This window comes from Haliotis rubra, unplaced genomic scaffold (genome assembly GCF_003918875.1).
Source record: "Haliotis rubra isolate DU_JTF1 unplaced genomic scaffold, ASM391887v1 Scf780, whole genome shotgun sequence".
In the NCBI taxonomy this organism is placed as follows: domain Eukaryota; kingdom Metazoa; phylum Mollusca; class Gastropoda; order Lepetellida; family Haliotidae; genus Haliotis; species Haliotis rubra.
In genome coordinates this window covers 207551-495908 of record NW_025767502.1, presented here as the reverse complement: position 1 = coordinate 495908, position 288358 = coordinate 207551, and the positions used below count along the sequence as shown (strand labels likewise).

Here is a 288358-nt window from a genome sequence, read left to right as displayed (position 1 = left end):
GAGCATGTGTGATTCGTTTCTTCCTGATGGTACTACTTCCACACTCCCTTTCCATCTCCTTGGCTTCAATAGGGCCCTTGCCTTAAGTAGGTCACGGCACTTCGCGAGACCTCAGAACTTCCCGTGACAAACAACGTTTTATACCTTTTGGAATGGTCTCATGGTTGTCAGTTTACAGTAAGTAACCGATAATCCTTGCAGGAATAACAAATTTCTGATCTCACCATCCACAAATTAGCCAACTATTACGACTGCCAACAGCTGTGACAGCCAAGCATAGTTGTACATTTGGTCCGGTCTAGTAAAGTCAATATTTAGCGCTCGCGCAATTTGTAACCAGAACTGGTGCTTGAATATACGCTTGTCATCTGAAATCTGATACCGGAAGTAAGCTGGGCCCCGTCTCGCATATCGCAAGTTAATGCGCAAAAGGGAGCCGGAAACCAGCTTCGTACCGGAAGTAGCGCCCTATTAACGGACATATATAACGAATTAACTCACCGTCCTTGCATACACTCCCCTGATGAGATAACAAATCCAAATACGAAACTGTGTCTTAGTTTTATTGTTTGCACGCCTTGGTTTGCTTTAAACAAGTTTATCACGGGTCTTATTGATACTAAATCACGGGTGGACTATCGCCGTACATCTTCGTCCTGCTTGATTACCATCCTGGTCCAAAACGTCTCGAACAGTGCAGCTTCCATCTGTCCTACTCACAACGAGAGCGTCATCTAACACAATCACGCCATCTTATTTACAACCGTCACGTACCGTCTCCTCATAATGATTCTGTCAAGTAAGTATTTTTTTCTCTGGATGCCGCAATCATTATAACACATATTGTGAATTAGCTGAATTTCACTTGTGACGTGTGGCTATAACTCAAGTTATAGGCATGTCTTATTTCGTCTAACTGACGTCCCAGAATATTCATATATCATATATACCCGCAATGCACGTTTACACTGTGTAATGCGCAGCATGCAACAATGTGTAAACAACCACTCGTATGTGTGAATACCCCTTTAAATACATGTTCGCGAATTGGTGTTCTAACAACACATTGTGAAACGGGTCCGTATTTGTCCTTTTGCTGACATTTTTGTACGTCCTCACTCACTAGAACATTCTCAAAACACTGAAGTACTGTTCAAAGAGTGTTAGACATTGCCTCTCCCTCACTCACAAGAACATTCTCAAAACACTGAAGTACTGTTCAAAGAGTGTTAGACACTGTCCCTCCCTCTCACTCACTAGAACATTCTCAAAACACTGAAGTACTGTTCAGAGAGTTAGACATTGTCACTCCCTCACTCACTAGAACATTCTCAAAACACTGAAGTACTGTTCAAAGAGTGTTAGCCATTGTCACTCCCTCACTCACCAGAACATTCTTCAAAACACTGAAGTACTGTTCAAAGAGTGTTAGTCATTGTCCCTCCCTCACTCACTAGAATATTCTCAAAACACTGAAGTACTGTTCAAAGAGTGTTAGACACTGTCACTCCCTCACTCACTAGAACATTCTCAAAACACTGAAGTACTGTTCAAAGAGCATTAGACATTGTCACTCCTCACTCACTAGAACATTCACAAAACACGAAGGACCATCACGTGATTTCAATCCAAAGTCAAATCAAATCAAATCATGGCTTATTTGTTCAATGTCGAGATAATGATGACCTCGCACTAGAATAGTGATGCAAACGCTCGTTAAAATATTCTGAAATTCATGCAGAACTTCTTGCCATTATAAGGCCATGTGAGTGTGTAATTGCCACTTTCAAAGCCTGTTCCATATCAGTGTCTTCACACCCGTCTCTTGTACAACTCAAACACAATGACGTTGGAATTTGTATTCTTGATGAAATACAAGACAGTTGAAAAGTCGGCCATTTTGAAATCTGACACCAAGAAGTGAGTATGGTTTGACGTCGCTGTTAGCAATATTCCATCAATATATTCCATCAATATTACGACAAAGGGCACCACAAATTGGCGGAATGGAATGTCCTCATGTGTGGAATCGAACACGGACCTTTGACGTGACAAGTGGGTTTTTCCACCATCCCTGCCCACGTGGAATACACCGTGCGATTTGATACAACTGTTTATTCAAATCTTTTTTCTTTCAAGTGAGTGAGTTTGGTTTTACGGCTCCATTAGCAATATTCCAGCAATATCACGACAGGGGACACCAGAAATGGGCTCCACACATTGTACCCATGTGGGGAACCAAACCCTGGTCTTCGGTGTGACGAGCAAATGGTTTAACCACCACCGCTCTGCACTTTGTTTTCTCAGATGTTCAAATCACTGCTTAATGATCGAAATTGGGCGGAAACAGAATGACATTTTGTTCTACAGTGCCCATTTTATAACGAATTAAGACAATCATTATTACCATGGTATCATTGGCAATTTCCATCAGAACATAAGCTATATATTTACTTTTAACATCAGATAATGTATGTATCATTGAATGTCTAGGGAAGTATGAATTCCTTGCAATGGAAAAACGTAAATCGTTTCTGTCACCAACTCATTATTATAACACCTGCCGACTGTGCGGCGCTCCATCAACATGTATTGTACAATGCACTGGGCCTATGGCCCCTTTAATGCAATAAAGTCATTCACTGACTGAGCTACCCCACCGCACCGAGAAAGCCTAAGTGATGATCTAGGCAAGAAGTGGTCTGAACCAATCCCGGCTTGTCGTAAAAGGCAACTAACGGGAGAAGTTGATCAGGGTCCCGATCCACAAAGCGTTCGTAGCACTACTACATTCGTAAGCCTATGATAAACTATAGAGTTACGATGGGTCGTAATGTTACGAACGCTTTGTTGATCGGGGCCCAAGCTCACTGACCAAGATGATGCTTGTCCCATTAATCCTGTGATCGACAACATGAGAATTAGGATGTGTGGTCTCATAGCTGAAATATAGTCCGAAACCAACGAATAGATCAGCATGTGTATGGTTTTGGCGACAACGTAGTTTAAACTAAACATGCCTGACAAGTGTCATTATAGAAAGTAAATAAGGCATTTGTAGTGAATACATTGTGACTGTGCAAGTGGTTGTTTGAATAGCATATCTTCTGATGGCATATATTGACTTTTACCCTATCTTCCTCATGTCAAGGACACAGAAACTTAGAGTGAAAGTGAACAAGCCTTTGTGGGAGGAAAAGTTATCCACTCGCTCATGAATAATATCAAAAGATATCCTGACTATCTGGGCCATAGGCATGCTTCCTTGACAATTTACAAATTTATCGCAGTTAAATCTACCCAGTGAAAAACCTCTGGCAAATATCTTACGATGGATGGATGAGTTTAGTCTTACGCCTCTTTTAGCAACATTCCAGCAATATCACGGCCGTGGACTCAAGAAATTGGGTTCACACATTGTACCCATGTGCCGAATCGAACCCGGGTCTTCGGCGTGAGGAGCGAACGCTTTAACCACTAGGCCACCCAACCGATCCTTACGAGGGAAACAACAGAAAGCATTTGAGTTGTATCATCATGACTAGGACAAATGTTTTCTCGTGTTCGGATGTGAGTGAGCGAGTCAGTCTGGTTATCACCTACATCGATCATTCGTGACCAACTCGTGTTATTCCGGGACAAGCCGAATAGCGAGGTACGGAAAGGGGCGAGTGGTGACGAATGATATCGATGGCTGTGTCCACAAAAGTATTATGTAGCAATATTCCAGTTACACGACGCCAAACTGAAAATATCCCAGTCTGGAACAGACAACCAACGATCCTGTCTGTCGTAGTTCAATGTATCGCAGTCAACCTATATCTAGTTAGCAAGATGCAGATTTAGCCGAAAAGTGTTGGTTGGCTGTTTGGTATATTGTTTAACCCAACACTCAGCAATATTCCAGCAATATCGCTAGAAATGGACTTCACACATTTTACCCATATGGGGAATCGAACCCGGGTGTGACAAGCCAGTAGATACCTCATCATTCGTCACCACTCGCCCCTTTCCGTAAACTCCAAGAAGACTCGTCTCGATGCTTGTTACGTGCGAAAATACGACAAACCAATCAGAACGCGAATTAATCCCAAGTACTACAACCGTTTGTGGCATTGCGACTTTGTTCAAAAATCACGAAAAACAATATATCGTCATCTTGAAAGTACAAAGAACGTAGCAGAATTGTTTTGCCTCATGTGTAGTTTTTAGTAAGGATAATGTCATGGACGGGGAGAAACTCAAATACATGCACGTGCGTTTCTTTAGATAACTGCTCTCATGGGTCCTGACGATCCGTTTCTGACGATCTTGCGGGTTTGTTTTGGAGATTGTACGAGTGCTTCGCGTTTCAAAACAATGATATTATATCTATCTTTCTATCTATCTATCTATCTATCTATATGTATATATATACACACACATACATACATATAGTATGTATATATATATATATATTTATATATATACAGTGGAAGCTCTCTATACCGGCATTTGTTGTGACTGGCAAAAACTGCCGGTATAGAGGACGTGCCGGTGTGGAGAACTTTTCCCGTTTCAACCTGTGAATGATCTTCCGTTTGCCATAAAACCCTATGACATTTAATTCTGAACCAAACTGAATAGTTTCTCTTTCAAAATAGGGCCAGAAATGGGCATGTCTTCACTGCGGGCAGTCAAAAACCAATCTTGCTTCAGTGTGTTAATTTTGTCAAATTTACTGTTTTCATTCACACGTTTTTTTCTTGAAGTGATGTTTTCTTCGAATCTAGTTTCTTACACTTGACGCTCTTTCAAAATGTCCGAAATTGTTTGCCTGCCAATTTGGTACTTAAGTGCAAGATCTTTTTGAGTAGGCCGAGGAATTGCATCAAAATCTTTTATCAGCTGAATATTCTGTTCAAGAGTTAATTCCAATCTGATTTTTTTTCTTTTTGATAATTCAAATCTAGCCCGCTTGACTTGAAACAATGAGCAACTGACAAATTGTGACACGACAATTAATTTATAATACAAGTGACACGTGTCACTAACCAATTTACCTCACCTACTAAGGCCCAATCCTTATCCATACTCCTTTAGCAGGCAACATCAATGAGCTTAATGCCGATGGTAATCCACTTTGTTGTTAATACACGTTCAGCCAATCAGCCAATCAGCCAATCAACAAGAGAGCCGAGATACCGGAGGCCAGTTTAGAGAGCGTTAATTACTGTACAAACAGTCAATTGGTCGTTCTTTTGGGCGTATGTTTCACATCCCTGGGGCGTATGTTTCACAGTCTCTTAGTCTGACTGTTTGAGAAATATTATATAGTCCTTTTTGAGTATCTACTTTGGTATTTAATGTAGTGAAAAACATTGATACCACAATGCCATTTTTAGAAAGTGGTCAGATGTAACATATCTTATATTTGGGATTACACTTTCTTTGTAAAGTACAAACTGGGTTGAATCCCGTCCGGGATTCGAACCCCAACCGTCAGGCACTTTATCGCCAGCACACAAATATCCCAAATATAACAAATGTTACATTTGACAACTTTCTAAAAATGGCATTGTGTAATCATATCTTTCGGCCGTTGGAGCCATAAAAAATTTACATTTCTCAAATTCTCTCATTTCTCTAAACTACCAGTTGTCCGACTTTCATTTTCGTGGAAGTAGCGTTGGCTGAGCGGGTTAGACGTCTGACTTTGTGTGCTGGCGATTAGTTGTCTGACTCTGAGGGTGTGGGTTTGATTCCCGGATGGGACTCAACCCAAAAAAGTACAAGAATTTGTACTTTACTAAGAAAGTGTACTCCTAAATATAACAAATACACATTCAATAAAACAAATCCCATTTGTTATTCTGAAACCCTATTTAGAAATATATAAGGTGAACAGCTGGTATGTTTTTCTCCTTCTTTTAGTTATTTCAAAGAGGTTTAATTCTTTGAAATAAATAAAAACAAAAACAGCAATATACAATGTACGGGTGCTCGGTGATATTAAGTACCACAGGAAACAAACAAGAATAGAGTTATCGTTCTTGTTTAAAGTGGTTCTGATGTTCATGCGCCAATATGAAATCCTATCAGAGGGGCGGGAGTCGATATTCAGGAATGACATCTCATTTCATTCGTACAGCCAGCAGAGGCATGTAGGTTGTAGACGAGATACTATGTGGTGTTGCCTTATAACGTCTTCAAGAATAGGGGCAACCTTGTCAGATCTTAAGCTATATACATGTACATATACACCAACGCAATCTGGCAGTGGGAACTGAGAACTGAGCTCAAAGGAGCCTGAGAATAGCTCACAATAATACGTTGTGTAACCGCAGAGGGTCAGTTGAGAAGTATCCTTTAACACGTAGTCCTAACACGCAGTACTAACAACATCTTTGATGGATATTATGTTTAATGGTGTTTGCTTATTTGCAGTGATATTCGCCATTCTGATCATTGGGGGCAGCACACGTCACAGAGAGACAGAAGCACGCCTTCAGAAGATACCATGTTCCCCATGCCACTGCACCAGGACAACTGACGGGGATATCCACGCAGATTGTTCAAATAAACATTTACACAACATACCATACTCTCTTCCTACAAATGTCACACAATTGAATATGACGAATAACCTCTTGACCAAACTCCCCGATGACTTACACCTATTCTCCCATTTAAAACATCTGGATTTGTCGAAGAATAACATTAGCAGTTTGAATGATAGCTTCAAAGGTGTTGTAACATTGCTCAGTCTAAATCTCCACGGCAACCAACTCACTCTGGAGAAGGCCACATACCCGAAAGGAACATTTAAATATCTGGAGAAGCTTGAAATCCTCGACATAAGTAGTAACGTATTGGTCACGAATTCATCGTATCCTGATGACAGCTTTGGAGATCTTGTCTCTCTGCAGACGTTGGTGGCGGATGGACTCGAGAACTGCACCTTTGGACAAGGCTTTGCCAGATTAAAGAACCTTACAACACTGAACATATCAGGCCGAAGGGGACATTGCTCCATCAATCGTTTGTTAAATGAGTCATTTCTCGATACACCTCACCTTAGAAACCTAGATATAAGTAAATGTAAAATATCAGATATTGATGTTGGTTCGTTTCTTCCTTTGAGAAACATTGACACTTTAGACATGTCAGAAAATGATCATCTAGGGTTTAAGACGTTTGGTGACTCTATGTTTGGCCTTGTGAACTCGACGTTAAGAGTACTTAGGCTGAATAAAATCACAAGCAGTTATGCCATCGGAGTTCAGATACGGAGGACACATGTCCGTTTCTTCACCAAAATACATGTAAAAGAGATGTATCTTGACTGCAACAGAATTGAGAACATAGAAGACACTGTTTTTCATGTTTTACCTTCAGTTGAAGTCATCTCCTTGAAAAATAACCATCTCCAGCTTGGAGCTTACTCATTTGCTACAGATCAGTTGGTTAGTCTTCGTAAACTCTATATCAATAACCCTTATACATTCAAAGGACCTTTACCGGGAATTATAGTAACCCATGGTTCATGTGTTGACAGAGAGTATGATCAGAATAAAGTTTTCAGTTTGTATCCAGAGAGAAACATTGTCGTGAGCACTGTTCCAAGAAGCCAAAGAAGATCTTCAGTGGATGGAACAGATGAAACAGTTAAACGCAAGATTACGTTTCAAAGACACTACAAGGGTGGTGTCACTGAGGTGGAAATGTCACAATCGAAAAGCAAACAATTATTCTCAGATCCAAATGGAATCCGGAGGAAACAAACGAAGGACGAGATTCATTATTCAATGACTCTTAAAATACCCCTTGCTCCAAACGTAATATTTGTTAATGCCAGTCACAGGAATATCCAAGGAGAAATTTTGAACTTTTCTTTTTGGCCAAATAAATTGCAAACTCTTGATTTATCATCCAACATTTTAACAAAATGGGTAGGCCCAGTTTATCAGACTGAAAACCTTAAATTTCTGGATCTATCAAACAACTTTTGCAAATTCATTGCCCCAACGTTTCTGGAGCATGCAAGTGGTCTACAAATATTGAATATCAGCGAGAATTACCTCGCTGAATCCCTTGAAAATGACACAAAAGGGGAGATATTTATGAATCAAAGCAATGTAGAAACATTAAGAATTTCTTCAAATATGATTCGTTATTTGCCCTCTTCGATTTTTGCAAGCATGGGTAAACTGAAAGTCCTTGATTTGAGCTGGAATATGATTAGTTCTTGGGATGTTAACATACATCAAATGAAACATTTGTCGATATTAGATTTGTCCTACAACAGATTTGAAGCTGTTCCAATACGTCTTCGGAATCAGATTGCTGTAATTATGAAGGAAAGGAAAGACAAATTTCACATCAGAATGAGGGGCAACAACCTTAAGTGTACATGCGATAGTCTGGATGACTTGGAGTGGATGTTGAAACAACATGTAGTCATAGATGAAGCATCTGATACAGCATGCAGCCTATCAGATGGAACCGAGACGTCTTTGGACAATCTTAACAACCTTGTACTTGATCTTCAAGAGAGATGCAAGGCTGTCATTCCAGTGATATTTGGAGCAGCCGCGGGACTCATTTTGTTTCTGTCAGCGGTAGTAGGTGGCGTCATATATCGCTACCGATGGAAGCTGAGATATTTGTACTACACAACCAGAAGAAAGTACAGAGGTTACCAGAGACAGATGGGTGAAGAAGAACACTTCATATACGACGCTTTTGTCTCATATGCAGAAGAGGACAGGGAGTTTGTTGTGCAGGACATGCAGAACATCCTGGAGAAGAGATTTGGATTAAGACTCTGTATACACCAGAGGGACTTCATGGTTGGTGAGCCAATCACTGCCAACGTAGTAAACGCAATACAGTCGAGCAGGAAGACTATCATCCTATTAACTCCGAACTTCCTTGAGAGTTCCTGGTGTGAGTATGAGGTCCACATGGCCAAATTTGAGAGCATCCACTCTGGGAGAGATATCTTTTGTGTAGTATGGCTCATTGATGTACCTGATACCAGAAGGATCAGCAGAGACGTCTTAGATGAAATTGAGCATGGTACCTACATCAAATACCCAGCAGACGAAGTGGACAGAGAAGAGTTCTGGCAGAAGATCAAGGCAGCCATAACATTCTAATGCAATCAACAAGCAAAGAGTGTTTTTTGTTTGTATTTGATTTATTTAAGAGCACTGGCTTTTTCACCAGCATATAAAAGTGTACCTTTGATACATATTCATTTTGGGTAGTTCATCGATATGAAATATTGCTATGTCAAAGTCGTGATGACTCAAATGGAAGTTGGAAGCTGTACATGGCGCTTACTAATTGCAAATGGAATATTTCATAGAATATTCACCGAGGGATATTGTTTTTGATTGTTTATTGTTCAGTTGTTATTCATTGTGGAACAATTATATAATTGTATTGCTTTGCTTTGTCTTTGTTAAGATTCCGAAGACTGTACTTGTGTGAGGTGAGGTGAGGTGAAATTGGGTTTTACGTCGTGCTTGAGTTCCAGAACAGATGCTTGTGTGTATGGGGGACACTCTTCCCTCGAGCATCTCACATTGGACTTTTGCAAGTCTGCTGTCCATAACTAAAGTTAGAAAATGGCCGATTGGCCCCAGAAGAATGATATTGTGGATGAGGTGCGGAATAGCGCAGGCTTACCATACATGTGACATGGCACAGTCTGACCAGGATTTGACTCTTAGGAACTCTTTGTATCAATCTGCATTTGACCCTCGGAGAGCAAGCACCTGGATTCTGCCTGGCCGTTGATGTAAGGCTGTATCGAGAAATAAAGTGTAGTGGATCCACAGATGGACTCCTGTGTTTGAACAGTCATCTGGAACTAGACCTGGGATACCTACCTGAAGCACAAAAGGACTTGTCCTGGAGTTGATAGTATATTCCAATGAAGGTGACCCGAGGTCCTCTGATAGATGTTTTGCTTCTGACCTCTCAGGACTTCTAGTCCTTAAAATGTCCTTAAAGGACCTATTGTACTGGGTTCAAAACCTGAGAAAAGAAGAAGGGGTGGATTTAAGAGGACCTGTCAACAATATTGCAGTTATATCATGCTGTGTTACTTTGTGCAGGAGGAAAGCCTGAAGTGATGCATGTCTCAGACCTTTACCACTTTGGTGAAGTCCATGAGCATGAAACGTGTTCCAATGTGGACTGCAGTGGCTCTGGTCCCTTGTGACTGAGATGATCTAGTGATTAAAAAAACAAGGACCTTTCATGAATATATGTTACAGTTGAAATTTTGCTTTTAATAACCATATAGTCAGGTTTAAGCCACCTGAAGCGCCTTAAAATGGAAATGGAAATGGAGAGTACTCCCATTTCAGGTGCGAAGACGACCAACTAAAATTTTATGTCACATCGGCAGTATTTCAGCCATATCGTGACAATATCAAGTTATAGTGTAATGATAATTAAAGGTAAATTATAAAACACCTGCCAACGAAGGACAGTAAAACAAGTACATGTAGGTTTATCACAGGTATATGTCTAAAACTAGTAATTAAATTTAAAACAGTTTAACTATACATGACAAGACAATATAAAAACATGCTATAGACTGCCAACAACTGAAGGTAATCACCATATCTGACTAAGCCAACTGGGGAGGTAGGCGTTACGCACAAATATTCCAAATATATTGAGGTTGTCGAAAATTTGGTTGATGACATCTTTTGATTCGAGTTATCAAAATTGAGGAATCGAGGAATGTGCTCTATTTGTTTTTCAATGTTCTTAAAATCAATCATTTGCTGATGTCCTAATAAAATACATGTCACTCACTATAGTAGTTTGTTGTTACGTGTTCATCAAATAGGATATACCTTTGCTAATTTGTAAGGTTTCCTTGTTCTTCTAGAACTGACAACTTCCACTATCAAAAGTCAAAGGTGTTCATTGTACAAAAGGCCTCCGGCCCATATACATTGGAGTTATACATATACATTATACATATATTGCAATAAGTAGTAATTAGTGATCCAAACAGCGAATCATGTTACAGGCAGTAAATTACGTAACAAGTAATGAAATATGATAGATCTACAAAACTTTATATCAAATTGTTACGTTTAATCAGAGCATAATTAATATAGTACGACAGCTTTATTATTACTTGCTGGTGAGTTGATGAAAGTGGCTTACATAGATAATATTCAGCTGTATATTTCGTACGCAAATCTTTATAAAAAGGACATACAAATAAAAAATGAATTTCATTTTCCACATCTAAATTACACAGAGGGCACATTCTCTTGCATCTTTCAATATAAACACCCTTCTTCGTTTACTATTATGTTAATCAAGCCTATAAATGGATATCTTAATTTCTTTGATGTTAAAAACGATACATATTTCTCTCGTTGGAGTAATGATTTGTATATTCTATAAGAGTCATTCCGTGAACTATCATCTCTTACTGAATGTTATTCTTGATTAAACATATTAAGATTTCTTTCACGAAACTGAGCTAAAAACAAGCTTGCATCACCAACTGACTGGCTTAACCATACAGCACCATAACCATGTGAAAACAGAAGTTTTCTTTTATGAGATGCCCACGTCACTTTACCAATGTTGTCCAAATGAACAAGCATGTAATATGACGTTTTAGGTAATCTATCTTCTTGCATACTATTTTTGTACTAGTATACAAACATTCACTCCCCTGAAATGAACAAATTCATTTATAGACGAACGTCAAGAACTAATCTGGCCTTAAATTGAAAAAACAAAACAAAACGTCATTGCAAAAACAAGTCCTACCAAACACATTTTATTAAGAATTTAGAAGTATGATAACGGCTGATTCTTGTCCACACCACTGACGATGAAAGCCATTGAAATACATCGTGGATCATTAGGATCATAAGAGGATTATAAGAAGTGAAGGACCTTGTTGTCTGAAGTTATGAGGGATCACCTGAAGCGCCTTAAAATGGAACGTATTGTAAGTGAGAGTACTCCCATTTCAGGCGACCAGACGATTGTTTTGAAGCCAGCTGGGGAGGTTGGCATTTCGCCCAAATACTCCACGTGGTGAAGATATGTACGTAAATCTGGTTGAAGATATCATGATCAGATATCGATGCTTCAGTCAAAGCAGTGTCCGACATCGTGTCTGCTGGCCCCAGAGACTGTTTAAGAGGATCGTCACGTGACCACCATTCGTGTTTTTCTGGGACACGCCGAATAGCGACTCGTACCCCTCATTCGTTGCTACTCGCCGCTTTCCGTAACCTGAAAGACCCCTCGTACTCCTCTCGTAGCCATGTCCAGGATAAATATTCCCCCAGCCAATCAGAATGCGCGTATGTATAGAAGAAACATTCGTAACTACTCGCCTTTTTATGCCATCCGGCATTCGTCACCACTCGCCCCTTTCCGTAACCTTCAAGAAGACTCGTCCCCCTAACGATGCTTGTTATGTGCGAAAATACGACAAACCAATCAGAGCGCGCGTAATGACTGCCGTGCTTTTTCAGTCAAATAATCCCGACTACTTAAATCGTTTATGGCATTATGTTATTGTTTAAAAAATCATGAAAAATATACATCGTCATATCGAAAATACTGAGAGCGTAGCTAACAGAATTGTGCTGTCTAATGTGAAGTTTTGAATAAAAATCATGCGATTGACGGTGAGAGATTCAAATACACGCACGTGCGTTTGTTGACATAACGGCTCCCACTGGTCCAACCGAGTGTATTTCTGACGATCTTGTGGGCTTGTCGTGGCGATTGTACGTGAGCTTCCAACAGTTTTAGGAAATGTAATTATATATCGCTACGAGTTTCAAAACAATATTACATCTGTATGTAACTTATCTTTAATCTTTAACACCGGCCATATATTTCAATTCGCTTGGAATACTTTAGTCTGACCTTTGTTTTGTCATTCACATATTTTTCAGCGTATTCATTTAAAATCCCACTTGGGGTATGACAGCAAGGTTACACATATGTTTAGGTTGAGAAATATTTCAAAGTCACTTTATGAGTTTCTGCTTTGGGATTTAATGTAGCTAAGTTTTTTATTTTTTTATTTTGCATATTCAATATAACAAATCCCATTTGTTATTATCAAACACTTTTCAGAAATATAAATGGAGGTGATCAACTGGTCATAATTACGTCAGAATATGTTATTCACCTTCTTTTAGTTGTATCAAGTTTCATTCTTTAAAATATTCAAGGAAAAACAAAAACAGCAATACAATGTATGAGTACTTTGGTGATATGTACTGGAATCAAACAGGAATAGAGTTATCGTTCCTGTTTGAAGTAGTTCTGATGTTCCTAAACCAATATGAAATCCTCCCAGAGGGGCACGGGTCGCTATTCGGCTTGTCCCGGAATAACACGAGTTGGTCACGAATGGAGAAGAACTTGAGTCAAAATAGTTAGTTGAAATAATTTTCATTTCGGCTTGCATATTTTTTCCCCAGACACTTCAAGTATATTTACGAATGTCGTGTCCCTATGGAAGTATTTCATATTGGCGTATGAACATCAGAACTACTTTAATCAAGAACGACAACTCAATTCCAACAGTGATAAACATTACAGAAGATTTTAACCTGTTAAATAAATAATGATAGTGATGATTTGTTGAATACACGTTCTTATGTAATTATTACCAACCGTTCACTATATATTCCCAAATACGGCTTATGAATCGCACATGTTCTTTTTCTTCCTGAATAGGCAATTAAAATAACATTTAGCTGTAATAAGAGAAAATATATACACAAAAATAACTTTAACATATATCTCGAACTGGAGAATTTGTGGAGAGTTCTATCATGAATTAGTGTACGCAAAAAATGATAGTAATGATACAAAATAGTTTGTTTTCAACTCATGGCTATGAATAATTAAATTAACTAAAAAAGTCGGAAGCGCATGTAGAATCTCCAAAACATTCCCGCAATTCGCACGTGAAAACACTCAATTGGAAATAGGAGAGCCGTTATGTAAACAACCACACGTGCGTGTATTTGAATCTCTCACCGACCATGGTATTATCCTTATTAAACACATCACACGAGGCAACACAATTCTGTTAGCTACGTTCTATGTACTTTCAATATGCCGATATGTATTTTTCATTACTTTCTAAAACAATGACACAATGCAATAAACGATTTAAGTACTCTGGATTATTTTTATCCAAGCACAGCAATTATTACGCACGTTCTGATTGGTTTGTCGTATTTTCGCACGTAACAAACATCGACCTTTGTGGGTTTTGAATAAAAGTGTTTGAGCAATATCACGGCTGGGGACACCAGAAATGGGCTTTACACATTGCACCCATGTGGAGAATTGAAACCGGGTCTTGGGCGTGACGAGTAAACGCTTGAACCATGAGGCTAGCCCACCGCCCCTGTTTGGTGGAAGTGAACATCTTTCAAGTGAAGCGCACATCACTTTGGCGAAACATGCTTAATCTTGAATATGGAGGCTGACCATCACAGGGGATCTGGGATTCGAACTTCACCTATAAGAGGTGGATCCTGGTAGGTAAGGGACGCAACTTGTTTGTCAGCGGTGCTGTGACGGATTGTGAGTGAAACCTGGAAGATCAGTATCTCTGACTGACAGTGGAGATGTGGAATAGGTTTTAATAATGTGGCCATTGATATTCATACGGGCCGCGCATGTTTGATTCGTTTCTTCCTGCTGGTACTACTTCCACACTCCCTTTCCATCTCCTTGGCTTCAATAGGACCCTTTAAGTGAGGTGAGGTGAAATTGGGTTTAACGTCGTGCTGGAGAATATTTCGCTCATATGACGACGTGCATGCGTGTGTATGTGTATGTGCGGCTGCTTGTACTAGTACAGACTGAACTTGGTTTTATGGAGCTAGCCCACTGAGATACCATGCCGCAGTGAAGCATGAAATCCCCCACTCAGACACATACTGACTCCCAGCCGACCAGTCCTTGTTGTACCCATTAATGCCGAGCGCCAGGCAGGGACCAACAAGTACCATATTTTTACGTCTTTTGATATGACGCGGCCGGGGATCGAACCCGCGACCTTCCGCTCTCCGGGCGGATGCCCTACCCACTACACCACGGAGGCGGTTGGGCCCTTTAAGTAGGTCACGGCACTTCGCGAGACCTCAGAACTTTTATACCTTTTGGAATGGTCTCATGGTTGTCAGTTGACAGTAAGTAACCGATAATCCTTGCAGGAATAACAAATTTCTGATCTAACCATCCACAAATTAGCCAACTATTACGACTGTCAACAGCTGTGACAGCCAAGCATAGTTGTACACTTGGTCCGGTCGAGTAAAGTCAATATTTAGCGCTCGCGCAATTTGTAACCAGAACTGGTACTTGAATATATGCTTGTCATCTGAAATCTGATACCGGAAGTAAGCTGGGCCCCGTCTCGCATATCGCAAGTTAATGCGGAAAAGGGAGCCGGAAACCAGCTTAGTACCGGAAGTAACGCCCTATTAACTGACATATATAACGAAGCTAACTCACCGTCCTTGCACACACTCCCCTGATGAGATAACAAATCCAAATACGAAACTGTGTCTTAGTTTTATTGTTTGCACGCCTTGGTTTGCTTTAAACAAGTTTATCACAGGTCTTATTGACCCTTTATCACGGGTTGACTAGTATCGCCGTACATCTTCGTCCTGCTTCATTACCATCCTGCTCCGAAACGTCTCGAACAGTGCAGCTTCCATCTGTCCTACTCACAACGAGAGCGTCATCTAACACAATAACGCCATCTTATTCACAACCGTCACGTACCGTCTCCTCATAATGATTCTGTCGAGTAAGTATTTTTTCTCTGGATGCCGCAATCATTATAAAGCATATTGTGAATTAGCTGAATTTCACTTGTGACGTGTGGCTATAACTCAAGTTATAGGCATGTCTTATTTCGTCTAACTGACTTCCCAGAATATTCATATATCATATATACCCGCTATGCACGTTCACAATGTGTACTGCGCAGCATGCAACAATTTGTAAACAACCACTCGTATGTGGGGATGCCCCTTTAAATACATCTTCGCGATTTGGTGTTCTAACAGTACATTGTGATACGGCCCGTATTTGTCCTTTTGCTGACATTTTTGTACGTTTTCAACTCTTATTAACTGAAAGGTTAAAAATATCAGTTTTGGATACAAACTCATTTGCACTATATTGAATCACTGTGCATAGAAATTGATGGAGTGTTGATTGAAACATAAAAAAGGCATTTTGTGACAAGTACAAAAATACTGTTTCAAACAATTTCATTAATTCGCACCAGTGTCGCCCAATTTTCCCAGAAGTGGTAAGCAAGCAAGACTTCTTTCACTTCCGATTCACCTCGATATTAAGTTGACAAACCGTTAAAACACTGAAGTACTGTTCAAAGAGTGTTAGACATAGTCACTCCCTCACTCACTAGAACATTATCAAAACACTGAAGTACTGCTCGAAGAGTGTTAGCCATTGTCACTTCCTCACTCACTAGAACATTCTCAAAACACTGAAGTACTGTTCAAAGAGTGTTAGCCATTGTCACTTCCTCACTCACTAGAACATTCTCAAAACACTGAAGTACTGTTCAAAGAGTGTTAGCCGTTGTCACTTCCTCACTCACTAGAACATTCTCAAAACACTGAAGTACTGTTCAAAGAGTGTTAGCCATTGTCACTTCCTCACTCACTAGAACATTCTCAAAACACTGAAGTACTGCTCGAAGAGTGTTAGCCATTGTCACTTCCTCACTCACTAGAACATTCTCTAAACACTGAAGTACTGTTCAAAGAGTGTTAGCCATTGTCAGTTCCTCACTCACTAGAACATTCTCAAAACACTGGAGTACTGTTCAAAGAGTGTTAGACACTGTCACTCCCTCACTCACTAGAACATTCTCAAAACACTGAAGTACTGTTCAAAGAGTGTTAGACACTGTCACTCCCTTACTCACTAGAACATTCTCAAAACACTTAAGTAATGCTCAAAGAGTGTTAGACATCGTCACTCCCTCACTCACTAGAACATTCTCAAAACACCGAAGTGCTGTTCAAAGAGTGTTAGACAGTGTCACTCCCTCACTCACCAGACAAATCTCAAAACATCGAGGAACTGTTCAAAGAGTGTTAGCCATTGTCACTCCCTCACTCACTAGAAAAATCTCAAAGCACTGAAGTAATGTTCAAAGAGTGTTAGACACTGTCACTCCCACACTCACTAGAACATTCTCAAAACACTGAAGTACTGTTCAAAGAGTGTTAGACATCGTCACTCCCTCACTCACTAGAACATTATCAAAACACCGAAGTACTGCTCGAAGAGTGTTAGCCGTTGTCACTTCCTCACTCACTAGAACATTCTCGAAACACTGAAGTACCGTTCAAAGAGTGTTAGCCATTGTCACTTCCTCACTCACTAGAACATTCTCAAAACACTGAAGTACTGTTCAAAGAGTGTTAGCCATTGTCACTTCCTCACTCACTAGAACATTCTCAAAACACTGAAGTACTGTTCAAAGAGTGTTAGCCATTGTCACTCCCTCACTCACTAGAACATTCTCAAAACACTGAAGTACTGTTCAAAGAGTGTTAGCCATTGTCACTTCCTCACTCACTAGAACATTCTCAAAACACTGAAGTACTGTTCAAAGAGTGTTAGCCATTGTCACTTCCTCACTCACTAGAACATTCTCAAAACACTGAAGTACTGCTCGAAGAGTGTTAGCCATTGTCACTTCCTCACTCACTAGAACATTCTCTAAACACTGAAGTACTGTTCAAAGAGTGTTAGCCATTGTCAGTTCCTCACTCACTAGAACATTCTCAAAACACTGGAGTACTGTTCAAAGAGTGGTAGACACTGTCACTCCCTCACTCACTAGAACATTCTCAAAACACTGAAGTACTGTTCAAAGAGTGTTAGACACTGTCACTCCCTCACTCACTAGAACATTCTCAAAACACTTAAGTAATGCTCAAAGAGTGTTAGACATCGTCACTCCCTCACTCACCAGAACATTCTCAAAACACTGAAGTACTGCTCGAAGAGTGTTAGACACTGTCACTCCCTCACTCACTAGAACATTCTCAAAACACCGAAGTACTGTTCAAAGAGTGTTAGACACTGTCACTCCCTCACTCACCAGACAAATCTGAAAACACGGGGGAACTGTTCAAAGAGTGTTAGCCATTGTCACTTCCTCACTCACTAGAACATTCTCAAAACACTGAAGTACTGTTCAAAGAGTGTTAGCCATTGTCACTTCCTCACTCACTAGAACATTCTCAAAACACTGAAGTACTGTTCAAAGAGTGTTAGACATCGTCACTCCCTCACTCACTAGAACATTCTCAAAACACTGAAGTACTGCTCGAAGAGTGTTAGCCATTGTCACTTCCTCACTCACTAGAACATTCTCGAAACACTGAAGTACCGTTCAAAGGCGTGTTAGCCATTGTCACTTCCTCACTTCACTGAAGTACTGTTCAAAGAGTGTTAGCCATTGTCACTTCCTCACTCACTAGAACATTCTCAAAACACTGAAGTACTGCTCGAAGAGTGTTGGCCATTGTCACTTCCTCACACACTAGAAAAATATCAAAACACTGAAGTACTGTTCAAAGAGTGTTAGACATTGTCACTCCCTCACTCACTAGAAAAATATCAAAACACTGAAGTACTGTTCAAAGAGTGTTAGCCATTGTCACTCCCTCACCCACTAGAACATTCTCAAAACACGATGGACAATCACGTGATTTCAATCCAAAGTCAAATCAAATCAAATCATGGCTTATTTGTTCAATGTCGAGATAATGATGACCTCGCACTGGAATAGTGAAGGAAACGCTCGTTAAAATATTCTGAATTTCATGCAGAACTTCTTGCCATTATAAGGCCATGTGAGTGTGTAATTGCCACTTTCAAAGTCTGTTTTATATCAGTGTCTTCACACCCCTCTCTTGTACCTCTCAAACAAAATGACGTTGGGATTTGTATTCTTGATGAAAAACAAGACAGTTGAAATGTCGGCCATTTGAAATCTGACTCCAAGAAACGAGTATGGTTTTATGTCGCTGTTAGCAATATTCCATCAATATTACGACAAAGGGCACCACAAATTGGCGGAATGGAATGTCCTCATGTGTGGAATCGAACACGGACCTTCGACGTGACAAGTGGGTTTTTCCACCATCCCTGCCCACGTGGAATACACCGTGCGATTTGATACAACTGTTTATTCAAATCTTTTATCTTTCAAGTGAGTGAGTTTGGTTTTACGGCTCCATTAGCAATATTCCAGCAATACCACGACAGGGGACACCAGAAATGGGCTCCACACATTGTACCCATGTGGGGAACCAAACCCTGGTCTTCGGTGTGACGAGCAAATGGTTTAACCATCCCCGCTCTGCACTTTGCTTTCTCAGATGTTCGAATCACTGCTTAATGATCGAAATTGGGCGGAAACTGGGGTTATAGAGAGAGGAACGCCTATGTCCGCTATGTATTGTTCCAGCTGTAGAAACATAATTACATTTTGTTCTACAGTGCCCATTTTATAACGAATTAAGACAATCATTTTTACCAAGGTATCATTGGCAATTTCCATCAGAACATAAGGTTTATATTTACTTTTAACATCAGATAATGTATGTATCATTGAATGTCTAGGGAAGTATGAATTCCTTGCAATGAAAAAACGTAAATCGTTTCTGTCACCAACTCATTATTATACCACCTGCCGACTGTGCGGCGCTCCATCAACATGTATTGTACAATGCACTGGGCCTATGGCCCCTCTAATGCAATAAAGTCATTCACTGACTGAGCTGCCCCACCGCACCGAGAAAGCCTAAGTGATGATCTAGGCAAGAAATGGTCTGAACCAATCCCGGCTTGTCGTAAAAGGCAACTAACGGGAGAAGTTGATCAGGGTCCCGATCCAAAAAGCGTTCGTAGCACTACTACATTCGTAAACCTATGATAAACTATAGAGTTACGATAGGTCGTAATGTTACGAACGCTTCGTTGATCGGGGCCCAAGCTCACTGACCAAGATGATGCTTGTCCCATTATCCTAATTCTCATGTTGTCGATGACAGGATTGTGTGGTCTCATAGCTGAAACATAGTCCGAAACTAACGAATAGATCAGCATGTGTATGGTTTTGGCGACAACGTAGTTTAAACTAAACATGCCTGACAAGTGTCATTATAGAAAGTAAATAAGGCATTTGTAGTGAATACATTGTGACTGTGCAAGTGGTTGTTTGAATAGCATATCTTCTGATGGCATATATTGACTTTTACCCTATCTTCCTCATGTCTAGGACACAGAAACTTAAAGTGAACAAGCCTTTGCGGGAGGCAAGGTTATCCACTCGCTCATGAATAATATCAAAAGATATCCTGACTATCTGGGCCATTAGCATGCTTCCTTGAGAATTTACTAATTTATCGCAGTTAAATCTACCCAGTGAAAAATCTCTGGCAAATATCTTATATGCTACGATGGGTGGATGAGTTTAGTCTTACGCCTCTTTTAGCAACATTCCAGTAATATCACGGCCGTGGACTCCAGAAATTGGGTTCACACATTGTACCCATGTGCCGAATCGAACCCGGGTCTTCGGCGTGAGGAGCGAACGCTTTAACCACTAGGCCACCCAACCAATCCTTACGAGGAAACAACAGAAAGCATTTGAGTTGTATCATCATGACTAGGACAAATGTTTTCTCGTGTTCGAATGTGAGTGAGCGAGTCAGTCTGGTTTAACGGAGCTACGGACAGTGTTCCAGTTAGATCACGACATGCCTGCTTAATGTGGGAGAAAAACCCAAAGTGATGCTGTATGATGCTGTCAAACCTAGAAACATCGGGGAGAACCGGGATTCGAAACACAATCATATGTTCCGGGTGTACTCAAGGGACACAACTCTTCACAGACACTCATGTACGACTGAGTGGGTTTAGTTTAGGCCGTTATTCGCAATCGTCTTCACACATTGCAACCATGTGGGGAACCGAACCTGGGTGTGACAAGCGAGTGGCTTATATTAATGCCGCTCCATAATACATGTGAAGGTTCACATTTGTGCATAATGTTGTACGTATTTATAGTGGTTATATCAAGTTATCTCTGAATAATAACAATCATGGATATCAACAATTTATCTTGGCTTTGTTTCGTGGCCAGTTATACAAATAGAAAAATAAGAGAAGCTACAAAACTTTTATGACTCAAATCGTTTTGATGTAATAATGAATTGATGGACTGACCGTAGAATATCCATATTCGTCTGATGACATACTGAGTTATTGCCATTTAGCACATTCCACAGGGGGAAACCTTTCACATAAATATATGATTCGTATCGAATGGTATTATATTAAGGACACATGAAAAAATAGTGGAATACATCCTCATAATCTTGTGAGCAGGAACAAGAAGCATTATCAGAAATGAAACGATTATATTTATCACTGTTTAAGTCACTGCATCCCAATCTAAGGCGGCAGTGTATTATGTTTTAATGTCATTTTTAGAAAGTGGTCAAATGTAAGATATCTTATATTTGGGATTACACTTTCTTATCAAAGTACAAATTGGGTTGAGTCCCATCCGGGATTCGAACCCCAACCTTCAGAGTCAGGCACCTAATCGCCAGCACACAAATATCCCAAATATAACAAACGTTTTATTTGACCACTTTCTAAAATGGCATTGTTTAATCATAGCTTTCGGCTGTGGGAGCCGTGAAAATTTACACTTCTCAAAGGGGTACACAAAGTCCGCAGTCTAGACTACCAGTTGTCCGACTTCCATTGTTGTGGAAGTAGCGATGGCTGAGCGGGTTAGACGGCTGACTTTGTGTGCTGGCGATTAGTTGCCTGACTCTGAGGGTATGGGTTTGAATCCCGGATGGGACTCAACCCAAAATATTACAAGAATTTGTACTTTACTAAGAAAGTGAACTCCCAAATCTAACATATGTTAGTTAAAAGAGAAATTTATATTATTTGCAGATTCAATAAAACAAATCCCATTTGTGATTCTTAAACCCTATTTAGAAATATAACGTGAACAGCTGGTAATAATTATTTTTTTCTCCTTTTAGTTGTTTCAAAGAGGTGTAATTCTTTGAAATAAATAAAACCAAAAACAGCAATATACAATGTACGAGTGCTCGGTGATATTAAGTACCACAGGAAACAAACAAGAATAGAGTTATCGTTCTTGTTTAAAGTGGTTCTGATGTTCATGCGCCAATATGAAATCCTATCAGAGGGGCAGGAGTCGATATTCAGGAATGACACCTCATTTCATTCGTACAGCCAGCAGAGGCATGTAGGTTGTAGACGAGATACTATGTGGTGTTGCCTTATAACGTCTTCAAGAATAGGGGCAACATTGTCAAATCTTAAGCCATATACATGTACATATACACCAGCGCATTCTGGCAGTGGGAACTGAGAACTGAGCTCAAAGGAGCCTGAGAATAGCTCACAATAATACGTTGTGTAACCGCAGAGGGCCAGTTGAGAAGTGTCATTTGAGAACTGTCCTTTAACACGTAGTCCTACAACGTAGTACTAACAACATGTTCGATGGATATTATGTTTAATGGTGTTTGCTTATTTGCAGTGATATTCGCCATTCTGATCATTGGGGACAGCACACATCACAGAGAGACAGAAGCACGCCTTCAGAAGATACCATGTTCCCCATGCTACTGCACCACGACAACTGACGGGGATATCCACGCAGATTGTTCAAACAAACATTTACACAACATACCATCCTCTCTTCCTACAAATGTCACACAATTGATAATGACGAATAACCTCATGAATAAACTCCCCGATGACTTACACCGATTCTCCCATATAAAACATCTGGATTTGTCGAAGAATAACATTAGCAGTTTGTACGATAGCTTCAAAGGTGTTGTAACATTGCTCAGTCTAAATCTCCATGGCAACCAACTCACTCTGGAGAAGGCCACATACCCGAAAGGAACGTTTAAAGATCTGGAGAAGCTTGAAATCCTTGATATAAGTAGTAACGTATTGGTCACGAATTCATCGTATCCTGATGACAGCTTTGGAGATCTTGTCTCTCTGCAGACGTTGGTGGTTGATGGACTCGAGAACTGCACCTTTGGACAAGGCTTTGTCAGATTAAAGGACCTTACAACACTGAACATATCAGGCCAAAGGGGATATTGTTCCATCAATCGTTTGTTAAATGAGTCATTTCTCCATACACCTCACCTTAGAAACCTAGATATAAGTAAATGTAAAATATCAGATATTGATGTTGGTTCGTTTCTTCCTTTGAGAAACATTGACACATTAGACATGTCAGAAAATGATAATTTAGGGTTTAAGACATTTGGTGATTCTATGTTTGGCCTTGTGAACTCGACGTTAAGAGTACTTAGGCTGAATAAAATCACAAGCAGTTATGCTATTGGTGTTCAGATACGGAGGACACATGTCCGTTTCTTCACCAAAATACATGTAAAGGAGATTTATCTTGACTGCAACAGAATTGAGAAGATAGAAGACACTGTTTTAAATGTTTTACCTTCAGTTGAAGTCATCTCCTTGAAAAATAACCATCTCCAGCTTGGAGCTTACTCATTTGCTACAGATCAGTTGGTTAGTCTTCATAAACTCTATATCAATAACCCTTATACATTCAACGGACCTTTACCAGGAATTATAGTAACCCATGGTTCATGCGTTGACAGAGAGTATGATCAGAATAAAGTTTTCAGTTTGTATCCGGAGAGAAACATTGTCGTGAGCACTGTTCCAAGAAGCCAAAGAAGATCTTCAGTGGATGAAACAGATGAAACAGTTAAACGCAAGAATACGTTTCAAAGACACTACAATGGTGGTGACACTGAGATGGAAATGTCACAATCGAAAAGCAAACAATTATTCTCAGATCCAAATGGAATCAGGAGGAAACAAACGAAGGACGAGATTCATTATTCAATGACTTTTAAAATACCCATTGCTCCAAACGTAATATTTGTTAATGCCAGTCAGAGGAATATCCAAGGAGAAATTTGGAACTTTTCATTTTGGCCAAATAAATTGCAAACTCTTGATTTATCATCCAACATTTTAACAAAATGGGTAGGCCCAGTTTATCAGACTGAAAACCTTAAATTTCTGGATCTATCAAACAACTTTTGCAAATTCATTGCCCCAACGTTTCTGGAGCATGCAAGTGGTCTACAAATATTGAACATCAGCAAGAATTACCTCGCTGAATCCCTTGAAAATGACACAAAAGGGGAGATATTTATGAATCAAAGCAATGTAGAAACATTAAGAATTTCTTCAAACATGATTCGTTATTTGCCCTCTTCGATTTTTGCAAGCATGGGTAAACTGAAAGTCCTTGATTTGAGCTGGAATATGATGAGTTCTTGGGTTGTTGACATACATCAAATGAAACATTTGTGGATGTTAGACTTGTCCTACAACAGATTTGAAGCTGTTCCAATACGTCTTCAGAGTCAGATTGATGCAATTATGAAGGAAAGGAAAGACAAATTTCACATCAGAATGAGGGGCACCAACCTTAAGTGTACATGCGATACTCTGGGTGACTTGGAGTGGTTGTTGAAACAACATGTAGTCATAGATGACGCATCTGATACCAAATGCAGCCTATCAGATGGAACCAAGGCGTCTTTGGGCAATCTTAACAACCTTGTACTTGATCTTCAAGAGAGATGCAAGACTGTCATTCCAGTGATATGTGGAGCAGCCACGGGACTCATTTTGTTTCTGTCAGTGGTAGTAGGTGGCGTCATATATCGTTACCGTTGGAAGCTGAGATATTTGTACTACACAACCAGAAGAAAGTACAGAGGTTACCAGAAACAGATAGATGAAGAAGAACACTTCATATACGACGCCTTTGTCTCATATGCAGAAGAGGACAGGGGAGTTTGTTGTGCAGGACATGCAGAACATCCTGGAGAAGAGATTTGGCTTAAGACTCTGTATACACCAGAGGGACTTCATGGTTGGTGAGCCAATCACTGCCAATGTAGTAAACGCAATACAGTCGAGCAGGAAGACTATCATCCTTTTAACTCCAAGCTTCCTTCAGAGTTCCTGGTGTGAGTATGAGGTCCACATGGCCAAATTTGAGAGCATCCACTCTGGGAGAGATATTTTTTGTGTAGTATGGCTCATTGATGTACCTGATACCAGAAGGATCAGCAGAGACGTCTTAGATGAAATTGAGCATGGTACCTACATCAAATACCCAGCAGACGAAGTGGACAGAGAAGAGTTCTGGCAGAAGATCAAGGCAGCCATAACATTCTGATGCAATCAACAAGCAAAGTGTGTTTTTTGTTTGTATTTGATGTATTTAAGAGCACTGGTTATTTCAAATCACCAGCATACAAAAATGTACCTTTGATACATATTCATTTGGGTAGCTCATCGATATGAAATATTGCTATGTCAAAGTCGTGATGACTCAAATGGAAGTTGGAAGCTGTACATGGTGCTTACTAATTGCAAATGGAATATTTCATAGAATATTCACCGAGGGATATTGTTATTGCTTGTTTATTGTTCAGTTGTTATTCACTGTGGAACAATTATATAATTGTATTGCTTTGCTTCTGTCAAGCTAATGAAGACTGTATTTGTGTGCAAGTTACTATAGTTTGACAAGGGGATAAGACTGATCTGGAAACGTCTTGGGCAGCCAAAATATTGCAACACACAATATGTGTGGATTTCAGTGGCTGTGGTCTCCCATGCTTTAAGTGTTTCCAGAAAGTTCTGTAGGTTTCAGAACAAACACTTCGGGACGCGCTTGTGGGGACACTCCTGCCTCGAGCATCTCACATGGGACTTGTGCAGGTCTGCTGTCCATAATCAAAGTTAGACAATAGCCGATTGGCCACAGAAGAATTACATTGTGAATGATGCTTACCTGACAATGTTGCATGTGCTACACATGGCTGTCTGACCAGGATTTGACTCCCAGGGACTTTTTGTAGCCGTCTGTACATGACCCTCGGACAGCAGACACAGAGATGCTGTCTGGCCGTGGCTGTAAGACTATTTAGTTACACACATCGAGTAATAAAGTGTAGTGGATCCACTGATGGACTCCTGTGTTTGAACAGTCAGAAGTCGACCCGGATATCTGCCTAAAGCCCAAAAGGACTTGTCCTGGAGTTGGTAGAATATTCCAAAGAAGCTGACCTGAGGTCACAGGTTAGATGGTTTGCATCTGACCTCTCAGGACTTCTAGTCCTTAATATATTAAAGGACCTATTGTACTGGGTTCAAAACCTGAGAAAAAGAAGAAGGGGTGCGTTGGATTTAAGAGGACCTGTCAACAATATTGCAGTTGTATCATGCTGTGTTACTTTGTGCAGGAGGAAAGCCTGAAGTGATGCATGTCTCAGACGTTTGCCACTTTGGTGAAGTCCATGAGCATGGAGGTGATGTGCAACATGTTGGGAGCACACCTTCAACTGCATCAAACATGAAATATTCAAAGAATAGGGAATGACAGATCGAGTGGGTTACTACTTCATAGTGTTCATAACACAACAGACAATAATCGAGGTGTGAATACAGGTTATTCTGTGCTTAACACAGAGATATTTCACAGAAATATTTTAAAGCGGTATAAGTATTCAAAGTGGCCGCCATGTTGGATTGTGTCACGTGATGGCCACGTATACGAAACATATTCCACTGAGGAGTTTAGTGGCTGTGGTCAACTGTGACTGAGAAGGTCTGGTGACAAATCTGGTTCTTTCTTCAGTATATACACGGGTACACTGCTGAAATATTGCTTTTGATAATTATATGGATGGGTTCAAGTCACATGAAACGCCCTTAAATGGAAGCGATTTGGAAGGGAGAGTACTCCGGTTTCAGGAAAGCAGACGACAGATTGTTCTGAATCCGACTGGGGAGGGAGGCATTTCGCCACATAATCCACATGTTGAGGATGTGTCGAAAATCTGATGGATGATATCTTCGGATGCGAGTTATTAAAATGTACTCAAATTGCTTTTTTTAATGTTCTTAAAATCAGTTGTTAAATTAATTTGCTGATGGCTTAATAAAATATACATGTCACTGTATATAGTATTTTGTTGTTACATGTTACATCAAATTGTATATACCTTTGTTATTGTGTCAAGATTCATTGTTCCTCTTGAACTGAGAACTTCCACTGTCAAGTTCGAATTTCAGGTGCAATTTTCAGGTGCTATATTCAGGTGCATGTGATGAAAATGCTTGCAAGAAACTGGCGTGTTTGCCAATTCTTAATCCATAAACGATCAAACAAATTGGTTCCCAACTACAATCACCTCAAAAAATCATATCGCCTACTTTGTACCAGTATACAAACATTCAACTAACTGAATGTAACAAATTCATTTATAGACGAACATCAATAAACTATCTAAAGTGGCCTTAAAGTGAAAAAATACAAAATGTCATTGGAAAAACATGTCCTGTCAAACACATTACATTGAGCATTTAGAAGTTAACGACCGGTTTTGTCCACACCACTGACGATGAAAGCCATTGAAATACGTCGTGAATCATGAGGATCATAAGAGGATTATAAGAAGTGAGGGACGGTGTTATCTGTTGTCACAACATGTTATAACGGTTCACCTGAAGCGCCTAAGAATTGAACGTTTTGTAAGGGAGAGTACTCCCTTTTCAGGCGAGCAGACGACCGATTGTTTTGACCAGAAGAGGATTATAAGAAGTGAGGGACAGTTTTATCTGTAGTTATAGCATGTTAAGAACATCGCCTTCTTTTTTAATAGTATACAAACATTCACCCTCTGAATGTAACAAATTCATTCATACACGAACACCAAGAAACTATCTAAACTCGCCTTAAAGTGAAAAAACTAAACAAAATGTGTTCACGTGCGTTTGTTTACATAACGGCTCTTACCGGTATATTTGAATGTATTTCTGACGATCTTGTGGGCTTGCTTTGGAGATTGTACGTGCGCTTTCAAACATCTTTAGGAAATATATTTCAATCGCTTCGAGTTTCCAAACAATAATATTACAATCATATATAACTAATCAACTGTAATCTTTAACATTGGCCTTATGTTTCACATCTCTGGGGATATTTTTGTCTGACTTGTTGGGGTCATTCATATTTTTTGTATGACAGGAAGGTTACACGAATGTTCAGTCTTTTTTGAGTATCTGCTTTTGGCTTTAATGTAGCTGAAAAACAGATGATTTCATTTGCAGATTTAATAAAACAAATTTCATTTGTGATTCCTAAACCCTATTTAGAAATATACATTTCACATCTCTGGGGATATTTTAGTCTGACCTTTTCATTTTGAAATGTCAGCAGGGTTTGGCAACAAAGTTACACGAATGTTCAGTTTGAGAACTATTTTAAAGTAGCTGAAAAATTTTAATTCTATTTTCATATTTTTAAAAAAGCCCAAACGATCCCTATTTGTAAATATACATTTGGGAATAAAAGGTAAACAGCTGGTAATAATGTTTCAGTATGCGTGTTTAACAAATACTTTCCTCTTTCTTTTAGTTGTACGTGTTTTTAGGTATAATTCTTTAAAATAATTGAATAAAAACGAAACCAAGAAGAGCAATACAATATACGAGTGCTTCGGTGATATTAAGAAACATTGGAATCAAACAGGAATAGAGTTATCGTTCTTGTTTAGAGTTGATGTGATGGTTCATGCACCAATATGAAATCCTTATAGCCGTAGTTTACAATATGTAAACTTTCATGTCATCAAATCTATCTACATATTCAGAATATGAAATACTACTTCACAGTGTCGCTAATCGTGTTATTTAAAGGAAATTCTTTCAGTGAAAATAGCTTTTCCCTTCTTTGGGGCCATTGAACGTATTTTCAACATATTTAAGGAAAGCATCAACACCACTATGAAACAGTGATACTAGTGATGGCGAAAAGTTTAGCTTATCCTGACACACCGGTTGCACCAATCACACATTTGTGAACGCTGGGTATATATATTTGACAAACATTCAAATTTAACATTCGGCAATGCATGTTTATTATCAAAAGCCCGACCGGCTTTATCAATGGAGGTGTTAACCCCTTGCCGCCAGTACTTGATCATTGCACCTTCCTCGAGTTTGTCCATTTTTGAAAGGCCTTATATATTAATATTTTAGTCGAAATGCGCAGAACGAACCTCACAATGAACACTAATAAGCGCCCCCTTGTGCTCGTTTTGGCAGTAGTTTACAATTAAGGATCATTAAGGAAATCTTCTGCATTACTCATGAACTTCATAACACAATACCAAGACGAATGGCTGGTTTAGTTGATCCATGTGTCAAAATCCCACTCTACCCTTTAACGTCAGGACCTATGTGATTCTACGGCACTTCGTTCAACACGTTGTGTTAGTTGATCCATGTAGCAAAATCCCACTCTGCCCTTTATCGTCTACGACACTTCGTTCAACACGTTGTGTAAATAGTTGTGTAAATACTTCTTCAAAATTGCACTTTGTATTCTGGAATGTGTCCGGCCTTTCATCAAAGCCTGATGATAATGACTGTTGTCGGTTTATAAAGTGACATGAAATCATCGGGTTGTCTGAAACATGGATGAACGGTTTTGATCTGAAATCTGTATCAGTATCAGTGTTAGAGGTGCAAGCGATCCCGATCCCGTTAGTCGTCTCTTACAACAAGCAAGGACAAAAACAAAACAAAAACAAAACACTGAAACATATGGTACAAGCCAAAGAATGATTGTTAAAGTAAGTTAAAGTCAACGTATTATTTAGACTGAAAATGAAAAAAGAAAGTTTGCTTTATCAAAATGTCTTAGTCTGTTATAACTGTTAAAAATCGATCAACCTGCCAAGTGCTCCACGAATGCGTTTTAGAAAACATCTGTCGAAAGTATGAACAAGCTTCAATATGTTTTGCCAACGTAGTCTTCTCATTACGGTCAATGCCCTGCTCTCTGTTGTCGAGTTTAGCCGCCCAGTGGTTGCAGAGATACCATGTAAGTATTTATCATTATGCAATGTCCTGGATGCACAGATGGAGAGACCCTCTAATTCGCCATTTCAAATTATTTACAAAATAAACTAGATGGGGATTGTTAAATATGAAATCATTTCTTCAAGTCTAATTACGGCATAGCTCACCCGTACGTATGAACGTAATCTCCTGGTTGTACAGATCGTAAGACCACGGAATTCGTCATCTTGGGCTACTCAGCATGGAAAAATTGACAAGTCACAATTTCATTCTGGAAACCCAATTGTCCGGTAACTGTCTCGACTGTGACCACTTTCTGGAAAAGGATTACGCCGCTTTTAGCAATATTCCAGCAATATCACGACGGGGGACACCAGAAATGGGTTTCACACATTGTTCCCACGTGGGGAATCGAACCCGGGCATGTGGCGTGGCGAGCAAACCACTAGGCTATCCCACCGCCCCTCTCCTGTATTGAAGCCAAGTAGAATGGTAAACATCAACTTTGTAGATTGGACATATTTGTGTTTCAAAGCAAAATAATTAATTGTCTGATCTTGTCACTAATTTCCACATTTGTTTCATGAGTGAAATTCTATTTAAATCACATTTGCTAAACATTTTCCTGAAATGTGTGGTCCAGTCAAATTTGAAATTTACAGTGAAACAGGTGAGAGTGTTGTACATTTCACTCTGAAAGATGTTTTGATATTGTTTTTTTACCTCAGTTAAACTCTTTTGACATGTGGCGTCTGTCATGTCAGGTACGACTACGTTGCATGTTGGAAGGTGGAACACGACAACACATTGTGGAAAGGTCTTTAAGGTTTCATATTCAGTAATTAACGATATCGACAGACAAATAACTATCACCCCTGTTCCAAGTTACTAGAGTGATATCATCATAGTTCCAAGTCACTCCACAGCGATATCACCCCAGTTCCAAGTCACCCAGGAGTGATATCAACCCAGTTCAATGTCAATCCAGAGTGATATCCCCTAGTTCTAAGTTAATCCAGAGCTATATCACCCAAGTTATAAGTCACCCCAGAGTGATATCCACCCTGTTTTCATGTCCCTCCCAAACGATATCACCCCAGTTCTAAGTTACTCCAGAGGTATTATATCACCCCAGTGCAAATCGCTCAAGAGTGATACCACCCGAGTTATACGACACCCAGACTGATATCACCCGACTTATAAGTTACTCCAGAGTGATATCACTCAGCTTATAAGTTACTCCAAAGCTATAACACCCTAGTGCAAATCACTCCCGAGTGATATCACCCTATTTCCATGTCACTAAAGAGTGATATCACCATAGTGCAAGTCACCCAAGTGATATCATCCTAATTCCAAGTCACTCCGGTATGATATCACCCTAGTTATAAGTCACTCCAAAGCTATGTCACCCTAGTTCCACGTCACTCCAAAATGATATCACCCTACTTCCATGTCACTCCAAAGTCGACAGTTGTCCGACTTCCATATTTATGAAAGCCGCGGTGGATGAGTGGGTCAGACGGCTCACTTTGTGTGTTGCCTGAACCTGAGAGTATGGGTTCGAATCCAGAATGTGACTCCTATACAGAAGTAGAAATTGTACTTCACTGAGAAGTGTACTCCCAAACGTAGCATGTGTTACGTTTATCTTCAGAGATTCGGGACATTTTGCCAAGTAAACGTCATCTCAAGGTCATATGGAAAACAATATGTGAAATATTGGTCACACCCATGATATATTTAGGGGATAAGACATTTAGACAACATTAAGCACCCCATAGACACGAGAGACCACGGAATTCGACATTTCGGGAAACTAAGTATTTACAATTGTTTTTCAAATATTTGCTAAAATGAAATCATTTCTTCAAGTATAATTACGATAGTTCATGTGTACGTAAAAACGTTATTTGACGTTATATAGAGAATTTTGTTGAAGTCGAAGATTTTGTTAGAAAACTGCCATGTGTTGTTTACCATAAATGTAGATTTCCTGTTGTACAGTTTGATGCTGTTTGAATTCTATTGAATTGCTATGAAGCAAATTATCACTTACGTGTATACCATTAGTGAATTTCGGATTTTCGTCGCTTTTAGCAATATTCCAGCAATATCACTGCGGGGGACACCAGAAATGGCCTTTACACATTTTGCCTATGTGGGGAATCGAACCCTGGTCATCCGCGTGACAAGCGAATGCTTTAACCACCAGTAACCCATCGCCCGTTGTGTATGCCATTAAGCAAAATGGCTGTAAAAATATTTTATTTTCCATATACCTGCTCACTTTCTGGGTTTCCCAGCCTAAGACAGAATACCCCCTATGGTACCTACGCTGCTGACGATATCAATCATTGGTTTATCTATCAAGACTTGCCTTTATTCTATGTACACATGCATCTTCTTAGACGTGTATTTTAAAGCAAGGTGCATTATTGAGTGAGCCGCTGTTAGCAATATCACGGAGGGGGGCATCAGAAGTGGGCTTCACGCTTTGGACCCAAACAGGGAATCAAACCCGGGTCATCGGCGTGACGAGCGAACGCTTTAACCACAAGACTTCCTCACCGCCGAAGTATCATTGTTATGGTTCTCTTGTCTCATTTCTCAACACAACCCAGTATCGATATCATAGTCGATATTGAAGGTTACTGTTGATTGCCACCACGTACATCGTTACAATCGTTACACTCCTATCGATGAATGTAAATGTGATCTTTATAATACAGAGCTTGTACGTTTGCAGATCCCTGTGAAAGACGGGGCGCGTCATGCATCTCAGACAGGCCCTGTAAGGATGTGATTGGACCACGTGTCCTAAAGGCGCTGTCTGTTGTCGAGGAATCGAGACTGTCGACGGGCCAAAGTAAACAGGGTCCAATCGGACATCCGTGTCTGACCAGGACTTTCTGGGTCACCTGTGTAGACTTTCTAGGTCACCTGTCAAGGCTGTCTGGGACAGTCCCTCCAAGCTACAACCAACACGGATCTTTCTGTCACATAAACTTCACTGTGTTAGCTGATTAAAGAGTATGGCAACTTCATTGTTTTGCCCAATCACTACCATAGCGATTTTACAGCAACTACTCTGTACAGTTAGTTCCTGTTAAATGCCATAAACGATCATAATAAGGATTCAGACTCCGGTAATCTCAAATGTGAATTCGAGCCCGACAATTTGTTGGATTCTCCTCTAGTTATGATTACAGTACTTTCACTTTCATGTCAGTAATGGCAAGTCCGTTGTATATTCTTAAAGCATATAAACTTTGGAATATCGGGGTCTCCGGGGTTCCGTAGGTTTCAAGAAAATTGAAAATAACGTAAGCATTATGGAAATCGACAACAGATTACACAAGCATATTTAAGTTACTGATTTGGAGACAAATTCGAAAAAGAGGCATGTTTATTTCTTGATTGATTTCCTTACTGCTGAAATGTCTTACTGATAAGGGGCGCTGGGGTAGCCTAATGTTAAAGTGTCCGCTCGTCACGCTGAAGGCCCGGGTTCGATTCCCCACATGGGTACAATGTGTGAAGTCCATTTCTGGTATCCCCCGCAATGACTGAATATTGCTAAATGTGGCTTAAAACCATACTAACTCATTCTTACTTATGAGGTGAGTTCTGTTATTATATCATGCTCCAGACCATTCCTGTATGTCCGTCGTTCATGTCATGACGCTATAAAACATGTTCCATTTTGGTGAGTCCATGGTCAGTGGCGGACACAGGTCAATGGATCTTGACAAGCGGGCCCTGGCAGTTCAAAAATATATTTGGCCTCCCAAAGTCTTTTTCACTTTCAACACGTGCAATATGTGAGCGGGCAACATTCTCCCGCAATATGACGTTACGTCACTGCATTTGCACAAAGAGTTAAACATGATCATAACTGATGTCGATGGCAAATATTTATGTCAATCAAAGCCCACAAGAATGCAAAAATTGTCTTTGTTAAAATCGGCCAACCAGATGTTGTTATCACCCAGTACTCGTGTCGTAAACAACCATTGCTGTGAAAGTATATTACGTCAGTTTGAGAGACTGACCTTTCTAGAACATTTATAATGCGGTTCAGGTTCCATACATCTGAGAAACGGACGAAACAGTATGGCGGGTTGGCACAAGTGTCGTTCAAACACCCAAACCCCACATCACAAACGCCTCCAATAATCTAAAACAAATATTCTCAAACATACCAGAAGATACAAGGAACCAGTATGGGCAAAAATGTGAACCCGGAAAGCCTACGAGGGGTGATTGCTCCGGGCGTCGAGGGAGTGATTACCTTGGACCAAACCACTCCAGAATGGTCTCTGACACGTCAGAGGGACCTCAGCTTAGAGTTGGACAGTTTGTCAAAAACGAATATAAACGTCATCTCCAGTTTACTGAGAAAACAATATGTTAAATTCTAGTCTTTCTCATTGAAAACACCCATGATATATTTAGGGGGATAAGACATTTAGGCAACATTTAGGCATCCCCATGGGCACCACTATGTCCCCTTCCTCGCTAACCCTTATCCCTATACATACGAATCAGAATTTTTTACCCGGGTTGGCAAACTGAAGACCAAGAGATTCGGACATGAAAGTAGCTTAAGCTCCGACTGATCATTTCCTTTCGTTGCTTTGAGGTTATATATTATTGAGTTTTGCTTTCTAAATTAGGATCAATAAAATAGTTACCGAGACTTCCTTGGCTGATATAGCGATTTGATTTGACACAGCTAGGCATATATCACAAGCAAACAGGAGTCACATGACTGTAAATGACATCTGGACACCAGCAGGTGATCGTAATCACTCAGAAAACACCAAATCAATAGATAGTTAAGCAACAGAAACATATATCAGATGTATCTACAGTTTGGATAATCACGTCAAACGCCACCTCCAGAGAATAATCAGTCTCAGTTGCCTCAATCTCATTCCTGATTGTCTTATTAGTGACGAAGACTTCAGGCTTCAGAGGCATGATGAGTTTGTCCCCAGCTTCCCAGCGCCAGCCGAAGGGGTAATTTTGCTGAGGGATATCCTTCCCATGCTGAATGTACATTTTTCAACTGTTATATCGGCTCTCATATCTTATATTTTAAAAAATGGTGTGAGTAATTTCGTATGAGTTTCAGTGCAAGACCATGAATTAGTCTTTCTGTAAAGAATAACTCACAGGATTGAGTAGAGTATGGGAGCCACTGCTGTGCCCTGGGAGTTAATCTTTTCTAAATTAATTAATTCAAGTTGATCTGGAGATGGAAAATATTTAATCAAACACTGACGTTCTTTATGTTTTCAAAGTCATACTCCATTAAGCAAATGTTATCTATGACTTGTTATGTCTGTAGTATGGATGATTACTTAATTCATGAAATTATTGGGTTAACAGGAGTTACTTTCTATACTAGGCATGTTCCCATCTGTTTCTGTATTAACAGGAAATTTCACAGGGATGAGTGAAGATATTTAAGTTTCATAATTTTGATTACTGCCATGTTTAATGTTAGCCCTTATATGTAGGGCTATAGTGATCGATTATCGTCGATGCTGACAATTATTAACGATTTTCGATATGAAAACTGTGTCATCGATGATATCGTACATAAACTAATGTGATGAAATTTACTCGGACAAAATTACACGAACTTACGTTTTTATTTATGGGCACTTTCTGAATTATGTTCAGGATGCTGTTTTGTTCGTAATCCAAGCATGCATGTCACCACTTACCTATGAAATATGTTGATTTCTTTCAGATTGTATTCAGCATTTTACTCTCAAAGTTACTTCTCCGATATTTATCGTTACAAACCGAAACATGAGTCTCATTAACCTATTCAGACAATGACCTACTTTTTAGCCGATCCGAATTTCTCGTGTGAAAGTGAAAATAGACATCACAAACAACTATGGTTACACTGAATTCCAATGCCTTGTTTCATAAGAAAATGGTATTTACAAATGAATTTTAATTTCAAACTTTAATAACATCGTATTTCTACATTTTATGGCGAGGTGTAGGCAGCATGACCTTATCTAAGACGTTACAGACAACCCCAATTTGATGAGGTCGTAAAATGATTCACAATGCATCTGGCTCACTGGTTACACCTGTTATGTGTTTTTTGCGCTTATTCAATTTAGTAGTGTAACGCACAATTGTGATTGATATAATATCAAGTACGTACCAGACCGCTAAACCTTTCTAGAGATTTCCACGATTTCCAGGTTTCTGTTTGTCAGTGCTCGCTGTACGACAGAGCACGCTGCACCACATGTTTGCAAGGATTATAAGGAGCGTAGTGTTGCAATATACAAGTGGTTAGATGTATCAAATAATACTGATTAATATTTATGTATCCAGTTAAATGAATTGATCTCAAAATTCTGGACTGGTTATTGTACTAAATTGCGCAATAGGACGGAACCTAGTCAACAGGAAACGAGACTGTTGTGTAATCAATGTTTTGACTTGATTGGTCCACATTCATTTAACGATTATCGATCTCCATGATCTATATCGATAGCCGGCGCGGTGGGGTAGCCTAGTGGCTAAAGGGTTTGCTCGTCACGCCGAAGACCCGGGTTCGAATCCCCATATGAGTACAATGTGTGAAGACCATTTCTGGTGTCCCCCGCCGTCATGTTGCTGGAATATTGCTAAAAGCGGCGTAAAAGCAAACTTAGTCAGTCAGTCAGTATATCGATTGCCAGTCATATGCACATGTTAACATGTGGGCGATTGTGAAACATGACTGTAGTACTTATTATTATTGTTGTTTATATTATTGTATCAAACAGTTATGTAGTTTCTTACTTTATCCTTGTAGTATTTGAAGATAATTTTAAACATCGGGGTTTTAGGTGTGAGGTTGTTCCCGGTATTGAACAGCATCGCCAAAACAAGACAATCCTAAACAATAGCGTGCGCCTGCACGTGTACTCATAGACTGTGATACACGATCAGATTTCAATTGTAATCATTCCCGTCTTTGTCTTCGTTTAGTAATCGTATCGTATCCGTACATCTGTGTTGTGTGTTATGTGGGCCTGAAGACCTTACAAGGGGGTGCTTCTGTTTTTAAAAGTATTAAAAAAGTATTTAAAAGTAATAGCTACCTTGCTTTTGTTTACTGGAAATATTTTATTTTCGCGAATACAATGGGCATAAAGTTCAATGTCATATGATTGTAACCTCCACGTATTTTCACATTTAATGTTTGTATGCCAGTAGTATTACTTGTTTGTGCAATTGTTTTCAACAGACATAAAAATATGTACATATGTGTATGTGTACCAACTTAATGACTTCAATGAATATACCCGTGAAGGTCCTTGTTAGAATATCGATCTTCAGTAACCCATGCGTGCCGTAACAGGCGACTAACGGGATCGGGTGGTCAGGCTCGCTGACTTGGTTGACACATATCATCGGTCCAAAATTGCGCAGATAGATGTTCATGCTGTTGATCACTGGATTGTCTGGTCCAGACTCGATTATTTACAGACCGCCACCATTAGCTGGAATATTGCTGCGTGCGGCGTAAAACTACACTCACTCACTCACTTCAATGAATATATTATATTAAACGAAGTAGTCTTTTAGCGTGTCCCATTGGATGACAGACTATATTTTGGAAAGAAAACATTGTTAAAACAACTATTTTCTTTTTGTTATCTGTGAGTTTTGACGGATGGAACAATAGTGATGGAGATAATGTTGAGAGTGTGGGGAAAAGATCGTGTCTGTTATCTGTTGACCTCCTTCAAATACGATGCACAGTGATTTTCTAAAGAGGTATTTGCTGGGATGTAGATGTAAACGTTCTTCCGGGTCGTTTTTCTCAAAATAGATAAGTTGACATCCACAAATTTCGCCTTTATGAACATACATGCCACATGTGCTGTCTCAACTGACAACGTGTTTTAATATCCATAAATTATCCGAAGGGCTTTAGATCATGCCGCAAAGCGGACGTGAAATCTTCAAATCACCATCGTCAATATACTTCTGGCAAACAAGGATAAGTTGAACCAGCGTAGAGAACACGTTTACTAGAAGTAGGCGGTGCACGGCAATGAGCAATCCCATTTGGTTTGTGAAAGGTAGAGCAGATGTAGGCTAGTGCTCGTGCATTACATGACGATGAAATTGATAAGACTCTCACGTAGAAAGTCGCACTACACTTGATCACGGACAACCTGGGGCCCCTTCACTAACAATGGCCAACGCCAGTGGGCGACATTCATACATGCCAATACGGGTCATTTGTCAGGTCGGTGCTCAAACTTATCCTTGTTTGCCAGTAGCTATACGGGGACATCCAGATACTTTATAGTACATTGTTACGATGACATGCTGCATCGAACAAGTTTCTCCGGAAAGCTCTCCATGCATGGGATATTGATCCTATGTGTGGATATTGACGGATATATTCCTCGAACAATGCAGGATATATTCATCGTTCGATGAATATATCCATCATTGTTCGATGAGTATATCCGTCATTGTTCGATGAATATATCCGTCATTGTTCGAGGAAAATATCCGTCATTGTTCGATGAATATATCCGTCACTTTCGATGAATTTATCCGTCATTGTTCGATAAATATATCCTGCATTGTTCGAGGAATATATCCGTCATCTAATATGTATCGCTTCACGCAACGCAACGGGAATAGTGCCGAATCTTTATTCCATTTCCAGATATACAACCGATCCATATTACCGTGATTCAACTGAAATACTTATTAAACCTGCGCCTGGCTGCCTCTCTGTCTGTCTGACTGGCTGTGCGCATGTTTGACGACATGCATGCTGAAGATATGGTCCGATCATACATCATAGTGTGCCTTCAGCGGATTGTTTCTTATGATTATAGATTTACAAGTACAGAATAGAAATTATATTTACGAAGTTTATCTTAACACTGTCGGGGACTCGGGAGACGTAAAAGGGTTTTCTGAGCTGACATCGTTCGAAAAAGCAGGAATACATATTGGCAAACATAATTATCTCACTCGTTACCAAACCGTGAAGATCCGGTTTAAAATTGATCTTCAGCAATTAATGGGATAGGGTTGTCAGGCCCAATGATTTGGTTGCACATGTTATCGTATCCCCTGGCGTAGATCGATGTCAATCACTCGATTATCTGGTCCAGGCTCGATTATTTGCAGACGGCTGTCATATACATGCAGCTGGAATATTGCCGTGAGGCGTTAAAGAAACAAACAACCAATCAAACTCACGTACCGGTAGAAAGTTTATACCGGTAACTCAGTGATATGATGCATTTCTGTGGTGAAGAAATTAGAGTTACGTCCCTTGGTGCGTCGTCTGCCTGGACTTCCCCGCAAGTGTGTTTTCAAAACAAGGTAAAAATGTATTGAATTCAAATGCAAATAGGTAAATTTACAATTTGATGTCAGTATATATAACGGTCATCATGTGACATTTTACATACAATTTCAACCCACGGTCCAAATATTTGCCCTCCCGCCTTCTCCCTTCGCGCTGATATGGAGTATTGATCGAAAACAGCGGTATCATTGGCAGATCCAGAGGTGTGTGTGCGTGCGTGCGTGCGTGTGCAGGTGCCCTGAAAGTTTATCAAATGACCATTGAAACACTCGTGAAAACGGGTTAAAATGTATTGTGCACCCCTACTTTCTCAAAAAGCTGTATGGGGTAGCCTAGCCGAGCGCGATGCGGTCCTATACATGGGTCATGTCTTGACTGTATAGGACCGCATCGCGGCTCTCGGCTAGGGGTTAGTGTTGGTCCGATTAATTGAAATAATCGAAGATTGGTCGCAGTGACTAAACGACTAAGCAATCGATCATGTTTTCTCATAATCGAACACAAACAATTCTAGGACACTTGTTTTCATTAACAGTATTTTTCACTAGGTTGGTTTTGTCTGTTACATTTCATAAGCACTACAATCTCGTTCCAAGTCATGATTGAATTTATCTTAAAGACTCTAAGAAATCTATGTTCCTCCATACTAGTCATCCTTTAAAGATGTGAAATTTTGCCCAAAAAAACCCCAAAGAACTACATGTTTTTTTCCTTATTTTTTTGGGTGCATTAACACATTTCATAAATGACGCTAACCAATTATTTTCTCTGATTGATCGGATGTAATGAACCAATCATCAATTATGAGATTTTAACCAATTCCAAACACTACCAGGGGTAGCCTAGTGGCTAACGCGTACGCTCGTCACGCTGAAGATTCGGGTTCGATTCCCGACATGGGCACAATGTGTGAATCCCAGAAAACAAAACAACACACACACACACACACACACACACACACACACACACACACACACACACACACACACACACACACACACACACACACACACACACACACACACACACACACACACACACACACACACACACACACACACACACACACACACACACACACACTATTGCTGTTATATTGCTAAAAGCGGCGTAAAACTAAACTCACTCACTAACACACTGTTAGGTGTTTGGCTGTGATTTTGGGTATAAGATAATGTTGAAGTTTTATGCATACAAAACAAAATCATTGCCAATAATAAACATTTAACGGGATTTTGGAAGCGGTTGTAAAATCGGAGTCAGAAGCGGCAGTAAAATCTGTTACTAAAATAGGGAAAGGGGTTCGTCTTCAGCAGCAATATCCATCATTACCACGTCAGCGTGAAAGTGGTAGTCATGTTCGCCCATACCCCGTCTCTGAAGCATGTATGTAACCATGATTATGATGACGTAATGAAATCTTCTAGTACCATTTTCTTAACAAACAGGCAAGCATTCAGCAGATGTTTGCAAACTAACCCAAATTATTCACCAGTAATAATAAAAAATATTTGTATTTTAAGTGCACCCTCATAACCGTTACCAAAGTATGTATTCGGTATTGCATACTAACATGAATATAGCGTGAAATTATGAAATAATATATAGTTAGGTTCGGAAAGCAATTTGCATTTTACAGTCGTTATTTGTTTATTGTAGTTATATCACCACAGATATACAACGCTGACATCATTCAAAGAGATCACGAAAAAACGACACTTGCAAAGTTTATTCACCAGGTGAGTCATTCGTATTAACGAAGTATGCGTGGGTACCCTAATACATGTCTTTGACTATACCTTTCTTCCTGTATGAGCTGTCAGGTCATGAAACGGAAATACTGTTCAAATCTGTGTTCAGCCAAATCAACTGTAGTGTTCTAAAGACGTTAAAGAACACTGTGGTTTTCTTATCGTTAGAGTTTATTTTTGTATAAAGGCCATACGACCCATCGTACAAGGTGGTACAATAGTGATTTTGGTTACCATTTTCATACAACAACGCTAACAGGAGCAGAATAAGCATGTTCTAAGAATATTTTTTGGAGAGGCATTTTAGAAGTTGTGAAGATGAAGGAAAACTGATTTGTATGGATAGTCAACTTCTTTATTGAAACCTCGCACTCATTGCAATAAAGAAGTTGACTATCCATACAAATCAGTTTTCCTTCATGTTCTAAGAACTTGACAAAATTATTTATGATGTTATTGTCGGATGATGTACACATGCTTATCGTTAGGTTGTAAATTATCCAAAGGCGGCGCCTTGGTATCAGCAGGTTTTTACCGTACATTTCCAAATAATAGTTTGAGTGAGTCGGGCTTTAGGCGACGTTTAACAACATAACAGTAATACCCACACATTGTACCCATATAGGGAATCGAACCCGTGTCTTCGAGCGAACGCTTTAACCACTAGGCTACCCTATCGCTCCGTAAATAATAGATACTATATTCATCAGTTATTAATTGCAATAAGGACAGTTCTAATCCGCACTGAACGACATTCCAGCAATATAACAGCTGGTGAACAAAATTGGTCACATTGTACCCACGTGGGAAATATACCGCGGGTGTGAAGGTGTGGCGTGTGAACATTTTGACAAATAGCTATATCGCTCTCACCTGAATTATCAGAATATAAACAACACGAGACGTGCAACCATTAAGTTGTCGTATATTAAAACAAACCCGCTGTCATTTATAACTGTGTTAGAATCGCTCGCATCGGGATATCAATAACTGAAAATCAAATCAGGTTCACTCACGTCCAAAGGTATAAACTGAAGCTTAAACAGGGACGTGGAATCAAGTTTCGTTATTCGTCATTGTTTCAGCTGTTGTGGTGGGTGAAGAGGAAGTTTAAAGTCTAAATAATAATGATAAGTCCAGGTCAATATGTCAGTCTTTATTATCAGTAAGATAATGTGAAATAGCGTCCATGATTGCTGGTGTGTTGAGACCTCAACACATGGTAGGAATAGTTAACCAGATTGAGAAATACATTGCTAGAGTGTAATTAGTCGACCACAGTCTGATTAAGGTTGACTTGAAACTCAGCTGACTTACGTGGATACCTGCGATTTATGATGGGCAAATCTTACACGGTGACCACCGACCAGAGTTTGAAGGAAGTTGACATCCAGGACAGTAGCACCAACACGTCCGAAACGGAAACAAAGAAAAAGTAAGAATTTCATGAGATTTGCGTGCGCGTGCGTGCGTGTGTTGGTGTGTTTGTGTGTGCGCGCGCGCGTGTACGTGTACGGTCATGTCGCAGTCATCTAAGCAAAATGTTTTCAAATATACATGTTGAAAGATTCAAGATATCATTGAAATATTGCATACAGAACTTGACTTTAGTCGTTGTGATAATAATTAACAAATTTAAGGCAATTAATATCCATGCCCCTGATACACAAACACCTTAAATATAGTATTTATCTCCGTGATTCAACATGAACATAATACTGATATTAATAACCACAAAGGTACTTTGTAAATACTCAGAACGTTACGTGTTAATATCAGATGAAAGATGTCATGGCTACTACATCAGCATGTTCCCGCGTTCGTGTTATCTGTGAATCCCGTCACGTTCATGTAAACATATTCTCCAAACAAAGAGAAACACTCAATGGGGTTATCAGTTTAATTCATGACTCAAAGAGGTCACATCTACAGCAGAGGGTGATGCTAGTAACTGAGATATAAGCACACAAAGTCTACTACTACAACAACAACTACTACTACTACTACTACCAGCACCACCACTACTACTACTACTATTACTACTACTACCACCACTACTACTACTACTATTACTGCTACCACCACCACCACCACCGCCACTACTACTACTACTACCACCACCACCACCACTACTACTACTACTACTACCACCACCACTACTACTACTAACACCACCACTACTACTACTACTACTACTACCACTACTACTACCACCACCACTACTACTACTACTACTACTACTACCACTACTATTACTACTACTACCACTACTACTGGTGAAGGGGAAAGACATAGCTACAGAAACTCTACAACTGCCATCACTACTACTACCACCACCATGATTACTACTAGGTCTACTAACACTACGTCTACTACCACCACCACTACTACTACTACCACCACCACGATTACTACTACGTCTACTACTACTACTACTACCACCACCACTACTACTACCACCACCACTATTACTATTACTACCACTACTACTGGTGAAGGGGAAAGACATAGCTACACAAATTCTACAACTGCCATCACTACTACTACCACCACCACGATTACTACTACGTCTACTAACACTACGTCTACTACTACTACTACTACTACTACTACTACTACTACTACTACTGACCGCCGCCATATAGCTGGAGTATTGCTGAGTGCGGCGGCGTAAAACTAAACTCACTCACTCACTACTACTACTACTGCTACTACACCACCACTACTACGTCTTTTACTACTACTACTACTACTACTACTACTACTACTACTACTGACCGCCGCCATATAGCTGGAATATTGCTGAGTGCGGCGGCGTAAAACTAAACTCACTCACTCACTACTACTACTGCTACTACACCACCACTACTACGTCTTTTACTACTACTACTACTACTACTACTGACCGCCGCCATATAACTGGAATATTGCTGAGTGCGGCGGCGTAAAACTAAACTCACTCACTCACTACTACTGATACTACACCACCACTACTACGTCTTTTACTACCACTACTACTACTACTACTGCTGACCGCCGCCATATAACTGGAATATTGCTGAGTGCGGCGGCATAAAGCTAAACTCACTCACTCACTACTACTGCTACTACCACCACCACTACTACGTCTTTTACTACTACTACTACTACTACTACTACTACCTGAAACGTCTCTAGTGTGACGATCTACCCTCAGTTGTTGAATTCACATTGAATTCTGTTCAGTAGTAGTTTTAGACTTACATACTAGTTTTAAACAACACCTGTGATACTTTAGTTATAGTACAGTCCTTTAATGACTGGATTTTATGACGCCTTGTATTCATTATATGTGCAAAACCATTCTCGCCACTATAAGTTCACTCACTCACTCGCCTGATATACGCCTTTACATACACAGTAAAGAGTTATAATAAACTGGGGCGGTGGGGTAGCCTAGTGGATAAAGCGTTCGCTCGTCACGCCGAAGACCCGGGTTCGATTCCCCACATGGGTACAATGTGTGAAGCCCATTTCTGATGTCCCCCGCCGTGATATAGCTTGAATATTGTTAAAAGCGGCGTAAAACTGAACTCACTCACTCACTATAATAAACTGTCGTATCTTCATGGTCTTCCAACTTACACAAGCATGTAAGAAACACCGTAATTATTACACCATGACACCATTTATATTCAGTGTAACATTTCGACTGTATGACGACAGCCGGTAGGAAATCGGATCACGACCAGACAAACCCGTGATTGATATGATCAGCTTCGATGACAATTTATCAATCGAGCCGAACCTCGCGATCCATTAAGTAGGGATGCCACGATACATCGATACTTTTTCTAAGACGATACAATTATCAAAGCTGTATTGATATTTAGTTTTGAAAGTGTCGGTTTAAATATATTTATGTATCGCTTACATTATGCAATTATACCATGTTTTTTTATGTTATGAAAGTGTAATAAATGATTATTTTTCATGCACAAAGATGGGAAATTAGAACTTTTTAATCTCTGAGAATAAAAAATGTTGATCTTTTCATGGACGATTATAAAAATGTGAAATATTAATGTTCAAACTGTAACTAAATTTACGCAATAATGCCGCGAAAATAGGTATCGTGATGCATATCGAATCGTGACATTGGTATCGTGATACGTATAATTCATGAAACGTATGTATCGTGACATCCCTACCATTTAGTGTCCTTTTCCGACTACCATGTGTCACTAAGGACCTATTTTATACCGGAATCTCATACATGATCTCACAGTGTAAGTTTATAATCTACAAATAGGAGATACAATGGCTTCAAGAAGTAACGGAAGCCAAAAGTAAAGTGTTCTGTAACAGGCGAATGTTCAGTACATTGTCACGGTTGAATGGTGTGTATATGTGGGTGACCGGACAAAATCCACACGGACAAAATCCACCAAAAAATTGCCAGCCCGGACAAAATCCACCTTTTCTTAACAAAAAAAATGGACAAAATCCACCCTTCTCAAATTGCTATTGTTAAAAGTTAATTGTGTCCTGATCTTTGATCAAGTTGTTTTTCTCAAGCATGGATTTTGTCCGGGTGGATTTTGTCCTAGGTTGCAATTTTGGGGTGGATTTTGTCCGAGTGGATTTTGTCCTGGAATCGTGTATGTGAGTTCAGTTTTACGCCGCTTTTAGCAATAGTCCAGCAATATCACTGAAGGGGATACCCAAAGTAGGCTTCACATATTGAACACATGTCGGGAAGCGAAGGCTTTAACCACAAGGCTTCCCCTTAAATGTACCCGTGAAGATTCCGGTTTAGAAATGATCTTTAGTAACCCATGCTTGTCGTAAGAGGCGACTAACGGGATCTGGTGGTCGGGTTTGCTGACTTGGTTGACACATGTCATTGTATCCCAATTACGTAGATCGATGCTCATGCTGTTGATCACTGGATTGTTTGGTCCAGACTCGATTACTTACAGACCGCCGCCATATTGCTGGAATATTCCTGCGTGTGCGTAAAACTAAACTCACTCATTCATTCTGAGGATATCTTTGTAAGACGCATTATGACGATCAAAAGCTTCGCATATGAACTTTAGCTAACATTTAATACAACCTTTGTGTTACAAATTGATTTGATCTGCTTTGTTATCCAGAAAAAACTTTCTTTTGAAGTCTTCAGTCATATACTCTTGAGGGTATGCTTGGAGACACAAAACAAATATCGTTAATCCTAAATTGTATATGAAAAGATTTATATATTTCCACCACAGGTGGTTTCAGAACGAAAAGTGCAAACCAAGCAGAAACATATGGCTACTCTGACCTCGACGACCTTAACACAATTGCATCAAGGATGAGTTCATAGGTTCTATGAATAGAAACATTGTCATGGCCGGTAATCTGTGACTGTGTACATATCAGTGTAGGTCAACGGCCGGCCCAAATACCTGTACTCCCTGAACTGGGGTAAACTAATTGCAGGTACCACCTGATTGAAAAGTGCACATGGACATAACCCAACTCCTGTGTCAACGTGTAGATGTGGTCGACAGGGGAACTAGCTCTGAATTAAGACGAAGTGTACGTTGACAAGACGAATGATATGTTGAGTTCGAACTTCTTTAGTTACATGACAAACACGTACACAAGACATGAATGAGGTGAGCGGAGTTCCTGCTCAACCCCAGGGCGTTTCCTATGAGCGGCATTAACCTGCTCGCCGTCGTCCCTAAACAGACAATCAGAAAACCGGACTTCTTGACAATATAGATATGAGCAAATATACAGTTTTTGACAACAATGGACAGGCGACGAGTCAACAATGGACAGATAGAGAAACAATAGCACTTCTTTGAATCAGTTGATGTGACGGCAGACACGACCAATTAAGGCTGTCAGTGTCATATACAATAATTAATGAAAGTGATAGAGTGGTACAGGGTGGCTGACAAGACAATGTACACTGCGGTAGTGAAAAGGATTAAGATTGCAGATTAAATAATTACAATTAAGTGTCACATGGCGTGACTACATAGTTTTTGGTCTTTAGAAATATTTGGACGATGGCTGTCCTGAATTAAACGCTACAACACCTATAATTAGCCTGTTGATCTCTCATCCTTACAAGATCTAGAGGGGCGGTGGTGTTAGTGGTAAAAGTGTGCGCTCTCACGCAGAAGACCCGTGTTCGATTCCCCACATGGGTACATTGTATGAAGCCCATTTCGGGTGAAAAACCATACTCACTCAATCACGCACTCATCCATACAAGCTTGACTAACTGGGAACTAGTTTCCTGTATGGCTGGCTAAAATGATCGATAATCGGAAATATCGTCGATAGGAAGAATTATTAATGATTATCGATATGAAAATTATCGATAGTATAGTACATTAACTTTTGTGATAGAAATAAATATTAATTTTGTCACACAATATGCAATTTTAGGGTTTTGTTCTTGGACTGCTCCTAAATTATGTTCAGGACGCTGTTTTGTTATTTAAACATGTAAATACATGACACCACTCATCATCGATGTGAAATATATTCATTTCTTTCTGACATTTTTGCTCAAAGTTGCAACTCCGATATTTGTCGACAATCGACCGATATTTAGTTAACGATTGTCGATCTCTATTAACTATATCGATAGCAAGCCCCAGTGTCCTGCAGTATATCTACACGCTTCTGTCCGTCATGCCGAAGACCTAGGTTCGGATCCCTGGGAACAATGTGTGAAGCCCTTTTGCATTTTCCCCGCCGTGATACTGGCCAATAAGACTTGAGAGATACAAATACCCTAAGAATCTCATGCTCTGGTGATTCTGCAAGTATTATGAGTGTAATATTTCGAAAGTATGAATCCAGACGATTTCCTTGGGAAACAGTCGTATTGTTAAAGTCGGCTTATATCCTTCCTCACTCACACTACACCACGTGCTTATCACCAACACATACATTCATGCACATATACACTCTGACATTCAGTTCCCCACACGTGTTCAAGGTATGGAGACTATTCTACCCCATGAGGGACAGTTTTGCATTATTTCTGGACTCCCTGACACTTAATCCCCATACGTGTCCAATGCATGGAGACTATTCTAGTCTATGCTGTGACAGTTTTGCATTATTTCTGGACTCCCTGACACTTAATCCCCACACGTGTTCAAGGTATGGAGACTATTCTACTCCACGAGGGACAGTTTTGCATTATTTCTGGACTCCCTGACACGTAATCCCCGTACGTGTTCAATGCATGGAGACTATTCTAGTCTATGCTGTGACAGTTTTGCATTATTTCTGGACTCCCTGACACTTAATCCCCGTACGTGTTCAATGCATGGAGACTATTCTACTCCACGAGGGACAGTTTTGCATTATTTCTAGACTCCCTGACACGTAATCCCCGTACGTGTTCAATGCATGGAGACTATTCTACTCCACGAGGGACAGTTTTGCATTATTTCTGGACTCCCTGACACGTAATCCCCGTACGTGTTCAATGCATGGAGACTATTCTAGTCTATGCTGTGACAGTTTTGCATTATTTCTGGACTCCCTGACACTTAATCCCCACACGTGTTCAATGCATGGAGACTATTCTACTCCACGAGGAACAGTTTTGCATTATTTCTGGACTCCCTGACACGTAATCCCCGTACGTGTTCAATGCATGGAGACTATTCTAGTCTATGCTGTGACAGTTTTGCTTTATTTATGGTCATGGATCAGCGTACAAACATTCTCGGTTGCACACACAACCGCCATATTTAGTAATACCCGGTTACGTCCTACCTGCTGACTTGTAACCTGATAATACAACTTTAAAAATAGACACAGTGTACGTTGTCACAGGACTGTAACCTCGACCACTGAAAAAACATTGCAATCAATCCATATTTGGTCAGCTTTGTTTGATTTAGCATCGCCATCCAGTCCAAACAAGACTTGATTATTATTCGTGTTCCTGGCCCAATAATAATGTGACATCTTGACTGAAAGGTTATAACATGACGAGTAATGACAACCAAGTGTAAAATGTTATTGCTCAATGTGTTTGGTTGTTTCGGGGGGTTTTCTCTCGCTTTCTTGGTTGTATGGGTGAACAACAAACGAATTATTAATTTCTAACATTCTGGTAAAATATAATTTTGCAATCATGGGGTATTTAATTAGTCTTGAGTGAAAGGGTATTTCAGTACACGTGATTTGAGTCCGTCATTCCATATAATTGTGAACCAGATACCATCGCAAATAAGATCCAACAATCCAATGCTGTACATAAACTAATCGGAAAGCACAAACCGGATTCGAGGTTTGAGTTATTATTTCTCATCATCACCAAAAATACTTCAACTAAAGAGATAGAGTGATCTATTTTTCTTCATGTTCACCTCTTCCACACTGATCCACTTTTGCCAACGATGTTGGACGGATTTATCCTAGTTTCGTAGAGGTCCTTCTCTTGGCTGTCCAAAATGTTCCCTATAGCTCTGGGACGTGATCGTTTGAGAGTAAATGGGTTCCGTCTACAGATTTCTTCATGTTTGTGGAAGTTCAGGAAGTCAGTTGGAAGTCAGGCGAAGTCAGACCTGGGGAACAGGTTTGTTACTGAAGCAAACCACACTCCATGTGTAAAGGTGCCGAGGTTTCGATTCTTGTTTGATATTAGAAGTGGTGAAATCCACTTGCAAACGATTTATTTTATTTCAAACATGGATATAACATAAATGACGCTTTGTATGGTAACTTAGAATTACCTAGATCTATAAATCATGATATTATCAAATCTGTACATACCTTTATTACCAGTTCAAAAAGATTTAATCTGTCTTAAGTTTTCATCTGTCCCTTTGCAGAACTAAAAGTATTTGTGGCTGTGTGGATGTTCATATTCATGTAAATTGTATGCTTATTGTTATTTATGATACCATGTATTTTTGTAATATTGTTATGAAATGTAAGTGGCATAAATGTTGTTTTGTCTGGAGAGGCATTAATATAAGCGTTTTGCTTGTTTGCCGATCCAGTTTCTGAACAATGTATCAGAAATAAATATGCTTAAACCAAATCCACTTGCAACCTTGGTCATAGATCTTTGCAAGAACATCTATGGATCAGTTTCATACATTCCGACGAACAGCAAATGGCCTGGATAAAACGAATTGTTCGTTATATCCATCAGTTCGTTATAAGCGTGCTGGTTATAAACGTAGTTCAATACCATTGTCTCTGAACTAAACAGCCACACCATAGTAGAGATACTAGAGTTTAAACAGTTCTTCACTCCCTCTATCCTTCACCAAGAAAACGCCCGGTAAACCCGCGTCGGTGAAATAAGTTTTTTATTAAAAAGAAAAATCATTTGAGAAAATGAGACATTACTTGTTTGGCATTAGCGTTAGGCCATTCATGTTGGGGATTTACTCATTTCCTACCTCTGCAAGCGAGACATCGGATGGCGAAAACAAAACATGATTTTTCCCCCTGTGTGTGTAGCTTATTTTATGATATAGTGAAATGACTTGATGATAGTCTTTCATATATTCTATGAAGCAGAGCGAGCAAAACATTTCTTTTATGCATGTTGATGAAGAAAGATCAAGCTGACCTGGCTCCGATTTCTCGAAAAAAACTGAGTTTGACAATTTGAAACAGATGATTTTTTAACTCAACTGCATTTTTTAAAATAAAAAGGCCCAAACAACTTAAGTAGCCTATCTACCCAACTCAAATTGTCAACTATATATGTTTGAGTGTAATATCGATTTCAGTTCATTCTGGGAAATGCATTTTCCTGCTTTTTCTCAAATTTGAGTAGAAACTCTTACTTAAGTCAAAACTCGGATTTAAATCGGGGTCTGGTTCTAGTGTGTAAAGTAATGAGTATGCATTTCCACAGCGGCGGGAAAATGAGATAAGAAATTTTGTATTGTTTACGTTGGAATGAAAATTAAAGGAGGGCAGCATATCGGAAACACCGAAAAAACACAAGGTCCCCCAATAGTTTGGTTGCTAGGTAGAAATACAATTATCTCAATAAGATCAGGGGCTCCTTTCACGAAGCAACCTTTACTAGGTTAACCTGAACTCCCATTCTTTAACAGTGCACTAAGGTGACATTCGTGACTTACGATCACCTTTGTGCTTTGTGCCTCCTTTCACAAAGCACTAAGGTGATCGTAAGTTGCTACGGTTAGCTTAGTGCAATGTTAAACAATGGGAGTTAAGGTTAACCTTTGTTTGATCTTAACTCTCATTCTTTAACATTGCACTAAGGTGACCGCAGCGACTTACGATCACCTTAGTGCTTAGTGAAAGGAGGTCCAGGGGCTCCTTTCACGAAGCAGCCTTTACTAAGGTTAACCTTAACTCCCATTCTTTAACATTGCACTAAGGTTACCTTAGTGACTTAAGATCACCTTACGATCACCTTAATTAGTGCTTTGTGAAAGGAGGCCCGGGTCCTTTACACTGACATTCGCCGCTGTGTCAGTTGTCAGTATCAGCTTGTCGAGTCAGGTAGAACCGACTAAATAAAAACTGGATAATGTGTGTGTGCGTGCGTGCGTGCGTGCGTGCGTGCGTGCGTGTGTTCTCGGGACAATCAAATGGCACATTTCTAAAACAATTCAGCACAATTTCTTTTCCGTCACGTTTGGGAAATTTTCAAACACAGAACTGAAATGTCCTCTATCCAGGCCGCAATATTGGCACAAAAAGTGACGGAATGTTCATAATTTCCACAACAATATCATATCGTTGTTTTACACTTTTAAATTCTGATTCATGCTCGTTTTCGAGATACAGAAGCTTCGAATATAGATGCTGATCAGATAATGTATCAGTACTGATCCAAAAGACTTGAGAAATTCAAATATCTGAGGTTTTCACGCTCGTTCTTCCAGTCCTTTGAGTGTAATATTCCGAAAGTATGCATCCTGACGATTTCCTGAGAAACAGTCGTCCGAATAAACGAGATCTCAAACTCATAATGCATGATGTAAGTTACAATGAGAATGTCAACTACTAGAGGTTGGGTATATATAGAATACCCCCGTGTCCCAGCAAGGCCTGATATCTACACGACACTGGCCACCCGAGGTTGTGTTTATTCTTGGAAGGATATCCCTTGCCGCGTGCTCTGGATGTGAAGTTACAACGCACCTAGTTTTTATTGATCGACCAAGGAGAGCTGGAGGTCCTCCCATACCGCGAAATACGTAGCTCGGGCTTGATACGGGATAAACGTTATATCAAGGAACTAACACCGGCGTCAACACAATGTTCCTCCCCGCCGAAAAGGAAAAGAAAGACGGGTAAGGGGGTTTTCATATTTGTTGGACACGTAAAGTGAAATACTGATTTGCACATGTGTGGAAAACTGACACGACTAAATCACAGGCCACAGGTCATTTCTACAATATCTCAATGACACACACATACGGTGAAATTTCAAACGCGCGCGCGCTCGTATTTAGGAATGATGACGTGATCGTACATTAAATATTCTTCTTCTAATGCTTCAGCGACCATATCATATTGTCCACCATGGTTAGCGAATGTGAAGAGTACATACTAAATACCATATTGAATACCGTGTATATGGAATACAAAGAGTACATACGGTATACCATATTGTATACAATGTTTAGGGAATATAAAGAGTTCATACAGGATACCATATTGTATACCAAGTTTAGGGAATGTGAAAAGCAAAACGTCAATGAACCATATTACGCTGTAATATATTATGCTGTATCATATCATACACGTCTCCTATTGTTCATACGATGGGGTGAATGAAGTATTATTTATTTGTTTTTATTTTTTTGGAGGGGGGAGTTGTTTGGACTCGGATTTCTCAGGATGTTTGAGTAACAATTGGAGACAATGTATATTTTCATTTCGAGGTTGATTTTCCATGCTGTATATGGTCCATTGTTAGAAATGGTCTTGAAATCTGTGTTTGCATCACGCGTAGATTAAAATTCCTAGAATGCGTATAATATGATGTCATTTGTGAGTATCGACTTTACTGATAAAACACGAACTGCGTCACTGGGTATCGTGGTTGTTAAAGAACCATTAACCCTTTAACTAGGTTAAGAATTGAAGCCTTTCATATGCAATACATATGCCACAATGTAAAATGACATTTTCAGTAATATAATCCAAATGAAAAAGAAAATATCAAACATTTTAATGATTGATTTTGATTAATATTAAATAATCCAATTATTAAACTAATGAGTACTGTAGCTCACTTTTCAACGGTTAGAATAAGTCTCCAGTTGGAGAAAAGGTGCATGTGGTTCCCTCGTGGAGAAATCGTGAGAATCTGTTGATGACAAAAGATGAATCAACGAACCAAGTAAGCAACGATAGCTTGCCGTCATCATAATGGTAAATCGTTGTTTGTTGGTAAATCATTATAATTTAATTGCAAAAGATGCATGTTATAAATTCTAGACTCAGAATGAAGTACGACAACAAGTGCTTGATATCATCACAATCTGTAATGTTAACCTGATGATTGTTCTCTAACTATTGTACATGCAACACTTAGCTCTTTGTTCGTTGCAATCGCCAACATTACGTTATGTCCTTTTCGGACCCGTGAAGATCAGGGTTAGAACTGATCTTCAGTAACCCATGCTTGTCGTAAGACTTCTTAATGCATGCCATCGAATCTCATTTGCGTAGATTGATTCTCATGATGTCAGTCACTGGAGAGTCCAGTTCAGACTTATTTTTTAACAGATCGCTGTCATATAGTTGGAATATAGACGAGGGCAACAAACAAAGAAACATTCTGTCAGTGTTCAGGTGCTCAAGAAAGCCCCCAATAATTCTCATGTAGGAAATTGAACCTGTCACGTTGGATTGACGAGTAAGTCGGTCAATCGCAGAGTTTTCCGTTTTTTTCCTGCTTTAAACACGAAATGACACGCGTGACCCAGTCGTGTAAACCACACTGAGCAGAACCCTATGAGCGTGGGTAAGAACCATGTTTCGCTCAAATTATGATGCCCGGTTTCTAGCTACAATACAGGTGCTCGTGGGTCTCACCAAAGAGGCATAAAAACGAACTGCGTTATTCATACATAAAACCCACGTGTTGTAAAATAACTCAAATGCTGCCCCAGAAAGAGTCTAATATGTAAAGTCTAAGTGGAATACAATCCGTGTTTGACTCGCGTTTCTGAAATGTAGGCCAAATACCCGAACCTGTAATGTTGATAAGAGTATCAATTCCACCGGGTTCGGGACTAAAGCACAGATAAGATAACAAGCTGATTTATAATCTGTCCCCAGTGAAGTGAAACACACACACGTGGATACTATACCCGATGATGGGATGGTGCGCGTCCATACTTTCTGATGTAATCCCTATAAAAATATCAACGACTGAAAATATATTAAACACGGAACTACTGTCGCTCATCTTACGACGTCTGGAATAATCATGAAGAATGAGGACTAATTTTATGGAAATACAACTTGTTTATTCTGTATAGGCGACGTTTCGACATAGATTCTAATGTCGTTGTCAAGCATTAGAATCTATGTCGAAACGTCGCCTATACACAATAAAGAAGTTGTATATCCATAAAATTGTCCTCATTCTTCATCTACCCAACTTCTAGAATGCCAATCAAAGATGGAAAAATCATGTCAAGACAGAAACAAATGAATAATATTTTCAGCAAAATATTTACAAGCGTAATTTTTTCCCATGTGTTTGATTTGCATTTAGCTTACTATGTCAATTGTACCATCACTCGGGGACATACAAATACACACACTCAATCACAGCCAACCTCCCTCTCTGACAGTGGTAACTTTTCAAACCACCATATCTGGACCTGTATCTAAAAATTGGGTGAGTGAGTGAGTTTAGTTTTTCGCCGCTTTAGCAATATTCCAGCAAAGTCACGGCGGGGGACACCAGAAATGGGCTTCACACATAGTACCCATGTAGGGACTTGAAATCGGGTCTTTGGCGTGACGAGCGAACGCTTTCACCACTAGGCTACACCACCGCCTCTGTATCTAAAAATCTCCAATGCAAAACCTCCACTTGGTATTCGCATGAAACTTAAATCTCCCTTCGATAGTGAACTTGCAAATATCAACTATACCTTCATGGCAATGTATACAGCCTGTAGTCAATTTCGACTTGATATAAGTTTTCATCATATTTAAAAGAAGTTGGTATTTGTGAAAAGATACATTTCTTAGCAAAATTGTCTAGTTTTTGCTTTATCTGTGATATATAACTCATCTTTTAAATGGTCTTTGAGATCATCCATTTTGATACTGTTAATTATGTGCACATGTTGAACTTCATAGCTGCTGGATCTCGCCGCGAATAGCTTGGAAAATTGCTGATGTGACTTAAGTCAATATTCATTCATTCTTTTTGATGAAAGACTAACAGTGAAAACAACCTAACATTACGGAGTTAATTATCCACGTGGTTGTTATCAGCGTTTGTTGATACATGCTTCTGACATGGCAGAAAAGAGGATAATAGTAAATTGTACTCAGGTCATTCGCATGACTCCAGCTGGTTTAATTGTACGCCCTTATCAGAAATACACTACACGCCAAAAGAAACGTTACGCTCCTACCTTTATGAATTACTTAAAAACTATCATAGATACGTTAGAAGGAATTACTTAACAAGAAAACCTAACAACACAGCTTTATGCAAATCACGGAAAAAAATTCTGAAATGCATTCATATTTGGGTGAAATGCATCTTTTTCAGAAGAGTTGAATTGTCCTATCTTCGTCCATGCCGAAATAAACCAATAACAGTGATTTAGATGTCCAAAAGAAAGGTTGATATAAAATCCTGCTTTTGGACAAAGATAAACCATTTAAAGTCACCATTTGTCTACTATTAAAACAAGAAACAACTTATGTAGAGTGTGTAAAATTGTAAAATAGTCATTCCTCTGATTTCAGTCTTTTAAAACATTTTCTGCTGATTTGCATTAGTGAAAACAAGTAAAACGTGTCGTTGATACTGTGAACAAATGTTTAAGAACATCTACAATGAGCTTTAACATTTTTGTTTGCAAAGTAACATTTTTCCATTTTCTGTTTACACATAGCAATATCAATCGCCAAAACGCAGCAATATTCAAGCAGTATTTGCATCCATTTCACATGTAGAATGATTCTATAGGTTATGAAGAGAGCCTAGAATACATGATATGATACACAAATACGAGAAATATGCCACGATTAACAGCTGAAAAGAGAGAAAGAGCCATTGGGATGTTGCAGGTGGTGGTCGACATAAAATTATGTTGCCAACGCCCTCGGATGCCACCGTATCACGGTTATAAGACTTATTCAGGGCTTCAGACAGACTAGGGTCACCGTAGACAGACCAAGAAGTGGACGTCCACGCATCACAACGCCAGCTGAAGATAAGTACCTCCGTCTAAGGAAGGAGAGTAACGTTTCTTTTGGCGTTTAGTGTATTCCAGCTATGTCAAATGACTTGTAAGTTGGGTATGTACCATTGCGTCAGTATCCTCGTTCCCCATGACGTGTGAGGGGCGGTGGGGTAGTCTAGTGGTTAACGCGTTCGCTCGTCACGATGAAGACCCGGGTTCGATTCCTCACATGGGTACAATGTGTGAAGCCCATTTCTGGTGTCCCCCGTAGTGATATTGCTGGAATATTGTTGAAAGCGGCGTAAAATCAAACTCACTCACTCATAAAAACAAAACCAAGCAATAAATAGAAGCAACATTATATCAGCTCACAACAGAGTAATAAAAATGTAAACGTTTAGCACTGACTGTCGTTGTGACCATGTGTCCCGTATCTGTGTTTTATATGCATGTACAAGTCCTAATGTTAAAAGCAAATTAGCACTATTACCAATGTAAACTGTACTTATAATCCAGCATTTATCAAGTGAAGTCTAAAATTATTACCAGCGCGAGCCGTACAAATGCTTTTTTTTGCTGCTTCCCAGAACATTTTATCACTTGTTTTCTGACTTTGCGGTTTCAGAGCTTGCTGGGGAGTCATTGACGTTTATTGTATTCCGTCATATTCAACTCTCAGGCATCTTATAGATATAAGCATAGACAACGAGCCTCTTCAAGTCACGCTCAACAGAGAACGCTTATTCAGTGTAAATATATAGTACTCAACATATTCAGCCCTATCACATTGATTGAAAGTACTCTAGACTCTGGATCTGCTCAGTTTTACTCAAAATGGACGACACTGAAATAGTAGTCATCAAAACACATTGCTCTCACAAGCGAGGTGAAATTAACGCATTTACCGATACCAAAATTTGAACTGGTTGAGAAGGTGTCCAGGGTATTTTTCATAAAAGAATGTAATACCCTTGATCATCGAGGATGAGTTTCCAATGTATAAAAAAGGGGCGGTTAGCCTAGTGGTGAAAGCGTTGGTTCGTCACGCCGGGTTCGATTCCCCACATGGGTACAATGTGAGAAGCCCATTTCTGGTGTCCACAGCCGTGATATTGCTGGAATATTGCTAAAAGCGGCGTTAAACCACACTCACTCACTCCAGTGTATAAGGCGACATGAATGCAGACCGTAATTTACCTGCTGTCTGTACAGGGAATCAGGATGTGGGTATTATATATTTGAAACATGAGGCCCATCTCGGCCTTGTCGTTTACCATATTATTTCCTTTTAAATTTCAAATACCTTCGGGAGTGGTTCGTAGCGCTGATACTGATATTCACCGGGTTGAAGTAACATGTACACAGGTATGATATATGGTTGTAAACAGCATGTAAGATTTATTGCAGGGGAAATATATTATAGTGTTATTAATCTGTACCTACGCTTCCTTCGGCATGACCAGAGGTTTATTGTGCGGGTATGTAGGACACGCTTACAAAGGGATAAAACTACAAAATGCGATATATCTGTTAATAGTAGGGTGTGACTCACGAAACTGAAGGTGAAATACGTTTGTGTGACAAAATCAGACACTTGCAGTACCATTCTTTCAGCTACTTGAAGGTAACTCGAAATATGAATAGTGCCAATTATGACGTGACAAACAGATGATGTCAGTAGAAAACCACATGACGTCAGGATGTCAGGAGACGCCAGCCGAACGACCCCCTCGTATGAATCTTTACAAGACGGTTGACCGGTTATACAGCCAGGCTATATTTCACTGTAATACGAGAGAATTCGTATATAATCCTCTGGTTTCCAACAACAGTAAACAGTGCACCGTGGGATCGGTCTAAAATAACAGCTTCCATCGTATCCCGACTATGGTCATAATATCAATCACCGGTTCGACCGACCTTGACTCGACTATATAAAGGCCGACGTCTTTCCCATAAATATACATTATTATGTAAGTATATTTTTTCGGCTACTGGTTGGTCTAGAGGCGGTCACGTGACCGTCGTCAGAAAAGCATATTGACTCCAAGAAGTAAGAATAGATTTTGACGTCAAGCTATGGCTATGGGAGGTATATTAACTGGTTTGTTTCACCCGGACTATACTGTTTACAGTTTTAGCTGCAATACTTTGGAATATATCTGATAATATAGTTTGTGTCCGGCCCAGAATCGATTTTTTACGGGATAATATATCTGGAACATAGCTAATATTATCTGACCCTGGCTTGATTGATTCAGAAGGGAATATTTACGGGGCTCATTGCTCATATTTTTTACCCCTGGTGTGACTGTTTTACAATGGGCTTTTGTCATATGAAATTAGTGGCGTAAAACAATGAACGAGATAAAATAACACTGCCCTGCTCTACTGATACACATGCTTCATGTATTGCCATTTACAGTTTTAAGGGGTTATGAGAGTATACCCTTAATCGATAGTCACACAAGCCATTCCTGATAACTTGTTACATACACTTCCTTTTACAAAAAAAACAAAAACAACAACAGGTATAACATGAATTAAATCTGAACTTGCACGAGAAGTAAACAACATTTTCTAATTAACGTTGTAATATCCGACAGATGACTATTCAAGATTATTTTAGAATTGAGTCAACAAGCGGATGAGTCATTCGTTATCACTTTCATTGAGGCCGATCCTAAAAGTGGGATTCATTACACCGCTTCTAAAATAAACATGAAATCAGTGAAATGATGATGGATACATATATAAGTGAAGGATGTTATAATAATTTCCGAATGATCCATGTTTGTAAATATATATATGATATTGTATTCCCGGGAGTGTGTCCTCCAAGGGTATGACGAAGCGTTAACGTAGTTAGTTACACGTACATCGACATGACACACCACAGTTGCCAGATACAAGAATAGGTGTGAGATAAGGGTAATTATTACCAGCTATAAAATATAAAGTTATTGAATACCAATAGACACCTAAAATCAGCATGTTTAGTTTGGGTCGTGAAGGTATTGTTGATACAGCTAAACGTCTGTATTTCCGTGATTTATTTCGACAAATTGTGATTTCTATATATCATGTTCATTTCTTACGTTATACAGATCTTGTTGGTCCAATCTGTGATAATTTCATAGATTATTGTTTTTAAGAAGGAATATAACACTTGTATACTACCAATGCAGATCTGAATAACTCGATTCAATACCCGAGTAAGTGAGTGAGTGAGTGAGTTATGCAAAAAGTACATAATTTCTGCAGGCTTCATCTGGTTTTATGTTGAGTCTTCATTATTCAAGAGAAATCGTTACTCTAAATGAATACCCGATCGAATATTTGCCCAAATTGAATTAACAATGAACGATGACCGAATGTCACCATTATTTCACAAGGAACATATAATATATAATCCCGGTTGGTTATTATGGGTACATGTATATTACTTGGATTTATCACAAAGGGCACTGTAGCTCACCTACACTTGTAGTTAATTTTTTTTAAATATCTACAACTACGATCTCTCTTTACAAAAGGTTCTGTCAAGATTGATATTCAGATACATGTATGTTCTACATAAATATCAAGGATTTATAACATGTGATAAAATGTCTTTGAACGTTACGTAATGCGCAGCTCTGTGATGTTTGACGTCACGCAGCATTATCATCAACAATGAAGCAATAAACATCATATTGCTTCAACTGACCAATCAGCAGTCCTAATATGCACCATAGGTAAATATAAGATATTTAAAACTGTCGATATTTCCACCTGTACGGGAAATACAGACTGTGAAGGTTCAACATGCATTTACATGTATATCATCGCTTTTTCTCGGCTTCCTACATTTCTGTCCACGTATGATGAATGCTCTGACCAAGCCGTGACTGCTTGTCAGAGCTAATTAAAGACAATGACGCTACACCATGTATCGGATGGTGAATCATATCTTCAGATTACTCACCGGACCAGGTTTCATGAAAGCGAACATATTAGTATTTCGACTGACGCAAGTCGTAATGTTAATGTCGCAGGGTTTAAAACACGACCACTGGGCTGGTGTTCAATCTCTTTATTACGCCATTTGCCATTTCCATTTGGGGTTTGTCAAACACGAGCGTGCCATAAACCTGTAATTAGGGAAATTACATAGAGGGCTGGCACTGCCAGCATGGTGTGTGTTTATAAATCAATACGACAAGTAAAACTATTGTGACATTTTACACATAATTATTAGATATAAATAATTATGAAAGTTAATGGTTACTAGACCATTATTAAATATAATTATTTGAATACAAGGTTACACCTGACTTAATTATGAGAAATTGTTTTAATATGAACAATTCAAACAAACTTTTATATCACCTGAGTGCACAGACTGCAGCAGCAGCATGTGCCAGAGTCCAGGATGTACCTGCTGGCAGCCAGCTCATCTGTATGGCAAGCTGTTAGGGACAAAATTGTAAAATGTGCCAGGGGTGCTTGTATGAACAATAGAACCTGTCACATTAAATTATACCATAGCCGTAGGGCTCCAATCGGCAATATTTCAGCCATATCGTGACGGGAACAAATTTGACATTGATAACGAAAACATGTATATCATAAAACCTTTCGTCAACAGACAGTGAAACAACTAGAGGATCACAGTTAGAAATGCAAATTCTTTCACTCAATCACTCAGAATCAAAACTTGAATGCAAGAGCATGGAGAGCTCTAAGCACCACCAGTACATACGGAACACAGCACTTGTCTTTTGTCTATGATAACACGTGTCTCCCCGCCACATGTGAAATGGTATACACAATAACTGCTTTTATTCTGTTGCAATGACACTGTGGTTTACAGTAAAGATCGTTTGGAAATTTGGAATGAATTAAACGTTAAGCATTTCAAATAAAATGTTTGTCTCATCTTGGGTCCAGAAAAAGACCATTTTTTTATTATCATTTATCGAGCAGCGCTCAGAGCGATAGAAATTCTATTAATTTTTTTGTATTTACTAAAAAGCCCCCCATAGATGGGTTAGAGCTTCGGATTCACTCCCGACCCAGCTTCAGATTCGCTCCCGACCCAGTCGGCGATGGTAAATATCAATGAGTTCATAGGGATCAATGCATGTGTGTCAAGTTCATGGAAAAACACACAAATCTGCAACATGCTAATCCAGGATTAGCCAAATGGTTAAAGCGATCGCTCGTCACGCCGAAGATCCGGATTCAATTCCCAACATGGGTACAATGTGTGAAGCCCATTTCTGGTGTCCCCCCCGCCATGATATTGCTGGAATATTGCTAAAAGCGGCGTAAAACTAAACTCACACATGCTAATACAGATTAGTTATATTTTATATAACCTTACATGAATCATATAACATATTTCGTGATATGTTTCAACAATGTATTGAATTATTGGTGTCATCGTTTGTGTTGTTTGTTGAATGCACTGTCCCAATAATATTATGAAAATATTTGTCGAGTTTGGTCATGCCGGAATGATATAATTTTGCAGGAGACACCTAAAATTTTAACATGTTTGAAAGGACAATCTTTTGATTTTGAAGAAAATATCCCTTCGAGATATTGGGTGATAATCAATAGCTCAAGAAAATAAACCCATGTGGAATCTGGAATACACGGTCATTGTGATTTGTTTCATCAATGGGTTTCAACCAGCTGTTAAAAACAATAGTATCTAAGCCACATGAGGAACTTGGAAATTCAAGGCTTGTCAGGGATGAACAGGATGTTACCAGGATCATGGAGGCTGCTTCTCAATATCAAAATCCATTTGCCCTTCTGACTGTGCCTTCAGAATTGATCAACATTGCCACTGGACAGGTTGCCTCAGCTGAGGTAAGTAAAGGTTTGAATGGCTTCATGGATAAAGGCAAGAAGAAACACCAGGATTTCCTAGCAAAGCGCCTCGTTAAAGAAACTAAGAACAAGATTTCTGGGATCCGGAACCGCGCATGAAAGTACTGACATTTTCAGAGATGCGCAAAGGCTTGCCAACAAAGAAGACTGACAGGTTTATGGTGGATTCTGAGGTGCTTTTTCGTCGACTGCTGGTTGTATCGAAGCAGACAGATGTCAGTTTGGAATCGGTCGTTAAACATGAACTTGCAGCAGTCCCACCTTCCCTTTTCCATGATGGTGGCACGATGAGGAAATGCCCCAAATCTGATCCCGCAAAGAAACTTGAAGCTACATGTGATGAAGTTCACAGCTTGAACACAGGTCCCAGCACAGCTTATGTAGTTGATGGCATGGCACTCTTGCAAAGCTTGAAAGACACACAGTTCACAACCTTTGATGACTTAGGACATTGCGTTCTTCGACGGTTGAAGGTAATTCTTGATAGCAATCTTGGTGTTGGCGCTTGGCGCCATTGCCATTGTGTTTGATAGATATGACAGCCCAAATTCTATCAAGCAGTTGGAGCGACAAAGACGTGGAGAGGAGTCAGCCACGTTTGATGTAAAAGGTGGCCATACAGTTCCAAACTACAGAAACTTTATGAAGAATCCTGCTAACAAGGCAAGCTTAGTAGTTTTTGTTTCAGAATATATTCTGCTAAGAAAAGATTTTCTTCTTGGTGGACAGGAACTCATCATTGCTGGTGGATTTGTTGATGGTTGTATTTCAAAATGTATCAATGAAAGCAGTGTGTCCAATCTCACGGACGTATTCAGTTCCCACGAGGAAGCCGATACAAGGATGGTGCTACATGCAATTCACATTTCAGAGCGATATGACCGTATCGTTATTCGAAGTGACGACACAGATCCCTAGATGTCATGGTACTTCTCCTGCACTATACAAATAATGCCATGCTTATATCATCTGTATATATGGAAGCTGGACACAACACACAGTCTACCAACAGACGGAGGTACGTTCCCATCAGTACCATAGCAGTGGGAAATGATGTCTGTCGGAGTTTGCCTGCAGCTCACGCACTAACTGGCTGTGACACAACTAGCAGCTTCTACAAAGTTGGAAAATCCACTGTTTACACCAAACTCTTGCAACATGTCAAGGAAGAATATGCATCTTTGGGGAGATTTGGTATGTCAGGCTATTTTGAGGATGATGTTACAATAGCAAGGAGATTTATTCTGTCAATACGCAAGAGAAAAGACCAGCCCTGTGCAACTCTGGGTCGTCTGCGATATGTGATGGCGTCAACGACTGACAAGTCTAGATCTGCTGCTGATCTACCCCCCACTGAAGATGCCTTCTCCCAGCTCGTGAGGAGAGCCAGGTACCAAGTAGCCATTTGGTGCCAAAGTCACGTACCCATGCCAGTCCTTGGACAATGGGTGTGCAGTAGCCGTGAATGGTTCTCAGGAACCTGTGATGTTCTCAAAGGAGATAGCTCCACTGAACTGAGAAATCTCACACACTTGTATAGCACAGACAACGACTGTGGTGTTGGGAAGAAGTGTCAGTGTCTCCTTTCAGGCCTCAAATGTACAGAATTTATTTTGTAAATATGGAGGACAGGATTGTCAGAACACTGTTTCTTCCACATTCTCTGACAGTGATGGAGATGAAGAATGTGGCTAACACTGATCATACGACACGGAACTTTGAAACATGACGGTTGTTGGCATATGTGATAGTCTGGATCTTACCCACAATGTAGGTTCAAACGTGAATACGTCTTTCTATGGATATGTGAACAAACAGATAAATTTGTTGTTACGTATTTTGAAGAAACTATTAGATATCTTGACGAGGTGGGGTGAGGTGAAATTTTGGGTTTTACGTCGTGCTTGAGAATATTTCGCTCATATGACGACGTGCATGCGTGTGTATGTGTATGTGCGGCTGCTTGTACTAGCCCAGACTGAAGCTTGACGAGAGTGATAATGTGATATTAACTTAGGCGTAGATTTCATTCGTGCTCAGTGTATCATGAAAACAGGTGCTTGATGGATGACAACCCCTTTACTATTAGGTTGTTTTGACATAGATCCTGATACTGTTGTCATACAAAACATACATATTGCTGCCTTCCCTTGACAGATCATAGTACAAATATTAATGTTAAATATTAAAAATATTGTAAAACGTGATTCTCCAATCACTGATGTTACTTGGAAGTCCTGACCTGACTATTCAACAGAATGAATGCATTTTCAAATGTGTGCAAACTTTTATTCATCAATCAAAACGTTTTGAGTGATGACATAAGTCGTGTCCCTTCCTCTCTTCTCTCTTTTACTTTCCTATCTCTTCTCTGTATTCTTTCCTAAGATGTATATAATTGAAATTGTGTGTATGTAAATATTAGGGAGCGGGTATTTTAAGTTGTGAATAAAATATGTTTAAAAAAAATAAAAAATCATAGTACAATTTGCCTGAAATGTATATAGGAGTAATCAGACAAAATATGTATTTGCTACTCACCCCAAAATTGAAGTCAGCAAAAATATTCGTGTTTTTTTCTGTAATATGTCCCAAATAAAATAAGATAAATTAACAAGTTTTAGGACTATTCTCAGTTTTATTGATATTTTTGTAAAGCTAAAGGTTTACACAATCTAATGCACACAACCTTAGCTACCAAATCAATATCACCATATGAGTTTAGCTGTTCCAAAATACATGCGATACCCAGGGATGTATGACTCAGGATATAACAGGGACTCTGGTAATAAAAAATGTTAATTTTAAAACAAAGATAAGTATTTAGGAAGACATACCGTTCTCGTGAAGCCTGGTAGTGTGTTTCACACAAACCTCAGCCTGCTGGAGACGAGCCAAATTCTTGATGACCACAGAAGAGTATATTAGCAGTCGAGAGTCGTCTCCCTTCTCACTGCCACAGCGCATTTGTTGTTTCATCAGTATCATAAAGCATCAACAGGAAGTTGGTGGCATATGGTAAATACATTTTTCTTACAAATACATCATGCCCTAGGCTATGATCATATATAAAATTCATATGTGTTTTTCATAAATGCGCACAAACAATTTCTTTCAAAGATTGCCTATTATCAAAGCGAAAAGGTCCAACATACATCCGCGTCTCATGTCTTGGCTTAAACAGGGGTGGTCGTGACGAGCGGCTTGGATCTCATGCTTCTGTAACATCAACGCCTGTTGCAATATACTTATATCATGTCAGGTATATTTTAAGTCACTGAGTGAGTGAGTTTAATTTTACGTCGTTTTTAGCACTATTCCAGCAATATCACGGCTGGGGATACCAGATATGGGCTTCGCACATTGTACCCATGTGGGGAATCGAACCTGGTTCTTCGGCGTGACGAGCGAACGCTTTAACCCACCGCCCCTTGAGTCACAGAAATTAGATGAATATTTAGACCAAGGAAACAAATTATCATATTTGTGTTTTGGGCCGGACGCATATTACTGTCTAAATAGATCTGTTTATCTATACAATCGACAAAGGAAATTTTCCTGGGCATAACATGTTGGATGTCTCAGACATGCGGCTACAGTTATGACGAAAAGGGACACAAAGAGAACGTATTGGGAACATGGCGTAAGATGTTAAAATACCCTCTTTAAGAATGTTTCACAATAATTCCTTGTAGCCTAGTGGTTAAAGGTATATCTTTGATGCCATGATTGATACAATCTTGAGTTTATGTCTGCCAGTGTGTGTCTAAGTCAAATATGACTCTCAACCCAATGCAAGTGTTATACACCGCGTGGTGGTATGGGGTCGTGTGCAAAGAGACCAGGTCACAAATCAACGTTGGTCACGAAGACTCTTTGGATAGGTGACCGTGTTTGGCAGGTTGACTCGAGAGAGCTTCTCTGACTCGCCCCACACGTGGTCTCTCCTTTGGTACAATTTCCTTTGTTCGCCCAGCAGTGAATGGGTACCCGATGGGATTAGATAGGCATATAACTGTTAACCTTCTAGCGCCTACAGGCAGCGTGGGTTAATCGGTGTAATATAATAATGTCTTAGCGCTCTGAGCTTCTATGAGGTGGATCGTGGGCGCAATTCTAATGCATTTTGATTGAAGGATGTTAGTCACATTTCCGTTGATTGGTGCAGTGCACAAACGCAACTTTTGTGGTTTTAGATTGCTCAAAAATGTCATGGAAAGGAAATTAAACAATCATGTATAGTGACAAAGGTCAAACGTCAGTCAACATTTTGTCACGCGTTTCGACTTAATGTAAGTGGGATGATGCCGAGAACGCTGGCTATCGCATCACCACCATTCTGTTGTTGCATGTCATTTAAAGGTATAGCACGGCACCATTACTCGTTTCTGGCCCATGATCGGCGTATCCGCCCGAGTTCAAACCAAGGCCGTTCGAGAAATAGAAGACTAAGAGTTATCTCCCCTGAACAACAGGTCTTTCATCCTCGACATGCCACCAATGGCTCCGAGAATGCAAAACACCTGCCTGGTTTAAGAAGGTACATGTCCCTGTATCCATTACAACGAATGCGAGGGAGCAACAACGTATAGGCATGAAAAAAGAGCAGCTTGCGGCAAGTCTAGTTCAGTGATGAATCGTGATTTCTTTTCCAACGCCGAGATGTACCGACGTCGAAATGCATATTTTGCACCGAGCTGCGTTCGACAGGTCAGCAGAATGGGTCGCTGAAGCGTGATGGTGTGGGGAACCATATCCTCAACATGGAAATCTGACTTGGTGGTGGTTCATAGGATTGTGACAGTAAATTAGTGCATAGACAAGGATTTGTGGGATGAACCCGACAGACATGCACGTCAGCGTCGAGTGAGTGAGTGAGAGGGATATTTTAGGGGGGTGGGGGTCACCCATTTTGTTCTGGGGAGGTAGGGGGTTATCAGTTTTGTACACGTGTTCGGGTGGGGTGGGGGAGCAATTTTGTACGTAGATATATTTGAAAACTATGCTTAAAAAATATGGGAAGGGGTAATGGGGGGCGTCTTTCATTGATTTTGTACATGATATACATGGACAGGCTCGTGGATGTGCGTATCTTGTGACAGGACATTCGCCATTGCCAGTTTGTCTACAGAACAAATGACTAGCATCAGTGAAATCAAATTCAGCATGATCATTTAATTGAACTGACCACCGTCAAATTCGCAAATCTGTTTCCATATTTGAAGAGGGGACCCTGTCGTGATATTGCTAAAAGCGGCGTAAAAACATACTCATTCACTCACTATTTGAAGAGGGTAATTCAGTAACTTGGTATCCCTGATATAGGGAATACAGATTGATTGCAGTCAATTAAGAAGAGAACTTACCTCGGTTTGGTGGCACTGGTGATCCAGAACTCGCAATAAAGAGTTTCGTCCTTTTATTCGTTTCCATATCAACTGGTTTCCATATCAACTCGAATCTCAAATTATGATCCATGGCGTCAAAGTTGTCCGATATTGTCATGTCTTTTAATCTGATGTTTGAAATAGCATGATACCCACTCATGCACATAATGCAGTTTTACAACACTTTCTCTTCGAATGAAGGTCGTGAACAATTCTTGGAACTGAGGATACGGAGTTCGAACCCCGAAACGGAATGTAATTTTCCATCCCATCATGTACTGTTTGTATATCATAGTTGTTGAACCTTCTCCGTCTCACGTCTCATACACTGCCGCATTGCGCAAATGTGGTCAGTGAAGGAATACCAAGACAGGGATATTTACTGTAAACTTGATAAGAATATCTGCCTATTGACATATATGTAGGTATACACACCTGATGGTCTATATTGACACAGTTAGGCCTCAACCAACAGCGGCATCTGGATCTCGTCCCATGTGATTGTGGGATATTATTGGCCCCTTCAAACATATGCTTGTCGTTCGAGCTGAGATTCGACCGTGTGTAACTCCGTACTGATGGCTGGGGTCATTGCTCATGCCCTCAGTTACGTATTTGCGTTGTCAAAATTCTACATCAAAAGGGAATGCTGCCTTCAACAGACATGTGAGAAATACATGCAGACTCAGTAAATGAAGACACGGTTTTCAGATGCACAGACACACACAGATATATATAAAGTTTCATTTGCACATACGTACGCACATACATACGGTGGGGTAGCCTAGTGGTTAAAGCGTTCGCTCGTCACGCCGAAGACCCGGGTTCGATTCAACACATGGGTACAGTGTGTGAAGCCCATCTCTGGTGTCCCCCGTCGTGATATTGCTGGAATATTGCTAAAAGCGGCGTAAAACTAAACTCACTCACTCGCGTACATGCATTCATAGCAATCGTTGCGCTACAACTGTCGTAAGTGTATGTTAATGTATGTCATTTACGATAACATCAGCGCCAACAACGTACGAGGAACGGTTCCCAGGTGTCTATCTTCGGTGCTATGCGATGGTTGACCGGAAGTTTAAGCGCCTCCTGCTGAGCTGAACACCCTGGTTATATTTCCTATGGGTACAATATGCTAAAGTCTTTGTTCATCCCATGCTTGTACGAGTCGACTTGATGCACCGTAATGGTTTGCGAGACGGGCTGTCACTGTTCATGATACCAGTCACAGGGTTGTCTGCTCCAGGCACGGTTACTTTCAGGCTGACGTCATATTGCAACAGCTTTGCTAAGTGCAACAAACAGGTATGGCAAATAATCTATGCGTCTGGTGTGAGGGGTCGTGTTTTCACCAGCTCTCACGAAATTGAATTAAACATGGGGAACATTCCTCAGTTATCTCCCTTTACCGCTTCGCCAATAGATGGCGCCAATCACTACGGTCCTAAGTGTACTTAGATTTGGACTTTTACTCTCGTGAAGTCATATGTGACTCAGCTCGGTCATAATGCGTAAGACCAAGTGCTACAGTGATGTAAACCGCTTTTTTCTGTCGTTTTTGTAATTGGTAAGATCCGCCACCGTGTACCCAGTATTCCGTCAGCGACGTTATCACCAATCTGAACGACGATGTTGGTAAGCAGAGGATCAGCATATGTTACGTCTTGATACAGATTCAGGTCGAAGAACGCTGTTCGACTTAAAGAACACAAGTGAATATTTTGGACGAACCAGTGGAGAAATTAAAGATCTTTAGTTGAAGAGATAAAGTGATCATGATTGGAATTCCTGAAGGCAAAGAACACGAATCCGATGCGAAGAGTAAAGCTAAAGCCATTCTAGTGATAATAAAAACGATCGTAGAAGGACCTCGAACACACCTTCAACATCAAGAACCAAGGCAAGATTAGGACCGAGATAGGATCACCGGACGGCTCGCTCAAACGGAGCCCATGATTAAACGCCCCAAAAATGGAACTGTCAGGACTACGAAATAAAGCCAGTCATAATGACTTTATGTTATGTGAATACATTCGACATATTTCATCTTTAAGAAACGTGGACAGAAATAGATTTTGAACTTTATTCGCAAATGTTTTCACAACATAAGTGCTATGTCTAACCAGGAACTCGACTGAAAGGGTTTCTGGCGGTTTGCTGGTATGTTTAAGAACTTGTTTTGCCAAATATTAAAGATTACAGTGAAAACTGAATATTTGTGCTATTTGAAAAGTGTTTGTTTACATTCGGGAAAGATGTATTGTTAAACCTTTGTATATATACAACCAGAATGATCAAAATGGTTTGCAGATAAAGAAACAAGTACCCGTGAAGATCCGGGTTAGATCTTCATCTTCAGCAACCCACGCTTGTAAGAGACGACTAACGGGATCGGGTGGTCAGGCTCGCTGACTTGGTTGACACACGTCATCGGTTCCCAATTACGCAGATCCATGCTCATGCTGTTGATCACTGGATTGTCTGGTCCAGACTCGATTATTTACAGACCGCCACCATATAGCTGGAATATTGCTGAGTGCGGCGTAAAAATAACCTAACTGCAAAATCTCAAGATGTAGTAACTGGGTTCCATGGAGGTATCAAAAGTGGTCAATAGTGTGGTGGTCTACCTCCAGTTGCTGGTGATCTTTGGTGCGTTTTTTATATTGTATTGCCCTGCAATATATAGTATAAATTTGAAGTAACTTGCTAGTATAATGTCTCTATCTGTGATAATCTAGTTGTGTTACTGTCCTTTGTCGACACGTTTTAAGGAATACGTTTATTTATTATTAATATATATCTTGTTTTAGTCACGGTATGGATGAAATATTGCCGATGTTACTCTAAATCTTAACTCACTCACTCTTTAAGATTATATAGTCGACGACTATAAATACATGCCAGATGAATATCGTTAAATCAGTGACATTATATCAGACATTTAAAATTTTCAATGATCAGCAAATCTTTTCTGATGAAAATATATATGCTTTCGGAAGAAGCCTAATTGATCTGCATACGTTCCTGAATCTCCATATTTCAAAAGGATTTGTTTTGTTTTTTATTTGTTGTTTTACGCCGCACTCAGCAATATTCCAGCTACATGGCGGTGGTCTGTAAATAATCGGTCCAAGTCAGCGAGCCTGACCACCCGATCCCGTTAGCCGCCTCTTACGACAAGCATGGGTTGCTGAAAACCGATTACAAAGGGTAAAATCACTAAATATTAGATTCTCCCTTATTGTATGTGTAACCGCGGTACCCATGTCATGTCAAGAAACAAGGGAGTACTTGTAGTGGGTTCGAGGGATTTATTTGGACAAATGGAAGCCCAGATCTGCCCTAAAACATACACAATTCAACCATAAATATCATGGCAATACATAGACACAAGATAACGATATTACTTTTAAGATTTACAGTTCATTTCTGTATACTTTACAAATCCCTTTAGATAAAACATATTACACTTTATATAAAGATCATGCACATGCAATTGAACATAAATATATTACCTCGTCTCAGGGACGCAGGCTGGAATGAGTGCTTGATGTATAGTGTTAAGCCCTGCACAAATAAATATACTATATAAATATAGGATAACAGATATGGTACACTTTCATTACCATGTACAGAATACATTATACATTCCCAAAATAATATACATACATACATGATACATTGAATACTTCTAACCCGTTTACACATACAAAATGTATATATATATATATCCTATGAAATACACTTGGCATATACCTCTGTTGAATACACAAGTAAGTTGAATTAAACCTACCTTACCATATACTACACTACTAGCTAAAATACTACATATATATAACAATGCTTAAAATACATAATAACCAAACCTAAGATTCCGGATACAGTAATAAATGAACTTACCCTATGTCATCTTGTGCAAAGAATGTGCTCACTGGCAGAAAGGAGAAATAGGCTGACTGACCAGCAAAAGTATGAAGCAGTCACTCCACATGACTAAAACAATCGTGTGGCCCCAGACAACAATAAAACCCTAATCACAGGCCAAGCCTGTGACTGCCCGAGTGACAATACCCATGAACCTATATACAATGAAAAGGCTGAACTATCCCAGCTTACCTATGAGTTAGTAGATTTGTGCAAGTGCTGAAGTTAACACAGGTATCAAGGAAAGTAAAGTTTAAATATCTAGGCTTAGGTTATTAAATATTTAGGTTTAGGTTATTAATTTACTTCATATAAGTTTACTATGATGATGATTAAAATCTAACAATATACTACTTACAAACATACTGCTACATATGTACTTTTTACAGAATACAAAGTATCATAACGTACTCTTTCACTTGGCACACAAAACGCATTCTGTATTATGTGAGTATATATGACACGACCTGGAAATCCATGTTTACACTTGCTCACTGCTGACCCATTAACGAATTCTTATCACCAAATAAGGTCGATCGTTGACAGGTTAATAAAACATATAACAAAGGATCTGAAACTTGAGGGAAATACCTCATGTGTATTTTTTGACGAGCCCGTATCCGCATTCGAGACCGTCAACCAGGAGTTCACATTCGGAAAACATCGTCAAAACAACAGCCCCCGTTATACGCCTTATAACGAGGAGAATATCACGCCGCTATACCCTGCTATCTGGATGACAGGGTCCGACTGGTGCAATATCAACGCTTGTTTCATAGACGTGACAGTGTCAAGTGAATGCCAGTTGTGGTGATACGGTTCATACTTGTCAGCTGTGTTTCAATTAGACATGGGTACCGCTGAAGAGAGAACACCCCTGTTAAGTTCGGGGGCGACTGAGAAAAACTACAACGACGATGTCATCTTCAAGCCTGGCGATACCTCCAAGGAAAAGGGGTAATGTTTTGTTGGAGTGCATTCATAATAGATCCACGTATTAGTATCTGATATTTTTGTGTTTTAAACTTATGATTTCCACCTTAAAGCCCCCGTGAAAATATGTTGGAAGATACAAGTGTATGAATAATATCATTTAGTCCAGCGTATAACCAGACGACTTTGAACATACCAAGGTGTGCTCAATGTAGGCCTTGCCTGAAATACGAGTTTATTTATATGAACTAATAATATTCTATATTTCTAGTCAGTGATAGTGTCGTGTCATACAGTTGTGATCTCTCTCTCTCTGTGAGAGACAAGAGAGAGTGTGTGTGTGAGAGAGATGCCTTTGTGCATGTACAATTGATAAACATTTCTAAGTGCTCAGTAACCAACACTCAAGCATGCTAAAATGAGGATATGCATGTATGACATGCTTTACTAACTCCACAACCCATTCAGGTACAGGGGCGATGAGAAACCTTGTGGTGAAAGTGTTTGCTCATCAAACCAAAGATCTAGATTTAAGTCCCCACATGGGTACAATGTTTGCAGTCCATTTCTTGTGTCCTCTGCCATGATATTGCTGGAATATTGTAAATGTGGCATAAAACTAAACTCACTCATTCATGTGCACTATTGCCCTTACTATCAACCACTAGTTTCCCTGGTGAAAACTTAAAACATCCACAGGCCCCTGACCTGCTGCAGGAATGTTTCCAAAGGTGAGGAGTGAGCAGCTAACTTGTATTGCCTGATTTGAAAGACCCTCAATCATTTGGGAAAATCCTGAATATAAAGTTGTACAATATACAGAAATCCTTTTGAATCTCCATACTTTATAACCATTCAATCAGTCAGTTTTGGTGCCGAGGTCCCTGTTTACCTACCCTGACCGTTTGTATTCAACTGTATTCAACCCCTTCCCTCATCAATTGCTTCAGTTCTCTCACTAAAACATGAGTGAGGGAGTGAGGTTTTATGCCATCTTTAGCAATATTATCACAGAGCGGGACACCCTCTTGGCTTCACACATAGTACCAATCTAGGGAATCCAATCTTGATCTTCAGCATGACAAGCAAATGCATTAACCTCAAGTGAGTGAGTATGGTTTTATGCCGCTTTTGGCAATATTCCAGCAATATATCTGGGGGACACCAGAAATGGGCTTCACACATTGTACCCATGTGGGGAATCGAACCCAGCATTAACCTCAAGGCTACCCCATCTAGAACATGAAAATTAAAAAAAGCATGTTTGAAGAAAAAGGAATTTTTGATTCTAAAATGTATTTCAGGATATATGTTCAATATTTTAATTCATATGAATACTCCAAATCAACTGATCTAGCAACTTGATGTGCATAATAACGACTATGAAGAAAGGGATGAGATATTTCTTGATACATGTCAGTGAGCCCTATCAGAATGACAATCAGCATAGTCAGCACACTGAGATAACAATCAATGACCGCTGGTCGTACAAATACTATCTTGTTGCACGCGTGGGCAATGTGCATATTCCTCTATTTTTCAAAGCCTAAAAATAGTTTTCATGTCACTCAAATACCATGTTTATAGGACAGGACTTATTGGTTTACATCTTTATTAGCATGTTCTCTTAGTCATCATCTTCATCGTCGTCGTCTCCATCATCGTCACTTGTATTAAGGTTCGATGCTGGCCATCATGTCAAAAGAATGCCATTATTGCCCAGATCAGACTCCAGTTTCAATTGTCAGCTCTCTGAGTAAACAACTCGATTGTTTCAAAACCACTGAACAGTATATGTAGTGTTCATATACTCATGGAAACAAATAAGGGAACAGATGAAAGTACAAGTGTTCCTATATTCTTTTTCAGGCTTCTTCGCATGCTTGCAATGTGAGTGAAATTCTGGAAATAAATAAAGGAACACTTGTACTTTCATCTGTTCCCATATTCATTTCTATGAGTATATGAACACTACATATACTGTGGTAAAGTGGTATGGCCAAGGGTCCCTCTGTCCTGATATGGATGATCAGTTTTACTTTAAATACTTTCAAGTCATAAAATCAGTGAACAGACTCTGAGTCTGGACAGAAACAAAAATATCTTTTGCCATGTAATGTGATTTTGCTATTATCTGATTTCATACACCACATGATTTAAACTAGTGCCTAATGATTGTAGGATACAGATTTGATACAATGGTAGCATGATTAATGACATTTGTCACGTGAAGTTGATTTTTAAATGTCAGCCTTTAAGTTGTTCACTATCGACGTAATGACAGCTCTCCCGAAGAAACTTCATGAAAAATAAAGTAATAGGATCTGACAAACAATCATCTAATTGTCATGCACTGTGTGCATAAGGGAGTTGTGAAGGAATTTCATAATATGAAATATCCTGATGTCTGAATAAAGGAAACCATTTTGATGAAGCTGAGTTGAAATACTGTATTTTGATCAAGTGACGAGGCTTTGTTTGGCTCAATTTCAAATTCCTTGTGATGCGTTTTGCAGAGGAATAAAACATTTACTAACCTAGTGTCAAAATTAATATATCCCACATGTGCACATTGAATATGACTGAATGATTGGATTCTTTGAATTGTTATCATATCAGGTGTTGCGCTTGTAGGCTAATATCACTCATATTTATCTCAGGAAAATAACAAATGAGATACATATTGGGATATTATTTTTGATTTATATCAGGTGATGTGTTAATAATAAGTGGAAAATGTCTAAAATTACTATTTTGGATGCATGCTGCGACATGAACAGGTACATATTAAACAAATCAAACTTACCTCAGCCATTTTTTAATAAGTCTGGATTCTTGACAATTTCTCATTAATAAACCCAGTGAGTGAGTGAGTGAGTGTGTTTTATTCTTATGCCTCTTTTAACAATATTCCAACAATATCGCAGCGGGGGACACCAGAAATGGGCCTTACACATAATACCCATGTGGGTAATAAAACAGGTGTCTTCGATGTGATGAACGAACTCTTTAACCACTTGGCTCCCTCAACACACCTTGAATAAACTGAACAAAACAAGAGAATACCAATATTCAACTTCCTTACAGACAGAAAACAGTCATTATGTTGGGCCAAATTCCACTCAAGTGAGTGGGCATGGCACTACATACATGGTTCTAGTTTGCCTGTGAGGTGCTGGAAGGTTAATAGTCATATTGCCATCCCATCCTACTTGCTTCCATTAACAAAATTAATTTGCTAAGATGAGTTTATGTGAAAGGTAGACTTAATTCAGTACTTGCATGTTTTTTTACATAAAAATTTCTTTTTGTTTATCATAACTTTAAGATTTGACATTTCCAGTAGGGACAATAAGGACTCTTATGTTATCTCTTCCCTTGTGTCTAACTAGTGGTGAGGACACATGTGTTGCACACAACCTTTTCCAGGAAGCCGGTTCCTAGGGGATACGGGATGATATACTTATGCCCTGAAACTGTTAAGGGTTGAAAACATTTTTAAAAGATATTTAATTGAATAGTTGTTGCTTGTGGCAGATTAGCCATATAAGGAGGATTGGCCTGCTATTTAAGCGACAACATATCATGACTCACTAGTTATTGTGTCAGTTCTAAAATAAACTTGTATATTCATCCCTCTAGGGTTAAGCTTTACCAAATTCTTTTTATGAATACTTGTTACTTCCTTTACTACATGGTTAAAGTGTTCACTTGGGGTGCGTTGGGCGAGCTGGGCGAGCTGGCTAAGGCGCCAGGTTAGTAATCCAGCGAACTTGAGGTGCCAGGATCAAGCCCACCTGTGACCGGGTGTAAAAACAGGCCCATATAAACCTTGGAGTCAGCTTTGTGTGCAGACTCTTTCAGTGTTGTCACTTTAACCCCCGTAGTGTACAGTACACAAAAACCCTGTTGCTATGGGTACACTTTAAAGAACTTTCTTACGTACAAATTCTGTTGGTGTCCAGGATTCGACCAGATGGTGGCCACACACAATACATGAAAGCTACATGCGACACCTGAGTTGCACTTTGGTACAGCAACGCAGCAACCACTTTCTAAATGGCATTGTGTAATCAGCAAAGTACTGTGACAATGGGTCCCAGTCTACCCAGCTGTGAATGGGTACCTCGTAAGGATGGGAAAGCCACATTAACTCCGTGCGCCTGGTAGCGTCAGGAGTTGTATGCTCCCCAAGGGAGTTGAGATTGATAATACGAAGTGCCATCGACACTGACATCCTATGATCGAGGGGAAAAACAAAGCGTCTGTGAGCAGCCCAGCTGGAACTCGGCGCTATATAAATAGATTATAATAATAATAATAATAACTTGTCACGCAGAAGACCCAGGTTTGATTCATGACATGGGTACAATGTGTGATGTCCATTTCTGATGTCCCCTGCCTTGATATTACTGGAATATTGCTAAAAACAGAGTATAACCACACTCACTCACTTCTTTGCTACACATCTGAAGTGCAAGTTTAGAAATCATTGATGTTTTATTTGTGTTTTATTTGGTTAAAGGAAATGTTAACTACTGTCACTGTCACAGTATTCTATTTGCATCAATGAAGATACTCACAGAATATAGACTCCTTCTCTGTAAATGTGAACAATCCTTATTTATTTACAACTAATGTACTATTTGTTAAAAAATGTGCTCAAGTTTTTGTGAAAATTGTTGGTCATCTATTCAAGGCTTGACTTTGCAAAGACCAATTGTAATTTTTATTTTCATACATCAGAAATGCTGTTTCATCTTTTTTTCATTTTGATATGTTCATTTCAAGAGTAACATCTTAAGGAAAATGATCTTTGATGTGGCAGGTTGACCTCTCAGAGTGAGTGAGTGAATGATGGCATGATTTTATGCTGTTTTTAGCGGTATCCCTAGAAAAGCCTGGTAAGGGTCACCCAAAATGGGCTCAACACATAAAACGGATTTGGGGACTTGAACCACGGCCTCTGGGATTATTTGGCAATGCTTGACCCACAAAGCTACCAAACCCAACTACAAACAAATAGACATTAGCATTTGCCTTGAAATGACCAGTTATCTATTGATAAAAGTATCCCAAGGAATTATATTTTGGGGAGTATTGCTGCATGTTGTCACCATTGGGAAAAGTAGACTTGCAAGGTTAATGTGTACATCAGGCTGAAGAGAAGAAGTTATCTTTATATGATAACATGACAGACTTGGGTTCTTAGGTCATCTGGTTCAAATATGGGACGTTTTTTACACGACTTGGGTCCCATTCAACAAATGTTCGTTCGGCTACGACTTTGGTAAGCCTATCATAAACTTTACAGTTAAGATAGGTCATAGCACTACGAACGCTTCGTTGATCGGGACCCAGGAACTAGGGCTGGATATTGCCCTGATTCTCATATTGTGATATATTGACTGGAAGGTTTCAGTCCAAGTGTGTACATAGTAAATTCATAATAGCTCTGTGTGTGCGACATCATTTTCTTAGTTGCTGTTACACCATACTTTCAGGCTCCCCGTCCCCATTGTGTATGGCTGTATGCCAGTGGTGTACAGATATATGATATAGAGCCTTAATGTGGAATGTTTCATTGAAGTAACTGTATTGCAACAAAGTTTTGCGAACATAATGATAAAGGTAATACTATAACAGGATTTTCATGGTCAGTGTTGTTTGATTCAACAGAATGCACTTCAATGCAGGATGTACTTATTGCTACTGTTTGTCAGTGATTCATTCAGATTCAACTCCAATATAAACATGTGTTAACATGAACTGTTGTAAAATGAAACAAAAACATGATTTAGGTGAACTACCGGTACTTGAGCATAGAATCTCATGTGACCTCCAATAACTAAGATCCTTTACTAGAATGTCATTGTACAGTACTACAAGATTTATAAGACTTGGCCTTGATCATAAATTGATAACATATGTCCCGTTATGAAACAAAACAAAATAAAAAATAATGTGAATTGTGAAATGGTCACTCAGAGCCAGTAGCTCTACTTATAAGTCCAAATAAAAGATTGGTCAAATCTTTGAAGGGCATTTAGAAGTGGAATGCCTAAGAAAAGCAAGATTTATGGATGTCAACTTTTTTGTTGTCAATATTCATGACCTGATAAGGAGCAAGCATACACTCCGAAACGTTGTGTCATTCACACAATAAGTTGACGTCCATAAATCTTGCTTTTCTTAAAAGATTGGTCCATTTGAGGCCACTTAATTCCTCCAAAACGTCGCATATGAAACCATTCAAACCCCAAAACCTAAGGCATTTGGTAGAATATTAGGCACTTTTGGAACCACTTATAAAGACACTTCCACTTGTAAAATGTTACATGAAACAGAAAAGAAACAAAAGTATATTTGGGATTTTTAGAGCACATTTTGTTGCTATGGAAATCAAGGGCAGATAATTCAAATCGAGCAAACTTTGGATGACCCAATATATTGCAGAATCTGAACCATATCGCGATAATCGTATCGCGAGATACTGTATCGGTATATACCGGTAATATTGCACAGCCCTACCAGGAACACTGAGGTGTCTCCATTATAGATGTCCTGTATAGGTATCCTTTATAGGTGCTCTTTAAAGGTATATTTTATAGGTGCTCTTTATAGGTATCTTTTATAGGTGCTCTTTATAGGTATCCTAGGTAATTGGGTGCACTGGGTGCAACTTCCTTCATAGTTGTCCACTGACTTGTGACAGAGTGATGCACATCCACATTATGATAACTTGTTGTAAACAAGTCTTTCAGACTGACTGACTGACTGAGTTTAGTTTTACCCCGCTTTTAGCAATATTCCAGCAATATCACGGCGGGGGACACCAGAAATGGGCTTAACACATTGTACCCATGTGGGATTCAACCCGGTCTTCAGAGGGAGGGAGGGGAGGGAGGGAGGAGATGCAGCAAAAGTTCACAGAATGTTCATATTGATCCATTTTCAACTGGGGCGATGGGGTAGCCTCATGGTTAAAGCGTTGGCTCGTCACCCCGAAGACCCGGTTCGAATCCCCACATGGGTACAATGTGTGAAGCCCATTTTCTGGTGTCCCCCGCCGTGATGTTGCTGGAATATTGCTAAAAGCGGCGTAAAACCAAACTCAGTCAGTCAGTCTATTTTCTACTTCAGTCATGCCTGGATTTCATTCCAGTGTCAGTTTTACTTGGTGTGGCTTCCATTTTAAGTCAGTGAAGTTGTCGTTTAAAAAATTTAAATTCCGAACTTCCGAATAGAAGTTTTCTGAATCGGATCACATCGTGACAAAAGCAGATCTCAGCATTGATATTGTTTGTTTTAGATAATGTTTGATGTTAAAATGGATAGTTTTGTTATGATTTCAGTATCTGTCAATATAAAGATTGAAGTTGTATTTGCTAAAGTTTATCAGCTGATTGTGCCTTGCATGCACTAAGCACATAATGGAATTTGCTCATGCGAGGCATTGTCTTCATCAGGTGATGAACTTCTTTAATCCTTATTCAATAATAAACTCTTGTGTTGCTATTTTTTATGTGAGTGGAAAGATTTCTGTACAGAAATAATATCCAGTCCCAGTGTCATCAACAACTAAAATAATGAATGATTATGGCAACTAATGTTGGGGTACAATACATATATAGAACGTCATACTAGTGCATTTGGATGTTTTGTATTGAACGAGAAGATGTCATGGGACCACAGAAACAATGAGGTCGAAGAACAAGTTGTTTCTCTGCTCCCATGACATTTTTTCGTATGACATTCTATATTTATTATATACCCTCTTATCTTGCATTGATCTGTTACTTAATAAAACAAATCGAGCTTTGGAGAAAGTAGAACCGCAGGGGTTCAATACGGAATCTGGGTGCAATACGGAATCTGGGTGCAATACGGAATCTGGGTGCAATACGGAATCTGACCATGTTATCTGTATTGCACCCAGTAGTACTATCGTAAGTTTACGTGGGTATATAATAACAGGCAGATCTTTGATAGTTGATGTTTTTGTCAGGATCAGTGTGATAAGTCGTACAGGTAGGATCGGCCTGCTATAACAGTGACAACATATCATGACTCACATAGTTATTGAGTCAGTACTAAAAACAAACTTGTGCATTCATCCCTCTGGTATTACACTTTCAAAATTCTGTTGTCCTAATCTTATGTGAGTGGAGAGATTTCCCCCAAACTTGGTCACATGTGATAATGACTAGAAATATCTTGCGAGTCAGCATGGGGTGCAACACCAATCAGATCTTTATGGAGTTGAAATTCTGCTGACTGTCACAAATCGTTCTAGTGGCAGCCATTTTGCTTGTTGTTTATCCAGGTCAATGACTCAACTTCTAGCTTGTGGTACACATATAACTTATACTGTGGTGTTTGATAAAAAACACATCTTGTTACCTGCGATAGATTTTACTCTTTAAAAAACAAATCAATGTGTCTTATTGTTTAACTGACAAGTCATCCTCACACTTGTGAAACTGGATTTGTTTCAGTATAAAGGCCACAGGCCTTAAATACAATCATTACAGTGTGTGTATATAAGGCTTAATAACAAGAATGTTCAAGCAATAAAATTTCTTATATCATTCATACTTTTTCCTCGACTGTAAGATTTGATATCCCCACACTTGTAAAACTGAATGCTCCAAAATTTTAGAACTTTGACAGATTTTCTTGTCACATTTTTTAATAAGCTAATGCATTTTTGTTCTGGAAATAAACTTTAGTTAACCTGGGTCTTCGGCTTGACAAGCGAATGCTTTAACCATTAGGCTACCCCACCGCCCCAGAAACTAATGCAGTGGAGAAACAACAAGAAACAAATCTGTTAGAAGGCTCCATCAAAAGTAGTGTAAGCATATTTTATTCAAAAATACATTGAACAAGGATTGGTAACAAGTCGTAATGGCTTATTTGAATACCTCTCAATTACATTAATACATGATTACAACAAATATTAAATAATATGCAGCATGGTAGGAAAGCAAGCAACCTGCATATTGAACATCATTAATCATTTATCAAAAGTAACTGAAAACAGTACCATATAAAGGACGAGGGGCATGGATATAAGAAAAATAAGAATGTGTTCATTTTTGTGTTAATAAATTGATCTTTAAAACTGAAGTTTATACATGACATGAAATATGATATTAATATTTCAGAATAAATGTCTTTTCCTTGACCATGGCTGGCTAAAAAGTTTGATAACTATGACTGTTAATTCTGATTGTTTGAGTCCTGTCCCACAACAAAGCACATGTGATACGTTTGGTCTCACCTAAGGCAATTGAGTTTGTTAAAAAATTGCCTCTGTTCACCCAGCAGAACATGGGTACCCGATGGGATAAGTCATGTCACTATTAACCTTCTATTAATCAGATTGTGCTCTTTGAGCAGGATATGAAGCCTGGAAAAGGCGCATTATAAATATTCTTAATTATTAATATTATCATAATCAGAAATATGGTTGAAATTTCATTAATGATTGTCGATATGAATATTGTGTCATCGATAATATCGTTCATAATTATTGTGATTATTGTGATGAAATAAAAAAGTTTTATTTACCCCAAGAACACAAATGTAAGATCTTATTCATGGGCTGCTTCTACATTATATTAAAGACAATGTTTTGTTAGTAATTCAGTTAACTGTTGAACATAACTCAATAATCTATATGGAAAGCCAGCCCTAACCATGACATTGGAAATGTTTTTGTTCTCTATTTTGTACAAAATTACCTTTAACCTTGAAACACTTTTCTTTCATGTTGCACAAGACATGGAATTTAAAGTTCTCAGTTGTTTTAATTTATTGCTGAATACATGCTACATTGAAAGACCACCTCCACGGTGTAGTGGTTAGAGTGTCCGCCCGGAGAGCGGAAGGTCACGAGTTCGATCCCCGGCAGCGTCATACCAAAAAATGTTAAAATATGGTACTTGTTGGTCCCTGCCTGGCACTCAGCATGAATGGGTACAACAAGGACCGGTTGGCTCGGAGTCAGTATAATGTGTCTGAGTGGAGTATTCATGCATAACTGTGTCATGGTATCTCAGTGAGCGAGCACAATAAAAGCAGCTTAAGTCTGGGCTAGTACAAGCAGCCGCACATACACACGCATGTGCATGGTTATATGAGCGAAACATTCTTAAGTACGTTTAACCCCATTTCACTTGACCTCACCTCATAAGCCTTGACTAGCTCATATAAGATATACAAACATGTATTAGTCAGTTGCTAACTATAGACACAGACTCACCAGGTTTGACTGTTCGGTTCATGTGTCCTATTTGGGTCAAAAAGTGGGTCATTTTTTCCTGGTTGAAATACCTGTATTCAAGGCTTCAGATTGCCTTCAGCCATTGAGTGCTTGACATGTTATCATTCACACTGGGCATAAATAGTTTTCTGGTGGCATATTTATTCATGTGCAGTCAAATGAATATTTTAAGACCAATATGTGTTGGATTTCTTTCAATGATTCTACATAAAATGCAATCTCATAAAATTGTAGGTGAGGTCAGAGTGACCTTTCATCTGACCAATCAAAACATTTGCCAGATTTGAAAAGACAGTCCAAATGTGTTTTCTGCTCATAGAGCCTTTAAAAGGTTGTACAAAGATTACTCTGAATAACAATCGTCTTAGAAGATTGATAATCGAAAATATCGTTGACAGGCAAAGCTATTGATAAGGCCAGACCAATTTTATTTCTTCTTTTACGGATCCGCCGGTCATATTTTTTTCAAGAATAAGAAGAAAAAAAAATGTCCCTGCTCAAAAAATAAAATTTTAATATTTTTATTGGCCAAAAATGTAAATGTGCAAGAAAATGCTTTTAGATTGTTTTTTGTCCCATATACACTTCATAAATTGCCAAAAGTAAAATACTTTTAGTATTTAAAAGGAATATTACTTTGACTGGTGATTTTTATTTTTATTTTTTTTTCCTCCTGCCTTTAGGTTCTCTGAGGACAAAAATGCATAAAGCAAGAAATAAAATTGGTCTGGCCTAATTATCAATATAAAAATAGTGTCATCAACAGGGATGTCACGATACATAAGTTTCATGAATCGATAAGTATCACGATACCCATGTCACGATTCGATATGTATGACGATACCTATTTTCGCGGCATTATTGTGTAAATTTAGTTACATTTTGAACATTAATATTTCATATTTTATAACTGGCCGTGAAAAGATCAACATTTATTATTCTCAGAGATTAAAAAGTTCTAATATGCCATCTTTGTGCATGAAAAATAATCATTTATAACTCTCATAACATCAAAAACATGATACAATTGCAAAATGTAAATGATACATAAACATATTTACACCGATACTTTCAAAACTAAATATATCGATACAGCTTTGAATGTATCGATAAGTGTGTTGTCTTAGAAAAAGTATTGATGCATCGATGTATCGATGTATCGTGGCATCCCTAGTCAACGATAATATCGTACAAAAGCTTTTGTGATAGAATATAGTTTTAATTTACCTGCTCAATACACAAAGTTAGGTTTTATTAATGGGCTGCTTCTAAATTATGTTCAGGATGCTGTCTTGTTCGTAACTCATGCATAAACTTGTCACCCTGCACCAGTTGTGTGAAATATATTCATTTCATTCACACTTTTTTAGCAAGATATTTATCCGCTATTTATCAATATGTACATAATGTTTATTGATCTCTGTCATCCATATCGATAGCCAGCCCTAGTTGTGAGAGAGAATTTATTTCAGTATAAAGGCCATAAGCTCTAAATACACTCATTACAATATGTTTGTAGCATACACATACACATACTCAATAACAAGAAGTGTGAAAGTTTCTTTTATCTAATTGTATATCATTGATTGGGTCTGCAACGATTCTATTCTTCATTTAAGTAAAAACATCGGATTTAATTTAACTCTCATAGTTTAAAAAACAAAACATATCTGACAAGGAAATGAGGAATGTAAAGGATGTAACCTTTTGCAAACAAATAAAATATGATGTTTAAACACAGAACAGCACTTTTCACTTTCTTGTCCCCATGTTTTGACCATAAAAGTAAATAAAGTCAAAATTTCAAAAGTCAAACTCATACTGAGTGCTCTCAGACTCTCAGTGGTAGTCAGTGCAGATCATAAAAGTAAATAAATAAAGTAAAAGTCAAATATGTGGAAATAATTTAAATAGATACTAAAATATCAAATCGAAATAGTGATAATGGTTATCGAAAATCCAAACTAAGGTATCAGATTCGATTTTTGATGTATCAAACGGAATCGTTGCAGCTCTTTTGTTGATACTTTTTCCTTAACTGTTAAACTTGAATATATATCACAGCAAATGTTATACAATGTATATTAATTTGTTGATGACATGTGTACAAAGTAGTGTAGAGACTTTTATTCTTTCTGAAGGCATGGTATAAATCTAGTTTCTCCCTTAGAACTGTAACTGTTACAAATTGATGATATATGAAATTCAGCTTTGATGAAACATTTGTTGTTATTTTCTGTGTATAAAGTGTATAAAGTGTATAAAGTGTCTCGACTGCTGGGTCACAATTACTGCATCTAAGTCTTGATGAAGCATATCTTAGCTCAATGGGAGTACATGTATTGCAAGTGTGGTAGAATTCAACCTTTAAGAACGACTTAAATTGTATATTTTATTTGCACTTTGAAGACTTCGATAAATCACTTAACCATTATTGATGAGGATTATCAGTAAGTCTTTGCTTGAACAGAGATACAACAATATTTACATTCCAATTTCTCATGATACCCAAGCAAGCCCAAATATAGAATGTTCTTATTCCTGTGACCTAGTTAGTGTAACCATTATCATTTGGTGATTTCAGGTGGTGGTGGGGTAGCCTTGTGGTTAAAGTGTTCACTCGCCACGCTGAAGGCCTGGGTTCAATTCCCCACATGGGTACAATGTGTGAAGCTCATTACTGGTGTCCTCCACCATGATATTGCTGGAAATTATTGCTAAAAGTGGCATAAAACCCAACGCACTCACTTTAGTGATTTCAACATCTCATAGCACTGAATGGCATTCTGCCGTGATCTAAATGGGTGCATCTGCACCAGTATTTTGTCTCATGTCTCAAGTATTACTGTTTGTTGTCTTTCATCTGTAACAACCACTTACAAAGCCTATTTTGTATTTTCTCAACTTCTTTTCTGTATCTAACAGCTCCGGTCTCAGACTTATAAGTTAAAATTGTAAAACCCAGCCAGAAATTTTAAATAGATGTTTACATGGGACACCATCCAATTGTTTTACATAGGGATAGATGGACATTACTCTTTTGTAACCTGTCCACTTAAACAAGACTGTGCTGTGCTCCAATTTAACAAAGGAGTGAAATCTGGTCCCAAATACCTAAAAAATGAGAGGGGTGGTGGGGTAGCCTAATGGTTAAAGTGTTCGCTCGTCACGCTGAAGACCCGGGTTCGATTCCCCACATTGGTACAATGTGTGAAGCCCATTTCTGGTGTATCCTGCCGTGATATTGCTGGAATATTGCTGAAAGCGGCGTAAAACTAAACTCACTCACTCACTATAAAAGGAGACTACCTCCAAATATTGACAATATAGAAGTCTTTTCACGTAATTACATAAGGGACCAAAACATGACTCAAAAGGTATGCACTTTTAGACTTATATTGAGTCTCTGACTCTTGTATAATTATAATAAGAAACAAATAATTCCTTTTAAATTGAAAAGGATCCCCAGTATGGCTGCTCAATATAACCGGTTCAGACATGGAATCGATACGTATTGCGATACGCTGATCGAAAACCGGTATTTCGACATACATTCGGAAAACTTCGTAACACTCGGAAATGTTCGGATACTTCTGTTTTTCACACCGGAAGTCAAGATAAGTTCGGTTTGAAGTTGTCTTCTAAATTTTTGTTCAAGTGTTTCGCAATGTTTTGGATCTGAATGTTTTAAATAGTTACTCATTAATGTCCAGTGATCTCTGCCTGACCAGGTCAAGTTGCTGTCTAAAATCTCAGGGCTTTTTTGAGAGTGGAGAAACTAGTTCAAACTAGTAACCACTGTGCTGATGTTAAATTGTTCTTTTCCTTGTTTCAACTCGAGTATAAGTAGTTTTTTTGTTTAAAAACAAATCTTGCAATATATTGCAATACATATCACAATATATGCTTTCGCATCGCAATATATCGCAATATGAAAATTCTCTGCAATACCAACCCCTAATCCCCAGTGAGATGGGAGAGCCTGAGGAAGTCTAGACTTGTTTCATTTAGGGCTTTAGTCAGGGGTAGAAATAACTTTAAAATTGCTAGTGTACTCCGGTACAGTGGCACATGTAAAATCACTTGCCCTGATAAGTTTTCCACTATACCGTCCGTTTTCTTGTTGATTTTTGTAAATAAACAACATTATTAACATTGGAAAGTCAACTGGACACTGGTACAGCGATATACAAATTTGCTTGACCGAAAGAAAAAAACACTGGACTCGGACGTCGGGCAATGGGTTATTTCCACCTGTTTAGTATTGCAGAAAGGGCTGGTGGAAGGGAAATAATGCAGTTCAGGGTCTGTGACACATGACTAGTGCACTTTGTGAAGTTATGTTTCTCTGCTCAAATGACCTTGACATTTTAGGTTTGTTTGTGGGGGTATGAGACAAAATAATAACTTGTGAATATTCATGTTAGAATTCGTTTTCAGCAACTCATATTTGTCGTAAGAGATTAAGGGGATCAGTTGGTCAAGCTGGCTGACATGGTTGAGACGTCGTGTCACAACTACGTAGATGATGCTCATGCTGTCGATCACTGGATTATCTGGTCCAGACTCGATTATTTACATACTGTCACCATTTAGCTGGAATATTGCTACGTGCAGCTGTAAACAACAAGCAAACAAGAAACCAACTTCGACTTATTCGAATATGTTTTTCACGAGTAAATTACCAGGCAAAACAGTGAGACAAAAATGTCACTACAGTTTAGGTGTCGTTGTCCAAATATAGTCTCACATTGAATCAATGCATTCCCCAGCACTATATATGTGTATACTAACTGTCCCATATATGATCACATTATCACATGGTGGCTTTACATGCTGAGTGTCAGAGTCCATATATGGCTCTGTGTACACTATTGACTGATATCATCTTGACTTATCAGCATACCTGCTTGTTGCCATATATGGTGCAAGGTAGCTGTAGTGAAGAGCATGACTGCATTCATGGAATGAAACAGCTATATTCTCATGATTACTGCTTGTCAGTGTCTGTAGTTGGGTGGTGGTGGTGGAATTGGGTTGAACGTCGTGCTTGAGAATATTTCGCTCATATGACGACGTGCATGCGTGTGTATGTGTATGTAAGGCTGCTTGTACTAGCCCAGCCTTAAGCTGGTTTTATAGTGCTACCCCACTGAGATACCATGCCGCAGTGAAACATGAATACCCCACTCAGACACATTATACTGACTCCGAGCCGACCAGTCCTTATTGTACCCATTAATGCCGAGCGCCAGGCAGGGACCAACAAGTACCATATTTTAACGTTGTTTGGTATGACGCGGTCGGGGATCGAACCACTACACTCCAGAGGCGGTCCTGTAGTTGGGGGGTAGACTCCCACCACCACCCTCACTAGCCCCACCTCAACCTACCTCACCCCATAGAATAATGTTGTCACAGGGTGTGTGGGGGTTGGTTCATTGGGGGTGGGGTGGGGGTCATGAGTTTGGTTCACGTACTAGGGGGGTGATCACTGATTTTGTACATGACATGCAAGGGTGGGTAGGGGGTCACTTACTTTGTTAATAAACTTTAGAGGAGGGGGGTGTGGGTGGTGGTGGTGGTGTCATTCACATAGTACATGCTGGTTTATTTAATTCATCATCAACATTATCAAATGAGAACTTTTTTTTCTCACAGCTAAGCAATAGTCTGAGGATATCCCATTATAGGTCACATCAGATTGTCATTTCACAAACTGACTAACCAGTTAAATCACAAACATGAAGTTGACATTCAACGACCAAAAGGCAGGTTTTTTTAGCTTACCACACTAGTTCAAAACTGAAAAAGGAATTTTGAGATTGCATTATTAAAAATATATTACAGCTCTTTCCTGTGTATCCATATTTGTGAAGCTTGTGAACTGCAGCATTTCTGCAGAATTTCAATAATTTAGATGCAGACTTTGACTGAAAGTGAAAGTTTTCCAAGAGTTGTTTTAAAGGTTGGAAATATTAATCAAGTTATTTCTGTCTTGAAAACACATTTCGTGACATGAACCTGTATTCACTGCCCATTCAGTAAGGATTTGTTCTCATAATACACAGTGCATTTTTCATTACAAATAACAGTTTCACCACCATGTAATATATATGTTTAGTGATCTCGAATTTAGGTCACATTGTTTGAATGTCAGGGTCATGAGATTAAAGGTCAGCAGAGAAAGTGAGACATAGTATTTCAATGTAGGGCAGAACTATGAGCTGGAGACAGGCTCTGAGGATAATACACTAGAAAGCACTATAACTCTGATATATTACTATGGACAGTAGGGGCAGTGGGGTATTACCTTACGGTTAAAGCATCCACTCATCTCGCGGGGTTTGATCCGGGTTCGATTCCCAACATGGGTACAATGTTTGAAGCCCATTTCTGGTGTCCCCCACCGTGATATTGCTGGAATATTGTTAAAAGCGTTGTGAAACCATACCATATTTGGACAATATCTGTAATATCCATTTTGAATAAGGCATGGGGGGAGGTCTCAGTTTCACTGCATTATCTTTCCACTAAGGTGTTTGTAACTTCCATATTTTAAGATACACTTATGACTGTCTTAGCACTAAGATTGCTTTCTGTAAGGGGCTCATGTCGTATTTCTTCTTTAGACAATGCATATTCTTAAACAGGCTAATGCTGTGCTGTCTTTAAGCTTCAAATTAAAATGGAACATTTACTGCTACTTGATTCCTTCTAGAATTAAGGCAAGGATTTTGCTTGAGTCCTGTATTTGAGGGTGTGGGACTCATACTCTTAATTTTCAGGGATCCTGGACTACAAATGGGGGTCCCAGACACTTAAATATTATTATTAATACTGTGTTGTAATAATGTTTTAATTCTGTTACTCTTATTGTATTGTGTGTCATGATCATCACATTGTTACAGTTATTAAATTGCAAATGATACCATAACCCAGCTAGTAACTCAGTGATAACTTATTTTACTTGATTGAAATTTTACCAAAAATATTTGGACTTTTTCTGCGTCCTCATGGACGCGCAATTAAATTTCGTTGCGTCCATTGTCAATTTTTATGCGTATATGACGCAGGAATTCCCGTCCCATTAATCGCTGATTAAGGTTTATCATAATTTACATAAACATCACATACCATATACCAGCTTCTGTATAATCTGCTACTTTTCAATAACACTGAGCTAGTTTTAACTAAATATCTGTGGTACACTTGTAGTTTTACTGTCAATAGATGGCAGGTTTTAGTTTTCAAAATGTATTGATGTTTGATTTATAAATGATTCCCGTCACAATACAACTGAAAAACTGCTGATGTGACACCAAATATAAACTCACTCACTCATTCACTGCGCTCTCCCAAGTCAGCCACTTCCTGTACAGCTTCTCTATAATGGCAGCACTACAAGTAGATGTCCACAACTGTAAATCTTTGTCCAGTATTCCCGTCGCTGGCTTGGTTGACACATGCCATCGGTTCCCAATTGCACAGAACAGTGCTCATGCTGTTGTGCTGGATTGTCTGGTACAGACTCGATTCTTTATACAGACTGCTACCATATAGCTGGAATATTGCTGAGTGCGGCATAAAACTGAACTCACTCACTCAATTGTCCAGTCTGCCAGATGGTCAAGATAATCCTTGTTGACAATCCTTGTTGAGATCTTATATCGATGCAATGGTGACCTACCTTTAGTTGTTGGCTATCTAAATCCTGTTTTTATATTGTATTGCCTTCTTTAATTAAATTGTTTTGGTTTTACATGCAAGTTTTACATTCATATCTGTGATACTCTAGTATTTTTACTGTCCATCGTCGACAGGTTTTACTCTTCAGAATGTTTTCATCTTTATTGTATAAAAAAAATGGTTTTCGGCATGATGTGGCTGAGACATTGCCGATGTGACGTTAAATATTACTCACTAACTCACTCACTCACTCACATAACAATGACAAAATAATGTATTTTGAAAACAATAAAAACTGAGGAGATCCCCCTGTGTCTGTTCTCTACCTACACATCTCCAACTGAACCATTTGTTGTTCCATTCCTGTATACCCATGAAGGTCTTTGTTAGAATATTGATCTTCAGTTACACATGCTTGTTGTAAGAGGCGACTAACGGGTTCGGTTGGTCAGGCTCGCTGACTTGGTTGACACATATCATTGGTTCTCAATTGCACAGATCGATGCTCATGCTGTTTATCACTGGATTGTCTGGTCCAGACTCGATTATTTACAGACTGCCGCCATATAGCTGGAATATTGCTGAGTGCAGCGTAAAACTAAAGTCACTCACTCACTCACTCATTCCATTCCGGTATTTGGGTGACTTCGTTGGCATGCTCATGACACTAATGCTTACAATTCATTGTATTCCTTTCTTTGCAGAGATGAAGAGAAAAAAACAAAATCAGCGACATTTGGAGAAATGGTCAGTATATATACATTTAGTAGAGATGGTCAAACTCATCAGTAGTCATAGCAACCAGTTCCTGACAACCTTTTCACCCATACATTCTTCTTTTTCCTTCTTCTTCTTTCCAAATTACGACATATGTATCCCAATGACTTACAGTGTAGAGTTATGCCCCTTTGGAGTACAGGAACCTATGATCATGGGTTTTGAATCTCAGAATAACACAGTTTCAGTCTCTAGCTTTGCCAGCCCCATGTGTTCTTCAATAAAGTGGTGGCGTCAAAACTTTGTCAAATACTAGATAAAAGGATTGAAACAAAATTCAGAATACAAAAATGATGTTAACGCCTGCCTCAAATAACGGATAATTGAAACTGGTACCTTCCAAAAAAACATACTTAAACTAATAGAATAAATATATAATGACACATTACATTTTGTTGACAGGGGCATTGTATTTTGTGACACAAGCTAATTAATATGTAAAAGTTGATGTGTTTAAAGTGGTACACTAAACATTTATCTCAAGGACAACTTCTCAACATAATTTTTGGGGCATTATTCTGTCAGCAGTCACAGGGGTGTTGGAAGATTTGGATGGGTTGACTGAATAATCACTCAAGGATATTTACAGGATGTTTGAAAATTGAGGATATTTTAAGAATCACTTTGTGGAACAGGGCTCAAATTCACAAAATCTAAAATATGTATAAGATTAATTGTAACCAATAAAGTTAGGTCATATTTGTTGTCCCCTGCTGCAACGCGGAACGGGGGATTATGTATTCGGCAGCATCCGTCCGTCTGTCCGTGTGTACGTCCCGATTCTTGTTAACTCGATATCTCATGAACTGTTGTACCCAATGTCTTCAGATTTGGCAACAGCCTACACTTGGGGTTTACACAGCCACCAGTGACCTTGATCATATTTTCAAGGTCACCACGACACTTTGACCACTTTTCAAACTTTTGTTAACGCAATATCTCATGAACTGTTGTACCCAATGTCTTCAAATTTGGTGACAGCCTACATTAGGGGTTTACGCAGACACCAGTCGATTTGGGTGACCTTGATCTTATCTTCAAGGTCACCATGACACTTTTCAAACTTATGTAATTACATAATGGTTGTCAGTGTAGGCTAGGGTAATGGGGGTGGGTTACCCGGGTAGAACATTTGGACATTTAGCGGTTGGGGACATTGCCATGTTAAAGTACTGTCGGAAATAGAAAAAACTATTATTTCATATTTCTACAATTTATGTAGATAATATAGTGAAAGTATGAAATATTTGTTAAACTAAGTTCGGCCTAACTATAGTCTCAGTGGTAGGGAGATAGGAAACGTAAAAATTGGACTTTACTCAGGAGAGATTAGTGCAGAAATGAGCAATGCAGATTTTGTCTAAGTCCAAATCGACATATTTGGAATAGACCATGGCTTTATGCAAATTAGAGGGTGATGATATTGTATTACAAAGGACACTTTTTAATACCCATTTTGAAAGTAGACTTAGTTTCATTATAAACGATAGCTAACGTAAAAAAATAATAACTTTAATACTGAAACTATTAAGGATGTAGCTACCATAGAGTCTCACTATCACTATAAAAAGAAACAGGTAGGAGGGGTCGTCTCAAAAGCAAAACAAGGATGGGTGTCGGAGATGGTGGTTTGGGGTCTGGCTGGAGTATAGAGATATGAGCTAAGATAAGATGATCCTTCAGGGGAATTAAACTGGGGAAGTAAACGGCATGTCATAACAATTTACAAATAATATCCAGTCCGGTCAATATATTTTGAGACATTTATTACAATGACTGATTATGCTTTTCTACGGGTTATATACTCTTTTACATATCTGAACATAAACTTTAAGAAAGAAATACATGTAAGATGTTAATCAATAGATACGACATATTCAACACACAAGAAAAGGCATCAAATATCTTTGAGATGACCCCTCGTGCCTGTAGGCAGCACTTGCATTTCATGCCAGGTGAGTCGATGGTCCATCGTCATACCTGGCTGAGTGACCTAATTGCCATGTATAGTCTGATCTATTGTTTTCAGCACCTGTTCATATTTTTTCTAAGTTTTGCCCGATTTTACGAGTAAACATGCTTTTCTGGATATCCTATTATGCATCCCACTGAGGCCGATGTGGGTTATTTCGACATCTGCTATTTGCAATTGTGTAAATTTTAGGGATACAGAGTAATAGCTTAAAAACAGTTCCGACAGTACTTTAGTGGCAAACACATGTTTTCATGAAATCATGTATTTCTGTTGCAGTTCCAGTTTGCGACATGCCTGGACTATTTCTTCATGTTTGTTGGTACACTGGCAGCAATGGTGCATGGATCTGGCTGGCCTCTTCTCTCCATTGTGTTTGGTGAGATGACCAATGACTTCATCGGGACTGGTGAGTAAAGTGCATGCCATCAGGAACACGCAGTAGTGAAGGAGGCCATCAAAGGCATTTTAAGTTCTTCTCTCTGAAGTTACCAGAGGGGGAACCAAACTTCATAATATTTGTCCTTATTTTTCCCAATCTTTTACATTTTAGTATTCTTTATTCCTCAATACATGTGCTGAAAACATATGAATATCAATGTCAACACTATTATTAACATATGATTTAATTTAGTGAGCTGAGTGAGTTTAGTTTTATGCTGCACTCAACAATATTCCAGCTATATGGCGGCGGTCTGTAAATAATCGAGTCTGGACCAGACAATCCAGTGATCAACAGCATGAGCATCGATCTGCGCAATTGGGAACCAATGGCATGTGTCAACTTAGTCAGCGAGCCTGACCACCCGATCCCGTTAGTCGCCTCATACGACAAGCATAATTGTCATGATATGGCTGAAATATTGCCAATGTGACTAAAAAATTTAACTCACTCGCACACTCACTCAATGCCAGCGAATCTTTGTTAAGTTACAATTTTAACGCTATTGTAATAGTTTGTGATAATCAAAACTAGTGCTGGAGAATAGATAAAAAAAATAGGTTATGAGTTGAAACATTATTGCAGAACCATATCTATATTGGTACAATATTTGAGATGATATTGCAACAGTTCCATGTGTACCTGTACCGTCCTCCAACTCTGTTCTTTGCCTTGTTCACCTTCTGTATGGTCTCGTGGATAAATCCTCTTCACCAAATTAGCTAGTGAGTGAGTTGGGTTTTATGCCGATTTAGCAATATTCCAGCAATATCACGGTGGGGGATACCAGAAATGGGCTTCACACATTGTACCCATGTGGGGAATCGAACCCGGGCCTTCGGCGTGGCGAGCTAACGCTTTAACCACTAGGCTACCCAACCACCCTGATCTGCACCAAGAGATATGCATAAGGCTCTGAAAGTGATTATGTTTTAAGTGTACATATTTTGATTTCTACCAGGTAATGGCTCCTTTCCCGATATGAATGGGACAGCTGGCAACTTTACACCACCCCTATAGACTTTGAGGCACAGATGACGCAGTACGCTCTGTACTATGTCTACATTGGGCTGGGAGTCATGGCCGCCTCATATATGCAGGTAGGAGATGAGCTTAATGTTATTTTTGTTATATTTGTTTCAAAATTAGCAGTGTCAAATGTAGACAGTATTTGTCAGAAGAAAACAGGATTTTGTCACATGCTTGTAAAAAAATCTTTGATTCAGTAAATCAAGCCATTTACTCAATCAAGGTCATATCAAATAAGTATTGGCATCTTTGGTTAATGTTAATGCATGTGATGATATTTGTCATTTAAAATTAATTTCCACTTCTTAATCTCATTTGAAATATCAGGGTGTATCAAATACACATAATCTGCTGAGGAATTACATTATCACAATCCAGTATTGTCTTATTAAAGACATGATTGAATGTTCATTATTTAATTTTTGTTAACAGTTGGTGATATATTCGAACAATTTTAGTGTAATTATTGAGAATTTTGCGAGAAAATGAAATTGTCTTCGACTGTATGGACAGGTGGCCTTCTGGACGATGTCCTGTGAACGTCAGGTGTACAAGCTGAGAAAGGCATTCTTTAAAGCTGTTCTGAGACAAGAGATTGGCTGGTTTGATGAACATCAGAGTGGTGAATTGACCACACGACTTGCAGAGTAAGTTGCTGCTGACTCCCAAACTAGGGCTGGCTAAGAAGATTGATAATCAGAAACATCTTCGATACCAAACAAGATTATTGATATAAAAATAGTGCCGTTGATAATATCGTACATAAACCTTTGTGACAGAATAAAGTTTAATTTACTCACACAATACAAAAACTTTTTAATCAAGGGCTGCTTCTAAATTATGTTGGGGATGCTGTTTTGTTTATAACCCATTCATAAACATGTTACCACTCACCAGACATCCTTTGGCATATTTGCTGGAAGTTATTTCTCTGAAAACTATTGATAATCAATCAGTATATCGTTAAAGATTATCGATGTCTATGATCTATATTGACAGCCTGCACTATCCAAAGCATACAGATAAGTAGATCAGAGTGGGATCAGGGTGGTCGGGAAAGATCCAAAGAGGTTGCCAAATTTTCAGAGGGTGTACACAGATGCCTAGATGGCCGAAGAGGATCCAGGCCTAGGGGTCCATAATGGTGCCCAGAGGGTCCAGAGAGTTCCTAGCAAACATACTGATATTGTGCCAGTATTGGTTGAATGTTGTCATGTTGCATTTGGTAAAACTTAGTATTGGTGGTTTTGCATAATTCTTTTCATCAGATAAGGACAAACTTTATGGATGTCCTTAACTGACCCTACAACTTCTAAACATGCCACTCCAAGAAGTTTCTTTTCACCAGTTTGACCAATATGAACACATTGAGTAAAAGGTAAATTGCACCAATATCATATTTCCGCACTGGATCAATGTTAAGAATGACATTGTGCGAACAGTGATCCATTATTCAGTGTTTGCTGGGAGGATAGCCAAGGGATTCAGAGTGGGTGTCTCAGAGGAGGATCCAGAGTGGGTGTCACCGATATAACTAAATTTGCGGCTATATTACCACCGGTATACGTACCCAATTCGTCAAACACAGTACAGTTATCCCCTAATTGTCACTGTCATTTTTATTTCAGTGATATGGAGAAGTTAAGAGAAGGTATTGGAGATAAGTTCAGCTTGTGTGTCCAGTTTTTCTCAGCGTTCATCTCAGGATTTATCATCGGCTTTATAAAGGGATGGAAGCTGACGCTGGTGATGATGTCACTAACTCCGGTGCTTGCTATAGCAGGTGCATTCATGTCCAAGGTAAGGTTTCTATCAATGTTTTACAGGAAGTGAGTGAGTTTAGTTTTACGTCGCACTCAGCAACATTCAAGCTATATGGCGGCGGTCTGTAAATAATCAAGTCTGGACCAGACAGTCCAGTGATCAACAGCATGAGCATCGATCTGTGCAATTGGGAACCGATGACATGTGTCAACCAAGTCAGCGAGCCTGACCACCCGATCTCGTTAGTCGCCTCTTACGACAAGCATGGGTTACTGAAGATCAACATTGTAACCTGGACATTCACGGGTCTGTTGTACAGGGAAGTAGACATTTGTGACCAACTCGTGTTATTCCGGGACAAGCCGAATAGCGACTCGTGCCCCTCTGGAAGGATTTCATATTGGCGCATGAACATCAGAACTACTTTAATAAACAAGAACGACAACTCTATCCCTGTTTGATTCCAATGTTTCTAAAAATCACCGAAGCACATGTACATTTTTACTTATTTATTTTAAAGAATTAAACCTCTTTGATACAACTAAAACATAAGGAAAAACATATTTGTTAAAGACATATTCTAATGTAATTATTACCAGCTGTTCACCTTATATTTCCAATTATGTTCATTAATAGGGTTCTTAAAAGGGTTTAATCATCAGAAATGGGAATTGTTTTATTGAATATACAAACAAAATTTAAAAAATTCAGCTACATTAAATCCCAAAGCAGATACTCAAAAATGACTTTAAAATATTTCTCAAACTGAACATTCGTGTAACCTTGCTGTCACACCCCTGGTGGAATTTTAAATGAATTCGCTGAAAAAGATATGAATGACCAAAAAACAGTCAGACTAAAATATGCCCAGAGCTATGAAATATAAGCCCAATGTTAAAGATTAAGGTTGATTAGTTACATACAAATAATATATTATTGTTTTGAAACTGGTAGAGATTATAATTACATTTCCTAAAATTGGTCGAAGCGCATGTACAATCTCCATAACAAGCCCGCAAGATCATCAGAAATACACTTAGTTGGACCCATGAGAGCAGTTATGTCAACAAACGCACGTCGTGTATTTGAATCTCTCACCGTCAATCGCATGATTCTTATTAAAAACTTCATGATAGGCAGCAAAATCCTTTTAGCTACGTTCTTTGTACTTTCAATATGATGATATATATTTTTCATGATTTTTTAAACAATGCCATAATGCCATAAACGATTTAAGTACTCGGGATTATTTTTATCAAAGCACCGTGCTCATTTACGCGTGTTCTGATTGGTTTGTTGTGTTTTCGCACATAACAAGTATCGAGTGGGGTACGAGTCTTCTGGGAGGTTAACGGAAAGGGCTGTGGTGTTACGGAAAGGTGGTGGTGACGAATGATGGGGACGAGTCTTCTGGGAGGTTACGGAAGGGGGCGGGTGGTGACGAATGATGGGGACCTTAGTCTTCTGGGAGGTTACGGAAAGGCGCGGTGGTGACGAATGATGGGGGACGAGTCTTCTGGGAGGTTACGGAAAGGGGCGAGTGGTGACGAATGATGGGGGACGAGTCTTCTGGGAGGTTACGGAAAGGGGCGAGTGGTGACGAATGGGGAGTAGACAGTGTTTGTAATACATTTGAACTAAACTTGTATATTTTTCCAGGGCTTGCATTTTCAGTTAGTTATGCGGCACCCTGTGATTTGTTTTCTGGACAATAGTTTTACACTAAAGACTAGTCAGTTTTCTGAGATTTGATTTAATTACCTTGAAGTTATTCACCATAACATAGCCTGTTCTCTGTCATCTGTTCACCATCTTGCCATTGTCTGTTAAGTTTCAACTTGTCCAAAGTAGGTAAACAGAATGAGTGTAAAATTAATAGGGACTTAATCAACAGATAAGTCAGTGACCAACATAGCCTTGGTGCTAATGTCGTTTTTTCTTAAATAGTTCTTCCCATAATCTTTCCATTTTTTAATGCATATTTTAGCCTTTCATATTGAATTAGATATAAAAGTGACTCAAAAGAAACCTGTTGTTGAGACAGTTATATGACCTTGACATAATTAATCAGAAATTTTCAATTAGACAGTTGAGCTACAGTGCCTAACAGACAGGGAGCAGTTTATAATACATAAAAAAACTCTGTTTTGATATGCATTTGGAGAGAGTGAGTTCAGTTTAATGCCTAAATCAGCAGTATTCCAGCTGTATGGCAGCAATCTGTAAATAATCGAGTCTGGACCAGACAATCCAGTGACCAACAGCATAAGCATCGATGTACCTGGCTCATCATTTTAAGTTTTATTGTCATAAATATGTACTTTAAACAGAAACTGACTGCTGGGCTGCTCTGTTACAGGCTATTGCATCATTTTCAAAACGGGAACAAGAGAAGTATGCTGAGGCAGGGAGTGTGGCTGAGGAGGTGCTGTCCTGTGTCCGAACCGTCATCTCATTTAATGGGCAAAAACAAGAAATAAAAAGGCAGGTAGTATTTACCATTAAGTGAATTTGAAGTCATGTTGAAATTGGGGCGGTGGGGTAGCCTAGTGGTTAAAGTGTTCGCTTGTCAGGCCGAAGACCCGGGTTTGATTCCCCACATGGGTAAACAATGTGTGAAGCTCATTTATGGTGTCCCACTGGTAAAAGCGGCATAAGACTAGACTCACTCACTCATATTGAAATATGAAATATGAAGATCTGGTTCAGAACTGATCTTTACCTTGTAGTAAGATTGAGTGAGTGAGTTTATTTTTACACCGCACTCAGCAATATTCCAGCTATATGGCGACGGTCTGTAAATAATCGAGTTTGGACCAGACAATCCAGGGATCAACAGCATGAACATCGATCTACGCAATTGGGAACCGATGACATGTGTCAACCCAGTCAGCAATCCAGATCCACCCAATCCCGTTAGTTGCCTCTTACGACAAGCATGGTTACTGAAGATCAATTCTAAGCCGGACCTTCACGGTCGCTTGTAGTAAGAGGCGACTAATCAAGCGCCTCATCGGATGGTCAGGTACACTGACTAGGTTGATGCACGTCATTGTATCCCAACTGCATAGATCAATGCTCATGATGTCAATCACTGGATTCAGTATTTACAGATAGATACCTGTCATATAGCGGAAATATTGCTCGGTGCAATTGTATACAACAAACAAGCATAGCAACAACAAACAAGCAAAGCAACCCAAGAGGCAAGGGACTTTTATCTGGTATGAGGTTGAGTGAGTGAGTGAATATGGTTTTACACACATTTAGCAATATTCCAGCAGTATCACAGCAGGGGACATCAGAAATGGGTATGAACTTGAAGCAGGTATAGCAAGCCAAAAGCAATGGTATGACACTTGAAATGGATGGTGTTATGTGATGATTTCTTCTAAACCCTTTCAAATTGGCTGATGGTGCAGCTTCATTTTGTGCAAACTCTTTTCTAGTGTGCAAAAACAATGACAATGACAATGACAATACTTTATTACCCCAAGGGGAATTCTTTTTACATTTGAAAGTGGTCACATAATTCAATATTAAAAATGACATAAAGGTTAAGAAAACACAAAACAACGCTATAGACAGACAAAGTTAACAGTCATTTAGAAGGCGGATACTTGCTGGAATAAAAGAATTTTGAACTCTTTTTGTTTTAAAACGGGGCATTTGGTATCGGCGGCCTAAAGGTAAAAGATTATATTCAAAAAATAAAACATGGCTGGAATCAGATAAAATTCTCTCTGAGAGGTTTAGAACACGGGAATTAAAAAGAGAAGTTAAATCCGAAACAGACACCCCAGGGATTTTACTTGCAATAAAAATGATTTTGTTAAGATAAGGTTTGCTTCTGAGATTAAGAGAGCCATACCAGCAATGAATTGAAATGTTAAAATACTTTCAACAAAACAACGATAAAACGACAACATCACATGAAAAGATCTCAGCTTGCACATAAAATACAATCTTTGCTGTCATTTCTTAAAAATAAAATCACTGTGTCATTGATGGTTGATTACAGATATTCCAGTGCTCTTGTGGACAGTAAGAAACTCGGCATACGGAAGGCAGCCATCACTGGTGTTGGTATGGGCATCACGCTATTTGTCATGTTTTCAGCCTACGCTCTGGCATTCTGGTAAGAATGTGTTTCCTTTTTGTTTCCATTACATTGCAGAAAGGGTTCCAAGCACTCCTATACTTGTCTGACTGTTGGTGTTCCTAGCAAATCAGGTCCCTGGTACTTGATTCTTCTTTTGATCTGAGTATTGCCAGCACACAAGGTTCCCTGTTCTCCATACTTGTCTAACTGTGGGTATTCCCAGCAGACTACGGCATAAGTATCCCATACTTGTTAGACTGGGGGTGTTCCCAGCAAACTAGGTCCCCATTACAAGATTCTTCTCTTGTACTCCATACATGTCTAATTGCAGATATTCCTAGACAAATAGATAACCATTACAAGATTCTTATATTGTACTCCATACATGTCTAAATGCAGATATTCCCAGCAAATAGGTAACCATTACAAGATGCTTCTCTTGTACTCCATGCTTGTCTAAATGCAGATATTCCTAGACAAATAGGTAACATTACAAGATTCTTCTCTTGTACTCCATACTTGTCTAAATGCAGATATTCCCAGACAAATAGGTAACCATTACAAGATTCTTCTCTTGTACTCCATACTTGTCTAAATGCAGATATTCCTAGACAAATAGGTAACCATTACAAGATTCTTCTCTTGTACTCCATACTTGTCTAAATGCAGATATTCCCAGACAAATAGGTAACCATTACAAGATTCTTCTCTTGTACTCCATACTTGTCTAAATGCAGATATTCCCAGACAAATAGGTAACCATTACAAGATTCTTCTCTTGTACTCCATACATGTCTAAATGCAGATATTCCCAGACAAATAGGTAACCATTACAAGATTCTTCTCTTGTACTCCATACTTGTCTAAATGCATATATTCCCTGACAAACAGGTAACCATTACAAGATTCTTCTCTTGTACTCCATACTTGTCAAAATATACTGGCAAACAAGGATAAGTTGAGCACCGAACTGACAACTGACCCATATTAGCATGTATGAGTGCCGCCGACTGGCGCTTGCCATTGTTAGCAAAGGGGCCCCAGGTTGTCCGTGATCAAGTGTAGTGCGATGGGTGAAGCGTGTGGGCAGTCTCAGCAAACACCGAGTTTTCATAGTCATGCAATGCACTAGCCTACACCTGCTCTACCTTTCACAAACCAAAGGAGTTTGCTCATTGCCGTGCACCGCCTACTTCTTGTAAACGCGTTCTCTGCGCCGGTCCAACTTATCCTTGTTTGACAGTAGGTATTCCCAGACAAATAGGTAACCATTACAATATCCTTTTCTTGTACTCCATACTTATCTAAATGCAGGTATTCCCAGTACACAATTCTTCTCTCAAATTGGGTCTTTGTGGCAGGCTAGTGCTTGTCTCCTTTCCAGGGTATACAAGGTATGCTGTTGCCTACCTGTATTGATTCAAAGATCTCCAGGACCCCGTACTTATCTCCATGTAGGAATTCCAAGGCCACATAGATCCCCCAAATCTAATATTTGTTGTATTTGCTTTCTAAAACGAGCATCAGATGGTTATGATACAAAATACTGTTTTTCTTATTGAAATACATGTGTAAAGTGATTCTATTTCAGGTTTGGCTCAACTGAGGTGGCAAAGTGGCAAGAATCCAACATGGTGGAAGGATTGTCTCCTGGTAGTGTCTTCACTGTGAGTGCTGGTACCATAATAAGAAACTGACCATTTGTTATTTTTGGATGAGACAATATAGTGAATAATGAAAATATTTTATAAACAAATGAAATACAAACAATTAGGTTCCCTTGATGTGCTGGATAAATCTGAGAAAAATGAATAAATTGAATTATTTTGTTCTTCCTTTCATAATTATTTGAATCATCAAAAGAACAAATATTTTGCCTTCAGCAGTATTACCAGGTACCTTCACACCTGTAAAGATTCAGGTTAAATTGATCTTCAGTAACACATGCTTGTCATAAGAGGCAACTAATGGGGATCGGATGGTCAGACTCTCTGACTTGGTTGACACATGTCATCATATCATCGTATCCAAATTGCGATGCTGCTGGTGCTGTTGATCACTGGATTGTCTGGTCCAGACTTGATTATTTACACACCGCAACCATATAGCTGGAATATTGCTGAGTGCAGCATTAAACAACAACCAAACCAAACCAAACCAGATACCTTCCCACCTCTCAGTTTCTTCATGGAAAAACAATATTGCAATGATTAATGATGTGCTATGTTAATTCATGTATAAGCCCAAGAGAAGAGAGGACTGTCACCTGGCAGTGACTTAATGACACATGCTTATGCTATATGTGTTCATGTATAAGCCCAAGAGAATCGTTGACTATCACCTGGCAGTGACTCAATGACACATGCTTATGCTATATGTGTTCATGTATAAGCCCATAGGATATAATGTGTTTGCAGGATATAATCTTGTGTATCATGTATTTGCAGGTGTTTTTCTGTGTCATGATTGGATCCTTTTCCATTGGCAATGCGACTCCTCATGCCAGCGCCATAGCAACTGCTAAGGGAGCAGCTTCCACTGTTGTGGATATCCTCAAGAATGTATGTCCATCTGTCCATCCATCCTTACTCTCCATCATCCATCCATCCATCCTTACTGTCGGGCCTTCATCATTGTCCATCCATCCTCATTGTCCATGTATCCTTCTGTCCACCCATCCTTAATCTATATCTATCCATCCATCCTTAGAGGTGAGACTTCTTCATTGTCCATCCATCCTAAGTGCCCTTCTATGATCTGTCATCTATTCTCATGGCCCATCTTTCCATCCTGACTGACCATCCATCCTCCTTGCCCTTCCATCCATCTGTCCATCCATCCTCACTGCCCTTCCATCCATCTGTCCATCCACCCTCATTGCCCTTCCATCATCTGTCCATCCATCCTCATTGCCCTTCCATCCATCTGTCCATCCACCCTCATTGCCCTTCTCCATCCATCCATCCATCCATCCTTCTTCCCATCCCTTCTTCCATCCATCTGTCCATCCACCCTTTTGCCCTTCCATCATCTGTCCATCCATCCCTCATTGCCCCTTCCATCCATCTGTCCATCCATCCTCATTGCTCTTCTATCATCTGTCCATCCACCCTCATTGCCCTTCCATCCATCTGTCCATCCACCCTCATTGTCCATCCACCATCCACCCTCATTGCCCTTCCATCATCTGTCCATCCACCCCTCATTGCCCTTATATCCATCTGTCCATCCACCCTCATTGCCCTTCCATCCATCTGTCCATCCACCCTCATTGCCCTTCCATCCATCTGTCCATCCACCCTCATCTGTTCCATCATCTGTCCACCCTCTTGTCCTTCTACCCTCCATCCACCCTCATTGCCCTTCCATCCCATCCACCCTCATTGCCCCACCTTCCATCCATCTGTCCATCCACCCTCATTGCCTTTCTATCATCTGTCCATCCCACCCTCATTGCCCCTTTGCCCTATCCATCTGTCCATCCACCCTCATTGCCCTTCCATCCATCTGTCCATCCACCCTCATTGCCCTTCTATCATCTGTCCATCCACCCTCATTGCCCTTCTATCATCTGTCCATCCACCCTCATTGCCCTTCTATCATCTGTCCATCCACCCTCATTGCCCTTCCATCCATCTGTCCATCCACCCTCATTGCCCTTCCATCCATCTGTCCATCCACCCTCATTGCCCTTCTATCATCTGTCCATCCACCCTCACTGCCCTTCCATCCATCTGTCCATCCACCCTCATTTTCCTTCCATTGCCCCTGACATACCTCTGTTACATATATTTGTGCCCCTGACATATCTCTGTTACATATAATTGTGCCCCTGACCTACCTCTGTTACATATAATTCTGCCTCTAACATACCTCTGTAATGTATAATTGTGCCCCTGACATATCTGTTACATATACTTGTGCCCCTGACATACCTCTGTTACATATAATTGTGCCCCTGACATACCTCTGTAACGTATACTTGTGCCCCTGACATATCTCTGTAATGTATACTTGTGCCCCTGACATACCTCTGTAATGTATACTTGTGTCCCTGACATTCCTCTGTATGTATAATTGTGCCCCTGACATACCTCTGTAATGTATAATTGTGCCCCTGACATACCTCTGTAATGTATACTTGTGCCCCTGACATACCTCTGTAATGTATACTTGTGTCCCTGACATACCTCTGTATGTATAATTGTGCCCCTGACATACCTCTGTAACGTATAATTGTGTACCTGATGTTTCTGTTATAGATACCATCAATTGATGCCGCCTCAGATGCTGGGATACGACTCCAGACTGTCAAAGGACTCATGGAGTTCCGAAATGTGGAGTTTTCTTACCCTACCAGGAAAGATGTAAAGGTAGGCACACATTCATTTGGCAGTAAATATTCGTAATCCATCCATCAAAACTTAAGGTGGCATATCCACCTATCCATCCAAACTTCAGATGGCATATCCATCTATCAAAACTTCAGATGGCATATCATCCATCCATTAATCTAAACATCCATACTCATCCATCCATCCATCCAAACTTCAGGTGGCTTATATCCATCCATCCAAACTTCAGATGGCATATCATCCATCTATCCATCCACACCTAAAGTGGCTTATCCATCCATCCATCTAAACTTAGGTGTCATATCCATCCATCTATCCATCCACATGTCAAGTGGCTTATCCATCCATCCAAACTTCAGGTGGCATATCCATTCATCTATCCATCCAAACGGCAGGTGGCATATCCATCCATTTATCCATCCACACCTAAAGTGGCTTATCCATTCATCCATCCATCCAAACTTCGGGTCGCCTATCCATCCATTTATCCATCCACACCTAAAGTGGCTTATCCATCCATCCAAACTTCAGGTGGCATACTCATCCATCCATCCATCCAAACTTCAGGTGGCGTATCCATCCATTTATCCATCCACACCTAAAGTGGCTTATCCATCCATCCAAACTTCAGGTGGCATACTCATCCATCTATCCATCCAAACTTCAGGTGGCGTATCATCCATCTATCCATCCACACCTAAAGTGGCTTATCCATCCATCCAAACTTCAGGTGGCATACTTATCCATCCATCAATCCAAACTTCAGGTGGCATATCCATCCATCTATCCATCCACACGTAAAGTGGCTTATCCATCCATCCAAACTTCAGGTGGCATATCCATTCATCTATCCATCCAAACGGCAGGTGGCATATCCATCCATCTATCCATCCACACCTAAAGTGGCTTATCCATCTATCCATCCAAACTTCAGGTGGCATATCCATCCATCCATCCATCCATCCAAACATCAGGTGGCATATCCATCCATCCAAACTTTAGATGGCATATCCATCCATCCATCCAAACTTCAGGTTGCATATCCATCCATCTATCCATCCAAACTTAAGGGGGCATATCCACCCACCCATCCATCCATCTGTAACTTGTCACCTTGTATTGCAGGTGATGAAAAACTTCAACCTGACCGTTCAGCCTGGGCAGACCGTGGCGCTAGTTGGCGCCAGCGGATGTGGCAAGTCTACCACTGTCAACCTCATTCAGAGGTTCTACGACCCAGATGCAGGAAATGTATGTCAAGTATATATTATCATGAATTCTTTGATGAGCATGAGTCAAAGATTGTTTGGGTTTCAACTTCTTTATTTGTAAGACACAATATTTCAGAGATAATTCATACTCCTTCTTTACGTGAATTACACAGATTGGATATAGACATATATATACTCTGTGAGCAATGTACAGGAGATAACAATGAATAATAACATAAACCAAGAACAGTTAATACAAGAAAGTAAGGGGATTATTAAAGAGCCACATAAATGATGGCTTCTGTCAACTATCTGGCTTCTGTCAATTTCTTGCTTTCATTGGAACCCCTGATTTGTCCCGATTGTCATTCTCTTTTGTCATCTTCACACCAATTCTCATTTGTTTTTATCAAAAGTGGTAAACCTCCAAGAACTGCATCATATCATCTTTTCTCCCAAGTGTGATACTGTATGGCGCCACATTAAACCCAACTCACTCACTCACACAGGTGTACCTGGATAACACCAACTTGAAGGAACTGAACATTCGATGGCTCAGAGAAAATATTGGAATCGTGTCGCAGGAACCAATTCTGTTTGGCTGTACTATCAGGGAGAATATTCTCCTTGGCAACCCTGGCGCAACTGAGGCAGCCATCATTACATCTTCAAAGCAGGCTAATGCTCATGACTTCATCAGTAAACTGCCCCAGGTGAGTTCGGATCACATACCAGCACCAGCAGCTGGGGTTTCTCTTCCCATAAAGCAAGGTCAGTATATTCCTTTCAGCAAAGTCAAAACATCCTTTTGGAGCTGGGTCAGTATATTCCCTCATAACATGGTCAGTATATTCCCTTACCTCAAATCAACACTGGTGCAGTTCTGTAGTTCGTTCACAACGGATCCCACACTCCGGTGAATAAAAGAGTTAAGAAATATGTACATTATATTGAATGGACGGTGCAAGATGTGACGAATCGTCACATCTTTCTGGCCTGTGGCAGAGGTACTATGCTGGCTTGCTGCATGGAACTCTGGGTAGGAGAGTGGACGGATCCCCTTCATTCGTCACCACTCACCCCTTTCAGTAAACTCCAAGAAGACCCTGTCTCGATGCTTGTTATGTGCGAAAATACGAAAAACCAACCAGAACTTGCGTAATGAAGGCGGTACTTTGATAAAAATAATCCCAAATACTTAAAACTTTTTTAACATTTTGTCATTGTTTAGAAAATCATGAAAAATATGTATCATCATATTGAAAGTACAAGGAATGTATATAACATAATTTTTTTGGCTCATGTGCAGTGTTTAGTGAAGATATTGCCATGGAAGGTGAGAGATTCAAATGTATGCACATACATTTGTTTACATAACAGCTCTCATGGGTCCAGTTGAGTGTATTTCTGATGATCTTGCGGGCTTGTTGTGGAGACTGTATGTGCGCTTCCATCAGTTTTAGGAAATGTAATTATAAATCGCTACAAGTTTTAAAACAATTATATTATATCTGTATGTAACTAATCAACTTTAATCTTTAACATTGGGCATATATTTCACATCTATGGGATTATTTTAGTCTGACTTGTTTTTGGTCATTCATATATTTTCAGCGAATTCATTTAAAAATTCCACTTGGGGTATGACAGCAAGATTACATGAATGTTTAGTGTGAAAAATATTTAAAAGTCATTTTTGAGTGTCTGCTTTGGGATTTAATTGAGCTGAATTTTTAAAACTCTTATTTGCATATTCAATAAAACAAATCCCATTTGTGATTATTAAACCCTATTTAGAAATATAATGGGAAATATAAGATGAACAACTGGTAATAATTACATTAGAATATGTCTTTAACAAATATGTCTTTTCTCCTTTTAGTTGTATCAAAGACGTTTAATTCCTTAAAATAAATAAGTAAAAACCAAAACAGCAATACAATGTACAAGTGCTTGGGTTATATTAAGTACCAGTGGAATCAAACAGGAATAGAGTTATCGTTCTTGTTTAAAGTAGTTCTGATGTTCATGTGCCAATATGAAAACCTTCCAGAGGGGCACAAGTCACTATTCGACTTGTCCCGGATTAACACGGAGTTGATCACGAATGGGATACCCTTGAGTGAAGTTTACTCCCTCACTCATGTATGCCATGGCTCATTTTCTTCCAGTTGGTTTTAACTGTTACATAAATAGAGGTTATCATTCATTGTCTTTTGGGATGGTAAATAATATAAACCTCGTTTCACAGCCTTTCTAAGAAATTCTTGCTGCTATGTTAGGGATACAAAGGAGGTATGCAACTTCTGAAACAAAGCTGAAGCAGCAAATGTGACCAGGGTTTTAATCATAATAGAAGGAAGATATCATTGTTTATAACACTCTGGATACCTGATATATGAATCTCCCATGCTTTGGTCTAATAGTTAAGATATTACATAACTGTTGTTGTTTCAGGGTTATGACACACTGGTTGGAGAGCGGGGAGCTCAACTGTCCGGAGGACAGAAACAGAGGGTGGCCATTGCCCGTGCCTTGATCCGAGACCCCAAGATCCTTCTGTTGGATGAGGCCACCTCAGCTCTGGATTCTTCCAGTGAGGGTGTTGTGCAGGCAGCTCTTGACAAGGTATTGGACCCCAGACTTAACACTAGACGAGGTATTGGACCTCAGACATATATCATAACACTAGACGAGGTATAGGACCTCAGACATATATCATAACACTAGACACTAGACAAGGTATAGGACCTCAGACATATATCATAACACTAGTATAGGACCCCAGACACCACTAGACAAGGTATAGGACCTCATATATCATAACACTAGACAAGGTAGGTATAGGACCTCAGACATATATCATAACACTAGACAAGGTATAGGACCTCAGACATATATCATAACACTAGACAAGGTATAGGACCCCAGACATATATCATAACACTAGACAAGGTATAGGACCCCAGACATATATCATAACACTAGACAAGGTATAGGACCTCAGACATATATCATAACACTAGACAAGGTATAGGACCCCAGACATATATCATAACACTAGACAAGGTATAGGACCTCAGACATATATCATAACACTAGACAGACAAGGTATAGGACCCATATATCATAAATACAGACATATATCATAACACTAGACAAGGTATAGGACCAGACATATATCAGACACATATCACATATATCAACACTAGACAAGGTATAGGACCCCAGACATATATCATAAAACATTACTAGACAAGGTATAGGACCCCAGACATATATCATAACACTAGACAAGGTATAGGACCCCAGACATATATCATAAACACTAGACAAGGTATAGGACCCCAGACATATATCATAACACTAGACAAGGTATAGGACCTCAGACATATATCATAACACTAGACAAGGTATAGGACCCCAGACATATATCATAGCACTAAAGAAGGTACAGGACCCCGGACAAGACAAGGTATAGGACCCCAGACAAGTTTGGGACCTCAGACAGTAATCTTTACACAAGACAAGGTATTCAACCTCAGACATATCATAACACAACATAAGGTATACAGATATATGTCACTAGACTAGACAAGGTATACAGACATATATCATATGACTACACATACGTTTCATTACCACAAGACCGCCTCTGTGGTGTAGTGGTTAGAGCGTTCGCCCGGAGAGCGGAAGGTCGCAGGTTCGATCCCCGGCTGCATCATACCAAAAGACGTTAATATATGGTACTTGTTGGTCCCTGCCTGGCGCTCGGCATTAATGGGTACAACAAGGACTGGTCGGCTTGGAGTCAGTATAATGTGTCTGAGTGGGGTATTCATGCTTCAATGCGGCATGGTATCTCAGTGGGCTAGCACTATAAAACCAGCTTAAGTCTGGACTAGTACAAGCAGCCGCACATACACATACACATGCATGCACGTCGTCATATGAGCGAAATATTCTCAAGCACGACGTTAAACCCAATTTCACCTCCCCTCATTACCACAAAGAAGGTATGTGACCTTTGACATGTATCATATCACATGACAATATATCATAACTTTAGACGTTATATACAGATACCATTGTGTTGAAATTGAAGGGACCTATGAATATAGTTGGAATTTTCTGAAGCTTTACCCAACTAGTGAATTTTCACTTTGTGAATGGAGTTTATGAATGCATTATTATTATTATTATTAAACATGCTGCATTGATAAGATAACTTGAATCACAAGTCAGCATATCTCACTGATCTCCCAACAGGCTAGAGAAGGACGCACGACCATCGTGGTTGCTCACCGACTGTCCACCATCCAGAATGCAGACATCATCTACGTGCTACAGGATGGTGAGGTTGTGGAACAGGGCAAACACTCAGAACTGATGTCCCACAACGGGCCATACTACCAGCTTGTCACGCTACAAACCATCGCAGAGGAAGTGGACAATGATGACCGGAGCCAACGGTACGGAACTGGTTTCCATTTAGCACTGTGGTCTTGTAGCTGTAAGTAACTGTGCAGAGTAGTGTCCCTTAGTTATGAGTGGATCTGCTGGTAGTGGTTGAATTCAAGACTAGAGTTTCTTTCTTTGTTGTTTCCCGCCTCAGTATATTCCAGCTATATGGTGGCAGTCTGTAGATAATTTAGTCTGGAACAGAAAATCCAGTGTTTAACAGCATCAGCATTGATCTGCGTTGGGATACGATGATATGTGTCAACCAAGTCAGCAGGCCTGACGACCTGATCTCGTTTGTTGCCTCTTTCGACAAGCATGGGTTGCTGAAGACCAATTCAAATCCGGATCTCATTAGAAGAAGGAAGATATTCTTTTTCTCAATCTATATTTTATGATTTTCTTTGTATTCAGTTCAGAACGGCCATATCTCAGATGGAGATTCCTTCAAACGTGTGGACTTCAAACGCCAGTCATCGAGTGTCAAGTCGCCTACAGTAGATCGCCAGACATCCCGTCAGCTGTCACGGCAAACATCAAAACCAAAAACGAAGGAAGAGGAGGCGGAGGTGGGTGAATATATCAGAAACAGCAACAAAACATTTGTGGTGATTACAAACAAACGTGACCAAAAAATTCAAAGATTAAATAATTTGTGATAATTTTAGACACAAAAAGAAAAAAATAATTGTGTCTATTTGGGAGAAAAATAGGAATGTATTATTCTGATGATTTTAGAGAAATATGTGAAAGAAATGTTTTTTGATGATTGTTCAATGGAATCAATCATCTCTTGTTACTATGAAAGTGTTTGTTTTCAAATGAAAGAGAATATGACTTTATTCTTTTCACACTTGCGTGCATTGGATTATAAGGAACTTAAAATGGAGGTAAGAAGATAAACTGTGTAGAAGTTCAGGAGGCATTTTATCACACTTGCACATGATCAAGTCCTTGAACTTACCTGATTTTATAAGGATATATACAATAAGACTACAGACATAGCAAAACTCCATGGTAACCGATGATGCCTGCAAGCATCGTCAGGCAGTATCTGGGTGGTGAGGTAGCCTAGTGGTTAAAGCATTCACTTATGTAGGATAAAACTTATCTGTGGTACACAAACTTTCCAATTGTTTTACTATATTTGAAGATGAAAATCCTACCTTTTTCACCCATATTATCATAACTACAGGTTTAGCCAATTGGAAGTGATCAATAACATGAGTTTGTCACAATTATAGTTTTTTAGGGGCATTTTGACCAAAATATAGAGCAAGTAGAAGGGCTAAACAACCCAACTGAGTCTGTTGTTTCCCTCTTGTTCTTATAAGCTTGTTAGTTATGAACAGTTTCCCCAAAGTCCAAAAATTGCAAGTGTAATCAAGATGAAGCTTGTTGTTAGCCATTTGAATGAGTCTTCCATTATTTAAAGTTAAACTATTCTCACAAATATGTTGCTTTTTTTAACCTTTCCTTTGTCATAACCTTTCCTTTGTCATCTTAAATCTTTAAATCAATGTGATGATATCTTGTAATATGTTAATTAAATGGGTGACAGATCTGTTAAAGATGAATTTGGCGGCACATTTTGTAATTTTCTATAATGGCAGTATTGAAGCATATAGGGAATATTTTTTATGTCAAATGTAAATGACAATAGTCAACAAAACTTCAGAAGGAAGAAGACGCAGAGGAACGTGAATATGCCTGAACAAAACAGGAACATGATAAATATATTTGTATTAATTTAGAAAAATGGGATTGTGATGATTTTGGAGAAAAACATGAAAGAAATATTTTTGATGATTGTTCAATGGAATCAATCATCTCTTGTTACTATGAAAGTGTTTGTTTTCAAATGAAAGAAAATTTGACTTTATTCTTTTCACACTTGCGTGCATTGGATTATAAGGAACTCAAAATGAAGGTAAGAAGATAAACTGTGTAGAAGTTCAGGAGGCATTTTATCACACTTGAACAAGATCAAGTCCTTGAACTTACCTGATTTTATGAGGACATATACAATAAGACTGTACAGACATAGCAAAACTCCATGGTAACCGATGATGCCTGCAAGCATCGTCAGGGAATATCTGGGTGGTGAGGTAGCCTAGTGGTTAAAGCATTCACTTATGTAGGATAAAACTTATCTGTGGTACACAAACTTTCCAATTGTTTTATTATATTTGAAGATGAAAATCCTACCTTTTTCACCCATATTATCATAACTACAGGTTTAGCCAATTGGAAGTGATCAATAACATGAGTTTGTCACAATTATAGTTTTTTAGGGGCATTTTGACCAAAATATAGAGCAAGTAGAAGGGCTAAACAACCCAACTGAGTCTGTTGTTTCCCTCTTGTTCTTATAAGCTTGTTAGATATGAACAGTTTCCCAAATTCCAAAAATTGCAAGTGTAATCAAGATGAAGCTTGTTGTTAGCCATTTGAATGAGTCTTCCATTATTTAAAGTTAAACTATTCTCACAAATATGTTGCTTTTTTTATAACCTTTCCTTTGTCATCTTAAATCTTTTAAATCAATGTGATGATATCTTGTAATATGTTAATTAAATGGGTGACAGATCTGTTAAAGATGAATTTGGCCCACACATTTTGTAATTTTCTATAATGGCAGTATTGAAGCATATAGGGAATATTTTTATGTCAAATGTAAATGACAATAGTCAACAAAACTTCAGAAGGAAGAAGACGAGAGGAACGGAATATGCCTGAACAAAACAGGAACATGATAAATATATTTGTATTAATTTAGAAAAATGGGATTGTGATGATTTTGGAGAAAAACATGAAAGAAATATTTTTGATGATTGTTCAATGGAATCAATCATCTCTTGTTACTATGAAAGTGTTTGTTTTCAAATGAAAGAAAATTTGACTTTATTCTTTTCACACTTGCGTGCATTGGATTATAAGGAACTCAAAATGAAGGTAAGAAGATAAACTGTGTAGAAGTTCAGGAGGCATTTTATCACACTTGAACAAGATCAAGTCCTTGAACTTACCTGATTTTATAAGGACATATACAATAAGACTGTACAGACATAGCAAAACTCCATGGTAACCGATGATGCCTGCAAGCATCGTCAGGGAATATCTGGGTGGTGAGGTAGCCTAGTGGTTAAAGCATTCACTTATGTAGGATAAAACTTATCTGTGGTACACAAACTTTCCAATTGCTTTATTATATTTGAAGATGAAAATCCTACCTTTGTCACCCATATTATCATAACTACAGGTTTAGCCAATTGGAAGTGATCAATAACATGAGTTTGTCACAATTATAGTTTTTTAGGGGCATTTTGACCAAAATATAGAGCAAGTAGAAGGGCTAAACAACCCAACTGAGTCTGTTGTTTCCCTCTTGTTCTTATAAGCTTGTTAGATATGAACAGTTTCCCCAAATTCCAAAAATTGCAAGTGTAATCAAGATGAAGCTTGTTGTTAGCCATTTGAATGAGTCTTCCATTATTTAAAGTTAAACTATTCTCACAAATATGTTGCTTTTTTTATAACCTTTCCTTTGTCATCTTAAATCTTTTAAATCAATGTGATGATATCTTGTAATATGTTAATTAAATGGGTGACAGATCTGTTAAAGATGAATTTGGCGGCACATTTTGTAATTTTCTATAATGGCAGTATTGAAGCATATAGGGAATATTTTTTATGTCAAATGTAAGTGACAATAGTCAACAAAACTTCAGAAGGAAGAAGACGCAGAGGAACGTGAATATGCCTGAACAAAACAGGAACATGATAAATATATTTGTATTTAGAAAAATGGGATTGTGATGATTTTGGAGAAAAACATGAAAGAAATATTTTTGATGATTGTTCAATGGAATCAATCATCTCTTGTTACTATGAAAGTGTTTGTTTTCAAATGAAAGAAAATTTGACTTTATTCTTTTCACACTTGCGTGCATTGGATTATGAGGAACTCAAAATGAAGGTAAGAAGATAAACTGTGTAGAAGTTCAGGAGGCATTTTATCACACTTGAACAAGATCAAGTCCTTGAACTTACCTGATTTTATAAGGACATATACAATAAGACTGTACAGACATAGCAAAACACCATGGTAACCGATGATGCCTGCAAGCATCGTCAGGGAATATCTTGGGGAGTGAAGAAGCCTAGTGGTTAAAGCGTTTGCTTATCATGCCGAAGACCCAGGTTTGATTCCCCACTTGGGTACAATGTGTGAAGCCCATTTCTGGTGTTCCTTGCTGTGGTATTGCTAGAATATTGCTTAGAGCCCCGTAAAACTAAACTCACTCACTTGCACACAAATATGGTACCAGCAGTGGAAGATGGGACAATATATTTTCTTATGTTTGGCAGGAAGAGGAAGAGGAAGTCGACAAGCCTGGGTTTTGTCGAATGATGCATGAGAACGCACCTGAACTGCCATTCATCATCATGGGGTGCATCGCTGCCTCCCTCAATGGCTGCACCATGCCACTGTTTGCGGTGTTTTTCAGTGAAATTATCAGGGTGTGTAAAATATAGTTCTTAAAAGGCATTTAGAAGTTGGACGAACATGATAACATGACTCATTTTATGGATAACAACTTTGTTTTATTCGTTATCGTGATGTTTCAGAGCTAATTCTTGCACTTTCATCAGGATGGTTGGTTGTTGTATTTTGTTAAATGCCACACTCAGCAATATTCAGCTGTATGGCTGCGGTCTGTAAGTAATTGAGTCTGGACCAGACAATCCAGTGATCATCAGCATCAGCATAGTTCTACGCAGTTGGGATACGATGATGTGTGTCAACCCAGTCAGTGAGCCTGACCACCGTCCTGTTAGTCACCACTTACGACAAGCATGGGTTACTGAAGACCATTATTCTAACCCGGACCTTCACGGGTCTCTTTCATCAGGTGAACTAACTCAGCATTCACCTGATGAAGGAGCAACAGTTAGCTCTGAAAGGTCATGATGGAGAATAAAAGAAGTTATCCATGAAACTTGTCATGTATTTATGCATAAAATATATTTGATGAAAAAAACTGTAAGTCTTTACCTGTAGTCATTTGTGTGATATTTTCTGTTTCCTTTTGGGTTATATATTTTTGGTATTTATATGCTTTGTTATGTTTAGACTACTCTGCATTGCCCTTGATGTAAAAATATCAATATTGTTTGTTATTTTTGCCATGTTTTATTGTTGAGAAATCAGTAGTGGTACTTTTTACTCAATAAGTGTTCCTTGTATGTGCTTTTGTAAGATGGTATTTTGTGTTTTGCACAGAGGCCTGACCAAGTACCTAACTGTCATGTTCAACTGATACATTACATTATATAGTAAACTTTGTTGTTAATATGTTTTTATATAAGTACCACTCTTTGACCTTTACATTTTCTACATTTTCGAACTATTTAGGACATGAAACTTAAATCAGAACTGACATGTTTTGTTTTCACATTGACCAAAAAGGTAACTTCAACAAGCAATTCACTTTGTTTTGCCTCAATTCCAAGTTGTTTATGTTAATGTGATATATGTAAGTGGTATGAAGCACCGTCACTGTCACCAGGTGTTCGGAGAGACGGGAGACCAACTGAAGGATGATGCTGTATTCTGGAGCCTCATGTTCCTGGCACTAGGCGGTGCTAACTTCCTCACTAACTCCATCCAGGTATTGCTTGAGCAACTTTTAACTACATTCCAGTCATATCATACAGAACATAAGATTTGCTTTCACACATTGTACCCATCTGAAGAATTGAGCCCTTCACTTCTCCCTATTAGACTTGCACAAGTCTCTTAGGTAAAAGTTAATAGTTTAAATGATGATTTCTAAAGAATGATATATAGCACACTATCTAAACTTGCCTCTTTAAAGGAATTAATATACATCCATGGCATTCAGCATTCAGTACAGCCTCAGAGCAAGGCTATTCTCCCCATTTTATGATAACTTAGAAAATGTATCCCTTTTGGTGATAACAATAATTTTGTCAGTCATAATTGTTGGTATCTCTGGATGGGAGTAAATTTTGATGTTACAATTGTTATTAAGACAGTTTCAATGTTATTATTCTTATTATCACTGGCATGGAAGCAATTCTGATCTTATAATTGTTATTACTGGACGGGCGGATTAATTGATGTTGCATTAATAATTTCATGAAGGGAAGCAAGTTTGATGTTATAATCGTTATTATAATTGGAAGGTAGGCATTTTAATAACTATAATTATAACTCTAAGGAAGGCAGGTTCACTGTCATAATATTGTTAGGATCACTGGAAGGGAGACAACTCTGATGTCTTAAAAGCTAAAAGCTGGAGAGATGATGGCTCAGAGAAATGGTTGTCAAGTGATGACATCCATGGAATCATTATAGGGTTTCTGGGACTGGGATGGAACCATCATATTTGTAAGACTAAGCCATTTTCAGATATTCCAGAAAATCAATTCACATACCCATTTACTTTTTTAGACCTATTCCTTTGGCCAATCAGGCGAGAGACTCACAATGAGGCTGAGACTGAAGGTATTCAAGAACATACTCCGCCAGGATGTGGCCTACTTCGATGACCCCAAGCACTCGTCAGGTGCCCTGACCACCAGACTGGCTACAGACGCATCCATGGTCAAGAATGTAAGTCAACCAAATCATTGCTGACAAAAGAAAAGAATGACAACGAGCTCTGTAGCTCACTTTAAGTTTTTAGGAATATTACATTATGTAGCAGGGTTGTTGAGGTGTCCCACCTTGTCAGCTTGCTGATGTGGTTAACCTTGGTTAGAATTGGTCTTCAGCAACCACTAACGAATTGGGTGGTCAGACTCGTTGACCTGGTTGACACATGCCATCGTATCCCAATTGCGTTGATCGATGCTTCCGATGTTCATCACTGAAATGTCTGGTCCAGACTTGATTATTTACAGTCAGCTGCCATATAGCTGGAATATTGCTGAGCGTGGGGTTAAACAACAAACAACCAAATCAGAATATTTAAGTAATGGGTGAAAAAAATGTTACATTGTGATTGCAAAGTTTATAATTCTGCTGATTTGTTAAGATGAACCTACATGGCATCAGGTTCTGATATTGATGATTGTATTGTTTTTCTGTTGTAGGCGACAGGCATTCGTCTCGCTACAATGATTCAGTCTATCGTGGGACTGGTCGCAGGTCTTGTCATTGCTTTCATCTTTGGGTGGAAACTAGCTCTAGTTGTACTTGGAGGTGTACCTGTCATGGCATTAGCAGGTGAGAATCTAACTATCATTCAAGTAGATATCATTATGCTATTTCTTTGCACTTGTGAAGATCCAGGTTAGAATTGATCTTCAGTAACCCATGCTTGTCATAAAAGATGACTAATGGGATCAGGCGGTCAGGCTTGCTGACTTGGTTGACACATGTCATCATATCCCAATTACGTAGATTGATGCTCATGATGTTGATCACTGGATTGTCTGGTCCAGACTTGACTATTTACAGACCGCCACCATATAGCTTGAATATTGCTGGGTGTGGTGTTAAACAACAACCAACCAACCAACCAACTTCTTCAATGATATGTGTTCTTTTAAATTATGTTTAGATTTGTCTAAATTGCTAACAGCTGAAGGGTTGGTGTAAAACCAGCTAGGATCCATGCAGAAAGCAAATGTACTATAAGTCCCCATGGTCCCTGGTATGGTGATCTACCTTCAGTTGTTGGCAATCTATAGTTTGTTTTTTAATACTGTATTGTCTTCAATAGTTATAAAAATTTAGATTTTCATACTAGTTTTATATCTGTGTCTGTGATATTCTAGTTGTTTTTACTATCTTTTGTTCACATTTTTTGGGATAGTTTATATGTATTTATCATGAATTTAGACCTTGTATATATCATGAATTTAGACCTTGTATTTATCATGAATTTAGACCTTGTATGTATCACGAATTTAGACCTTGTATATATCATGAATTTAGACCTTGTATTTATCATGAATTTAGACCTTGTATTTATCATGAATTTAGACCTTGTATTTATCATGAATTTAGACCTTGTATATATCATGACTTTCGACCTTGTATTTATCACGAATTTATCTTGATATTTATGAGGAATTTACCTTTTATTTATGTGAATTTAGACCTTGTATTTATCATGAATTTAGACCTTGTATTTATCATGAAAGACCTTGTATTCATCTTGATGCCTGGCTGAAATACTGCCGATGTGACTTTTAATTCACTCACTCACTGATTTGAGTGTCATATCTGTAAGACTGATGCAAATCTTTTGCCTGTGCAGACAAATCATCCTTAATATATAATTCTTTAGTGATCAGTACCATGTTGATCATAAAACATGAAATTAAAAGCTCACTCAAGTTAACAAAGAATTAATACCAGAACTATATCAGTTTCATTCTTGCTTTCAGTGAAAGTTACTAAAGATAACTTAGAAAATACAGGTTTCTTTTCTTGTCAAAAAATAACAAAAACAATATCTTATCTTGTTCACTGACAAAGTTGCTCCACTTGTTATTAAAATATCAGCTTTGTTTAGTCTCTAAACATCTTAGAAGGAACAATAATGTGATGTTAAATTTTAACGTACTCCTTCCTGCAACCACTATGCAGGTGCTATACAGATGAGGGCTGTGACTGGAAACCAGAAACGTGACTCGAGCTCCTTGAGGATGCTGGAAAGGTAGATGTTGCCATCGCCAAACATGGGTGAAATGATACAGCAGTATACGATAAATAATATGTTTCAAAAGTCGTGATATGATATATATCGCAATATCAGTGATATGATATTTATCATTAAACACAGGTTTACGTTAAATCACGAGGAAACCTGACAATAAATGTTTCAGAGCAAGTTCCATAGGAAGAGCTATATCTTCATGCATGTTTGTAGTGCCTTTTCAGTGGTGAATTTGAAATTATTTTTTGCGATATTTGCCGAAAAGGCTTGGGTTAAACAAGTATTTTAGCGTATTGCTTTGTATCGATGCAGAAAAGATGTATCGTGTCTTATATCATCGAAAGAAGACCCATGATGCACTGGTGCACAAGTCTATTGTTTCATTCCTGCTTGATATTACGTGTTTACCCATGAAGATCTGGAGTAGAATTGATCTTCAGCAACCCATGCTTGTTGTAAAAGTCGACTGACGGGATCGGGTGGTCAGACTCATTGGCTTGGTTGACACATGTCATCGTAAGCCAACAGCATAGATCGATGTTCACGCTGTTGATCACTGGATTGTCTGGTCCAGAATAGATTATTTTCAGACCGCCGCCATATAGCTGGAATATTGTTTAATGTGGCATTAAACTACAAACAAACAAAACTGATATCACATGTTATGTACATGTGTAATGGTACACTGTTTGCTTTAAGAAATATATTCATGTCAATATTTACGTATCTACATAAGGCAGTGCATGTTAATCTTCAAACTCTTTTTAGTATTGTTTATATATAGTCAGTTAGAAATGGTATTTCATGTTTTTATTATGGTTAATATTTGTTTCAGGTAAATAAGGAAAAGTAAATGTAATTCTCTAGATAATACAGGCCGGTGGGGGTAGCCCAGTGGTTAAAGCGTTCACTCAAGACGCCAAAGGCCTGGGTTCGAATCCCCACATGGGTACAATGTGTGAAGCTCATTTCTGGTGATATTGCTGGAATATTGCTAAAAGCAGTTTAAAACCTTACTCACTCACTCTAGATAATACATTTGCGTAGGAAGTAAACCTGTTTTCACTTGTTTGCACCTAGACTGCTGCGGAAGCTATAGAGAATGTCCGGACTGTTCAGTCACTTACAAGGGAGACACATTTCTACGAGCGGTATTGTACAGAGATCCTCAAACCTTACAAGTGAGTTCATGAATCTAAGGTATCCTCGCTTAAAAAATTCAAAAGTAAGACAGGGCTGTGGTGTTCGCTCACCACGCCTAAGATCTGGGTTTGATTCCTCACATGGGTACAATGTGTGAATCCCATTTCTGGTATCCCCCGCTGTGATATTGCTGAAATATTTCTAAAAGCAGCATAAGACTTTACTCACTCACATACTAGAACTTGTCTTCAGCAACCCATGCTTGTTGAAAGAGTTGACTGACGAAATCGGGTGGTCAGGCTCGCTGACTTGGTTGACACATGCCATTGTATCCCATGCTGTTGTCTGGTCCAGACTCGATTATTTACAGACCACTGCCATATAGCTGGAATATTGCTGAGTGCGGCGTAAAACTAAACTCACTCACTCACTCATGTACTTATGCCATTAACCACTAAACTGCCTGGTCCAGTCTCAGTTCTTGTGGTGTAGCTTGCAAATTACACATACCTTCATCACCATCCCACTCCCAAATTCTTGCAGTCACTTACTTATATTATCAACCACTGAACTGCCTTCTCCACACTCCAAAATAAATGGTATTTACAAGCTGATGTGACTGAGCTGGAATAATGCATATGTATGTTAATCACAACCTCACTCACTCCTTCACAGAGAGAACTTGAAGCAAGCCCACGTGTATGGCGTCACCTTTGGCTTCTCACAAGGCGTCGTGTTCCTGCTGTACGCCGGGGCATTCCGGTTCGGGGCCTACCTCGTCTCCATCAACGACATGGCAGCAGATTCTGTATACAGGTCAGATTTCACTTTTTTGTCTCAGGAATTTATTTTGACTGCTTCCAAAATTATATATTGAGCTCGACTAACTGAGGTGTCTTTCATTTTTGCATTTCTATCTACATGTACATAACATTTTTTCCTTGTGGATGGATACAGCTTTACAAATACCCATCATTATTATCATTATTACTATTATTTCTCCTCTGACTACAAGGCCTACGGTGCTGAAACTATGTTTGATCCCATTTATAGGGTTGCTAAAATGTGCTCACAGAATTCAAATCGTCACAGTCAAAACAGACATCGCTTCGGATGGAGATATTTTATCAATGTTATTTGACCTGAATACTACAGTAAAATTTCCAATTTTCAACTGATTGAGTCTATTTCAGGTACTTCACATTGGCATCATTGTTCATATTTCTCTTTTGATGTGATATTTTTTGTGCATAACATGTATGATATTCTGTCTTCTTATATTTTATTTCCAACACAAATACGTAACATTTCAAGAATAAACATGATGAAGCAAGGTTGAATGGTTAAAATGGAAGGAATATTTACTAAATTTAATGGTGTATGCAAAACATACAGCTGCCATTTGTCTACACAGCTGCCATCTTGTAAATACAACACCCATCTTGTATATCAGGAAATCTTCTTGCGGCAGTTGTGTTCATACACCAGGTATTGTGCACACTCGGCTGCTACTTGTAACAAACAGTACACACCACTGGCATGTTGCAAACCAAGCTGCAGTCTTATACAATCAACTGCCATTGTGCATGTGCAGCAGCGCTTGTACAGCAAGTCTCCTTTTCTACAAACTGCTAATGTATCTAGTAACATACTATCTTTCAACTTACATTTTTACACATATATTTGAGAGAAAGCTATTTCAAACTGCTTTCTTTCGTTGGTCTAGGGGTCTGACTTTGTGTGCTGGTGATTAGGTGCCTGACTCTGAGGGTTTGGGTTCGAATCCCGGATGGGACTCAACCCAATAAGTACTAGAAACTGTACTTTACTGAGAAAGAGTAATCCCAAATATAACATATGTTGCTTTCTTTCACGTTATTACTGCAACTACTCTGTCCAGCAACAGTTGGAGAGTAGTCTCTGAATATATAATTTGATAGAAACAAATAATTCCTGTAAATCGAAAAGGAGCCCCAGAGAGATGAGAAATTCAGGGAGATCCTGAACCTGAGGAAATCTGGACTTGCTTTATTTTGGGCTTCAGCTTTGCAGAAAGGGCTGGGTGGAAGGGAAAATAATGTGTTTCATTGACCGCAAAACAGACTGGTTGGAGAGCAGCAGTGGGAGATCACTCTTGTTGGTTTGTTGTTTTCTATGTGAAAAGTGGGAGATAACTCTTGTTGGTTTGTTGTTTTCTATGTGAAAAGTGGGAGATAACTCTTGTTGGTTTGTTGTTTTCTATGTGAAAAGTGGGAGATAACTCTTGTTGGTTTGTTGTTTCCATGTGAAAAGTGGGAGATAACTATTGTTGGTTTGTTGTTTTCTATGTGAAAAGTGGGAGATAACTCTTGTTGGTTTGTTGTTTTCTATGTGAAAAGTGGGAGATAACTCTTGTTGGTTTGTTGTTTTCTATGTGAAAAGTGGGAGATAACTCTTGTTGGTTTGTTGTTTTCTATGTGAAAAGTGGGAGATAACTCTTGTTGGTTTGTTGGTTTCTATGTGGAAAGTGGGAGATAACTCTTGTTGGTTTGTTGTTTTCTATGTGAAAAGTGGGAGATAACTCTTGTTGGTTTGTTGTCTTCAATGTGAAAAGCCAGATCTTGGTATCCTATATAAAGTATAATTCAGGTACAATCTGCCATATCAGGCCCATTCTGCTGCAGGTTAGTTGTATATATAGCAGTGTCCTTACCATCTGGTGAGTAGTGGGGTAGCCAAGTGGTTAAAGTGTTCACTCATCACACTGAAGATCCAGATTTGATTCCCCACATGGGTACAATGTGTGAAACCCATTTCTGATCTCCCCAGCCGTAATATTGCTGGAATATTGCTAAAAACGGCATAAAACTACCTTACTTCTTTTCATGTCACCACAACTCAAAAAAGCTAATTTGAAGGAAGGGTTCAGTTTTTAACCCATAGTTTCCATCAAAGATTAGAGTTTAAGACAAGAAGGAGATATAGAGCTAAATTGTTCAAGAGCTGATGTCATTGTTGAAAGAGAGAAGGGGCGGTGGGGTAGCCTCGTGGTTAAAGCGTTGGCTCGTCACACCGAAGACCCGGGTTCGAATCCCCACATGGGTACAATGTGTGAAGCCCATTTCTGGTGTCCCCTGCTGTGATGTTGCTGGAATATTGCTAACATCGGCGTAAAACCAAACTCAGTCAGTCAGTCAATGAAAGAGAGAAGAGTGGGTCATTATAACATGAGTGAGTTCCATGTGAAGGAATTCACAAAAATGGCTTCCAGTCCAGACCTTAACGTCTGCTTTACATACCCTGGAGTCCTTGTATCTCTGGTCACGCAGTAAGGTTGATCACCACAAAAACTGTTTCTTGGAAGGAATTATAATCCATCTTGAATGAAAGAATAATCCAACACGTTTGTTTCTGATATTTTATTCATGATGAAGCTTGATTCACCAATGATAGCATTCAGCCATGATCCAAAATACATTCTCATCAGTAACAGATATTTTCACAAGTATTACCCATAATGCCTTGTGCCAAATTTATAGTACTTTCCAGACAAGAAATCATAAGTTAGCTTTGGGCTAAGTCTCCAAAAGAAATGGCTAAACACAGTTATGTTTTAGAGTTGATTATTTCAATAAACAAACCATGCCGGTGATGATTAGGCTAATAAATGAATCATAACAAATTCACAATTTTTATAATTTTTACAAAGTTGTAAGTTTCCAACAGTAAATTCAAACAATGATTTTATCGTCAAGATCATGTGAAATGTTGAATTTGATCAGACTTCTGTCCCAATGATGTGTAGTTCTCTACAAGGATGGTAGTCCTCTATAAACAATGATCCAGACAGAATAAATTAATTATTTGTTTGCCAGAACCCATGTCAGTTCCACAGTAACGTTTTAAACATTCAACATGTTGTTATACAATGATCGTAGCACCAAGGTGATCGTAACTACAGTCCGTTTGGGTCAAAATGATACGGATGAATCACAATCTAACTCCAATTTCTAAGCTGTACATTCTTTCTGCCCTTGAGGCTGTTCCTGCAACAGTTTACTGTTATTTTACCTTTGTAAAACTTCACACAGAAAATCAAATCAAAATGATGATAGTTTGTTAAGTAACTTTTATATTTTGGAGACAAATGTTATGAAACTTTTTTCCAGAGTTGGTTTGATGTTTTCATTACATCCTGCTTGAAATGAATGTTTGATCATGAACGATTTGGAGTTAGATTGTGATTCATCAGTATCATTTTAAACCAAACAGACTATATCATACCATAGACTGACGACTGTCATAGTTCTAAGGTTACTTTGTACAACAGGAACCTGGGACCTGATCCACAAAGCTTTCGGACTGACTGACTGACTGAGTTTGGTTTTACGCCGCTTTTAGCAATATTCCAGCAACATCACGGCGGGGGACACCAGAAATGGGCTTCACACATTGTACCCATGTGGGGATTCGAACCCGGGTCTTCGGCGTGACGAGCCAACGCCTTTACCATTAGGCTACCCCACCGCCCCCCAAAGCTTTCGGAGCATGTCGTAACTCTATAGTTTATCATATGCTTACGAATATCGAATGTCGTAGTTAGAGAACGTTTTGTGGAATGCGACCAGGCCCGCATATTTTGTTTTTTAAAAAATCCACTAGTTTTTGTTGTTTTATGGAAAGACAGTATGGCAATCTGACAAACAAATATCTAATTTGTTACGGTCTACTTAACAGAAGGAAACAAACTCAATGCTGCACCATTATTTGTTATAGGATAACAACCACTAAAATAATGAAATCATTCAACCGATTGAAGGAATAAATATACACTGAGCTGCACTCAAATTTAAATAAAAACTCATATTTCTTCTCCAACATAAGTTATAACATATAAATTAATATTCACACATACTAAGTCTCAGTATGTGATAATTGTTCTGTAATATTGTCTGAAATACATGACATATAGAGAGAAAATACTTTGATTTGGAAAACAGTTTCAGATCAGAAAGCAAGCGTAATTTTTAGTCTAATCCATTTAACAGTTCAGATTATATCCTTTGGAAGAAAAAAATGTACATGTAACAAATGCAAGTAATATTTGTCAAAAAAAATCAAAGGGAACAATTTGTGTTGAATTCATTGAAGGCATTCAAGAATAGATCCAGATTTGTGTTTCCACCCATCACACGGGTGTCGATGTAACCAGATTGGAGTTGCCTCCCTTCATTCACAAAATTCTGTTGGACACACTTCCTTGGTATCATTGTCAGTGTTAATTAGTAGTTGATACTAAAAAGACATAATCAAGAACTAATTAATGGTAAGTGCACCAATTTCTGCTATGTTACTATGTAAGAAACATAAAAAAAACCTATAAAATACATGATCATACTTCTCATCATCTTGTCAAATGCAGAGACCATATACCGGTAAATGGTCTCTGTCAAATGCCAGTAATTCTGGTGTCAGTAATCGTTCGTCTGATGACCTGACAAAGAGTCTAAATAAATAATTTAACGTTTTTGTCATTAAAATACTGCTTCAAAGAAACATTATCTCCCAACTAACAAATATTTCAGAAAATATTACAACATAAAATTGAATCAATGTCAAGTAATTCCTGCGAAGGTGTGGTGAACATTTGTTTTAGCTTTGTCTCACCTTTGATGGGGCGTGTCAACAAATCAACTTCAAACCATTGGCACCACATGTAATCTTGTTACCAAAGTATAATATAAGGTGGCTTAATCTTATGTCTTAGTTTACAGATCTGCCTAAACAAAACGTTTTCTATTTTCCACAATTCTTTCTGGTTAAATAGCACTCCTGAAAAAGGGAGTTAACTCTGTGAAAAACAAATCTGCAAACCAAGCAATAAAAGGACTTAATATTACTAGAACAACTATCCATATTATGACATGCATTGTTTATTATGTAATTCAAGTAATCATGAATAATCAAATTCACATGTTCTATATCATAACCTATTGTTCACCATTGGTTAAAAAATATTTCAACGATCAAACCAAAACATTACAGGGCATAACTCACTCAATTCATTATTAATTATATAACTTCATAAAAGGACTTATGTGATTTTTAAGATCACACAAAACTGGAAACCTTATGAACACAAATATATTTCTGTAACAGAGTTATATCATACATATTTACCATCATATTCTTTTAAAAGCAAATGCTCTTGTAGTAAATCAGAAAAAGTTATCATTGAAACATGGCATTAAAATTTGGCCAGTGCAACTAAGATACACGGCCTTGATTCTGAAGACGAACTAGATATTCTATGAGAAAATGAAGCTAAACCAGCAGTCATTCGTAACATAATTAACATTTTCAGCATTTGTTTCTTTGATCATTCATACCTTGGACTTGAACATCCTATCATCATTCACATCACCATGGGGTCCATGCTGCTCCGATTACATCTGACTGAAGGCACATTTCTTGCTTGCTTAGGAAAATAACATTTAAGAAATAAAATTTATCTACTTTTAAATAGCTAGTACATGGGTGGAGAGAAAACAAAAATGATTTCACACACCAAGAAGTGTATATAAAAAGGAAACAAGAAATTCAATATAATTGGAAAGTTCAGCTTACTGTGATAAATACTGTATGATATATGTTAAATAACACCCCATTTTGACTGTGAAATATCTTCAGAGTCTAATTCAATTTCAAACTTTCTTTGACAAAATACTCTTTGGACGATTCTGATTACATAACAAATAGCACACTGAAAACTATTTCACAGTCTTAAGAATGAATTCTGGAATTAAAAATGAGATGGTCCTCAAGTTTGTGAAGTGAAAGTTTCAATGAAACATGAAATGCCCACTTTGTGTCACTGTGTCATATACAAACAAGCATTACCATATTTGATCTATTAAGTGCGCTCGATCCCGTTGTCATGACACATTGGATATGTTCTTATATTGTTTTGTTCAAATCAATATGAAAGTTAACATTTCTGAAATATTTAACTTGAAAAAGAAATGTTTTCATATATTATATGTAAACCTTCCACTATAGTGAGTGAGTTTAGTTTTTGGCCGCTTTTAGCAATATTCCAGCAATATCACGGCAGCCTTCTACTGTAAGGCAAGATTAATCTTTTTCATCTTTAACAGACAAACTGAATGTTACAAGAGTGAAAAAATAACCTCAATAAGGCATAAATTTGAAGGTCATTTTAAGCATCTATTGATGTTAAGTCTTTCTCAAACTTTAATTCAAAGAGGTTTGTTTTTGAAGAGAATCATAACAGAGGAAGCCTGTGTTTATATTTCATATTAGTATTTTGCCTTGTGGCACACTTTCCATGAAGAAACAAATCTGACAATAAAACAGTTGTACTTGATAGATCAAACAATGTAACAGCATTACAACAGTTATACTGGTGTAAACACGACACTGTTGTGACAAGGCAGTTCAACACTACTTTACAGAGAGGCGAGTGACGAGGTTTTGAGTTAAGTTCTGATTTGTGTCATTAGGAAGACATGTTTTGCATCATTAAACACAATCTGATATATTAATTAATGAAAAAACAAGGACTGTGACTAGATTAAACTCAGTTTTGTGGAAATCAGTATATGTTCTGTTTACAATACCAAGTGTCACTGGGTTTATCTGGGGAAAATCAGTTTTAAGGAAATTAGCGTATAAGGGACTAAGTTTCTATTCTTGTCTAGCAAAGAAGAACTAGAGTCTGTTGAATGTGATGACGTATCAATTCTGTATCACCTCATTCTTACAGTATTCATTTTCATCTAAATTTGTTTTAGTAATATTCACATTTTGTTAATAACATGTGTATCATCATAGCAGTATCATAGGTTTAAGTTCAGCAATTTTTCATTGCAAATTTTGAATCTGTTTTTTTTTAAAACTAAAATGTGTAAATTTATCGCTTAATCTATCTCTAAATTTACAAGGAAAAATGCTTTCTTGCAAATATTGAAATGTATTATCACAGGGTCAATCCGTTAAGTAGTTACTTGTCACCCTATCTATAAGAGAGGTGCTTTTAATAATTTATATTAACAGATATTGTAAATTGAGCACACAATGAAAAAGTATCATTTTGGTACTTTATTAATTAAACCAGCATATATATCTATCACAAAAATATCACAATATTTTAATGGTTTCACCAAATCTGCCATTTTGTCATTCAAACTAGTGAATAAAGTCTTTCTAATTATTAGACATAATCCTCCTGTTTGTTCACTAAATGTTTGGAAAGAAAGAAGCATCACATCCTGTTCTTTCTTTGAACAATAACACTATGAACTTTTTGTCTCCAATGTTTGTAAAGTGTGAAAGGGGTGCTTCAAGAGCAGGTGAAATGTACGATACAAACATCACATAAGTCAGTGTGCATAAACTTGATCTAGATACTCCACATTTCTGCATAAATGCATAAACTCCTCAAAAACTATGAGACATTTTCACATTCACTGCAATCACAATTTTTGTACACTACAGATAATCTCCAAACCTAGCAACAGACTTTCCAACTGAGGTTGTCCATTACCATGGCAACACAGCACTATTAGGTTCTTAAAGGAAACAAACATTTGACAACTACAGTGAGTTGACATCAGTCTGTGAATGCTATACATGATGGCCGCTGTAATATACACATTTACAACTGCAATGTACGAGGTGGCCGCTGCAATGTACGTATCCCAGACAGAAATTATAAAATGGTGAGCACTCAGTGCTTAGCCTTTCAACAGTATGAGGATCGGTAATGACGGCTAAAAGAATTGATATTGGATGATTGGAGCACCACTGTTGCTGTCCATCGCATTGAGCTAGATTCTACATTGTTATTGGTGCTAATTTATACATGTAATGACAACCGCCGAAAACACAAGGCAAAAACCACACATATATATTTTACATTTCACATCACACAAACAGGTGAATCGATCGTGTCAGGGTTATGGTACCATAAATGGCAACCATGTAGGAATTTGTCGATTAATAATCGCTGTATTTGGTGTGTCTTTCATTGCAACAGGACCAACGGATAGTGAAATGATGCACATTTCAAACATCTTGATTGAGAACATATATATCTCTCCTCGAAAAACACAAGAAAACTTGTCAACTTTGCATGTCCGCGCGTGTGATATACTGACAGTCACCGTGATTGTAGTCGATTTTGATGATCATGAATCTTTGTGCAATGGGTAATCAATCACGTTTACTCGATGCGTCTCTGATATGTAGATAACTCCGACAGTTAGTTTGTCACATCAGATGATATTTTGTATTTGTTATTCTCCTTGTCTCTGGAAACGTCGTACAGCTAGTGTCGTAAAACGTGAGATGTGCTCCCGAGTTGGTTCTGTAGTGGAAATATTGAAGTATGGATGTGTAATTGCATATGGCCGCCATTCACTGCCACAAATTAAACATCACGTAAGCTCTTGTGTTGCTTCATCAAACTGGTTGTCCTCGATAGTAATTGCAAGGTCAAGGTCGAGCACATCCAGTCGTTCAATGGTCCCATTAGCCATGAGAATAGAATGTAGTTTCTGCTGTAGCTTGCCGTCAGTGTAGTCTTCATGAAGGTTCGAGACTTGGTCTAGAGTCATGCAAATATTGAAAACAGTTATTCCTTGGTTATCGCTGAAAATCTGCAAGATGAGTGTCCCTCGATCCTGTTCGAAATATTTTATGCAGCTGTTTTTCAGATCTCTGTCAAACAGCCCATAAAATTCACTTGATTTTTCCTCGTAATGCTTACCATCATGTTTCCACTTTTCACACATGAGGGAATTTGACGAGGCATGACGTTTTGGACTTGATTTGTGTGAGTAACGTTTTAGTTCGACCAATTCCAACTGATCGTTATATCTCATTATTACAGGGTCCATATTTTCTTTGTTATCGGGATCTTGTTTTAAATGTGTTCGCTGTTCATTAACACTGTTCTTGTATTCTGTCCGTGAGTCCTTCAAGGGACTGTTGGTCCGTGAGTGGGAATTCCCGTTAAGCGCCTTCTCGCATGGATTGGTCAAACCAGAGTTACTTCCCTTTGAGGGGGAGTTCATTTTCTGTTTGGTGGGACTTATTGATCTGGGGTTAAGTTTCTCTCGTGATGGGGACTGTGAATTCTGGGAACCTTTACCTGGTGCCCCCTTCTCAGTATATTTCTTTTCCTTGATCGTTTTTCGACGACTACGAAACATAGGAAAACACATGCACCAACAAGATTTCTTAGGCTTGATGGGTTCATCCTCTTCCTCTTCATCTTTAGCATAAGGATAATCCACAATGCGGATTGGTTTTGGCGTGGGCTGTTCATCTGGATCAAGCATCAGCATGTTGTCATACGACTTATGGAGTCTGCGCGGTGTCATCTTGACGTCATAGATCTCTGGTTCGATATCGCTTGTCTGGTGATTCTTCAACAGGTACAAGAACCTTGACAGACTTGACCTGAATTTTGACCATGACTTGACCTTTGTGTCTCTGTTTCTCCCAGTAACCTGTAAAAATTGAATTATATTTATCAATAGTCATCAGTTACCATGGTTATGTTCTAATTCACATGTAATGAATATGTTACATTCCAATTGATATTTAATTAATCCGTTTTACATATATCATGCAAAATGTTAATTACACCTTGCTACATGAAAGTACATGAATATTATATTTAACAATTTTATCTGATGATCCGAGAGAAATCGCTGTGCAATATCCATCATTCTATTTGTCTTAAAGTAGACTCAAAGTAGAGGCAACGTTAATGTTTGATAATCCTCAAAACATCACATTAAAATCTTGAAATTGTTTATTTGCTGAAGCTCATTTTCTTTTCCTAATTTTTTTTTTTAAATGCAGGCATCATGTCATCATCCAATGAGAATAAAGTACCTTATCCACAGATTTAGAGAACATACCTGTTCCGTAGTTACGTTTAATTTTACGGCAGGTATCATATCATCATCCAGTGAGACAAAATACCTTATCCACAGAAAAAGACAACACACCTGTTCCGTAGATAGGCTTAATCCTTTGGGATGTGTCCAGAGTGCTGGCCAGGTGAAGTTGTCCCGACTGCCGCAGCGCGTTGATGAACAGCGCCACTGCATTGTTCCCAGTGCCTTCGAGGTGCCGTAGCAGGGCAGTGTTCCGTTCCTTGGTCGTCTTTTCATTACAAATCCCGTCAATGGCTGTCTTGTCCAAGACGCCGTGTTGGAGGAGGTAGTCGAAAATGGGCTCTGTGTCCAGTGACTCGAGCAGGTCCTCGTGATTCAGGAGCTGCTCCTTAAGCATATTGACAGTACACGCATGACCTGCAATAAGATGAAGGTCATGTTACAGAAGTAGGTCAAGGTCACTGTAGTATAAGCATGTTGAAAGTAAACATATGACCTGCAATAACGCAAAGGTTATGTTACAAATATAGGTCAAGGTCACAATTGTTACCCCAGTATATCAAAAAACATTATGATCTGCAATGAGATCAAGGTTGTATTTCAGAAGTAGGTCAAGGACGAATATCTCAGGGGTTAGAGCCCAGTGAAGGTCATTAAAGCTCTTTCAGACCATTTGTATCTTAAACAATTAAGCCCATTTCTGGTGTCCCCGGCCGTGATATTGCTGGAATATTGCTAAAGGCGGCGTAAAACTAAACTCACTCACTTAAACAAATGGACATGCAATAACATGGATTAGATTATTATATCAAAGTAATGTTGTGATAGACTGATGACATTACTTAATATATGTTGGCAAAATGTAGGTCAGTTTTGATTTAAATAACCAGGTTAGATTCTTCTGTCAAATGATTTGATGTATTTATCAAATGTTTCATTGAGCACTTCGATATACATGTAGCTTGAATACTGACAGTGATCAATACTGAATTGTCTAGAGACACATGGTAAGTGGTTTTACAAAGCTTTTAGCTATATTCCAGTAATGTCATGGGGGCACACCAGAAATGGGCTTCACACATTGTACCCGAGCAAGTGTCCTCTTACTTTAACTATAATAGTTCAGGGCAAAAGTGTACTTTATTACACTATACAGTGTAAAGCGAACTGTACTTCTTTACAAGATGTATCACTCAAAATGTGTAATATTGTTCAACAAAAGGAGTCAGTTGAAGGGCCACAGATTCTTGCCACATCACAGTTAATACAGTGAGAGACTGCCATCCTGAGATTGTTTATGCAGCAGTTAAAAAAATAAATTTGATTTCTTTTTTCTTTCCACTTTGTACAAACTTTATGTTCACAAATGGTTCAAGATGAACAGCCCGGCCTGGCATCAGACTAGATCAGCTATTGATCTTTCAATATTTTACAGTGGAACTGTCAATACAGTACCGTCCCTGTCGTATTTGAAACCTGCACATGATATCATTAAAACTCCCGGTTTGCCAACTGTAAAGAGGAGGCTGGAGCAACTCTTGAATTTCATCCTTTCAAATATTGCCTCATTGGGTGTTAGTCAGAGATCGTGGGAATAGGAAGGGAATTCTCATGAATTGCATGGCGATAAAACACACATAAGTGTTTTCGTCCAATATGGGCATGGCATAAAATTTTAGATATTTTTTTAACCCAAATGGAATTACAACAATTTCTCATACCCCTTTTTGAAAGAGATGTTGAAATTTGCTGATTGTTTAACTATTTCTGATCTTGAACACTGGAACATTATCACATCTGAAGCATAGCATAACTTCTACTTGATTTGAGATACTGGCGTACTGGGAATGGCTCATGACTTGTTTATTTTATTGATCAATTTATTTAAAATATTCATTCATGAATGTTTAGGTGTGTGACGAAACAAATGCTTCTTCTGGGGAAATTATAACAATATTTATAGTTTAACGAATGACATTCTTAAATTTTTCTTCATTATTCTTTTTTTAAATGTATATTAAATGATATTAATTTTATTCCAGAAAGAATTGCTACCAAAGCTGCTTTTAAAAGAATACAGGAGTTGTTTCCATGTTGTCATGATGTCTGAAGTAGGCAGTTTAGATATTCAGTGATTAAGTAAGGCACCTCAATAAAAGAATCTAGAACATATAGCTGAGACTAGTTTGTTACAAATTTATCTTTTTAAAACTGAGATTAATTTGTGACAAATTTATTTTTTTAAAACACGTTTCCTATATATTTTATTTCCAGTGACACAAGTAGGAAACAAATAAATGCATGAATAAGAAATAAAAAAAAGCAAAATAATAATTTTCAAAATAAATTATGTGGTCATAAAACTGATAGTTTGAAATTGATACCAGTGTCATCTTTCCAGCTGTTGAATTATGCCTGTTTCAAAATATACACGTTCACACGCTGTTCAATAGTTGACATGTCATGGGAACAGCCAGCTTACCTGGAGGGCACAGCTCATACGTATAAAGTGCATACATTGCCTGGCTTTGTGAAACAGCTGACGAGGTAGATCATGCGTGACCAAGATCTTTTTGCGATCCACATGTAATGTATACAATGGTAAATACACTCAGTGACAAGCTAAACATGTCTTTACATCTATCTATCTAGTCTATTGCAATGCTTGGCCAGACAGCAAAGAAACCATTTGAGAAATCTTTTTAATAAGCCTCCAAATGTTCAATACATTTCTCTGATGAGTGACATTTTAATAATTTGATTATATGTATGTCGTCTTTGTAATGCATGGCCTGATGGTAGAGTGAATGTGTCGAGTTTTTCAGTCTGTTCCGTGTGCATTGCTGTAAGTGTTTATCTCACATGACATCACCTCAGTGGAGGTGTGGTTGACACAGAAATGGTTCAACAGTCACATGTTCGCCAACACTTATAACAAGTGTTTACTGTTTGCTGTAAATCTTTAACTGTGACAGCTTCAATGAGCCTTTGGTTGTATTGATCACAAAAACATTAAAAACCGTGAACCCATCATGAATTAGATGCAGATTATGCTGATAATACTGTTAAAACGTTTGCAGATTTGGCAATGAAATCAGTTTTCAGTTTTGTGAAAAACATTTAAATATCCCTCAGTTGACAGTATCTTGTCAAATGTTTTCTTCAATAAACATTATGAAAAGAATAATCATAAGAAATCATATGTTAGAATGCTGTTGCTGATTTTTTACTTCTAAGTGGTGTCATCAATCTAGTTTGTACTTTTCAATATTGACAAAATGACTGTAAATCTTAACTCACTCACTCACACTTTTCAATACAAATATGGTTAGATCAATACTTCCTTATTTTCAAAATTACTGCAAAGAAAAACAATATGCTAACCATTTTGGAGAAACTAAAGAAATATCTTCAAGACAGTTGAACAATGACATTATCACAAAATCATTGAAACTAATGTTTGTTTACTAAAACACTTGTTAATTCGTAGCTGTGGAAATTGTCATAGCAATAGGCTGTCACCAGGAAACATCAACATTCTACATATCATCTTTGACAAGGAAGTAAACATATCTTGTTTTTAAGCTTAAGGTAAAATCTTTCCTCGAGGAAAGAAAGTGTCATAAACTTGACATACTATATATCACCTTATGTTAAGAGGTCCATTGTTGAGCAAACACAGTTATTTCTGTCAATTAGGAAACAATAAGCAATTCCAAAGGGCAAGATGGAAAGGGTCCATTTTGTAAATAACAAATATTCACTGATTCACTGAAATAAACACACTGTTGTTTACAAATCATGAAGAATGGCATGTACAATGTAATGTACCAACTGTGTTCCTAGCTTAGAAAGTACTAAGAGGTTGTTATTCAAATATTTTACACATTAAAGTTTAACATCGTTCAACTTTGAATATACTTGCCTCCACTGCTGTATGAAGGCATATCTGATGTTTGGTGTAGATTGCATGTGCAATAAACATTATATAACCACTGTGACTGCCAATCAGCTGTGTTCACTAATCAATATCTCATGTGACACTTAGTGTGTTGAATGCTCTTAAAACAACACCTTGATATTGACACCATGGTGTTAAAAGCTGTTAAAACAACATCCAACAGTAGTTAATTAAGTACATACAACAATAGAGATAAGATTATGCAGTAAAGGTATTGTATTCAGTGCCTTTGAAATGAAAGTGTACAGTTAAATAAGGTTTGGCATACATCAAATTAACATGTCTTGTTAGCAGTAAAACTGACACTGTAACTTAATATATGTCAGTCATTCCATCAGAAACCAACACATAAATTTCAGATTTACCTGGACACTAAGCGTATATCCACAACAGTGCTAATGAGACATGGGCCAGGTAGGCAACTTTCCCCACCAGCTGTGACAGACCCAAGGAAATTGTGTGTGTGTGCCCTGGCTCAGTCACTTGTAATCATCACGTGGGTATGACTAGCACGCTGCGACAGCCTACCTGTTAACTCAGCAACTGCCTACCTGTGAAACTGACATCAGGTGAAGGACAGACAATTTCTTACCTGGATTTGGTTATCGGTCTTTGATAGGAAGGTGACAAAACTGCAATTGATTACACCTGATAGGTGTCCTGCTCTAGTTTATTACCTGAGACAGGTGACAGTTGGATGTCGTTATTGAAATGGACAATTAATTAATTAATTAATTAGCTGTAAGATGTTGTAATCTTTATGGGGAATTTGATGGTTTAGGTGATGATTCCAATTAAAATTCCATCATGACTTGTCAGCAGATATCGGTTTGTTTTTGGTTAAGCCCAGACCAATATTCTTTTGATACATTTGTGAAGTGAAACATCAAAATGGTTTGACGTTTTTATCTATTTTAGCTTATCAATTAGTTACCTGGAGACACAAGAACATTCTGTGTACATAGCCCGCAGCTACCTGGTACTGCTTGACAAATACCATGGGCTGCCCTCAACATTGTAGATTGTGCAATCTGACCTTAGGCCAAGTAATCCTAACTCCAGGCAAAGATTATCCCCCAATGAAATGCTCAGATGTTGGTGAGGTGATATACAAGATATATCCCAATGTTGATATATGACCAGGCAGGAACAGTGATATATAGACTTGTGTGGGAGTGATTGGTGGTTTGATCATCCGGCCATATTACTAAAAGATGACATTGTACCCTCCCTGTAGACTAACATCTAGTCTCTGAAATGAACATATTTACAGAATAAACAGTTCCTAAATTATAATAATAAAATATAATGAAAGGGAGCCCAGAAACTTACTTCATTTCCTGAAACTGTGGAAATCTAGATTTGCATGGGCTTTTTTGGATATATTTGTTTCAGGGTCTGTATGACCGACAATATTCCCTGGTGCTGCCATTAGGGGATAAACAAACACTGATTACCTGTATGTTGTGTCTGTTGGGTATCCAGGTTTAACTGTGGCAAGGTATCAGTGGGTTAGCACTGTAAAACCATGATTAGTCCTGACAAGGCCACAAACACATGCAAGCACCTTGACATAATACATTAAATATGATGTTGAAACCTATCTTACCTCCCTTCCCCTAGTCTGTCTCATAGTCCCAAAACCACATTATTTCCCCTACAGCCCAGCCCTCTCTGTAATGCTAAAGCCCTAACTGAATCAAGTCCAGATTCCTAAGGTTCGGGATCTCAGTGAATTTCCAATCTCAGTGTGGCTCCTTCTCAATTTAAATGTTATTTTCAAAATTATATATATTCAGAGACTAAGCATTAGTCTGCACCTCCCCCTTCTAAGGCATATCAGATCACTCACCATTCACAACAAAAATGATAAATGTATCAAGCTCTTTTGACAATAACATTATGGTCACCTATTACTTTATTGAATTGACAGCCAGGATTTCTAATCATTTTTGTTGTAGACCAAAAAAAAATAATACATTGAGTAATCATATTCATGCTGTTTATTAAACAATGTTACTTCACAGTTTTAGTTGTAATTTATATATATTATCTCAGTATATGTGTCACACTTATCAAAGTAGCTCACTAGTACCTGAACTGTCACACCTGTAATCACTGTTAATGAAGATGAGTAATACACCTGTCTGCATTAGATAAATAGTATGCACTGTCACTGTTCTTCAATTATGTTGAGTGACAGTTTATGTTAACAAGTTGCCTGAGGGGTCTAAATTGCCAAAAATCACTTATGTTTCACATCAATATATTGAAGCATGTTGTGTTACCCTTGTAATTAGCGGTTTATCTGAGTGGTCAAGATTAACCACTCACCTCTGTTTAACATCAGTATTTTGAAGCATGTAATTGCCAATCTTAGATGTTGATTAAGACAGAATACTACAAACATATTGGAGCATGTGGTGTTACACCTGTAATTAGCAGTGGTCAAGATTAACCATTCACCTCTGTTTAACAGCAGTATATTGGAGCATGTGATTGCCAATCTTAAATGTATATAAGAGCATGTACTGCTCTACATGTAATTAGCAGCTTACATGAGAGGTCAAAATTTATCCAAACCTGTTTAGAACCTACACTATAAAATAAGCTTGGTTGAACTTGTCATAGAAATCATGCAGATTACATCATACACAAAATATAAACAACATATTTCAAATACAGACTCAGTCTTTATCCTTGAACAATCTTGTCTCTGTAGCCTCACATGACGCTAGGAGCGGTGGGGTAGCCTAGTGGTTAAAGCGTTTGCCCGTCACCCCAAAGACCCGGGTTCAATTCCCCATATGGGTACAATGTGTGAAGCCCATTTCTGGTGTCCCCTGCCGTGATATTGCTGGAATATAAAAAGTGCTAAACCATGACGTTATTGACGTTAAGATGTAATATATAATTCCCACGATGTATTTTACGACTTAATATTCTCATTATTCCCAAATTGTATTGGACTGTCTGCTCTGTAAGCCAGTTACCTGCCTTGCTCACTGAGCTGGAATAATTACTTGAAGTTTTGTCTGGATTGTCATGTTCAGTGACTAAATCAGGTAATAACAGGTTGAGAGAAGATGACAAGCAGGTGCTTCTGTTGTGACAGAGTGGTGACAAGGAGGATGATTGGCTTGTCTGTCTCTTAGCAGTGAAATTGACATGTCACACTGTGGGATATAAGCATGTCACTTAATCTGAGCATCTGCGTTATCTAGACTGATATCCACTGATTAAACAATTGATTTTTTAACAAAGCAATTAAATCCTATCATTGCAGCCCAGCCCTGCACTCAAACCTGTCTGTCCTCATTTACAAGTTCACATCTGTCACATGCTTGACAATCCATTGATTTAGGTGACTGAAGGAGGCCACTTGTGCAGACATTGACACAAATCGTTTGGAACTTGTTTCTCCCAGTAATACAAAAATTGGATTATTCTTAAATTTGTGGTATAGCCTAGTGGTTAAAGCATTCGCTCGTCACACCGAAGGCCCGGTTTCGTTCCCCACATGGGTACAATGTGTGAAGCCCATTTCTGGTGTTCCCCGCCGTGATATTGCTGGAGTATTGCTAAAAGTGTGTAAAATCCAGCTCACTCACCCATAAATTTGCATTTCACTGTAACAAAATATTTCCCTGCCAACTCATTGCTATGTGCCATCCTCAGCATATGAAGGTCATTTAAAGATGGTACTTGTTGTTACCCTGGAACATTTCACAAGGACTGGTCAACTCTGTTACATGGTATGTCAGTTGGCTTGCACTGAATCTGGCTGTAAAACATGAAGCCAGATTAGTACATGCAGCCACACACCCTTGTGCATGCATGTTAACACTTTAATGAAATTATCTTGAGCACAATGTTGAACCTCATTTCTCCTCACCAACAGTGTGCATACTTTTGATGTGGTCCTACACCTTCTCTCTCAAAACAAGACCAATACACTAGGGGTGAAACGGTACGCTCTTACTACGGTATGGCACGCATTGCGTACAAGGCCTTTGGTTTGGTTCGTTTTGGTTCGGCATATGAGATATGATCATTATGCAGAAAATTGACAAGAGCCATCTTGCAAAGAAATGCATAGATTTTGACAAAATTATTTGATTTCAGAAAAGGTTTTAAAAGGTTAATAAAATGATGGTACGAAAACCAAAAATACCAAATTTTTGGACTGCATTACGGTATACCAAACCGAAGGCAAATTACCAGGTATACCGTTTCACCCCTAAAATACACCTTGTCAGATGTCATGAAATTCCATGAGATGCTGTCATGCAATTTCTGTGTTCTAACCATTTCTGGAATTTCCCATTAACTGCAAGAACACATCTTTGTAATCAGGTCTTGTGAAATCTACATAATATAGACGGAACGCTCATTTGTCATCACACAGGTCAAGCCACTTTCACTAATCTCTGTCTTGTAATACATGTATGTTAGCTCTGTTAATACATTGTGTAGAGATTAAATAGATATATCTCAATGGACGTTCAGGTCACATAGGTAATGCCACTTGACAACTCAACCACCATCACTGCTATAAATAGTAAACTCAAAGCAGATATACAAGTTAGCAGCTTGACAAAATACTATATTAATATGATATTTTCATTTCATACAACATGTACTCCTGATATGTAGAGAACCTCCCCCAAGTGTCTTTTGATATCAAATATATTAATACAAGTTGTCTTGAACGCAGGGATGAGAATGAAGTTATGAGAAAAGCTCTGAAAACTAGCTGGGGCCAAATTATACGGATTTAGACGATTCACAAAAATGACCCTTGGCCTCATGAAATTCCCGGAATTACGCGGATCCGCAGAAAATTCTCATCCCTGTGAATGTAAAAGGAAGAGCTAACCAGCTTCAGTGGCAGAGAGATAAGTTGTGATATTTGATTGTGATGTTATGGTAACTGATGATGTCACAATGGTCTACAAAGCACTGTGATGCAATACCACTGTGGCCGTATCTCTGGTGATGTTTTCTGTGGATGTCGGTATGGGATGATAAATCTATACCAAATAAGGAATTATGATCAAATGTTGTAACTGTGACATAAATAATTCATTATCAGTTATAATGTATCAATATATATTATTACTGATACCCATTAAATCAGAAAATCAAATTGTTGTATACAGCTTTATATTGCAATCTACACTAAATGTATCCAATCACTTTAGTGATATCTATCTGTCACTCACTGTCGCAGCAAGTACAACTCACCTGACTTATACTCCCAAAACAACTGACCACCATTATGGTCAGTCATGAGACTCACAATATACCACAATTATTTCCAACCTGGCTGCACTGCTAGGCTGAAATCTACAACCTATACCTATCCGTCAATATTGCTGTCAACATGACTCACCTGTCACCTGTCGAGGTGGCACATCAAAGAGAGCTATGTATGTAGCCGACAATCAAATAGCCTGATCAATTGCAGTAAATAATCATCACCAGTTACTGCCATTGATTTGGTCAACTAATTTCCTGCCAACTATCTGGACTTTCAAAACAGCCCTTCAGTGACCCAGATTTTATATTATGCACATATAATTGACTGGTCAAATCTGACACTAAAACAGTTTGATACTCTTAACCCATTAAATCACAGATGAAATAAATTAATATCGGATGATATTTATTACCAGATAGGAATATCAAGTAGATTAGGAACTGATTTTTAACCAACCAGACCGTCAATGAACCAGATTATACAAACATTATGGGTATGAATTTATGCTAAATAATGAAATTATTCTTCATCCTAATGGGGAATGCAGGGCACCATAGTTCCCAAGAGAATCAAGTGCTTGTAGGATTAGCTTACTAACTGAAATTAAGTTTGGTGGTCAAGAATATTTACCTATTAGATGGTTCATACTATCAACCACTGGTGGTAGCCACGGTGGCTGAGCAGGGTTAGGCGGCTGACTTTGTGTGCTGGGGATTAGGTGCCTGACTCTGAGGATGTGGGTTCAAATCCCAGATGGGACTGAACCCAACAAAAGTACTAGAATCTGTACTTTACTAAGAAAGTGTAATCCCATATGTAACATATGTTACATTTGACCACTTTCTAAATGGCATTGTGTATTCATATCAACCACTGATTTGTCTGCTCCAGACTTAATCTTCACAAGCTGTCATATTGATGACTGCAGTGTATAGCCACATTCTCACTCACCACTCATAAAGTAAATCTGTTTTCATTCAAATTTTTATTTTCAGAAAAAATTCCTGCAGACTAACATTATCCTGAACAAACTTACAGCTCCGTTGACCTATATATCAGTGATAAGCCTAAACCACTTTACACCCACTCCTGATCAGATTAATTGAGTTGAAGACCATGTGTGACGAATACTGTGCTAAGTCCAGCGGACATGACACACCTGTAAACAAATGGCCAACCCACACAGTATTAAAGAGTTGGCAAACAAAAGAAATTGCAAATCATACACTCATGGTCGTCCTCTGTCAGTGGAGTGTGGTCACACCCATCACATAAGTACATGTTCCACTTTCAGCCATTATTGGGACATAAAAGCCATAACCCCCTGCTGAGAATGAAATAAAACTCATACATGACAAGCTGTTGCATATAGGTGTTGTTCATGTTTTTTTATCATTTTACATTATGTTGTGTTGTAATGTTATTATTCCTATAAGAGTTTTTTTGATACAGTAACATTTTAGTAATATAATAATTCAGTGCCAATGACATGGTTTATGAACATCGTAATTGAAAAATATAGTCCCAGTTGACTGAAGGGCACACAAGTCGTGTTAAAAAATAAATAAACAATAATAATGTTACATTTATTACCTGAAGTCAGTCTCTCGTGGCAGAGGGTGAGATAGTCTAGTGGTTAAAAATTTGTTCCTCGCACCAGACCTTTTTACTCCCAAGTCTTTAAGCAGAATCTTCTGACTGGGTTGGAATCCCAAATTTGACCCGATAATTTTCTTCAGTGGGTTATAGATGTACATGTTCACACATTTCACTAAAATGATGTAACTAAAATGCTTGAAGTGGCTACAAATATTACCCAATATATGTATTCCAATTTGAATATCCCAGTCTTATAAGTCCCAGAAAGTCTTTACTTCAGTTGAATGGCTTCAGATGAAACCACGCCAGTATCGATCCACAACAGAATTGCTTGAAAGGCAAATAAATTCGATATGAAATGCCCATTGTGGGTCCCAGCTGGTCAACTTGAACTTATACCACCTCAACACTTGCCATTTTATCACACAATCGTATACCGCTTCTGTATTTACCGCTATTGAAGACCAAAGGTCCTGTCAGTTGTTGAATGTCACTTGATGTACCTCGTAAATTTTGCTTTGCTTGAGTACTTATGTATGGGCAAAATCAGTGTGAAATTCTTGCCAATGGTGGCTGAGAAAAAGATGTAGTTTATGACAATGAGATAGTGCTGGACACAGAAACTCTTTCATGGAGTATCAGCACTCTCCATGGTTTAACTTATGAAGTGGAAGCAGTGAGACCATGCGTAATACCGCCAGCGTACTTTAACACTGGGTTCATCAGCTTATTGTGACAGAAGTGATCTCTGTTAATATTTATACACTGTGTCACCCTTGGGAAAAACATTTGTGCTTGTATTAAATGTGTGTTTCATCAGAAATACATGTCAACAAGGTATTTCAATTCATTATATTATGGGATGGAATAATATGATTTGTTTTCATTTGAGATGGTTGATTATTCTTCAGGAAGAAAATCCTGGTCCTTAATTCACTAAAGCCCTGTCAATGTTTGATTTAACTAAATAAGCTGATCACAGATGACACACTAGCATAATGAATCCATGACAAAAGTACCACAGAAAAGTATAATACTTTATGGATAACAACTTCTTTATTTCTTATGATGCGACGTTTCGGTATAGCTTCTTATACCATTGTCTTCTTCTTCCATAATACTGTCTTTAATCCAGAACACATTACTGTTACTATCTCAGAGCATTATAATGGTAAACTCTCACTTATCATGTGTATCCTCAGACACTGAATACTATCACAAAACATAATACCTACCAATTTCAGCATCCTCTGAATATGCCATTTTGATTAGCTGTGACTGTCGGTAATCCAGTGTGAGATCCCCGTCCTTTCAGAGGACAGTATCACGTGCATATGGCCATGTAAGCAATTGCTTGTCCAGTAACCTACATATCTACTTTCGTCACACATAGAGGCACTACTCAGGTAGGATAATGGTTTGTTGACAGATCCCTTCAGATCCTGCTGTAGTCATTCTAATACACCACCCCACGTCAATGACCTGAACATATAGTCGCCCAGACAGCCATGATGTTTAACTGCTCAATGGAAATTTTCAGTATGCTTCAGATTGATAATGTATAAGGAATATATACACTGTTAAATGTTAATGGATGTTGGTTTATAGCTGTGAAATTGTAAGGTGAAAAGTTCAAGTTTTATCAGTTTGACTTTGCTATGTTCATCAAACATCACACATAAACCTAATGGCAACATGGCGAGATCAATGTCATGGTTGTTTGTACAAGAATATTTCTTGATCTTGTTTGTTATTAATACTGTTTTGCAAGTCACAACATGGCGGAAATATTGCCAACATGACTTTAAATTTGAACTCACTCACTCACTGTTTGTCATGTATATGAATACATGAACCATTACATATACATATGTATACAAAATACCAAAAGTAATAAAAGTGTGATTCATAGTCAGTTCAAGATGGCTGTCCGTCAACGGCCATCTTGGACTGACTATCAATCCATAAAGAGCCATCTTGGCCCATTATAATGACATACAAAGAGACGTGGTGGTAGTGATATACATATGATCACCTACTACTTTTTAAAGTAAAACAAGAAGAAAATACACGTTTCCGGTAGCATCTCCTGATCTTAATTAACCTTTAAAATTTTGTACAAATACAAACTGTATGATTGTCAGATTACTGATACATTAAGTTCTGCTATGTTTGGACTAATTATGTAACCAAATGATAGTATTTGGCTTGGAAGATCCTTAAATTATCCTACTTTTCTCTTGTATTTTTCATCTGGAAATTCCACCCTCTGGCAGTCAGCATGATAAATACGGTGTCAGTAATCCAAATATGGGCATGTGAGATAAGAGCATAATGTCTGAATCTTTGTTATCAGATAATGTACACTGTAAGTATTTACAGTGTTTACTTATACTGCTAATCTGCTTAGCCGCTGATAACATGTGACGACACAGTGGAATAATTATAGGGCTTTCAAATAAATCCCCATTCCCTGGTTTGCTTAAGCAGTGCCTGTACACTTAACATCTCTGTATGTTAAGCTGAAGATAAGACTTGTATGGTTAAATGATAAGCTGATGACTTACATAAGGTTCAAGTGTAACTGATTGAAATTTTGCACATTAAAATCACCCTTATCATGTTCAGTAACTTGAGTGAGTTAGTGAGTGAATGGACTTTAACACCTTGTTTTGTTCTGTGTGGAATGAAATATAAAACTTTTATCATAGCAACCAGCATAGTCAGCAATTTTACAGTTATCTCATAGCAACCTGTATAGTCAGCAATGTTACATTATCATAGCAACCCAGATAGCAATGTCCGTTGGGCCAATGTTGGACCAACATTGGCCATCATTGAGCCTACGTTGGCCAATGTTGGCCCAACGAACATTGCTATCAGGGAACCTGTATTGTCAGCAATGTAAACATTATCATAGCAACCAGCATTATATCATAGCAACCTGTATTGTCAGCAATTTTACAGTTATCTCATAGCAACCTGTATAGTCAGCAATGTTAACATTATCATAGCAACCTGTATAGTCAGCAATGTTAACATTATCATAGCAACCTGTATAGTCAGCAATGTTAACATTATCATAGCAACCTGTATTGTCAGCAATGTTAACATTATCATAGCAACCTGTATAGTCAGCAATGTTAACATTATCATAGCAACCTGTATAGTCAGCAATGTTAACATTATCATAGCAACCTGTATAGTCAGCAATGTTAACATTATCATAGCAACCTGTATAGTCAGCAATGTTATTTTAAACCTTATCTCAGCAATGTTAACATTATCATAGCAACCTGTATAGTCAGCAATGTTAACATTATCATAGCAGCAATGTTAACATGTATAGTCAGCAATGTTAACATTATCATAGCAACCTGTATAGTCAGCAATGTTAACATTATCATGTTAACATTATCATAGCAACCTGTATAGTCAGCAATGTTAACATTATCATAGCAACCTGTATAGTCAGCAATGTTAACATTATCATAGCAACCTGTATTGTCAGCAATGTTAACATTATCATAGCAACCTGTATAGTCAGCAATGTTAACATTATCATAGCAACCTGTATTGTCAAACTGTAACAGTTATATCACTGCACAGGCAGTGGGGTAGCTTAGTGGTTAAAGCGTTCGCTCATTTTGCCAAGGACCTGTGTAGTTTGATTCCCCACATAGGTACAATGTGTGATGCCCATTTCTGGTGTGATATTGCTGGAATATTGCTAAAAGCAGCGTTAAAAACTAAACTCACTCATTTATATCACTGAAGCCAGTTCAGTCAGCCTGCTATATCACAGCAACTTGTATAGTCAGCAATATGACAGTTATATCACAGCAACTTGTATAGTCAGCAATATGAGTTATATCACAGCAACTTGTATAGTCAGCAATATTACAGTTATATCACAGCAACTTGTATTGTCAGCAATGTTAGTTATATCACAGCAACTTGTATAGTCAGCAATGTTACAGTTATATCACAACCACCTGTATAGTATAGTAATGTAATAGTTGTATCACTGCAGCCAGTGTAGTCAGCAATATTAGTTATATCACAGCAACTTGTATAGTCAGCAATATTACAGTTATATCACAGCAACTTGTATAGTCAGCAATATTACAGTTATATCATAGCAACTTGTATAGTCAGCAATGTTACAGTTATATCACAACTACCTGTGTAGTATAGTAAGAATGTAATAGTTGTATCACTGCAGCCAGTGTAGTCAGCAATATTACAGTTATATCACAGCAACATGTATAGTCAGCAATATTACAGTGATACCACAAAAACCTGGGCCCCGTTCCTCAAAGCGATCGTAGCGCTAAGATGATCTTAACTCCCTTACTTTAACTTAGATTTTCAACTGTCCAAGCACTACGATTGCTTTGAGGAATGGGGCCCTGTATCGTATAGTAAGAATGTAATAGTTATATCACTGCAGCCAGTTTAGTCAGCAATGTTACAGTTATATCACAGGAAACTCATTTTGGCCATCTGATCCACATTTAGTTAAGCAAGGACCACATAAGACATATTTCTTACCATGAAACTTCACATCTGGGCAACATTACACCACAATCAATTATTTGCAGCCCTATTTTCCCCAATACCACGGTGATGGTTGACTGAGTCGTGGACATGGTACTGACCTGACACTGCTTCCTGGCATCGTGAGCCAGTGTTTACTTGTTACATTTAGCGTTTAAGCTTGAATGGAGTGGTGAGTTGAGCTGGTATTGGGAACATGGAGCACTCATCAAGAGACGGCATATTTGTCGAGGGGTGTTACTCCTTGATTGTAAATACCAACTCCAGGAATCTTTAACACACTCAAGCAGAGTTAATCCTTGTCAATCAGAACATGTATTTACCCTGAGCAAAGCATCAACAAATGTGATTGTTTAACTTAATGTGAAAACCAATTTGCCCCTCTCCATGAAGTATTGAAGGAGCATTCTATAGGAATGTGAGGACTGGCTTGGATGACCATCCTCTTTTTAGAATCTTGAACAGTATTTTGACAAAAGTTAAACACAGCAGGTGACCTTTCTTAAAAGAGAAACTAGTTTAATGATTTTGTTTTGTTTCTTCACAAATACATTCTGTAAATACATTCTAACAGTTGAAAGTAAGCCAACAGGTAGAAATACTTTTATGTCCCTTTTGTCAATATGAGAATGCTTTATTTTTGTCTATATGAGCAAGCTTTAAGCTTTGCTTCATTAATTGTCTGATACAAGTCAATAAATCTGAAGGTGAGCTGTAGAACCTGTACTAATATTAACACACACTTACGTAATACTCTTTGATCACATGATTAATTTTCAAGCCAATCAGATCAATTCTTGGGAGCGAAGAGATCCGATTTGTCTCTTAGCGCTAGATCTCACGCAGATGTCCTTGCAAGTTAACATTGGGTAGGGAAAGCTTGGTTTTCTCAAGAAACAAATCTGCTTGTCATTGTGACTAATATGGCCTGGGGGAAGGATAACAGCGATATTTTCACAAGGTTTAAGCTGAAAATAGGACAGTAGGCCCATTGAACCATTTTTTCGTGGCCATTGATACATGACTGCCTGCTACTAGTTATTACAGCATCTGACTTTAGTGATAGAATACTGTGTCTTATTTTTGTTTCTTGTGTCATGGGGGCGGTGGGGCAGCCTAGTGGTTAAAGTGTTCGCTCATCACACCAAAGACCTGGGTTCGATTCCCCACATGGGTACAATGTATGAAGCCTATTTCTGGTGTCCCCCACTGTGATATTGCTGGATTATTGCTAAAAGCACTGTAAAACTAAACTCACTCACTCACGCTTGTGTCATGAATGTAATTGACAAGTGAACGAAATGGCTGACATATTTATAGGATTTGTACCTATCATTTGATGATCTGGAAATACACCCATCTGATTATTTAGCCCTGAATTGTCTGGTGTAAAAGGATTTAGAGTACATTGAAAGTGCAAGAAATATATATATATATACAATGTTAATGTGCAATGATAAATTTGTATACATCTATCATGTACATGGAAACACTTTCAAAATATAAAACCTTTAACTCGGGATGAGAAAAGATGTGTTTTTGTACTCAAACCCATCTCCAAAGACATCTTTCGTTATTTTATTCCTAAATACTTACTACTTCATTTTTGGGCCACTGTGCCAAATAATGTGTTTCAGTATATGTACATAATATGATACAATTTTTCAAACTGTTATTAATCATTGTGTACTCATCCATTCTAAAAAACCATAAAACTATATTCCTGAAACCTTATAATCATGACAAGAAAAAGGGGAAACATATTAACAATCAATGGAAAGACCACAGAAATTAACAAGAGTAAATTACAGATTTTTGTTGTTGAAATCAGTCCGATATTGCTAGTATTAATGACTCAAGTACATGTATCACAATGGCTCAGGCCTGGGGTATAAGAGATGGACATTTAGAAGCTGGAAGTACACGACAAAAAAAGAATTTTTTCCTAAATATTTCACCTTTTCATAAACCTTAGACAAATCAAAGAAATGCAGTCCTGTTGAAATTTGCAATAAAAAACACACATCATTCTTCATTCCCAAATCACATAGATAAAACCAGTTTTCCATTTTCATGAAAGATAACAATAGCCAAAAAACATTTCTCAAGAGATCCCCTTAATCTGACACATTTAGTACACATACATGCAATACGATCTATACTTTGTTGGTGGTCTGAAGTATGCATGAAATATACACGAAATAAACGTGAATCCAACATGTCCCAGGTGTCATGTGACTGGCTGTTGTTCGATGTACTTGGAAGCATGGCATCAGATATCTGCAAGTATCTCACCATGTCGACTTATCTCAATACGTTTCAAGTGAGAGGAATTCACTTGAAAACTGCAAGTGAAGTTGATGATGTTCAAAGCTCTGTCAGCAGTTGTTTCAGCATCAAAGCCATTAAAAGATTAGAGATTCTCCACCTTATCTGACTTGCATATCAGTTTTGAGTTAACGTTTTTGAGGTTGTTTTTTTGTGTACAAAGGTTTGAGTCTCGACTCTGATAAACATAATCATGTACTACTCAAAATAAGTGAAAAAAAAAAAAATGTTTTCCAATGACCCAAGATATGTGAGGGGGAAGTAGGGTAGGTCAATGGTTAGTGTGAAAACTCTCTGTATGCAAAGTTTAGGCTTGATTCCAAGGATGGTTTGTTTGTGTTAAACAGAATCTTACAGTTGGGACATGAATGACTTAAATAAGCGTGAGTGAGTTTAGTTTTACGCCGCTTTTAGCAATATTCCAGCAATATCACGACTGGGTACACACATTGTACCCATGTGGGGAATTGAACCCGGATCCTTGGCGTGATGAGTTTTAACCACTTGGCTGCCCCACCACCCACTTAAATAAGAAAGTAATGGGTGTCTAAGGGACAGGATCAAGGATGGACTGAATGAAGGATGAATGTGAGATTTTGAACGAGTAAGTGAGGGAATGTACAAGTGACTGGAGTCATCTATTGCATTTTACGAAATATCATACACTGAAATGGTGTAACACCTAAGTTTGGAGGTTGTGGGGGTAGCCTTGCGATTAATGTTTGAACAATTCCGAGCTTGAATCCCTAAGTCAGTACAATGTATGAAGACCATTTGACGGTGTGCCCTGACATTATATATTCTGACCCATGTCATCGGTTGCTCATGATGTTGATCACTGGATTGTCTGGTCCAGACTCGATTACATACAGACCGCTGCCATATAGCTGGAATATTGCTGAGTGGGGCGTAAAACTAAACTCACTCATTATATATTCTGAATATTGCTAGAAGGAGAGTAAAATGACACTCATTCCAATCCCATGTTGGGACATGGAACAGATGAACCCTCCATGACTGCATCACAAGATCAATCACAGGGGATTCTCACACCTGAGGACATTTTAACATCCTGCGAAGATGCGGGTGAGAATGTTGTCTCGGCAACCCATTCCTGTCTAGAGAAGTGACTAATGGAATCGGTGAGTCAGGCTGCTGACTGTTTATCATGTCATTATATCCACATTGCATATGTCAACACTGATGCCAATCACAGGATTGTTTGGCCCAGACTTGATTATTTACAGGTCGACCTCATATTACTGAATGCTGCCTTTAACAGAGACTAACGTTTAGTCCCTGAATATATGTAATTTTGATAGTAACAAATAAACCCATTTAAATTAAAAAGGAGCCCTAGTGAGACCAGAGATTCCTGAGGAAATCTAGACTTGCTTCATTTAGGGCTTTAGCATTGCTGGGAGGGATAAGCAGTAGGGAAATTAAAATTGTTCAGGAACTGTGAGACAGACAATGTTCAACGTAGTCTGGGGGCGGTGGGGTAGCCTAGTGGTTAAAGCGTTGGATCGTCACGCCGAAGACCTGGGTTCGAATCCCCACATGGGTACAATGTGTGAAGCCCATTTCTGGTGTCCCCCGCCATGATGTTGCTGGAATATTGCTAAGAGCGGCGTAAAACCAAACTCAGTCAGTCAGTCAGTCAACGTAGTCTGTCATACAGACCCTGAAACAAATATATCCAAGAAATCCCAAGAAATTGTGGCAAGTCTAGATTTCCACAGCTTCAGGATTTCAGAGACTAGTGGTTAGTCTACCTTGAACAAAGAAACACCGAAACATTAAAAACTAATTCAGATCTTTCTATTAATTGCTTGTAAATCATATTATGTAATTCACCTAATGAAGGGACAAGAAACAGCCCGTGTTGTAAATAATAAAGAAGTTGTAAATCCATATCATACGTTGTTATGTTACCTTCCAACTTCTAAATGCCCAAGCATCCAATTCAAATCTTCCACTCAAAGTAGTAAAACTATCAATACATTATTTGTGAAAGTTGTAAGTATGGAAAACAATTTGCTGCATAGGTAAATTTAGTTCACAAACATTTAGAAATATTGAGCCTCTGGTTTTGCTTAGCTTACAGACACAGCTGGAATCATTTCCATATGTTGTTTACATTAATACTGTAATTCAAAAACTTGTCAGATAACAGGGAGGCCAAGAGAGTGTTAGGGAAAGTATGTACATCAAAATTGTCACCTTAAAGGGTTTATAGTCGATATAAAACTTCCAGACTGAGATATTTGATCCTAATTGGTTAATTGAAGCTTTGATGAGAACTCTCCTTGATAGGAGGTATCGCCAAAGTGATAAGGTATAATATTCACTTTTGGTGTTTATGGTTTGCAAGTGATAGATGGGACCACCAAAGGTTTCACTGATTCAAAAAGATAGCTGTGTTCATTTTTTCAAAGGATGTATTTGCAATATAGATAAATTCATAAATTAAAAAAATTGGCAGACTTGCAAAACCAATGGCTCGTTTATTCAAATGGGGTGTTACTGTTTAACTTTGTGGTCATAAACTGCACTTAGATGCTGATGTTGAGAATGATAATAGATTAGTTCGAGGGTTGATATTTTTTGTGTCTGAGGTCTTCTTTCTCTACCTGGTATAATTCCATGACAGAATGTAGTTTTGTTTTTTGTTAAAGAGACATGAACAAGTTATTGAAGAATAGCAGTAGAAGTTTATAATTTGCTGAATTTGATCAAAGGGTTTTAGCAGCTCATGTTTCTAAGACCACGTCTACAGCCATCTACAAACCTTTTCATAGCAATGATGAAATATATGACTTTAAGGATGGCAGCTTCTTGTTTATTGCATAGGGGCAGTGGGGTAGCCTAGTGGTTAAAGCGTTCTTCGTCACGCCAAAGACCCGGGTTCGAGGAGCCAGGACTGCTGATTACGGACCGTGAATTGTGGTTGCAGAAGTGTTAACGCTGTTCTCCAAACTTTGCTCAAGTTATTGATGACTCGCTTCCACCGACTTGGAGATTTTGCGAGTGAGTGTTGTTTAACATCGCAGCCAGGAGTGTTGCAGCCAAGGCTTGTTGATAATATTGAATCTGGACCAAACAAACGAGTAACTGAAGCATGAGTAAATAATGACGTGAAATCTGACAAGTCCCTAAGTCTACTACACTTTCCTCAGGGCATTAGGGTCTGTGGGGTAGCCTAGTGGTTAAAGCATTCGCTCGTCACGCTGAAGACTCAGGTTTGATTCCCCACATGGGTACAATGTGTGAAGCCCATTTCTGGTGTCCCCCACCGTGATATTGCTGGAATATTGCTAAAAGCGGTGTAAACCATACTCAGTCAGGCAGTGTTATTCAGTGCAATTCTTTCACTGTTATCCAGCTAAAAATGACTACAGCCAAGCGACGAGAGGTACATATTCATAAAATGTTGTGACAAGCAGCAGATTAATATTACCAACAACAGGTAATTGGCAAGAAGCACATGGTTGGACGAGACCAGGTGGAGAGTGAAAACAAGAAATACCACAAGTCATGAACCCAATGTACAGGAAGGAATAAATTGTAAAACAAGGTGATTGCATGCCCGTGAATAGTTGATTGATGGAGTCTATCGCTTGATTAACTCTTTGTAGGCCCACGGTATGTAATACCCTTCATCTCTGTTGATCAAAGGTTTGTGGTGGGGGAGGGGGGTGTCGATGGCTTCCAAGAATTTTCTTTTCATGAAGTGCTGATTTTGGATGGATAGGATTTTGGAGTTTGACTTTATCAATCTGAAATTTGGTTAGGGTTAGACAAATGCTTATTCTCTGAAAATAATATTTTGAAAGTAACATTTAAATTGAAAAGGAGCCCCAGAGAGATGTGAAATTAGCCTGAATCTGAGGAAATCTAGACTTGCTTCATCGAGGGTCTTAGCATTGCAGGGAGGGCTAAGTAGTGGGGAAACTAATGTGGTTCTGGGACTGTGAGACAGACGAGGTTAGTGTTTGCGGGCCTAGTTGTTAAAGTTAAAGTTAATTACCTCATGGATTGTTGTGCAGAATATGGAACATGTTTTTTCTGTTTGGTCCGACTCATATTTTTATGGGCTTCCATGTTAGAACCTGAATGATGCTTAAATACAGCATTATACAACAACCATAAGATTTAAGGTAACATGGGGTGGGGTAGCCTAGAGGTTAAAGCGTTTGCTCGGCACGTCGAAGCCCAGGTTTGATTCCCCACATGGGTACAATGTGAGAAGCCCATTTCTGATGTCCCCTGCCATGATGCTGCTGGATTATTGCTAAAAGCTTGAGTATTACTAACTCACTTATAGGTAAACAATTACTATAAACCATGAACTTATGACATATATCATTCAGGTAGATATTTACATCCATTTCCATCATTATGTCCGTTCTCCAAGAATAGCAGCACACTCACAGACTCACATTAGCTTCAATTCTTATTGTTAAAGGTATTCTAATCACCATGATAAAAAACACAGTGTGTCAAACAGATATTTTACATCATCGCTCAGATAACTACTGACAAGCAGTGAAAATATTCAGACTGTTTGCATTTACATCAAGTTAAAGAGGGTGGCATGTGAAGCTTGTAATTGTTTACAAATGTCAGTTTTGAATAACAGTCAAATAGCAGCTGGGCTTTGTTGGATGCCAATTACAGTCTTTCCACAACTTTCCACAGCTGATCCCATTCAGCATTGGGCTGTTTGGGCATGGATGAAGGGAGACAACTCTGTATCAAATACTACCTAGGCAGGCCCATTCCAAGAGATTACTGGTTTGTCATTTCATCTTCAATAACTGCATCTTGGCAAAATAAATGGGATAATGAAACTACAGGTAGACACATGTACTTTACTTGTCCTGTAGTAAACAAACATTTTAAAATTCGTCGGCGTTGTTGCAGAGATGAAGTTGTTTCAGGCTGGGACATTGTGAATTAAAGGCATATAGAAGTATTTTAGATAAAGACCTATCTCCTCTGTGTGAAAGCTGTAACTTACACTGCCCAGAAACAGTTCAGCACTACCTCATTGAATGTCCAGCTCATGAAAACCCACGTAAGGCTCTTAAAGAAACTGTGCTTAACAAAACCCAAAATACTTTTTCAATGAATGCAATACTTGGCGATAATTTAATGTATGGTTGCATACAAAGAGCTGTTTTAGACTTCCTCGTTAAAACGGGTAAGTACGATGTAGTTTAACTGAACAAAAATATAACAGTTTGTTAAGTGTTGGGCACATATAGACCTTATAAGGCCCAAAGTCGCCCTAAAACCTTATTTCTACCTACCTACCTAGGCAGTGGCCTGTGATCATCTAGAATCCAAACAAGACTGGTTGTATCAGACTGATGTTTAGACTTTGAAAATACCTTATTTGGTTGAAACAAATAACTCTATCTAAATTGAAAAGGAGTCGACGGCTTTAAACCTGAGAAGACTCTAGACTTGCTTTGTTTAGAGCTTTTAAATTACAGAAAGATCCAGGCAGAAGGGACAACAATATGGTTCAGGGACTGTGAGACTATGGAAGTACATGGTGCAGTGTAGATTTCTTATAGTGATTCTTGAGACTGATCACTCTCAGTGCAGTATTAGTCCACTGACAGACTTTTATAAACATGAATATGTATTACATCAGAGTTCAAGTCAATACAAATTTTAAAGAACTGTTTTCCTGCGTGAGCTGGGCATCTCATTGTTAACTACCTGAGGTAAGTTGATCTGTATCATAAACTGTAACCGTGTAATGTGAATAACAAATTGCGTGCTTTTGAATTTAGTGCAGTTACACTTTCTGTTTTTAAAATGACAGTGAAATGAATATATATGTCTTTGAAATAAAACTCATTTGGATCTTGTATTTGAAATGTTTATTAAAGCAGACTTGTTCTCGTCACTATATGGCTTGAAAAATGCGGATGTGACGTAAAGCCCAACTCAACTGAATACAAATTTTAAGCAAAATATAAGTCCTCTCATGATAACAAATATTGCTATGAAAGAAAAGTATAAACTATAGTCTCAGTTTACCTGCATATATTACATTCATATGATTCTTTATGAATTTTGAACAAAGTATGTACATGGACACAATGAGAATCAACTTTAAATTGTGAAAGTGATTAATTCTTAGATGACTATTGAGATAATGGGAAAAAATAACACAATCAGCAGGTAATTCTGACCTATACTAGGTCGACCCATCCCAGAATTCTTTCTCAGCAGCCATTGTGACCATACAATCCCCATTGTGACCATACAAGCCTCATTGTGACCAAACAATCCCCACTGTGACCATATAACCCCCATCATGACCATATAATCCCCATCATGACCATATGATCCCCATGTGACCATGTGATCCCCACTGTGACCATACAATCCCCATTGTGACAATTCAAATCCCATTGTGCTCAGTGCACTGTTAAACTGAACATCAGCTGAATCATGAGACAGAGAAATTACTTTTGCCTTCTTCAGTGAAACAAGACAGCATAATTCAAAGATGTATTTTGCCAAACTTGAAAATAGTTTCCATGGTTACATACATACTTCATTTACAAGGTGTATGACACATGATTATTTTTCCTGTGACATTACATACTTATCTATTCTAGTGTAATAGCAGTACAACCAGATGTGACATTGTTAATAAACATGAATCATATGGAATAATGGCATGACAACACTTGTTGCCGTGGATACTGATCTATTGACCTTCCATCACCTTTCTGAATGTTTTCTCGAAACCAGAAGTAGATATATTTAAAAAACTTTCAACATAGCTTACTCCAAACATAGCAGAACTGACAGATTATAAGATATTTGAAATATGTTGTCAAGGTTACACGTCTACTAACCTTAAGTCTGGCTATTTTTCTGTTGTTTTTGACATCAGGTTAAAGTTAATATCTTTTCTCCGTGCCACTCTCACACCAAGTGTAAATGGGAGCCAGGTTTCGCATCTCAAGGTGGAGGAGGAATCTTTGATGGTCTCTCCCTTGTCGCGTGTTTGTTATGTTGGGCTCAATTACCAGGTACAACCTGAAACTTGCGAGCCAGGGATCGCACCCTCGTAGGTTTCAGTAAAAACAAAGCTTGGCTCGTGTTTAATCAAGTCTGGAGCCAGGCGAGTTAGTTTAACCTCCATTCTTATCATTGGCCCCTAACATAACAAACAGCGGACAAGATAGAAAACATGGCTGATATCAGTTGAACGATTAATTGCTTACCTAATCCACACAAGCATGTTTAAGGTAGCAGAAGTGGTGCTCGGTTCATCTGGGGAGGAAGCTTGTTCCAATTACACACTGTATCAGGTTGTGAGAAGCTATGAGGCTATTATATATACAGAGGACATTAATGGATACTATATACTCACCGACAAAAGTAACACCCTGCTATTACTTATAGTTATTTTGGGGGGAAGCATCAAGTCAAAAAGCGTTGGTGTTCAATTACCTTTGAAGACAGATCCCCAAAATATAATATACAAAACTGACAAACATTTAACCCCTTATGATTTCTGCCCAGCTTTTTGTTTTCTTGTCTGCATTTACTCCAACTCAAATTGTCATAGTGTTAATGAAACATATCATTTTATCCAAATGACATACAAATACACTTGATATATTATGAGAGTCATTTTCTTAATCATGCAAAGATTTAACTATCCCTATGAATAGTGGCGTAGTATAGTTTCACGATATTTAATTTTAATGTTATTTAACCCTAAAAAGGTCACATACTTGTATTTTGAATAATGTTGTTTTCTAACTCTAAGATGAAGAAGTGAAGTTATGAAGGTTCCATGCTTCATTATTTAATGTTAATTCACCCTAAAAAGGTCACATACCTGTATTTTGAATAATGTTGTATTCTCACGCTAAGATGAAGAAGTCATGCTCTCCAGGTCCCATGCTTCAACACAGGTGTACAGACTTCCTGCTCCGAGTAAGACTCACTCATCTACCAGTCACACATTGGCATGTATTTCACAGCATAGATGCAGGAATACTTCCGAGAGGATATTTCTTATCATTTTGCATGCATTTTCACAGTGTATATTTCACACCGTTTAGCATACATTTCACCATTTATATATCACTTCATTTCGCAAACAAGGGATTTAGCACACAATTCACAGGTTTTCAGCTGCATACATCACACACTCCACTGTGGGCAAGTTATTCAGATACTAACTTGCTTGCTCATCACTAACATTGGTCTGACAGACTCAGGCTTTGAGTCACATATCAGACAGTTTGGCGTACATTTCACAGTAGGTGTAATCCATGTGTGCAGATTTCGGATGATTCACAGCAGACCTGGATGTGTTGTGTATATCAACATAGGTACATTCTCCCAGCATATCTTCAACTGATAATCAGGGCATTATGATATTAACATTGTATGTATGGGAATCTCAGCTTTCTGTATATAAGTGTAATTTTTCGTAATATTAATTGCTTTATGCAAATGCCCATTTAATGGTACTTTTTAGTTTTCCATGAAGTTGTTCTTGGAAACAATCGTAACATAATGTAATATAAGTTCATAATCAAATTTCAAATGTTAGGAGAAGGTCCAAGGTTTGTGAAATACATAAACCAGTTATCCTTAAAAATGAAATATTGCTTCCTATGGAGCCTGATCTATTATACATTTTGGCAACCAAACCATTCAAGTGAATTTACCAAAACCCTACAGCATACAGTAATAACATGCTAGCACTTATGTCAAAATTTGTGAACTTCTATAAGTACATTTTTCCAAAATAATGTCCCAATGGGAGAATTCTTGTTCAAAAGTAATTCTGCACTGTCTGGCTAATTCCCATGTGCTGAAAGTTATAAGTAATGCCACACATGAATGAGAAATAAAAAACCCAAACAGTTGTTAATCAATTTTTTTTTAAAGGAATGCGGTTCTGTTGTTTTGTGGAGGTGATAGGGTAGCCTAGTGGTTAAAACGTTTGCTTGTCATGCCAAAGTCATGGATTGATTCCCCACATGGGTTCAGTGTGTGAAGCCCATCTCTTGTGTCCCCTGCCGTGATATTGCTAGAATAATATTGCTGATAAAAATGACATAAAACTAAACTCATTCACTCGCTGTTGTCTTGTGAAGGCGACATCAAGGATGAGGATATCAAGACACATTTGAACCACAAGTTAAAATATTTCCCAGAGAGGGTTGGGGTGGAGAGTGTAGTGATCTTAGAACAGGGACAGACATTGCATGTAACAGTTGAATATTGTAAGTAACTTCATTCCATTAAGAGCACTGTGACAGGAACAGTTTGGAAATTACAATTACAATTATTATGAGAGCCCATTGTCAACACTGATGCTCAGGCATCCAAATGAATCTTTGTTGAAAATGCTTAATAATCATCTGTTGCTGTGATAACTTTCAAGTTTACGTGAGTTTCAAGTTTATGTCTCATTATTTCAGCTATATCAATAAGAATAAATATGTGTATGCTATATAAAAAGCTGTATTTTTACAAGGTATTTGTCAGGGAGAAAGAATGTCACTGTATTAAACATAATGAACAGTATTGATTTTTTGTCAGTATACCACTTACAATTATGATAATAATTGGTCAAACCATAACTGTGGTAAAAACATAATTTACCACTTTTAGTCACAAGGTCAGTACATGTAATGGTATATCTCTACAAAGCAGCTATCATCATAATGGCTCGTAATGGCTTACCTCTTTGCATTTTAAGTACATATTCCTTAGCATCTCAGTAGTGCAAGCGGGATCGGGTGGTCAGACTCACTGACTTGGTTGACACATGTCATCGGTTCCCAATTGCGCAGATCGATGCTCATGCTGTTGATCACTGGATTGTCTGGTCCTGACTCGATTATTTACAGACCGCCTTATAGCTGGAATATTGCTGAGTGCAGCGTAATACTAAACTCACTCACTCAGTAGTGCAAGCTTTTGTAAAATTGAGGGGTTGTTGAATGGACTGACCTGACATATTGTTTGACATCAAGCACCGTCTGGATTGTTGCTTACAGTTACAATTTCAACCACTATTTGGCCCAATCTCCATTTTATAGAGCAGGAATATCGCTGCTTGAAAGAATATTTGATCCTTCATATTGTCAGCAAATTTGCAGACTTGTCGACAGTCATGGTTCATGCTGATACTGACAGGTATGAAATGGATCTCATGATTCCTTTCACAGAATAGCGACATGGCTTTGGGAAGTGATGAAAAATCTATATTCTCCTACGATGCACTGTCAATATGAAAGATTTCTTGTCAGTATCACATGACGATATTCCTGATTACAAACTGCTGCTGTACATCACAGAAACTGTGTTCCTTTATGGAATGTGTTGTAAGGAAAATAGCATTAGTATCAAAATATCAAAACATACTTTGTTTATGCCCATACAGCAAATCCACAAGTATTGTTAGCTGGAACGAGAAATCTGAAGAATAGCCCATACGGTTTTGGTTTGTTATGTCCTCAACACTGGAAGTTTAAAGAAAATTAAAGAAACTTAATTACAGAACATGTTCGTAACACATTTTGTAAGTCCGCAAAATGCAAATATGCAACAAGATGTGAAACGAATGTGCATATCGCTGCAGTGTGCTAATCACACCTGTAATCTGCAGCCCAAACACCTGTAATCTTAGCAGCAAGAATGATGTTAATACAAGGTTACCATGACCTAACAGCGCCGCATATCTATGCTGCAGAGGAGAAGCTTTCATAATGATGTTGCAAATGGTTGTGTGATGGAGATGCCGTGGAACATTCCGCGATACAGTCATGCAAGTAGTTATGTCAAAATCTGCATGTGCATCTGAGCACATGTGCATGCACTGTCGCATATGGCTGTCAGAATCAGTTGAAAATGAGACTATAATTAGTCAATTATGTTTGATAAATGTGATATTGAGGGCAAGGTTTGGTGCAAGAAAATTGCTGCAGGTATGCATTAGTTTGAAAATCATTTCGCAAATGAAACTGATGTAGTTCGGACAAAATTAAATTGTCAAATAATCTGTCATAATCTATATTTGAAAATTATGAGCTGATATGTGATACTGGGCAATAAAATCCAATCTTCTGAATAAGATTCTCATTTATTCAGTAAAACTGTGGACATATTTATAAATTAATGACAATATTACCAAGTATTACATTTTGAGCAGATGAAATTCTGAAACTAACAGAACACTTTTAACTTGGTAGGAACATTCAGTGGAATGAGATACGAGACAATAAAAGAAGGAAATGATTGATTATGGAGATGTTTTTCCAGGAAACCTGTTCAAACGTAACAGGTTTCTCTTTAATGAGGTATTTGCCCATATTAGGGCATAATATCAGACGTATCAATGTCCGCTGTCTCTAGGTCAGGAAAGGTTTGAATTTAAAGAAAAATATGTGGTTGTGTTGGAGATTCTACCAGATTCCATGGAAGAGGGATATTCTTACTCGGTAGGAGTTCCACTCGTACCCCCCTTCTAAAATATGATTAAAAGAAAATGACACTTGTAGGATTATACAAATATCCAACCAACGTTCAATAAGGTGATGGCAAAACAGCAAATCATTACGATTATTTAACACAACCTGAAACACCCTCTGGGAACAGAACACTAAACTGTACTGACGAAAGACACCATGACACCTGCCATGGAGGAAGCGGAAGTATGACATATTCCTCACAACTAATTCGTATAATTGAACGAGCATCATCTGAAGTAACATTAATATACTGACCATCAATGCTCCCCGGGGTACATTAAACCAATGTCTTTGAGTCTAAATTCTCACAGACACATAACACATAACAGGATTGAAAGAAAGATCCATGTAGATTTTAAGTGTTGACTCGAATATATTTGTCTTGACTCCAACAGAGAGAAGATCACTGTAGATGTGTGAGTGTTGACTTTGTTGGTCTTGCTGCTGACGTGAAAGGATGTCTGTTGACTGTCTGAACTTCAACAGAGGGCAAGATCACAGTAGATTGTGTGAATGTAGACTCCATGAGGCTTGACTTTAACAGACAAGAATGGTCCCTGTCCACTGTAAGTGATGACTCCCAAAGAAGAGGAGGACCCATGTTGACTCCACTGTGAGTCTTGACTCCAGCAGATGGGAAGGATCCTTGTCTGCTATGAGTGTTGACTCCAACAGACAAGGAAGATCCTTTAGACTGTGTGAGTCTTGACTCCAGCAGATGGGAAGGATCCTTGTCTGCTATGAGTGTTGACTCCAACAGACAAGGAAGATCCTTTAGACTGTGTGAGTCTTGACTCCAGCAGATGGGAAGGATCCTTGTCTGCTATGAGTGTTGACTCCAACAGACAAGGAAGATCCTTTAGACTGTGTGAGTCTTGACTCGAGCAGATGGGAAGGATCCTTGTCTGCTATGAATGTTCACTCTGACAGAAAAGGAAAATGCCCACAGACTGAGTGAGTCTTGACTGCAAAGAAGGAAAAGATCCTTGTAGATAGTAGATATTTTGTGTGCCAACTTCGAGTGCATCTTGTCTCCAACAGTAGGGGAAGATCCCAGTAGATTGTGTGAGTGTTAACACCCCACCATGAGGCTTGGCAAGAATGGGCCCTGTCCTTTGTGAGTGGTGAAAGGCCCCTGTTGAGTGTGTGAGTCTTGACTCCAACAGTAGGCCAGCGGATAAGTGATCAAATTGTGCACTTTGTGTTACAAGCATGAAATTTTACATGCTTGTAGCTTATACCTGTCTTATTGAATAAAGATCTAGAGGCCTCGTAGATTTTTTATATTTTTCATAATTTTGGGGAAAAAGTGAAAAAATATCATTTGACTACAACAGACAAGGAAGATCCTTTAGACTGTGTGAGTGTTGACTTCAACAGATGATAAAGGTCATTATATTGTCTGAATCTTGACTACACTGTGCAGCCACCCTGTGCATCTTCAGTCCAACAGATGGGGATCAAGATTCTTGTAGGCTCTGAGTTAGAAACTCCCCCATAGACTGTGTAAGTCTTGACTGCTAAAGAAGGCAAAGATCCCTGTAGACTTTGAATGTTGACTACAGCAGAAGTTGATGATCCTTTAGACTGGGGAAGATTGTTGTCGGCTATGAGTATTGACTCCCACAGAAAAGGAAAATCCCTACGGACTGCCAAAATAAGGCAAAGATCCTTCTAGACCTTTTGAGAGCAGACTCCCAGTGCATCTTGACTCCAACAGTACGGAAGATCCCATGTACTCTGCAGCTCACAATATTTTACCAGAATGTGTGAGTATTAATTTCCCTGGCTGGGTGAGTCTCTATGAGTCTCTATGAGTTCAAGTCTCCATTCCTCACAGCAGGAGAAGGTCTTCCCGTTCCTGTGAAAGGTAGTCAGTAAATGAGACAGTAGCAGCAGACTACAGCGGCCTGTGGACAGGTCCAGAATGCCAGGAATGTCTCAATACATCTTATTGTTCTCAGCTGCCCCTTGGAGCCAATTTCATGTTGTTTGTTTCAGAATCATGTTGATTTCAGTGCTTATGCTCTACTGAGATTATGGAGTAAAGTTCCTGTTATCATTACGGCTGGCTATCGATATATCCTACCCATCAAAAGTTTAGACTCACTAGTGTAAATGTTGCTACTTACTTCAGTCAACGTTCTAAACTAGATTTTGCAAAATATTCCATTCTGTTTAACGGTACGGTTTACTCATGAACTGATGTGTTGTAAAAGAAATTTGTAATGTTGAAATGATTATTGTCATGAGTTCAATAAATGATGAAACTCAGTGAAAATTAGCGAATTCTTAACAAAACTTTACACCAAAATGCAGCTGTTCACATGCACGATATCTGCACATGCTTTTCAGCAATTTGAAGCATGATCCTCATGCAATTCATCTGCATAGGGTTTGCAGTTTAGTGAGTCTAAACTTCTGATGGGTAGTATAGATCATAGACATCGATAATCGCTAATTAAATATTGATAAGTCTGAAAGAAATTCATATATTTCACACCATCCATGAGTGGTCACGTGTTTATGCATGGGTTACAAACAAAAACCATCCTTAACATAATAAAGTAAAAGCCCATGATTAAAAACTTAACTTTGTGTATTGTGTGAGTAAATTGAAACTTAATTCTGTCACAAAAGTTTATGAACGATATTATCATTGATGCTATTTTTATTTCGATAATCGTTAATATTTTTTCCTATCGACAATATTTCCAATTATTAATCTTTTAGGCCAGCCAAAGTTATTGAGGATATAAACTTGCCCTGTGTGGCTATTTCTATTTATGTCGTCATATGAGCGAAATATTTCACCTATTTCTAGACAGATCAGGAAGCCATGATAATCAACAACCTTAACTGCTTAACATCCTTTGATTCAGATATATGTTTCATCAACTTTGTGTCAGTGAATATAACCTACTGGTAGCGTACAATCCAAGCATTACAATTGCATCAATACTAGAAGGGAAGAAGGCGAAGATGTGAGACAGATATTGTCTACCATCCATATCAATGCATCAGTCTGAGCCAAAAACGTTTGGGTATGCGAGACAGAACTTGTCTCTCGGCATCACTTTCAGTAGATTAATGTGTTAACACATAGATTATTAGCTCTGTTTACCAGACCATAACTAAATCACTTGCCAGGCTGTGGTCTGTTATTGCATGGAGATATGCAGTATATATGTCATATAGTATTTGAGTTATATCATGACATTTCAACAGAAGCCCAATGTGTCAAAATCATCGACATCAGAAAGGGGCTTCACACATTTTACCCATGAGGGGAATCGAACCCGGGTCTTGGGCGTAACAACCCAGATAGCATTAAGACGTTGGCCCAACGTTGGCAATGGTTTTGCCAACAGTGCCAATGTTGGGCCAACATCCGAATGCTATCTGGGAAGTGAACACTTTAACCACTAGGCTACCCCTGCCCTGAGAGTGTAAAGAGTTCCTGACCACTCAGCAGATATCATAGAATTTCAACACCATCATGGCTGTGAGGATCTGAATATGTTAACCATAGCTTAGGCTTTTGTTGTTGTTGGCGCCGATGGTGTCTACAGCTAGAGTCAGCAACATCTACATTTACTGTTGATGGCTGTAAGATATGTGCAAAACGACAAACAACATGCTGAAGTCTGGGGATGGTATTACCTTCAACAGATTTTTCTCCCTTAAGTAATAAAGCATGTTTACGTTATTACTGCTGAAACATACAATTTGTTTTTATTTAACCACTGTTTCTGATGCAGTGCCAACTGTTGCTCTTTTTCTTCCTTAGCACACTATGGGGTATGGTGGAGGCATGCTTCAGATGTATAAGCAAAACAGTAGAAAATGTACAGCTTCCGTTTATCTTGGAGTTTGACATTTGTGTTCTTATTTTAATCTGAACATATGACTTGATGACTTGAAGAGATCTCCATTACAGCTCTTTGTTATTGACTATCATTCATATTCCGTGGATATTCTATGTTAGAATAGATCCCCAGGACCCCCTGCTGGTTGAATGAAGCAGCTTAATGGATTGGGTGGTCAGACTTGGTGGATTGGGTGGTCATCTTACTCAAGGATTGTTGTTATCATTATCACTCACGTGATCGTCTCATCCAGATTAAATCATATCGTGCATATTTTCTTTTCGTACATACGCCGATACGGCCCTTATCTGGAGCCCTGCACTAGTGTAAATGATCTGGTGTATTTCTGTGTGAGGGGTCATTGTCGGCACAGGTACTGCAGATATGTACCCCAGGTCTGTATGCAGAAATGTACCCTAAACAAAGTCAAAATACAGAAACGTACTCGGTAATAAACGTCAGACAAGCCCATATTCTGCAACCCTGCTCTATACCGAAACGTACCTGGTGTACACATCTGTACTACCCATGCTGACAACGACCCCTTCAACACTATAGTCCGTTTGGCTCAAAAGCAGACCGATGAATTGCAATCTAACTCGAAAACTAATAAACATAAAATACTCAATGAAACGCTGATCATAATCAAAACATCATACCCACTCTGTGAGGTTTTTGCAGAATTTTTGTCCTAAAAATAAAAAAGTTGTTTAACAAACTATCATTAAAATATTGACACAGTTCACTGTTTGTTACGAGGGAGGAGTGCAGAGAAAGGGACAGCCAGGTGGTCGAGAACGGATGGAGACGGCACAGCACAGGTTAATGAATAAATAACTTTGTCTGTGAACGTTAGCTTCTCGAACACCTGGCTGTCCCTTTCTCTGCACTCCTCCCTCGTAACAAACAGTGAACTGTGTCAATTTTTTCATGATAGTTTGTTAAAAACTTTTTAATTTTTAGGACAAAAATTCTGCAAAAACCTCACAGAGTGGGTATGATGTTTTGATTATGATCAGCGTTTCATTGAGTATTTTATGTTTATTAGTTTTCGAGTTAGATTGCAATTCATCGGTCCGCTTTTGAGCCAATCGGACTGTAGTTCCAGCCTTTGCAGAGGATACCGGCTCCTAACCCTAACCCTAACGTCCTATGAACCTTCAGAGTATAGTTGAAGACATTCACTTCTGAATGTTAAATTATGCCATTACAACATCTGTAAGGCCATGTCTGTGTTAAGAGCACAACAGTGCATGTCCATTTTAATTCTTCGTGACCTTTGACCTGTAATTAACTTGGAATCTCAATCACCACCACTTTAATAGAGCTATTCCCAACGTAAATACTTGCCCTTTCAAACTCATTACCCGTCACATGAGTATTTTACACTGGGTACTTGTCTGGTCTTCCAGCTCTCACCATTCCTGAACATCACGACCTTGACCTTTGGTCAGTGCTTGCTGGGAAATTAAGATGGTCTGTTAGTGACCACCAAGGTATTCCTGATTTATTGATGTCTGCTGCAGGACAACTAGGTTTATATTTGGACAATGTGATTGCTGTTGGACTGTATCCAAATTCGTATCCTGGGGATATTGGAAATAGATTTGTTTCAAGTGCTGATCCTTGACATTGCAGACTACTTAGATTGCAATTTCATGGTCAGAATGGCTTGACCGAATGCATGCTCAGGGGGGGCACCTGCATAGAAAGACACACTGATGAGCAGGATGTGGGTTTAACCCTAGACTAAGGCTTAGTCTCTGAATATATATAAATTTTTCCTTATCCTGACTCATGCTCTTTTGCTTGTCTCCTTCCTCTTGCGAACATAGTGGAACACTTGTATCTCCCTAATTGAAGTTCCCTTCAATGTAAAATCACTAATTAGTACACCACGAGTTACCTCCCTTCCACAAGCGCGGGAACGAGGGCGCCACCTCTACCCATGTGCCTCACTCTCTCCTTCTTCGCCCAGTGAGCTGGACGTGAGAGCGCCTGTGTCTCCCGACACACTATATCCTTTGATTATGTTTAGTTAGTTACCTCGTATAGAGATCTATAGAGGTTTAGCTAGTATCTTTCAACAATTATATATTGATATTTAGTCGTTTTTCTACTGTTTATGCACGGGACTGCATGTTGCAGTGGATTACGTTGATAAAAAATTCTGTACTTGTTGCACATTACGCTTTTTATTCTGCTGCTGATCCGCATTTAATATGCCCTAGCTGTACTGCCATGTTTCATGTGATTCACGCTGCAGTTGCGATACTAATTTATCCAATTCTACCTTTAATAAATAATTACTTTATGCTTGAGACGCTTAGCAGATAGGTCACGTGATGCAGAGTCTAGCATGACTGATACACCTGAACCCCTCGCCAGTCTACTGCTGTTGGTCGACCCCCTCCGCCTGGGTTTCCGCTAGAATGGTGGAGAGGCGGGACGTAGTCCGCCTCCAAGAAGCGTCCTGCTTCCCCAGACATCCCTTCGTCGCACTGAGGGGTATTCAACGAAGTCTACTAGAACTTTCTCAGCCGAGATTGTTCTCATCGCGAGATTTGGGCCTGTATGATGATCAGCCGATCATCATTCCTGATGTACATCAAAGAATGACTGATGTCGGGCAACAGTGATGTCAGCGCCAGATCAACATTCGATGATCTTCCTGAGGGTCCCGGTAAGCTACCAACACTCAACGAGACTTCGCACTCCCCAGGGCAGCGTCGACCTCTGAGGGGAATTCAACGAAGTCTACTAGGACTTTCTCAACCGAGATTGTTCCAGCCGCTGAACTTGGCCTCTAATGATGATCAGCCGATCATCATCCTCGACGTATGAGACAAGTAGCGACCGGTGACAGCTACAATGACATCAGCAGAGATCGTCATGCAGCCTGATGTCTCTACACTGATGTCAGACTGACTTACCTGAGGGCCCCACCACTAACAGCGAGAGATGGCACCGACTACTTCGCCGCAGACCATCCCAGACGAGCTACTACGGCAAATCATGGTCGTGATGGAGGGTCACTACAGACTGGAGAAGCAGCCAGCCCAGAGTAATGAGCTCAGGGCTCCAACTTAGACAACACTCTAGAGGCACCTCCAGTCAACGTAGCAGCCAGACGATGCAGCCTTCGGCGAAGGAAGTCGCAGAGACCACCTTGACGAAGGACCCAGATGTACAGCTCTTCCAGCGAAGGCCTTCAGCGGCGGGATAGATCATCACATTCCTCGGCTTCATCCTTAGATGCAGACTCAGCCACCAGACCTCACGGAAGCCTTCGGCTCAAATCGCCGTTCCCCAGCACCGAACGCAGAGGAAGCTTCGGCATGTTCACGTTCAGGAAGGCGTTTCGAAGGCATTCGCTGCGCGCAAGGCACTCGGAAGGACACCAATATAGATCGTCATTTAACAGAGTCAAGGGACTACTCAAAGAGCTTCGCGAAGCTGTCAATAGTCTCCGATCTCCTCGTTACATCACCACATCGATCGCCTCACAGGTTACCACACAAGTCTGCACACAAGTCTACATCACCTTCCTAGAGTGGCAGTACGACGCAGACATACCTGATGAAGGAAGACGACGCGATGCTATCACCCTACCTCCGATCGACCCGACAAGGCGGTAGCACAGAATCTAGACATAGCATCCCATAAAGCCACAAAAGTTCAGACACCATAATTGCCGAACTTTCACGCCTAGAAGTTTTCCACGCTGGCATGGACCCCTTCTTCAAGGCTTAAGACATCGATGAAAACTACAAGTTGATCATCGATATCAACAATAAGAACTACAATCGTAAAATTGGTTCAGTTGAATCCATGACCAGACGTATGTTCGCTTGGCCTAAATAGATCTAGAACGATCATTGAGACACTTATCACCAGATTTAAGTAACACGACTTCTGAAAATGATAAGATGATCCACTCGGCCCTACTACTATGCAGAACCAGCAAGTCCCAGGCGCCTCGCTGAAGGAGCTAGAGCCTCACCAGCTACAAGGGGCGCCGCTGAGGAGGAGCAGCCACGACCCCCACATCCTGTTAAACACAGAGGCCATTCAGCGAAGCAAGCCTCTTATATATATATATATATATATTCTAATCGGACTTTGACTCGATACCTTCGAAGGTCGAAGGCTAAGTGGCTCCAAGTCTACTTCACCAGTAGATCTAGAAGGGATACTTCGAGAGCTTCGTGAAGTCTCCGGGCGTTCACCGAGGAAGTCTCCTCCAAGGTCTCCATATACTAGCCACTTTCGTCATATATAGCTACTCCTCAGTCCGTTCAAGACATCGCATAAGTTGTCTATCAACTGTATGCCAGATGCCGCCTATAAGCCTACACGCGAAGACAATTGCACAGGCTATTTACAACACAGAACGCCGCTGTATTAATTTGTCAACGACGTTTCATAGATCTTCACAGAAATCAACTATTCCGTATAAATTGCTAGTATATGCAATCCCGGACGACGATCACGATTATCTACATGCGACCATTACGCATATCTGCAGACAATTCAATATCGAAATTGAACAGCAGCCTTGTTACAGCGAGTATAACTCATAATCGTCAACATTTCTGAGAAGAAATATGTACAACAAATTCAGCTTTAATTCTACAATTATGACTGATACATTCATGTATACAGTCTACAAGCTGACAACTTACAAGTTATTGTACCTTTATATATAAAGAAGTCGGAATTATATTCAAAACTGAAGTACTTTCCGACGACAGCCAGGAAAATAACCTACCCAGCATTAATATTACAGAGCAAGGTATTTTATACCGAAGCTTCAGCTGGCGTTTACCATCTAAACACTCGAAGTCACTGTGGTCCTTCGGGAAGAGTTACGATGAAGACCGATGATTGTTCTAATATCAACGACGGCACTATATTATACAAGGTTCCTTTTCCTGCTACACCGGTGACACATCACAGCGCCGGGTACTCTACAGAATCAAAATGCCTTATTCTGATTGGACCCGATGAACAACGCCTCTACACAGAGGTCGAGCATAGTTCACAGTTCAAGACATAGGTTGCAAGTGACAACTTTATATCAATGAACGAGCAAGCCTCCTTACAGCCCAGTTAACCTGAACCTTCATGATTAGGCTGCTTTCTTCAGGTTAGAGACCTCCCCTGTCAAGTTTAGACAAGGGCACAGCAGTCAGGGCGATTTTACATAAAGTTCATCGAGGACACAAACTCCCGGTTGTGCACATACATCGTCAAGGACATCGCAAGCGATTTACCTAGACGACGCGTGATACAAGTGGATCGAAATCCACAGGCGTTTCAGACTACACCTGAATTTCATCATCAAGCTACTAACACAACTAGATGGTTAGTAAACCTACTAAGTTTCTGTTTGGAGAATAAACGGAAGTTTCGCGTGCCAACTTGGGGATATCAATATAGTGCTACAACACCTCACAAGTGAGGTTTATGAACATGCCTGGATGACATACTTGGACTCCATGATACGATGATGCTATCATCACGCTGGCCAGCAAGAGCACTGTAAATTTATCTCCACCAAACCAAACAGGAAGAAAAAAAAAAAATACAACAGATTTTTTTCCCTCTATCATCAACTTACGCAGAGTGTAGTCTCAATGTACTATATCTCCGTTTGGATCAGAACTGTCATACTACGTGCATACAAGACAGATGGACCTAATCCGACCCTCCATGAGCTTTAATACTCTTGATATTAGAGCCCTAACTTCTACAATTTCATCTACACAAATGTTATTTGAAATAATGGAGGGTTTATTACTGTAGATCCTGATATGGTGGTTGCCAACCATTATCTGAGAGATATCACCACCGAGGACATCTCAGGTATCCACCAATTCGATCCCATGGTCCTTGCACAACAGTTGACAGTTCCTCCGGAGAAGATAAGTCAATCTTACAGATTTTTACTTATCTTATAACAGTACTAAATAGCTTCATGCTATATATAATTTGCTTAAGCTTCGTTTTTATCATCACAGTGGTTACATGATAAATGCATTAGCTAACAAACTCTACAGAGTTTTTTGGCTATTATATACGTAGCTTAAGTCAAGTATATTTTAAGCATAGTACTATACTCATATTGTAAAAATACATTAGCTAACAAACTCTCACGGAGTTTTGCTATTATATAGGTAGCTTAAGCTCATTCATATCTTAAGCTCAGTACTATGTTTATATCATATAACTATATTAGCTAACAAACTCTAAAGAGCTTTTGCTATTTGGCTTAAGTTTCATCATATCTTAAGCAATATGGTTACATTATAACATGTATTAGCTAACAAACTCTATGGAGTTTTTGCTATTATATATGTAACTTAAGCTTATTCATATCTTAAAGCTTAGTACTATGTTTATAGCATATAGGTATATTAGCTATCAAAACTCTAAAAGAGTTTTTGCTATTATATATTGGGCTTAAGTTTTCATCATATTTTAAGCTTTATGGTTACATTATATCATGTATTAGCTAACAAACTCTAACGGAGTTTTGCTATACATATGTAGCTTAAGGTTTCTTCATATCTTAAGCTCAATACTATGTTGATACCATATAAGTATATTAGCTATTAAAACTCTAAAAGGTTTTTGCTATTATATATTTAGCTTAAGGTTTACTTCATATCTTAAGCTCAATACTAGGTCTAAATCAACATAATAAAATGTATTAGCTATCAAACTCACGGAGTTTTACTATTATATATATATAGCTTAAGTTTAATCATATCTTAAGCTCAGTACTATGTTTATAACATAAAAGTATATTAGTTAATAAACTCTAAGGAGTTTTGCTATATACTTTTAGCTTAAGTCTAATCATATCTTAAGCTTAGTACTATGGTTACATTATAAATCTATTAGCTAATAAGCTCTACAGAGTTTTTGGCTATTGTATATGTAGCTTAAGTTAATTATATCTTAAGCACAGTACTATACTCATATTGTAAAATATATTAGCTAACAAACTTTACTAAGTTTGGCTATTATATATGTAGCTTAAGTTAATTATATCTTAAGCACAGTACTATACTCATATTGTAAAAATATATTAGCTAACAAACTTTACTAAGTTTGGCTATTATATATGTAGCTTAAGTTAATTATATCTTAAGCACAGTACTATATACTCATATTGTAAAAATATATTAGCTAACAAACGATACTAAGTTTGGCTATTATATATGTAGCTTAAGTTAATTATATCTTAAGCACAGTATTATACTCATATTGTAAAAATATATTAGCTAACAAACTCTACTAAGTTTGGCTATTATATATGTAGCTTAAGATAATTATATCTTAAGCACAATACTATACTCATATTGTAAAATGTATTAGCTAACAAACTCTACAAAGTTTGCTGTTATATATATAGCTAAGCTTATTCATATCTTAAGCTCAGCACTGTCTATATCATATAAATATTTTAACTAACAAACCCTAAAGAGGTTTGTTATTATATAATTAGCTTAAAATTAATCATATTTTAAGCTTAGTGCTATGTTTATATCTTAAAGTATTTTAGCTAACAAACTCTAAGGAGTTTATACTAGCATATTAACAAGCTTAAGTCTATTAGTCTTAAGCATTGTATTAATATTATATATACTTATCATAATAAGTACATTGTAATAACCTCTATATGGCAGCTGATAAGCTGGCAGCAGAAATTCATCAGTTCAATGCCTTTATGAAGTTCTCATAGGGTTATTACAATCATCACAGTTCAAATCACTAATTATTAAAATCCAAGTATTATATATTCCCACCTCCCATTCTGTTGGATTCTACAAGCAAAAGAGCATGAGTCAGGATAAGGAAAAATATGTAATTTTGAGTAAAATTGATATTTTATACTTATCCTGACTCATGAGTCAACCCTCCCATCCTCCCCAAATAACACTTTGGATTTCCCTGTAAATTCAAATGTTGGGCTCAGTATATGAGGAGAGAGTGAGGCACATGGGTAGAGGTGGCGCCCTCGTTCCCGCGCTTGTGGAAGGGAGGTAACTCGTGGTGTACTAATTAGTGATTTTACATTGAAGGGAACTTCAATTAGGGAGATACAAGTGTTCCACTATGTTCGCAAGAGGAAGGAGACAAGCAAAAGAGCATGAGTCAGGATAAGTATAAAATATCAATTTTACTCAAAAAATTACATTTTTGATAGTAACAAACAAGCGCATTTAAATTGAAAAGGAGCCCTAGGGAGACCAGAGCCCATCATTCAGAACCTGGGGAAATCTAGACTTGCTTCGTTTAGGGCTTTAGCACTACAGGGAAGGCTAGGCTGTAGGGAAAATAATGTGGTTCAGGGACTGTGAGACAGACTAGTTTAATCCCTACAGACCGGTGGATGAGATGTGGAAGATGGAATGTGGAAGGTGGGGTGGGGTAGGGTTGGGTTGGGTATGGAGCATAGTTAGAATTGGGTGTGGTGTAGTAGGTATTCTAGTGTTCCTAACACTCAACATTGTGTGTCATGATATATCCTCATGGGGGGTCGGGTTGAGTTGGACTATGATTGTTTGTTGTTTAATGCTGCGTTCAGTAATATTCCCGGGGCGGTCTGAAAATGATGGAATCTGGACCAGACAATCCAGTGATCAACAGCATGAGGAGTACTGTTTTAGCTGAGGCTGCTTTAGTCACCAATACAACTTCATTAACATTTGACCCGTGAAGATCCGGGGTAGAATACGTCTTCAGCAACCCATGCTTGTCACAGAAGGCGACTATGCTTGTCGTAAGAGGCGACTAATGGGATCGGGTGGTCAAACTCGCTGACTTGGTTGACACATGTCATCGGTTCCCAATTGCGCAGATCAATGTTCATGATGTTGATCACTGGATTGTCTGGTCCAGACTCGATTATTTATAGACCGTAGCCATATAGCTGGAATATTGCTAAGTGCGGCGTAAAACTAAACTCACTCACTCACTCATTAACATTTAGTGCCATGATAATCTAGTGTTCATTAATGATATTCACAAGAAATATTTCTTGAAAACTTATGCAGTGTCTGGCAGTATATACAGTATTGCATTATACATTCATATATTCACAACCATGATTTCTACAAATATTCAACAAGACCTCAACATGTAATCCGATCTGTACTATCTTCCACTGCGTTTCAAAGTTGACAGAAAAAGTTACACACCACTTTCATGTACCTTCCGATACTGGTGGAACGTGGCCAATTCTGTAATCAGCAAATGAAAGGGCATTTTGATCAGCCAGGCAGTAGACGTCATGAAAATGTTATACCAACGCACGGGCGATAACATGACAGAGAGGAGCCATGGTTAGTCCTCATTCTATCACTTTAAGCCAAAACACATTGATAAAATGTCTACCAACTTGGCCAACCCAATCAGAGATGTTATGGCATGTCTGTCTGCACTGTGTGGTGTTTGGTTAACAAGTGTGTGTATAGTGTATATTTCATGATGTAACAGTCGGTGTGCAAAATAGTATATTTACGTTTCATGACGTAACAGTGTTATAGCAAGGGTCGTACTCAGTTGTACAGGGGTTGCATATTTCGGAGGTGAAATTCAAATAGAATTATTAATTAGGCTTGAGTGTGGCATAACTGGAAGAAGCATTAATTCAGCTTGTGGGTGTAATGAATGTATATGTCTGGAGTTGACAGTAGTCAAACTGTTAAACCTCTAAGAGAAATGGTAGCGTAGCCAAGTAGTTAAAGCTGTCAGTCATCATGCCAAAGATCCGGGTTTGATTCCCGACATGGGTACAGTGTGTGATGCCCATTTTGCTGTGATATTTCTGGATTATTACTAAAGGCACTGTAAAACCTTATTCACTAAGTGAGATTGACTGCATCTGTTTGTGCTGATTGTGCTGAATCTAGACTTGCCCAATCCTTTTAGACTTGATTGGGATTTCTGTTTTAATATATTCTCTTACCCAGGGTCTGGGAAACAAACAATGTCTCATTTCATTGGCTGATCAATTTCTATATCGTCAGTGTCCCAAGTTCATAGTGCATACAGAAAACTTCTTTCAGAATGAACACGCTTAAATAATGAACTGCGGATATACTAAACTATTTGAACTGTTTTTGGTCAAAATGCATATGACGAAGTACAGTTATAACAAATTAAATTAGTGGTCTCTTTGAGTTCATAACTGAGATGGCAGTTGTGGACAATGATATTTTTTTTTCTCACGTTTATATCTGTTACTAACCACTCCCCTATAAAAACATATATTTCAAGGAGTATAGATTCTTTCCTTTGTAACTGTAATTGATAGACAACACTGCTGACCTTGACCCTTGCCGCCATGCTCTGTGTACCATTACCTACATGTGAGAGTCAATATCCATCATCCAATAGTTTAGAGGTAAAAGCTCTGATAAATTCCTTATCCTGCCCTGATATGGGGAATATATGTATATATCTACTTCAGTATTTGACAGCTGCCATACACGATATTTACTGAAGTCTGCCAATTCTGGCACCGCCTGCAAGTCTAGCACACAAAACCAGGAGACTGTTGTGGTCACAAAATAACCCTGTTATCTTCCAAAGGCAGGGAGATGCTTAGGGTGTGTTTACATAGGCTGGTACTGCTATTCCCAGATAATCAAAGGTCAGAGATCGTGCACATGCATCTCGGAGCATGTTCTACCATCTACTTACTAGCCAGGCACCAGATGCTGAAATACTTTACTCACTGATGGGACCGCTGCTAGATGATGAAGATAGTGATGAACTCCACAGAAGCAAAAATAATGTTTAATTGAACACATTCTAAAACATGGCTACAAGCTTGCCAATGTCTCAATTACAGATATATTATTTATTTAATAAAACAATCACCCTCAAATCCATTGTCATGCCCTTTGAGCCCCGGCAGTCAATGCTCATCCCCTATTCAGTTCTATAAAAGGCTTGAGGATTCCTTAATAGTTGATGTTTCCATTGTGGAATTACTATATCTAACAGTACACTAGCTATAATTTGAGGTTACATGTGTGTTTTCCATCATGCATGTGTAGGTTTTGATTGTGGTGACTTGACATTTTAAATATAGGGCCATGAACATGATGAAATGGTAAAGATTTTTAGTGGAGGTTTTTATTGATGGATGAGAAGAAGATGGAGTGAAGGAAGTTTCCTTGACAACAAATACTCACAAACACGTTGCCAGACAATTTCGTGTCAAACAGATTTTAACATTACACCAAGCCAATGCATATTCTTGAGGGGGGAAGGAAGGGGGGTTGGTTGGTTGGTGGTGGTTCAATTAAGAAAGAAATATTTCTGTATTTCACCGAGAATATTTTATTATTTTATATTTTCTAAACTTTCAGTTAAAGAGTTTTTCTCTCCCTTTTTTCGGAAATTAACCTCAAATGATGATAATTATGTTCTTTCAATCTTCATTCATCCCCAAAGTTGTTGATCATGACAATCAATAAAACAAATTGCACTGGCTTGCCTTGACATTGCTTCATTGCTTCATTTCAACACATGGCTGTCCTTATCATGCAGCATAACTATTTCCTTGTATTATGACAATGGTGTTTATCCCCGTCAAAACTTTTGTCACAACAACATATATATCTGAGTGTGGCGTCAAACAGCAAAGCAAGCAAGCAAACAAGCAACCAACCAACCAACCAACCAACCAATATATCAGTCCAAGAGAAAATCATACCACCAACTTTTCCCTTTAACTAACAAGGAATGAAAATAACCAGCTATTTCTTTCCAAATTGATAAAAAAAAATAAAAAAATGTTAGGCCCAATTTAAAAGGGTACATTTGAATTTGTAACAATTTTTTAATCTTTTAAAAGCCAAGGGGTCAATCTACAGCCCAAAGTTACTCTATTAAACTTTAGATTTTCACAGAAATCAATATTGAGTTATGCACTTCTAATAATTCGCAGCATAATTGCAAACATAATGTACAGTTAGGTCTGCCATGAACTAGCCTGGGTTGAACATGTGCTGTCTATTTTCCTGGACATAAAAATCAATATATACCATAAAATTGTGGAATAAATGATTGTACCATAGAACAAGACCCACATGCATTAAGCAATTTTAGCGCTATAATTTTCATTCGCGGATGGAAGTTACAGCATAAGCCCTAAGATCAGGGCATTAGCCCTGGCAGATCTACTGTCCTGATGATGAGATTGGAGTAGACTGACCCCAGTTTGAGGTCACGCATGTCGAGCCAGCAGGTATAACAGTTGCAGTATGAGTACAAAAACATACAGACACTCAAATGATTGATCTGTGTGAGCCAAAATGTACATGCTTGTCAGTTAGCTAAAAATAACCCATTTCCTTCATTTCCTGCATCTTTCTGACAACAATAATGGCAGTTTTTACATGTTTAGGAAAATGGATATCTGGCTTTCTGGCATTAAACTGACATTTTGCTTGTACTCAGTTTATGATGGGTGGAGAGAGCTGATACAGATTTAGGGGGCTGGGTTGTTTGCTTTTATTAACATAACAAGTAAAAACATCAGATAGTGAATATTAAACTTTAGTCATGCATGTTTACTTATCTTAAAGGGGCGTTTGCCCCTGTTTAGCAGACAGGGATGTCTAATACAGAAACTGCAACTGATCATGAAGCAAATTATTGGCTAACCCAACAAAATAAATAAATTACAGAAAACAAATACCCCATGTCCAGTAACAGACTGTTTCCTTATTGGCTGATAATGATTGGACGGGGCTTGTGTATTGACGGTGTCACTGATTTGGGACTGCTGTGTACAGTCTTTCATGTTTTGGTGATGAAATAATCTGCCTGTGCAGCTATTACTGTTGACGTAAGATTTGTAAGAATATATTTCACATGTTCATAATCCGCAAACATGACAATATGAATATCCTATTGATTAATGTCTGCCTAATGTCATGCAGAACTAAACAGGATGAATCCGGGGAGTTCATACGACAAGCAGTTTCACCTTCAGCAAGATACTTTCTTCAATATATTCCAGCTATAAGGCATTGGTCTGTAAATAATTGAGTCTGGATCAGACAATCCAGTGATCAAGAGCATGAGTATCGATCTACAGAATTGGGATATGATGACATGTGTCAACCAAGTCAGCAAGCCTGACCACCCAATCCTGTTAGTCACCTTTTACGGCAAGCATGGGTTGCTAAAGACCAATTCTTACCCGGATCTCCATGGGTATGACACATAAGAACTCTCCTTGGATTTCATATCTAAAAGTTCTCTGTATATAATAAGAAATGATTGGGTGAAGGAGCTGATGATGGAGACTTACCTGTCTTCAGCAGCAGAATCTTCCGGCCTGCAGTTGATTCCTAATCGTCATGACGATACTGCACACATATCTCTGACATATCCTGTCGTGTAAACACCCATCTTGATGAGTGCAGGAGAGCTACATCCAGTTCCTGCAGACCTGAAATAGTGAGAACACAGGTGAATAAAGGTAAACAGATACACAGGTAAACACCCATCTTGATGAGTGCAGGTGGGCAACATCCAGTTCCTGCAGACCTGAAATAGTGAGAACACAGGTGAATGAAGGTAAACAGATCCACAGGTAAACACCCATCTTGATGAGTGCAGGTGAGCTACATCCAGTTCCTGCAGACCTGTAATAGTGAGAACACAGGTGAATGAAGGTAAACAGATACACAGGTAAACACCCATCTTGATGAGTGCAGGTGGGCAACATCCAGTTCCTGCAGACCTGTAATAGTGAGAACACAGGTGAATGAAGGTAAACAGATACACAGGTAAACACCCATCTTGATGAGTGCAGGTGAGCTACATCCAGTTCCTGCAGACCTGTAATAGTGAGAACACAGGTGAATGAAGGTAAACAGATACACAGGTAAACACCCATCTTGATGAGTGCAGGTGGGCAACATCCAGTTCCTGCAGACCTGCAATAGTGAGAACACAGGTGAATGAAGGTAAACAGATACACAGGTAAACACCCATCTTGATGAGTGCAGGAGAGCTACATCCAGTTCCTGCAGACCTGTAATAGTGAGAACACAGGTGAATGAAGGTAAACAGATACACAGGTAAACACCCATCTTGATGAGTGCAGGTGGGCAACATCCAGTTCCTGCAGACCTGCAATAGTGAGAACACAGGTGAATGAAGGTAAACAGATATACAGGTAAACACCCATCTTGATGAGTGCAGGTGAGCTACATCCAGTTCCTGCAGACCTGTAATAGTGAGAACACAGGTGAATGAAGGTAAACAGATCCAAAGGTAAACACCCATCTTGATGAGTGCAGGTGAGCCACATCCAGTTCCTGCAGACCTGCAATAGTGAGAACACAGGTGAATGAAGGTAAACAGATACACAGGTAAACACCCATCTTGATGAGTGCAGGTGAGCTACATCCAGTTCCTTCAGACCTGCAATAGTGAGAACACAGGTGAATGAAGGTAAACAGATACACAGGTAAACACCCATCTTGATGAGTGCAGGTGAGCTACATCCAGTTCCTGCAGACCTGCAATAGTGAGAACACAGGTGAATGAAGGTAAACAGATACACAGGTAAACACCCATCTTGATGAGTGCAGGTGAGCTACATCCAGTTCCTGCAGACCTGCAATAGTGAGAACACAGGTGAATGAAGGTAAACAGATACACAGGTAAACACCCATCTTGATGAGTGCAGGTGGGCTACATCCAGTTCCTGCAGACCTGAAATAGTGAGAACACAGGTGAATGAAGGTAAACAGATACACAGGTAAACACCCATCTTGATGAGTGCAGGTGAGCTACATCCAGTTCCTGCAGACCTGCAATAGTGAGAACACAGGTGAATGAAGGTAAACAGATACACAGGTAAACACCCATCTTGATGAGTGCAGGTGAGCTACATCCAGTTCCTGCAGACCTGCAATAGTGAGAACACAGGTGAATGAAGGTAAACAGATACACAGGTAAACACCCATCTTGATGAGTGCAGGTGAGCTACATCCAGTTCCTGCAGACCTGCAATAGTGAGAACACAGGTGAATGAAGGTTAAAAAAACCAGGTTGTCAGTCAAAAACCTGTAATTGTACCAATGCATGTGACCAAAGCGCCAATGGCATAGGTTATCAGTCACATAGGTAAACTGTCAGACAGGTAAACAGGCAAAGATTTACAGATTAACACACCAGTAATAATGCCTACCAAAATTCTGTCCGAAGTATTCCAGACTACTGACTACTACCATCTGAAACCATCTTAAACCTGTGTCAAGGCTGCAGTACCAAACAAATACCCACTCACTGCAAAAGGATACTGTTAAATTAAAACTATCTACTTACACTCAAATCTGCCTGAATCATGTGACATAAGTGCCTGAATCACATGACATTGTGTCTGAATCATGTGACACAAGTACCTGAATCATGTGACACAACTGTCTGAATTATGTGATATAAGTGTCTGAATCGCATGACACAAGTGCCTGAATCACATGACATAAGTGCCTGAATCACGACACAACTGTCTGAATTATGTGATATAAGTGTCTGAATCCCATGACATATGTGCCTGAGACGCAAGCGCCTGAATCACATGACACAAGCGTCTAAATCACATGACACAAGCGCCTGAATCACATGACACAAGTGTCTGAATCACATGACACAAGTGCCAGAATCACATGATGTAAGTGCCTGAATTATGTGCGCCTGATATGATATGAGTGTCTGAATCCCATGACACAAGCGTCTAAATCACATGACACAAGTGCCTGAATCACATGACACAAGCGCCTGAATCACATGACACAAGCGTCTAAATCACATGACACAAGTGCCTGAATCACATGACACAAGTGCCAGAATCACATGACACAAGTGTCTGAATCACATGATGTAAGTGCCTGAATTATGTGATATGAGTGTCTGAATCCCATGACACAAGCGTCTAAATCACATGACACAAGTGCCTGAATCACATGACACAAGCTCCTGAATCACATGACACAAGTGCCTGAATCACATGACACAAGTGCCTGAATCACATGACACAAGTGTCTGAATCATGTGATACGTGTCTGAATCACATTGCCTAAATATCTTAATCACATGACACAATCCATCGTTTGGAAAGTGCCTGAATCTTAAGGCACATCAGCATGAATCACATGTCACAATTGCCTTGGTATACAGCTGTAAATCTTCTGGTGTATATCCCTGTCCAACACAGCTGCGAAAGGACACAGAAAGCGAGACAAGATGTCATGAAACACCAATCTTACAAACTGACTTTCATTTTTCCAAGCTGTCCCTGACAGCAATATAATTATTTTTAACGGAATCAAGTTTTTAAGCCTTTTGCATCAAGCCATTAAGCCTTTTACTGTGACCTCCTTGCAAAGATTAACAAGATGACTTGTTGGTAGTTTGTCAGGCTAAAGTTTGGCCAATTAGCACTGCTAAATGAATCCCACATGACTGCCAACCTGGGCTTGTCTCATTCCCAGATGTGCTGCAACCACAGAGGAATAATTACCTCACGAGAATGTAATGTAATAATAATAGTGTGGTGAGGAACGTAACGAAACACTTTGTATGGGTGCTATGTCTCTCCATAGGAAGGCTACAAAACCATAAGCGAAACGCTACGCAAAGTCTCAACACCTGTCAAGTTAGGCAGATGTATCATTATGAAAGCAAGGAAAGACAGCCAAACACACACACACACACACCCACACCCCCAAAAAAAAAATGCAAATAAGTAATTTCAATTTAATTATAATAAAACTCGTTTGAAATTTTATGTACAATTTACAAAATTGTATGTAAAATGAACTGATGAACATTTAGCTCTTTATGTTCTTTATACAGTTCTATAGTTAAGTAATGATACTTGATCTTGTGACACATCAGTTAATACAGGATACTGAATTGTATCTACTTCGTTTGTATGTATGGCCTTTCATACAGCAAGTGAGTGAGTTTAGTTTTACGCCACTTTTATCAATATTCCAGCAATATCATGGTGGAGACACCAGAAATGGGCTTCACACATTGTACCCATGTGGGGAATCAAACCCGGTGCCTTTGGTGTGACAAGTGAACACTTTTTCCACAAGGCTACCCCAACTTTCATACAATAAACATGTGATTTGATTTGCATACAACATGCAATAAACTCAGTGTGTATGCAATTCAATAGCAATCTGTAAAACCTGACTGTATTGTCCTGCTGTACCATCAAGATGTGAATAATATCAAAGATATGTATTATTTGGGATTACACTTTCTCAGTAAAGTACAGATTCTAGTACTTTTGTTGGGTTGAGTCCTATCCGGGACCATCCAGAGGGGTAGACAAAGTCCAGGTTCTAGATTTCCAGTTGTCTGAATTCCATTTTTGTGGAAGCGGCAGTGGCTGAGTGGGTTAGATGGCTGACTTTGTGTGCTGGCGATTAGGTTCCTGACTGAGGGTTTGGGTTCGAATCCTGGATGGGACTCCCAACAAGTACTATAATCTGTACTTACTGAGAAAGTGTAATCCCAAATATAACATGTTACATCTGACCACTTTCTAAATGGCATTGCGTATCAATATCAAACAGTGTATCCCATAACCAAATCCACAAACGAGGAATTTAGCAACAATTTTTTGTTGGAATCTATCAGATCACATGCTGACTGTGTTCTTGATACATTTCAACCATGAATATTCGATCACCTAGGATGTAATCACATAATGATTTTAGCCTTAACTAAATATCCATTCAAAACACCGTTTTTAAAGACTTGTGTTATAAGACAAATATATCTTGGCAGACATGATTTATAGCAAATATAATTAACTTTATAAAATGTCTCATGTAAGAGCAAAAAGTCTTTTTAACACAAAATTCCCAAGTATAATCTTTTCAAATTCATGATGCAAGCAAGACAGGAAGCTTTGATGCTCACTCCCTAAATTATAGTTCCAAGGCTATTTGCGTTAGAAAACTAGAACACTTGTCAGTGTCTGACGACTGCATGTCTATTTCATCAGGTGTATTGCTTCTGTGTGAACCATAAATCTGGTTGTCTTTCTCAACCAGCCTACTTGGTACAACAAGTTTGTTGATATTGAAAAGATACGAGAAGGCCTTGAGTCTTTGAGGAGCCAGGACTGCTGATTACGGACCATGAATTGTGGTTGCAGAAGTGTTAACGCTGTTCTCCAAACTTTGCTCAAGTTATTGATGACTCACTACCACCGACTTGGAGATTTTGCGAGTGAGTGTTGTTTAACATCAGCCAGGAGTGTTGCAGCCAAGGCTTGTTGATAATATTGAGTCTGGACCAAACAAACGAGTAACTGAAGCATGAGTAAATAATGACGTGAAGTCTGACAATTCCCTAAGTCTACTACACTCTCCTCAGGGCATTAGGGTCTGTGGGGTAGCCTAGTGGTTAAAGCGTTCACTCGTCACGCTGAAGACCCAGGTTTGGTTCCCCACATGGGTTACCACAATGTGTGAAGCCCATTTCTGGTGACCCCTGCCGTGATATCGCTGGAAAATTGCTAAAAGCGGCTTAAAACTGATCTCACTCAGGACAAGCTACCACCTCCATGCTCTTGAGGACAGGCTACCTGCCTGGAGTGAGAAGGTTGGTAGTACTATCCTCCATAGTCTGTCATATGGTCTCTGTCATGAACAAGTTTTACGGAATAATAGTCCCGATATCATATTAAAAAAAATATAATAAGAAGGATCCCAAAGACTTTTTTCAATTTCATGAAACTGTGATATTCCAGATTTGCCACATATACTAGACTTGATTGGACTATATTTGTTTCAGGATCAGTATGACAGACTGTGAGTGAGTGAGCGAGCGAGTTAATATTTATCGTCACATCGGCGATATTTCAGCCATATTGTGACAAGAACAATTATTGTTTTACAGAACAATAAAATTTAGAACTTAAAAGCCTGTTGACGAAGAACAATAAAACTACCTGTGTATCACAGATATTAAAATAGCTGTATCCTCGGTTATAACAAAAGACTTTAGGAAATTGTACTTGTTTTTACCCTGCCTGGGACTGGTAATTAAGGGGATAAGACAAGGACTGATCAGCTCGGAATTCCTGTAGTGTCAAGAGGGGGATATTCTTTTTTCTGTATCAGTGTATTTATTATGGCTAACACTATCAAAACCGGTATTGGTACCGATTAGTATGGGAAACAACACATGACCAGACTGGGACCTCTTCAGGATCATTTTGCTTGAAGAAACTGAAATTTGTGTTTTCATTTGGCACCATTGTTCAAACTCACGCACTTGTGGAAACCCAGAGTTGATGAGACTGTGGAAACCACGAAAACAAGAAGACAAAGTCATCAATATCCCCCGCAATGGCAAAATACTCTTCATGATTATGTCTACGAGTTATGTCAAATATTTAGGTGTGTATATAGAAAAGTGGAAGGAGAGTATTGAAAGGTTTTGAAAGTTCTGCTCCAGAAAGCAGCACTATCACCAATTTCAGGCCAAGTCAAACTTGTTGCCATGGAAATGCCAAAAATATTTTATTCAGAATTCCAAAACTACCAAAAGGCACCAGTACACCACCAGACCAATCTATGTGCCAAGTTTGGTGAAGAAACATTGAACGGTTTTCGAGTTCTGCTCCGGAAAAGAGCACTACCACAATTTCAGGCTAAGTCAAACTTGTTGCCATGGAAACGCCAAAAATATTTTATTCAGAATTCCAAAACTACCAAAAGGCACCAGTACACCACCAGATCTATCTATGTGCCACGTTTGGTGAAGACATATTGAACGGTTTTAGAGTTCTGCGCAGGAAAAGAGCACTACCACTAATTTCAGTCAAAGTCAAACTTGTTGCCATGGAAACGCCAAAAATATTTAATTCGGAATTCCAAAACTACCAAAAGGCACCAGTACACCACCAGATCCATGCATGTGCCAAGTTTGGTGAAGAAATATTGAACGGTTTTTGAGTTCAGCTCCGGAAAAGACAAATGTGCACGGACGGACGGACAGACGCACGGACGGAGTCCATTTTAATACCCCCCCCAGCAAAACGCGTTGTGGGGGATAAAAAGGATTCCTCTTTGATGGTCGGGGCCAAACTGTTACCATATTCAACAAGCAATCTAAGTTAAAGAGGTTTTACCTTGTATGTTACATTCCACAAATAGAGGCAAACATATCCATGGTTATGTATAATTTCTCATGTCCCAAGCACAGCTCAAGCATTTTTCACAAGTCCATAAAATCAACATATCAAGTTAAAAGAATTTTAAAGAGTGATATATGGACATTTCTGTGTACCCGTTTATGCACTGACTGGTTTTAGGTGCAGAAAAACAAATTTGATTAAAGAATTTACATTTTCACAATTTAAAACTTAATGTCCTGAAACCCTGTCACTACCGTCACAGCATCTAAATATAGAAATTCCTGACACAAGGGAGGTCATTCTCACTGGCCTCATCATCCTCTGGAAAAGCAACATGGCTACCACCATGACAAGACAATCTTAGAAGGTAAGGTTTTTGTCTAAATAGCAACAAATATTAAATGCATTGCACATATATGCGAGTATTTTTATTCCATGTCATTACCAAACGCTTACTTATTGACAAAAGTAACTACTATTTTGCAAAAGTAATAGTATATGTCAGTAAAACCACATCATCATTTGCCATGTGCTCATGAGACACACCAATTTTGAATTTATATTTTACTGTAGCTTCTTTTCAAATATTGAAATGTCACTGGCGTCACAGGTCATTACTGTCACATGAAAAAGTGATGGTAATGACATCGCTGTTGACGGTAGTGACATTTCTTTGAAAGTTTTAAATCCACATTCAATAAACATTTTCATATTATGTGTGATAAAACCAATAATGATAATAACATTGTCTTTACTACAATGATGTGTTGTAAAGTCTATATGGTCCTAGGTCTTATTTGTTTCTTTATTGATCTTCAGATCGCGAGAACTGAATCATGAAAAGACTTTATTGGTCCTAGAAAAAAGACCTGACTGAAACTACAGAGAGGGTTTGACTATTTCCTACATTTCCACCCAAGAGATAGTGCTGTGCGTATAGCAGCGTGGGCTAAAGAATTGTGATTTGTATGAAAAATACAAATTACTAAGAAAACATTCATCAGATTATGAAAAGAAACAAAGGAAGGACAGAGAAATGGCTATGAATGCAGCAGAAAGGGCTGAGGAAGTATAGAGAAAGGATAAATGGTGACCCCAAGAAAGAGAGCAGCCTATCTAAACAAAGAAAAGTTAAGAAATAAAAAAAGAAGGAAAATGGCATAAATCAAACCAATTTCTGAACATTCATCACAGGGAGTCAACGTAATCAAAGAAGGAGATGGAGGAAAATCAACAAAAGTGAGAGAAAAACAGCGAAACAGGAGAGACTCACACAGAACCTGTTGACACCGCCTGGAGTCTCCCCTGGATGAAGCTGTAGGAGAGCTGGAGGTGATCAGGATGGAAGAACACGAGGTGGTAAGAAGGTGCATAGAATGAGGAGTGCAGCTTACAGAGATTTTGAAACTGAAAGTACAGTTATCAAATACCAGGAGACAAAAGGAAAAATACAGGAAACAGATTTACAGGCTTAAAACAGCAGCAAAACTTAAGGACTGCATACAGAAGAAAAACACAAGAACTCCTTAAAGGCCAGAAAGTTTCAAGTAAGGTCAGAAAGACCTTGCTATTCCATAATAATAGTCATCAAGGCCATACGGACTAAGGTATCAGAGTACAAGTCCTGAAAAGCAGAAGCAATTGTTTTCACAAATGTTTTCTGAAGCAATTCTCAATAAATACAGGTTCAAATCAAATGCTGCTGCGTCTCTTTCATTCTCAAGAAAACGTTTCAAAAACAATAGGACAAAAGGACCAATAAAATACAAAGCGAAGCGTGCAAACTCTCTTTGCTGAGACCTGAAAGCCACCATCTTACAGTTCTTTGTCTGGGATGACAACAGCAGGCCAACATCCGGGAAGAAGGACATCGATAACCAAGCTCAAAGTGAAGCGTCAAAAGAGATACCTGAATGATACTCTCAAAAGGCCTTCACTCAAAATTCCTGTCAGAAAACCCTGAAGTAAAGGGGTATCCTATTCACTCTTTGCCAACCTAAGACCATTTTATGTCCTAATACCTGGAGCATCAGACAGGGGAAACATGCATTTGTAAAACACATGATAACCTGCAATTGAAGGCAGATAAACTGTGTCTGCTTGGCGTTTTAGGAACATGTGATCTTATGAAGATTGCTGCAGAAATCTGTTGTTCAGTTAAAGATAGGAAATGTATGTTTAGGGAATGCTATGAATGCTGCAGAAAGAAAATCCAGAAACACAGTTTTGATGAGGGAAGTCAGATCTTTTGGTATGAGTGGCAGAGAAAGGGTTGAGACAAGAGAAAAAGGTAACTGCTGGCAAGCAAGAGACCATAAATGTTCAACTCACAAGAAAAGAAAAATAATGGGAACTGTGGCAACCTTAGTGGATGACTTTGAGGAGAGTCTGAAAGTGTCTTGCAGACATCTTTATACTATGCATCGCTTTCCAGTACCTTGCCATCCACAAATTGAAAAAGAACCTAAACATGAATAGGTGCATCATTCACTTGGACTTCTCAGAAATTATGCCTGTAAATATGCCAGTGAAATTCAAAGTGTTCACTTTGGTGCATCTCATCAACAAGCTTCTCTTCACACAGGTCTTGTCTATACCCATGAAAAGTATGACAATCTGCCTTTCTGTACCATTTAGCCATCATTCAGACATGATCCTCCTGCTATATGGGCTCATATGAGGGCCAATCTTCATGCATATCAAGGGCAAATACCCAGACATTGACACTGTCCACTTTGTAAAGTGATGGGCCTACTACTCAGTATAAACAGAAGAAAAATTTCTCTATGTTTGTGAACAGACTGTATGCATATGGATTTGTAAAATCAACATGGAACTTTCTGGCTGCACTTTGGACACGGCAAAGGACCAGCTGATGGCATAGGTGCTGTTGTGAAAAGGACAGCTGACAGACTGGTAGCTCATGGTAAGGATATTCCAGATGCCAAAACTCTATTTGACACCTTACATGGAGAGACCTCAGTTTGTATGTTCTTCATCTCACCCACAGATATTGAGGAGGAAGACAAATATATTCCTCCAGACATAACAGTCATACCTGGGACAATGAAGATCCATCAATTGTCTACCAATGAGAAGGAACATTAAGCTACAGAGTCCTCAGCTGTTTCTGTTCCTATCCTGATCAGTGTGTGTATGCCACAGCCATTAACAGTGCAGGTGCAGTATCAAGATCAAACTTTAGTGTTCAAGCTTTAGACAGTACTTCTCATTGACAAAGAACACACGGTCAGGTCTCATGGACATTGGGGATATTACTGCTGATCTACATGGAAAGTGGTGTGTAGTTGCTTATGATGGGTTGCCGTTACCCAGGAATTATCCAGGATACAGGCGAAAATGAAATCGAAGTCATGGTTATGCACAGAGTGGGAGACAACCGTTTCTTCTGGCCATCTTTGATGGATGATATCCTCTGGTACAGGCGTGATGATATAATAACCCTCATCTCACCACCAGAACCAGTAACCAAGCGTCATCACCAGATTGACAAACTTATTTGGAAAGCTATCACTGAGAAACTGGATCTCTAAGGATCATACATCCACAAAACTTTAATCAGTGACATTTCTTGTTAGCTATTAAGGAGTTACTGTTTAACCTATCCGTGAGAGACAGTGTTGAATTGTTTCAAGTCTGTGAGTCGGTACATATCAACTTCCTTCAGGCTTTATTTTGAGAGTTTCGTGTTTTGGACGGTATATATATTTGAAGTTGGTTTGACTTTAACTGTTCAGTTCATAGTTGCATTTTTCACACATTGTGTTTATCTGTTAGAATAAATGTTATAGGTTTCAGGGTTCATAGTACCTGGTAAATATGGTTTGAGCGATGTTTAGGGGAGACAACCATCAACCTTTGATTAAATGATTAAGATTGATGACTGGCGTTTCTTTATAGTTTGTTCAGAAACATGAAAGTGTAATAATAGCTAAAATGATAAAGATGTCATAACAAATTGTCATTACCATAACAGTTTGTCATTACCATAACAGTCCGTCATTACCGTAACATGCCAGGATATTGTTAAAAAATATGATAGATTATCAGGTTATTGAAAAGACCTTAAATGTACTAAAAGAAAGGTAACAGTTTTATTAGTTAACAGAATTAACTTTCAAATACACTTTGTTTTAATGATTGTGCTATTAACTTCATAATTACTGAAAGTCACATTTTATGGGCGAAGTCAATGTCACAAATGAATTTCATAGACTTGGACCTATAGAAGAAAATGGTAATGTATTCTTTTGTTGACACACTTTTGTCATTGAAGACCTATGACCTTAATAAGAAGGATTTGGTTTAACTGAAGTATTTTTGTTGTTAATGGACAAAAGGGTTGTGTGACGGTGATGACACATTATAAAGGGGACAAAAACATACATTTTTTAATTGAAGATACAGAGTATAAAAATGCGTCAAGAATACGACCACTACTTGTTCTGATAATATTAAACACTTACAAATGATAATATTGCCAAAAAGATTCCACAACTGAATGTTTAATTTTCAACATTGCTAAAAGTTGTTTGGGCCTCTATTTGTGGAATGACCCATATATATATCTGTAAAAAGTATAGAAGTAACAAATCATGAGAGCATGGATTGTGATAATACAAATTCACAGTATATATTTGGACAGTATAAACATTCACTCATATTATCCCAGGTTTATCAAGACGGTGAAGTGAAATATCTTTAAAACATCGTCAAAAAGCCCAGCTGTTACTCATTATGAGAAGATCATAAATATTTTAACTTGCTAGACACTGCCTAGACATCTGACCTTGAGACTGACCATGTCACCTGTTGCATATTGGCATTAATTACGTCACATATATAAAATATATTCCCTGATAACTGTCCTGAAATAACCTGATATATTCCTATCCTTGCTGACTTCACTAATGAACAGTCAACAAAGAGTGTATATGCATGACGAAAAACAATAGTGATGCACCTGTCGCTGAACAACGCCAGGATGATTACAGACATATTTTTAACATATTACAACACCGTTTCACTGATTTTGACTAATTTACCTAAATATTCATGTCACATATAACCGACCCTTATCTGCTTTGTCGTCACCACGAACAGTCAGCCACGACCTACCTACCTTACTCTTCGACAGTGCAATGAAAGTGTTGTTCTGACAGTGCCATCCATTCACAGACCCAGGGAGGTTGGAGCGACCCAGCAGGTCGCTGGTTGCATCAGGGAAACAGTGTTCCTGATCAATGCTCGTGTTGAAACACAGTCCACAGTTGGCACAACGACAGATTAAGATGCTCCATAGCGTGAGCCATTCTAAACACATTTACAAATCATTCTGACATATTTCATTGAGAATGGTAATTTTCCTACATAGATGGTTTTGTCAACTGTGCAGATTGTTTTTGGACATGGTTTTAATCAATAATCCTACACAGCATGCTCTGACAGTGGCAAGTACATGTGATGGTATTACCAGGATTACTCCGCTCAAATATGGTGGGGATTCGTAGGGGTCCAGGATCAGAATTCAAGGTCAAGGTCGAGCAAAATGACCTTCTGGAGTTAATGGGTGAGTGAGTGTGTTTAGTTTTATGCCGCACTCAGCAATATCCCAGCTATATGGCGTCCGTCTGTAAATAATCAAGTAGTTTTGGAATTAAAGAACCATGTGTTAAATAGGCTCAGATATATCGGGTTGTTTTTTATTATAACAGAATCTCAAATGTGTAATAAGTTGAAACAATTTCAATCATTTTCATTTGGTTTGTATTTAAATACAAATACATTTGTAGTGGACAACATGATGTTTTTAAAAGTGTTACAATGTCTACACTTTTCTTCAGGATAAGCATCTAACTTAAAATGGATATAAACAGGATAAAGCTGTAAAACGAACATAATGTTATACAACCCAATATCATTAAAAAAATCACATTTTCACAAAAAGCTTCTTTAACAGTTTATTCTACTTATTATATGTTTCAGTCTGCAATATTGGTGGTGAAATCATAATTTTGGTAACCAACTCACTTTTTCCATGAATTTAGTATATTGAAAGTTTTGAAAGAATGTTATAACTTGTTGGTCTTACTTTCTCCCTGACTATCTTGTCCAGTATGTCATTCCAGTCTCCATGATACGTTGTCCAATGTCATTATATGTCCCAGATGTCATTATATCCCAGAAGGAACAGGATATGGAGAACTGAGGCAGCAGCCACACTATGTTGACCCAACTGAATGACCTCTGTCAGCCTCAATAACATCTTCATCCTCCCCAAACCTCCTACTCTGATAAATCAATGGGGGCATCCTCCCACCCAACTCCTTCACAAAGTAATTGTGACAGTTGAACCAATGTCTGGTAACCATGGCGATGTGTTGATGCATTGCTGAGAACAAGTGGGGGATAGGAAGGAAGCATGGAGATTAAATAGCTGCTTGTTCTAAACAGTGATGTAACCCGCCAAAATTATTGAGAAGGGAGTTAAGGGTGAGGGTTTAGGAGAGAGACATGTTTGTTAGACTGACATGTAGTCTCTGAAATGAATATATTTTACAGGAAAAAGAAATTGATAAATAATACCCATAAAATATAGTAAAAAGGAGCTCAGACTTTGTTGGTTCTGAAACTGTAGGGGGCAGTTGGGTAGCCTAGTGGTTAATTATAGAGCGTTCGGCCTCGTCACGCCAAAGACCCGGGTTCAATTCCCCACATGGGTACAATGTGTGAAGCTCATTTCTGATGTCCCCTGCCGTGATATTGCTGGAATATTGCTAAAAGCAGCGTAAAACTAAACTTTTTCACTCCCTCACTCTGAAACTGTAGAAATCTAGACTTACCACTCATTCTAGACTTGCATGGGCTTTCTTGGATATATTTATTTCAGGGTCTGCATGACAGACTATAGCCTGTCTGACAGTCCTTGAACCACATTAATTTCTCTTCTGCCCAGCCCTCCCTTCAATGCTTAAGACTAAATGAAGCAAGTCTAGATTCCCTCAGGTTCAGACTGGTGCTCCTTTTCAAATTAAATGGTTTATTTTGTTACTTTCAAAATTACAATATATTCAGAGACTTGGCAATATTTTAGACAGACTAATGTTTTGTCTGCAGCAGTCTGGACATTCTCTTCCCACATAGGTTACTCCTGTCATATCTTCCTACGTAACCTCTGTTCTAATACGGCCCTTTCATGGTGTGAGCGTTCAAGACTCGTGATTGGAGGCAATCAGATTTAGTTGTGCAATCAGCGACGTTGTTTCAAAAGTGATCATTGGCAAGGCCTCGGTAATTTCCGTATGCTTCGAGAAAACTAAACCTCTTCCCCTTTCTTCTAGACAGAACTCAGTCATGTTATGGCGGATCAGTGGCGTCTCCATCGCCCTCGTTGACAACGGACAAGCTAGTCATTAAACGTCTTGTGTGTAACATCAACACAAGTACCCGGCAGATGGGGGATATTTGAGGCCTAACATTTGCTTGTGTTAGTCAAGTTGAATCTAAGTGGATGTAACACGTGTTCTGATTGGATAGAAAGAAGGGAGATAATTCGTGTTGCGATCTTTTGCCGCTAGGGGATTTTACGAGAACCAGGAAAACAGAGGTTACGTAGGAAGATATGACAGGAGTAACCTCTATGGGAAGAGAATGCAGTCTGGATGGAAAGGACGAAGGGCAATCTGAACACCCAATGACTGATCCCTGAATTATTGAGTGAGTGAGTGAGTTGAGTAGCTTAGATTTGAACGTGGACAATGTTTCTCAAGTGGGAGACTGTTCCTGAGAAGGGGTCCTGCACATTCAAAGGAGCGGTCACCAACCGTTTTTGTATGGGAGGAGGGTACAACTTGGAGAGACTTGTCACATTAACTATTTTAGCAATATTCCAGCAATATCATGGCGGGTGACACCAGAAATGGGCTTCACACATTGTACCCATGTGGGGAATCGAACCCAGGACTTCCGCGTGACGAGCGAATGCTTTAACCACTAGGCTTCCCCACCGCTCCTGAATTATTGATGTAGAGTGCGGGGATACTTTATTTTGAAATTTTTAAGGTCCTTTGATCTGTTGTTAATGGTTTGACTCTTGAGGAAACACTTGTTTTTTATTGTTCTCAAACTTTGTGGTCCTTAAAGTTTAATCAAGAGGATGTCAGTCGTGTGAAATCTTGTGAAATCTTACGGTTGACTTGAAATGGCTGATCAGATATGTCATGGAGGGTGTTGCTCCCTTGAATTCTTGAAAGTATCACGAGCAAAAATTGACTTTTATCTTTCAGATTTGTTCTCAAAGCATTAGCTTGACACACTGGGCTGACATTTAGTTCCAGAAATAAAGTTATCTTATTTAAAAATAAATGAAGTTATATTTAAAAGTATAAAAAAGACATTTATTTTCAAAACAACCCCAGTGGTTTCCCAGAACAATCCTTAATTTCTAGCCAAGGCAATCTAGACTTCCCAAATCAGTCTAGACTTGAGTTGGAGTTCTTTTTTATTTATTCTCAAGGGTCTTGGAGACTATTGTTACAACTGGGCCTAAATTTTCGAAGCTCTCTTAGCTAAGATAGTCTTTAATGTTAATGTATCTAAGAGAGCCCCGAAAATCTAGGCCCTAAACACTATTTCATTGAAGTGCAAGATGCTTGATACTGACATGGTCTAAAGCCAGTGACAAGGGTTGGTCAAGTAATCTCATGTTTTAATGTTAGCTTGTCACAACAAAAACTGGATTTAATTTTCCAGTGGGATCATTGTAAGAAGGCCGCTTAACAGGCTGATGTTGCCCTCAACCCCTGCCATGAATTCTTGAAAATGAAGGCCTGATGGAGTAGCCTAGTGGTTGGAAGTATTAGCTCATCCCACCAAAGGCCTGAGTTTATTTCCAGCATGGGAACAGTGTGTGATCTCTGATGTCCCTCTTGTTAATACTGGAATATTCTAAAAAACTGTCATCACAAAATATTACTTATCTCACATTTTCAAATGACATTTCCCTAGGAACTCTCTGTGACTTTGACATATCTCGGCATGAATATTTTTCCATGACGTTTTTTACAGTAAAACTTTCGGAGCACTTTACTTATGCTGGTACCATTGTGTTAGCTACTTCTGGTTGTTGTATATAGGAGTCTAACCCTAACCCTGCAACCCCTAACCCTGCAACCCCTAACCCTGCTAACCCTAACCCTGCTAACCCTACTAACCCCCTGCAAAACCCTAACCCTGCAAAACCCTAACCCTGCTGACCCCTTAACCCTGCAAACCCTACCCTAAAAACCTTAACCCTGCAAACCCAAACCTTAACCCTGCTGACCCTAACCCTGCAAACCTTAACCCTGCAAACCTTAACCCTGCAAACCCTAACCCTGCTGACCCTAACCCTGCAAACCTTAACCCTGCAAACCTTAACCCTGCAAACCCTAACCCTGCAAACCCTAACCCTGCTGACCCTAACCTTAAGCTTCCTTCCGATCATGCGCAGAAAATATGTTTAGTGGTACCGGTATAAGTAAACTTACCCAAAATTTCCTTTGTGGTCAAGCATGTCATCATACAATAATATCTTCGCACATGTAGTCTCAGTTATTTTATAGACCCGTGAAGGTCAGGGTTAGACTTTGTCTTCACCAACTCATGCTTGTTGTAAGAGGAGACGAACAGGATCGGGTGGTCAGGCTCACTGACTTGGTTGACACATGTCATCGTATCCCAATTGCTAAGATCAATGCTCATGTTGTTGATTAATGGATTGTCTGGTCCAGACTCAATTATTTATAGACCGCCACCATATAGCTGGAATATTGCTGAGTGCAGCGTTAAACAACAACCCAACGAGCTTATTTTATGTTGTTTATTCCTTTTGGAAGTGTACAAATCATGATTTCAAACTTTGGTGTAATACCCTCTAGGTTTCAGAAGAAATCTAACTCTGAATGGAAATCCTTTTGACAGTATTAAGTAAGATCTACATACATTTAGTGAACTGCCCACACATCCTTCACAAAACAGTGCCAAGAAGGAAATCTTGTAATTTCACGAATGTGCAAATCTGTTGAGGAGTGATGTGATGACTTGTAAAATCACCTGGTCCATTCAGACTGACGATAATTACGCCAGACAGTGAAAACAAACTCTGAATTTAAACATGTAAACCCCTGTCACTACTGTACCTTCTTAACTGGGATGTGTTAATAGCTGTGACTTGAGGAGTGTTTGCCGCCTATTGAAAGAAAACACTTGTGATTTGTTGAATCACCGTGTGCAGCCCCATTTCACAACAAACAAACGTTAAATTCCAAATTGTTGACTGGTTCTAGGTCAGGGTGAAAATGAGAATTTATAAAAAATTAAAATTGCTCAAGGGGGCGGTTGGGTAGCCTAGCAGTTTGCTCATCACATCGAAGACCTGGGTTCCATTTCCAACATGGGTACAGTGTGTGAAGGCCATTTCTGGTGTCCCCCGCCATTATATTGCTGGGATATTGCTAAAAGTGGCGTAAAACCATACTCACTCACTACAATTGTTCAATATTGTCTCTTCATCTTCTTATACCCCAGATGCGGTGGGGTAGCCTAATGGTTAAAGCGTTGGCTCGTCATGCCGAAGACCCGGGTCGAATCCCCACATGGGTACAATGTGTGAAGCCCATTTCTGGTGTCCCCCGCCGTGATTTTGCTGGAATATTGCTAAAAGCGGCATAAAACCAAACTCAGTCAGTCAGTCAGCTTTATACCCCCAGAGCATATCTTTAATGGAACAATCACCCTTGTGCATTCTCAAAATCTTCCCAGCTTAAACAACTTATATTCACCAGATCTGAAACTGGAGGGTTCTTTGGTACTCCTAAATAGAATTTTGACTATTACAGTGATGAAATGTTCAGTCCAACCCAGAATGTCACTTCCCTAAATGATTGGTTGTCGAAAAACCCCGACAATTTTTAAAAATCTTTAACATTGTAGCATTCCATTTTGTGAACTCATCCCGAGTGATATGTTGGTAAAAAAAGGAAATTCACTGTTGTTTTTTGACATAATGTTTCAAGTTTCTGCAAAATTGCTGAATGTCTTAATTGGAGCTACCCCATGTTGATTGTTTTGATAGAGAAGGGGGAAAGAGAAGACATTCCCCAGACCCTTCTTCTTCAATGGACCATATCTCTCTACATCAAGAACACTCTGCACAGACCAATTCTCAACAAGAAAAAGTGGATTACAAAGAGTTGCATGGCTTTGAAGGTGACACGTACAGTGTTATAGATTAGGCTCGTGTCAGCTGAGAATGAAATAGGAGGAAAACAGATGATGGTCTGCAACATCTGCTGGTGCCATTAAGGCATTCCATCCATGACCTCTGACCTAGTAATTTGCATTTTTCTTTCATGGTTATCAGTTATTGGCTAATAATTACCCAGTCGTTTTACTTGTCAAATGTTGACAAAACATGGTGTATTCTGTACAAAAACATGGGTGATGGATTTCATGCATCTTTTCAAGCAGTTCCCAAGCCTGGAGTGTTTTTGCTTGGGTTTGCATCGATGCTCCACCGGAGTGATGATTCTTGTCTTTCTGTAGAGTTTTAGAGGCAGAAAAGTTTGCCAGGACACCATACTTGTCTGTTGGGATTCAGGGTAGAATACTTGAGTGAGAAAGTGAGTTTAGTTTTACACTGCTTTAAGCAATATTCCAGCAATATCACGGCGGGGGGGACACCAGAAATGGGCTTCACACATTGTACCCATGTGGGTAATCAAACCTGTGCCTTCAGTGTGACAAGCAAATGCTTTAACCACTAGGCTACCCACCGTCCCTGGGTAGAATACATGTCCAGTACTCTATGCTTGTCTTCCTGTAGTTATTTGAGGGTAGACATTATGTCCAATATGCTTGTCTTCCTGTAGTTATTTGAAGGTAGACATTATGTCCAATATGATCGTCTTCCTGAACAAATTCTGGAGTAGAATATATGTCAATACCCAATGCTTGTCTTTCTGCAGGGATTTGATGGTTGAAATTATGTCCAATATGCCTATGCTGGTCTTCCTGAAATTAAGTCCAATACCCAATGGTTGTCTTCCTGAACAAATGCTGGATAGAACATATGTCCTGTACAGATTTGAGGGTGGAAATTATGTCCAATACCCTATGCTGGTCTTCCTGTACGGATTTGAGGGTGGAAATTACGTCCAATACCCAATGGTTGTCTTCCTGAACAAATGCTGGATAGAACATATGTCCTGTACAGATTTGAGGGTGGAAATTAGATCAATACCCTATGCTGGTCTTCCTGTGCAGTTTGAGGGTGGAAATTACATCCAATACCCAATGGTTGTCTTCCTGAACAAATGCTGGATAGAACATATGTCCTGTACAGATTTGAGGGGTGGAAATTACGTCCATATATATCTATGCTGGTCTTCCTGTACAGATTTGAGGGTGGAAATTACGTCCAATACCCAATGGTTGTCTTCCTGAACAAATGCTGGATAGAACATATGTCCTGTACAATTTGAGGGTGGAAGTTAGATCCAATACCCTATGCTGGTCTTCCTGTACAGATTTGAGGGTGGAAATTACGTCCAATACCCAATGGTTGTCTTCCTGAACAAATGCTGGATAGAACATATGTCCTGTACAGATTTGAGGGTGGAAATTGCGTCCAATACCCTATGCTGGTCTTCCTGTACAGGATTTGAGGGTGGAAATTACGTCCAATACCCAATGGTTGTCTTCCTGAACAAATGCTGGATAGAACATATGTCCTGTACAGATTTGAGGGTGGAAATTGCGTCCAATACCCTATGCTGGTCTTCCTGTACGGATTTGAGGGTGGAAATTACGTCCAATACCCAATGGTTGTCTTCCTGAACAAATGCTGGATAGAACATATGTCCTGTACAGATTTGAGGGTGGAAATTGCGTCCAATACCCTATGCTGGTCTTCCTGTACGGATTTGAGGGTGGAAATTACGTCCAATACCCAATGGTTGTCTTCCTGAACAAATGCTGGATAGAACATATGTCCTGTACAGATTTGAGGGGTGGAAATTAGTCCAATACCCTATGCTGGTCTTCCTGTATGCGGATTTGAGGGTGGAAATTACGTCCAATACCCAATGGTTGTCTTCCTGAACAAATGCTGGATAGAACATATGTCCTGTACAGATTTGAGGGTGGAAATTGCGTCCAATACCCTATGCTGGTCTTCCTGTACAGATTTGAGGGTGGAAATTACGTCCAATACCCAATGGTTGTCTTCCTGAACAAATGCTGGATAGAACATATGTCCTGTACAGATTTGAGGGTGGAAATTGCGTCCAATACCCTATGCTGGTCTTCCTGTACAGATTTGAGGGTGGAAATTACGTCCAATACCCTATGCTGGTCTTCCTGTACGGATTTGAGGGTGGAAATTACGTCCAATACCCAATGGTTGTCTTCCTGAACAAATGCTGGATAGAACATATGTCCTGTACAGATTTGAGGGTGGAAATTACGTCCAATACCCTATGCTGGTCTTCCTGAACAAATAAATATGTCTTGTACCCCATGCTCGTGTAGCGACCATGAAAGTTCCAAGGACCCATTTTGGGATTCAAATATGAACCTCCTGATCCAAAGTTGGGTGCCTTGACCTCATGACCTCATGACCAAAGAGGATAACCCCATCAGAAAGCTGACAAGGTAAGGATGTCATCTGTGGAATGACTCCATACCCAGCTACACGTCTTTTTGTGGGGATCCAAAGGCAGAATATCCAGTACCCAAGGCTTGTCTTCCTGTTGTGATTCAGGGGCAGAATATATATGGGGTACCTAGTGCTTGTGCCAGGATACAATTGAGTGATTACACTGTGCAACTTGACTAATTGGGTTTCAGTATGTTCTGCAGTATTGATCTCACACATACTGTCTGCCACTGGTTGACTGCCTGCCTAATGCTGCTGGAATATAGACGAGTAGGCATCAAACAACATGCACTCAGTCTTTACTCATAGCTTCTATTCTTGTTGTCTACCACTGGTTTACTGCCTGCCTAATGCTGCTGGAATATAGACGAGTAGGCATCAAACAACATGCACTCAGTCTTTACTCATAGCTTCTATTCTTCTTGTCTACCACTGGTTGACTGCCTGCCTTATGCTGCTGGAATATAGACGAGTAGGCATAAAACAACATGCACTCAATCTTCACTTATTGCTTCTGTTCTAATGTTTTATCATGAAATGTGCTTATAACTGGGCATTCTTCTTCGACTCCTTGTCTGGAATGCCTTTCCTTTCATTGAAATGTCATTAAGTTAAAGGCACAGCCGACTCAATCATTCCTTTTCAATCTGAATAATACTTTGTATAATGGTATAATGGTTCTTTCTTCTTATGAAGTTCAATCAAGGCTAAAGAGAATGTATTTCATAAAATAATTTGCTAAAACAACAAACAGCAATATTTGCACCATTTGCCAATGACATCAGGGACAAATATGTTCAGGAAAAAGAGCAATATGTCTGCACTGCACCTAAATACTGTAAACATAACCCAGTCTCTTTTGTCTTGTCAAATGACATATAAAGAACACTGACGGCTTCCACAGCTCTGTTCATATTGACATTCATTTTTAAACAGCTTCCTAGCTTCAGTTTCAAAAAGTTCTCATTCAAATTCTCATAATGAAGGCAGATATCATAAGCTACCAGACATCAAATATTTCCAGACTTGTCACGTCTTTGTTCGCTCCAGCTATAACAATAAAGTGTATGTGTCCCTAGGTAAATAGCATCACATTCCTTTGTGGTTAAATCATATATTCTGGCATTTGCCAGAAACAGAATCGCCTGTATCTATGATACTACCTGCTGACGCCCAACAATACATGTGTTTCAGCCCACAATAGACAATTGCTGATAAACTGGCTACATACGCTCTAATGGGCAGGATCTCCTGTAATTGGCCCAGATCCCATACCCTAACTAAACTCACTCACCCACTCACCCATACCCTTTCTCCTCTTTCTCTCCCCTCCCTTTCTTTGTCTCATTTCTCCTCAGATATCCATTGTTTCACTTACTCTTTCTATTTCTACCTTTTCTTTCCTCAGTTTCTTTTCTTCCTCTTATTCGCTATTCCTTTTCTCTCACTTTCTCCTTTCTTTTTCTTTCTCTCCTACCCTTCACATTCCTTCCTTTCACCTTTTCTTCCCCTTTCCTTTTATTTCTGCCCATTTTAATTTTCTTCTTCCCTTACCTTCCTTCCTTTGATTTTTTTTCTCTGCCCCTTCACATTCCTCCTTTTTTGCCTTTTCCTCTTCTTTCCTTTGATTTATTTCTTCCCATTCTTATATTTCTTTCTCCTTCATTCCTTCCTTCCTCTCCTTCACATTCCTTAAATTCGCCTTTTCTTTCTCTTCCTCTTATCAATTTCTTCCCATTCATATTTTCCCTTTCTCCTTTCTCTCCCCATCACATTCCTTCCTTTGTCCTTTCCTTCTCTATTCCCTTTCCTCCCTCCCTTTCTTTCTTCCTCTTTTTTATTTGTCTTCCCCATTCTTATAGTTCCCTTCTCCTTTTCTCTCCTGCCAACCTTCCTTTCACCTTCTCTAATGTAATAATTTACTTCTCTAAATAAAATTTCTTTAAAATAATATATGCAGAGTAGACTTTGATAAAGGATAGTCTCTAATGTAATAATTTACTATCTAAATAAAATTCTAAAAAGCCAAACTACTATAAACGCACCCTCAATTACAGCTTCTAAACTTGAAGGGACGAGTCCTATATGAAAAAACAGATGTGGAGTCTGTACTGTACCCTTATCAAGTCTTGCCTCAATAAAGGATAGAATTCACTATACATCCATGGGCTTAGCCTCAGTACAGCCTTGTACTGACTTGCCTCTTTAAAGGATAGAATTACCATCCATGGGCTTAGCCTTCATCCTTGTAGTACTTGACTTTCCTCTTTAAAGGATAGAATTACTATACATCCATGGGCTTAGCCTTCAGTACAGCCTTGTACTGTACCCTTATCTTGCCTCTTTATCTATACATCCATGGGCTTAGACTTGTACTCCCTTTTTAAGGATATCCATCCATGGCGACTTTCAAAGGATAGAATTACTATACATCCATGGGCTTAGCCTTCAGTACAGCCTTGTACTGTACCCTTATCTAGACTTGCCTCTTTAAAGGATAGAATTACTATACATCCATGGGCTTAGCCTTCAGTACAGCCTTGTACTGTACCCTTATCTAGACTTGCCTCATTACAGGATAGAATTACTATACATCCATGGGCTTAGCCTTCAGTACAGCCTTGTACTGTACCCTTATCTAGACTTGCCTCTTTAAAGGATAGAATTACTATACATCCATGGGCTTAGCCTTCAGTACAGCCTTGGAGCCAGGCTTCTCTTCTGCTTCCCTTTGGTTTCCACTCTCACCCTTTCCTCATGCCTCCATTTCTATTTCTGACCCTCTGTCTCTTGTGTGCACCCTTCAGAAATAATTCATCAGCTTGTAACATGACGCAACATCAGTTTTGAAATATTATCTTTTTGGTAATACAAGCATTTGGACGTTTCCTTGACAACAAAAATAATGTCAGATCAAAGAGAATGGTTCATTGAAATGCATCACTTGTGAAGTAGATGAATTATGAAGTGCTAATAGTTTGAGAAATAATTCCAGTTTACGTCTTGTTTAATAAATTACACTGCATGTGAAACTGAAAATCAATAAATTACTCAAATGGAAAAAAACATTCTGCTGGAGTTAATATGAACATTTTTTAAGAATTCAATTTATGTTTTGGATCACTGGAAAAATATGAAAAGACAGTTCAACAATGTATTTTGTCTCAAGCAATAACATTTCAATAATGCTGGCATAATCGGAAAAATGTGGATCGAAACTCTCTTAAGCTTATCCAAAGTCTGGGACTAGAAATGTTAGCTGACACTTTTTGCTTTGAAAACAATTTTTATTAAAACTTTGGACAATTATCTGATCTTCAGGGATTCTATGTAAGTTTTTATTTCTCTTTCATGCATTTGACCTTGCTTTACTATCAACCTCATCAATATTTTCCTGTTTGTTATTTCAATTAATATTTTTAAGTTTTTTATAAACATTTCTGAAATCTATTAAGATTTGAAGGAAGCAGAGATATTATATAGAGTTTCCTAAACAAAACTAATAAATTAGCCAAAATGTGTCTTTTGTATGGCAAAAAACATGAGATTTATTTCCAGTAACTTAATAGCAAGAACTAATGTTTCCTCAAGCAGGATGAAAAATTAGCCAAAAGCTGTTTTTGATGATAAATAGCAAATGCCAGAGAAACCAGGGTGTTTATATTTTGCCAGAGCGTTGACATTTTATTTTTGCACTTATCAGTGAAATTCAAGTTAATCACTAGTGTTTACAAGCATCCATCAGCTGATAAGCCCGGGCAGGTTTTTCTGGAGGTGCTTTCTGTTTTCGTTGTTTTGATGACTCTTGTGCCCAATGGCTTCTGCCCAAAGAGAAGATGTGACCTCAGTTAAGTTCAGGATTATTTTTGTAGATTTTGCAGATCGTTGATATGAAAATGACAAGACATCATACAGACAAAAGGGCAACCTGACACGAAAAAGATTATTTCCATCTCAAATTTAATCTGGATGAGTTCATAAAAAGTGATGTTTGTTTTGATATGTCTGTAAGTAGTACATAATTGAAAAACATGTGACATTGCCGTGCTGAGAAGCAATAGAAGGGAAATGTAAAATGGTTAAAGCAGAAATTCTTAAAAAAGTGTTGTTTTTTCCAGAAAGTATTCTTTTTAAATAAATCATGATCGCTGATACACACTATGCATCTGCACACTTTGACCTGACCCAGATAGAGTCTAGGCCAGCCACTGAACTTAATGAACTATACTCTTAAAAAAAGTAGTGGAACTTAACTTTCAATTTGAATAGAAAGCATAAGCGTTAACAAACTTTTCAAAGACAGACATCATATGAACGCACCACCACTTCTCTTTATCACCGCACCTAAACACAACGCATGGGATGCACATGCACAACGCAGTAGCCCCATGCAAGTGCATTTTTGTTTGAAAATGAAAATTGTACACATGCAAATTTTACGTCAATTACCAATCATCTTTCAACTTTATTTATTACTGTACAAACAACTATGGTCATGACTCCAATATATCTCCCAGTTTTTCCAATTACAAATTAAAAATGAAGTATATAATCTAGTTCCTTTACCAAGGTAAAAACACAGTACCTTAATGTGAAATAGGTGAACTCTGGCATTCTGTTTTTGAGTTTGATGCTATAATACATGCAAGATTTCTGTCAAACAAGTGCTCAGTCATTCATAAACTTCTGGTACAAAACTTTGTCCTGTGATCATATGAGTTGGTTATTAGGGGTGACTATCGAGGAGGAAACAACAATTGTGATAGCGATAGTCTGTTGTGACCAACTATTGCAATAGTTTATTTCTCCTTGAATTATTTCATTTGAAGTCATTTCTCAAATGAATGTGTAGTTTATATGAACAAGTTGAAGTAGTTCCAGTCTCTTTTAATAACTGACAAGAATCTTGAAACCCAGATCAAGTAAACAGTTAAGACATAAACTCAGTGAAGCTGCAAGTCTGCACCCAAACAGCCTGTTTTTGTGCTGCACATTTATCAACGGAAGTCAGTTAGTAAACTATCAATAGTCACACATACTATCGATGCATCGATAGTTTTTCGTTTCTACCACCGATTAATTGCTATCGGAGACTCAACAGTTGCAATCCATCGATGGTCCGATGCATCGTTACAGCCCTATTGGTCAAAGCTGCAGTAACTGCCACCAGATCACAACTGACAAAATGCAGTTAGGTTTCACAAAGTGATCTTCGCTCAAAGAAGATCATAACTCCCATGCTTTAACATAGTCTGTATCTAGAGTAACATCTAGTCTCTGAAATGAACACATCTTACAGAAGAAAATGACCTCTAAATTATGTTCATAAGACATAACAAAAGACTTTCTTCATTTTCAGAACTGTCGTAATCTAGACTTGCCACACGTTCTAGACTTGCCACACGTTCTAGACTTGCCACACGTTCTAGACTTGCCACATGTTCTAGACTTGCATTCTCTACTTTGGGTACATTTGTATCACGGTCTGTATGACAGACTTATCAATCCTTGTCCTAAGACTACCCATCTTCTGTGTTCCAATGTTGATCTATGTACAGGGTACCAGGTCACATTAACAGGAACATTTTTAAAACTGTGTGAGAGTATAGATTTTAACTTATGGATTATACGAGAAGCATGCATTGACCAGATTCCCTGTAGAATGCAAAGTTATTACATGGACATGCTTCTTTGGCCCCAGGACAACCTCGTGAATTCTTGTCACATATACAAGGGAACTGCTACAAAATAAAATAGATAATCCATAACCATCTCCCTTGGAGCGTAATGGCCACCCCAGCACATTCAATGGGGTCAACAGCAAAATCAATGTGTTTTCACCCAATCCTTTCTGTGGGTTGGTGGGGTGGCCAAGTGGTTAAAGCGTTTGCCAATCACACTGAGATTTGGGTTAGATTCCCTACATGGGTACAAAGTGTGAAGCCCACTTCTGGTGCCCCGTGCCATGAAATGGCTGGAATAGTGCTAAAAGTGGCGTAAAACTAAACTCACTCTCTCCTCTCTGTGTTTAGACAGACATACAACTAAAATCTGTTCAGTTTCTATCAGGAAGTGAACTGGAGTGTCAGACCTCATGAAGATCATAAGTACCCAACTCTAGGCATGTCTCGTGCCCTGACCACAGACATTGTCACCACAGCACACAGTTCAAGTCAGCCAGAAAGAAAACACCCATCAGGAAGTTAATACATCGGAAGTGGCTACTTAAACTATTGGGTTTAACTCATTCATAGATTCCAGTGTACTCACATTACCGGGGAAATTAGGCAACTCTTTCAACTGTTTGGTTTACACCTCAAATTTTAATATGCTATCACTTGAAGGTTCTTTCTTTGCAGGGGCGGTGGGGTAGCCTAGTGGTTAAAGTGTTTGCTCGTCACGCCGAAGACCCGGGTTCGATTCCCCACGTGGGTACAATGTGTTAAGCCCATTTCTGGTGTCCCCTGCTGTGATATTGCTTGAATATTGCTAAAAGCGGCGTAAAACTAAACTCACTCACTCTTTCTTTGCATGATCTTAAAACTACAGAGATTCCAGCTGATTTGATTTCAGCTTTGTTATTCACACTCTTTGTTTTCATTGGCATGGGTAGACTAATGCTTAGTTTCTGAAGATATGTAATTATTATAGAAACCAATAATTCCATTTAAATTGGAAAGGAATCCCAGTGAGATGGGAAATTGAGGACGAAATCTTGTCTTGCTTCATTAGGTGAATGAGTGAGTTCAGTTTTATTCCAGCAAGATCATGGCGGGGACACCAGAAATGGGTTTCACACATTGTACCCATGTGGGGGATGGAACCCTTGTCTTCAGTGTGACAAGCAAACGCTTTAACCACTAGGCTATCCACCACCACTGCTTCATTAAGAGGTTTAGCATTGCAGAAAGGGCTGGGTGGAAAATAATGTGGTTCAGGGACTGTGAGACGGACTAGGGCATGGGTGGTTCAATTGTCTTAAGCTAATGTATTTTTTCAGCATAGCTGCATCCAACTGATGATCATGGGTTTGAATCCCAGAATCACCTGATGCTGATCCTTGATTTATGAGCATCATGTTTCAGAATGCAACAATTGTGAAAGTTTTTAAGAAATAGTAGTGCATTGTGTGGACTACAACCACTACAGTGAAGCCCTGTTCTGGTGTCCCCACCGGTATTGCTGAAATATTGCTAAAATTGGTGTAAAACTAAACTCACTCACTCCCTCTGACACATTATAAAGAGGGACAAACCTTCTTTTCAAGAAGTGAAGACTTGCTTCCGTATAGAACACACATCCTACACTTAAACAGATTTAGATAAGGTTTGGCCTTAGCACTTAAACAAGTTCAGAGGTCTGTTCGTGAGAAAATGTCTGTATTGCCTAAGGATGACATTATTTTTAATGGGCTCTATAACAGATCGTATTGCATGTTTCCTACTCGTATATATGTCGTATCGATGAGATTTTATTAGTGAATTTCCAGGATAGGGTGGACATGTATTTGCCAGGTCCAATCTCTCCCCAGTCATAAACACTGGAGAACTGAATACACTTGTACTGGGTTGTTTCAAGAGGATGCTGCATGTCAGCTTCTTCTCACTGGTCATTCTGGTAGGGTCCCATCAATTACTGGCTGTGTCTAGCCTAGACTAATGCTTAGTCTCTGAATATACATCATTTTGATTGTAACAAATAAACTAATTTAAATTGAAAAGGAGCCCCAGGGATCTGAGATATTCCTGAACCTGGGGATATCTTGACTTGCTTCATTTAGGGCTTTAGCCTTGAAGGGAGAGGGCTAGACAGTAGGGAAGTTAATGCCGTTAAGGGACTGTGAGACAGACTATGTCTAGCCTGTCTGGCATTGAATACTCCAGTAGTGTTGTAAATAGCCTTAAATCCCCAAATTACATCAGTACATCAAGTCATTGTTGAAAATGGAAACATGTTAGAACTTGTAAAACTTTTACAAGACATAGTCAGCTTATGATTTACTCGTCAGAGGATAACGAAAGGGATTCATATTTCAGCCCAAGAAATTGGTGTTTTTTTGTTCACTTTCATTGTATAGAAAAAAATAGAACATAAAAGGCTTAATGGAGGCTCTAACTACCTTGCTGAAACTAAACCTGTTTAATTTCACCTGAACATGTTAGAAGGACTTGTAAGAGTGCCTTAAAACACCCATTACCTGACAGTCATGCGGTTGTAGAGGGAGTTTAATAACCCTGTAAAACAAGTGGAGCTGACAGGGACAAGGGAGGGTGAAATGAACACACGTAAATGTCACTAACAATGATAGCTATGTCTGTCATGCTACACTGAAGGCAGGATATAACTGTTGTACATTGTGTAACTCACACTTGATATGTCATAGCCACAAATGGGATACAGCTGAACATCTTATGATGGACATCAATATTGCATAGGTAGAGGGGCTATATTGACAGAAACATTAACAAAGGAAGAAAGTGGGAAAATGTTATACACTTTGAAAATAATGTGATATTGCATGGATGTCTATATGAACTGAGATATTTTTGTTTTTGTTTGTAAGTGTTACTCATTGTGCAATATCATGACAGTTTATTTATTGTTTTGACTATAAGGCATTAGATGAATGTTGTTATGTACATTCCCAACACAATGACATAATGGTTGCACACACATAAATGTTCATGAGTGTTGTACAATATGCAACATACAGGTATGTTTGACAACTTCAAACTATGACAACAATGCATACCTTTCTTCAGTTATTTAGTTTTGTTTGTTGTTTAATGCAGCACTCGGCAATATTCCAACTATATGGCTGTGGTATGTAAATAATCGAGTCTGTACCAGACAATCCAGTGGTCAACATCATGAGCATCGATCTACGCAATTGCGATACAATGACATGCATCAACCAAATCAGTAGCCTGACAACCCGATACCGTTAGTTGCCTTTTATGACAAGCATGGGTTGCTGAAGACCAGTTCTAACCCAGAACTTCACGGGTCAATATTTGGGTGGAATTACCCATTAATTAAGGATTAGGTTGTTACTATGTGACCTGGTAGATTGCAGGTCATTGTGACCTGAGGACTTGAGTTGAAGTTCATGCTATCAACCCCTTGAATGCCCAGGTCAAATGTTATATTCTACAGCTTTAATACATTTGCTGTACAGTAAAAAATTTGAAGTCATTTTAAGTAATCTGTCATTTTTAATAATTTTGGACCCGTGAAGTTCCAGGTTAGAATGAACCTTCAGTAATCGATGCTTGTCGTAAGAGGCGACTAACTGGTGGTCAGACTCGCTGACTTTGTTGATACATGTCATCGGTTCCCAATTGCGCAGATCGATGCCCATGCTGTTGATCACTGGATTGTCTGGTCCAGACTCGATTATTTACAGACCACCGCCAAATAGCTGGAATAATGCTGAGTGCAGCGTAAAACTAAACTCACTCAACTCACTAATAAGTTTGGACAGTTATGTAGAAAGCTGAATCTTACCAGAAGCAGAAAGCAACATCAGAACCATTTGATAATATTAACTTTCCAAATAATAACAAATTGTACAATTTGATGTTTCCTTTGTATGCATTAATCTATGCAGAAATGAAAAAACATCAGACTCTGATTCCAGGAATGATAAAGCATGTAGAGGTCTCCAAATGATCAATCTGTGTATATTTATCACTTAGTATGCACTGACATGACATGAGAGTTGTCATTATGGGATGAAGATCTCATGTCCTGTGCCTCAGTGGAGCCAAGCTTACATGGATAACGATGCCGTTAATGTGACGGGATGTCAACAGTTCTGTCTAATGGCATTCTCTTTGTAATTGTAGCAATTATTGATGAAATTATGTACAGAATCAATGTCCATGATCAGAACTGGGAACGTTAACAGCCGTTTCTGATCGCTATAATTTGGAAATGATACGCAGTAATTTTGTTCTTGGCTTCTGATGGCTGCATTGACTATGAAAATAATGTTTATCGCTTCTGAATAATTTCCTTTGGTTCAAAGAGGATGATTAACAAAGAGTTGAATGAACAGGATTATTATGATTTTAGCTGTTCAGAAGTCTTTGCCAGAAATCTTACACGAACTAATATGGTGTTTTGTTGGAAATATGTTTATTTTATATTGCATAATAAAACACTGATTCCAAGTCAGTTTAATAGGATAAAAACTATAAAAAACAATATAATGAACCTATAATAACTATACATGTATTTAGCATTCAGGGTCTTGATCGACAAATCGATCTGTGCGCTACGACATTCGTAAGCATATGATAAAGTATAGAGTTACATTAGGTCGTAATGTTACGAACACTTTGTGGATTGGGACCCTGCCTTAAATCTTCTTATCCTGGTAAAAAATGTACACACAACAAAAAAGTCAGCACGGCTATTTCGTTATTAAGTCAGTCAATTAATTCAATACACATAAGAGGTTTCCGATATATATACATGTGTCTGTGTTAATTGCTCGTCATCTGACAGTCAGCAGCATCAGGCTGATGGTACTTCACACCTGTACGTCATTAATTAACGAGAGGATGCAGGTTACATAACTTCAAATATTGGTTAATTAAGAATGCATTAGCCTCTTCCCTGTCCATCTTGTCATCAAATGGTAATTAATTTGTCAAATTTGATCTTGATGATAATTCATATACAGACAGAAGATGAGAATTAATATGTACCTGATTACCTGTGAACCCCCTTTGAGACCATCTGCTTCACCCCCAGTCCCAGTGACCCAAACCCCAGCACCAACACCCTCCACACAACCCTTCCAACCCTCACTATGAAAAAGGTATACGAAAATTCATAAATGAAAATTGGGCTGCTATATGTATTTGATAAAGGCAGTCTTGGATATGCCAAACTGATTAATGATATATGTGTTCCTGGTAAGGAATATTTGCTTAACCTGACTGGGAGTAGTCTGTCTCAAAGTCCTTGAACCACATTAATTTCCGTTTCACCCAGCCCTTTCTGCAATGCAAAGCTTAGTCTGTCTCACAGTCCCTGAACCACATTAATTTCCCTTTCACCCAGCCCTTTCTGCAATGCAAAGCTTAGTCTGTCTCACAGTCCCTGAACCACATTAATTTCCCTTTCACCCAGCCCTTTCTGCAATGCAAAGCTTAGTCTGTCTCACAGTCCCTGAACCACGTTAATTTCCCTGCTGCCAAGCCCTCTCTGCAGTGCTAAAGCCCTAAATAAAGCAAGTCTAGATTTCCTCAGGTTCAGGTTCTGAATCTCGGGTCTCCCTGGGGCTCCTTTTCAATATAAATGGGCTTGTTTGTTACTATCAAAATTATATATATTCAGAGACTAAGCCTTAGTCTATGCAAATCTCTAAACATGCAAGTCTAGATTTCCTTAGGTTCAGGTTCTGAATCTCGGGTCTCCCTAGGGCTCCTTTTTAATATAAATGGGCTTGTTTGTTACTATCAAAATTATATATATTCAGAGACTAAGCCTTAGTCTATGCAAATCTCTAAACATGCAAGTCTAGATTTCCTTAGGTTCAGGTTCTGAATCTCGGGTCTCCCTGGGGCTCCTTTTAAATTTAAATGGAATTATTTGTTTCTACCAAACTTATATATATTCAGATACTAAGCATCAGTCTACCTAGTCTGTCTCACAGTCCCTGAACCACATTAATTTCCCCACTGCCAAGCCCTCTCTGCGCTGCTAAAGCCCTAAATAAAGCAAGTCTAGATTTCCTCAGGTTCAGACTAAGCCTTAGTCTACAGTCTACCCACTGAGTAGCACTGGACAAAGCAGTTCTACGTTATCACAGTTATCAGAAGAATTTGTTTGTTGTTCAGTTTGTTGTTGTGGATGCTAGTCTGCAAAATACCAGCTATGTTGGAGTGACCTGTAAAGAATTTACTCTGAGTCAGTGGTGACCTTATGATCAACATCACCTGCCATTGTTGTAAAATGATACACAAAGTCACCAAGCAAGACCATCTGAACTATACTGCAAATATAGAATTAGAAATTACTTTGAAATAATTCTGCCCCAGGCACCCTATGTAGGCCATCGGGGAATATACCAAGACACAATCTGCACCCTGTGTAGGCAATCGGGGAATATACCAAGACAGGGCAACATATAAGGGGCGTACAGGCGTAATGTACGCCTAAAAATAAATGAAGTATGACATAATATAACATTTCAAGCGTATCATGTACACACATAAATACCTTTGTAAGTCTTACATATATAAAGTTTCATAGCTGAAAAGTTGTTTAATATTAAAAATAACAAACCACATCACCAACTCGCTCCCACAAAAACATGTCAGTACTCCTTCAAAATTCTCAGTACACCTCCACTTGCAATATGAGGTGTAAGTACACCCGCGCTCCCAAAAGTTATCTGGAGCCCTGCCAAGACACAATCTGCACCCTATGTAGGCCATCGGTGAATATACATGGACCAAGACACAATCTGCACCCTGTGTAGGCCATTGGTGAATACACCAAGACACAATCTGCACCCTATGTAGGCCATTGGTGAATACACCAAGACACAATCTGCACCCTATGTAGGCCATCGGTGAATACACCAAGACACAATCTGCACCCTCTGTAGGCCATCCGTGAATACACCAAGACACAATCTGCACCCTGTGTAGGCCATCGGTGAATATACAAGATACAATAACATCTGTAAGTGCAATAAATGGTAAGGAAAGTAATGGGTCTTCTCACCTGACACCGGACAAATGGCCAAGATCAGCCAATGTCTGATTTGTTGTGTCCGAACCATGCTGATCAGGTAAGTCTCCTACAACTGGATCTTCTACCTGTCAGTTTCACCAGCAGTAACTGTCAGTCATGCATCTCACTGTTACAGCTGACATGTCACCAGTTGACATTAACAAGCTACCAACCTCATTAATACTTCAGGATATTCCCTACAAATACCATTGTACCATGTTGTGATTCACAACATCATTGACAGGATCAGCTGTAGCCTTGCTCCAAGGCTGGACTGAATGCTAAACCCATGCATGTATATTAATTCTATCCCTTAAAGAGGCAAGTCTAGATAAGTGGACAGTACAACTCTAAGGACCCCAGTCTGTTATTTATAATTATTATATATTTTTTTAGAAATTATCATTTAAACTATTAACTATTACCTTAGAGACTTGTGCAAGTCTAGATCAGCTGGTGAATTCTGACACAATGTACCAATCCCTGCTGGGATAATGTTCTGCAGTGTGCATATTTACAATTGGTTGAAGTTGAAACAGTAGGTGTTTCATACATATTTATGTTTACATACAATATAGAAATTATTTTTGAAAGCCTTGAATTGTTGTTAAGATATATATATGTTAGGAATTTAGCTCAGAGTTAAGAAAGTGTAAGAACTATTACTAAATGTTAACATTTCACATTAAACAGCATGATATATGGTTTCATAAAATAACATGGATGCATTCATAGTATTAGAAACACAATATTGATATAAACACTGTTACTGATACATGATTCAGAGTTTCTAGGTTTATAAACCTTGGTAGTGTATTTTTTGGGCATTCACTCGCAAATTATGTTTGATGACAAATTCAGCTGTGGAAACAACAAAGCATTTTAGCATTTTCAAAATTACAGATCAAAGGCATTCAGCCAAATAATTTAGGTGATTTAGGAGCAATTAAGATGAATATATTTTCTGCTTAATGTCAAATTTTCGAATTATGTGCATTTTAATGACAGAATCATAATGAGATGGTATTATAAACGAATTACGATGTCAAATTGTCCTTTAGAATTTTGACAGCATCTCAATCAAATCAAGATGTCCTCAAAACTGACTGCTTCATAATCTATAGCTCCCGGAATAGTCTTTTGAGACTTGAAAAAAACACATCATCGATTTTTGTGGGTTGATTCCGTCCAACTGGTGTCTTAAACTGAATCCTTTTGTCTGAACACTACATTAATCAACAGCTGTTTTCTCGACGGATCAACGACCGTGAAACACACGAGGGGGTCGTGTTACGAAGTTTCATCAATTCAATGCAACATTCATTAGTGAACCACTGTCGACGCAAATCTTTAATAGAGGTCACTATTGATTTCTCCCGAGTCATTTAGACATGTTCACTTGAAACGGCTACGTTCTCTATTACAGTGGGATCAAATGACAAGAAAACATCTGTGTATCGGTTTGTGAATGATTATATAATTTAAATATTTCCAGTTTCTGAAGAATATTGTGTTTGTTTCCCGATTCGCAAACCTAAGAAATGCACAGTAAACAATTGGGAGTGCTCGCATAGCACATATATCATCAATAGCGCCTAATGCACTGCACATGTTATCTACCTCCGTTCTTGTGCTGAAAAGAATAAGTGCAGAAATCCCAGCGAAAACGGCTCGAATTACCACGTGCACATTCCCGCACTCTTCGCCGTCTCACAACAACGAAGATAACGGTAAATTTTCGTGGGCGACCTTTCGTTCTGGGGAACATGTAGTATGCTGGTACCTAGTTATTTTATTTCTCGGAATACGAACAGATTCCCACCGAGAATGTGCAGATTGACATGTAACAGAACGCGAAACATATACACTGAAGTGACACGTCAGAGTCAAGCCATCATGGCACATGTCGCCTTCATACATTATCAAGGGCACAGTGACAGTGTGGCCTGTCAAAGTATACGACGACAGTTTTTGATTAAATACACGGTTTATTAAGCTATAACTGTTGGTGAATTAAAACACGATGTCAAACATGATGTTATTGTCAGTGACACCAAACACAAAAATGGCAATTGGGTTTGTTTACGAGGCAGGGTCAAATCATATTATGATCAGCATACTAAATATAACAGCTTACCTAGCTAATCTGCAGTCAGAATTCCGTCTGAAGTAAGCTCCACAGGCGAAATGTGTTGGGCTACCACACAGAGAAATCTGCGGCAGTGTCGGACAAAGCAGATGACCAATTTCACAAGTTCACTGTTATGAACAGGCACAACTATGCCTCTTTACTGATCATACGATGTCGATTTTTTGCCGGCTTTTGTCCATCTACTAAAGGAATCAAACGCAAGCCTCAATTTATCTACCTCCTCCTTTCTCCCCCTTTTCTACCGCTAGCCCAGCTATCTTTGCAACAGATAGCGCCGGTGTTCTTGCTAGCAGACTCTCACCGAACATGAGAACCGATGGTAAAAACAGATTGCAGGCATTACTCGTCCGTATCAGTTGCAGTCTAATTTTGAATTCACCGACCTTTGGCCTGCTTCCTGACTCATTCTGATTGATCCATATTGGTCACGTGGCTGGTACATCTCGCACCTGCTGCCCGGAATGTTTACATCACGTGACCATATTACTATTTTTAGCCTGAACCCACGTGGGTACCGATCCAGCCATGTGCTGCTTCGGCCCGCCGGTTCGTCTTCACGGCACGGGGAATACTATGAAATAGTGATGCTCGTTTGAGCTTCCGTCACAACTGAACGTCGCTGTCATTCATCTTGGGGACACGTAATAAGCGAGATGTGGGGATAACGGTATGGGAGATGTGAAATTGTGGCGGTTTGATGGAGATTAATGTTACGTTAACTGGAGGTTTATAATCTCATTTGCGGAAGGCATTGAAGGCAAACTATAGTATTTCGCATGGTCTTCAATTATGTTGTAATATCTGTCAAATGTGAAAGAGATATGTCTTTTTAATGTTATAAAGACGTTTTAGTGATGATCTTATTTGTGACTGAAACCTGTGACGAAATAATGGAATTACTATTGTTGTATTATTATTATTTTAACTCAAGAGTGGTCTCTCTGCTCGGTGCGTTCCTAACAATATTAGGTTCAACCAAACTTCGTTCTATTGACACGCTGGACATGGCTGATAGGGAGTGAGTTTTAAACATATTATTTCCCCCTGGACATTAAAAAAATATGTGCGATGCGAAATATATCCGTTTACAGGGTCAATTTTGATTTTTTAATAAAAACCTTTGCTCTTTCAACATTATTTCAATTTCCGGGTCGATGACGCTGGCCTTTTGAAAACAAAATAGAAGCAACGGTGTCTCAGACGTGACAGCCATATTGAAAGTGGCATTTTGGCATATCGTGAAATATATACTACCCATCAAAGGTTTAGACTCACTAGTGTAAATGTAGCCACTTACTAAAGTCAACTGTTCTAAACTAGATTTTGTAAAATATTCCATACTGTTTAGAGGTACTGTTTACGCATGAACTGAATGTATTGTAAAACAAATTCGTAACATTATTGTCATGAGTTCAATAAATGATGAAACTCAGTGAAAATTGGTGAATTCTTAACAAAACTTTACACCAAAACGCAGCTGTTCACATGCATGATATTTGCACATGCTTTTCATCAATTTGATGCATGATCCTCATGCAATTCATCTGCATAAGGTTTGCCGTTGGTTCCCCAAAGTTAGGGGAGAGATTCATCTTCGATGTAACCATATATATATACATAACGTATAGTGAGTGTTTTAAGACAGTCTAAACTTTTGATGGGTAGTATAGAATGGAGCATGTTAATGTTCAGCGTGTTGTGTTGTGAACATGAGTAAGTGAGTGAGTTTGGTTTTACGCCGCTTTTAGCAATATTCCAGCAACATCACGGCGGGGGACACCAGAAATGAGCTGCACACATTGTACCCGTGTGGGGATTCGAACCCGGGTCTTCGGCGTGACGAGCCAACGCTTTAACCACTAGGCTACCCCACCGCCCCTGTTGTGAACATGACACAATGTTATTTTCATACTTGACATAGCTTTAAGTGTTTACACGTCATTCGGGCATGCGCATTACCAGTTGTACATGTATCAACGTGTGACGTGATCACCATGCAGTGAGGATATCCGTTGTTAAATACTGTTTGTTCCACCGTTAAAGCAAAGCGACGAACACCAGTGAGTGAGTGAGTTTAGTTTTACGCGGCAGTCAGCAATATTCCAGCTATATGGCGGCGGTCTGTAAATAATCGAGTCTGGACCAGACAATCCAGTGATCAACAGCATGAGCATCGATCTGCGCAATTGGGAACCGATGACATGAGTCAACCAAGTCAGCGAGCCTGGCCACCCGATCCCGTAAGTCGCCTCTTACGACAAGCATAGTCGCCTTTTGTGACAAGCATGGGTTGCTGAAGACCTATTTTACCCCGGATCTTCACGGGTCGAACACAAGTGAACGAAAGTACTCAATAAATATTCGACCGAAAGATATTACCTATATTATTATACGGGTCGGAATTATGGGGCTTTCACGAACACGATTGCTTGGAAAGGGTATGACTTTGTGCATGCAATTTGGTCTGCCCTTCCGACAGTCACGTGATCTCTCGGTCCTTAAAGGGGGCCTCTGCTCGTGTCAACTGTTTGATCTGACAAACGCGATTCGGATCATTCAGCACCCAAATTGTTTATCTGAAAACCCAAATCTTGAGAGGTAAACAAATCAAGCAGGAAATCGTTAACCTAATTACTGTCTCAGTTTGTACAATGTTATATTTGTAAAACGTCTAGACACATCGCAAATGGCCACATTATGGTGGAACAGCCCCTCTTTAACCACATACCGGTCGCGTCATGATATCGTGTGTATTATAAGCTTTTAATATCCATACAGTACATATTGCGGGTATTATTTGCTGAATCAATGATACTGATGACTCCGACGATGACAAATGGGCGTGTTTTGTTACGGAGTCTGGATAAGTCTCATATTTACACTGGTTTGTTATGTGCTAATAACGTTATGTTGGCTATATTGGACGTGCGTAGTTTCCAAACGTATGCCAGGACAAGGTACATGTACAAGAGACAGGCAGACAATGTTTATCGATTGTTGAAGGATTCTGCAAGATTAAACTGTCACGGACATACGTGACTCATAGATGTCTGGTTCCATGCATCGATATCTCACTGTAGTATTGCATCAGCGACTGCGACGGACACAGAGTTAGGTCATTCGGTCATATCCGTTATATACACTACCCGTCTTTTGAAACCCTACGGACAACATACACATCCATACCAAATTCAGCTCGAATAGCCAATGAACAAACGAAATGATGTCATAGCTGATAATTCATAGTGATTTAGGCAAATGTTTTAATCTGCCGTGTGATATAGGTTAACCATTATACATTTAACTGACGGGATCGGGTGGCCAGGCTCGCTGACTTGGTTGACACATACAATTGCGCAGATCCATGCTCATGCTGTTGATCACTGGATTGTCTGGTCCAGACTCGATTATTTACAGACCGCCGACATACAGCTGGAATATTGCTGAGCGCGGCGTAAAACTAAACTCACTCACTCACATATAACTGACCGAAAGGTGATCTTTGTCAACAACAGGGGCGTGAAGATTCAGGTTAGAATTGGTCCTGAGCAAAACCTGCCATTCGTAAGAGGCAACTGATGGCATCGGGTTATCAGTCTCGCTGACACGGTCAGTTTAATGCTTATAATGTCAATCACTGGACTGTCTGTTCCAGACTCGACTATTTGCAGACCGCAGTATTAAAGCTGGAATATCACTGTGTGCGACGTAGACAACATACAAACTTGGTCATCAATGACATCGGTTCCAAGGCCCCACTCCACAAACCGATCTTAGTCGTGACTCTGTGTTATAGTATTGGTGGAGGGGCGGTGGGGTAGCCTAGTGGTTAAAGCGTTGGCTCGTCACGCCGAAGACCCGGGTTCGATTCCCAACATGGGTACAATGTGTGAAGCCCATTTCTGGTGCCCCCGCCGTGCTGTTGCTGGAATATTGCTAAAAGCGGCGTAAAACCAAACTCAGTCAGTCAGTCAGTATTGGTGGTATGTTCGTCTTAGCACTGATGGTGCTTTGTGTCATGTACCATTCGTCTGAACAGTATCAACACTGATAGTATGCATGGCCGCCAAGTCGCCATCCTGGACATGGCGTTTGGGGGACCGATTTACCCCCGATCGTTCTTCATGCTTGCAACGGAGCAGCCCAGTGGAGAAAGCGTTGGCTTGTCATGCCGAAGGCCCGGGTTCGACTCCACGTTTCTGGTGTCCCCCGACGTGATGTTGCTGGAATATTGCTAAAAGCGGCATAAAACCCAACTCACCCACTCATGCTCTCAACCGCTGGTCTGTCTGTCCCAGACGTGATTAATTACAGCCGCCGTGGTATTGCTGTTTGCAGCGTAAACAACATTCACTCGTTCAATCATCACCTCTACATGCGCACAGAGGAGGCGCTGGCTTGTTTACGCATGCGCTCACATTTACAGCGGCACACGACGGAACATTCTTGTTTCATCACGGACTGATGGCTTGCCTATGTCCAAACAGAAACATCCAGCCAGATGGTCCATCTATAAACACACACATGCGTCTGGCATGCGAAAAATACACAAATCCGAGAGTTCTGTTGTGGTAAATGGTTTAAAGGACATTGTATTCTTGAGCGCCAGTCTGCGACACCCATTGTAAAGTCTCGAACCTGTTAAATGTACCCATTAAGAATGCTGTAAATGATATTAGCACCGGGGATTGGAAAAATAAACACAACGGCGTTTAAATGCGTTTATGTCTGAGGTATTCTGTCCAGCATCTTCGAATGATGTAATGCTGGTTTGTCCGTACATGCATGGAGCCGAAAGAATTCGACAGGGCACAGTGAACTGTTGTTTGTTTGTTGATGACATACTGGATATACGTGTGACGGACATTTATTTGTTAGCCGTGGTTCGAGACAAGCGAAGTACGGTTATAGCATCATCCTACTGATTGGGAGTCGCCATCTTCTTCAGGTTAAGGGGGCGGTGGGGTAGCCTGGTGGTTAAAGCGTTCGCTCGTCACGCCGTAGACCCGGGTTCGATTCCCCACATGAGTACAATTCGTGGAACCCAGTTCTGGTGTCCCCTGGCGTGATATTGCTGGAATATTGCTAAAAGCGCAAAAACATCACTCACTTTAACGTTAGGGTCATGTTGGGTTGTTAGGTATCTTTTGGATGACTTGTTTAAAATGTAAGCTCTTTCATCTACACCCGTGACATACTCTGCAAATTAATATAATAATATGTAATGTATATTGATGTTTTAGACGTAGTTCTATTTTTTCCCAACGACATAAAGATGTACATATAGCATTGTGAGACCATGTTTACTCGAATCACTGTTGACATATTTTGTGTTAGCCGACGTTCGGGACAAGCGGAATTCGGTTATAGCATCACCCTAGTGATGTGGAGTCAGTTCTGGTGTCCCCAGCGTGATATTGCTGAAACAGTGGTAGAAGCGGCGCAAAACCCACTCACTCACTTAACGTTGGGTGACGTTAAATTTGAAGTTATTCACTCACTCACTCAACGTTAGTTTCATGTGAGCATTTTAGTTCTGGACCTAGATTTTCGAAGCTCTCTTAGCGCTAAGATAGTCGTAAGTTAATGATAATGTATGGCACTTACGACTATCTTAGCGCTAAGAGAGCTTCGAAAACTCAAAGGCCCTGGTTTGGATGGCTTGTTTAAAATGTAAGGTCTTTCATCTACACCCGTAACATACTTTCCCAGATTCCCTCAGAAAATATTAGCTAAGGGACCGTTCATAATTTATGGCTGGGGGATGATGATGATTTTAGGGTGGGGGTTCACAATTTTGTTCTGGGGGAGGTGGGGGCAGCAATTTTGTACACATGTACTGGGGGGGGGGGTGGTCCTGCAATTTTGTGCATAAAAATATTTTAAAATTATGCTTCACATTTTTGGAAGGGGAGGGGGTAAATGATTTTGTACATGATGTGCAAGGGGGGGGGAGTCACTTACTTTGTACTTAAATTTTAGGGGGAGTCATTCATATTGTACATGCTTCTGCATAAAAATCATCATCATCCCCCCCTTGACATAAATTATGAACGGTCCCTTAATCAGTATATTTCCTTTCAACTGTTTCAGTACAAGTAAATGACAGTCTAAAAAGTTCTTCATCACAAATGTAGATTATCATCAAAAATCCTTAACACTATAGGGTCGGTAATTACCTTTCAAGTCACGTGTATATACATATCACATGACCTTTGTCAATGGCACCCCACCCATCTGTTCCTTTGGCATTTGCGTCTGCTCTGTGACATCTTCAGGCATCGTTCTGCGTAACACAATACAAGAAGGGAAGAGTTTAAACTCGCGGCTTGCCAGATGGCGGGAGATTTTTACCATTCCTGACCTCGCCACATTTACCGCAAAAATTTCAAATTCTCTCAGCCAAATGTTTCTGTTCTTTGGAGATGTTATAGATGAACTTGAGTAACACCACACCGTCTGGTGGCGCTGTTTGTTGTTAGGGCGAATTACGAACAGTTGGAGTAATAAACGCCGGTCAACCTTCTAGTGTTCGTGAAGATTGACAGGAACCTAACATTTGATGAGATTATTATGGTGATGATAGCCATCTCACAAGTCTATTATTCTCGATTCCATTTGAAAACATAAACTATATGTTATACGCATTAGAGAGTATGGTTTTAATGTCGCTGTATACACGATTTGAGTTTAATCACGGTGTGTCTGCTTAATGTGAGAGGAAAGTTGATACTGACGCAGGTCACAGACGCGTACCACTTTGGTGAGTGAGTGAGTTTAGTTTTATGCCGCACTCAGCAATATTCCAATTATATATCAATTCTAACCCGGATCTTCACGGGTACCGCTTTGGTGAGACCCACGAGAGTATGGTGCTAGGGATTCGAATCCATGATCATAAGTTCCTGGCACGACCAAGGGACGCAACTCTGAAGTCATAGACGACTTGGCCGCCCGCGCTGCATCAATCAACACAACACATGAAGCCACAATGTGCCAAAAAGGAAAAAGGTGAACTCAAACATCTGTTTGCAGAAGTTTCACGCGTTTTCTATACCTACGAAAAAAACAGCTTCGGTCCAACTGAAAAACATGTGGTTGTCATTACATTCTCAAAGACGACAGGTTGTTTTACCATGTGACTCTTAATTTTGTTCTTCTGTGATACAAAACAGTTAAACCGTACTCAGAAGTAAATGTTCTTTTAGTTGTTTTTTAAAAGAAATTATACAGGCCCCAAAATAAATAAAACACAATATTGTAAGGGTCTCCTTGTGATGCAGGCGTTGGCCTTTCAGGTGGAAGATTCAAGTTCGATTCCCCACATGGGTGCAATGCGTGGAGCCCATTTTCTGTATCTCCCGCCGTAATATTGCTGGAGTATTGTTGAAAGTGTCGTAAAATCTTACACACTCACTCACGTACACGACTTTCGCTCACACATGCTAATTATAACTGAAGTTTTACATTTATATCTGTGATAGTCTAGTTGGTTTACTGCCCTTCGTTGAAAGGGTTTTATAATTCACTTGAACTTTACATGTTATGAATCCATAACTTGTTCTGGTCACGATAGGGCTGAAATACTGCCGATGTGACTTTACATTTTCACTCACTCACTCTTCCGCCAAAAGAACTCTTTGACACCAGGGCACCAGACAAACTTAACCTGCTCGAGTGATATTTTCGTGAGCATGGCAATAAACGTTTTGTGGGAAGACATAGAAGCACTTTGTTGTGCCTGTATCAGCCCTTAAATCTATGCTGACCTAAGAGACCCGTTTTGCAGCCACAAACATTAATCTAACCTCAAAAATGTATATCCACCATGTGGCGAATACTAGGTGGGGGGTCTTTTTAGGCCTTGGATACCACATATGGGTAACCAATTAAATAGCTGTGTTTGGTTGGCGCAATTCTATATAAAATGAAGCACGTGGAAAGCGATTAATAATTGCGTTTCTCCACTCTCTTCACTCGGAATTGACATTTTGTTCTTGTAAAATGTACGAGAGCAGACATGTGAACTTCGTAATAGGTGTGAGCTTGAAAATTGATTGCAACGTTGAAGAGTGTAGGGTCGCCGGATACAGTGTTCTGTAATTTTCCCTGTTCAACTTTTCTTCTGCGATCCATTTGTTTATGTTTTTCTTAAAATTTCCAGGGGTCAGCTTGAGATTTGAGTTATTGCATGGAAATGGACATTTTCTAAATCTTCAAATTCCAACTCACATTTCTTAGGATTTAATCTGAGTTTCTAGACATTTCAAGTGAAATATATACCACCCCACCCCCAACCCCCCAAAGAAAAAAACAACAACACCAAAAACAAAACAAAAAAAAAAACACACACAAAAACGAAGCAAAAGAACAAACAACAAAACAAAACAACAATAACTAAAAAAACCCACAAACAACAAACAAACAAAACAACAACAACAACACAGAAACAAAACACACACACACACACACACCCAAAAAAATAATAATTACAAAATGAAGAAAGTAAAATAAAGAAAATAATAATATTAAAGGGCTCTAAAAGGCACCCCAACAAAATGGACAGTGTAAAAAACGGTCTGGAACTGGGGCGGTTGTGTTTTTGGTTTGACAGAAATTCTTTTCCCGCCACTGCTCTGAGACAATCTTATTACAGTCATATCTCTGTTTTCTCTCCCCTTAATCAAAATCAAAAGACATCAGGTCACGTGATAACGACCTTTTGCGAACTTCGACCGACCAGTGAAATTGCTTACCAGAAGTCGATATTAGCCGTTCAGAAAGCAGCTTTCTCCAGTATTAAGGCTCTTGTTTCAAACTTCAATCATTTTCGCAAAATTACTTTGACAAAGTTTTCGATTAAAATTTGGAAAGTGAACCAAAGAAGATTCTGTGATGCCCAGTAGGTGGCAGAGAATGTATAGCAATACTTCGATCCAACGGGCTATGGCCAGCACATTTTCAGTGTCACCAAACAATAGTTAAATATAAGTTTTTGGGTTAATCTTGACAAGCACGATTTTGGTGCTGAGGACCTTCATACCCATGCAGGTTACAAACTGAAAATGTTATCTAATGACGCAAGGCAATACCTTTCTGTATTATTACTTTAAAAACATAGACATTATTGTACAATCCACGCGGGACAGCATTCTGTAACCTATATAAAACTGTAACCCGTGGTAATGTTGTCATGTGAACCTTAATCTCACCTTACGTGCATTCCGTGACAGGCAATCTTGCTGGTTACATCGAAGGATGCGATAGGGGACAGAGAGTCTGCATGGGTACCATTTGTTCAAGTCCTCTATAACAACCGAGTTGTCATCCGGTGTATCGCATTTCCTATTGTGATAACACTCTGGGTAACAGCCCTCAAATCACAGTTTTGTTTGGAAGACCCTTGTATCTCCAACTCAGTGAACCGATAGCATAGAATATCCCTCGCTCATGTGTGTAATTTGATTGGATGGTAGTTTATGGGTCCAGGGTATCTATCACAATAGAATATCGATTAATACGCTGGATGTTTGAGATTTGGCCTCCGACATATATTTAAGAACAGTGCTGTGTATTACTATCGTTTACTTATATCGTATTCGTACTGTCGTATTCGTCGGCTGATTGTCGCAGTAAGGGAAGATATGAAGTGAGTGAGTACTGTTTTACGCCGCATTTGACAATATTCCAGCAATATCACGGCGGGGGACACCAGAAATGTTCTTCACACATTGTACCTATGTGGGGAATCGAATCCGGGTCCTCGGCCGAACGAGCGAACGCTTTAACCACTTTAATATATGAAGACGATTCGGTTTGTTATGCCAGGTTTAAGAAAACGGGATAGCGGAGTGAGTGAGTTTGGTTTACGCTTCTTTTAACATTTTCCAGCTATATCGCATCAGGGGACACCAGAGATTGGTTTTACACATTGTACAAGTCTCTAAGGTAAAAACTAATAGTTTACATAATAATTTCTAAAAAATATAAATAACAGACTTGCGTCCTTTGTCCGCTTATCTAGACTTGCCTCTTTGAAGGATAGAATTACTATACATCCATGGGCTCAACATTCAGTACAGCCTTGAAGCAAGGCTACCACGTGTGGAATCGAAACGGGTCTTCGGCTTGACGAGCGAATGCTTTAACCACTATCAGCCCAATTGCCCCGATTTAGTGAGGATGTCATACGAATATTGTAAAGTTGGACCGTATATACATGTATTCTTCTTTCGCAAATGCTGCTTCTCTGTCAGCAGACCCATATTCAGTTACATATGTTTTTGTTTTCTGTGCAGTTTGCTTGACAAATAACTAGGGTGCAATCCTACCAGAAACACCTCATACGTTAGGGTGGTAGGAAGCTTTCAACATTTAGTAAACGAGTATCATGTCATGCTGAATATGTCTTAAAAACTTGTGGATTCCGGAAGAAATGGTCAGATTGGAATCAATTATGAATCAGAGCTTGAAAGACGCAGTTGTTTTTTGGCTTGTACTATTAATCTTGATAAGGTACCATATGGCAGTTCCTTCCAAACCAAACACCGGAAACACAACACGTGTAAAAACGTACTACTATACAAAAACGAAACGAAACCTTCTCCCACGTGTCCTCGCCCTTACTCTCAAACCCTATCCCCCAACCTGCTCTTTGGGCGTAATCACCAAACGGTAGATATGTTCCTGAAATAGTTCACCGTAATCGTGCTCGAGTGACCTTTGACGATGACCTCTGACCTATCACCCAAGTGTGCATCTGGCAGATAGTATATGTCTTGCAAACATTGTGAAGCATTGCGGCAGATGTGCCCCGTGCATGAAGCTCATCCCCTGGATAGAGCGTGGGAACGCGTAAACCGATACCTATCTTACCTATATCATTCAGTTGCCTATTAGTCCGTTAGAGCGAAGAAGCTACCTCTGTCTGTTCTTTGGCCGGAAGCGCGCAAGCAGACGGTAACACCTCTGGTATGATATTGTAAAAACACTGGTGGTTTATGTGAAAATAAGACCTTATGGAATAATGCGAATTTGGAAATGTCACAAAAATACCAAATGTTGCGGTTGGTCATTACTTCGTGGAAGTTATTTTGGTTGGAAGAGAATGATAATGTCCTCTCCGCCCCATTATGTAAAGGTGCGCGTACGTGTCTATAAAACAGTTCTATTGTTCAAAATGGTGAATGAAAGCTTCCCACATCATGAATCCATCATGGAGGCCAACTCGAAGCGCCGCAATGTCTCAGTAAACAAAGCCCTTTCTTTTAATGTCTCCTCCAGCAGATCTACCATGTGAGGAGTTCTTATAGACATCAGGGACAATGAGGAGCAAAGTGGTTAATGCGTTGGCTCGTCACACTGAAGGTCCGGGTTCGATTTCCCATATGGTTTCACCGCGTGAAGCCCATTTTGTGTCCCCGTTGTAACATAGCTTGATTAATGCTCATAGCTTGGCGTTACAAACAATACACTGATTGTTTGACATGTCTAGAAACTCCTGTCAATCACCCGACGCCGTGTGGCGAGATGCAGCAGGAAAGTAAACTCACTCACTGTCATTTCAGTCAAGCGTATATCACCTATTCGCGGTGGAAATGTGAACTCTGAAATATTTGCAATTGCCATTGGCCACCGAGACATGGTCATACTGCTCGAAGTTCTCCTTCACAATGACCTTTGGTGCCCAGATCAACATATTCACAAAGATGCAAATGTGAACTCTGAAATATTCGCACATTCCGATCACCTTTGTTGTAGGAAAGGTTGCATCCCTGTCAAGGCACAGTGGCCGTTTGGTTCGAATCCTAAATTCGCCCCGATCGTCATGTTTGGTCTGACAGCACCAGTTCATGGTCATATATATATGGTTAACGTCCTTAATTTACGATGTCCTTGACCTTTCTCTGCAATTGCCATTGGCCACCGAGACATGGACATACTGCTCGAAGCTCTCCTTCAAAATGAACTTACAGATCAACATATTCACAAAGATGCATACATGTATGCATATTGGGCCGCATATTAATAAATGCGCGGACACAGTTATTCTTAATTTGTGTTACTTTGCAAATGAAAACAGTGAATGGATATAATTCGGGAAATCTCTTTTTCCCCGAACATTTGTATTTTCTTTGACATTGGACGATTGATATAGTCGCCCCGCCCTCTGCGGATGATGCATAATGTAGAGAGCAACGAAAACTATCAGCGGAGCTACACTGTTCCAGATTTATACAGTTTCATGTTTGTTTTTATTCGGAAAAACAACGTGCTCTCGACGCGATAGATTACTGATGTATGTATGTTCAGATACATTTTCAGATACAACGAACCTCTCTCCTAAAATTGTATGTTGGAAAGAAACGATGCTGAAAGAAATATAAAACTCATACTACCTTATCTCAACAGTGATGAAATTTTCACGGCGAAACTATATGGATCGGCATGGGTAAACTCATCTGTGGGCGTTCTCCATCGCCCAGACACGTCTTGGTGCCATTACCACACCGTCGAGTGTCGTATTTTGTCTTTAGACACGGATTTCATTAAGTGTTAATTGGCAGTGAGGTTCTTCGCATAGATTACATTGCACTCATGTTGAGTTGGAGTGGGTTTGCAGCAAGTTGTGTGTTCCGTTTACTGCTACACATGTATTCTCCATTTGTTTTGTAAATACATACAATGAATAGGAACAATTTGTTATATTGTAATTTCAGCTATCAATCAGTTTAGTTTTCACCATTATCATTATCGTAGTATATAATTATGGTATCATTATCAGACCACGGTGAACTGTGTGAACTTCGGAGAGAGTGAGTGAGTGAGAGACCGCGGTGAACTGTGTGAACTTCGGAGAGAGTGAGTGAGTTGAGTTTTACGCCGCTTTTAGCAATGTTCGGAGAGAGGAAGGTTGGTGGTCCGATTACCATGTCAAGTCACACCATAAGACGGTAAAATATGGCACTTGTTGTTTCCCTGCCTGGCTAAAAATACTGGAGTCGGTACAATGTGAATGAGGAATTCATCTTAAATGTCGGTATAGGATCTCAGTGGACAAGCAGGGTAATATTGACCGGTCTGGACCGGTACAAGCAGACAAAACATGCCCACCCCCTCAACCCCTAAAATAAATCCTATTTTGACTTCCTTCGCTGTCAAATTTATCAGCAGCAGCAACAACACAACAACCATGACCTTGACTGTTATCCACTGTCTTTGATCATAATGGCTGCTCCATCATCACCGCCAGAACTATCTTCTTCCTGAAGATCCCCGTTAGTATCAGCAGCAGGGTCTTCCTGTTTGAGTTCCGGCCAGGCCAGACACTCATAGAACATGCTTTTCCATTATTGCAAATCCATATAACAAATAATTCATCATCATCATCATCATCATCATCATCATCATCATCATCAACAACAACAATGACAACTTTCGGATATCGCCATGTTTGGATTTCAGGTCAGAATTGAACCCATTCCCCGTGCTTTTCGTACCAGAGCCTTTGAACATTTCGATAATATATGAGTAATATCAGTGACAAGTCATCAGTCATTATGTGAAACCTATTGATATAATGCCTCTTGGCTTAAACGTATATGCATTAGAGGCAAACATTGCTCGAAAACCAAATGTGTTTATATACAAAATCGCTGTAACGTTAAAAGGCAAATATTTCTTTGCCGCAGGTTTCGGGTAAACACAACGGGGTCACGTATTGAACCAGAAGGAAGGAGCTTGTTCAACTAGCTTACAGATCAACAGATCCTGTATTTCCTATTCTGTTTATAGGTTTATCTTTCTGGAACGTCATAAGCACACGTTTCCAAATAAACTCGCACGTGCGCAAATACTGCAATCGTCGCGGATAAGCCAAGCTGTGACGCTTCGGGATGAGGGACCATGTGAACGAGCATGATAACTCCACAGTTTGTTTTTATTTGGTCTTTTCCTGGGTTTTTATCGGTGTTTTGATATGGATATCTTTTAATAAACACTAGTCGATTCATACATCAATAAAAGACGCATTGAGATGGTCTATTTTACGTTCGTAGTTTTCGTTATCGGCATCCAAGTCTCGCGAGCATATATTCCGGAACTCATGATAGAGAGACTGACTTCATTCACGTGGGAGATTGCACGTGTTTGTTTACTGTGTTGATAGATGCACGACATTGGATGTTACAGTTTAAACTCGGAAATGATTTATTGCTAGTGCACCTTTGTCTAAATGTTGTAAATAGTGAATGTTAAAGATGCACAGTATTGAATGTTACCAGATAAACTTAGGACTTTGTGAAATCCGCAAAAACGCGTATTATGGTGACAAACTTAGAGGAACCGACAATCATAGGTTTCTGGCACCTGTATACCTCTTCGGTGTTTGGCAATCTGGTTATTTCCACAATGAAGAGACTATAATCAATTCGTCCTGCAGAGTTGTGTCTCTTAGCTGCTTTAGGATCTGCTTTAGAATTATCCTTAGTTTCTTAGCAATAGATGCAGAGATTCGATTGATGTGAATTCTTTTAGAAATCATAATTATGGATCTGACAGGGGTTCGCACCCACAACCAGTAAGTTGAACCTGACAGGCCTTAATTCGCAGTGGGGAGTTGCATCCCTTAACCGAACAAGGATTCGGAGGTAATTTATTAGGATAGCTGATTCTTTCGGATTAGGACCCTTGGTTTGTCAGCCGCATTCCTGAACTCGATCCATGACTTTATCGATCCATGACTTTTCCGTACCCGAAGTCGTACGTTTCAACATAATGTGGTAAATGCGTCATCATTTTTCCTCCCAGACACATGCATTTATGTAACTGTAACACTGTTCAAACGGCTTATATTCCCCCTCTTCTCAATTCCACATTTATATCGAATCGGTCTCCCCTTTCCTGCATAACTGGACTGAATATCAAGGAGCGCTCGGCGGCGTCTGTGGTTGAAGATACTTTGATTGTGATGAGTTGGAGCATATTGTGGGCATACACTGAGACTTGTCGAAAATACCTCACGGTTGTGACTAGTAACCATGTTGTAGACAGGAATACCGCCACGTCATGTTGAACTTAATGCTGAAATACATAGATGCTTCGCGGATATTGGGTTTCATAAGGGAATCTTTCTAACCGCAAGCGTTTCCAGTCTGTGTTAAGGGGCAACATAACTGTTTTGTCTGAATCGGCGTTGTAAGAACCCCTAGTTCTAACCGTGTTTTCGTGAAATGTTATGGCTGTGTAATTCTTTATTCTGTTTATAAGGAGTTTGGTCCAGAGTACAATGCATGATGACACTATCAATGAGTAAATTCGAAACAAAATATCTAGGCTGCACTTCACATTCAATTGGAAAATATTAAACTCAGCATCAAATATCTACAAGCAATAATCCTAGAAGTGTTCAAGAAAATGAACACGACCATGTCTCCATTCTTTTATCAGTGTCCCAAGAATGGTGATCTGCCTTAAATGCTGGCAATCTATAGCCGGTTTTATATTGCATTTTTCTGTTCCACTTTTAGAGATAGACGCTGGCTTTAAATTCTGGTTCCTTTGTCCTTTGGCCTAAAAAATGTTGTGGTTCCGATTACCCGACCGTCTCTTGAATTCTGGTGCCGACCCTAGTGTTTTTTTTAAGAGGTATGAATAAACTAAGCTTTCAGAAACCATTGTTTTTCCCGGCACCAATGGACATCCGTTCTGATGAGAAAGTCGACATCTGTCGTTCTTGATAGATGTGTTATTAGTTCAAGTCGACATGATGGCCGTCAAGCCGATTGAATAAACAATTACACATTGATAAATGTTGTTATTAGTTCAAACTTCAGTCAGTCATACTTCTGAAAAAAAAAGTAAAAAAGAAAAGAATTCCTACCTACCTACCCTAACTTTTAAAGAGGTGTAATCGGAACAACAACATTTTTTTATTTGTCCTTTTTGTTTTTACTGTCCTTTGTCGACTGTTTTTATAACTTCAATGTGTTTATCATGTTTGTTGAACTTGTTTTAGTCACGATATAGCTGAAATACTGTCACTAACGATGACTGCAACGGCCAAGTCTAAATATATTGTGACGAATGTGATATGCAAGCTAAATATATTTCGGCTGATATGATGCACAAGCTATCAATTTAACTTGTGAGAATATCACAATTAGACATGTTACAATGACTTGTGAGAATATCACAATTAGACATGTTGGTCATTGTTGGAGGTCCTATCGCATTGAGACGAAGTTTGTTCCAAAACAACAATAATTGTACAGGGTAAACCCGGTTTTTCCCTTCCCATTCCATGTGTATATATAATGTATGCCATAAAATCCTTATCAATTGATAGGCGTTACCATGACAACTGTGAACAATGATCAACAGTGTCTGGAAATGCCAGGGTATAAACCAGCATAAACAACAAGGGTGTGGTCAGACGGGATCAGAGAGTCGGAGGAAGGTTTATTTGCTGTTCCGACTGACTCCGTGTTTTTTCAAGTGATCGGAACCTTGGCTTCAATGGCGAAACCCTGCTTTGATAATGGTCGTATGCGTAATAGCGTGGATCGAAATATCCTCAACTTATGCTATAGGCCTATCGGTGTCACATCAAAATGTAAGGGCGAAGACATGGTCATCATTGTAACCTTTAAACATTCGGCGTGACCACCCGCGTCTTTCAATAAGTTACAATTGAGGTTGCCCCGGAACGACCCCAGTGGTCCTTTGTATAAATATATGGTTGTTGTTCACACGTTGAATATGGAAGTATGTAGAAGAGTGGTATACAGTCACATCTTTAGGGTAACGTTAGAGGGGGTTCTATGCCCCGGAACGACCCCAGTGGTCCTTTGTATTAATATATGGTTGTTGTTCACACGTTGAATATGGAAGTATGTAGAAGAGTGGTATACACTCACATGTTTAGGGTAACGTTAGAAGGGCTCTACTCAAAATAAACTCGACCGGCGCACTCTGGCAACTGTTGGTACTATGCTGCAGTAAGAAGGGTAGCCGGCTGTACGAGATGAAATGATGGTTTAACGTCGTTTGTAGGGTCATGTGAGGGTTATTGCACTCAAGTCGGGACGTGACATGCACGTGTATTTGTGGCTGCTTTTACTATAGCCTCGACTTCCGGCTATTTAGTGCTAGCTCACTGAGATGTCATAGTTTAGCGTGGACCCATATTTAGTTTAGACATATGCGCAGTTTGACAGTGTCATCAAAATGTCAATCAAATTTAACATTTCTTTTAATGACAGTACATAATAGAGGAAACAATAGTTCAACTTTGCCCGCCAGTTTGTATCCTTGCAAATTTCACCTGTAAATGTTTATATTTGAAAGTTTAGTCTGTACAGAAACAACGACTGATTGTGAAATAGTTTAGTGCTTATATACTTCTCTTCAAAAGTTTAGACTCACTTAAAACACTCACTATATGTTATGTATATATATATATATATGGTTACAGCGAAGATTGATTTCTCCACTAACTTGGGGGAACCAACTGCAAACTTTATGCAGATGAATTGCACGAGGATCATGCATCAAATTGATGAAAAGCTTGTACAAATATCGTGCATGTGAACAGCTGCGTTTTGGTGTAAAGTTTTGTTAATTTTCACTGATTTTTATCATTTAACGAACTCATGACAATAATCTTTTCAACGTTACGAATTTGTTTTACAATATGTCAGTTCATGTATAAAACCTTTAAACAGTATGGAATATTTTGCAAAATTTAGTTTAGAACAGTTGCCTGAATTTAGTGGCTATATTTACACTATTGAGTCTAAACTTTTAATGGGAAGTATACAAACGGAATGCAATCATGTGGAGTATGGTCTTTGTCCCTGACAAATCTGACGGGGATGTGGGGTAGCCTAGTGGTTAAAGCATTCACTCGTCACGCCGAAGACCCGGGTTCGACTGCCCACATGGGCACAATGTGTGAAGCCCATTTCTGGTGTCCCCGCCGGAATATTGCTAAAAGAGGCGTAAAATCGTCCTCACTCGTTTAACAAATCTGACAGTCTAAGATCTCTGACAAACTGACCTTTAACGCCCCACACGGCAACATTCCAGGTTATATGACGGCGATTTGTAAATATTCGAGTTTGGCCTGACAGTCCAGTGATTGAGACCATGAGCATCGACCTACGCAATTGGGAGACGATGGCATTGCATCCTCCAAGTCACCGATTGACCACCTGGCCCCGTTAGTCGCCTCTTACGTCACAAATGGTTTGCTGAAGGTCTATTCTAGCCAGGACCTTCACGAGTCCATAACCGAAGGTGATGAGAAAAGGGAAAATTCTATGATTCAGGTTCTATAAAACAGACTGGAAATATGCAACAAGGGAAACAATAGGTCTACTTTTCTGTTTGTTTATTATGAGGTAAAAGTCATGCGTGCAATTTGAAACTCTGTAGAGTGGGAACCTATGACATGCATTGCCTTACTGTTTCATATCCTAAATTTCTGTGCAGAAAAACGCGAACGTTCAACAGGTGGGACGAGTTATCATAGCATCTCATGTACCCAATCCACGCTGTCAGGAGATAGCGACGTAGACGAACACCACCTTGACCTGACGGGGTCAAAGGGTAAACTCTCACGCGAACAGGAACAAGGTCATCGAGAATTATTTGGGATTGCAGCTATCTCAGTTGATGAGGATCCTTTTTAGGCGTCCACATAGATAAATCAGCACCTATATCGACCTTATCACCATTATCATTAACGGAACTCCTCAATAATGATAAAGGAAGTGTGACGAGTTCAAGGTGTGGGGAACGTTCCGACGTTTATCTTTTTGGGTGGTCAGTAATGGTTGATGGGCGCTTCTTGGAAAAGAATTGCACGGTGCCTTCTATTACAATATGAAATTGGCATTAGGTTTAATGGCTCGTTTGGTGTCGACAACCTTGTTCTGTTGTCACGATTTCCAGGAGCAGTTCTTGTTTCGTATAATACTATTCCCATGCATTCGTACGACACAAGCGGGCAAAGACCTTCCATCGTCGCCTGCATATATTACATGCTGCACATTTCACATGGTAAATAATAGACGAGTCTTATAAAACAAATTCAGAAATATTCTATTCCAGTGAATGCGAATGACGAATAGAACTCATGAAGAGATACACGCGAGTGGATGGCAACAGGCCTTGTAGTCTAGAATAGAGGATAGCATGTCATCGGACAGTCATAGTCGGATCCAGAGGCGGAAAAAAGAAATGAAAAAATGAACTGTGCTGTGTATCCGCCCCTGGTTAGCACATGACACATTATAGTGAACTCCTCGTTTGTCTGACCCAGTGTTGATTATGTACAGGTTACCGTTGCATATAACTGTTGCTGAAACATTAACCAAGAAATGTGTTTGAATGTAAGTTACTTTGTATTCATATACTTAACAGCAAAAGAAACGCAAGTTTCGAAAAAAATAAATCTGATAAATGTAAGCGTTCATGTTTATGTCTTCTATTTAAAAACTTGACAAAAAACCCCAACAGTTTCGTTTCTTTTGCTGTTCAGTATATTATCTTAGTGCATAACTATTTACGGGATTATTCTATTTCGAGTCTCATTTCCCTATATATCATTACAAACATCTATTATTGCAGGGTCTTCTTCGCCATAGCCTTCACTGGAATGGCCGTTGGTCAGGCGTCCTCTTTCCTGCCTGACTACACAAAGGCCAGACTCTCTGCCGGACTTATCTTCAAACTACTGGACTTCGTCCCCTTCATAGACATCTACAGCAACAAGGGCATCGTCCAGGTGAGTCACAAAGACTGCCAGGCACAATGTCACACATTTTCGACAATATTTTGGCCGGTATTATATATATATTGGGGCATATGCACTCACTTTAGCTTCCTATTGATGCGATAAAAGACGTATTATCCCTTACGACTTGCCTCGAATCGATCATTGAAACTTCGAGGCGAACAGCTTCCAAACAAAGAACACTTGCCAAAAATGAAATGTAAACAATTGCTTTGTACATCGAAAACTGTCGCACGCGGTGTTGTCGGTATTTGCCGAACTGGTTTCAATCCCAAGTTGTGCTTGGATATTCGTAAAGAGCGCTCCAAGGGACATAACTCAATGGGGTTCACTTGAAATAATGTTCGGCCGGTAAAGGGTGCGAGGGTCGATTTAATGCAACGTTGCATCAGTTCATTCAAATGTTTTATTTAATATTGTAAAAAAAATACGCATATATTTTTGGGAATAAAATAAATGGTAGCTTCCCTGAGGCATGGTAGATAGTATTATTGAGATAAATGCGATTTATTTTTAGAGAAGTGTGGTGTGATATAGTGCCTTTAATGCTAAGCTGAACTCCGTCTCAATATTTGTCATCTCTATATATGTACGTAAAGACGGTCGTAAACCAGTTTTCCTATCTCCTACCCATTTGACGGTTGATGACTGAATGTGTTCATTGGGTTGTGTTGCGTTATACTTTGAGACAGGTAACAGCTTAGGCGGCGACATGCATCGGGATGTGAGCTAATCCATAATATAGCGGGAATAATTGTGCTACTTGGACTGCTGTGTTTGTTTGTTTGTTTAACGCCTCACTCAGCAATTTTCCAGCTCTATGGCGGCGGTCTGTAAATAATTGAGTCTGAACCAGACAATCCAGTATCTAACAGAATGAGCATCGATCTACGCAACTGGGATACAATGACATGTGTCAACCAGGTCAGCAAGTCTGACCATCCTATCCCGTTAATCGCCTCTTACAACAAACATGGGTTCCTGAAAAACAATTTTAACCCTGATCTTCACGGAAATAAGAATGATAACTGGACTGCTGTGGTTTGTGCAAATATATGACAATGTGCGTAGCGGTAGCAAGCAATGAGATCGGGTTTTATTGACATTCACTGGGCATTCATGAGGTGGTCAGGTAGGTACTTGACATGAAACTGATGGCGGGGATAATATCGATCACTCGTTTCTCTGATCCAATCACGATTATTCGCACACCGACGTTCGTTCCATGTCAAAGAGTGAGTAAGTGAGTGAGTATGGTTTTACGCCGTTTTTAGCAATATTCCAGCTATATCACGGTGGGGGACACAAGATATGGGCTTCACATGCACATTATAGCCATGTTGGGAATCGAACCCGGGTGTTGTGGAGCGAAGAGCGAAGGCTTTAACTACTGGGCTACCCCACCGCCCCTCCATATCAAAGAAGACGTGGTAAATATAGACTGAGATTGAGAGTGAGGTATTTGACTGATGTATTTGTTTCAGAGTGATGGTAAAATATAGACTGATGTATTTGTTTCCAGAGTGAGGGTAAATATAGACTGATGTATTTGCTCCAGAGTGAGGGTAAATATAGACTGATGTATTTGTTTCCAGAGTGAGGGTAAATATAGACTGATGTATTTGCTCCAGAGTGAGGGTAAATATAGACTGATGTATTTGCTCCAGAGTGAGGGTAAATATAGACTGAGATGTATTTGTTTCCAGAGTGAGGGTAAATATAGACTGATGTATTTGTTCCAGAGTGAGGGTAAATATAGACTGATGTATTTGCTCCAGAGTGAGGGTAAATATAGACTGATGTATTTGTTCCCAGAGTGAGGGTAAATATAGACTGAGATATTTGTTTCCAGAGTGAGGGTAAATATAGACTGATGTATTTGTTCCAGAGTGAGGGTAAATATAGACTGAGTATTTGTTTCCAGAGTGAGGGTAAATATAGACTGATGTATTTGCTCCAGAGTGAGGGTAAATATAGACTGATGTATTTGTTTCCAGAGTGAGGGTAAATATAGACTGATGTATTTGCTCCAGAGTGAGGGTAAATATAGACTTGTGTATTTGTTTCCAGAGTGAGGGTAAATGTAGACTGCTGTATTTGTTTCCAGAGTGACGTGAGAGGCGACATCACGTTGAAAGACGTCCAGTTCCACTACCCTATGAGACCTGATGTCCAAGTGTTGAAGGGGTTGAACATTAACATCAAGCCTGGAAACACTGCAGCGCTGGTCGGAGTCAGCGGATGCGGGAAGAGCACAGTTGTGTCCCTTCTTCAGAGATATTATGACACAACCAGTGGGGAAATTGTAAGAATCAGTATAGTCTAACGTTTAGTCTCTTAATGTATAACCTGAGGAAATCTAGACTTGCTTCATTTAGGGCTTGAGCATTGCAGAGAGGGCAAGGCAGGAGGGACAATAATGTGTTTCGGGGACTGTGAGACAGACTAGAATCAGAAATGGCCAGACGTTTCTGTACATTTCGTTTTTGGGTTGCTGTATTTTTTTTGGTGTGCGTGCGTGTTTTTGTTTTGTTTGGGGTTGGGGTACGACTTTTTTTCCAACGGTTTATCGAAATTTTTTCCAAAGGTTAGGGTCGATAGGATGAAGGAATTATATAAATAAATACATAAATAATAAATAAAGTCATTTCAATTTCAAGTTGGTGGATTCGTAAAGCATGCTGACTGTATGTGGGCAGATAACTAAAATGTGTAGCACTGATATTAAAACGATCATACCAGTGAGTGGCAGAAGCCGACGACGAAGACGACGACGATGATGATGAGTGAGTGAGTGAGTTGGGTTTTACGCCTCCTTTAGCAATATTCTAGCAATATCGCGGCGGGGGACACCAGAAATGGGCTTCACACATTGCTCCATGTCGGGAATCGAACCGGGTCTTCAGCGTGACGAGCCAACGCTTTAACCGCTAGGCTACCCCACCGTCCTCGATGATGATCATGATGATGTTGTAAATTGGACAGTTCATTATGTGTCGGTTCAGATTTCTTTACATCTGCAATTTGTCAGCCACATTGAGATGATGATGTTTTTGTGACCTGTTTTGACATGGTCGGGGGCGATACGAGAGGGCATGGATGACTCACGAGGCTCACAGACTCAACAGAATTAATGAAAGCATTTTGTTTAATGGAGCGTCAGATATCCATGCTATTTATGCAGCAACAAACATACAATATTATATTGATATTTCAGTTTAATACGTATTTTGAACTTATGTTTCAGTTGATCGACGGCACAAATATACGCGAGTTCAATCTCGCGACGTTGAGGTCATTCATCAGCGTCGTCAGCCAGGAACCGATTCTGTTTGACTGCAGTATTCGGGAAAACATCGCATATGGCCTTGAGCGTGACGTCAGTATGGCTGAAGTCATCCAGGTTGCCAGGACAGCCAATATCCACGAGTTTATTTCTAACTTACCCCAGGTATAACGCCGAGGAAGCATGCTGATTAACAGCTGAACACCGTAACATGAGACGTTTGTTTTGTGATCTTTTCCGTATTATCCAATTAGGCTTTAGCAGGATGTTGGATAGATGTATTCATTAAAGATTACCCAGACTGCATGGTCAAGATTTAATATCTCGAATTGGGTATCTGTCAATAATCACTTTATTGCTTAAAATCTGTTTGATTTCAACTCAAAACGTGAGTCGTGAGCATATTGTTGCGATTCAATTATTATTAAGGGCAATGTCAGTAAGTATGAAATCAAGGTCTGGGCTCAACGTCAATTGTTTTGAAAAATTGTTGATTGAGGAAATATGCATGTATGACGTGAATGAAATAATTAGACACTGTTTAACTCCTTGGTTACAGTGAGTGAGTGACTTTGGTCTAACGCCGCTTTTAGCAATATTCCAGCGATATCACGGCGGAGGACACCAGATATGGGCTTCACTCATTGTATCCATGTGGGGAATCGAACCCGGGTCTTCGGCGTGACGAGCGAACGCTTTAACCACTGGGCTACCCCACCGCCCCACTCGGTTACAGAGTGCATTATACCTTCACTGAAGTGTGATTGTTTTAAGAATGGAGAAGTACTGTGTCCATTTTGTTTTGTAACCCACCTCGTTTATAGGGCGTATTATGTCTACAAAATAGAGATAATCAGAAACAGTGCATAGTACGTTTTGGAGCATACGCGTAATGTGTCCTGTGTATCTTAAGTCCTACAACTGATGTGTTTTTGCAATGTTCTTCAATGACCCTGGTTGTGATGTCTCCAGGGGTACGAGACGGCTGTTGGGGAGAAAGGGACCCAGCTGTCTGGGGGTCAGAAGCAGCGAGTCGCCATCGCCCGGGCACTTGTTCGCAACCCACGCATCCTCCTCCTGGATGAAGCAACCTCTGCGTTGGACACTGAGAGTGAACAGGTCATCTATTGAATTGGCATTCCTTTAAAACATGAACATTGTTGACGTTAATTTCAGTAAACGACCATGGTGAGACTTAAAACGCGAAAACGGTTCATCGATGCACGGCCATTTCAGACGGAACGATCCGATACCTGTATATATGTGTGGAAATATGTGGCATGGAATTAGAATTTGCCAATAACCCTGGAACTTTTTCATAAATCAACGCTTGATAGGTGAAATGCTAAGTGTGCTGTTGTACAAAGCATCCTCAACTCCCATACCATAACATAGACTTACGACTGTCGTAGCGCTAAGGTGATGGTAACTCCCATACCTTAACTTAGACTTACGACTGGCGTAAGGCGAAGGTGATCGTAAATCCCATACCATAACATAGACTTACGACTGGCGTAGCGCTAAGGTGATGGTAACTCCCATACCTTAACTTAGACTTACGACTGGCGTAGCGCTAAGGTGATGGTAACTCCCTTAACTTAACTTAGACTTACGACTGGCGTAGCGCTTAGGTGATGGTAACTCCCATACCTTAACTTAGACTTACGACTGGCGTAGCGCTTAGGTGATGGTAACTCCCATACCTTAACTTAGACTTACGACTGGCGTAGCGCTTAGGTGATGGTAACTCCCATACCATAACATAGACTTACGACTGGCGTATCGCTAAGGTGATCGTAACTCCCATACCTTAACTTAGACTTACGACTGGCGTAGCGCTAAGGTGATGGTAACTCCCTTAACTTAACTTAGACTTACGACTGGCGTAGCGCTAAGGTGATGGTAACTCCCTTAACTTAACTTAGACTTACGACTGGCGTAGCGCTTAGGTGATGGTAACTCCCATACCTTAACTTAGACTGGCGTAGCGCTAAGGTGATCGTAACTCCCATACCTTAACGTAGACTTACGACTGGCGTAGCGCTAAGGTGATGGTAACTCCCATACCTTAACTTAGACTTACGACTGGCGTAGCGCTAAGGTGATCGTAAATCCCATACCATAACATAGACTTACGACTGGCGTAGCGCTAAGGTGATGGTAACTCCCATACCATAACATAGAGTTACGACTGGCGCAGCGCTAAGGTGATCGTAACTCCCATGCCTTAACATAGACTTACGACTGGCGTAACGCTAACGTGATGGTAACTCCCATACCTTAACTTAGACTTACGACTGGCGTAGCGCTAAGGCTATGGTAGTTCCCATACCTTAACATAGACTTACGACTGGCGTAGCGCTAAGGTTATGGTAGTTCCCATACCTTAACATAGACTTACGACTGGCGTAGCGCTAAGGTGATCGTAACTCCCATACCTTAACATAGACTTACGACTGGCGCAGCGCTAAGGTGATCGTAACGGCTCCCAGGACAACAATCAGCCCAGTGAATGAGCTGGGGATGGTGCGCTGTTAACACTATTCTTGATGTATACACTCGAGCAACCTTGATTCGTGGATGTAAGGAAGGTGCAGCGAAAATCGTATTTTAAATGCATATCTTCATGTTGTATACTCACTGATTATTTTATTCATTGATTCAGCAAATTGAAAATGCCCAATATTCCACTCAGGAATGAAACATTTATTTACCGAAGCCATTTGCAATCATCATCCATTCGTGTACTCACAAAATGTGACGTAGTTCGTAAATTTTGATTATCACCTTACGTCACGTGATTTGTTATTTATTGACATCTAGGAAAGCGGACGACGAGATGTGAGAAGGCTGGTGCTAACGGTATATTTTTGTACTTGACATTTTGATAGTGCATCCAGCTAAACGCCGTGTTCCTACCAAGGTATACACGACGTTTAGCTGGCTGAACTAACATTTTGTAAACATAAAATTTGGTATATTAGTGATCTTGAGCTATTTATCTCAGTGCTGAACAATTAGATTTAGTATATTTACGTGTAATGCAGAGATTTGTCAGCGAGGCGTGGCAATGTATGTACATGTACATCAAAAGTACTGCTTCTTGACGTCATACGAGACTTGATTACCTAGATAGCACGTTAATTACCGCGATCCACGAATCAAGGTTATCCACGAATTTAGGTTACGGTTCTGTAGCTTTAGATGTAGGAGGAAAACGATGCAGGCCATAGCCTTTTGTCATTTCTGTATGGTGCTGACAGATCTATAAAACCTAACCAGGGCGAAAAACTGAAAAACACAAAAAAATGTGATGACTTTCGTTATGTGACAATAAAGACATCATTCCAAAATTGTTTACATCCACAAGTGCCATTCATTGATAAAAGTATGTTGCGTGTTTGGTGCTTTAGATACAACAATACTCAGACTGGACAGGAAACATCGTATGTCTCATATTGGACATGCAGTTTTCATCATAACCAACTGAATTGAATCTATTATTTATTACAACATACAATTGTTACCCGGCTATGACAGCGACCATTTACGTGTGGTGTATTAAAAGTGCCGTTTACGACAACAGATTGTCCTCATATTGTCCTCATATTGTCGTCATATATAACTTTACTTTTACTGGTTTCGGTCGAAAGAATACAATATCCACTCACTCCCCTGGACACAACACGCACGCACGCACACGCGCACGCACACACACACACAAAAGCGTAAGGCTCACACACTCTTTTGCTTATGCAATACTGTCAAGCGTTGTTCATTCTATTAAGAACTGATTTAAAATATTTTCGCTTTTTGAGGATACATGTTAAAAAGTCGTATTTTAATTGGTTACTGATGCAGTGAGATAGTGACGTGGATGATGACATCACTACCAAACGGGCTTACGGTAGCAATTGTTTCAGATACAAATATCAATCATAAAAACGAGAATGGATTGGTTCCAAGTTAGTGTTTTCTGTCTGATGCCTCACAGAGTTGTCGCCCTTGTTTCAGATTGTGCAGTCGGCTTTGGACAACGCACGTGAGGGAAGGACTTGTCTCGTCATTGCACACCGACTTTCCACAATACAAAACGCTGATGTCATTTTCATGATTGAGAATGGATCCATCATTGAACAAGGATCCCACCAAGAACTATTAGCAAAGAAAGGTGCTTACTCGACATTAGTGGAAGGCCAACAGTTCAACAAGTCTTGAAGAAATGTACTTTCTAGAAAACTATTTTTCTAATAATTTGAAGTAATAGAGTAATTAGAAAACATTTACATCGTTCAACTGATCCAATACATCAAATACATTATTTATTAAATATTTCTTTATGATTTTGTTACTTATTCCATTAACCGACTACAAGAATAATTAAATTGCAGGAGAAAATTCAGTTATATATATGTTTGTCATTTACACTGAGAATTGTGATAAAACCTGTTTCATGTATCTTGATGTTTTATTTCCGATCAACTCATGATTGATTTGTTCTTTGTGATATGAAGTGGTGACTATATTTTTATCTGATACATGTACTTTGTGTTGTGCTTCTATTTTTTGACACACCTTTGTTGTGACAACATGACATTGTTTCAGGTATTCTTGCAACATTCATTTAGATTCACAAAGATTACATGATATAGTATTTTAGATGTCCCCGTCTTCTTAAATCTAAATTTGCATGAATGCAAAAACATGACTATTCAGTGAGTATGGTTTTACGCATGTTTTAGCAATATTACTGCGGGGTACACCAGAAATGGGCTTCACACATCTTACTCATGTGTGGTATCGAAAACGGGTCTACAGTGTGATGAGCGGACGCTTTAATCACTGGGCTATCCCACAGCCCCTGAGAGAGAGACTGCCTGACTGAGTTGATTTTACGCCGCTTTTAGCAATATTCCAGCAACATCACAGCGGGGGACACCAGTAATGGGCTTCACACACAGTACCCATGTGGGGATTCGAACCCGGGTCTTCGGCGTGACGAGCCAACGCTTTAACCATTAGGCTACCCCACCGCCTCCCCTGAGAGAGAGAGAGAGAGAGAGAGAAAGTCTATTAAGAACCGAAGCCAAAGGGAAGAAGATATTATTACGATAACTTTATCTAAGATATGTATTTCTAACTTTCAAAGTCAATGTATTTATATTGCACCAGATCTTCACTTTTCTGCATTGTCAATAAACTGTTTCAAAGCACCACTTTATACACAGGTCAATAAACCTTTTGGTTTAATGGCATTTAATATACATTCTTGTGGCCTTTAGAATACCATAGCTTGCTTGTAAATAGACATGTTGTTTTCGCACAGAATATATTTTGTCCTGTCCCCATAATAGTCATGATTTGATTTATGTATATATTTTTTATTGAGAATAAACCTTATCTACTGTGAACATTTTGGGTATTCTGTTAATAAAACTTGAAAGTAGCCATGGGGCATTTAACTTAAGAAAAGAAAAACAAAGTTCATCAAGAACGTTTAGTTAAAAGTCTTACTACAAACCTGGAGTTGCTTGCCATTTGTAGGTTTTCAATATTTTACCATATAACTTGTTCCTTTGTCATGCCATTGGTTGCATAGTCAGGGATTCTAGTTTCTCTATTATATACTCAGCAGCAAAAAAGCTGTCAGTACGAATTCAAAATTAGATAGACACTGTAATCAAATCATTACAGAAATGGACATAAGCAGATCAAAAACATTTTTGGTGTACAATATCTTTACACATCAATGAATAACTTAATTCCAAGACATTACGTGAACGTTTGCAGTCCATTCAGACTCTTGACACCATTCTGCTGTAGGAAGTCCCGTGTAGCTCTGGCTGTATGGGCCCGGGCATTATCATGCTGGAAAATGTTGTTCAGGTGATGTGCGAAATGTGGTATGACATAGGGTCTGAGAGCTTGGTCGATGTAGCACACCGCTGTGATGCCGCCTCCTCTCCCTGGACCAAGGTTCTGGAACACCACAGGACCCACTCTCTGGTTCAGGCCTATTCCACCCCATACCATGATGCTTGTACCTCCCCATGAGTCTCTTTCCATAACACATTGGTCTGAGTAACGCTGGCCACGTCGCCATATTCTTCTTCTGCTGTCTGCAGTTGATACGCAGTACCAACTCTCATCTGTGAACAGAACAGTTCTCCATTGCCTCTATTGCCTGTAGGGCAAACCAGACGTTCATGCCAATGACGAGGGGGAGGATAGGTCCACAGTAAGGCCTACAGCAATGGAGGTTCCCGCTGTTAAGACGTCGGCGAACTGTATCAGTACTGACTGGTCTTCTGTGTGTTCCCACTGTCTGGCGTGCTGTTTCGACTGCCTGCATGAAGGGATTTTGTACATGCTATCGCACAATATGGCGGTCTTGTCTTGTGGTCACCCTTCGTCTGCCAGTACGGGGGCGATCATTTGTGGTGTTGGTGGCACGGAAACTTTGTTGCAGCCTGTAGATGGTCCGAACTTTGACCTGGAAGTGATTGGCAACGGCTCGTGCAGTGTGGCCAGCTTCATGTCTTCCTAGCGCCTGGTTCCTCTGAGCTGTCATGAGTCGCGGCATACTGCTGACATTGTAATGTGAATGTTTCAACCAGGTTTGAGGGGTGCATTGTCAGGCTGGTCCTTGCATGAAAAACATGGAGAACACCGTACCATCTCCATGATCAGGTTGCGTTTTTGAGACCATTTCCTGGGTTCCATTCTGAGTTTGGGAAGGAATGTCTTTGCTCAGGTGAAGTTGGAGATGTTGTCATAAATCAAAACATTAAATGAGTTTACAATCAAAACATTAAACTGAGTTTACAGTTATCTGTTTCTTGTGTGTCAGTTTTAAGGAAAAATTCCAAACTGATGTTTCTTTAATCCTGCAGTTTAGTATACAATGAATTACAGTATTGCCGCAAAAAACAACCATGGAATAAAACGATGGATAGCTGGCACAACAATAAATCAGGCAAAAACATCAGTGTTGTGAACTTGTGTGTCAATAATTTTAATTCTTAGAATAAATATTACAATACCTTCATTTGAAAACTTGGTGGAGCGGGCTGGATCACCGGGAAGTGTTGTTACAGTTCGTGAACCGACGACTTAACAGCGTCCGGACGGTGAAGCAATTTACTGGCATTTTACTGATTGGTGACTACTTACCGTCCGGTTCAGTCCTAGTTCATCTTCATTAGGTAGTTATGGTAACGGTATTCAGACATTACTGGACATCATGTCTTCAAATATCCATTCTCAGCATCCCTTATGGTAGCGGTATTCAGACATTACTTGGGTGTAACCAACACCAAATGAAAGTCAAGCTGCCAGTGTGAAACCCTCAATTTCAAGGGTCCAGCAGCGCTCACATGGCTTCTCTTCCATCCACTTTCCACAAATGAATTTGCCAACATACCACTTCTTCACTCCTTGTAAGGTCTCAATTTTGTCACAATAAAAACACACAATGAAAATGGTATATGCATTTATTCAGTTATGAAGCTATGAAATTTTCAAGTAGCAGCTAAAATAGCATTTACCTACAGGAGCATTTCTTTCATTTATGTTAATTTCTAACATAATAAAAAATTTACATATTCCATAATAATTCAGATAATCAAGAACCAATACATACATTGTTCTGTGTGAGACTGGGCATTGAAGAGGCCACACAACATTTTGATGCAAGAAGGGAAGATTTCAATCTCATAAAAATTGTTAACTGAATTAAAAAACCACTGCACTTTTGGGCTAGGTTAGAAAATTCACTTTTGTTCTGTAATAGAGATTGGGAAGATTTTTGAAGGGACAGTGTTGCAGAGAGTGAATAACTTTTATGTATCTTTAATGGGTCAAGAAGGATTGTGGCAATACCACTTGAACTGAAAAATCATGAATCAAGTGCAATGGAATGAACCAGTCTTTGTAAAAACGTAAATTGTTTGAATCTGGAAATGCAGACATGCTGAGCACCCATAACATAAAATTAGAAATTGAACTGGTACATTTAATCAGTTTTGGGATGCACGTTGTCCAGCGAGTACGTGTTGAAAACCTGCATTAACTGTCGAACAGGTTAATAGCACAATTTACATTCTCACGAGTGATCCCGCAAACTGATATAAATCCTATAACATGATTGGTCAGTATTCATGTAAGAAAGATAAGAACACATATTGGCTGAGTGGTGCCATCGGACAAGATATGCCAAGAAAGTATGTGGTTACATTGATCTCAGACTATCTGATCTTATTATCTCAGCAGGGTATGCAGAAGCAGTAACTTTTGTGTTACGGATATAAGGTATTTGAATAATACTGTCATTCTTGAAGACAAAATGCTGACTTTAACAGTTATCACTCCTATACTTTCATCCTTATCACTCGTATCCTTCGGTCAACAGTATGACCGATTCCACCATATACAGTTAATGGAATCTACTATTTTTCTTATTAATTAAACAGAATAAAATGGATATTTTCTGTGCAAGATGCAAATGACGTGACGTGAACGTAAATACGTGATTTGTTTATGTTCTGCTCAAATTTACACAAAAAAAGAAGAAAAAACAATTCCCGATGGAATGATGGTTTGAACTTCAAATGATTCTTCAATATTCCTTACTCCTTGTCAATACCAATTATCTCCCTTTGACCAACCAATGTGCAAAAAGCTCTTCAGCACTGAAATCATTGCTCCTGATATCTACCATTGAATATTTACAAAATTAGGTGCAGTATAAACAATGTGTTATTTTAAGTATACCAGACTGAACCTTGTACCTAGGTTGGGCTCTCAAGTGTTTTTCCAAAACTTGCACATTGTAATGGCAGACAGTACTAAGTACCTGTATTCCAAAAATATTTTGCAACAGTAAAATATTGCACTTTAGAAGACCTACAATGATTAAATAATAAATATGTTGTTGTTCTATACAAATTACACCATAGTATCTTACACATTTACATTTTTCGTAAACTTCTTTCTCTGAAACTGTACTTGGCACACTTTAAATCTTTCAAAAATAAATAAAGAATTAACAAACAAACTGATCATACATGAAAGCATAATTCACAATTAACTGCAAACATTTTATGCACAATTAACTGCATACATCTTATGCACAACTTTCAAACATAAAAATCTTTGTACAGAAAGAAAAACTTATCAAATTTCATTTACAGAAAGAACACGATTGCACCCTCTTCAAAAGCCAAGATTTATGAAAGTTGAGAAAACTTTATGAATGGTTATTTTGTCTGTGGCAAGTGTGTCGAAGTGTGTCGAAGTGAGAGTCCCAGCGTGGGCCAGGTCAGGGTTAGATTTGTCACACATACACTGAAAGACGCCTCTATCACTGGGCTTGTGGCCTCTTCGACAATGCCGCCATCAAATCGTTCTTTAATGCCTCCTGTTGTCCCTGGTCTGGAATTGGCATAATAGATCGAACACCATTCACAATGTCCCTTGTTTTTCCGAAATAAATTTCATTCAATGTGTTTCTAATCTTGTTCTCCATATCCTGAAAAACAACAAAAATGGGGAAGTGAATCAAAGGGAATCAAAGTGAAAAATTGTGAAAATCAAGAAAATTAAATAGAATTGAACATTATCAAGGAATGGAACATAGCAGAAATGAACATAAAACTAATTAAACGCTGACTTGTTCTTACTGATGACATCAAATTGAGTAAAAAGTACAAGGACAATATATAGGATTTTTCCATCATTGTGAGAATGCCTGGTATTCTGAGGTTTGGTCATGGTAGTAAAGCACAGAGAATGCTTTCAGCAAAGGTGCTAGACAACACAATTTTACATTTACATGTGTATTACTGAATCAGAAACAAGTGCATAAGTAAAATATATTATTGTAAATGATATTGTAAGCCCACCTCGACTAATCTACCAATGTTGACAATATGTGGTGATGCATCGCTAACCGAGGCGTCTTGTTCTACCTGAAACAGAAAAATGTAATGTTTATGATAAAATTGATATTTTACACCTATCCTGACTCATGCTTATTGCTTATCTCCCTTCTCCTTTCCATGGTTAAGTGGAAACTTGAATCCTTTTCAATTCCCTGAAGCGATCGTATAATCACTCACCCAGAGTAACCTCCCTTTTCCCGCCAAATCGGTCCCATATGACCTGAGTCTAGCTCTCATCACTCTTGGGTTTAACGTCGTGCTTGAGAATATTTCGCTCATATGACGACGTGCATGTGTATGTGTATGGCTGCTTGTACTAAAGTACTGTCGGAAATAGAAAAAAACTTTTTTCAGGCTGTTACTCTGTATCCCTAAAATTTATACAACTGCAAATAGCATATGTCGAAATAACCCACTTCGGCCTAACTTGGCATTCAGTGGGATGCATAATACGATATACAGACAAGCATGTTTACTTGTAAAATCAGGCAAAACTTAGAAAAAATACCTGTAGCGGCTGAAAACAATAGATCAGACTACAGATGGCAATTAGGTCGCTCAGCCAGGTATGACTATGGACCGTCGACTTACCTGGCATGAAATGCATGTGCTGCCTACAGGCACAAGGGGTCATCTCAAAGATAGTTTGTGCTTTTTCATGTGTGTTGACTATGCCTCATCTATTGATTAACAGCTTAAGTGTCTTTCTTTCATAAAGTTTATGTAAAAGAGTTTGATACCTGATAACCATAGAAACACATCGTATTAAATGTCTCAATATATAGGTGACATGACCACCCGATTGCAAAGATCGACAGGACTGGATATTATTTGTAGATTGTTATGACATGCCGTGTACTTCCCCAGTATAATTGCCCTAAAGGATGATCTTATCTTAGATGATATCTCTATCCCCCAGCCCGACCCCAACGATCATCTGCGACACCCATCCAGGTTTTGCTTTTAGAGACGAACCCTCCTATCTGTTTCTTTTTGTAGTGACAGTGAGACTTCATGGTAGCTACATACTTAATAGTTTCAGCATGAAAGTTATAATGAAGCTACATCTATTTTCAAATTAGGCATTTAAAAACTGTCCTTTGTGACACAATATTGTCGCACACTAATTTGCATAAAGCCATGGTCTGTTCCAAATAAATCGTTTTGGACTTAGAAAAAAACCGCATTGCTCATTTCTGCACTAATCTCTCCTTAGTAAAGTCCCTTTTCTACGTTTCCTATGTCTCAATCACTGAGACTGTAGTTAGGCCAAACTTAGTTTAACAGATATTTCACACTTGCACATATCAACTACATAAATTGTAGATATAAATGAGAAAATACAGTTTTTTTCTATTTCCGACAGTACTTTAGCCCAGACTTAAGCTGGTTTTATAGTGCTAGCTCACTGAGATACCATGCCGCAGTGAAGCATGAATACCCCACTCTGACACATTATACTGACTCTGAGCCGACCAGTCCTTGTTGTACCCATTAATGCCGAGCGCCAGGCAGGGACCAACAAGTGCCATATGTTAACGTCTTTTGGTATGAAGCGGTCGGGGATCGAACCTATGGCTCTAACCACTACACCACGGAGGAGGTCAACTCTCTTTGAAATTAAGCTCACATTACACATTATTCAAGATTAAAAGCTTGTCATCCAACCTCCATTGAAATATCCCTGTCCAGAATGATTGTTCAAAGTCTTTTCATACAAAAATGTATCCAAAAATTGGGAATGATCATCTATAATTTATTTATGGTATTCAACAGAGTTATGCCTCTGGTGGTGCCATGATACATACCTGCCTGGTGAGGCTTCCACCAAGATTCATGGTCCCTGAGCTCTCCTTGTTTGTTTGTAGCCACAACATCACGGTGGATGTTAGTTTATAATGGGCACTTTTTCCACTGGATTTTTCCTGCAACAAGAACATATGCAAATGTATGTGAACTTAATCCAACACTGACAGTAGTGCTGCAATGAATACACTATGAAGCAAATACAATAATTTTAAGAAATATAGCAACGAATACCAATATTTATTCATGCATACATTATGGTTATTATCTAGGAATTACAATAAGAACCATGTCATGTAATTGCCTAATTGGAAACATTTAAAAAATATTTTCTGTAAAACTAAAAAAAGAGGAATACAACACAAACAATGACAGTTGAGTCTGGACAAGCCAGTGACTGGAGAATTCATTTTTACAACCAGCATGGCTGCTGAGGACCATTTCTAACCCAGAATCACTTTTACGCTACCTGAACTTCTATGACGTGGATGGAATCCCAGCAGCCCTTAATTTTCTTGGATCCATCACCAGCTTTCTTGATAAGAACCACGCCTGCAAAACCATGGTCCAGGTCCCATAGATACACTGAAGAAACTCCACCCTCGAAGTACCTAGACAGGCAATAAAGAATCATTTCATCATTTGCATTCATACAATGATAAGTCAATAAGTGAGTTAGTGTTTAATGCCATATCACCAATATTGTGGTTGGTATCTGTGAGATATGACCAGTAATATACCAAACTACCTGCAATAATAACTCCTTGTAATTTGTCAGTTCCCTAATCCTTACATTTCTCTAAATTGGTCAAAAGCATTGTTAGCTTCTATCTCCAGCTTCCGTAGCCTGTCTGAAGGCATGGTGCCATCATCAAGGGGCGGGTCGTATGTGTTGCTCCATGGAGATCTGGAAATATAGGAAATTGAATGTTGTACAATATTATTATAGTACATTTATATAGCGCACATATCCAGGCGACTAGTGCATGCTCAAGGCGCTGGTATTTTTCCCTCGATCACTGGATGTCAATCTTAACGGCCTATCGTATTATCAATCTCAACTCCCTGGGGAGTATACAACTCTTGCTGCCACCGAGTTATTGTGGCTTTCTCATCCTAGTGAGGTACCCATTCACAGCTGGGTGGACTGGGACATATAGTCACAGTACTTTGTCCAACTTCACTGCACGTTGCTGTACCCACAACTAGGTGTTTGCACGTATTCATGAAGCCACCATCTGGTCATATACCAACACATAAGTCTTTAAACTAAAGCAGGAAAAGGAAAATCAAGTTCTATGGAAAGTCCAGGGAATTACAGGACACGAATTCCTGCATCCCATACACATAAAAATTGACAGTGGATGCAACGAAATTTATTATCACGTCCACTGGAACGCAGAAAAAAACCAAAATACTTTTTGTAAAAATTTAGATCAAGTGACAATAAGTTACCACTGAGTCTGCTACTAACTGGGTATAATTTGCAATTTAATTGCTGTAACATGATACACAATACAATAACAGTAACTAAAATTACAACAATATTACAACATGGTATTAATAATAATATGTTAGTGTCTGGGACCCCCATTTTGTAGTACAGGACCCCTGAAAATTAAGAGTACGAGTCCCAGTGACCCTCAAATACAGGACTCAAGGTAAATCCCTGGATAGTCAACTTCTTTCTTTCAATGAGTGTGACATTTCTGTGTAGGTACTAACGCCGTTATCAAGCAAGTGATGGCAAGCAGGAAAGTTAAACTGTCCTTATCATAACACTTGATATTAATGACTGGAGTTAAATTTTGAGGGTTAATCAAATCAAACACCATAGTAGACCCCAATGACACCAGTGCTACCATTAATTTCAAACACAGCACATGATGGTATCAGCAAAAACAATCAAGAGTTAACAGGAACTACTAAATTTCCATGAACTGATACCATTAGATCAGTCGAAACAATCTTATTATTATCATTCATATATGATGGAATCTCAGCTATTCCCAACAATCTGGGACAGATTGAACAAAGCCGAGAAGGTCCGGGTTAGAATATTGGTCTTCTGTGACCCATGCTTGTCGTAAGAGGCGACTAATGGGATCGGGTGGTCAGACTCGCTGACTTGGTTTACAAATGTCATCGGTTCCCAGTTGCGCAGATCGATGCTCATGCTTTTGATCACTGGATTGTCTGGTCCAGACTCGATTATTTACCAGGGTTCAAATACCCCATATATTAGTGTGAGTGAGTGAGTGAGTTAATATTTAACGTCACATTGGCAATATTTCAGCCATATCGTGACTATATTAGTGTGCCATGGCATGGTAAATATTGAAATGACACGGTTAAAAGATGTTCTCTGTGCCCTTTTGACACGCCTAATTTTCTGGAGACATAGCTCACATTTAGTCATTTAATCCCCCAAACAATTATTTTTGAGCAAACTGAATAATACCATACATATTTGAATGCTCATAAACCCATTTCTTTATTTAACATTAAATTTCAAATGATTATCATCATTGTCATTTATTCTAAAAACATGTGGGCATACTTGATTTCTGAAAGGCACACCTAACATATTTGTCTGGTGCCCTAAGGCACACTTAGAAAAAAAAAGTATTTCTATCCCTGATTTACAGACCACCGCCATATAGCTGGCATATTGCTGAGTGTGGTGTAAAACTAAACTCACTCAGATTGAACATCGATTCCCCACACCCCTGAAGCATGATGCTCCACCCACCTGTAGGAGTCCCCATCACGGTTGTAGTCACACAGCAAGAAGTCCTTTCCCAGTGTCTTATCTCTGGCAATCTTTAAGGGCTGGTCCACAGAAGAGAGGAGGTCCTCACACAAAGCTGGCACCTACAGCATAGAAACAGAAACTTTTATTATGCTGTGTTGAGATTTTCCGAGAGCTTGTATTTCTGGCTTTACAGGGAAGCTAAAATGTTTCTGAAGAAGCTGCATCTCCATTGTTTACTATGTCTCTTGTCATTTTCACTCCAACTGCGGGGCGGTGGGGAAGCCTAGTGGTGAAAGCATTCACTCCTCACGCTGAAGACCCCGGGTTCGATTCCCCACATGGGTACAATGTGTGAAGCCTATTTTTGCTGTACCCCACCATGATATTGCTGGAATATTGCTAAAAGTAAAAGCGGTGTAAAACTAAACTAACTCACTCACTCCGGCTGAAACCCGCGAAGATTCTGTTTAGAACTGTTTATCAGCAACCCATAACTTGTCGGAAGACGCAACTAACGCAATCGGGTGGTCAGACATGCTGACTTGGTTGACACATGTCATCGATTCCCGATTGCATATATTGATGCTTATGCTGTTGATCCTTCGATTGTCTTATGCAGACTCGATTATTTACAGACTGCCGCCATATAGCTGGAATATTGCTAAGTGCGACGTAAAACTAAACTCACTCTCTCCAGCTGAGAAGGGTGTCTATCCCTGCCCTGTAATGTTCAACTCACCAAATCTATGAGCTCGCTGAGGTTCTTTTCTATCTGTTGTGGTGGAAGTCTGCGCATCAAATCTAATGCACAATCAAGTTGTTGCTCCGTCTGGAAAAGAAAGAGATGTTACAAAACAGGGATGAACTTGAAGTCTAAAAAGTCTCTTGCTATGTTTGCATTGGATGATCAATATTAGGAAGGGGTTCAAATTGGTGTCTAAAGGCCAGAATTACTGTCGGAACTTGTTCACTTGGCATGTAAATTCCTTTGCACCTTGGTTAGAATGTTATGCTGTGTACTATCCTGATACTGAACACCCTTCTTGTGCTTTAGAGATAGCACAAATCCATTGCCTCGGAGATAAAAAAATTCCTAATGTTTGTTTTGTGTTTTACATTGCACTCATATTGGACGAACATAACCTGAATTTATTGAACTAAACAGTAGTCTATGATTGGAATAAGTAGCAGAACCTGCCAAGTGACATGCACAAATATTTTTTAAAAATATTTATATTTCAGTTGCTGTAAACTATAGGAACAGAATGAAAAGTGAGATCTTGCCAACATAACCACCATGTGTTTTATTTGGTTGTAGATATTGTGGTGGTTTAGCCTTGAAAGAATCATCGAACCCTGCTAGTGATAAGAATGTTATTATCAGCTGAGTTGACAACCTGTATCTGATGTAGCTGATGAACTAATCTGATACAGTCACTGACAGTACATAGAACTGAGTTTAATCCAATCAAATGAAACCAGTGACAAACATAAGTCCCAAGTCCATAGGCTCAATGTCATTAGCATAGTTAAATTACACAAATATGTACTTTGAAAGTGCTTTATACTTTGATCATGTTGTAATAATTACCACCTGATTGAACCCTATTAATGTATATCCTAATTCTTGAGTCAAGCCAGACCAGTCACACTGATTAACTGTACTTGACAAGCTTAAGTAATCAATCACACTAATCTCTTCAAGGCAATCATCAAGTGACATAGGGCCATGACCACTCAGCCATAAATACACATCAATCAAACATGGGAGTGTTGGAGAGATGTGTTTTGTTGCTGTTTACATCCGTTGATATGGATTATCAGTATAGTTGCCTTCAATGCAAAATATAGGAAGTACCTTTAGAGTGTAACAGCATAGTTACAATAACATTTGAGTATACATTCAAATGAGCATCCATCACTCATAAGCATACACCTTGTACTCTGAACATACAAAACAACCACTGATTGAAATCTCAGGATTGGTTCAATTCTGGACCATATCAAATCAAATCATCACCCATGAAAAGTTGACTCAGTATGTGTTTAAAATTGTCACAAAGAAATAAAGATGGTATGCAGTTCTGTGTTTAACAGGATGTCAGCTTAATTGTTGAGAGAGCTTACATTTGATATCAATTAGGCAAGACGAGTGTAGTAAAGAGTACTTATATATCAATAATCTAAGGGTACATTTCCAATTAGAAGCCACACCCTGACTGTTAAGGAAACCAAGGGACAAAACTCTGCATGACTTTACAGTTTAAAAAAAAAAAATTCAAACCTAAAATGTATTCAGGAGGGTCAATGGGGTGTGGTCAATTATAAGCTTACAAATATTAAATATGAAGTAACACCACCCCACATGTAGTACAAGGTGACTATTTGGATTGGAATATTGTCTCATTGTACCATGTCAGCATGGAAGGTTGCTGGAAATATCAATTACTAGCTGCCATGAAAGAGCTGGTACACTGCAGATTGTGGAATAAAAAACAACATCTGTAAACATTCCTTGTCCACATTGACAGTTATTTGCTTTGAACAATGTAAGGAAATATCATGGGAAATGGTGAGTTTTATGTCAGGATGTGTCTTACGGAACTTGAGCATGTACACTCAGCTAAAATGTAGTCAAAGGGGCTGCCTTGCTGTTGACAATCATAAACAAGGCTTTCTCTCACTTCTCTATTTCTATAACGGAGTGAAAATATGCTGAAGAATTTATCAAGTCTTTCTCTAGATCTATTTATTTTACATGAAACAAGACAGTCTTCACAATTAATCCTGCTTTTATAATTCTTATGCATGAGAAATGAAAGCATATATCTTTACAATATGTGTCCTGTTTGGAAAAAGACGTGATTGTTATTTGAAAGCATTATCACTGTTGACTTGGCGTATTGTCTATTATCTAGCAAAAAAGCAAGGGAGATGATATTTACAAATATCTATATGCCAAGGGCAATTATGCAGAAATGTGTCATTATTTATGTCCCGAGTTACTTAATCAGTCCTATAAAAGATCATCACACGCATTGTAATTTGTATGAAACAAATCTGAACTTACACGAGAAATTATCCCAAACACTAAATCGAAGATCACATGACAATAAACACTTTGAATATTCTGTTTACATGTTTAGCAAATTTGAGTGCACGTGAAGGCCTTTTGAATCAACATGCTTTAATCTTTCGTTTGATTCAAGTACTTCCTAGATCGGAACATAGACCATTATCCTATAAATCTTGAACTGAGTCACATCGTTTATTGACAGCTGCCCGTTCATCTGGTTGAGGAACTCATGTGACAAACGCTCACAAATGATTGTCAGATATATGAGCGAAACAATTATCTCGAAAAATATGCTTCTTACCAGCACAAACAATCAATCATGCATATTTTAAGACTGACACATTCTATTTTCACAGAGTGTAATTATTCTGATGATAAGCGTCATATTATTTCGTCGTCCGCCCCTTCCGGCCGGCGAAAACACCTGCTAAAATATAATCATGGTACTAAATAATACCGATAATGTGCATCGGTGTGCCGAAATAACGCCCAGATACCCTGGCAAAGTATTTCAGACAGTCTTACCATTGTTGAGCTGTATGTGAAGGTAGACTTGCAAACCCGTTACGAATCAGGAAGCAATGGACAGCTCCGCACTACCTCCAAAATGGCGTCAATATCCGGGCATTTCTGTTCGGGATTCCCCTGGAATGCTTCGGGCGTCTCCGTATACTATACGAAATCATCCGAATGGGGGCTTTTCCAGAAACTTGGCCAATGAAAATTAGCGTAGTATTTATTTCCATTTTTGGAAAGGAAATTGCTGTACTACTTTCCCATCACTAATGATGCGTGGTCAAGCAGGTGTGCGATTAGAGTTCCAGTCGAATGTATTTTCTCACATGATATATAAACTTATTTTGTATGATATTAAACAAGAATTGTAAACAAGAACCTGTTTTTTTATTTCTTTTGTCAATGAAATATCATTGACAGTATGAGGCATTTGAAGAAAATTTATGTTCAGTAATGTGTGTTATATGATATCATACCACGATGAAAAGTAATTTGCCTGCTCTGGATATTTCCTATCAGTTCTTCATTTAGTGTTCAAATGTATGTGCTTTTGTCAAACCAACTGCGAAAAGAGACATTGTAGATAGTTGTAACACAAGCACACTCTGGTATTTCTCATATTTTCATGTGGTATTTTTTGTAAACCCCTGGGAAAGAAAAACCTAAGAGCCTTTTATTTTACATGTATTACAATTGTTTTTGTCTTCTGACACTGACATCATTTATATTGTCCTCATGCAGATTATGAAGAAAATGACAGGCACCTGTGTCACGTGATTTCCGGTTGAAGATAAACATAGCACTTTCCTACCCTAAGGTGTTCGACCTGATTAATTTTCAAAGTATTCCATCGATTTCACCGAGAGGGCGGGGCTCTGGATAAGGGATTTATACTATAGTGTTTTAGGTAAGAGAAATAGACGCACTATTGCAAATATGACTTTGTGAAAGAACCAATGATGCGTATTTTGGCTGAAGGATGTCGAGTACACAAGTAAATACGGTCACACTATAATTACATTCAGGTGTCGGTAACTCCAGAGGGATCCCAACACATGGTCCAGCTCCTTTGATTTGCCCCCCTCCCATCGCCCGAGCCCCAAAAGTCAAACAACCTGTGGTTATTCCAAAGTGTGGTCGACTTTGACCTTCATGTGTATAATTTATCAGCCTACTGTAATTTCATGCAAATTTTACATCGATCTCGATTAATTACTGTCCACATCATTGGACCTAGTTATTGCTGGTGCCAACACTTAATTGTGGACGTCATCATTTGTAGTTTTGTTCAGATTTCCGTGCCTGTTGTAAAATCTGATGTTTACCATTACGTATTTGAAAAGGGTGACTTTTTGTCAGCGTATTTGTTTTAGAATTGATGTCATGATGTAATTATCACAGATTATACATCAAGCAGGAGCTTTTGTTATTTGTCTCTAGTTTAGACCCACAGACATGGAAATTCTTCTAGAGTGGTATGACCGTCCTTGTGGGTGTAGGCTAATTTCATGCATAGACCACCCATACAATGTGTAATAGTAAAGGTATGAGCAATAGTGAAGCCTGTGGACACACCCTCTGTTGCAAGTTTGTTCCTCATCAATTCTTGACATACCAGAAAGTTTTGTACTGAGGTATACAATTACTTAAGGAATGTCATGTGAATGAAGTAAATAATGAGTTAACTTAATTATACTGATATTAGTCTTACATATTTTAAACCACTGAAAAATATCTTCACTTGTTTTGCGCATTTCACAAACTAGCTGGAAGGAGGGTTTTCATATTTCATTTGATTTCTTGGTAAGAGTAAGGGTAACTCCGGCTTGAAATGTATTCTATTTATTATGATTATTTTGAGGGGTTAGGGTAGGCTTTCTATAAAAACTATCTATTCTTGGGTGTATAGAGTGCTAAAAAAAACATGTTACGGGCAGAAGTCTTTCCGATTTCTATGGAGGTGACAAATATGTCAGTATAAATGTCAATCTTACGGGGTTTTTTAAGGATGAAATATTGTTTGCTTTTATTGTGTATGTGTTCATTAATTATTTTATCTTGCTTTCCCACAAAATTAGCATGCTAAAAATAACATGAACACTTGTTGTAGTCTGTTGCATAAAGGCATTTCTAAACATTGCTTAGAGACAAGATATTTAATAACAAAATCTCTGGGCATGGTGTAGGTTCATTGCATCAGTTTAGAAACATGATGCATGGTTCAGTTATTCCTCCAAAATGACGGTTCATAATTTGATGTCCTTATTTTTAAGGGATATGGAAACTGTGTGTCCTTTTTACAATTCCAGATTTCATTTGTAGTATCTTATAGGGCTGGATATTGCCCTGATTCTCATATTGCGATATATTGCAATAATTAAAACAATATTGCGATACATATTGTGATATATTGACTGGAAGGTTTCTGTCCAAGTGTGTACATAATAAATTCATTTTTTGTTCTCTGTGTGCGACATCATCTTCTTAGTTGCTGTTACACCATACTTTCAGGCTCCCCATCCCCATTGTGTATGGCTGTATGCCAGTGGTGTACAGATAAATGATATAGAGCCTTAATGTGGAGTGTTTCATTGAAGTAACTGTATTGCAACAAAGTTTTGCGAACATAATGATAAAGGTAATACTATAACAGGATTTTCATGGCCACTGTAATACTATAACATGATTTTCTTGCACTTCAATGCAGTATGTAATTATTGTTACTGTTTGTCAGTGATTCATTCAGATTCAACTCCAACATAAACATGTGTTTACATGAACTGTTGTAAAATGAAACAAAAACATGATTTAGGTGAACTGCTTAAGCATAAAATCTCATGTGACCGCCAATAACTAAGATTCTTTACTAGAATGTCATTGTACAGTACTACAAAATTTATAAGACTTTGGCCTTTATCATAAATTGATAACATATGTCCCATTATGAAATAAAACAAAAATAACAAAATAATGTGAATTGTGAAATGGTCACTCAGAGCCAGTAGCTCTACTTATAAGTCCAAATAAAAGATTGGCAAAAGTTTTGAAGGGCATTTATAAGTGGAATGCATAAGAAAAGCAAGATTTATGGATGTCAACTTTTTTGTTGTGAATATTCATGACCTGATGAAGGAGCAAGCATACACTCCGAAACGTGTCATTCACAACAATAAGTTGACATCCATATATCTTGTTTTTCGTGAAAGATTGGTAAATTTGAGGCCACTTAATTCCTCCAAAACGTCACATATGAAAGCTTTAAACCCCAAAACTTAAGCATTTGGTAGAATATTTGGCACTTTTGCAGCCACTTATAAAGACACTTCCACTTGTAAAATGTTACATGAAACAGAAAAGACAAAAGTATATTTGGCACTTTTAGAGCTCATTTTGTTGCTGTGGAAATCAAGGGCAGATAATTCAAAGGGAGCTAACTCTGGATGACCCCAATATATTGCAGAATCTGAACCATATCGCGATAATCGCACGGGAGATACTTTACCGATATATACCGGTTCACCGGTAATATTGCACAGCCCTAGTATTTTAGCTCACTTGAGTCAAGTGAGTGTATGTACATGGATTGTTATCTGACATATTTTTGTTCTTATCTCCTGACAATAAATGCCTTTATGAAACATGGTGTCCAGATTGAAAATGTCATTTGGGCCATTGCACAGACAACCCAAGATGTATCAAAATAGAGTTGTGTAGGAAATTGCACAGTAACCAATTATGCAATATTTGGTCCTGATATGACCTTTGACACATCGGTAACCCTGTTTTACTTGTTTCCACATATTTGTGACATCTCCTTTGAAGCTACGAAGCCGATGGAGCTGAAACCTTGAGCGATCACATGTATGTTGTTTTTATGTTGTGGTCCGATCCAATGTACATCATGGCTTCCATAGTAGCAACATTGAAAATGTCTTTTCTTGTCATAACTCTGCCATATCTGAATGTATCATTATGAAATTTTGAATCAGGTATGTGTTTTTTGGATTGACAAATTTTTGAAATTACATCTTTCAACCTGAAATTTCATGAGTTTCTTGTGTCACTGCATTAGGTATGTCTTCAACCTAGTGAAAGCTTTCACCATTTTCACAATGTGTGAAGCCCATTTCTGGTGTCCCCATGTTTGTTGCTGGAATATTGCTAAAAGCGTCCAAACTGCATCAGTGTTGTATGTCACCCTTGTTTGTAATGTGTCAAGCGTATTTCAGGAAATTAATCTCATATCAAGACATTCCCTGCCTGTGGCACACTGGCTTTGTTATTCATGCTAATCTGTCAGACATGGTATAGTTAGAATAATACTTAGTTTAGTCAAGATGAAGTTCTTTATACATTACTCATGGGGCAGACATCATAAAATCAATATGTGAATAACACAAGAATACTTAAGTGATATTACACTGGAGTGTTCAATATGTTCTTGGTCCACTAATGCCAAAATGATTGAATTATACTGTTTCGTACAGAATTCGGCAAGCTGTTACAAGTTGATGGTTTATAGAAGGTATATGTCACAGTACATCTTTCCAAAGATGGCATGCAAAGGCTCAATACATTTCCAGAAATGAAAGTTCTAAAGATACCAATGCAAGGTGTGTAGTTTGAACTTTCACAATAAACTTTAACCTATTTTATGATAGTGTTTTCAAGTTTTTTGCATTGGGAATTTCTAGTGAGGCAATATGGTTTTGGCCATTCCCCTTTTACAAAATCTTATAGTCATGGTCATTTTTACTATTTTCTTAAAGTGTCATGTTTGTATGAAGTACCTCAATATACTGTGCAAACCTGTACCCTTTACATGTTTACATGATTTACTGGTCAGGGTTTGAATCCCAAATTTGTGCTGATTATGATCCTTGGTCTACCAGCACTTTACCGTGGTGCTCCTGAGAGTGATCCATATCTACTGCCTGCATCATTGTGTCTCCATCTGAGACATTGTGTCTGCATCTGAGACATTGTGTCTCCATCTGATACATTGTGTCTGCATCTGAGACATTGTGTCTCAATCTGATACATTGTGTCTCCATCTGATGCATTGTGTCTCCATCTGATGCATTGTGTCTCCATCTTGTGTCTCCATCACATTGTGTCTCCATCTGATGTCTCATTGTGTCTCCATTCCTGATGCATTGTGTCTCCATCTGATACATTGTGTCTCAATCTGATACATTGTGTTCATTTGATACATTGTGTCTCCATCTGATACATTTTGTCTCATCCCTGATGTCTCCATCTGATGTGTTGTGTCTCCATTGTGTCTCCATCTGATATTCTGATTGTGTCTCCATTTGATACATTGCTCCATCTGTCATCTCATCCTGATACATTATGTCTCCCCTGATACAATATGATCCATCATTGTGTCTCCATCTGATGCATTGTGTCTCCATCCTGATACATTGTCTCCATGATTGTGTCATCTGATGCATTGTGTCTCCATCTGATACATTGTCTGATCTGATGCATTGTGTCTCCCACATTGTGTCTCCATCTGATGCATTGTGTCTCATCTGATAATGATGCATTGTGTCTCCATCTGATACATTGTGTCTCCATCTGATACATCTGATGCATTGTGTCCATCTGATACATTGTGTCTCCATCTGATGCATTGTGTCTCCATCTGATGCATTGTGATGCTCATCTCCATCTCCATCTGATACATTGTGTCTCCATCTGATGCATTGTGTCTCCATCTGATACATTTGTGTCCATCTAATGCATCTCCATCTGATGCATTGTGTCTCCATCTGATGTGACTCCATCTATTGTGTCTCCATCTCATTGTGTCATCTGATATATGTGTCTCCATGTGTTGTCTCCATCTGATGCATTGTGTCTCCATCTGATTGTGTCTCCATCTGATTTGTGTCTCCATCTGATACATTGTGTCTCCATCTGATACATCCTCCATATGATACATTGTGTCTCCATCTGATACATTGTGTCTCCATCCCTGATACATTGTGTCTCCATCTAATGCATTGTGTCTCCATCTGATCCATCTGATGCATTGTGTCTCATTCCTGATCTGATCCATCTGATATTGTGTCTCCATCTGATGCATTGTCTCCATCCTGATACATTGTGTCTCCATCTGATGCATTGTGTCTCCATCTGATACATTGTGTCTCCATCTGATACATTGTGTCTCCATCTGAGACATTGTGTCTCCATCTGAGACATTGTGTCTCCATCTGATACATTGTGTCTCCATCTGACATTTTGTCTCATTCTGATCTCTCCATCTGATCTGATACATTGTGTCTCCATCTGATGCCATCTGTTGTGTCTCCATCTGATGCATTGTGTCTCCATCTGATCATCTGATACATTGTGTCTCCATCTGATATGTGGTGTCTCCATCTGATACATTGTGTCTCCATATGATGCATTGTGTCTCCATCTGATACATTGTGTTTCCCATTGATACATTGTTCTGGCATTCTGGCATTCGTTTCATTGAAAGTATGTCAATATATTGTATAAAACCATCTAATTACAATGCTTACAAAACCACTTATGCTTAAATGCCAAAGATTTCTTTTTTAAGTTTAAACATGTTAACAAATCAACCAACAAGTTATGACTTCAAACTGAATACATTACCCAACATTTACTCTTTATTTCATTTTTATATCTTTCTCACTGTAAAAGAGCCATCAAGAAAAAAGTAATAAAAAGTGAAAAAGTTGTTTGGCCTAATGAACACACAGATAAGTTTATCCTGTCAGATAAGATACATGAGCACCTGACAAGACTCATCCTTACTTATCATTCATGATCATTCATAAACACGGCAGTGATGCTAGTCCGCACCGGAGGAGGCTGGGAAGATGCCAAAACTGTTTGGCACAGGGCAATGGAAGCATCTATTGATCGTGGATTATGAAACTGTCTGTTTCCGTAGCTCATGGTGACCAGTTGAGTCTTTGTAATGAAGTGGCAGAGGATTCTGTTTTACTGGTAGGCATGTGTTTAATGTCATGTTTTGTGGTTTATTGGTACCATCATGGGTACTTGTGGTTGTGAGTTTCCTGTGTTGTTGGACGCTTTCATTGCTGGAGAGTGATTCAGAAAATGGCTCCGTGCTGTAAATGTGATTTGTTAGATTGCCTCGCTATCATGTGTGTATTATTTCAGAGTGTTTTATTGGAGTATATTTCCATGAAAATTGTTGTGAGATGGTCAGTCAGTGTGTTTTCAGAACTGGAATTAGCACATGTATATTTTTTAAAATGTGTGGAACTTTTTATCTTCTGCTTGAGTCGTTGGGGATGAATTGTTTCTGTGCATCATTTGTGATTCAGGAAGTGATAGTACTGTGATACTCGTGTCATACAAGCATGTCTGTGTAGTAATGATGATGCAGTGTTTGTAGATTGTGTTGAGGTAGTGTTGTGGTTTAAGCTTTGCCTGAATGCCAAGTTTGATGCCCCACATGGGCACAATGTGTGAAGTTCTGTTGTGATATGGATGGAATATTGTTAATAGTGCCAAAACTCACTCACTCATTTCACGCTTCCAGACCGTGAGTACAGTTCCAGGTTCTGAATTAGTACGATCTTATCTGAATTTATAAACTAAACCTTGCATGCCAGCAAAAAATGATTAGGTCAGCACATTTAATTAAGTCATACATATAGCCTCAGTCACTCTCTTTTTCTAGATGTAATTATCAAAGCAGAGAGGGGAATGCAGGATGTTCTTTCTGTCTGAAATATCTTTGTGAAAGCTGGAATAATTTGTCTAGACCAATAATGTGTTATCTGAAAAATATGTAGCCCATAAAAATAAGAAGAGAAACTAACATAATTGAAAAGGGACTTTCAATTTGATATAGGGGCAAATGTATGTGATTATTTTGATATAATTCCATTGAATAAAGTTGAATCATTATGCTTTCTTAACAGTTACTAAATTAGAACAAAAGAAGTTAAACCTATTATTGTGGCATAAATATATTCTGATAGGATGCAAACATTGTTTGATCATTAATCATGTATTCAGCTTTTATTGTCCAGGGAATTCCAGAAGGTAGAACACTAAACTTAAAATTTTCATGAAGGTGTTTATGTCATACCAGATGATATCTTTAGCATGTTAAGGAAGTGTTCTTGTCTTGATTGTGAATTAACACTATGTATTATAATGAATTGACTGAAAATTGTGTTGACCTTGCAATATTTGAGTGAGTTTAGTTTTACGCCGCTTTTAGCAATATTTCAGCTATTTCACGGCGGGGGACACCAGAAATGGGCTTCAGACATTGTACCCATGTGGGGAATCGAACCTGGGCCTTCTGCGTGATGGGCCAATGCTTTGACCACTAGGCTACCCCACAGCCTCCGACCTTGCAGTGCATACCATAGACATGATGATAGAGGTCAATTGCTACTCCCAGGATAAACAAAGAAAATATAGAAAGTACTCAAGAAAAGCCACTTCTGTAGCCAAGTTTGCAGTCACCTTCATGCAACAAAATTTACCCACTTAGCTATGCCCAAACTCTTTTACTGGGGTGCATTTGATTTCATGAGTGGTGAGGGAGGTTGGTAAGAGAGGGGAATTCATCTTTGGAAATTTATATTCCCCCCCCCCCAGGTATATCCAACTAATTATTTACGTCAAAGAATCTGTTCAGTTTTACTATTAACACAAACTGTTATGTTTAGATGAATTAAGTATAAACAAGATCATACACCCCTCCCCACCTGTCCTGAGTCATGGGGGGCGGTGGGGTAGCCAAGTGGTTAAAGCATTCAGTTGTCACGCTGAAGGCCCGGGTTCGATTCTCCACATGGGTACAATGTGTGAAGCCCATTTCTGGTGTCCCCCGCCGTGATATACATGAATATTGCTAAAACTAAAAGCAGCGTATAACCCAACTCACTCACTCACTCCTGAGCCATGGAAGCAAGGTGATTGTGTGTGCTACAAATGTAATTTAAAGTCTTATATCGTTACTGATCATAAGAGATGATTATTGCCATTTATTGCATGGTACTAATTGAGGGTATTGAATCATGATAGGCAATAAATTATCATGGACCTTGAGAGGTGATTACTGCCATTTTATTGCATAGCAATCATTCTCAGTAATTCAGGATATTGTACATAACACAGTCTATATGTCAGTCAAGATGACAATTGCTAATATATTGCCCTGAAACCATGCTCAGTTGATTAAGGTTAGTTGTTTACCAAGTAGTATAGAGTGGCAGGTTGAATGAATACATTGTACATGTTGTAGCCGATTACGTTCAAGTTGTATGTATTGTAATGAGGAGATAACCATTGTTATCTCCTCTTCCATACTCCCAAACCAGATATTGAATATAAGCCCTTCTTCCATAGCAGATATTTAATATAACAGCCTTGAACAGGATGCAGAGGAAAATAAAGTAAAGCTACTTTCTGATTTCTATTAATCAGTGTCATGATTAAAACTTTATCAGTTTTTAAAGTCAGGGTACTGAGAAGGTTTATACTTATGATACTCAGCTAACAAATGTAGATTGTAAATTTGCTTGAAATCCCTTTTATCCCAAATTTCAACCAATCAGATTGAAGCAAACGCATCCATTCTTTTGCAGGATAGATTAGTTTTTTTATTCTACCTGTCTTCCTTGTTTTGTCAGTACCTCTGCTGGGTTAGAATTGGTCTTCAGTAACCCATGCTTGCTGTAAGAGGTGACTTACGGGATCAGGTGGTCAGGCTTGCCGATTTGGTTGACACATGTCAATATTCCTGTTACGCAGATCTATGCTCATGCTGTTGATCACTTGATTGTCTGCGTTAAACAACAAACATAAAACAGTATCTCTCATTGTGGTTTTTATCAATATGGACAGCACATTTGGGTGTACATCAAGCTGACATTACCGATGGGGAGGTGGTATGGTAGCCGAGTGGTTAAAGCGGTTGTTCATCATGCTGAAGACCCGGGTTCGATTCCCCAAATGGGTACAATGTATTTCGAGAAATCGGGGCCTGATAATTTTTTTGGTACTTTTTTTTTTATCATGATATAATCTGACCCAAATCCCAACTCTGTCTGTGTGATGTGAGGTGATGTGATATTGGGTTTAACATGGGGTTCAACAGCATTGCGCTTATAGCGATGTGTGTGCTAGTTATAATCTTGTTGATTAATAACATTTCTTTTAACTTTTATCAATTAGTTCTAAATTGTATCACTCACTCTAATCAATGCCCAGTGTCCTGCATTTCTGTTCCAATAATAAATACATTCAGTGTTCAATGTTTGATTTCCTTCTATCAGGAGCGGCAGGGTAGCCTAGTGGTTAAAGCATTGGCTCGTCACGCCAAAGGCCTGGGTTCGATTCCCCACATGGCTACAATATGTGAATCCCATTTCTGGTGTCCCCCACTGTGAAATTGCTGGAATATTGCTAAAAGCGGCATAAAACTTTACTCACTCACTCCCATTACTATTGTTACCAAAATGCTCTTCCAAACAATGTTAAATTAGTTTGAGATAAAAATATATTAGTACATATTTGATATTAATGCTGTATTCATATGAATATATTAAGTTATATTGTATCTGAAACTACTGAAAAAATTATTAATATGATGATATTTTGAGATGCTTTTAAATCATTGTATCAGTGCTAAGACTTCCTAGATGTTACCTAGAAAATAATAAACACCTGTAGTATATACAGGAGTAGTGGACATGGCATTTTTTTGGTTTAAATTTCAATTGTCCAAAGCAGTAAGTATATTTGATGCTATTTACATGCAAATTCATGAGGCAATGATGGCAGCTTTTGGCTTCCACGATGTTATTCAAAATCACTTCAAAATAATTTTCAGTTCAAATGTACATATTTAAAATATTTGGTGTAAAAAACATATTGTGTTATACCTGTAGCACAAAAGGAGGAGAACTGCAATATGTTTTTAATGAGCTGACAACTTTCGCAGCCTTCATGTTTCTTGTTATTACAAACCAAAAATATCTGTTCAGAATGACTTGCAAAAATAATCATGTGCCTTGTGAGTATTTTAATATGTTGTATGTTACATGTCAAGATGTACTTCATTGTACGTCAATACATCAATACTGCATGCTGTGTAATCCACTGTGTTGAGTGATATGATAGGGAACTCTTCATGCTATCATAGAAAAGTCAGTCCAGTCACTTCGACTAATGATTTGGAATCAATTTCAACACACGCTGACCAGGAAGTGAATAGCCTTTCCACCCAGGCTGACTCTCCCTTAATTTACTTCCCTAATATTTCCCCGCCGATCAATACGACACCTGTAATGAAATGGGATCTCATTTGACTGTGTCTGTAGTTTGTGTTGCTGCAATTCCCGTACACTGGGAGATGAGACAGGGCATGTGCCTCAAGGCCAGATTATGGAAATTATATGATGCTTGAGGTGGAAGTCAGTGTTATTCATGCCTGAAAACCTGTGAAGATACGATTAAGAATTGGTCTTCAGCAACCCATGCTTGTTGTAAGACTAAGAGGCGAGTAATGAATGTCAAATATTCTGTAGGGGGCTCATGTTTCTTGAATACTCATCCTGTTTGTCACTTAAAACATAAACTTTGTGAAACATGTTTTAGACCTTCTAACCCAGTTTCTACAGACCCCTAAACACTCGTACCATCAAGAGCAACAATCCACGTTGCGAACTGAACCCAGGCCTTTTTGCATGAGAACTCTTTAACCATTGGGCTACCTCATTGGTTCTTTTCAATATGTAAAGCTGAAGAAATACATTATATAGAGACTGTCATATTTTATTTTCATTTATATTTTTTATTTTGTGGTTGACGGTCCACATAAATTTTGTCTGCAATTGGTCTTTTGGACTAGACTATTTTTAAAACTTAAAACTTTAAAACTGTATTGGTGTGTATTATGTGGGAAAACCATGGCCTTTGTGGTGCTAAAGGTGTGTTAAAACCAACGTTAATTGAACATGTTTTATGTTTCTGACAAGCAACTTTATGGACCTGTTGTAATGTTAAGAAAATAACACCCATTGAAGATCCGGTTAGAATTGATCTTCAGTTACCCTGATCGGGTGGTCAGACTCACTGACTTGGTTGACACATGTCATCGTATCCCAGTTGCGTAGATTGATGCTCATGCTGTTGATCACTGGATTGTCTGGTCCAGACTTGATTATTTACTGACCGCTGCCATATAGCTGGAATATTGCTGAGTGATGCGTAAAACTAAACTCATTCACTAATATTAAAAAAAACTTTTTTTTACATGAATATATACTACCCATCAAAAGTTTAGACTCTTAGAGCTTCACTAAATGTATATATACTATATATATATATATATATATATATATATATGCATAGATAAATAAAACCAGAATGCCTTTTTCTCCAACATGTTTCATTCTTTTACTCTTCAGGGAGATTGTATATATATATATATATAATTATATAATTTCTCCACTAACTTAGGGGAACCATCTGCAAACCTTATGCAGATGAATTGAACAAGGATCATGCATCAATTTTCTGAAAATCATGTGCAAATATCGTCCATGTGAACAGCTGTGTTTTGGTTAAAGTTTTGTTAAGAATTCGCTAATATTCACTGAGTTTCATGATGTATTGAACTCATGAAAATATTTTTTTCAATGTTACAAATTTGTTTTACAATACGTCAGTTCATGTGTAAACAGTACCTTTAAACATTGTGGAATATTTAGCAAAATCTAGTTTAGAACAGTTGACTGAAGTAAGTGGCTACATTTACACTAGTAAGTCTAAACTTTTGATGGGTAGTTTACTTTGTCTGCCCTGCCATAATGAATTTACTGTATTCATTTAGAATACTGGGAAGGCCTTTAACTTCTTTTGGGTAGCATATATTTTCTTTTTGTAGTCTTTAGAAAATGAGGAATACTTAACACAAATTATTATTAATATGGTGAAACATAACCAGTGTCAAAATTAACATATGTGCACATGTGCACATATCACTGTTGCCTTGCAACCATGTTTCTGTATTTCATCATCTGTGACGTCATTAAACAATTGTATGTGACGTCAATGAAGAGGGCCGTATCACTTGCTTACCGTGTTTTACTGCGCAAATGTACATGAATAAAATGGATAATAAGAAATTATGACACTCACAAGTGTGCCATACAACTTATACAAAACTCGTGTGAAATTTTTTATTGCCCGAGCGAGAGCGTTTCGTATAAGTCGTATGACACCCTTGCTCGTGTAATAAACTCTATATGTTATAATAACCTGAAAACAAAATATTTTTTCATGGCCTAGAAGTGTACATACCAATTGACCTAATTATGGCTTTATCTTAATGAGGTTAGGTGAGATGTTCTCATTAGGAAATCAGGCTTCATTAATCAATCCCGATGGACGGACCATGTTAATTAGACTCCATCGCCTGTAGTGCTGCACCTTTCAGTAATAAATATCTGTGGAAGATTACCTGTCACACTGTAATTATCCTAAAAACTGGGATTGCAAAATTATTTATGATGGCTAACATGTTAGGCGTTTATGTTTTCCCTTTAGTTCAATGTGAACACAAAGTCTAGACATCCATTATGTGGTGTTCTGTCTTCTTGAATCCATTATTAATCTTCTTAGATTGTTCCTTACTGATGTACCATGTACTTCCACACTGATAACATAGTTTTCAGAATTTGTGTAACCAGATATAATACCCATTGAGATATTGTTATAATTTCAGCAATTAAATATTAATAGGAGTTTATGATATTTTCAGTTTTGATAGCTATTTGTGTGAAGTATTAATCCAATTGTGGCCATTTTATTAATGTTGCCATAGATACCATAGTGTCATGTGACCTGTTATTGTGGCTGAAAAAAAATGTTCAGTTTTTAACAGATAAATTGAAAATCGTGATCAGTTCTTCAAGCTCTGTGTAATTGTCATTTTGTTTCATTATTATTACATCTTGTGTATATGTGTTCTTTGAATATTCCTAAACGTGTGTCACTTCCTTGACGATAGATAACACTGGTGGATACAGAGCAGATATCATTTTGTAGTCAGGGGGGATTGTTTGTCCATGATAACTGCGAGGCATAACAGGCCTAACACATATTTTTGTCAGGGATGATTTTACAGTCAACTTGGATTATAACAAACTCAATGGATTTTAGTTCGTAGTAATGAGTGAGTGAGTTGGTTTTTACACAGCTTTTAGCAATATTCCAGCAATTTCACGGCAGGGGACACCAGAAATGGGCTTCACACATTGTACCCATGTGGGGAATCAAACCCAGGTCTTCAGTGTGATGAGCGAACGCTTTAATCTCTTGGCTACCCCACCACCCCTAGTTTGTAGTAATCCCATGAAGATCTGGGTTAGAATTGATCTTCAGTAACCCATGCTTGTCGTAAGAGGCGACTAACGGGATCGGGTGGTCAGGCTTGCTGACTTGGTTGACACGTCATCATATCCCAATTGCATAGATTGATGCTCATATATTAATCACTGGATTGTCTGGTCCAGACTCGATTATGTACAGACTGCCACCATATAGCTGGAATATTGTAATATTGCTGAGTGCTGCAAACCAACTTTACAGGATCTTCATATTGCCGGCCGAAGACCCATAAAAATTTATTTTGAAAGTCAGTTGACTTTCCAATGTTAAAACCAAGAAAACGGTGCCATCTTCTGCACACTTTACATGGCCACCCGTGCTCTATCCACGCGACCACAGAGTGGCTGTTTTCAATAATGACTTAATCTTCGGCACGTTAGGTATGTATCTCCTGCACTGAGCCTTCCAGTGAACTGAAACCTATTGGTGATTGTAGCACATGGTTGAATGACAGTATTATCTTATTGAGAGAGTGTCTTGCTGATGTGAGTCACTGGTGGTGTATGTGTGTAGACGTGTAGAGCCTCGTTCTGTAATCAGTGGGGATGTAGGTAGTGTTGCAGAACAATTTATGTATGGATGCTTTCAGGTCACAGCAAATCAATTTCTAATGTTTGACTTGAGGAGGTGTGACTGTTTCTTGGGAACCCATCTCAAGACACCTCCATTGCAGCAGGGTCGTAATGTAAGATTTGCATTATTTTGTCCAACATTGCATTAGTTCAATAGATGCGTGTAGCAAATAATTACATCTGCAAGTTATTGTAAAAGAGATATTAAGCAGTTTAGTTCTCAGCTTAGCTTTTCACCCAATCACAATCATTGTGGACATAATAATATTCATTATACGTTGCTATGAACTCTATTGTCTTTTGGGCAGTGGGAAGGTGTTGTGGTTAATAGTCTTGTCATGTCGAGGATCAATTCCCACATCATCACAATAATGCCCACTCCCTCCCTCACATAGATAATGCGAGTTAAGATCACAGTGGTGTATGATAGCTGGCCTCACTGTGGTGTATAGTTGCTAACCTCACAGTGTTGTGTTGTAGCTGACCTCGGAGTGTTGTGTTGTAGCTGAGGTCACTGTGATGTATGATAGCTGACCTCACAGTGTTGTGTTGTAGCTGACCTCAGTCTTGTGTTGTAGCTGACCTCACTGCCATGTATGGTAGCTGACCTCACTGTGGTGTATGGTAGCTGACCTCACTGTGGTGTATGGTAGCTGACCTCACAGTGTTGTGTTGTAGCTGACCTCACAGTGTTGTGTTGTAGCTGACCTCACTGTGGTGTATGGTAGCTGACCTCACTGTGGTGTATGGTAGCTGACCTCACTGTGGTGTGGTAGCTGACCTCACAGTGGTGTATTGTAGCTGACCTCACAGTGTTGTGTTGTAGCTGACCTCACTGTGGTGTATGGTAGCTGACCTCACTGTGGTGTATGGTAGCTGACCTCACTGTGGTGTATGGTAGCTGACCTCACAGTGGTGTAGCTGACCTCACAGTGTTGTGTTGTAGCTGACCTCACTGTGGTGTATGGTAGCTGACCTCACTGTGGTGTATGGTAGCTGACCTCACAGTGTTGTGTTGTAGCTGACCTCACTGTGGTGTATGGTAGCTGACCTCACTGTGGTGTATGGTAGCTGACCTCACTGTGGTGTATGGTAGCTGACCTCACTGTGGTGTATGGTAGCTGACCTCACAGTGGTGTATAGTTGCTAACCTCACAGTGTTGTGTTGTACTTGTAGCTGACCTCACAGTGTTGTGTTGTAGCTGACCTCACAGCGGTGTATGATAGCTGACCTCACTGTGGTGTATTGTAGCTGACCTCACAGTCTTGTGTTGTAGCTGACCTCACTGTGGTGTATGGTAGCTGACCTCACTGTGGTGTATGATAGCTGACCTCACTGTGGTGTATGTAGCTGACCTCACAGTGGTGTATGATAGCTGACCTCACAGTGTTGTGTTGTAGCTGACCTCACTGTGGTGTATGATAGCTGACCTCACTGTGGTGTATGGTAGCTGACCTCACAGTGTTGTGTTGTAGCTGACCTCACTGCCATGTATGGTAGCTGACCTCACTGTGGTGTATGGTAGCTGACCTCACTGTGGTGTATGGTAGCTGACCTCACAGTGTTGTGTTGTAGCTGACCTCACTGTGTATGTTGTAGCTGACCTCACTGTGGTGTATGGTAGCTGACCTCACTGTGGTGTATGGTAGCTGACCTCACAGTGTGTGTGTTGTGAGCTGACCTCACAGTGTTGTGTTGTAGCTGACCTCACTGTGGTGTGTTGTAGCTGACCTCACTGTGGTGTGTTGTAGCTGACCTCACAGTGGTGTGTTGTAGCTGACCTCACTGTGGTGTATGGTAGCTGACCTCACTGTGGTGTGTGGTAGCTGACCTCACAGTGTTGTGTTGTAGCTGACCTCACAGTGGTGTGTTGTAGCTGACCTCACAGTGGTGTATGGTAGCTGACCTCACAGTGTTGTGTTGTAGCTGACCTCACAGTGTTGTGTTGTAGCTGACCTCACAGTGTGGTGTATTGTAGCTGACCTCACTGTGGTGTGTTGTAGCTGACCTCACAGTGTTGTGTTGTAGCTAACCTCACAGTGTTGTGTTGTAGCTGACCTCACAGTGTTGTGTTGTAGCTAACCTCACAGTGTTGTGTTGTAGCTAACCTCACAGTGTTGTGTTGTAGCTAACCTCACTGTGTTGTGTTGTAGCTAACCTCACAGTGTTGTGTTGTAGCTGACCTCGAAGTGTGGTGTTGTAGCTGACCTCACAGTGTGGTGTTGTAACTGACCTCACAGTGTGGTGTTGTAGCTGACCTCACAGTGTGGTGTTGTAGCTGACCTCTCAGTGTGGTGTTGTAGCTGACCTCACAGTGTTGTGTTTTAGCTGACCTCACAGTGTGGTGTTGCAGCTGACCTCACAGTGTTGTGGTGTTGCTGACCTCACAGTGTTGTAGCTGACCTCACAATGTTGTGTTGTAGTTAACCTCACAATGTTGTGTTGTAGCTAACCTCACAGTGTTGTGTTGTAGCTGACCTCACAGTGTTGTGTTGTAGCTAACTTCACTGTGGTGTTGTAGCTGACCTCACAGTGTGGTGTTGTAGCTGACCTCACAGTGTTGTGTTTTAGCTGACCTCACAGTGTGGTGTTGCAGCTGACCTCACAGTGTTGTAGCTGACCTCACAATGTTGTGTTGTAGTTAACCTCACAATGTTGTGTTGTAGCTAACCTCACAGTGTTGTGTTGTAGCTGACCTCACAGTGTTGTGTTGTAGCTAACTTCACTGTGGTGTGTTGTAGCTGACCTCACTGTGTTGTTTTGTAGCTGACCTCACAGTGGTGTATGGTAGCTGACCTCACAGCGGTCAAAGTATGGTAGCCTGACTTCACTGTGGTGTATGGTAGCTGACCCCACATGGGCAAAGTGTGTGTGTTGTAGCTGACCTCACAGTGGTGTAAAAAGCCATGTAAAAACCAAACTCAGTCCAGTCAGTCAAAGTGTTGTGTTGTAGCTGACCTCACAGTGGTGTATGATAGCTGGCCTCACTGTGGTGTATGATAGCTGGCCTCACTGTGGTGTATGGTAGCTGACCTCACTGTGGTGTATAGTAGCTGACCTCAGAGTTGCATGGTTACTGATCTTATGGTAACTATGGCAACTGCAGTCAGGTTAACCAGTGGGCGATAGCACTAACACACCATCAGGGCATGATGATGCACAGTCAACAGGGGCACACTTTAACTGGTTCCTCCAACAATCATTGGGTGCTGGAGACCTATTCTGCCTCGTGACCTCACTTGTGAAACAAGTGTGGTGTATAAGGGATCTATTTGGTCCTGTAATCATGTAATGGGGTATAATTGGGAAATGCTTTCGTGTCATTCTGTAATGAATGTGTAAAATTCCTGCTTCAGTAAGACCCCTGAGGACATTGTGTATATCGGATAGGGCGTGTAATTATGTTAATCCAATTATTTACAGTGAAATGACCAAACATATGCAGACACTTTCATGAATAATCAGCAGCTATTTAATTACTATACATATGAAATGACCAAACATATGCAGACACTTTCATGAATAATCAGCAGCTATTTAATTACTATACATATGAATGTTGATAACCTTGAACCTGAAGCCATTTTTATCTGGAAAGTTGGTGATTTGGCACTATACAACTATACAGCATACACACACGTTACGGGGTCGTCATATGAGCAAAATATTCTCAAGCACGACAGTTTCACCTCACCTCACACACGTTACGGGACTTGCCACGCAAGAGGCAATAAAAATGAGATCAGGTGGTCATGCTTGCTGACTTCGTTGACGCATGTCATTGTATCCCAATTGCCTAGATCGCTGCTCGTGCTGTTGATCACAGGATTGTCTGGACCAGACTCGAATATATACAGGCTGCCGCCATTTAGCCTGAATATTGCAAAGTGCTGTGTAAAACTAAATTCATTCACTCACTCAAGAATTGCAACAGAATATTTTTTCTTGTGCAGGGTATAGACCATGACAAGGATGAATGAGTGAAACCTTTTCCTAGAGTTTTGAAATCTTTGTGTGTACAGAGCACATGGCAAACTACAACAAACCGGCAATGTGGTCATTTAGGTATTCTGGGCCTGATGAAAGTATGACATGGTGTATTACAGTTTGAATCTGTACCAATAACACCATATGGTGCTTACCTTATTGTGAACACATTAGCTTAGATGCCTTCACATCAGGTATCCCCTTTTGTTAGAGAAGATAGTTATCTTGGTTAACAACAGCTGCTCCAATTATTTTGATAAATTAACATATGTATCTCTGGATTTATTATCCCCCGCCTCGCATTTAACGCTAAGCGGGGGATATAGTATTAGGCTCCGTCCGTACGTATGTACGAATTAGAATATCTTAAGAACCATTGATTAGATTCTTTTCATACTTGGTACCTAGGTTCATCACAGTCAGGTTTGGTGACCTTGAGCTTAATTTCTAGGTCACAAGGGGACTTAACGTTTTGCCCGTGTCAGCCAGATATCCCAAGAACCATTCATTGGATGTTCTTCATATTTCGCACCAAGCTTTATATAGGGAAGGCGCAGGGCCCAGTCCATTTTGGTGACCTTCACATAAATTTCAAGGTCATGACGACACTTTGAAGATTTCAGCATGTGAGTCTTGAAAATATTTGTGTGTTTGAACAGCTACAGAGCAAGATATCAAGAGATGATGACTGGTCATGTTTTTGTTGACATTTAACTTCATCTTAAACTACGACCTTCACTTTCATTACTCTTTAAGTTTGATTTGATAATTTGCTGCGAGGGATTATATCACCTTAGTGAAAACTGCTTGTTTTTCTATCACTTCAGTAATTAGAACATACTGCCAAGTAATAATATTGATAGTATTTTTCATATAAGGTTAGATTCAGTCAATGAAAAATGCTTTGCTACAGAGGTACCATCTATCTAATGGTGACAGTGGTAGTCCACAAGGAAATGTCACTTGTCCTGCTAGAGAGGTACCATCTATCTAATGGTGACAGTGGTAGTCCTGCTACAGAGGTACCATCTATCTGATGGTGACAGTGGTAGTCCACAAGGAAATGTCACTTGTCCTGCTACAGAGGTACCATCTATCTGATGGTGACAGTGGTAGTCCACAAGGAAATGTCACTTGTCCTGCTAGAGAGGTACCATCTATCTAATGGTGACAGTGGTAGTCCTGCTACAGAGGTACCATCTATCTGATGGTGACAGTGGTAGTCCACAAGGAAATGTCACTTGTCCTGCTACAGAGGTACCATCTATCTGATGGTGACAGTGGTAGTCCACAAGGAAATGTCACTTGTCCTGCTAGAGAGGTACCATCTATCTGATGGTGACAGTGGTCCAAGAGTTGATGACATGTCTGCCATACCTTCCTGAATTGAAGTAAACCCAGATTTGTGATAAGTTCTTTCCCAGTTCATTCAGAAAGTGGGTCAGAGAGTTGAATACATAATGCACTGACAGAATAGGCAATGATATATCAGGAAATAACTATTTGTTTGTTACTGCAGGATGCTGTTGTGAAATCATGTGAACGTCTTATCATGAAATATAGTTCGTTTCAAAATTTTAGACTCACTGTTGTGTACATATATATGGTTACATCTAAGATTGATTTCTCCACTAACTTGTGGGAACCAACTGCAAACCTTATGGTGCAAATACAACCTTGCAGTGGGCAGTTTTATGTGCAAATGATGATGGACATGTTCATTGGTTTGAGAATCTGGTTGATGAAGTACATTGCAAAATATGATAAGACCTGTATCACTTTGAGCAGGTTATCTGATGTGGTATGACTGAAATACTGTTCAGAGGTGTTAAGCTACCCGTGAAGATCTGTGTTAGAACTGGCCTTCAGCAACCCATGCATGTCCTAAAAGGCGACTAACGGGATCAGGTGATCAGGCTAGCTGACTCGGTTGACACGGCATCGTATCCCAATTGCGAAGGTCAATGATCATGATGATGATCACTGGATTGTCTGGTCCAGCCTCAATTATTTACAGACCACCGCCATGTAGCTGGAACACTGCTGAATATGGCATTAAAAACCAAGAGGTGTTAAACTGAATTAGAACTGAAATATGTGCGAAGCAGCTGCCCAACTGATTCCACCATGGTGACCTATGAAGATCCGAAAGATGACTGACGTGGTCAGATTTTTCAAACTTATTTGATGCATGTCATTATTGCTTTTTGTGTTGTTTAAGAACAAACACCCTCTTTTGACCGTTGGATGAAAGAAAAACTATGAATGGGACACTTCCTTTGACAGAATGAGTGAGAGTGAGTTTTACGCCACTTTTAGCAATATTTCAGCAATATTGCAGGTCCTTTGACAGACATTAGGTAGCCAAGATGTTAATGTGGTCCTTCATCCCTCTAAAGTCCCAACTTTGAATCCCAAATTGTACTCAAATTACTCTTTTAGAGTTTGATTCTTCATGTCCCCATGTCACGATATTGCCATAGAATTGCCGTAATCTGATTCATTAACCACTTGGGCAGCAGAAAAGATCCGATTTGTGCCGTTATGTAACATCATGGATGGGGAAATTCATCGTTCCAGATATAGCCCTGCTGAATGATTGGACAATCAGCTTTGATCAGAGAGCTTTGTGAGTTGTTTGTTCTGTTGTATTTATTCATGAAAATGGCGACGTACATACAGTCCGACAGACGTCATGGGAGGGTGTACAGACATGGCTTCTCCTCTGCTATTGATTTTAGCCAAACTGATTTATTTTCTGTTTCTATCAGGTCCCAGGCAGTCGCTATGCCAACACAAGACCTGGCCGAAGGTGATGCCATTAGGATAAAAGTTGGCTACAATGGGTAAGTATTTTTGATCTGTACATTATTCATATCGTAAACAATACATGTAAGAGCATTGGAATTATTGCATGTAAGAAGTGAAGGAGGTAAGATCTATAAATATTTTAATTTGTTTCCATATAATGCTTGTCTGGATACAGTTTTGTGAGTTATTTTGGTTGTTTGTACGTTCAGCTGATGTGAAGTTTGTGTTATGTTCAGTTGTCTAATGTCTTAAAAGTTAACAGTCATCTATGAAAGTACACAAAGTTATAAGAATCCTTCCATGTGATAGTGTCTATTAATTCTGACAGAACGTCCAGTTTTGCTTATGCTGCAATAGAAGCAAAAGTGATACAAACGTAAATGACGAGCAGAAATAAAAAAAATAAAATTTAATGAATATACTCACCTAAGTTATGGATGGGTGTCAGATCAATAATATATATATGGTAGGCTGGACAGAAACTTCATGCTTGTAAAGCAAGAACATTGCAGTCTCTGAAAATATATCATTTTGAAAGAAACAAATAATCCCTTTTATATTGAAGAGGAGCCCAGTGAGTTGGGAGATTCAGAACCTGAACCTGTGGAAATCTAGACTTGCTTCATTTAGGGCTTAGCATTGCAGGGTTGGCGTGGAAGTAGGGACAATAATAAGGTTGGGGGCTGAGAAACAGACTGCTGTAGACACAGAAACCGACTTTTCATGGCCTGCATGCCAACTACTCATTATGACATCCCAGAGGCCACATTTCCTGGAATGTTTGAAACCACTATCTCAGAAGACTATGAAAATCATGAAAAGCTGTCTTTTCCTCTCCAACCTGAGATTGATAGCATCAACCAGTTAAATCGAAGCAGGTTCATTCCACTAAGTCAATAGGCCTGGCCACCCGATTTTTCGAAACAAACTTAAGTCTGAGTGTATTTCCCAGAATAAACTGAAATCAATATTAAACTCAAACTTAGTAGACAGTTTGAGTTTGGTGGATAGGTTATATTTTAAAAATGCAGTTGAGATACGAATTCAGCTGTTTCAAATTGTCAAACTCATTTTCTAATATGAGTGAAAACTTTTTTGTTTTCATATGACCTATTCTGACCCAGAATCCCAACTCTGTCTGTGTGAAGTGAGGTGATGTGATATTGGGTTTAACATGGGGTTCAACAGCATTGCGCTTATAGCGATGTGTGTGCTTGCTACAATCTGTTCCAATAATAAATACATTCAGTGTTCAATGTTTGATTTCCTTCTATGAGGAGCGGCGGGGTAGCCTAGTGGTTAAAGCGTTGTCTCGTCACGCCAAAGGCCCGGGTTCGATTCCCCACATGGCTACAATGTGTGAAGCCCATTTCTGGTGTCCCGCACCGTGATATTGCTGAAATATTACAAAAAGCGGCGTTAAACCATATTCACTCCTTCCATTAATATTGAAATCCCCATCAATCACTTCTGGAGCCTTCTGAGCATATGCAGCCATATAAAGTACAACCAGAAATTATTGAGAATTTAAGATTGTAATTTTTAAATTTTTTTTCACTCATTACTCACGTATTAAATGTGAATATTAGCAGAACACAACTCCAGATTCAAAGACAGGTGAACAGTTAGTATTTTGTCAAGTCACCATGGGCAGTAATGCAGGCTTCAATGCGGCGGGGCATACTACTGATCAAAGAAGTTAGAAAATCGTGGTCCATGCTGTCCCAATATCGGACCACCTCTTCTTTCATTTCAGCAATATTTGTCAGGTTTTTCTTATTGACACTTTCCTTCATAAGTCCCCAAACATTTTCTGTTGGATTTAGGTCAATTTTCTGGGCCTACCTGTGCCTCCCTGGTGCTCAATGCCATATCCATTTGCAATATTTTTCAAAACACGATAAACAGTAGACAAAGGGATGCCTGCTCTACTTGAAATCACTTTAGCTGATCTGATGTCCTTGTTATAATACTCTAAAATCAATTTCCTCTTCTCTAAATCATCCATACTGAGGATCACTGAAAATGTCGTCTGCTAGCAAGTAAACAAAGGGGAATAACTCTTCACAAACTAATGAAAAAGGATTAACACAGTTGTCTCTTTTGAATGAAACCAAGCACTTGATAGCTGGTCAAGGTTGTTGATACTAGAAATCCAATTTAACATATTCCTAACATTCTCAATAATTTCTGGTCATACTATAACATTAGTCAAATTCTAAGCAAATGAATGAATTGGTAACCTATTGGTAACCTATGTTCATATGTGGAACTTCCAAAATTGTAACTGAGTGTCCTCTACACTCTAAAACAATGAATGCAAGTTAATCCCTGCTGTCTATATTTGTAGCTAGTCCTGCCTGATTCTAGCATGGGCCTTCTAGTTTGATGTAATGATATTGACAGAGCTTCTGCAAGATAGATGGCATTTATATTTCCTGTCTTTAATCAGTTGGTTTAACATATGGTATAGATTTCACATTTACAGTACTTGTCTATTTGTTTTTAATGGATAATACAGTTAGTTGTTAGGTAGATACATCTGAAAGGAAGCACTTTTCCATTAGGCTTTGCATTCAGGATTGGGATGTTGATTATTTTTGCATTTTGGACAGGAGTTATTTTTCTCATTTTTATTAATTTTCTTTGCGGATCTGCCAATATTAAGTGAAAGAGAACCTCAAAAACTTAATAAAAAAGTCAGAACCAGTTGTGTGGTCATCCATATATATAACCATATGCATGTAGACTGAAGATATTTGTTCCGTTGATTGCTCTTGTGTTTTGGTTAGTTTTAGTAAATGTGAAAAATAATCAATTTACACACTGATTTTAGCTGGGTATCCATGTTGAATGGGGATTGTTGGGTATCCATGTTGAATGGGGATTGCTGGGTATCCATGTTGATTGGGGATTGCTGAGTATCCATGTTGAATGGGGATTGCTGGGTATCCATGTTGAATGGGGATTGCTGGGTATCCATGTTGAATGGGGATTGCTGAGTATCCATGTTGAATGGGGATTGTTGGGTATCCATGTTGAATGGGGATTGCAGGGTATCCATGTTGATTGGGGATCCATGTTGAATGGGGATTGCTTGGAGTATCCATGTTGAATGGGGATTGCTGGATATCCATGTTGAATGGGGATTGCTGGGTATCCATGTTGATTGGGGATTGCTGGGTATCCATGTTGAATGGGGATTGCTGGGTATCCATGTTGAATGGGATTGCTGGGTATCCATGTTGAAATGGGGATTGTTGGGGGATTGCTGGGTATCCATGTTGAATGGGGATTGTTGGGTATCCATGTTGAATTGGGGATTGCTGGGTATCCATGTTGAATGGGGATTGCTGGGTATCCATGTTGAATGGGGATTGCTGAGTATCCATGTTGATGTTGAATGGGGATTGCTGGAGTATCCATGTTGAATGGGGATTGCTGGGTATCCATGTTGAATGGGGATTGCTGGGTATCCATGTTGAATGGGGATTGCTGGTATCCATGTTGAATGGGGATTGGGTATCCATGTTGAATGGGGATTGCTGGGTATCCATGTTGAATGGGGATTGCCATGTTGGGGGATTGCTGGGTATCCATGTTGAATGGGGATTGCCATCCATGTTGAATGGGGATTGTTGGGTATCCATGTTGAATGGGGAATGGGGATTGCTGGGTATCCATGTTGAATGGGGATTGCTTGGGTATCCATGTTGAATGGGGATTGTTGGGTATCCATGTTGAATGATTGCTGGATATTATTGAATGGGGATTGTTGGGTCCATGTTGAATGGGGATTGCTGGGTATCCATGTTGAATGGGGATTGTTGGGTATCCATGTTGATTGGGGATTGCTGGATATCCATGTTGAATGGGGATTGCTGGGTATCCATGTTGAATGGGGATTGCTGGGTATCCATGTTGAATGGGGATTGCTGGGTATCCATGTTGAATGGGGATTGTTGGGTATCCATGTTGAATGGGGATTGCTGGGTATCCATGTTGAATGGGGATTGTTTGGGTATCCATGTTCAATGGGATTGCTGTGTATCCATGTTGAATGGGGATTGTTGGGTATCCATGTTAAATGGGAATATTAGGGTATCCATGTTGAATGGGGATTGCTTGGGTATCTATGTTAAATGGGATTGCTGGGTATCCATGTTGAATGGGGATTGCTGGGTATCCATGTTGATTGGGGTTTGTTGGATATCCATGTTGAATGGGGATTGTTGGGTATCCATGTTGAATGGGATTGTTGGATATCCACATGATTGAATGGGGATTGCTTTGGGGTTGCTCCATGTTGAATGGGGATTGCTGGGTATCCATGTTGAATGGGGATTGTTGGGTATCCATGTTGAATGGGGATTGCTGGGTATCCATGTTGAATGGGGATTGCTGGGTATCCATGTTGAATGGGGATTGCTGGGTATCCATGTTGAATGGGGATTGCTGGGTATCCATGTTGAATGGGATTGCTGGGGATTGAATGGGTATCCATGTTGAATGGGGATTGTTGGGTATCCATGTTGATTGGGGATTGTTGGATATCCATGTTGAATGGGGATTGCTGGGTATCCATGTTGAATGGGGATTGCTGGGTATCCATGTTGAATGGGGATTGCTGGTATCCATGTTGAATGGGGATTGTTGGGTATCCATGTTGAATGGGGATTGCTGGGTATCCATGTTGAATGGGGATTGTTGGGTATCCATGTTGAATGGGGATTGCTGGGTATCCATGTTGAATGGGGATTGCTGGGTATCCATGTTGAATGGGATTGCTAGGGTATCCATGTTGAATGGGGATTGCTGGGTATCCATGTTGGGGATTGCTGGGTATCCATGTTGAATGGGGATTGCTGGGTATCCATGTTGAATGGGGATTGCTGGGTATCCATGTTGAATGGGGATTGCTGGGTATCCATGTTGAATGGGAATATCCATGTTGAATGGATTGCTGGGTATCCATGTTGAATGGGGATTGCTGGGTATCCATGTTGAATGGGGATTGTTGGGTATCCATGTTGAATGGGGATTGCTGGGTATCCATGTTGAATGGGGATTGCTGGGTATCCATGTTGAATGGGGATTGCTGGGTATCCATGTTGAATGGGGATTGCTGGGTATCCATGTTGAATGGGGATTGCTGGGTATCCATGTTGAATGGGGATTGCTGGGTATCCATATTGAATGGGGATTGCTTGGTATCCATGTTGAATGGGGATTGCTGGGTATCCATGTTAAATGGGATTGCTGGGTATCCATGTTGAATGGGGATTGTTGGGTATCCATGTTAAATGGGAATATTAGGGTATCCATGTTGAATGGGGATTGCTTGGGTATCTATGTTAAATGGGATTGCTGGGTATCCATGTTGAATGGGGATTGCTGGGTATCCATGTTGATTGGGGTTTGTTGGATATCCATGTTGAATGGGGATTGTTGGGTATTCATGTTGAATGGGGATCGTTGGATACCCACATTGAATGGGGATTCTTGGGTATCAATGTTGAATGGGGATTGCTGAGTATCCATGTTGAATGGGGATTGTTGGATACCCACATTGATTGGGGATTGCTGGGTATCCATGTTGAATGGAGATTGCTGACTATCCACATTGATTTGGGATTGTTGGATATCCATGTTGATTGGGGATTGCTGGGTACCCATGTTGAATGAGGATTGCAGGGTATCCATGTTGAATGAGGATTGCTGGGTGTCCATGTTGAATGGGGATTGCAGGGTATCCATGTTGAATGGGGATTGTTGGGTTTCCATGTTGAATGGGGATTGCTGGGTATCCATGTTGAATGGGGATTGCTGGGTATCCATGTTGAATGGGGATTGCAGGGTATCCATGTTGAATGGGGATTGTTGGGTATCCATGTTGAATGGGGATTGCTGGGTATCCATGTTGAATGGGGATTGCTGGGTATCCATGTTGAATGGGGATTGCTGGGTATCCATGTTGAATGGGGATTGCTGGGTATCCATGTTGAATGGGGATTGCTGGGTATCCATGTTGAATGGGGATTGTTGGATATCCATGTTGAATGGGGATTGCTGGGTATCCATGTTGAATTGGGGATTGTTGGAATCCATGTTGGGTATCCATGTTGAATGGGATTGTTGGGTATCCATGTTGAATGGGGATTGCTGGGTATCCATGTTGAATGGGGATTGTTGGCATCCATGTTGAATGGGGATTGCTGGGTATCCATGTTGAATGGGGATTGCTGGGTATCCATGTTGAATGGGGATTGTTGGGTATCCATGTTGAATGGGGATTGCTGGGTATCCATGTTGAATGGGGATTGTGTGGGTATCCATGGGTATCCATGTTGAATGGGGATTGCTGGGTATCCATGTTGAATGGGGATTGCTGGGTATCCATGTTGAATGGGATTGCTGGGTATCCATGTTGAATGGGGATTGCTGGGTATCCATGTTGAATGGGGATTGTTGGGTTTCCATGTTGAATGGGGATTGCTGGGTATCCATGTTGAATGGGGATTGTTGGGTTTCCATGTTGAATGGGGATTGCAGGGTATCCATGTTCAATGGGAATTGTTCGGTATCCATGTTGAATGGGGATTGCTGAGTACCCATGTTGAATGGGGATTGCTGGGTATCCATGTTAAATGGGAATATTAGGGTATCCATGTTGAATGGGGATTGCTTTGGTATCTATGTTAAATGGGATTGCTGGGTATCCATGTTGAATGGGGATTGCTGGGTATCCATGTTGATTGGGGTTTGTTGGATATCCATGTTGAATGGGGATTGTTGGGTATTCATGTTGAATGGGGATTGTTGGATACCCACATTGAATGGGGATTCTTGGGTATCAATGTTGAATGGGGATTGCTGAGTATCCATGTTGAATGGGGATTGTTGGATACCCACATTGATTGGGGATTGCTGGGTATCCATGTTGAATGGAGATTGCTGACTATCCACATTGATTTGGGATTGTTGGATATCCATGTTGATTGGGGATTGCTGGGTACCCATGTTGAATGAGGATTGCAGGGTATCCATGTTGAATGAGGATTGCTGGGTGTCCATGTTGAATGGGGATTGCAGGGTATCCATGTTGAATGGGGATTGTTGGGTTTCCATGTTGAATGGGGATTGCTGGGTATCCATGTTCAATGGGGATTGTTGGGTATCCATGTTGAATGGGGATTGCAGGGTATCCATGTTCAATGGGGATTGTTGGGTATCCATGGGGATTGTTGGGTATCCATGTTGAATGGGGATTGCTGAGTATCCATGTTGAATGGGGATTGCTGGGTATCCATGTTGAATGGGGATTGTTGGGTATCCATGTTGAATGGGGATTGTTGGGTATCCATGTTGAATGGGGATTGCTTGGTATCCATGTTGAATGGGGATTGTTGGGTATCCATGTTGAATGGGGATTGCTGGGTATCCATGTTGAATGGGGATTGCTGGGTATCCATGTTGAATGGGGATTGCTGGGTATCCATGTTGAATGGGGATTGTTGGGTATCCATGTTGAATGGGGATTGTTGGGTATCCATGTTGAATGAGGATTGCTGGGTATCCATGTTGAATGGGGATTGCTGGGTATCCATGTTGAATGGGGATTGCTGGGTATCCATGTTGAATGGGGATTGTTGGGTATCCATGTTGAATGGGGATTGATGGGTATCCATGTTGAATGGGGATTGCTGGGTATCCATGTTGAATGGGGATTGCTGGGTATCCATGTTGAATGGGGATTGCTGGGTATCCATGTTGAATGGGGATTGTTGGGTATCCATGTTGAATGGGGATTGCTGGGTATCCATGTTGAATGGGGATTGCTGGGTATCCATGTTGAATGGGGATTGCTTGGGTATCCATGTTGAATGGGGATTGCTGGGTATCCATGTTGAATGGGGATTGCTGGGTATCCATGTTGAATGGGGATTGCTGGGTATCCATGTTGAATGGGGATTGCTGGGTATCCATGTTGAATGGGGATTGTTGGGTATCCATGTTGAATGGGGATTGCTGGGTATCCATGTTGAATGGGGATTGTTGGGTATCCATGTTGAATGGGGATTGCTGGGTATCCATGTTGAATGGGGATTGCTGGGTATCCATGTTGAATGGGGATTGCTGGGTATCCATGTTGAATGGGGATTGCTGGAGTATCCATGTTGAATGGGGATCCATGTCCATGTTGAATGGGGATTGCTGGGTATCCATGTTGAATGGGGATTGCTGGGTATCCATGTTGAATGGGGATTGCTGGGTATCCATGTTGAATGGGGATTGCTGGGTATCCATGTTGAATGGGGATTGTTGGGTATCCATGTTGAATGGGGATTGTTGGGTATCCATGTTGAATGGGGATTGTTGGGTATCCATGTTGAATGGGATTGCTGGGTATCCATGTTGAATGGGGATTGCTTGAGTATCCATGTTGAATGGGATTGCTGGGGGATATCCATGTTGAATGGGATTGCTGGGTATCCATGTTGAATGGGGATTGCTGGGTATCCATGTTGAATGGGGATTGTTGGGTATCCATGTTGATTGGGGATTGCTGGGTATCCATGTTGAATGGGGATTGCTGGGTATCCATGTTGAATGGGGATTGCTGGGTATCCATGTTGAATGGGGTTGAATGTTGAATGGGGATTGCTGATTGCATGACATATCCATGTTGAATGGGGATTGCAGGGTATCCATGTTGAATGGGGATTGCTGGGTATCCATGTTGAATGGGGATTGCTGGGTATCCATGTTGAATGCTGGGTATCCATGTTGAATGGGGATTGTTGGGTATCAATGTTGAATGAGGATTGCTGGGTATCCATGTTGATTGGGGATTGTCGGATATCCATGTTGATTGGGAATTGTTGGAAATCCATGTTGATTGGGACTGTTGGGTACCCATGTTGATTGGGGATTGTCGGATATCCATGTTGATTGGGAATTGTTGGAAATCAATTGATTAGTTGTATTATCTTGATGACCCTGGGTTTATTAATAGTTGACAAATCTTTTCTAGCATAAAGGAAAATTGTATCTGAGGCCAGACCAATTATATTTCTTGTTTAACACAAAAGTTGATCCTTGATGACCAGTCTTTTTTTCTAGCATAAAGAAAAATTGTATCAGAATAAGAAAAAAAAATTATTTTCCCCTCTCAAAAAATAAAATCCTCATATTTTTATTAGGCAAAAATGTAAACTTACAAAACAAATAATTTTTTATTGTTTTTTGCCTCATATAAACTTCATAAATTGCCAAAAATGAAATACTTTTAGTATTTGAAAGAAAAATTATTTTGACTAGTGATTTTCTTTTTAATATTTTTTTCCCTCCTGCTTTTAGGTTTTCTGAGAACAAAAATCCATAAAACAAGAAAGAAAAATTGGTCTGGCCTGATTACATTTTGTTTGATTGAACTTAGTATGGGTCAGTTGAGTTGGATCCAGTTGTCTCATGCATTAATATAATATAACCTTGTTATAGTACCTCCCTTGAATATTCATAAAACTAGATTCTGTCAAACATTAACAGTAACGTCCATACACCAAGGGTTCATTTACTTCATAATTGAAATTAAAGCAGGTAAATTATGTCACAAAATGAATGTCATAAAAACATTTAGCAGATGACAGTGAGGTGTATGTGCAAGTGCATGTTTGTTCTGAATAGATTTGTGGGAAAATTATGATGTAAAACCATATTTGCAGCAATAGGAGCAAAGGCTCTTTAGAAATTAGCAGGAGTGTCAGAATTTGAGTTTGGGAGATGCTATTTAAACCATATTCAGTCAAGTCTCCTTGATCTGACACCGTCCGTTGCACAGCCAATTGTCGGATTAAAGAGGATGTCAAATTATCGAATTCTGAGTTTACCGTTGTTCAATTTGTTACCAACAAAAGTGTCGGATAAAGAAGATTGTCGGGTAAACGGGAGTCGGATTAACGAGATTTTACTGTACAATACTTTTTTTTATTTTTACAAATTATTATTATAGGATATGTATATAGCACACATAACCACATAACTAGTACATGCTCAAGGTGCTGGTATTTTTTCCCTCGGTCATTGGATGTCAATCTCAACTGCACATCTTATTATCAATTTCAACTCTCTGGGGAGCATACAACTCTTGCAGCCACTAGGCGCACCGAGTTATTGCTGCTTTCCCATCCTTACGAGGTAAGACAATGGACTAAAAGTTGTTTTCAAAGATCAAGCGGTACTAAACAAATTAAGTAAAAAATATTTCGAAATATGTTTTGGCTCCAATTACTGTTTCAAATTTCGTTTTTAATTTTTCACAGTTATATTTATAGTCGGAATAAGACAAGTAATATTGCAAAACTAAATGCTCTGTCCTGTAAAAAAGCATGTGATGTATCCTGTTTTGACATGTACTGTGTCTCCTGGGGGAAATTAAATTTATTGAGGAAGGAAGAATTCATATTTCAAGAGAGATGTTTTCAATTGTGTTGTGTTTTAGAGCTTCAAGTGACAAAACAAGTCCTTTATATTGATAAAATGTGTTTTTTTATCATTTTTTGTTTGTGTTTTGTAAGTTAGCATATTTTTTTACACATAAAGTTTCCACTTCTGAAAATATTTCATTGGAAAAACAGGCTTCAGGAGTTTATTTTATGACCAAGTATTTGCCAACACTTTGCAATACCAACTCCCAGCACAGCTACAGGGAGCTATCACATTTTAATTGACACAGATGAAAAGAGCATTTACTGCAATTGGGAAACTGGCAATCAAGAAAATGGCAGAGCAAATGTCATCAGAGTTAATTAACATGGAAAAAAAATAGTCAGAAACATTTCATAGGATCTGTCTGATTATTGGAACTGCAGTTTTTATTATTTTCATCCTGACTGGAACAGTGTACTTAATATGATGACTATGGTACCATACTTAAATGCCACATTTGGTGACATGTTGTTAGGATGTTTTATGCTTAAAGTGTCATCAGTTAATGATAGCTTCAGGAACACCTTGTACAACCCATTTTAACCCCACAATTAACTAATGAATCATTAGGAATTTAATGAACCAGTAGGTTTTAGTTTGTTAACCTGTTTGTTAATGAGAGTTTCATGAAGCCTGGTAATGAAAGATAAGCCTGTGTAAATATTTTGCTTGTGTTAATTACCATACCAGTCAGATTTGCTTTCTGTTTTTAGTGGAGGCTGGAGTTTAGTTGGGTTGGTCGGTTTATTGAGTCAAAGTAAATGCTATATGTTTTTTAGGGTTTAATTATTTACATGAACAAGCATTCACAAAGGAAGAGAAAGGTTTGGCCTCTTTAGGCAAGACAAATTTTGATTCTAAGTTTATAGTATATTCTGATAAGAATATGTTGAAAAATGCTTTGACAATACAATCAAGTGCAGATAGTTTTGAAAAAAGTGGGGCAGGCATTTTTTAGAACTTTTTAGATTTTATCACTTTTCTTTGTTATTGATTCACTTACATTTTATAATAGTGATCTTTTGTTTCACAAATTCAACAGAAAAGCACATAAGCAGAAACAGAGAAAATGAAAAAAATAATTGGTTTCTGGTTTGGCACTGGCACCTAAAGATGTAAATTGTTGCCTTTTCTGTGAGCCCTGTTAGAGATAGGTAACATTTGTATCTGTCATCAAGAGGAAAACACAATATGGAAGGAAAGATAAATGTCTTTGTAAATAATAATAATAATAATAGCATATTTGTTACGTGAGGAAGTGTTATTGCTAATACGTTTTGACAGTGGAGATCCACATGTCTTTACCAGGCCCTGTTTGTTCACTTGCCTAGAAGT

At 39.1% G+C, this 288358-nt stretch overlaps 5 protein-coding genes and 1 long non-coding RNA gene across 6 annotated transcripts; 4 read left to right on the top strand and 2 right to left on the bottom strand.

Annotated features, from left to right (window-relative positions):
- The first annotated feature begins 690 nt into the window (after positions 1-690).
- LOC124260898 (toll-like receptor 4) lies at positions 691-9140 on the top strand. The gene is made up of 3 exons (XM_046695221.1): positions 691-799; positions 6427-7441; positions 8288-9140. The coding sequence occupies exons 1-3, from the start codon at positions 787-789 to the stop codon at positions 9138-9140; spliced, it is 1881 nt and encodes a 626-aa protein (XP_046551177.1). The 5' UTR covers positions 691-786.
- Positions 9141-15816: 6676 nt separating this feature from the next.
- LOC124260897 (toll-like receptor 4) lies at positions 15817-25396 on the top strand. Its single transcript, XM_046695220.1, is given in 4 exon segments — positions 15817-15838; positions 22682-23700; positions 24571-25002; positions 25004-25396. Coding segments are annotated over 4 exon segments (1857 nt in total). The 5' UTR covers positions 15817-15825.
- A 23708-nt stretch (positions 25397-49104) lies between these two features.
- On the top strand, positions 49105-71411 carry LOC124260915. Its single transcript, XR_006894215.1, has 3 exons — positions 49105-49116; positions 49880-49881; positions 71128-71411. It is a non-coding gene; the product is annotated as an uncharacterized LOC124260915 (long non-coding RNA).
- A 1057-nt stretch (positions 71412-72468) lies between these two features.
- On the top strand, positions 72469-241581 carry LOC124260914 (ATP-dependent translocase ABCB1-like). Its single transcript, XM_046695238.1, is given in 30 exon segments — positions 72469-72778; positions 91439-91481; positions 93763-93892; positions 94887-94927; positions 94930-95025; positions 95468-95601; positions 96583-96754; positions 99078-99202; positions 100740-100856; positions 102412-102487; positions 103268-103381; positions 105083-105193; positions 106301-106426; positions 106896-107099; positions 108844-109014; positions 110656-110851; positions 111283-111416; positions 115219-115371; positions 116421-116522; positions 117329-117490; positions 117973-118105; positions 119477-119524; positions 119527-119546; positions 120627-120727; positions 121365-121505; positions 233186-233342; positions 235459-235656; positions 236599-236802; positions 237610-237756; positions 240652-241581. Coding segments are annotated over 30 exon segments (3867 nt in total). The 5' UTR covers positions 72469-72671; the 3' UTR covers positions 240856-241581.
- LOC124260912 lies at positions 128584-138136 on the bottom strand. The gene is given in 4 exon segments (XM_046695236.1): positions 128584-131084; positions 131086-131203; positions 131711-132016; positions 138119-138136. Coding segments are annotated over 3 exon segments (1362 nt in total). The 5' UTR covers positions 131997-132016; positions 138119-138136; the 3' UTR covers positions 128584-130126.
- Positions 241582-244112: 2531 nt separating the features above from the next.
- Positions 244113-254891, bottom strand: LOC124260913 (F-actin-capping protein subunit beta). Its single transcript, XM_046695237.1, has 8 exons — positions 254741-254891; positions 251879-251968; positions 251137-251258; positions 249178-249291; positions 248854-248995; positions 248387-248503; positions 246540-246605; positions 244113-246166 (listed from the first exon to the last, which is right to left on the bottom strand). Exons 1-8 carry the CDS (start codon positions 254741-254743, stop codon positions 245999-246001), a joined length of 822 nt encoding a protein of 273 aa, XP_046551193.1. The 5' UTR covers positions 254744-254891; the 3' UTR covers positions 244113-245998.
- Positions 254892-288358: the final 33467 nt, after the last annotated feature.

Bases quoted from the DNA above. Each gene is read 5' to 3' on its own strand.
- LOC124260898 (XM_046695221.1), top strand. The intron at 7,442-8,287 runs GTTGGTTAGTCT...GTCCTACAACAG, and splicing joins TACTCATTTGCTACAGATCA to ATTTGAAGCTGTTCCAATAC.
- LOC124260913 (XM_046695237.1), bottom strand. The intron at 249,292-251,136 runs GTGGGTGGAGCA...CTATATTTCCAG, and splicing joins CGTGATGGGGACTCCTACAG to ATCTCCATGGAGCAACACAT. The intron at 248,996-249,177 runs GTAAGGATTAGG...TTGCCTGTCTAG, and splicing joins TTTGACCAATTTAGAGAAAT to GTACTTCGAGGGTGGAGTTT.